General features: G+C 50.0%; 30 protein-coding genes, 6 pseudogenes and 14 gene segments (V, D, J or C); 25 read left to right on the plus strand and 25 right to left on the minus strand.

Annotated features, from left to right (window-relative positions):
• Positions 1-1,727: 1,727 nt before the first annotated feature.
• On the plus strand, positions 1,728-2,504 carry LOC125684555 (feather keratin Cos1-2-like). Its single transcript, XM_048926758.1, has 2 exons — positions 1,728-1,819; positions 2,174-2,504. Exons 1-2 carry the CDS (start codon positions 1,728-1,730, stop codon positions 2,502-2,504), a joined length of 423 nt encoding a protein of 140 aa, XP_048782715.1.
• A 10,527-nt stretch (positions 2,505-13,031) lies between these two features.
• LOC125684389 (feather keratin Cos1-2-like) lies at positions 13,032-13,831 on the plus strand. The gene is made up of 2 exons (XM_048926519.1): positions 13,032-13,130; positions 13,511-13,831. Exons 1-2 carry the CDS (start codon positions 13,032-13,034, stop codon positions 13,829-13,831), a joined length of 420 nt encoding a protein of 139 aa, XP_048782476.1.
• Positions 13,832-17,267: 3,436 nt separating this feature from the next.
• Positions 17,268-18,067, minus strand: LOC125684542 (feather keratin Cos1-1/Cos1-3/Cos2-1). Its single transcript, XM_048926742.1, has 2 exons — positions 17,969-18,067; positions 17,268-17,588 (listed from the first exon to the last, which is right to left on the minus strand). Exons 1-2 carry the CDS (start codon positions 18,065-18,067, stop codon positions 17,268-17,270), a joined length of 420 nt encoding a protein of 139 aa, XP_048782699.1.
• Positions 18,068-19,959: 1,892 nt separating this feature from the next.
• LOC125684551 (feather keratin Cos1-1/Cos1-3/Cos2-1-like) lies at positions 19,960-20,760 on the plus strand. The gene is made up of 2 exons (XM_048926751.1): positions 19,960-20,058; positions 20,440-20,760. Exons 1-2 carry the CDS (start codon positions 19,960-19,962, stop codon positions 20,758-20,760), a joined length of 420 nt encoding a protein of 139 aa, XP_048782708.1.
• Positions 20,761-24,311: 3,551 nt separating this feature from the next.
• LOC125684546 (feather keratin Cos1-1/Cos1-3/Cos2-1-like) lies at positions 24,312-25,111 on the minus strand. The gene is made up of 2 exons (XM_048926745.1): positions 25,013-25,111; positions 24,312-24,632 (listed from the first exon to the last, which is right to left on the minus strand). The coding sequence occupies exons 1-2, from the start codon at positions 25,109-25,111 to the stop codon at positions 24,312-24,314; spliced, it is 420 nt and encodes a 139-aa protein (XP_048782702.1).
• A 1,892-nt stretch (positions 25,112-27,003) lies between these two features.
• On the plus strand, positions 27,004-27,804 carry LOC125684547 (feather keratin Cos1-1/Cos1-3/Cos2-1-like). The gene is made up of 2 exons (XM_048926746.1): positions 27,004-27,102; positions 27,484-27,804. Exons 1-2 carry the CDS (start codon positions 27,004-27,006, stop codon positions 27,802-27,804), a joined length of 420 nt encoding a protein of 139 aa, XP_048782703.1.
• A 5,592-nt stretch (positions 27,805-33,396) lies between these two features.
• On the plus strand, positions 33,397-34,169 carry LOC125684390 (T cell receptor alpha variable 4-like). The segment is given in 2 exon segments: positions 33,397-33,448; positions 33,739-34,169. Coding segments are annotated over 2 exon segments (483 nt in total).
• A 1,416-nt stretch (positions 34,170-35,585) lies between these two features.
• Positions 35,586-36,433, minus strand: LOC125684523 (feather keratin Cos1-1/Cos1-3/Cos2-1-like). Its single transcript, XM_048926712.1, has one exon. The coding sequence runs from the start codon at positions 36,117-36,119 to the stop codon at positions 35,814-35,816; it is 306 nt and encodes a 101-aa protein (XP_048782669.1). The 5' UTR covers positions 36,120-36,433; the 3' UTR covers positions 35,586-35,813.
• A 10,851-nt stretch (positions 36,434-47,284) lies between these two features.
• On the plus strand, positions 47,285-47,988 carry LOC125684391 (T cell receptor alpha variable 4-like). The segment is given in 2 exon segments: positions 47,285-47,336; positions 47,517-47,988. Coding segments are annotated over 2 exon segments (524 nt in total).
• Positions 47,989-48,881: 893 nt separating this feature from the next.
• LOC125684520 (feather beta keratin-like) lies at positions 48,882-49,664 on the minus strand. The gene is made up of 2 exons (XM_048926710.1): positions 49,586-49,664; positions 48,882-49,230 (listed from the first exon to the last, which is right to left on the minus strand). Exons 1-2 carry the CDS (start codon positions 49,662-49,664, stop codon positions 48,923-48,925), a joined length of 387 nt encoding a protein of 128 aa, XP_048782667.1. The 3' UTR covers positions 48,882-48,922.
• Positions 49,665-56,229: 6,565 nt separating this feature from the next.
• LOC125684392 (uncharacterized) lies at positions 56,230-58,074 on the plus strand. Its single transcript, XM_048926520.1, has 2 exons — positions 56,230-56,291; positions 57,339-58,074. Exons 1-2 carry the CDS (start codon positions 56,230-56,232, stop codon positions 58,072-58,074), a joined length of 798 nt encoding a protein of 265 aa, XP_048782477.1.
• Positions 58,075-60,297: 2,223 nt separating this feature from the next.
• On the minus strand, positions 60,298-61,087 carry LOC125684513 (feather keratin Cos1-1/Cos1-3/Cos2-1-like; annotated as a pseudogene).
• Positions 61,088-64,500: 3,413 nt separating this feature from the next.
• LOC125684393 (feather keratin Cos1-1/Cos1-3/Cos2-1-like) lies at positions 64,501-67,608 on the minus strand. The gene is made up of 4 exons (XM_048926521.1): positions 67,593-67,608; positions 66,160-66,259; positions 65,147-65,219; positions 64,501-64,827 (listed from the first exon to the last, which is right to left on the minus strand). The coding sequence occupies exons 1-4, from the start codon at positions 67,606-67,608 to the stop codon at positions 64,501-64,503; spliced, it is 516 nt and encodes a 171-aa protein (XP_048782478.1).
• Positions 67,609-68,766: 1,158 nt separating this feature from the next.
• Positions 68,767-70,907, minus strand: LOC125684511 (feather keratin Cos1-2-like; annotated as a pseudogene).
• A 386-nt stretch (positions 70,908-71,293) lies between these two features.
• Positions 71,294-71,949, plus strand: LOC125684394 (T cell receptor alpha variable 4-like). The segment is given in 2 exon segments: positions 71,294-71,345; positions 71,522-71,949. Coding segments are annotated over 2 exon segments (480 nt in total).
• Positions 71,950-72,920: 971 nt separating this feature from the next.
• LOC125684395 (feather beta keratin-like) lies at positions 72,921-73,978 on the minus strand. Its single transcript, XM_048926523.1, has 3 exons — positions 73,971-73,978; positions 73,559-73,625; positions 72,921-73,248 (listed from the first exon to the last, which is right to left on the minus strand). The coding sequence occupies exons 1-3, from the start codon at positions 73,976-73,978 to the stop codon at positions 72,922-72,924; spliced, it is 402 nt and encodes a 133-aa protein (XP_048782480.1). The 3' UTR covers position 72,921.
• A 5,338-nt stretch (positions 73,979-79,316) lies between these two features.
• LOC125684493 (M1-specific T cell receptor alpha chain-like) lies at positions 79,317-125,960 on the plus strand. Of its 3 annotated transcripts, XR_007373299.1 has the most exons (3): positions 81,673-81,765; positions 82,173-82,786; positions 125,552-125,960. XR_007373299.1 is itself a non-coding variant. In XM_048926699.1 (2 exons), exons 1-2 carry the CDS (start codon positions 80,930-80,932, stop codon positions 82,712-82,714), a joined length of 564 nt encoding a protein of 187 aa, XP_048782656.1. In that variant the 5' UTR covers positions 79,317-80,929; the 3' UTR covers positions 82,715-84,602. The 3 variants fall into 3 exon arrangements, 2 of the variants coding, with proteins under 2 accessions (XP_048782656.1, XP_048782655.1); XM_048926699.1 differs by lacking the exons at positions 81,673-81,765; positions 125,552-125,960 and adding an exon at positions 79,317-80,951 and having other exon boundaries at positions 82,173-84,602; XM_048926698.1 differs by lacking the exon at positions 125,552-125,960 and having other exon boundaries at positions 82,173-84,602.
• On the plus strand, positions 86,599-89,181 carry LOC125684396 (uncharacterized). The gene is made up of 3 exons (XM_048926524.1): positions 86,599-86,654; positions 87,270-87,445; positions 88,038-89,181. The coding sequence occupies exons 1-3, from the start codon at positions 86,599-86,601 to the stop codon at positions 88,508-88,510; spliced, it is 705 nt and encodes a 234-aa protein (XP_048782481.1). The 3' UTR covers positions 88,511-89,181.
• Positions 89,426-91,112, minus strand: LOC125684397 (feather beta keratin-like). Its single transcript, XM_048926525.1, has 3 exons — positions 91,072-91,112; positions 90,083-90,149; positions 89,426-89,752 (listed from the first exon to the last, which is right to left on the minus strand). Exons 1-3 carry the CDS (start codon positions 91,110-91,112, stop codon positions 89,426-89,428), a joined length of 435 nt encoding a protein of 144 aa, XP_048782482.1.
• On the minus strand, positions 99,696-100,103 carry LOC125684524 (feather keratin Cos1-2-like). The gene has a single exon (XM_048926713.1). It carries the CDS (start codon positions 100,101-100,103, stop codon positions 99,798-99,800), a length of 306 nt encoding a protein of 101 aa, XP_048782670.1. The 3' UTR covers positions 99,696-99,797.
• On the plus strand, positions 103,806-104,425 carry LOC125684398 (T cell receptor alpha variable 4-like). The segment is given in 2 exon segments: positions 103,806-103,836; positions 103,998-104,425. Coding segments are annotated over 2 exon segments (459 nt in total).
• On the minus strand, positions 105,083-107,563 carry LOC125684399 (uncharacterized). The gene is made up of 4 exons (XM_048926526.1): positions 107,468-107,563; positions 107,207-107,373; positions 105,957-106,029; positions 105,083-105,645 (listed from the first exon to the last, which is right to left on the minus strand). Exons 1-4 carry the CDS (start codon positions 107,561-107,563, stop codon positions 105,319-105,321), a joined length of 663 nt encoding a protein of 220 aa, XP_048782483.1. The 3' UTR covers positions 105,083-105,318.
• On the plus strand, positions 112,940-114,569 carry LOC125684504 (T cell receptor alpha variable 4-like). The segment is given in 2 exon segments: positions 112,940-112,991; positions 113,168-114,569. Coding segments are annotated over 2 exon segments (480 nt in total).
• Positions 114,568-115,628, minus strand: LOC125684400 (feather beta keratin-like). Its single transcript, XM_048926527.1, has 3 exons — positions 115,621-115,628; positions 115,209-115,275; positions 114,568-114,894 (listed from the first exon to the last, which is right to left on the minus strand). The coding sequence occupies exons 1-3, from the start codon at positions 115,626-115,628 to the stop codon at positions 114,568-114,570; spliced, it is 402 nt and encodes a 133-aa protein (XP_048782484.1).
• Positions 123,025-125,557, plus strand: LOC125684496 (T cell receptor alpha variable 4-like). The segment is given in 2 exon segments: positions 123,025-123,113; positions 123,521-125,557. Coding segments are annotated over 2 exon segments (580 nt in total).
• A 3,186-nt stretch (positions 125,961-129,146) lies between the features above and the next one.
• LOC125684401 (T cell receptor alpha variable 4-like) lies at positions 129,147-129,865 on the plus strand. The segment is given in 2 exon segments: positions 129,147-129,228; positions 129,393-129,865. Coding segments are annotated over 2 exon segments (525 nt in total).
• An 842-nt stretch (positions 129,866-130,707) lies between these two features.
• LOC125684522 (feather keratin Cos1-2-like) lies at positions 130,708-131,237 on the minus strand. The gene has a single exon (XM_048926711.1). The coding sequence runs from the start codon at positions 131,084-131,086 to the stop codon at positions 130,781-130,783; it is 306 nt and encodes a 101-aa protein (XP_048782668.1). The 5' UTR covers positions 131,087-131,237; the 3' UTR covers positions 130,708-130,780.
• Positions 131,238-141,091: 9,854 nt separating this feature from the next.
• Positions 141,092-141,446, minus strand: LOC125684525 (feather keratin Cos1-1/Cos1-3/Cos2-1-like). Its single transcript, XM_048926715.1, has one exon. The coding sequence runs from the start codon at positions 141,440-141,442 to the stop codon at positions 141,137-141,139; it is 306 nt and encodes a 101-aa protein (XP_048782672.1). The 5' UTR covers positions 141,443-141,446; the 3' UTR covers positions 141,092-141,136.
• Positions 141,447-145,112: 3,666 nt separating this feature from the next.
• On the plus strand, positions 145,113-146,024 carry LOC125684403 (immunoglobulin iota chain-like). Its single transcript, XM_048926528.1, has 3 exons — positions 145,113-145,188; positions 145,350-145,846; positions 145,935-146,024. The coding sequence occupies exons 1-3, from the start codon at positions 145,158-145,160 to the stop codon at positions 146,022-146,024; spliced, it is 618 nt and encodes a 205-aa protein (XP_048782485.1). The 5' UTR covers positions 145,113-145,157.
• An 85-nt stretch (positions 146,025-146,109) lies between these two features.
• On the minus strand, positions 146,110-190,872 carry LOC125684518 (feather keratin Cos1-2-like). Of its 4 annotated transcripts, none has more exons than XM_048926707.1 (3): positions 190,744-190,872; positions 147,792-147,902; positions 146,110-146,993 (listed from the first exon to the last, which is right to left on the minus strand). In XM_048926707.1, exons 2-3 carry the CDS (start codon positions 147,849-147,851, stop codon positions 146,667-146,669), a joined length of 387 nt encoding a protein of 128 aa, XP_048782664.1. In that variant the 5' UTR covers positions 147,852-147,902; positions 190,744-190,872; the 3' UTR covers positions 146,110-146,666. The 4 variants fall into 4 exon arrangements, with proteins under 4 accessions (XP_048782664.1, XP_048782662.1, XP_048782661.1 ...); XM_048926705.1 differs by lacking the exon at positions 190,744-190,872 and adding an exon at positions 148,555-148,714 and having other exon boundaries at positions 147,792-147,876; XM_048926704.1 differs by lacking the exon at positions 190,744-190,872 and adding an exon at positions 148,555-148,714.
• LOC125684505 (T cell receptor alpha variable 4-like) lies at positions 154,286-155,915 on the plus strand. The segment is given in 2 exon segments: positions 154,286-154,337; positions 154,514-155,915. Coding segments are annotated over 2 exon segments (480 nt in total).
• LOC125684404 (uncharacterized) lies at positions 155,914-164,325 on the minus strand. The gene is made up of 5 exons (XM_048926529.1): positions 164,299-164,325; positions 164,037-164,237; positions 157,992-158,107; positions 156,555-156,621; positions 155,914-156,240 (listed from the first exon to the last, which is right to left on the minus strand). The coding sequence occupies exons 1-5, from the start codon at positions 164,323-164,325 to the stop codon at positions 155,914-155,916; spliced, it is 738 nt and encodes a 245-aa protein (XP_048782486.1).
• Positions 164,693-165,649, plus strand: LOC125684498 (T cell receptor alpha variable 4-like; the record flags this gene model as incomplete). The annotated part of the segment is given in 2 exon segments: positions 164,693-164,764; positions 165,171-165,649. Coding segments are annotated over 2 exon segments (531 nt in total), but the record flags the coding sequence as incomplete, so codon positions are not given.
• Positions 172,873-174,559, minus strand: LOC125684405 (feather beta keratin-like). Its single transcript, XM_048926530.1, has 3 exons — positions 174,519-174,559; positions 173,530-173,596; positions 172,873-173,199 (listed from the first exon to the last, which is right to left on the minus strand). Exons 1-3 carry the CDS (start codon positions 174,557-174,559, stop codon positions 172,873-172,875), a joined length of 435 nt encoding a protein of 144 aa, XP_048782487.1.
• LOC125684406 (T cell receptor alpha variable 4-like) lies at positions 187,295-187,874 on the plus strand. The segment is given in 1 exon segment: positions 187,295-187,874. A coding segment is annotated over 1 exon segment (489 nt).
• On the minus strand, positions 188,532-191,012 carry LOC125684407 (uncharacterized). The gene is made up of 4 exons (XM_048926532.1): positions 190,917-191,012; positions 190,656-190,822; positions 189,406-189,478; positions 188,532-189,094 (listed from the first exon to the last, which is right to left on the minus strand). Exons 1-4 carry the CDS (start codon positions 191,010-191,012, stop codon positions 188,768-188,770), a joined length of 663 nt encoding a protein of 220 aa, XP_048782489.1. The 3' UTR covers positions 188,532-188,767.
• Positions 191,013-196,123: 5,111 nt separating this feature from the next.
• LOC125684408 (uncharacterized) lies at positions 196,124-197,037 on the plus strand. Its single transcript, XM_048926533.1, has 2 exons — positions 196,124-196,433; positions 196,610-197,037. The coding sequence occupies exons 1-2, from the start codon at positions 196,175-196,177 to the stop codon at positions 197,035-197,037; spliced, it is 687 nt and encodes a 228-aa protein (XP_048782490.1). The 5' UTR covers positions 196,124-196,174.
• Positions 197,038-198,009: 972 nt separating this feature from the next.
• LOC125684409 (uncharacterized) lies at positions 198,010-206,421 on the minus strand. The gene is made up of 5 exons (XM_048926534.1): positions 206,395-206,421; positions 206,133-206,333; positions 200,088-200,203; positions 198,651-198,717; positions 198,010-198,336 (listed from the first exon to the last, which is right to left on the minus strand). Exons 1-5 carry the CDS (start codon positions 206,419-206,421, stop codon positions 198,010-198,012), a joined length of 738 nt encoding a protein of 245 aa, XP_048782491.1.
• A 346-nt stretch (positions 206,422-206,767) lies between these two features.
• Positions 206,768-211,271, plus strand: LOC125684495 (M1-specific T cell receptor alpha chain-like). Its single transcript, XM_048926701.1, has 3 exons — positions 206,768-206,860; positions 207,268-208,537; positions 210,179-211,271. The coding sequence occupies exons 1-2, from the start codon at positions 206,809-206,811 to the stop codon at positions 207,807-207,809; spliced, it is 594 nt and encodes a 197-aa protein (XP_048782658.1). The 5' UTR covers positions 206,768-206,808; the 3' UTR covers positions 207,810-208,537; positions 210,179-211,271.
• Positions 211,272-213,335: 2,064 nt separating this feature from the next.
• LOC125684410 (T cell receptor alpha variable 4-like) lies at positions 213,336-214,054 on the plus strand. The segment is given in 2 exon segments: positions 213,336-213,417; positions 213,582-214,054. Coding segments are annotated over 2 exon segments (525 nt in total).
• On the minus strand, positions 213,980-229,293 carry LOC125684490 (uncharacterized). Its single transcript, XM_048926697.1, is given in 3 exon segments — positions 213,980-215,043; positions 215,045-215,296; positions 229,210-229,293. Coding segments are annotated over 3 exon segments (621 nt in total). The 5' UTR covers positions 229,264-229,293; the 3' UTR covers positions 213,980-214,728.
• Positions 225,298-228,885, minus strand: LOC125684506 (feather keratin Cos1-1/Cos1-3/Cos2-1-like; annotated as a pseudogene).
• An 8-nt stretch (positions 229,294-229,301) lies between the features above and the next one.
• LOC125684501 (T cell receptor alpha variable 4-like) lies at positions 229,302-244,739 on the plus strand. The segment is given in 3 exon segments: positions 229,302-229,377; positions 229,539-229,717; positions 244,368-244,739. Coding segments are annotated over 3 exon segments (504 nt in total).
• LOC125684519 (feather keratin Cos1-2-like) lies at positions 230,299-232,903 on the minus strand. 2 transcript variants are annotated; one of them, XM_048926709.1, is made up of 3 exons: positions 232,744-232,903; positions 231,981-232,088; positions 230,299-231,182 (listed from the first exon to the last, which is right to left on the minus strand). In XM_048926709.1, the coding sequence occupies exons 2-3, from the start codon at positions 232,038-232,040 to the stop codon at positions 230,856-230,858; spliced, it is 387 nt and encodes a 128-aa protein (XP_048782666.1). In that variant the 5' UTR covers positions 232,041-232,088; positions 232,744-232,903; the 3' UTR covers positions 230,299-230,855. The 2 variants fall into 2 exon arrangements, with proteins under 2 accessions (XP_048782666.1, XP_048782665.1); XM_048926708.1 differs by having other exon boundaries at positions 231,981-232,091.
• On the minus strand, positions 241,171-243,013 carry LOC125684509 (feather keratin Cos1-2-like; annotated as a pseudogene).
• Positions 244,740-244,956: 217 nt separating the features above from the next.
• On the minus strand, positions 244,957-246,966 carry LOC125684507 (feather keratin Cos1-1/Cos1-3/Cos2-1-like; annotated as a pseudogene).
• A 4,170-nt stretch (positions 246,967-251,136) lies between these two features.
• On the plus strand, positions 251,137-264,810 carry LOC125684499 (T cell receptor alpha variable 4-like). The segment is given in 2 exon segments: positions 251,137-251,202; positions 263,726-264,810. Coding segments are annotated over 2 exon segments (528 nt in total).
• LOC125684514 (T cell receptor alpha variable 1-2-like) lies at positions 253,039-256,809 on the plus strand. The segment is given in 4 exon segments: positions 253,039-253,225; positions 254,023-254,365; positions 255,433-255,505; positions 255,858-256,809. Coding segments are annotated over 3 exon segments (396 nt in total).
• On the minus strand, positions 258,163-259,646 carry LOC125684510 (feather keratin Cos1-2-like; annotated as a pseudogene).
• Positions 264,811-269,617: 4,807 nt separating the features above from the next.
• On the plus strand, positions 269,618-271,677 carry LOC125684411 (uncharacterized). Its single transcript, XM_048926536.1, has 3 exons — positions 269,618-269,631; positions 270,496-270,830; positions 271,208-271,677. The coding sequence occupies exons 1-3, from the start codon at positions 269,618-269,620 to the stop codon at positions 271,663-271,665; spliced, it is 807 nt and encodes a 268-aa protein (XP_048782493.1). The 3' UTR covers positions 271,666-271,677.
• Positions 271,678-271,970: the final 293 nt, after the last annotated feature.

Here is a 271,970-nt window from a genome sequence, read left to right on the forward strand (position 1 = left end):
AAAAAATTATTGCTTTCTCAGATTCTTTTTTTCTCTGCTCTCCTGTGAAACTCTGCCATGAGGACCACACTGCTTCTCTGTTATATGTCCCTGATGGAGGAATTGGGGGTAGCTGTCATAACTGCATCCAGAGCAGCTCAGATTCTATTCTTAAATTTTACTTTCTCCTCTGTTATTTCTTTTTAACACACTTGAGAAGGACAACATGATGTAGCTGTAGATGTCCCTGTTCATTGCAGCAGAGTTGGACTAGATGACTTTTAAAAGTCCATTCCAACTCAAGCGATTCTGTGATCCTATGAAAGCATGCCTTGACCTGTGCAGACCTGTAACTGGCCTCACGCAAGCCTACCCAGCGCCATGAGATAATGAGGTACAAAAATGTGGTTGGGAAGGGTACCCTGACATTGATGGAGGCAATTCCTTGTATTGTGGTTAAACGTACGGGGAAGTGGGGACAGAGGTGGTGAAGGACCTTCTGGGTGCTGTTAGGGGCTGGCTGGAGGCTCTGCAATGCTCTGAAAAGGACTGATGGAGGGACAAATCAGCATCCATAGGCATTTGTGCAAATCCATCACACAGAAGACATGAGCATATGCTAATGGTCTTGTATGTGTTAATGACACTGTGTGGTACTCAGAGATACTACTCGGAGGGAACATGTACTGAGAGATTTGAAGAGGACACTGGAGCAACTGATGCTGACAAGACATGTCTGCTTTATTGGGCCTTTTGTTTAAGACTTGAGAAGCCTGTTATTTATCCTGAGGAGCTGCAGAGAGAGAATCTACTGCAGGATGCTATAGCCACCTGTGCTGTGAATTAATGGGTGTAATAAAAGAAACCTTCCATCTCTGAAAGGAAAATACGTAAGATTTTTTTCAGTTGTTCATTCAGAAAACAAAAAACACCACAATATGGAAAGGAAGAAGGAGCTCTCTGCAGAAAGGACCTACACAGTGAAACATTGGAAAAATTCATCTGATTTTGTATTATTCTGAACAAAATTGGCATTTCTATCATATGAAGGAATATAAGATTAACTTTCCGTCTATATAGCTCTTCTTATTCTTTCTTACTGAAACAGCCTTTTTGTTCCACTGTTTTCTGTTGGGCCTTTCTTTTGAGGTCTGGAAAGGACACCACACAACCATTTGTCCCATAACAAGATCCTTGAGACAAAACAGGGAAGTAAAATTTTCCAGAGAAAAATGTTGAGTGGGATAGAGTCTCACTCAGGAGATAGTACCTCTCTTGCCAGAAGACCTCCTAAAAACCCTTATGGAATGACTCGGGCTGACATCACTTGCCTTTGCTGGACTCTTCTAGCACATGAGCTGAATTTGTTGACTACAGTGGTGTTTGTTGTATGGAAATGCTTGGAACTTCCTTCATGCCACTCAAAAGATGCCTTCAATGTGGAATGGGTATGACATAAAGCTGGAAATGAAACGCAACTGCAAAGGAAGATGATGTACATTCTATATCATTATCTGGGATCACCATTTGACTTTGCATCATGGAAGCTGAATCTTTTGCCTAAATTAATATTTATTACCTGGAAGTGATTGGGCCTCTCTTCCTACCACTCAAAAGTGAGGAATGGACATAGCAAACATTGGAAATGAAATTAAACAGCATAGTAAGTGAATGAATAGTCTATATCATTAACTGGAATGCTTTTCATTCTAGAGGAGCTTGTCAGAAAATAATCACTGCTATAAGTGATGCCTTCAGAGCTTAGGAAGCTTACATACACTATAAAAGACAGCCCAGCTTGTCACTCTCTCATCCACCATTGCCTTTTCTGTGGAATTAGGTGAGTGTGAAGCTCCTTCTTGTACCCCTCATTCTGCCAAGGAAGGTTACACAGTTGATATCAGCTCAGTTCCATGCCAAATCGTAGGACTGCTTGTCACAGGGAAGGGAAATAAGGAGAAGGTTTGTCATGGAAGGAATATGGGTCTGCAAGAAGATAGCTTGCAAACTAGAGTACAGAAATGAGCTGGATAGATACTTTTGGCTCATTCTGAGCTTGGGAAGCACAGTAACAGTACAGCCTTTACTATCCATGCACAGCCTCCAGCTTCCAGCAGTTCATGGTTCCTTCATAGAGTGTTCACAGTTGTCTCCTCATGTATCCCCATGTTCTGCTTCCTCCGTGCTCTCTCAGCCAGGTACAACTCAAGCCTCAAGACATGTCCTGCCGTGACCCGTGCCAGCCGTGCCAGCCCTGTGGCCCAACTCCTCTGGCCAGCAGCTGCAATGAGCCCTGTGTCAGGCAGTGCCAGCCCTCCACCATCGTCATCCAGCCCTCTCCTGTGGTGGTGACCCTGCCCGGACCCATCCTCAGCTCCTTCCCGCAGAACACCGCCGTGGGCTCCTCCACCTCCGCTGCTGTTGGCAGCATCCTCAGCTGTCAGGGAGTGCCCATCACCTCGGGGGGCTTTGACCTCTCCTGCATTTCCAACCGCAGCTGTGGCAGAAGGTGCCCCCCCTGCTAAAGGTGCTGAGCACTGCCCCAGACAAAGACACCCAGGAAATCAGATCATGACATTGGATTGAAGAAGAAATGTGCTTCTGTTTCTGCCCTGCAAGGCAGACAGAAGGGGCCAGACTGTCTTCATAGGCAGGATGGAGAAAGTCTATTGATTGTCTCTTTCAGTCTCTCTTCCTATCTGATATCTTTTTTTTTTTTTTTTCCCCCTCTGAGATCTCTGTTAGTACTCCTCAAAATCAGCTTCAAGTAACCTGCTCTACCTTTCTACAACTCCTGGCTGATAAGTGTGGGCCTGATGGCAACGCTACCATAGGAAAGGGGAACAGACTCTTGCCTGTTCCTGCTGCTCCCCACACTTGATGTATGCACTGGGGGTTATACCATTTCCCTCTTCAGACCCATTAAACGTTTCCTGCATTCTTTAGTGTGTCTTGCCATGTTATTTTTCCACCTGCATATAGGTGGTCAAAGGAGAAAGCCAGGCTTTGGCTGGGGAGACTCCATCACTCTTCTAGATACTGGAGGCCAATGCACACTGCAGAGATTTCACCTTTTAGGCATCCTCTTTTAAAGCAGAGAAAGCCATCCCTGGTTAGTCTGTAACCAGTGGCTCAGTCGTTGCCCTGATATGTCTCTGCTTAGACATGTCCCCTAGAGCCTGAAGTACATCATATGAATGGGAATCTTGACAAATGGCAGCCTATGTTATTCCTGGCCTTCTGTTGATCTCCTGGTTTGGCCAGGCTCCCTGTTGGTTCACTGCAGTGACTGGGTGGAGCATTCAGTCAGGCTACTCTTGGGTCTGGACTTGGTCTGGATGCCTGCTCTCACTCCAGCAGTGAGTCTTTCTTCACATAACATACACTGCCTGTCTTCAGACAATTTCCAGTAGGTTCTTCTGAGCTGGAATTACCCATCATCTATAAGTGAGGTCTGTAATGAAATAACAAACTCACATTTTGGCAATTCATCCTTCTCTTGAAAATGGCAAAATCCTACTATGGAATAGGTTAGACGGTTGATGTTGTCTCTCCTATTCCTTGCCTTCAAGCTACACTAATTGAGGAGAACTAGACTAATACTTTGAAAAGAATCTTCTTTTCTCTGAAAAGCATAGATACACAGAATCACTGGATATCCTGAGATAGAACTGAGGCAAAACAGAACAAGAGGTCAATGAGTCCAGCTGCAGTCTCAACACACTCTTCATCTCTTGGCTAGTAAGTGTGAGCCCTGTGGCAACACTTCCATAGGAAAGGGGAACAGATTCTTGCCTGCTCCTGACACTTGATGTATGCACCTGGAGTAACATCATTACATTCTTCAAACTCATTAAACACTTACTGCAACCTTTAGTGTGTCCTGCCATGTTTTTGTTTGTTTGTTTATTTGTTTGTTTGTTTGTTTCCATCTGCATAGGGGTGACAAAAGGAGAAAACCTGGGTTTAGGAGGAATTAGCTAGGTAGACTCCATCACTGTTCTAGATATTGAAGGCCAGTGTGCACTGCTGAGATTTCATCTTTCAGGCACACTTTTTCAAAGCAGAGGAAGTCATCCCTGGTTAGTTTGTAACCAATGGCTCTCAGTCCTTGCCTTGATGTGTCGGCTTGGACATGTCCCCTAGAGCCTGGAGCACACAGTATGAATGGGAATTATATATGATGGAATCTTGACAAATGGCATCCTGTATCTGGCCTGGCCTTCTGCTGATCTCCTGGCTTGACCAGGCTCCCTGTTGATTCACTGCAGTGACTGGGTGAAGCCTTTAGTCAGGTCACTCATGGGTTTGGACTTGGTCTGGATGCCAGCTCTCACTCCAGCTGAGATAATTTCTTCACATAATACACATTGTGCCTGCCTTAGGGCAATACCAGTATTGGTTGATACATTTTGTCGATACATTGGAGGGAAGGGAAGCCATTCAGAAGGACCTAGAGAGGCTGGAGAAGTGGGCCCATATGAATCCAATGAGGTTCAACAGGGCTAAGTGCAAGGTGTAGCACTTGGGCCAGGGCAATCCCAAGTACTTACACAGACTGGGCAAAGAACCCCTTGAGAGCAGCCCTATGGAGAAGGACTTGAGAGTCCCAGTGCACAAGAAGCCGGACATGTGCCATCAGTGTGTGCTTGCAGCCCAGAAGTCCAACTATATCCTGGGTTGTATTAAAAGAAGAAAGTGGCCAGCAGGGAAATTGAGGTGATTGTCCCCCTCTACTTGGCTATTGTGAGGCCCCATCTGGAGTAATGCGTCCACACCCGGGGCTCCCAGTACAGGACAGACACAGAGCTCTTGAAACGAGTCCAGAGAAGGACCACTAAGATGATCAGGGGGCTGGAGCACCTCTCCTATAAGGAAAGGTTGAGGGAATTGGTGGGATTATCTAGCTTAGAGAAGAGAAGACTCTGGGGAGACCTCATTGTGGCCTTCCAATACTTGAAGGGAGTGTATAAACAGGAGGGGGAATGGCTGTTTACAAGGGAGAATAGTGATAGGACAAGGAGGAATGGTCTTAAACTGAGATGGGGAAGGTTTAGGTTAGATATTAGGAGAAAGTTTTTCACACAACGGGTGAAACACACTGAAACAAGTTGCCCAAGGAGGTTGTGGATGCCCCATCCCTGGAGGCATTCAAGGTCAGTCTGGATGTGGCTCTGGGCAGCCTGGTCTGGTGGTTGGCAATCCTGCACATACCAGGGGGGTTGAAACTGGGTGATCATTGTGGTCCTTTTCAACCCAGGCCATTCTATGAGTCTATGATTCTATGATTCTGTGATTCTGTGATTCTATGATATCAGTAGATGCTTAGATGCTTCTGGGCTGGAATTACCTGTCATCTAAAAGTGAGGTCTGTGATGGACTAACAGACTCACATTTTTGTGAGTCTTCTCTTGAGAATGGCAAAATCTTCCTAGAGAATAAATTTGAATACTGATACCATCTTTCCTATTTCCATGCCTGCAGAGTATGTTAACTGATGATAAAAACGCATCTTATTTTCTCTGAAAAGCATAGAATCACAGAATCATAGGATATCTTGAGAAAGAACTGAAGCCTCAGCACACGGCTAATACAGAATTAAGCCATGTGTCTGAGGACATAGTCCAGATTTCTATTTCACAGGAAAGCCTGTTCCAGTGCCTAAACAATACTAATGTCAATTGCAAAAGAAATTTTAGCAAATATTGCAAGAAAGCTATTCAGAAAATGAGGACAGTGACACATGAAGCACAAGTGGAGAATACCTTCTGGTGAGTAAAGGGAGAGGTAGCAGGGAGAACTGCAAAGTTGATGCTGATGTCAGAAATTAACATGAAAAGTCAAGTGCTTTGAATGATGAGGATAGGAACCATAAATTCAAGGGTTTAAATCAACACTGATTGTAGCCCCACATACCAGTCTCAGAAGAGGCACAAAATCATAGTAGAGACAGAGATGTTCCTGCTACCCAGTCTGTGCCAGTGCAACAAGAAAAACATTGAGATCTTCAGGTGCTGGTCACTTACCCCTTTGACAAAGATGAGGCCATCAGGATTAAGAAAGACATGGAGCAGATAACCACAAGTGCCACCTGGGACATTCAAGCCCAGGAGAATGAATTCAGTCACGAATACCCTGTTCTCTTTTGCAGTGGCTCTACAATTTCAGGAGATTATGTCAAAATGAGGTCTTATAGTTGAATAAGAGCAGCAACAAGCTTCAAACAGGAAGACTTTTCCTGGCTTATGTGGCTCTTTCCATGGCCTCTGCTGATTACTGCCAGTATTGATCTCTCCATTCTCTGTTTCCCTCACTTCTTCCACAGACACAGATGTAGAAAGATTTGACCATTCTTCTCCAGGCATTCATTCAGCTATTCTTTACTTCATGACCTTTCTGGAAGTGAGCTACGAATTCCAGTCTGTCAAGTACAGTATATTTTCTTGCTCCTGACTTTTTCTTTTGTATCAGTTTCCAGTAATGAAGAAAGTCTGATTAATTTTCAGTGGCAAAACTATGTCTTGCAGTGTAAGACATAGGAATGCTTTCTGTTACTGTCTTTCTCCATGTTAATGGAACAAATGAACACAAACACACATGCAAGCATACACAGATTTCAGGTAGGGCAGGAACAAAGACCAAAGTAGGGATGTGAGAAATGAAGCTTGTGTAGGAGGGAGATCTTCTACCTTTGCACAGAACTGTCCTTCACAGAGAATTCTGGTTTCTTCCAAGCCTCCCTGATGCTTATGGGTTTTTTCCAGCATCCTTTGAGGAAAATAATAGGTATTGTATGATGAGTGGGAAGTGTAATTGGGCCCACGACTGGCCCTGGCTACATCTCTTCAGATTCAGAGCATCAGGGCAGCAGGGCTGAGGAAGTCCAAAGAAAAGCACAGCAGAAAATGTGTGGGTGATCTTATTTCCTGGAGCAGTACATGCATTTGAGGAAGAAGGGATTTTAGGCGGTTTGGCAACAGTAGCAGAGGATCATTCTGGAACTCAGAAATACGATCTGTAATGCCTCCAAAGGAAAATTTTCATCTGGCAAATGATAAATCATTTTGTCTAGGCATGTTTTTTTAAGGGAAAGCTATTCAAAGACAAGAGTGTCTGTTTTCCCTGTGGAGTGATAGAACATGATTCTGGAGTTCCCCTGATTTCCCTTGGGCTCTGGGGTCCCGCAGAAAAATCTGCACTTCATTCAAGCCTGAATGAAGGGGAAGGGCTCTTCTTGGGACATCTGTTCTGTGAGGTGGCGTTTCGGAAATGATTTCCCAGATGATTTTGGATAGTGATGCAGCTGGAGTTGCCCCAGGATGTTTCCAGTGTCTCTTGTGTTTCGTTGAAGCCATTGGCCCCAGACTAATCATCAAATCCCTCCTACAGATCTCTCTAGGCATTCCCTTCTCTCCTAGTTGCTGAGAAAGAGCTCTGTGAATCTAACAGCTATTTCATCTCAAGAAGCTAGCAGAGTATCATAGAATTGTTCTTTTACCTGTTTCAGGAGCCAGGATGAGATCATGTAAAGGGATGAGCCCATAGTAGCAGCCAGAAGGAACTAAGAAATGACTAGGGGCTGTGGTCCAACATCAGTTGCCTGTACTGGACACACTGGACAACAGCAAATGAGTCTTCTGCAATCACTGTCTCATTCCTGGAACGGAAATTCTGGGGCTTTTCAATTTTGGCACTCAGACAAAAAACCTCAGCAGGGAATGGGTGTAGCAAAAGCCAGAAATGAAAAGGCAGTGTAAGTGGAAACAGACACACAGACTGTCATTAGCTGGGATGTTTTCCATTCATTGTGAATACTGCAGGGAATAATCACTTCTGTGTATGATACCCCCCGGCTCAGGGCTGTTCAGGACCAACATATTTTTTAAAAGTATCTGAAGTGTCATAATGAAGCCAAGAAACACTCTTGCCTCTCTGAGACATGCTCTGCTATGGTCAGTGCCTGCCATGCCCATCCTATGGTACAACCTCACCAGCCAACAGCTGCAAGTAGCTGTGTCAGTCAGGGTAAAAACCATACTGTCATCATGAATTCCCTTCCCATGACAGTGGCCCCATCCTCTTACCTGCAGAACATGACTCTGGTATACTCTACCTCTGCTGCAATTGGCAGCATCCACAGCTGTGATGGAGTCCCTATCACCTCTGAGTACTTCAACCTCTCCTGCATTTTCAGACATTACTATGGCAGAAAGTGCTCCCTATGCTAATGCTATGTTCCCATTCTTCTACTATTTTCCTTACATTCCCTTCTTCCGGGTGTACAATTCCCTGTAGCCAAATTGAGTGATATGCTGTCCTCATACTCAATGGGAAAGACAGATGGACGTCCTATAGGATCTTCATCACAGGTGATAGGCACAGATTTTTGGCAGCTCTGGTGCTGCTCACACAGCAGCTCCCTTTGGAAGAAAACTCATTTCCCTTTTCAGTCACTAATGTTTCCTGCAACCCAGCCTCTGCCTACATGTGATCCTTTTTCATGGTCGTCTCAAGTTGCTGGGAATGAAGGGCAGCCCTGGACTGCACATAATAAAGTGAGGACTCATGGGAGCCTTTCATCATGCAGGAAGAATTTGACACTGTCCTCAAGACATTCTTGTCTCTACATTGAAGAGACATGGATTTGACAGATGGCCCTCTGAGTGAATAAAGAATTGCCAAGATGGTCACACTGAGAGAGTTGCAGTCAGTGGCTTAATGTCCAGTTTGAGTGACAAGTAGTGTACTCCAGCTGTCCATATTGGGACCAATAGTATTTAATGCCTTCTTTATTACATGGTAATGGGGATGAATGCACTCTCAGCATGTTTTCAGGAAGCACCAAGTTGTGTTGTGCAGCTGACATGCTGGAGGTAAGGGATGCTATCTAGAAGAAGCTTGATAGGCCCATGCAGGCCTCATGAAAATCAAGAAGGCCATATGCAACGTGGGTGGTGGCCATCCTAAGAACAAATATAGGCTGGGCAGACAAATGGATAAAGGGCAAGCCAGAGGAGAAAAGCTCAAAGGTATTGGTTGTTGAAAAAACTTCACATGTGCCAGCAGTATGTTCTTTCAGCCCAGAAAGACAGAAGTGTCCTGGGCTGCATCAAAACAAGCATGATTAACAGTTCAAGGGAAGTGATTCTCTCAGTCTACTTCTCTCACAGGAAACCCTACCAGGAATACTGTGTTCAGCTCTGTGATAGTCAATGTAAGAATATGGACCTGTGGGAGCAAGTCCAGAGGAGAGCCGTAAGTATAATTTGGCATGGCTGGAGCACCTCTGCTGTGAAGAGAGGCTTAGAGAGCTGAAGTTGTACAGTCCAGAGAAGAGAAGGTTCCAGGGAGACATCATTGCAATATTCCAGTATCTAAATGGTACAAGAAAATAGAAGAGGGACTCCATATCAGGAAGCATAGCAATGGGACATGGGGTAAGAACTTTTATCTAGAAGAGCATAGGCTGTATTAGATATTAGGAAGAACTTAAAAGAATGGGGAGGCACTGGAATAGGTTACCTAGAGAAACTGTGAAAACTCCATTCCTAGCACGGTTCAGGGCGAGCTGAAAAACATGGTTTAGTGCAGATGATATTCAGGGTCTTTCCAACACAAAACATTCTATGATTCTGTGATCACACTGGCAATTTCAAGAATGGTCATCCAGACCTAGATAAAAGTACATATTTGGTATATCCAAAGACACACAGACAAAGACTTGTGCAAAGGTTACTTGACAATTCCCCGGCTTCAGACTTCTCTAACAATAAAGGTTAGATCAGTTTCATTTTCCCTGAGGTTTTGGTGATCAATATGAGGTAATACTTAGATATACATTGCAATATTACACAGCAACAGACAAAAGCTAACATTACTAGAAATGTTGTTATGACTTTCTTAATTCATATTCTTAAATCAAACAACCAAGAAGTCAGCCTTCTTCAAACCCAGAGGAAGTATTGCCTTTTTGAACCCTATGCAATATTTTTGTCTATCTCTTCCAAATCTATAGAAATCCTACCCCTTCAATTTACATAGAAGCAATAATTAGTGTTAACTGCTTGAAAAGCTCCTTCTTTTGTTGCCAAATTCTGTGCTCAGAATGTTCCAGAAAATGAGAACAAGCCCATTAATTGCTCTTATTAAACATTTGAAATGCCTTTTGAATGAATTTATGAAACACATTCTGATCCCATGAGTTACCTGGTACACTTTCCAAAGGCAACAGGGAACTGTGTCATGGCTTTATGATTTTTGTTATCAGTATTCCACATCATAATATCATGTAGTGCGCTGGTGGTTAAAAAATTAATGCTGCAGATCCATGGATTGTTGATAGTTCCAGGTACCTTTTGCAGAAGAGAAGAACTGCATCTCCCAGAAAACTTTACTGTTCCATTTCCATTTTCCATTCAGAGGGAGGTAAAACTGCTTGGAAGTCACGAGATTGCCCCTTCTTTTTCTGCTTGTCTCTTTGGTGTATCCTCATACAGCCTCCCCTCTAAACCCTTCAATATCTTTTTAGTTTCCCTTTCAACTATAATATAATAGTTTATGTCCTTTTTGTATCATGGCTCTCATAACCATGCAGTACTCAAGGTGAGGCAGCACCAATACAGTGGCCAGTGGGCCAATCACTTCCCTTGACTGTCTAGCAATGCTGTGCACGATGCACCCTAGGATATAGTTGGTCTTCCTTGCTGCCTGAGCACAATGTTGTCTTGTGTTCAACTTTCTGTTGACCTAAATCCCCAAATTTCATTCAGTGCAGCTGATCTCAAGCGTCTCATTCCCTAGTCTGTATGTACAACCAGGGTTGTTGCCCCTTCCCAGGTGCAGAATCTGGCACTTGCTCTTGATAAACTTCATGTAGTTGGTGATTGGCCAGATTTCTACTTTGTCTAGACCTTTCTGCAAGGCCCCTCTGTTGATGGAGTCAACAGTTCCTCTCAATTTAGTATCATCAACCAAATTCTTCAAAGCAACTTCTAGTCCTACATCCAAGTCATTTATGGTGTGCCCACCTTTTGAATTTGACAGGATGCCTTTGGATGGCATTCCTTTTTTCTGACATATGAACTGCATCACTCAGGTTTGTAGTGTCCACAAATTTGCTGAGAATGTACTAGATCCCATCACATATGTCACTGATTAAGGTGTTTCAGACTACCAGTCCAAATATGACCTCAACCTGGTCACAGAGTCATCGACAACAACATTCTGGCTATGACCATAAAACCAGTTCCTCATCCATCAAATATTCCAACATTTGAACCCACATCTCTGTGATTTAGAGGTAAGGATGTGCTGCAGCATGATGTCAAGGACCTTGCATATGTCCAGATAGATGGCTGTTGCTTTCCATCTTCAGATCTTCTCTCAGCACTTCTGTTGCATCATTTGATGTTGGGCCTTTCTTTTGAGATCTGGAACAGACACTGCACAACTTCCTGCCCCGTACCAAGGTCACTGAGGGAAAACAGGATGAGATAAAACAGGGTGAGGCAAAACAGGGCGGAAGAACTTTCTAGAGAGAAGTGTAGAAAGGGTCACATCCAGGAGCTGGTATACTTCTTGCCAAAAGGGCCCTTAAAAACCACAATGAAAAAAGGAATGACTCAGGCTGATATCATTTGCATTTACTGGATTCTACTACCATATGAGCTGAGTATGTTGCCTACACTGATATTTGTTGTGCAGAAATGCCTGGGCCTCCCTTGCCACTCAAAAGAAGTCTTCAGCGAGGAATGAGAATGACCTAAAGCTGGAAATTAAACACAGCGGCACAGGAAGCCAGCACGTGTCATATCATCATCTGGGATGTTTTGCGTTCAAGAGGAGTTTGTCAGAAAATAATCACTGCTAGAAGTGATGCCTCTGGTCAGCTTGGGTCCACTATAAAAAGGAGTCTAGCTTTTTGCTCCCTCAACCACTAATCTTGACTCCTTCTTTTTTGGAGCCAGGTGAGTGTGAGGCTCCTTCTTGTCTCTCTCAATCTCCATCAGAAGGTCTGAGATCAGTGGACTTCTTATTTGCTATCAGCACGATTCTGTGCAAAACCCCAGGGCGGTTTCTCAAGCAAAAGCTCTGCCATGGAGGGACACTGAGCCTGTACTGTGGGGGCTTCTGAGCTAGGATCTAAGAAGTATTTGGATTATCATTGGGTTGCTCTTTCTGAGACCTGGCAGGAACACGCCAAGAAGTCCTTGATCATTCCTGTACAGCCACCAAATCCTGGCATTTCATGAACATGGTTCCCTGGTAGTGGAATGGCAGACACCCCTCACTCTCCATTTGTTTGCCTGGCCTTCTCTCCCAACAGGTGCACCAGCAGTGCCAAGACATGTCCTGCTGTGACCCATGTGTGACCCATGTAACGGGGCAAGGCTTACTTGAGAGGACAATTGCATGTATAGGCACTGCGAGGGCTTTCAAGGTGTACACGGATAGGGTCCTCTCAACCCGTAGTTGCTGCAATGTAGTATGGGGCCTAAAGCAAAGGGAGGGGGAGATGTAGCAGAGATTACTCGCGAAATTGTAGTAGAGAGCGATTGCGAAATCAAACAATAAGGTAGTACGTGCTGTAACCTGATAGGAGGACCTACCTTGTATAGGTGGTCCTATAGTGCTAAGCAACAATATATAAAGGGATGTGTTGCTAAATAAAGAGAGCATTCTTCAAGGCCGCATCATACGAGTACAAGCTGCTTGACAAGTCGAGGGTACACAATTCGCAGGGAGCTCTCACGCAGTGAGAGAGCGAGGCAACAAATACCCCACACAAACAAAAGAGTGTGACGTCATTTCCACTTGCTGGACTCTTACAAGAGTCATGAATTCACTCTGTTTCCCACCCTGCTGTCTGTGGTGTGGAAATGCTTGGGCCTCCCCTCATTACTCTCAAAAGATGCCTTCAGCGTGGCATGGAAATTAAACAAAGCTGGAAACACAACAGTGCTGCGCAGGAAGCCAGCACACTGGCCATATCATTAGCTAGGATGTTTGGCATTCAAGAGGCGCTTGTCAGAAAATAATCACTACTGTAAGTGATGTCTCTGGATATGGGTCAGCTTCGGTCCACTATAAAAGACAGCCCAGTTCCTTACTCTCTCATTCGCTTCTCTTGCCTCCTTCTTCCTGGGAACCAGGTGAGCGCGAGCCCCCTTCCTGTCTCTCTCTCTCTCTCTTCATCAGGAGGCCCTGAGGTCTATAGACCTCTCATGTGCTACCAGCTCTGTACCATGACAAAGCTTGCAGCTGCTGGTCGTGGGAAAGGGAAGTGGGCAGAAGGTTGGTCGTGGACAGTAGCTGGGACTGCACTGCGGGGCTTCTGGACTAGGGTCTAAGAAGTAGCTTGATAGGCACCGGGTGCTTCTTTCTGGGACCTGGCAGGAGCAGACCAGGAAGCCGATGATCATCCGTGCACAGCTCCCAACTCCCAGGACTGCATGGGCATGATTCCCTCTTGGTGGGATGGCAGCCTCCTCCTGACTCTCTATTTTCTCCACTCGGCCCTCTCTCCCAACAGGTGCACTGCCAACCCAAAGACATGTCCTGCTGCAACCCGTGCGTGCCATGCCGGCCCTGCGGCCCCACTCCTCTGGCCAGCAGCTGCAATGAGCCCTGTGTCAGGCAGTGCCAGGACTCCACCATCGCCATTGAGCCCTCTCCCGTGGTGGTGATCCTGCCCGGACCCATCCTCAGCTCCTTCCCGCAGAACACCGTTGTGGGCTCCTCCACCTCCGCTGCTGTTGGCAGCATCCTCAGCTGCCAGGGAGTGCCCATCACCTCGGGGGGCTTTGACCTCTCCTGCATTTCCAACCGCAGCTGTGGCAGAAGGTGCAACTAAAGGTGCTGGGCACTGCCCCACACAAGGAACCCCACAATCTCACGACACGGTGCTGGACAGGAGAACTGACTTTGTGCTGCTGTTTTCAGAGCAGATGACCACCCTGTCATGACAGACAGGAGGGCCTCACCTGGCTTCTCTATCTTCGTGGCCAATGACTAACTATATTCCCTTCCACTCACTTTTCTCTCTTTTCTTTGTTGTCTGTTGATCTCCCCAAAACTCTCTGGGAAGGTCCCAGGGACCTGCTGGCCTCTCTCCTCTGATGGGCATTTAGGTGGGTGTCCCGTGGCATTTCTGCCATGGGAAAAGGGGAACAGATTCTTGTCTGCTTCTGCTGCTCCCTGCCTTTGGGATCTGCACTTTGGCTGACATCATTTCCCTCCCTAGATTTATTAAACATTTGCTGCAACCTTCATTGCATCCCTGTATGGTTTGTCCTTCTTCTGCCAGATGAGAAAATTCTTGCTCTGAAGTGATGAAGCGCCAGTCTGTAACGTCCCTACTAGTTGGGGTGGCGGGTGGGGGAATTGGGGGGATGGAGAGGCAACTATAGACTTTCAGCCTTCAGTGAAGGCCACATCTAGAGCAGCCTTGCTGCATATGTGCCTGTACATTTGCAGGCCTCCTCTTGTCCACATTGCCTGGCCAGGCTCCGTGGAAGTCCTGGACAGACGCTGGATGGAGTTTTCAGACAGGCAACTGACAGGTCTTGCCGGGGCTTGAGCCCTTCTCCCACTTCTTACCTCAACTCTGACATGAACTGCACGTAACACATCTGCTGCCTTTATTGAAGCAGTAATTGATAGATGCTTCCCAGATAGAAGAAACTGACATCGGAAACCGATGTCTGACACGGATTGGCAGACTTACTCTTGAGTGTAATTTCTTCTCTTGATAATGTTCAAATTGTTCTGGATGCTAGAATCCACAAAAATTTGAAGCTGATGACTCCAAGAGGATGAGGAAAACTCCAAAAGGAAAAGGAAGAAAGAAATAGGCTGGATCCATGAGAAGGAAGTGAAGAGACCCTAAGACCCTGGCCCCAGGAAGGGAGGAAAGAGGGGAGAGAAAACGCAGGGTGATGGGCCCAGGTGAGGAAAACAGTGGCAAACACCTCTGCGATAAAGTTAATTTTCTAAGTATAACATCAGAAGGTGAGATAATACAATAGAATACAGTACGACTGCAATTAAATCCAACAAAATGAGAGTTTGCAAAACCAAAGCCCTTCCTGTAATGCTGTAGCCTGGAAAACAAGGGAGCAGTGATAGGAGAGAGCGCAGCTGTGTGACTCCCAGTCTCTTTTTGCTTTTCCTCCACCAAGCAGAAAGCAGAAGCGGAAGAATGAAGTCTCCTGGCAGTTACAGTTCATTCTTCTCTTCTGTGACCAAGTGACCAGAAATACCCCACGCAATCAAAAGAGTGTAGAGTACCTGATAAGACAAAAATACTGAATCCAATAATACCCCGTCCTGCTAACAGGTCATTTTCAAGTATGGGCAGTCCTTCTCCACAGGCCTCCTCTCACTGTGTTCTCTCAGACTGTGGACAGACCTGGGATTGCAATCACCCAAGTGCAGTATACCTTGCACGTGACCTACATGAATTTCAAATGGGCTGATTTTCATGCCTGTCTTGGTCCCTAAGGATCAAGGCATCAATTACCTCTGTCCTATCCCATGCCCCATTCACCTTAGTCCAATTGGCAAATTTCCTGAGGGTACAATCAACCACACCATCTACGTCACAGCTAGAAGCTGCTTTCTCCAGTCCTGGAGGGTGGTGCACTTTCAGTCTCATCAGGTGGCCTCCAATGTGCTCTGCTCCTACAGTCGGAGGGTTTTTGCTCCCCCGACCCCTGCCTACAGGTTCAAGGATGTGAGAGACCTGGGATGCCTGATTATCAAGGAAGGCCAGGGCAAAGAACTTGCTGAGTATCGCTGCCTTAACAATGTCAGTTGAAGACTCATCACCATTCTCACTTATCTGAGGTAGGACGTTCTACTTCAGCTGTGTCTTCTGACCAGGGAACCTCTAGAATCTCACTGTTTATCACACCTCTCAACAAGTTCCCCTCCACCTGAGCCCCGGCAGTCATCATTGCATCTCTGCACATCTGGACAGCAGGCCTGCAGACTTCCTAGGCCACTCATCCCAGCTTCCACTGGCTATACCTTTCCTCATTATCCCCAGTTTGACCATCCAGTCCTTGCTCAACCATACTGGTCTCCGTCCTTCCCTGCATCATTTCTGTCCCTTTGGGAGGGAGAGCTCTTCTGCTCTCAGAAAGGTGTCCTTAAAGGACTGCCTGCTCTGCTCAGTTCCTGTGTCCCTAAGGACAGCCTCCCAGAATACCTCCATTCACATGGGATGCAGACAGGGAATAGGAGAGGTGACTTCAATAACTTAACTTCTTCACTAGGAGGATTTTGACATAATCAAGAGCAGGGGGAACTGCGAAAATGTGGTTCTGTAGACGCATCACAACAGATCTCGGTTTTGAATGCAGGTGACGCCAGCCCAGAAGCAGCTACAGGACATTGCCCTGAAGCAAGCAGCACGTGGGTTATTTACACGTAGAAGGTTTTGGCGCCAGGGTGAGAGCAGGAGCTGGCACCCAGGCCAGGGCCAGGCCCAAGAGGGGCCTGGCTGAAGGCTCCACACAGTGGCTACAGCGCACCAAGCCAGGAGGCCAACAGAAGGCCAGGATGGACACCGGCTCTCATTGGTCAAGAAGCCCAGTCCCGTGAGGTGCTCCAGGCTCTAAGGGATATGTCTAAGCAGAGACACAGCCAGGCAACGGCTAACAGCCATTGGCTACATAGGAATCACGCATGACTTCCTCTGCTTCAACAGAGGGTGCCTGAAAGATGAAATTGCAGCAGTGTGCGCTGGCTGGCCGCCCAGATCTAGAAGAATGATGGAACCTCCCCCGGTCATTCCCACTCAAGCCGTGGCTTTCTCCTTTGCACATCTGTGCGCAAACGACAAGAGGAGAAACACGGAAGGACGCCAAAGAGGATGCAGCAAGTGTTTAATGAGTCAGAGGAGGGAAATGATGTCACTGCAAGCGCAGGCAGCAAGTGTGGGGAGCAGCAGCAACGGGCATGAACCTGTTGCTCAGTGCTACGACAGCGTTGCCACCAGGTCCACACTTATTGCCCAAGAAACGAAGAGAGGTGTCAGGTCTCTTTAGGCTGGTTTTCAGGGTACAGACAGAGATGTCTGAGGCAAACAGACAAGCGAGATACTAGATAGGAAGAGAGAGCAAAAGAGAATACGGGTAGGCTTTCTCTGTGTGGTCAGGGAAGTCCAGCAGGCCCCGTCCTGTGTGTGTTGCAGGGCAGAAAGAGCAGCACCACATTTGTTCTCCTGTCCAGTGGCATGCTGTGATTTCCACGGGAACCTTGACTGGGAGCAGTGCCCAGCACCTTTAGTTGCACCTTCTGCCACAGTAGCGGTTGGAAATGCAGGAGAGGTCAAAGCCCCCCGAGGTGATGGGCACTCCCTGACAGCTGAGGATGCTGCCAACAGCAGCAGAGGTGGAGGAGCCCACGGCGGTGTTCTGCGGGAAGGAGCTGAGGATGGGTCCGGGCAGGGTCACCACCACGGGAGAGGGCTCAATGACGATGGTGGAGTTCTGGCACTGCCTGACACAGGGCTCATTGCAGCTGCTGGCCAGAGGGGTCGGGCCACAGGGCCGGCATGGCACACATGGGTCGCAGCAGGACATGACTTGGGACTGGAGGTGCACCTGTTGGGAGTGAGAGCAGGAAGGAAGCAGAACATGGGGATACATGAGGAACAGAGGTCCAACAGGCCACAACTAAATCAAAGCACGTACACTCTTGGCAGCTGAAGGATGCGAAGAGGAAGTCAAAGGATTCTTGGACTCCAAATATCCAGCTATCTGCTGGCCCAAAATACCCTCCCGTGCCTATCCAGCTAGTTCCCAAATTTCAGCCCCCACGCTACCTACACACAGGCTCAGAGTCCAGGACAAATCTGCACTTCTCTTCCCCGTGACAAGTCCCACCGTTTGGCATGACACTGAGGTGATAACTTCTCAGACACTCACTGTGCTGAGACCTCCTTTAGTTGAGCCGGAAGGACAGAGAGGAGCTTCACACTCACCTGGTTCCCAAGGAGAAGATGGTAAGAACGGTGGATGAGAGAGCAAGGAGCCGGGCTCCCTTTTATACTGGACCTAAGATGACCTATATCCAGAGGCATTGCTTATAGTGGTGATTATTTGCTGACACGCTTTTCTTGTCCAGAATGCAAATCATCCCAGATAATGATATGGGTGGTCTGCTGGCTTCCTGAGCAGTTCAGTTTCATTTCTGGCTTTACGCCATGTCACTTCCTGACTGAAGGCATCTTCTGGGAGGCAGGAAGGGAAGCCCAAGCATTTCCGCACCACAAACACCAGTGAGAGCAACAGACTCATTTTGTGTGCTACAAGAGTCCAGCCAAGGCAGATGATGTCAGCCTAGCTCACTCCTTCAGGTTTCTTAGGGGCCCTTCTGGCAAGAGCTGTACCAGCTCCTGAGTGTGGAGTCTTGACCCCTTCTCTGTGTGGCCAATTCTGCTGCTGTGTTTTGTCTCCTTGCCTTTTTGTCTCACTGATCACGGAATGGGGCGCCAAGTTGCGCAGAGTCCTCTCCAGGCCTCAAAATGTCTCAAGAGCAAAGGCTGCAACAGGAGGGCTATTTTAATAAGAAAAAAATGACGGGAGCCATACAGACAGCAGGTAAATCGTATAGCCTCCCAGGTGGGGGAACCGCTGATTTTGAGAAGAATCACACAGGACTAAGAGGATTATTCCCATGTCTCACTCTGTAGGTCTTGATCCAAGGCATCAGGGCTGAGGGAGCTCACGCAGAAGCCCAGCAAAAGCCAGCAGGATCACAGAATCACAGATTTGCAGGGATTGGAAGGGACCTTGAGAGATCATCTTCAGATGAGCTTAACATGTAGCAATGTCCAATGCTACAGTACCTGTTTGTTGCCTTGCTGGGGTCAAGGTACACATCATTCACTGCTGTCCCCTCACCTACCCAGTGGGTGATGATATCACAAAATCCTGTGAGGTTGCTCAAGCATGATTTCTCCTTTGGTGAATCCATGTTCACTGCTTCCAATCAACTTCTTTCCTTCCAACTACTTGGGCATAGCCTCCACGAGGCCAGGGCACTCACCACATTAAGCAGGGGATCCACACTTTCTCTTGTCTTGCTTGTCCCCGTGACATACTTAAAGAAGACTTTCACGTTACCCTTGATCTCTCTCACCAAATTTAATTCTCTCTGGGCCTTAGCCTTCCTGCCTGCGTCCTTACAGACTCAGACACCAGTCTGAGTGTATCCCTCCCAAGTGACCAGGCTCATGATGCACATTGTAAAGACAACTTTTCCTCTCCTGGAGTTTCTCCGTGAGTGCCATGCCGGTCCATGCTGGTCTCCTGCCCTTTATGCTTGATTTCTAAACAAAAGTAGATGGCAATGTGACTGCACGGCAAATCTGCATGAGCGGGGTTCTGTCTGTGCTCTTCCCAACCTGCAGCACATGCTGGGTAACAGCCATGAGTGCACTTAGCTGCAGAGTGGCTGCAAAACTCCTCGAGCAGAGCAGAAAGCAGCTGCCTGCCTGCAACGTGCCTGCAAGGCAAAGGGAGAAGGTCCGAGGGCAGCAAGATGATGCAGGAGAGGATGGGACAGCACTGGACAGGATGGCAAAATATGAGGTGACAAGACAGGAGGGCAGAATTTTCCAGAAACTTGTGTCAAGTGGAATCGGGTCCCACTCCGGAGATGGTACACCACCTGCAAGAAAGGCCCCTAAGAAAGGCCCCAGAGCAGTGACCCGGGCTGACGTCATTTCCACTTGCTGGACTCTTACAAGAGTCATGAATTCACTCTGTTTCCCACCCTGCTGTCTGTGGTGTGGAAATGCTTGGGCCTCCCCTCATTACTCTCAAAAGATGCCTTCAGCGTGGCATGGAAATTAAACAAAGCTGGAAACACAACAGTGCTGCGCAGGAAGCCAGCACACTGGCCATATCATTAGCTAGGATGTTTGGCATTCAAGAGGCCCTTGTCAGAAAATAATCACTACTGTAAGTGATGTCTCTGGATATGGGTCAGCTTCGGTCCACTATAAAAGACAGCCCAGTTCCTTACTCTCTCATTCGCTTCTCTTGCCTCTTTCTTCCTGGGAACCAGGTGAGTGCGAGCCCCCTTCCTGTCTCTCTCTCTCTCTCTCTTCATCAGGAGGCCTGAGGTCTATAGACCTCTCATGTGCTACCAGCTCTGTACCATGACAAAGCTTGCAGCTGCTGGTCGTGGGAAAGGGAAGTGGGCAGAAGGTTGGTCCTGGACGGTAGCTGGGACTGCACTGCGGGGCTTCTGGGCGAGGATCTAAGAAGTAGCTTGATAGGCACCGGGTGCTTCTTTCTGGGACCTGGCAGGAGCAGACCAGGAAGCCGATGATCATCCGTGCACAGCTCCCAACTCCCAGGACTGCATGGGCATGATTCCCTCTTGGTGGGATGGCAGCCTCCTCCTGACTCTCTATTTTCTCCACTCGGCCCTCTCTCCCAACAGGTGCACTGCCAACCCAAAGACATGTCCTGCTGCGACCCGTGCGTGCCATGCCGGCCCTGCGGCCCCACTCCTCTGGCCAGCAGCTGCAATGAGCCCTGTGTCAGGCAGTGCCAGGACTCCACCATTGTCATTGAGCCCTCTCCCGTGGTGGTGACCCTGCCCGGACCCATCCTCAGCTCCTTCCCGCAGAACACCGCCGTGGGCTCCTCCACCTCCGCTGCTGTTGGCAGCATCCTCAGCTGCCAGGGAGTGCCCATCACCTCGGGGGGCTTTGACCTCTCCTGCATTTCCAACCGCTACTGTGGCAGAAGGTGCAACTAAAGGTGCTGGGCACTGCTCCCAGTCAAGGTCCCCCACAATCTCACGACACGGTGCTGGACAGGAGAACAGACTTTCTGCCACTGTTTTCAGTGTAGATGACCACGTCTGGCTTGCTCTCTCAGGACAGCAGGGGCCAGGACGGCATCTCTGACAACACGGCCGATGTCTACCAATATTCTCTTCCCCTCATTCTTTCTCACCCTTCTCTTTGTTCTCTGTTGCTCTCCCCAGAACTCTCTGGGAAGGTCCTAGGGACCTGCTGGCCTCTCTCCTCTGAGGGGCATTTAGGTGGGTGTCCCATGGCACTTCTGCCATAGGAAAAGGGGAACAGATTCCAGTCTGCTTCTGCTGCTCTCTGCCCTTGGGATCTCCACTTCAACTCACATCAATTCCCTCCTTAGGCTCATTAAACATTTGCTGCAACCTTCATCGCATCCCTGTATGGTTTGTCCTTCTTCTGCCTACTATGGCCAGATGAGAAAATTCTTGCTCTGAAACAATGAAGCACAAGTCTCTAACTTCCCTACTAGTGGGGTGGCAGGTGGGGAAGTGGGGGGTTGAGGAGGCAACTGTAGACATTCAGCCTTCAGTGAAGGCCTCATCTAGAGCAGCCTTGTCCCAGCTCTGCTGCACGTGTCCCTGTACATTTGCAGACCTCCCGTTATCCACATGGCCTGGCCAGGCTCCGTGGAAGTCCTGGACAGTCGCTGAATGGAGTATTCAGCCAGAGCACAGGGGTACCAGGCGGAGGGATTCTAAACAGGTGCGGAGGTTGAAGATCCCACAGGGGTGCTTTGAGGATTGGTTCTGGCAGGGTCGCCAGCCCAGAAGACGGCTCAGGGATGACGGTGGAGTCCTGGCACTGTCTGACCTAGGGGTCACTGCTGCTGCTGGACAGAGGGGTCTGGCCGCAGGGCTGGCATGACAGGCCCCGCTTACAGCAGGACTAATCATCGGGCTGAAGGGGCACCTGTTGGGAGAGAGAGCAGAGACAAAGCAGCGCATTACATCCCAGACTCTCACACTGTTTTCATTTGAAAGGTTGCCTTAATGGTCTTCTTACCAAACTTTCAGCTAGAATAATTAATGTCACTGTGTGGCCTGCTTCAGGCTGGACCCATGAGAAGGAAACAAAGAGACCCAAGGACCCAGGCCCCAGGAAGGGGGCAAGAAGGGAGAGGAAACGCAGGGTGATGGGCCCAGGTGAGGAAAACAGTGGCAAACACCTATGCGATAAAGTTAATTTTCTAAGTATAACATCAGAAGGTGAGATAATACAATAGAATACAGTACGACTGCAATTAAATCCAACAAAATGAGAGTTTGCAAAACCAAAGCCCTTCCTGTAATGCTGTAGCCTGGAAAAACAAGGGAGCAGTGATAGGAGAGAGCGCAGCTGTGTGACTCCCAGTCTCTTTTTGCTTTTCCTCCACCAAGCAGAAAGCAGAAGCGGAAGAATGAAGTCTCCTGGCAGTTACAGTTCATTCTTCTCTTCTGTGACCAAGTGACCAGAAATACCCCACGCAATCAAAAGAGTGTAGAGTACCTGATAAGACACAAATACTGAATCCAATAATACCCCGTCCTGCTAACAGGTCATTTTCAAGTATGGGCAGTCCTTCTCCACAGGCCTCCTCTCACTGTGTTCTCTCAGACTGTGGACAGACCTGGGATTGCAATCACCCAAGTGCAGTATACCTTGCACGTGACCTACATGAATTTCAAATGGGCTGATTTTCATGCCTGTCTTGGTCCCTAAGGATCAAGGCATCAATTACCTCTGTCCCATCCCATGCCCCATTCACCTTAGTCCAATTGGCAAATTTCCTGAGGGTACAATCAACCACGCCATCTACGTCACAGCTAGAAGCTGCTTTCTCCAGTCCTGGAGGGTGGTGCACTTTCAGTCTCAACAGGTGGCCTCCAATGTGCTCTGCTCCTACAGTCGGAGGGTTTTTGCTCCCCCAACCCCTGCCTACAGGTTCAAGGATGTGAGAGACCTGGGATGCCTGATTATCAAGGAAGGCCAGGGCAGAGAACTTGCTGAGCATCGCTGCCTTAACAATGTCAGTTGAAGACTCGTCACCATTCTCACTTATCTGAGGTAGGACGTTCTACTTCAGCTGTGTCTTCTGACCAGGGAACCTCTAGAATCTCATTGTTTTCTTTATCACACCTCTCAACAAGTTCCCCTCCACCTGAGCCCCGGCAGTCATCATTGCATCTCTGCACATCTGGACAGCAGGCCTGCAGACTTCCTAGGCCACTCATCCCAGCTTCCACTGGCTATACCTTTCCTCATTATCCCCAGTTTGACCATCCAGTCCTTGCTCAGCCATACTGGTCTCCGTCCTTCCCTGCATCATTTCTGTCCCTTTGGGAGGGAGAGCTCTTCTGCTCTCAGAAAGGTGTCCTTAAAGGACTGCCTGCTCTGCTCAGTTCCTGTGTCCCTAAGGACAGCCTCCCAGAATACCTCCATTCACATGGGATGCAGACAGGGAATAGGAGAGGTGACATCAATAACTTAACTTCTTCACTAGGAGGATTTTGACATAATCAAGAGCAGGGGGAACTGCGAAAATGTGGTTCTGTAGACGCATCACAACAGATCTCGGTTTTGAATGCAGGTGACGCCAGCCCAGAAGCAGCTACAGGACATTGCCCTGAAGCAAGCAGCACGTGGGTTATTTACACGTAGAAGGTTTTGGTGCCAGGGTGAGAGCAGGAGCTGGCACCCAGGCCAGGGCCAGGCCCAAGAGGGGCCTGGCTGAAGGCTCCACACAGTGGCTACAGCGCACCAAGCCAGGAGGCCAACAGAAGGCCAGGATGGACACCGGCTCTCATTGGTCAAGAAGCCCAGTCCCGTGAGGTGCTCCAGGCTCTAAGGGATATGTCTAAGCAGAGACACAGCCAGGCAACAGCTAACAGCCATTGGCTACATAGGAATCACGCATGACTTCCTCTGCTTCAACAGAGGGTGCCTGAAAGATGAAATTGCAGCAGTGTGCGCTGGCTGGCCGCCCAGATCTAGAAGAATGATGGAACCTCCCCCGGTGATTCCCACTCAAGCCATGGCTTTCTCCTTTGCACATCTGTGCGCAAACGACAAGAGCAGAAACACGGAAGGACACCAAAGAGGATGCAGCAAGTGTTTAATGAGTCAGAGGAGGGAAACGATGTCACTGCAAGCGCAGGCAGCAAGTGTGGGGAGCAGCAGCAACGGGCATGAACCTGTTGCCCAGTGCTACGACAGCGTTGCCACCAGGCCCACACTTATTGCCCAAGAAACGAAGAGAGGTGTCAGGTCTCTTTAGGCTGGTTTTCAGGGTACAGACAGAGATGTCTGAGGCAAACAGACAAGCGAGATACTAGATAGGAAGAGAGAGCAAAAGAGAATACGGGTAGACTTTCTCTGTGTGGTCAGGGAAGTCCAGCAGGCCCCGTCCTGTGTGTGTTGCAGGGCAGAAAGAGCAGCACCACATTTGTTCTCCTGTCCAGTGGCATGCTGTGATTTCCACGGGGACCTTGACTGGGAGCAGTGCCCAGCACCTTTAGTTGCACCTTCTGCCACAGTAGCGGTTGGAAATGCAGGAGAGGTCAAAGCCCCCCGAGGTGATGGGCACTCCCTGACAGCTGAGGATGCTGCCAACAGCAGCGGAGGTGGAGGAGCCCACGGCGGTGTTCTGCGGGAAGGAGCTGAGGATGGGTCCGGGCAGGGTCACCACCACGGGAGAGGGCTCAATGACGATGGTGGAGGGCTGGCACTGCCTGACACAGGGCTCATTGCAGCTGCTGGCCAGAGGGGTCGGGCCACAGGGCCGGCATGGCACACATGGGTCGCAGCAGGACATGACTTGGGACTGGAGGTGCACCTGTTGGGAGTGAGAGCAGGAAGGAAGCAGAACATGGGGATACATGAGGAACAGAGGTCCAACAGGCCACAACTAAATCAAAGCACGTACACTCTTGGCAGCTGAAGGATGCGAAGAGGAAGTCAAAGGATTCTTGGACTCCAAATATCCAGCTATCTGCTGGCCCAAAATACCCTCCCGTGCCTATCCAGCTAGTTCCCAAATTTCAGCCCCCACGCTACCTACACACAGGCTCAGAGTCCAGGACAAATCTGCACTTCTCTTCCCCGTGACAAGTCCCACCGTTTGGCATGACACTGAGGTGATAACTTCTCAGACACTCACTGTGCTGAGACCTCCTTTAGTTGAGCCGGAAGGACAGAGAGGAGCTTCACACTCACCTGGTTCCCAAGGAGAAGATGGTAAGAACGGTGGATGAGAGAGCAAGGAGCTGGGCTCCCTTTTATACTGGACCTAAGATGACCTATATCCAGAGGCATTGCTTATAGTGGTGATTATTTGCTGACACGCTTTTCTTGTCCAGAATGCAAATCATCCCAGATAATGATATGGGTGGTCTGCTGGCTTCCTGAGCAGTTCAGTTTCATTTCTGGCTTTACGCCATGTCACTTCCTGACTGAAGGCATCTTCTGGGAGGCAGGAAGGGAAGCCCAAGCATTTCCGCACCACAAACACCAGTGAGAGCAACAGACTCATTTTGTGTGCTACAAGAGTCCAGCCAAGGCAGATGATGTCAGCCTAGCTCACTCCTTCAGGTTTCTTAGGGGCCCTTCTGGCAAGAGCTGTACCAGCTCCTGAGTGTGGAGTCTTGACCCCTTCTCTGTGTGGCCAATTCTGCTGCTGTGTTTTGTCTCCTTGCCTTTTTGTCTCACTGATCACGGAATGGGGCGCCAAGTTGCGCAGAGTCCTCTCCAGGCCTCAAAATGTCTCAAGAGCAAAGGCTGCAACAGGAGGGCTATTTTAATAAGAAAAAAATGACGGGAGCCATACAGACAGCAGGTAAATCGTATAGCCTCCCAGGTGGGGGAACCGCTGATTTTGAGAAGAATCACACAGGACTAAGAGGATTATTCCCATGTCTCACTCTGTAGGTCTTGATCCAAGGCATCAGGGCTGAGGGAGCTCACGCAGAAGCCCAGCAAAAGCCAGCAGGATCACAGAATCACAGATTTGCAGGGATTGGAAGGGACCTTGAGAGATCATCTTCAGATGAGCTTAACATGTAGCAATGTCCAATGCTACAGTACCTGTTTGTTGCCTTGCTGGGGTCAAGGTACACATCATTCACTGCTGTCCCCTCACCTACCCAGTGGGTGATGATATCACAAAATCCTGTGAGGTTGCTCAAGCATGATTTCTCCTTTGGTGAATCCATGTTCACTGCTTCCAATCAACTTCTTTCCTTCCAACTACTTGGGCATAGCCTCCACGAGGCCAGGGCACTCACCACATTAAGCAGGGGATCCACACTTTCTCTTGTCTTGCTTGTCCCCGTGACATACTTAAAGAAGACTTTCACGTTACCCTTGATCTCTCTCACCAAATTTAATTCTCTCTGGGCCTTAGCCTTCCTGCCTGCGTCCTTACAGACTCAGACACCAGTCTGAGTGTATCCCTCCCAAGTGACCAGGCTCATGATGCACATTGTAAAGACAACTTTTCCTCTCCTGGAGTTTCTCCGTGAGTGCCATGCCGGTCCATGCTGGTCTCCTGCCCTTTATGCTTGATTTCTAAACAAAAGTAGATGGCAATGTGACTGCACGGCAAATCTGCATGAGCGGGGTTCTGTCTGTGCTCTTCCCAACCTGCAGCACATGCTGGGTAACAGCCATGAGTGCACTTAGCTGCAGAGTGGCTGCAAAACTCCTCGAGCAGAGCAGAAAGCAGCTGCCTGCCTGCAACGTGCCTGCAAGGCAAAGGGAGAAGGTCCGAGGGCAGCAAGATGGTGCAGGAGAGGATGGGACAGCACTGGACAGGATGGCAAAATATGAGGTGACAAGACAGGAGGGCAGAATTTTCCAGAAACTTGTGTCAAGTGGAATCGGGTCCCACTCCGGAGATGGTACACCTCCTGCAAGAAAGGCCCCTAAGAAAGGCCCCAGAGCAGTGACCCGGGCTGACGTCATTTCCACTTGCTGGACTCTTACAAGAGTCATGAATTCACTCTGTTTCCCACCCTGCTGTCTGTGGTGTGGAAATGCTTGGGCCTCCCCTCATTACTCTCAAAAGATGCCTTCAGCGTGGCATGGAAATTAAACAAAGCTGGAAACACAACAGTGCTGCGCAGGAAGCCAGCACACTGGCCATATCATTAGCTAGGATGTTTGGCATTCAAGAGGCGCTTGTCAGAAAATAATCACTACTGTAAGTGATGTCTCTGGATATGGGTCAGCTTCGGTCCACTATAAAAGACAGCCCAGTTCCTTACTCTCTCATTCGCTTCTCTTGCCTCTTTCTTCCTGGGAACCAGGTGAGTGCGAGCCCCCTTCCTGTCTCTCTCTCTCTCTCTCTTCATCAGGAGGCCTGAGGTCTATAGACCTCTCATGTGCTACCAGCTCTGTACCATGACAAAGCTTGCAGCTGCTGGTCGTGGGAAAGGGAAGTGGGCAGAAGGTTGGTCCTGGACGGTAGCTGGGACTGCACTGCGGGGCTTCTGGGCGAGGATCTAAGAAGTAGCTTGATAGGCACCGGGTGCTTCTTTCTGGGACCTGGCAGGAGCAGACCAGGAAGCCGATGATCATCCGTGCACAGCTCCCAACTCCCAGGACTGCATGGGCATGATTCCCTCTTGGTGGGATGGCAGCCTCCTCCTGACTCTCTATTTTCTCCACTCGGCCCTCTCTCCCAACAGGTGCACTGCCAACCCAAAGACATGTCCTGCTGCGACCCGTGCGTGCCATGCCGGCCCTGCGGCCCCACTCCTCTGGCCAGCAGCTGCAATGAGCCCTGTGTCAGGCAGTGCCAGCCCTCCACCATCGTCATTGAGCCCTCTCCCGTGGTGGTGACCCTGCCCGGACCCATCCTCAGCTCCTTCCCGCAGAACACCGCCGTGGGCTCCTCCACCTCCGCTGCTGTTGGCAGCATCCTCAGCTGCCAGGGAGTGCCCATCACCTCGGGGGGCTTTGACCTCTCCTGCATTTCCAACCGCTACTGTGGCAGAAGGTGCAACTAAAGGTGCTGGGCACTGCTCCCAGTCAAGGTCCCCCACAATCTCACGACACGGTGCTGGACAGGAGAACAGACTTTCTGCCACTGTTTTCAGTGTAGATGACCACGTCTGGCTTGCTCTCTCAGGACAGCAGGGGCCAGGACGGCATCTCTGACAACACGGCCGATGTCTACCAATATTCTCTTCCCCTCATTCTTTCTCACCCTTCTCTTTGTTCTCTGTTGCTCTCCCCAGAACTCTCTGGGAAGGTCCTAGGGACCTGCTGGCCTCTCTCCTCTGAGGGGCATTTAGGTGGGTGTCCCATGGCACTTCTGCCATAGGAAAAGGGGAACAGATTCCAGTCTGCTTCTGCTGCTCTCTGCCCTTGGGATCTCCACTTCAACTCACATCAATTCCCTCCTTAGGCTCATTAAACATTTGCTGCAACCTTCATTGCATCCCTGTATGGTTTGTCCTTCTTCTGCCTACTATGGCCAGATGAGAAAATTCTTGCTCTGAAACAATGAAGCACAAGTCTCTAACTTCCCTACTAGTGGGGTGGCAGGTGGGGAAGTGGGGGGTTGGGGAGGCAACTGTAGACATTCAGCCTTCAGTGAAGGCCTCATCTAGAGCAGCCTTGTCCCAGCTCTGCTGCACGTGTCCCTGTACATTTGCAGACCTCCCGTTATCCACATGGCCTGGCCAGGCTCCGTGGAAGTCCTGGACAGTCGCTGAATGGAGTATTCAGCCAGAGCACAGGGGTACCAGGCGGAGGGATTCTAAACAGGTGCGGAGGTTGAAGATCCCACAGGGGTGCTTTGAGGATTGGTTCTGGCAGGGTCGCCAGCCCAGAAGACGGCTCAGGGATGACGGTGGAGTCCTGGCACTGTCTGACCTAGGGGTCACTGCTGCTGCTGGACAGAGGGGTCTGGCCGCAGGGCTGGCATGACAGGCCCCGCTTACAGCAGGACTAATCATCGGGCTGAAGGGGCACCTGTTGGGAGAGAGAGCAGAGACAAAGCAGCGCATTACATCCCAGACTCTCACACTGTTTTCATTTGAAAGGTTGCCTTAATGGTCTTCTTACCAAACTTTCAGCTAGAATAATTAATGTCACTGTGTGGCCTGCTTCAGGCTAGACCCATAAGACATTCAGCCTTCAGTGAAGGCCTCATCTAGAGCAGCCTTGTCCCAGCTCTGCTGCATGTGTCCCTGTACATTTGCAGACCTCCCGTTATCCACATTGCCTGGCCAGGCTCCATGGAAGTCCTGGACAGTCGCTGAATGGAGTTTTCTGACATTTAACTGATACGTCTTGCCTGGGCTTGAGCCATTCTGCCACTTCTCACCTCAGCTCTGACAGATGCTTCTCAGATAGAATTAACTGACATCTAAAACTGATGTCTGAGTTGGATTGGCAGACTTTCTCTTGGGTGTACTTTCTCCTCTTGATAATGGTCAAATTGTTCTGGATACCAGAATACACAAAAATTTGAAGCTAGTCCAAAAGGCAAATGAAGAAAGTAACACTTGCTGGAATAGTGTTATGGGAGCTTACCCTGTCAGGACAGACAGAAGTGCCAGCCTGGCTTCTCTGACAACGTGGCCAAAGTCTTCCAATACTCTCTTCCACTTATTCTTCCTATCTCTTTCCTTTGTTGTTTTCTACTTATCCCCAAAACTCTCTGTGAAGTCCCCTGAAACCAACTGAGTGACCTAGTAGTGTCTCTGGTTTGATGAGCAGTTAGATGGATACTCTGTGGCAGCTCTGCCATGGGGAAAGGGCAACAGATTATTGTCTGCTCCTGCTGCTCCCTGCATTCAGGGTCTCCACGTGGACTGACATTATTTCTCTCTTTAGACTCATTAAACATTTGATGAAACTCTTATTGTGTCCTTCTGTGCTTAACTTCTTCTTTTTAAACTGATCAGGTGAGGAAACAACTACTTTGAAGAAATTAGCATAGATCCATCACTCCCCTGGGCACTGGAAGGTGGGGCACACTGTAGACATTCATCCTTCAGTCAAGGCCATGTCTAGATCTGTCTTGCACCTGCTGCATGCAGGCAGCTGCTGCAAGCCTTTTTGCAGTTCTTCAAGATAAGGTACATGCTTTTTAAGTCTTAAATGGAAGACCTAGCAGAGCAGACATACGTTGTCAGCATCAGTATCTACAGTGTCTTCAAGCTTCTCAGTACATCTTCCTTCTCTGTGCAGCCTCTCTGAGTACCACACAATGTCATTAACATATACAGGAATATTAGGATATGCTTCTGTCTGCATGCTTTGTGCAAATGGTGGGTGCAGATTTTTTGAGAATTCCATTCATATTTTTGTGAGCTGGTGCTCAGACTGCAGCCCATGACCTTTTCCTGTGGCCAGCTTCCTGGAGCTGCGGCAGTACTGGCTGATTTGTGCGGTGGCTCATCCTGCTCTGACCTGTGTTGGGCACAGCCATTGTACCAGGGCTCAGCAACACTGTATACTCCATCCCATCCTGTTCCATTCTGCTGCCCTCCTGCCTACCCTTCTTGCCGCATGGTGGCTGGGGATGCTGCATGCAGGCAGCTGCTTTCTCCTTCACCAAAGGAGCTTTCACAGCTCTTCCCCAGCTCTCTGCACACATGCCTATCCTGAGCAGTAGGATGGGAAGAGAACAGCTTTCAGCAGACAAAGCCCATGAAGAGGTGCCCAGCACTCACATTCCAGACCGGATTCCTCTAGCTTCTGCTATACTTCTGTTTAGAATCCCTCAGCCGTGCTGCCTGGGTGCTCTGGTCATGACAAGGTGGGTCAAGAGCTGGCCATGGGCTTATATCCCCCCCACGATATAGTACATCCTATTCCCCAAAGGATGCTTGGAAGAATCCCAGGTTCTCTGGGAAGTACAGATCTGTGCAGAGCTGCAAGAGTTCCCCTGTGCAAAAGCCTCATACTATTCTCTCAGCCTTTTCTCCTGCTCCACCGGGAGCTTGTGTGTATCTATGTATGTTCACCTGTTCCATCAACACAGAGAAAGACAGATAACATCTTTACAGCAAAGTCTTCTGTTGTAACTTGCCCTGCAGCCTAAGCACAAAGTCCCATATCCAGGGGAGCTCCAGCAAAGTCTTTGTTGGTAGTCTGTGGGCAGATAGGAGCATTACTGATATTTCTCAGGAATGCGACCTACAAATCTTCATCTTTGATTCTTCTTCTTCCTCTCTTCCACTGCCAAGAACTGGATGTCCATGACACAAAAGGTTTCAACCCAACTCTTTAATTTTCATTGTCACCCATACCACTATCCTAGCAGCTGTTTCTTTCTTCCTTTGCATTTTAGAGTTATTGCCTTCTCAGTTTTGTGGATTCTGCCATTCAGAAGCATTTTGCCAGCATCAGGAAGGAGGAAAGGAATAAAATCAGGCTTTTAGGGAAGCTTTTAGGGAAGAGTCTAGGAGCAACATTCAAGGGTGAACCTGCTAGTTCAGCTGAAGTGCATCTACACTAATGCACTCAGCATGAGTAATACATATGAGGAGCTTGAAACCATGGTGTGACAAGAGAAACGTGGCTTGGTTGTTATCTCTAAAGTGTGGTGGGATTGTTCTTTTCACTGGAATGCTGCAATGGAGGGCAGATGACTGGAAGCTTGTCCATGTGACAACCTTCTGTAAGAAAGGTTGGAAGAAGGATCTGGGTAACTACAGATCTTTCAGCCTGACCTTGGTATGGTCAGGGAAGGCCAAGAAAAAGATTATTTTGACTGTGACCATGTTGCATGTGCCAGCATGGGCTCAAAAAAGGCAGGTCCTGCTCCTGATCTCCTTCTATGACCAGCTGACCAGCCAAGTGGATGAGATGCAGTCTACCCAGAAAGGCCTTTGACACTGTCTTCCACAGTATTTTCCCACAGAGGAAGGCAGCCAATGGCTTGGAGAAGTGTACTCTTCCCTGGGTTAAAAAAAACTGGCTGGAGGGTGGGACCCAGAGAATAGTGGTGAATGGAGCTAAATCCAGCTGACGATTGGTCACAAGTGGTGTTCCCAAGGAGTCAGTACTGGGGCCTGCTCTGTTAAATATATTTGTTATATGGATGAGGGGATGGATTGCACCCACAGTAAGTTTGCAAATGATACTGAGTTGGGGGAAGTGTTCAATTGCCTGTGAGTAGAAAGGTCCTACAGAGGGAATGTAAGAGGATGGATCTAAGGGCTGAGGCTATTTGTATGAGTATTAACAAGACCAAGTGCTGAGTCCTGCACTCTGGCCACAAAAAACCCCTGCGTCACTACAGGCTGGCGATGGAGTGGCTGGAAAACTAAGTGGACAAAAAGGATCTGCTAGTATTGCTTGACACATGACTGAACACAAGCCAGAAGAGTGTTCAGCTGGCCAAGAAGCTGGCATCCTGGCTTATTTCAGAAAGAGTGTAGCCAGCAGAATGAGGGAAGTGATTGTTCCTATGTAGTCAGCAATGATGGGGCTGTACCCAGAGTACTGTGTTCCATTTTGGGCCCCTCCCTACAAGAAAAACATTGAAGCCCTGGAATGCGCTCAAAGAAGGGCAACAGAACTGGTAAAGTACCTGGAGCACAAGTCTTACGAGGAGCAACTGTGGGAACTGGAACTGTTTAGTCTGGAGAAAAGGAGGCTCAGGAAAGACCTTATTGCTCTTTACAACTGCCTTAAAAGAAGCTGTAGTGAGGTGAGGATTGGCGTCTTCTCCTATGTAACTAGCAGTAACACAGTGGCTTTAAGTTGCTTGAGGTGTTAGGAAAACTTCTGCTACAATAAGCTTGCTCAATCATCTTTATTAAAAAAAGAGACAGAGGAGAGACTTCAGTCTCTTCATTCAAATAAAGGGAGACTCTGCTGGGACAGAGAGATCCCATACCCCTGTGGGACAGGCCTTCTTTTATCCCTGTACTCTGACACTGGAAGGCCCTTTCCCATTCACCAAAGTACTTGGGGTTCACATCATTCTCTGTTCACCTATCAATGCTCATCCACCCCCAGCAGCTGCTCCCCTTCATTTCCTTTGTTTATGCATACATTATAATCTGGATTCAGAGTTTGTTGTTTCACCGAACTAGGACTATATTTGTATCCTGTAAATTCTATCAATCTTTTTTCTCTTCAGTAAACAAGATTTACTTGCAGGTGCTAAGCTAGCACGTCCTGCCATATGCTTGCAAAATAAGTTAGTTTAACCAGATCCTTCTGACCAAAACATTTCTTCTAACCTCTATCTTGTTTTGCAGGAACCCCAATCCTTACTTTGTTCTTTCCAAATTTTATTTGCAGGGACTCTTTATCTTTGTTTTTCCTTCACAGGGAAGGTTCAGGTTGCAACTGGGAAAAAATTATTCTCAGGAAAGGTAGTGACTTATTGGAACAGGCTGCCAAGGCAAGTGACGGAGTCTCTGTCCCTGTAGGATCCCAAGAAAAAGATGCTTAGCTCCCAGCAACCCGCGCCCCGCTACCCACACACGCACTGGCGCCCAGCACTGGCAGCGCTGAGCAAGCCCGAGTGACTCTGCCGCAGGGCGCAGCCCCGGGGCGGAGCTGGCGGCGGGGAGGAGGCGGCGCGGGCGGAGCAGAGCCGGGGCTGGCGGGGGCAGCGGAGCGGCGGGATGCGGCAGTGCCGGGCCGCGGAGCTGGCGGGGCTGGCCGCGGTGCTGCTGGGTGCGCGGGGCTGCCGCCGGCGGGGCCGGACTGCGGGGGCTGGCGCCGGCCTCGCCTCTGTCTCTCCGGCTTCTTTCAGATCTCTCGCCACTCTCTAGTCCCGACTGCTTCCTGCCCAATATACCTATCCCTTCAGACCGGCCTCTCTCCCTGCGCTGTTCCATTCCTTTAAAAATCACTCCCCTCGCTGCTGCCTTTTGCTCTCATTCCATTCACCTCCTGGATTGGATCCCTGTAACATTAGGAGGAAAGGGATTTTCTGACTTTGTTTATTCTTTTCATCTCGGCAGTGGCTGTGAGCAGAGCCCAGGTGCAGCAGGAGCCGGCGACAGAGACCAGCGAGGGCACCGGCATCAACATCACCTGCTCACACCCCAACATACAAGGCAGCTACATCCACTGGTATCGTCAGCTCCCGGGCCGAGCCCCCTCATTCCTCGTCAGCGCTTTAAAAGGCTACAAGCAGGTGCTGGACCCGGAGGGGCAGCTGTGGGTGTCGGCAGACCGCCGCTCCAGCGCCCTGCGTCTCGCCCGGCCCCGGCTCGGGGACGCGGCGCTGTATTACTGCGCCGTGGGCACACGGGAAGCGAAGCCGGGGCTGCGGCCGGGCACGAACCGCTTGGGGCGGGGCGGGGGCACAGTGCCGTCCGGGCCCGCAGGGGGCGCTGCCTGCATGGCCGCCAAACTCCATCCTGACCAGGGTGCGCCGCCCCCGCCCTGAGCTCTAGACAGAAACGAGCACTGCACCCGCAGCAGTGATTCACTGAGGCCAATGTGAGATAGCTATGTTTGAGGTGAGCAAGATGGCATAAATGACAACACAAGCTGTGTTGTACACTCCCAGAGACCGGAAAGTTCTACTCCATCTTCTATCCTTTCCTCATTTCCCAGTGATGCAGATGAGAGCAGTAGGAGCCCTGTTCCTAAGAGTCTGTAGAGTGGCATCCCCCATGGCCTCACACTCATGGCTTTTCCTGTGAGCACAGCAGAGGTTGTGTTCTGCATTTCCAGAAACTGTGGAGGCAGTTAAGGATGGAAACACCTCAAGGCAAAAGCCAATATCCTCTTGCTCTGCAGTAACCAGGGATATCTTCTACAACTGCAAGGTAAGGTGCATGAGTGAGGAGCCTCTGCAATGCATTGGAATTTCCTATTTTTTCTAGGAATGGAAAAAGTTATCCTTAAACACTCATACCCACGGGAGCAGAGCCATTTTTTCTGGAAAGGTCTGGAGGCCATACACTGTGTGAAGTAATATCAAAAGCTCAAACTGAGATGGAGAAATCTTTAATGAATATTTAAAGAGGAAAATGAGTTCACTTCAAGAAGAGGGGCAGGTATGTAAGTAGATAGAGGAATAGAAGAAAAGATGTGAGCGAGATACTTAGAAAGCCCAGGCTTGGTTCATCCCTTAAGTATTTTCTAGAGTAGTTGAGGGTGGTCAGGTATTCGAAAAGCTGTGGCTTAAAGATTCCTTCTTGATCCAGCACCGTGTTCGTGGTTCATGGACGAATTTCTCCAGGACCAGGGCCAGTGGCTCCAGCAGGGCGGGCACCTTCTGCCACAGGAGCAGCTGCCCAAGCCGGAGGCAGCAGGATGTCTTGCACGTCACACAGTATCCCACACAGTGATAGCTTTTCCTCTAGGCAGAAAGCAGGTTGTGATATTCCTTTTCAGGAATTTAGAGTGTAGTTGTGGGCAGAAACACTGCAAGGCAAAGGCCAATAGCCACTTGTTCTGCCATAGACAGGGGTATCTTCTTCAGCTGCAGGGGACAGTGACCAAGAAAGCAGTGTATCACATCATGCCGTTCTTCTGGGAATGGAGAAGGATCTCCTTAACCTCTCATCTTTTACCTGCCAGGAGCAGAGCCATTCTCTCTCGGCAGTTCTGGAGGCCATAGGCAGTGGAAAGTAACATCAAATGCTCAAATGAGATGCAGAAATCTTTAATGAATGTTTACAGAGGAAAACGAGTTCACCCTCAGAGGAGGCTTCACAGTGCAGGATTTGCCTAATCCCATGTTTAAGTTCAAAGACTGAGTTCATGCAAGACATACGCCTTATTTTCCAACAGTGGATGAGATTGTTCTGGGGAACCTCACATGTCAGAGGGGCACAGGGGAAGAAAAGAAAAATGAAGAAAGAAAAAAGAAAAACTGGAGAAGGAGGTAGGTAGATGAGGAGAGGTACAGAAGCAGAGGCATGAGCCAGCTTTACTGGAAGCCCAGGCATGCCTCTTCCTGCCAGTACTTCCTAGAGTAGCTGAGGATGGTCAGGTAATCTGAATGCAGGGGCTTGAAGATGTCTTGTTGATCCAGCACCATGTTCCTGTTTTCTGGAGAATTTCTCCGGGACCAGCGGCTTCAGCAGGGCGGGCACCTTCTGCCACAGGAGCGGCTGCCCAAGCCGGACAAGTCAAAGCCCCCCGAGGTGATGGGCACGCCCTCAGAGCTGAGGATGCGGCCAACAGCAGCGGAGGTGGAGGAGCCCACAACGGTGTTCTGCGGGAAGGAGCTGAGGATGGGTCCGGGCAGGGTCACCACCACGGGAGAGGGCTCAATGACGATGGTGGAGTCCTGGCACTGCCTGACACAGGGCTCATTGCAGCTGCTGGCCAGAGGGGTCGGGCCGCAGGGCCGGCATGGCACACACTGGGTGTAGCAGGACATGTCTTGGGACTGGAGGTACACCTGGGAGAGAGGGATAGAATGTAGAAGGAAATGAGAATACGTGAGGGGCAGCCTGGATAGCCTCTCACAAAGGAGCCAAGGAAACTGCTAAGGATGGAGAAGGCAGCTTGGGACAGCAGGTCACATCCCTTCATTGTGCCATCGCCCTACAAAGAGCAGTGTGACCCAGGGAGACTCTCACACGCTGTATAAATCTAAAACCATGTGAGCTGCTCCAACCATTCTCTATGCCCACCTTGCCCCCTCCATGGTCTCCCATAGCAAGAACCTCCACTATCTGATTTAATTCCTATTGAGGCAAAAATCACACTTTGCAAGAGAAGAAGAGAAGGCTTCACACTTACCTGGTTCCCAATGAGAAGGAGACAAGAGAAGAGGATGGGAGAGCTGGGATCTGGGCTACCTTTTATACTGGTCTCTTACTGCTGCAGGTCCAGAGACACCCTTGATACAGGCAATAATTTTCTGACAAGCTAACCTGGAATACATGCCATCCCTTGTCATCACATGGGGTGTGTTTTGATTTTCTGCAGTGCTACCTTTTCATTTAAAGATTTTTTGCCATACCCATCCTCTAATGAAGGATTCTTTGAAGCACTGCAAAGAAAGACCCAAAGTTTTGTAGTTCAGGATTGCATGGTGAGGCAGATGACTCAGCTGTCTTTGACATTCACATTTCTAACAAACCCCTCATGGCTGATGAGAAAGTGTCCTGCATAAAGATATTTCCTTTCACATAACACAGTGAGGTAAGGACTGATGGTTTTTCCTTATAGAGTAACCAAGGATTTCTTCCTCAGCTTTAAGAGGCAGTGCGTGAAAGATGAATCTCTTCAGTGTCTTCCACCCTCTAGTGCCCAGGGGAGTGATAGAGTGCCCACTAATTAATTCCCACTAAAGCAATGGTTTTCTCCAAAGGCCATCTATAAGGACTTACAAACATCACATGGAGAAACACTCAAGAATGCACTGAAATGGAAGCCTCAGGTGTGGAAAGTAGCTGGAGAAGCCATTGCTTCTCCATTGAGTGATCTATCTCTCAAATCCCTAGCTGTCCTGTATTTCAAAGAGATCACTGGACACTCCGTCTTTCTGACATCAGTGGCCAGGATCTCAGTCCTCTGTTTGGCAACACCTTCTGGGTTTCCAGAGGACCTAGCCTTAGCCCTCATCAGTGGCCTTAGCACAGTGGGGCCCTGTCTGCTGAAATAGCATCTGTAAAAGCAGGAGAGGCCACAGCACCCGGAGCTGATGAGAACTCCATCACTGCTAAGGATGCTGCCAACAGTGTTGTGCAGGAAAGAGCTGTGGATGGGGGCAGACAGGGCCACTATCGCAGGAGAGGGCACAGTGATGACAGTGGAGTTCTGGCACTGCATCATTGCAGCTTTTGACCAACGGGATCAGGCCACAAGGCCAGCATGGCAGGTACTGGGCATGGCACACACTGGTCGTATCAGGACATGGATGAAGGCTGAAGCTGTACCTGGGAGAGACTGCAGGGAGAAAAAGAGCACAGGGACATATGAGGAGTAGTCCATAGTCCAGTAGTCCCCAGAAGCACGCCAATGAAGTATTTTTGTTGGCTGGTAGAATTACAGAATTGTAGGGTTTGAAAGGGATGTCTGGACATCATCTAGTCCAACTGCCATGCTAAAGCACATTCCATAAATCAGGTCAAACAGGAAAGCATCCAGGTGGGTTTTCAATATCTCCCAAATTCCAAAGATTCCAAAGGCTCTATGGACAGCTTGTTCCAGTGCTCTGCTCTCTCATGCTCAAAGTAAAGCTCTTTCCTATGCTTGGATGGAGTTTTCTGTGTAGGAGTCTGTGCCTGTTCCTGCCTGTTTTGTCACTGGGCACCACTGAAAAGATCCTGGCCCTATCCTCTTGACACCTGCCCATTACATATTTATAAGCATTGATATGATCCCCTCATCTTCTCCAGGCTAAACAGTCCCAGGATTCTTAGTCTTTCCTCCAAAGGAAGATGTTTGTGGCCCTATAAAAGAGTAAAAAGGGTCAAAATATTGTCTTCGCTTCATCCAGAAATTATCTGAAGAGACTGGCCAGATGCAACAAGGCTGCTGCCTCTCTCAGTGGAAAATCCATCTCAGCCAAGCTCCAGTCAGGCATGATCAGAAAATGATGAGGGAGAAGGGCTTCAGGCTCATTTGGTTACCAAGAAAAAACAGGTAAGAGATGTTGATTAGAGGATCAAGGACTCAGGATGCCTTATATGGTGACCCTGCACTGCCCCAGGTCAACGCATAGCCTTCATGGAAGTGACAATTTTCTGTGGAGCTACTGATGAATGGAAAACAGCCAATGGCACGAACTGTGTGGCTGCTTCCCTTAATGCTGCTTGTTCATTTTCTGTCCCATACCACACTCATTTACCCATGGAGGCTTCTTCTTGAGTGCTGGGGTTGAGAGGCCCCAGGACTTCTGGGCCAGGAATGAGTGAGTGATGGCAGAGGACTCAGCTCACAGTGCTGAGATGGATCCATCTCAGGCAAGTGATGCTGGCCTGGGGCTACCTTGCATGCAGATTTGTCTTGTCTTCCTCTTTTCCTCCATCCCAGCTGACTCATGTGGTTTCATGTGGTCTTATGTCCAGGCAGGTGGGATGGACTGCTGGGTTTCAATTCTCTTCATCATCAAGATGTCCTCTGAATAAGCTGTGTGACCTTCTTGGACTCCTTTCACTGGGCTGTCCTTGCAGATCTGCAGACTGCTATCATCTCATCTGGAGCTCTGTCCTGCTCAGAGCCCTGCAGTCTTGCCCTACCAGAAAGCTCCTCAGTGTCTCCTCAGTCAGCTCCCCATGGCCTCAGCCTCTGCCTCTCCATCTACGTGTGTTCACAATCATGGATGATCTGTGCATCTACCTGAAGTGTGCATGAGCTTTTGTTTCTATGTGCGCCGTGTATGCATATACATTTGTGAATGCATTGTTGTGACAATGTGTGAAGGCACAGGTATGTTTGTGTGCATACATACATGTTGTGTGCCAGTGCACAAGTGCACAGAATTAGACTGACCACATGCACAGCTCCAGCATGTCCCAAGACCCACAGTGTTCCTTCTGTGTACTGGTGTCAGGTGCTGATGCAACCTGGGCACCTCATAGTCTGACGAGGTTTAGGGAAGGCTGATGTGTTTGATTTTAAGTGATCAGTGCCTTCAGCCTACATCTAGTCTTTTTCTGAATACTTCCTGCAGCTCCCAGCACTCATCTGCTTTCGTAGAGCCATCCTGTCTCCTGGCTCAGGTGGAATGAAGTTGAGGGGGACAATCACCTACCTCTTCCTGCTGGCCACTCCTCTTTTAATGCAGCCAAAACATAGCTGGCCTTCTGGGCTGCAAGTGCACACTGCTGGCTCATGTCCTGCTTCCTTTTAATCCAAAGAGCTCTGCTTTTCATGGTAGTTTCTGACATCTGCATCATCTTCAGAGTTTTCTCTGCTCCCTTTCCTTTCATTCACCAGAAGGCATTCTCCACTTGTGCTTCCATCATATCATGCTTCCCATTTTTTTATGACACTTCTTGAAATAGGTACAAAACATTGTGTTGCAATTGAAACAGGACTCAAGAGATTTGTTGTTCAGTTTTTCATTGAGCCTGTGTGGAGAAAGGATACGGAGTCAGTGATTCTTGTCTGTTTGTCTGTTCTACCTCAGGGTATGCTATGATTCTGTGATTCCCTGCATTTCACGATTGATGAGATGATCTGTGGACACTGTAGTGTTTTTTTGTTGGTTTTTTTGTTTTGTTTTTTAAAAAAGGACCCATGAGTGGCCTGGCTGAAGGTGTGATTTAAAGTTGCTACGTGGAAAACAGCAGGAAAGGCAAGGTGCAGGGAAACCGTGGATTCTCTCATCTTGTGTACAACTGGGCCAAGCAAACATTATGCTGAAGAGTGCTATGGTTGGGACATCCCCACGTGCAACAGCCTCCAAACCCAGATTTGCCATCACCCCTCAAATACAACCAGAGACCTCCCAGCAGCAGCCCTTCTGCACTGTTGAGGCTTGGCTGAAGCACAGGAGATCTGACTTCAGGTGTAAATAGCCTGGGTAATGCAGGGGAATTCCAGTATCAATTTACATCACCCCACAGAGAGAAGCACACACTTCCTATGCTTTGGAAATCTTTCCCTTTAAAGGCATGCTGAGACATAATGATTTGACATTTGCCAGATTTAACTTTTCCTTGTGAAACATTACACGTGTTTGTTCTAATAATCCACTGAGATCCTCTACTAAGTCTAATCAGCTTTTCCCGCTGTTGCAATATTCCTAGAAGCCACCCTTCTTCCATAGATTGTACTGCAACAAGAAACATCTTCATGCACACATTTTCTGCTGAGCTTTTCTCTAGACTCCTTCAGTCTTGCTACCTTGATGCTCTGGCCCTGATGAGATGAGGCAGGGAAAAACCATGTGCTTTCATCCCTACCCATCATACAGAATATTTTATTTCCCACAGGAATTATGCTGAAAACATCTCTTTCAGTATGGAACCGGTGAACAGATGCTTTCTGGGTCAGTAATACACCCCATGCACTCCTGAGCCTCCAGCCTCACCCGGACACAGAACTCTCCCTTTTCTCTGCTCCTGTACTTGTAGTGAACAAGTGGCCTATAAAAGATGGCAACTCATCAAAACTCACTGGAATTGGGAAAGAGAGATCTCATCAGAGTAGATGAAAGTGTGAAATTGCTGTCCCAGCGACATGCAGGGATGCTGAGGCTGTTCTGCCCCCCCTGCTGCCGATATCTCTAGAGGCTTTGGGTTCTCCCTGACCGTCTCTTGCCCAGCTTCTCCTCTCTGGGGTGCAGTTCTGTTTTGTCACTGCATTTCTGGCACACTCTTGGGGAAAGAGAATCTAGCTGTTCCTGATTGAAGTCATTCAATCTTATCTTATTGCTAGTTACCTGTAAAAAAAGGCTGACTTTCACCTTGCTACAACCTCCTTTCAGAGAGTGATAAGGTCACTCCTGAATCTCCCATTCTCAAAAATAAACGATCCCAATTCCTCAGCTGTTCCTCATAAGGCTTCACAACTTCACTGCCCTTCTTTGGACACGCTCCAGGACCTCAAGGTCTTTCTAGAAGTGAGAGGCTCAAAACTGAACAATGTACTCAACATGCAGCCTCACCAGTTCTGAGTACAAAGTAATGATCTCCTCCCTTGCTCCACTGATGACACTATTTCTGATGCAAGCCAGGATACTGATGGCCTTCTTGGCCTTCTGAGCACACTGCTGGCTCATATTAAGCAACCTGTCAACCGACCCCCTCAGATCTTTTCACTACACTTTTTTTTCTTACTACACTGCAGCTTTCCCGACATTCTGTCCCAAGCCTTTAGGCATGCATGAGTTGCTGTGACAAAAGACTTGGCATGTGGTCTCATTAAAGCTCATGCCATTGGTCTTAGCCCAGTGATCCAGACTCTCCAGGTCTCTCTGTATTAATATCAGGCAGATGAACACTTTTCCCAACTTGCTGTCATCCTCAAAAATTACTGAAAGTGCAGGCAAGTCCTTTATCCAGATCAGCAATAAATACACTAAAGTGGATGTGTCCCAACACCGGTGCCTGGGGAACACCACTTCTGACTGGTACCCAGCTGTAATTACTCCATCCTACAGCACGCTCTGGGCCAGTTTTTTATCCAGGAAAGAGGACATAAGTCCAAGCCATAGGCTGCCAGATTATCAAGGACAATACTGTGGGAGATGGTGTCAAAGGCTTTGCTGCATTCTAGGTAGACTGCATCAACAGCCTTTCCCTCATCTACAAGGTATGCTATACTGTAATAGAAGAGATGAGGTTGATCAAGCAGGAGTAGCTGCCAAGCTTCTCGTCATCATCTTTTAAAAGTTATAGTTGTTGTGAATTCCCCAGTGACTGGAAAAATGGAAACATCATTCCTGAAAGTGAGAAAAGAAGACGTGATGAACTATAGGCAAGTGAGCCTTACGTATGTGTTTGGGAAGATTATGAAGCAGATCCTTCTATAAGAGATGTTAATGAACATCAAGTGCTGAGGAGGTGATCCAGAACAACCAGCATGGCTTCACCAAGGGCTGATTGTGCCTGACCGATCTGGAAGTCTTTTGCCATGGAGAGACCACATCAGTGGAGCAAGGAAGGGTAACTGATGTCGTCTACCTGGACTTCTGCAAGGCCCTCGATATAGTCCCACAAAATGTTTATTTCTCTAAACTGGAAAGATATGAAGTGTGGAACATTCAGTGGATAAGGAATCAGCTGGGTGGTTGCAACAATTTTGCTGAAGACATTGAGCATAGTGGTGCAGGGAATGCAACGGAACAAAGGGATGGCATCCAATGGGATGTGCACAAGCTTCTAAAGTGGGCCCATGAGAACCTAATGAAAATCAACAAGGCCAAGTGCAAGCTGTTGTGTTTGAGCTGGTGCAATCTCAGCTATGTGTACTGACTGGAAGAAGAACTCCTTGAGAGCATCTCTGCAGAGAAGGTCCTGGGGATCTTTGTGGATAAAGAGCTTGACATGACATAGCAGTGAGCACTTGAAGCACAGACATCCAGTGGTATTCTGTTCAAGTGAGTTCCCCTCTACATTGCCTTTATGATTTCCCATATAGAGAAGTGCATCCAGTCCAGAGGTTGTGGCACAAGAAGGGTGTAGAGCCACAGGAGCATGTCCAGAGGAGGGCCAAAAAAAGCTCAGCAGAGATCTGGAGCACCTCTCATACAATGACAGCCTGTGGGAGATGGTCCTGTGCAACCTGGAAAAGAGAATGCCCCGGGGAGACCTCACTGGGACCTCCAGTATTTGGAGGGAACTTATAAACAATAGAGAGACCAAATTTTTACTTGGACAATTACTGAAAGAGCAAAGGGGAATAACTTTAAACTAAAACATCAGAAATTCAAGGGGGCTATACACTGTAGTGGGATTCAGACCATTGAATGCAGTGCATGAACTATTAGCTGAGGCATTTGAGAAGTTATTTTGACATTGTCAAGAGAAGAGTGAATCCCCAAAGTGTGAGTGTGTTGATCCATCTCAGGTCTCATTTTTAGATGACAGATAATTCCAGCACATGCTGATTATTGTCCTAAGGTAAGCAATATGTGTGTTATGTGTAGAGGATATCACTGCCAGCGTGAGAGCTAGGATCCAAGTCCAGGTTAGCCAAGAGTGGCCTGGCTAAAGACTCCACTCAATTAACAGAGTGGACCAACAGAGTGTCTGGCCAAGCAAGGAAGTCAGCAAATGACCTCGAGCAGGTTCTGAGATTTGACAGGTTTCTCATTCACAGGACATGCTCCAGGGCGTAGGGGACATGTCTAAGCAGAGATACAGGAAGGCAAGGGCTGACAGCCATTAGTTACAGAGTAACCAGGGGTGATTTTCACTGCTTCAAAAGACAGTGACTGAAAGATGAAATCTCTGCAGTGTGCGCTGGCCTCCAATATCTAGACCAGTATCTATACACAGATGGTAAAAAAGCAGGGAAGGACACACTGAAGGATGTTGAAGGATGCAGCAAATGTTTAATGAGTCTGAAGGGGGAAATTATGTCACTCTCAGTGCATACATCAAGTGTGGGAAGCAGCAGGAACAGGCAAGAGTCTGTTTCCCCCTTCCTATATTAAGGCCCCAATATCCTGGCCAAAGATTGTAGAGAAGTGAAGTCTCTTGAGGCTAGTTTTCAGGGATGCTAACAGATCAATAAGGAGAAATGATAGCAAAGTAATTAGATAAGAAGAATGAAAGAAAGGGAGGATTGAGAGACATCTCCACGTTGTCAGAGAAGTCAGGCTGGCCCCCCTTCCTTTGTTTCTTGTCCTGTCCAATGTCATGTAAGAGTTCCAGTGTGTCCTGTGGCAATATTCAGCATTTTTAGCAGGGGTTGCACCTTCTGCCACTGTAGCGGTTAGAAATGCAGGAGAGGTCAAAGCCTCTCATGGCACACATGGCACACATGGGTCGCAGCAGGACATGACTTGGGACTGGAGGTGCACCTAGGGGAGGGGACAGGGAGGAAGTAGAACGTGGGAATGAATAAGGAGAAGCCTATCATCACACTTTGAAGGGATCAATGCACATGCAGTTCTGGGTGCAGAAGACAGATCAGGGATATCCAAGGAATTCTTGGCCTTATCCTGATAGAGCCCAATGAAAGACACTGAGCTGTATCCAGCTACTGCCTTGAACTGACACAAAAGCCACCTCCTTACAAGCCAAACCACGTCTCATGATAATCATTCTCTCCACTTCCCTCTCTCTTGACAAGCAGAGGCAGGCATGGAACACAGCTAATAGCAGCTGAGAGTTCTGCTGAGCTTAGAACTCTGTTTGGAGAAAATGAAGAGAACAAGAAGGGGCAACACACTCACCTGGTTCCCAAGAAGATGGAGGTGAGAGAAGTGGATGAGAGAGCAAGGAGCTGGGCTGGCTTTTATAGTGGACCTAAGCTGCCCCATTTCCAGAGGTATCCCTAGAAGCAGTGATTATTTTGTGACAAGATCCTTTTGAATGCAAAACATCCCAGCTAATGATATGGGCTGTGTGCTGGTTTCCTGTGCTGCTACTTGTCACATCCTGATTTATGTCACTCCCATTGCTCACGAATGGCATCTTTTGAGTAGCAGGAAGAAAAACCCAAGCATTTCCAGGCAGCGCACATCAGTGTGGGCAGAACACTCAGCTCACGTGTTGGAAGAATCCAGCAAAGTCAAAAGATATCAGCATGCTTAGTAGGCCATCGGTTTGGAACAACTAGAGCCTGTGTGCTGGATTTATGCAGTTGCCCGTGGGTACAGAGGTTTGCATCATTCCACACGTGTGTGCATGAGCAGCTGAGTGTTTGTGTGACTTGTGCATCCTGCATAGAAACGCCTGTCCTGGTCACATCAGGGGCACTTCAGGATACCAAAAGATTCTGGTAATCTCTGTCTTCCTGCTAATAGAGCCAATTGGGAGGAGAGGAACTGGAAGGCACCTGCAAATATCATCAGGTTCAATTGTCTGACTTGGTTAGTGCTAAACACACAGAAAAGCATATTAATGAAAGTGTTATCAAAATGTCTGTCAGCACTGATAGGCATGGGGCATCATCCACATCTCTAGAAATTCTGTTCCACTGCTTGACCAACTTCACATTAACCTATTTTTTTTCTAGTGATACCAGTTATGGCATCACTGTTCAGCTTGCTAATGCTCCTTGATGGATACCCTGGCATTTGTTTAGATAACAGAAAGAATCTGTGCCCTTGTATCAACCAGATAACGGCGACATACTGAACTGCTCGATACAATATCGAGTAGGCATGGGAAGTTCTGCTCTGAATCAGCTCTTTTTTTTTTTTTTTAAGCAAATATTGTGTGAGTGAGGCCATGAGCTAACTGAGCATTGTTGGTTATGGGGTTCATGTAGTGAATGCAGTGAGGAAGAGTACTGACTTCATCCAGAGGGTTGTGGGACCACCACCACAAAAGACTGAATGTGTGTGATGAGGCAGAACCCAATGTTAATGATTCTACAAGTACGGAATATCTTGATATTGTATGGGAAAACCTTTATATGAGTAATATAAGTAATGAACATACACTGAGGATCTTTTATGCAACATGTGCAGGATAGGTGGAGCTCATCCCCCGTGCATCCGGCACCACAAATAAAGAATGCCTGCTTTCTAACTCCAATTTGAGTCTTAGAGTGTTTCAAGACAGACTGATTTACAGTGTCACCATTATCTGGTCTGAACATCTCCTGGTGCAGTTTTGTGCCATTCCCGCAATGTCCGGTCATCAGTTACCAGGGTGAAGAGACCGGCACCTCCGTCTCTGCGTTCCTTCCTAGGAAGTTGTAGAGAGCAGTGAGGCTGCCTCTTAGCTTTGTGTTCTCCAAACTGGACAACCCTCATGTCCTTAAGGCTCTCCTCGCAGGAAATGCATTCCAGACCCACCGTCAGGTCTGCTGCCCTCCTCTGGACTCTGAGTGGAGTGTGTAATGTATTCTACAATTCAGTTGGACCTATTTGCTTGCCAGGGCACAATGTTGGCTCTTCTTGAGCCTGATGTCAAGCCAGCACAACCAGGTCTCTTCAGGATGTCTGTGCTTCTCAGGTGCTCAGCTGCATTTCAAGGGTGTCCCCAGTCTAAGACTAGAGCCTCTTCTTTGGCAAGGAATGGCAACACTAATACTGCAGAAGGACTCCAAAAGTTTGTCTGCAGATCAGTGTACAGTCCCTTACAACTCTTCCACACAATTCTGCTTCCAGACACTAGTGACTTAATTCATCCCAATAAAAGCTGAATGGGCCCTATGTCTGGACAACGGGAATTTTGGAGATTTCTGAACTCAAAAAGAGGCAGGCTAACTGTGAGCAACCCAGAGACATTGCTGCTCATGCAGGGAGGCAGCCAAGAACAACAGAGGTCAGCCTAAGATCAAAACTTGCTGGGAAGAACAGTGAGGAGAGCATCCTTAACTCTCCTGTGGCAGAAAAAAGGAAGCTAAGGAAATTGTATGTCCACTGGACCGTGAGATGCCAGAAATAGGGAGAAGTGAATGTGTAATATAATGAATGCATGGTTTTCATCCATTTTCATGATAATTCTTTCAGACAGACCTACAAGGACCCTGAGCTTCTTTCACAGAATTCACTGTAGTGAAGAAGCTCTCCCTAAAAAGGAATAAAACCTAATGGAGAACAAATGTGTCCACTTGGACATACTTGCGCCCTTCAAATGATCTGGGATGCATTCAATGGTGATTGACCGGGTGATGTCATTGTGATGCAGCTCTCTATCATCCTTCAGGGATCATGACAGTTGGGGGATGTTGGCTGTACCTAAGGAAGAAAAAAAAAACACCCAACAAAAACATTTAGAAAGACTGAGAAAGGGAACTCAGGAAACTGTACTCCATTCACTCCTTCCTCAGGAATGTGCCTTGGAGCAGTTGACTTTAGATACCATTATGCGACATCCCAAAGACAGCGAGGCGGTTTGGAGCAGCCCGGGGCGGAGCTGGCGGCGGCGGCGGCGGCGGCGGCGGCGGGGAGGAGGCGGCGCGGGCGGAGCAGAGCCGGGGCTGGCGGGGGCAGACCGGCGCTGGCGGCGGAGCGGCGGGATGCGGCAGTGCCGGGCCGCGGGGCTGGCGGGGCTGGCCGCGGTGCTGCTGGGTGCGCGGGGCTGCCGCCGGCGGGGCCGGACTGAGGGGCTGCGGTGGGGGTTGCGGGGCCTCGAACGCCTCTGTACGATTGGCATCTTTCTGACCTCGTGCACCTCTCTATCCTCTGGCATGAAATCTGTGTGGGAGAAAATGGATTTTCTGAGTTTGCTGCCTCTTTTCTTCTCGGCAGTGGCTGTGAGCAGAGCCCAGGTGCAGCAGGAGCCGGCGGCAGAGACCAGCGAGGGCACCGGCATCAACATCACCTGCTCACACCCCAACATACAGCCCGACGGGTACATCCATTGGTACCGTCAGCTCCCGGGCCGAGCCCCTCATTCCTCGTCAGCGCTTTTAAAGGCTCCAAGGAGGTGCCGGACCCGGAGGGGCAGCTGTGGGTGTCGGCAGACCGCCGCTCCAGCGTCCTGCGGCTCGCCCGGCCCCGGCTCGGGGACGCGGCGCTGTATTACTGCGCCGTGGGCGCACGGAAGCGAAGCCGGGGCTGCGGCCGGGCACGAACCGCTTGGGGCGGGGCGGGGGCACAGTGCCGTCCGGGCCCGCAGGGGGCGCTGCCTGCATGGCCGCCAAACTCCATCCTGACCAGGGTGCGCCGCCCTGAGTTCTCCACAGAAACGAGCACTGCACCCATAGCAGCCATTCGCTGAAGCCAGTATGAGTCAGCCTATGTTTCAGGTGGGCAGGAGGGCACAACTGACAGCAGGAGCTCTGCTTGACCAGAGACATCCACACAGTTCTGTTTCATCTTGTATTCTCTCCTGCTTCCGTAGTGCCACATGTCTAAGAGCAGGAGAAAACCTGTTCCCAAGAGTCAGCAGGATGTCTTGCACCTCACACAGTATCCCACATAGTAATAGCTTTTCCTCTAGGCAGAAAGCAGGTTGTGATATTCCTTTTCAGGAACTTAGAGTGTAGTTGTGGGCAGAAACACTGCAAGGCAAAGGCCAATAGCCACTTGTTCTGCCATAGACAGGGGTATCTTCTTCAGCTGCAGGGGACAGTGACCAAGAAAGCAGTGTATCACATCATGCCGTTCTTCTGGGAATGGAGAAGGATCTCCTTAACCTCTCATCTTTTACCTGCCAGGAGCAGAGCCATTCTCTCTCGGCAGTTCTGGAGGCCATAGGCAGTGGAAAGTAACATCAAACGCTCAAATGAGATGCAGAAATCTTTAATGAATGTTTACAGAGGAAAACGAGTTCACCCTCAGAGGAGGCTTCACATTGCAGGATTTGCCTGATCCCATGTTTAAGTTCAAAGACTGAGTTCATGCAAGACATACACCTTATTTTCCAACAGTGGATGAGATTGTTCTGGGGAACCTCACATGTCAGAGGGGCACAGGGGAAGAAAAGAAAAATGAAGAAAGAAAAAAGAAAAACTGGAGAAGGAGGTAGGTAGGTGAGGAGAGGTACAGAAGCAGAGGCATGAGCCAGCTTTACTGGAAGCCCAGGCATGCCTCTTCCTGCCAGTACTTCCTAGAGTAGCTGAGGATGGTCAGGTAATCTGAATGCAGAAGATGTCTTGTTGATCCAGCACCATGTTCCTGTTTTCTGGAGAATTTCTCCGGGACCAGCGGCTTCAGCAGGGCGGGCACCTTCTGCCACAGGAGCGGCTGCCCAAGCCGGACAAGTCAAAGCCCCCCGAGGTGATGGGCACGCCCTCAGAGCTGAGGATGCGGCCAACAGCAGCGGAGGTGGAGGAGCCCACAACGGTGTTCTGCGGGAAGGAGCTGAGGATGGGTCCGGGCAGGGTCACCACCACGGGAGAGGGCTCAATGACGATGGTGGAGTCCTGGCACTGCCTGACACAGGGCTCATTGCAGCTGCTGGCCAGAGGGGTCGGGCCGCAGGGCCGGCATGGCACACACTGGGTGTAGCAGGACATGACTTGGGACTGGAGGTGCACCTGGGAGAGAGGGATAGAATGTAGAAGGAAATGAGAATACGTGAGGGGCAGCCTGGATAGCCTCTCACAAAGGAGCCAAGGAAACTGCTAAGGATGGAGAAGGCAGCTTGGGACAGCAGGTCACATCCCTTCATTGTGCCATCGCCCTACAAAGAGCAGTGTGACCCAGGGAGACTCTCACACGCTGTATAAATCTAAAACCATGTGAGCTGCTCCAACCATTCTCTATGCCCACCTTGCCCCCTCCATGGTCTCCCATAGCAAGAACCTCCACTATCTGATTGAATGACTCTTGAGGCACAATCTGAGTTTGCAAGAGGAGGAGAGAGGGCTTACCTGGTTCCCAATGAGAAGGAGACAAGAGAAGAGGATGGGAGAGCTGGGATCTGGGCTGCCTTTTATACTGGTCCTTCATTGCTTCAAGCCAAGAGGCATCACTGGAACAGGCAATAATTTTATGACAAGCACACAGTGAATGCAAGCCATCCCTGCTGTGTTTTGGTTTCCTGCAGTGCTGCTTTTTCATTTCCAGATTTTTCCTGTGTCCATTCTCCAATGAAGGATTCTTTGAAGTGCTGCAATGAAAGGCCCAAAGATGTGTAGTTCAGGATTGCATGGTGAGGCAGATGACTCAGCTTTAGTGCTGGATGGGTCCAGAGCAGGCAAGTGACATCAACCTACATGAGGTACATGAGGATGTGCCTCGTCCTTCTCTTTCTCTTCCTCCTCAGCTCACTCTGATGGCCATTTGATTTGGCTTTCCATGTGTGAGTTTTCTGCTGGGATTTAACCCTATCGCATGTAGCATTGTCCTCTGGAAAACTTTTTGATTGTTTCAATTTGTGCATTCTCTGTGCAATCTGCCAGCTCACAAGAAATATCACAAAATCATAGAACAATTTGTGTAGGAAGAGTCCTGAAAAATAATATAACTCCAAAGACTTCTACAAATAGGGATTCTTTCCATTCTATGTGGGTGGTTAGACTGGATGACCTTGGAGGTCTTTCCCAACCTTGGTGATTCTATGATTCTATAACTAAGGATTTATTCCTCAGCTTTAAGAGATCCACCCTTCAGTGCCTAGGGGGCTGATGGAGTGCAAAGTTGTTCTCCAAGGCCATCTCTGTGCAGGTTTATATGCCACATGGGGATAAACTCAAGGCTGGAGCAAAGTGGAAGCCTCCAGTGTGGGAAACAGCTAGAGAAGAAACTCATAGCCTATTAATATCAGAGTTTTTACAGTGCATCCATCTACCAGGCACAAAACTGGAAAGGCAACTACTTCAGTTCAGACTGTAGGTGTGTCTAAAAGAGATCTCTGAGGAAAAAAGACTGGAAAGAGTTGTGAATATAAGAATGAGCAGAAGAGGATAAAGGTAGACACTGGCTGTGTTGTCAGAGATGCCAGAGAAGCCACTTTCTTTCAAGTGCCATCATCCAACCCACCATTTTTCCACTGAATGGACCATTCATCAAATCCACATCTCTCCAACTCTCCAGAAGATAGAAATTCCCCCTCATGTCCTCACCTTATCCCCTGCCAACAGAGATTGCCTTTTGTTCTAGGCAAAATGAGACTCTCATCAAAAGCATCATGTGAAGGCAGAGGTTGGGATGTAGAAAAATGTAATGACTTTGAAGAGAGAAATTATCTCCTTTTGAGAGAACCCTGTCAGTGCAGGCAGTACCAGGAGCTGACAGAAGCTTGTGCCCATCATCTATTGCAGACATGCCACTGAGGACCTATTTGGCTCCACAGACAGAGAGCAGCCAAAACCCCCCATATTAGCTTTTAGGATCTTAAGGACTGCAGGGACAGAAGACAGGGAAGGGGGGAGAGAGTGTAGAAGACAGGGAAATTAGGCTTTGATCATGTTTTCAGAGAGCCCTTGCTGCCCTCCTTTAGAAGAGAGCACTGGGCATACAGCCTTTCTGACACAGTGGCCAGAATCTCAGTCCTCAGTCCAGCATCATCTTCTGGGTTCCCAGGGGACCTGGCCTGAGCTCTTGTAAGTCACTTTAGCACAGCAGGGAACCATCTGCTGCAGCAGCATCTGGAAATGCAAGGGAACTCACAGTACCCACAGCTGATGGGAAATCCATCATAGTTGAAGATCTGCCAACAGCAGCAGAGGTGGAGGATCTCACAGTGGTGCTCTGTTGGAAGGAGCTGTCAATGGTGTCGGACCAGACCACCATCACAGGAGTGACCAGCAGGGTCAGGGCTCAAGGCCAACATGACAGGTACTGGACATGGCAGGGATGACATGGATAAGGGCTGATGTACCTGGGAGAGACTGCAGGGAGAAAGCAGAGCACAGGAACACGTAAGGAGCAGTTCATCACACTCTCACGAGCACACCAATGAACCAACTTGGTTGGCTGGAAGAATCACAGATTCATAGAACTGTAGGGGTAGGAAGGGACATCTGGACATCATCTACTCCAATTGCCATGCTAAGGTAGGTTCCCCAGATGAGCTCAAACAGGAAAAATCCAGGTGGGTTTTGAATGTCTTCAGAGAAGGAGATTCCAAAACCTCTCTGGGCAGCCTGTTCCAGTGCTCTGCTTTCACACACATGTTCAGATGGAGCTTCCTGTTCCCACCTGTTTTGTCACTAAAAAGAGCCTAGCCCCACTCTCTTTATATCTACCCTTCAGATATTTACAACCATTGCTAAGGTCTCCTCTTAGTCTTCTCTTGGATAAACAGTCCCAATACACCTATGGAAACAAACAGCCTTTACACCTATGGAAAAAATTCACAGTTCTATAAAACTGCATGAAGGGTCAAAATGTTGTCTTCACTTTATGCAGGTGTGATATGAAAACACTGGCCAGATAGAACAAGGCTGCTGTTTCTCTCTCAGTGGAAAATTCATCTCAGCCAAGCCCCACACAGGCATGATCAGAAAAGGGCATGGGAGTAGGGCTTCAGACTCACGTGGATACCAGGAAGAAAGAGGTGAGAGATGTTGATTAGAGGATCAAGGACTCAGGATGCCTTTAATGGAGACCCTGCCCTGCCCTGCCCAGGCCGACGCATAGCCTTCATGGAGGTGACAATTTTCTGTGGAGCTACTGATGAATGGAAAACAGCCAATGGCATGAACTGTGTGGCTGCTTCCCTTAATGCTGTTTGTTCATTTTCTGTCCCATACCACACTCATTTACCCATGGAGGCTTCTTCTTGAGTGCTGGGGTTGAGATGCTCCAGGACTTCTGGGCCAGGAATGAGTGAGTGATGGCAGAGGACGCAGCTCAGATACTGAGATGGATCCATCTCAGGCAAGTGATGCTGGCCTGGGGCTAGCCTGCATACAGATCTGCCATGTCTTCCTCTTTCTCACCATCCCAATTCACTCCAGTGGTCTGGATGTGTTCAGATGCCAAGGTGGGCTGGACTGCTGGGTTTCAATTCTCTTCCTCATCCCACTGCCTTGTGTTGAAATTGCATGACCTCCTTGGGGTCCCGTTCACTGGGCTGTCCCTGCACATCTGCAAACTGTGCTGTCAGTTCATCTGGAATCTTGTCCAGTTCAGAGCACTGCAGCAAGTCTGCCAGTGTCTCCTCAGTCAGATCTCCATGCCCTCAGTCCCTCCCTCTCCAGCCATGTGTGTGCATGAGCATGGGTGACGAGTGCACATGGACCTGAAGTGTTTGTAAGCTTCTGTTTCTGTGCCTGCATTGCTTGAATAAACTTTTGGGAGTGATTGATGTAACAATACCTGTGTGCAGGCACAGGTGTGTTTATATATATGCACACATGGTAAGTGCTTCTGCACATGTGCACAGAATTATCCTGACCCTGTGCACAGGTCCAGCAGTTCCCAAGGCCCACAGTGTTCCTTCTGTGTACTTCATGGTACTTCTGTTCTGTTCTGTGTACCTGGTGTCAGGTGCTGGTGTAGCCTGGTACTTAAAAGTCTGAAAAGGTGGAGGGAAGAATTTAGTGTTTGTGTGTAGCTGATTAGAGCCTGCAGCCTAGATCTAGTCTTTCCCTGGTGCTTCCCAGCATCTCTCAACAGCCATCTGCTTCCATGAGGCCATCCCATCTCCTGACCCAGGTGGAAAGAAGTTTCTATGGGAATCTGCTGACTCCTTTGGGATGAAGTAGCTTTTGTTTTCAGAGTGCTGCCTGTCAGAAGATGCCGCAAGTGGGAGAGAAGGGAATACCTAGAGAGACAAGTAGGAGGGATGTAGTGACACTGCATATGAGGCCAATGGCTTTGACAAAACAGAAGTGACACTGAGAGCCATGGCAAAGGAGAGCCAGACATTGGTGACCAAATTGATTCTTATGGGCTTAAACAGACCACATCAGTTGACACATGGTCCTGTTTTCATTATCTTTTCCATGTGTCTCCTATTCTTGATGGGAATGGCCTCACCTTTGTCACCGTGGGAAGCAAAAGGCACCCTGAGGACCCCAGCGTATGTCCTCCTTAGCAAGTTCATCTTCTTGAGATCTGGTAAAGCATTGTTCCCAAAACTGAAGAATTTCTGTGTCATCAGGAAAAGCACTTGTATTTGCAGGTGAAAGGCAGTCATCTGAGGATCACTGAATGTCTAGTTTTCTCAGTGTTGCCCTATGATTGACATACACAATATACTGAATTACAGCAGTATTATCACTGTGCACTTCTCCTGTGGTGCTGGGATCCTGGCCTCTGGGAGAGGAATTTCATGGTTCCTTCCTTATTGTCCAAAGTGCTCTGCTTTCATGCTTGCTTCTGACATTTGCATCATCTTCACAGTTCTCCCTGACCCCTCTCCTTTCACTCACCAGAGGGCATTCTGCACTTTGCAGAGAATTAGGAGATTTCTCAGAATAAATACAAAACAATGTTTTGGAATTGAGACAGAACACAAGAGCATTGTTGTTTAGTTTTTCTTCAGTCTGTGTGGAGAAAGGTGATGGACACACTGACTTCTGTCTGTTTGTCTCTTCCACCACAGCATATGCTATGATTCCCTGATTTCCTGCATTTCACAGATGATGAGATGTTCTGTGGATACTGTGATCTTTTCAATAAAAAACGGACCAGGATCGGTCTGGCTGAAGGTGTGACTGAAGGTTTCTAGGTGGAAAACAGCAGGAAAGGCAAGGCACAGGGAACCTGTGGATTCTCTCCTCTTGGGAACAATTGGACCAAGCAAAACATTATGCTGAAGAGTGCTATGGTTGAGACACCCTCACATGCAGCAACATCCAACTCCAGCCCTGCCAATCGTCGCCCAAATGTAACCTCACCAGAGACCTCCCAGCAGCAGCCCTTCTGCACTGTTGAGGCTTGGCTGAAGTGCAGGAGATCTGACTGCAGGTGTAAATAGCCTGAGGAATGCAGGGGAATACCAGTATCAGTTTACATCTCCCCACAGGGAGAAATACACTTGCTATGCTTTGGAAATCTTTCCCTCAAAAGGGGATGAGGTCTAGAGTCAGCAAAAACATCCCAACTCCCTTCTAGTTCTGAGAAATCCATCTTTCTTCAGGGGATTTGCGCAAGTCAAACTGTGCAGACCCTTCCCATAGCCAGCTCTATCCTCTCCTCATACGATGGAAATCTGTTTCTGACATTATGCCCTCTGGCACATGGAGCTCAGTTGGGCATGTTTCGCTCTGGCTGATTCCATTACTGCAGTTCCTCAGAGATAATGGAAGGACTCCTCAATTCCTAAATACAAGACCCAACAGTACTGACTAGCTAAGGTCAACGGCTTCAAAGTTTTTGGCTAGGCTCCCACTACAATTCCCTCTCTTCACAGTCTCTCTGTGTACCACACATCACTAGGAACGCTGTTAGGCCACTGTCTCAAACTGAAATTTCTCTGGAATTTCTCCTGAATGGGTTTCTCAGATGACTGCATCATATTCCATGCATCTGAACGTTGTTTCCTCTTGTGAGCACTTACCTCTACTGTGTCTGACAGGGATGCAAACTCCTCTGGTTGAGGAGAATGTATACTCATTGGTCTGTGAGGCAGTGGAAATGGTGAGAAGCAAAATGGAAAACACTGAAATACTGAATGCTTCCTTTTCCTCAGTTCCCATGAATAAGACTCATCCCCAGGCCTCCCAGTTCCCTGAATCTCTTCTCAGAGTTTTGGAGAGTGGAACATTATTCTCTATAAGGGAGAAATCCTTATGGAAATCTTGTTCCAGTTGAACATACCTGTGTCCACGAGTTGAAGATGTATCCAAAGGCATTTTGCTGGGTGATGCCATTGTGAGGCTGCTCTCTGTCATCTCTCAAAGTCACAGCAGTTGCAGAATGGCTGCCCCAGCTAGGAAAACAAAAGAAGAAAGCAATAATACAGGGATCACAGCCATCTTCATAAAGTGGAAGAAACTGTATGCCCTTCACTCCTTCCTACAGTATTCCTGAGGAAATGTCTTCAGTAGCCATTGCTAAGAGCACAAAACACAGCACTGAATTAAGCAACAGAGGGCAAATCATGCCTGAGCAACCTCATTGCATCCTGTACAAGATTATGTAGACATTGAAAAAATTGAGGGTAGTGATTGCTATGTGATTAGATTTTGTCATGATCATTTCAATTGCCTGCTGTATATCCACCTCACAACCAAAAGAGTGAGTTATGGCATGGGTTAATTATGTAGGTGGAAAATTAGATGGTATGCTGAGCTCTAACAGTGGTGACTGCGATTCAGAGTGCAGCTGGGGACAGGAATCTATAAAGGGGTCTCTCAGGGATCAGTGCTGCACCAGTGGTTTTAATTTTCCATTAATGCTCTCGATGACTGAACAAGGTGCACTATAAGCATGTGTGTGTAGGGCCCCTGACTGGGAAGAGCTATCAGGACCTCGTGAAACAGGATGAGAGAAAAAGGGAGCCAATCAAGAACAATACGGATACAGACACCAAAGGAGTACATGGAAATAATGGGAAGAAATAAATCTCACATTCACATCAGCTGATGAGGTATCGAGAAACCATCGGGCCGCTTCCAGGATGATGAACCTGGCCTTTGCAAGAGATGCAGCTGTGAATCTGGACATAAACAGGGAATTGGTGTGAGACAGACTATAGAATCACTTGTTAGAAAATACAGAGAAAGAGATGAATGTATGGGAGTAATAGAGTGGTGTGCAGCAGGGGCCACTCAGAGCTGGTTGAGCCATGCGATTGATCCCCACAGACTGTCCTGTCCTCTTAATGAGTCTTTTCTTAACTCTGCACCATCACTCTGTCCTATGCACACTGGATGGAGAAATTAGCAGTTACTGGGGAGAGTGGCATGAGTGGTTTTGGTGCCAAATTCAGGAGTCAGACTGGAGCTGAAAATGTCCCTGCTGTGTACTCTGTACTGCTACAAGAAAAGGGGTCCATGATTGTCTAATGGAACAGGGGTGGTTCTTGAGCTACAACAAATGTGGCAGGGGCAGGTTTTATCCCCATAACCACCAGGCTGTACTGCTGAGAGAGAGAGAGACATGGGGTTTAGCACGTGCAGCTGGTGTCGGTTTGAACCCTCAGGAAATGAGATTTTACGGTGTAAATGTCCCTGAGATCCGTGTTCAGCTTTAGATCCGGCTGAACACTGGTCAGGGACTCTGTGCCTCCAGCCTCCCTCTTGGCTTCTCCCACACATTCGAAGCCCGATGCTGCACATTCCCAGCGGCCCGCTCGGCGCCGCTGCCGGCCTTTCTCGGGCTCCTCGAGCGGCGACAGCAGCACCACGGGCAGCAGCAGCTGCGGAACCCGGGGCTCGGGGAGCTCTCGGGGTGCCGCGTTCCGTGCAGCAGCACACGACCCGTTGCCGCTGCCGGGCTTTGGATCTGCGGCATTGCCGTGCACAGCGGTGGAGAAGGATTCGGCCGCGTTGCGCTCCCCGACCGTTCCAGTCCCGTCTGTGTTACCGCCTGACACTCTCGCTGGGGACACTGCAGGCGAGCAGCTGCTTTCTTCTATACTGCAGGGGCTTTTGCAGCTGTTCCTTAGCTCTCCGCCTACACCGCAGAGCCCTGGCTGCACTGCAGGACACGCAGAACCCAAACCCCGTTACCCGCGCAAAGGCGCCCAGCACTGGCAGCCCGCAGCAAGCCCGAGTGACGCCGAAGCTGGGCTCTGCCCCGGGGCGGAGCTGGCGGCGGCGGCGGGGAGGAGGCGGCGCGGGCGGAGCAGAGCCGGGGCTGGCGGGGGCAGCGCGGCGCGGGCGGCGGAGCGGCGGGATGCGGCAGTGCCGGGCCGCGGGGCTGGCGGGGCTGCCGCCAGCGGGACGGAACTGTGGGGGCTGCAGGGACCGGGACCGCGAATGCCTCTGTTTTTTTGGCTTCTTTCCGACCTCGTGCACCTCTTTGCTCCTTTATAAAATTTCTATTGGAGAAAATGGATTTTCTGCGTTTCCTTCTTGTTTTCTTCTCGGCAGTGACTATGAGCAGAGCCCAGGTGCAACAGGAGCCGGCGGCAGAGACCAGCGAGGGCACCGGCATCAACATCACCTGCTCACACCCCAACATACAGCCCGACGGGTACATCTACTGGTACCGTCAGCTCCCGGGCCGAGGCCCCGCGTTCCTCGTCAGCGCTTTTAAAGGCTCCAAGGAGGTGCCGGACCCGGAGGGGCAGCTGTGGGTGTCGGCAGACCGCCGCTCCAGCGTCCTGCGTCTCGCCCGGCCCCGGCTCGGGGACGCGGCGCTGTATTACTGCGCCGTGGGCGCACGGGAAGCGAAGCCGGGGCTGCGTCCGGGCACGAACCGCTTGGGGCGGGGCGGGGGCGCAGTGCCGTCCGGGCCCGCAGGGGGCGCTGCTTGCATGGCCGCCAAACTCCATCCTCACCGGGGTGCGCCGCCCTGAGTTCTCGACAGAAACGAGCGCTGCACCCATAGCATCCGTGATTCACTGCCGCCAATGTCAATCAGACAGAGCTGAGCCTGAGATGGGCAGGTCATCACGCCGCGTATTTGTGGGAGCTGCAGGAGTGACTGCATGAGGTGTGTTTGACACCAGGGGGACATTCATGCAGTTCTGTTCCATCTTCTATCTTCTTCTCCTTCCCCACTGAAGCACATATATGAATAAGGGATTTCCATTCCCATAAGCCTGCTGGATGGCTTTTGCCTGTGGCCTCTCACACACTCCTAGTTTTTCATGTGGGGACATCAGTGGTTATGATCTCCATTTGCAGGATGTGTGGCTGTAGATGTGGGAAGGTACACTGCAAGTTAAAGTCTGATTGTCACTTCCACTGCAATAGCCAGGCATATCTCCTTCTGCTGCAAGGTTTAGTGACCAGTGACAGAGCCTCTGTAGTGCATGTTAACCTTTCTTTCTTCAGGGAATAGAGAAAGGTCACCATCTTTACCTAGTGTTAAAAGAGGAAAAGAAGCTCACTCTGAGAAGGGCCTCCACAGTACAGGATTTGCCTGATCCCATGTTTGAGGATCCTGTTACCTGGGAAAAGACATCTCTCTGTTCTGTATTTGGGCTGATGCATTCCCCATGTGATTGAAGGAATGTACACGGATGCTGCTGAATGCAGAATCCAGTCCTAAATCACTGACATGTCTCAGTGATGGTGGTGATTTCTGCTCTCACAGAGGGTCTGTCCTGGAGAAGGGTAGGCTTGTAGCTGGTAGCAGTACTGACTTGTGCATCCATTCAGCCATAGGTAACTTGGAAAAATGTGGGCCAGACAGGAGCTCTGCAGAAGGTGTTACAACTGTAGAGGGATGCTTTACCCACAGTCCATCCACAGGCACCACAGAGTTTTGCCCCCTGGATCTGAAGGTTGAATACATAGGAAAATGGAGGAGACAGAATGCCATCAAACACGAGACAAATTTGCCTTCCCAGTTGCTAATGGCCTTGGGAAACATCATTCTCTGAGTCTTCTTCAGCAGCACAGCTCCACCCAAAGCAAGAGGAACTCTCTTCCCAAAGAGTTTGATGGGAGTTTGATGGGAGTTCTGGCTTCCCTGGGCCTTCCCCAGGCACAGAAATCATGTCCTGAGAATGACATTCATGAGCAAACCCATTCATGTGATGTTCTCAAGGGTCATCTGTTAAGGAGAAACGCATCAAGGCAGGGACTGATGGTCATTGGTGGTGGAGGAATCACAGAACCACCAAGGTTGGAAAAGGCCTACAAGATCATCCAGTAAAACCATCCACCAATCACCAACAGTTCTCACTAAACCATGTCCCTCAACACAAAATCCAAACTTTCCTTGAACATCTCCAGAGTCAGTGACTCCACCACCTCCCTGGGCAGCCCATTCCAGTGCCTGACCACTCTTTCAGAGAAGTAGTATTTCCTAATGTCCAGCCTGAATTTCCCCTGGTGCATCTTGAAGCCATTCCCTCTACTCCTATTGCTGGTTACACAAGAGAAGAGGCCGACCCCCAGCTCACTACATCCTCCCTTCAGGTAGTTATAGAGAGCATTAAGGTCTCCCTTGAGCCTCCTCTTTTCCAGGCTACAAGGAACATCCTGGAATCTCTTCCTCTCCTTCAACAGAGAGTGCTTGAAAAGTGTATGTCTGCAGTGTGCATTGACCTCCAGTAACCAGAGGAGCTTGTTCTCACCAAAGGCATTGCTTTCTCCTTTGGCCATTTCTACACAGGTAGGGGGAGAAAATATACACCAACAAAGAAGGAAACACTAAGGGATGCAGAAAGTGTTTAATGAGTCTGATGAGAGAAATTATGCCACCCCAAGCAGATGCCCTGTGCGCAGTGAGCAGCAGGAGCAGACAGGAATCAGTTCCCCTTTCCTATGGCAGCATTGCCACAGAGTCCTTTTTCCCAGCCTGGAGTTTTTGGGAGATGAGCAGGTCAGTCAGGGTTCATTTCTGGGGGTACTAACAGAGATCTCTAGAAGGAAAAGATAATAAAGATATTAAATAGGAAGAGTGAGTATAAGAGAGTATCAGTAGACTTCCTCCACATTGTCAGAGGCTCAAGGCTGGCCTGTACGTGTCTGTCTTGCAGGGCAACAATAGCACAACATTTGTTTTTCAGTCCAGAGTCATGTTCAGCATTCCTGGGGGTCCTTGTCTGGGTCAGCATCCAGCACCTTTAACAGGGGGGGCACCTTCTGCCACAGCTGCGGTTGGAAATGCAGGAGAGGTCAAAGCCCCCCGAGGTGATGGGCACTCCCTGACAGCTGAGGATGCTGCCAACAGCAGCAGAGGTGGAGGAGCCCACGGCGGTGTTCTGCGGGAAGGAGCTGAGGATGGGTCCGGGCAGGGTCACCACCACGGGAGAGGGCTGGATGACGATGGTGGAGTTCTGGCACTGCCTGACACAGGGCTCATTGCAGCTGCTGGCCAGAGGGGTCGGGCCGCAGGGCCGGCATGGCTGGCACTGGTCACAGCAGGACATGTCTCAGGGATGGAGGTGCACCTGTTAGGGGAGAGCAGGGAGGAAGCAGAACATGGGGATACGTGAGGAGCAGCCTAGCATCACACTATAAGGAATCAATACTCAGGCAGAGCTTGGAGCTGAAGACAGTTCAGGGATGTCCAAGGGATTCTTGGTCTCATCCTGACAGAGCCCAATGAAAGCCACAGGGACCTATCCAAGTACTGCCCAGACCCTAGTCCACAAGACATCCAATTACAGCAGGCTATGACATTCTCCCCACTTCTCCATCATGACAAGCAGAAACAGGCATGGAACAGAACTAATAGCAGCTGAGAGTTCTGCTGAGCTCAGAGCTCTGTTTGGAGAATGAAGAGAACAGAACAAGACGCGGCTTCACACTCACCTGATTCCCAAGAAGATGGAGGCGAGAGAAGTGGATGAGAGAGCAAGGAGCTGGACAGGCTTTTATAGTGGATCCAAGCTGCCCCATTTCCAGAGGCATCCCTAGAAGCAGTGAATATTTTATGACAAGAACCTCTTGAATGCAAGACATCCCAGCTAATGGTATGGGCTGTGTGTTGGTTTCCTGTGCTGCTGTTTTTTCAGATCCTGATGTCATTCCTATTGTTCATGGAAGGCATCTTTTGAGTAGCAGGAAGAAAAGCCCAAGCATTTCCAGGCAGCACATGTTAGTGTGGGCAGAACACTCGGGTCCCATGCTGAAAGAATCCAGTAAAAGCATGATAACAGCATGTTTAGTAGGCCATCAGTGTGAAATAACAAGAGCCTGTGTGCTGGATTTATGCAAGTGCCTGCGGGTATAGAGGTTTGCATTATTTCACACGTGTGCATGAGCTGGTGAGTGTTTGTGTGACTTGTGTGTTCACATAATAACACATGTCCTGGTCACATCAAGGGCACTTCAGGATACCAAGAGATTCTGGTAATCTCTGTCTTCCTGCTAACAGAGCTAATGGAGAGGAGAGGAACTGGAAGGCACCTGCAAATATCATCAGGTTCAATTGTCTGACCCCAGTAGCACTAACTACAAGGAAAAGCATGTTCATAAAAGCATTATCACAATGTCTCTCAACCCTGACAGGCATGGGGCATCATCCACCTCTCCATGAATCCTGATCCAGTGTTTGACCACTTTCACATATATCTATTTTTTCCTCATGATACAAGTTCTAGCAACATTGTTCAACTTGCCAATGTTCCTTGATGGAGACTCTGGAGTCTGTTCAGATAACAGGAAGAATCTGTGCCCTTGTAGCAACTAGATAATGGTGATACACTGAACTGCTTGTATCAAGTAGGTGAGGGAAGTTCTGCTTTGAATCAGCTCTTTTTTTTTTTAAGCAAATATTGTGTGAGTGAAGCCATGAGCCAACTGAGCATTGTTGGTTATGGGGTTCATGTTGTGAACACTTGTGGAAGAGTACTGACTTCATTCAGAGAGTTGTGTGACCACCACCACACACTGAACATGTGTGACAAAGCAGAACCCAATGTTAATAATTCTGTGGGGAAGTACGGAATATCTATGTTCTCCACGGGAAAACATTTGCATGTGTAGCATTAGTAATGAATATAAGCTGAGGATCTTTTCGTGCATGATAGGTGGAGCTCATCCGCCATGCATCCAGCACCACAAATAAAGAATGCCTGCTTTCTAACACTCCAGTTTGAGTCTTAGAGTGTTTCATGACCGACTGATTTACAGTGTCACCATTATCTGGTCTGAACATCTCCTGGTGCAGTTTTGTGCCATTCCCGCAATGTCCGGTCATCAGTTACCAGGGTGAAGAGACCGGCACCTCCGTCTCTGCGTTCCTTCCTAGGAAGTTGTAGAGAGCAGTGAGGCTGCCTCTTAGCTTTGTGTTCTCCAAACTGGACAACCCGCATGTCCTCAGGCTCTCCTCACAGGAAATGCATTCCAGACCCACTATCAGCTCTGCTGCCCTCCTCTGGATGCTTTAAATCACCTTGGACATCCTTCTTACTTTGTGGAGCCCAGAACAGCCAGTTCTATTCCAGGTGAAGACACACCAAGGCTAACTGCAGTAGGAGAAAAATCCTTTTTTGACCAGATGTCTAAGGAGTGTGTAATGCATTCTAAAATTCAGTTCGATGGATCTCTTTGCTGCCAGGGCACAAAGTTGGCTCTTCTTGAGCCTGATGTCAGCCAGCACACCCTGATCTCTTCAGGATGTCTGTGCTTCTCAGGTGCTTAGCTGAGTATCCCCAGTCTAAGACTAGAGCCTCAACAGTACAAAGCAAGAAAGGAACAGCATGTGGTGGCCATGACAAACAGGCCATTGAGAGAGGCAGTCAGGATGGTTGAGGCTGGAAGATGGTGATATCCTCGAACAAGAAAAACACTCTTGCTTCAGTCACAGACATGGAGCTTCAGTAGAGGCACAGCCCTCTGGACACTGGGGAGAATGTATTAGATCCATCGAAGGGGCTCATCAGAAGAGGCTGAACTCAGGCTTTGTGACTGGAGAAAGGAGAAAAGTTGTGTGAGACTTAAAGGATACACCTCCCTTTGGTAGTGGATTCTCCAGTTTGCTGAAGTCTCAGCTGTTTGATTTCCTTGGCAAGGAATGGCAACTCCAGTGCTGCAGAAGGACTCCAAAAGTTTGTCTGCATATCAGTGCACAATCCCTTGCAACTCTTCCATGCATTTCTGCTTCCAGACAGCAGTGACTTTAGCCACCCCAATAAATGCTGGATGAGCACAGAGACACACCACAGAGATGACCAGAAAGACAACATCCCATGACTCCCGATCAGTTTTCTCTTTCCCTCTGAATGGATAACACAATGGTGAAGTCTTCTGGGATATGTAGTTCTTCTCACCTCAGGTATTCAGGTAGTATCAGCAATCCACAGAACTGCATCAGTAACTCTTTAAGTCCCAGTGCACTGCATGAAATTATGATGTGGAATGCCTACAACAGAAATCATAAAGTGGGCTGGACTGCTGGGTTTCATTTCTCTTCCTCATTCTGCCACCCTATGGAGAAATTGCTTGATCCCCTAGGACTCCTCTCACTGGGTTGCCCTGCACATATGCAGATTGTGCTGGCAGCTCATCAGGAGACTTGTGGCAGCCTTGCCCTGCCACAAAGGTCCCCAGTGTCTCCTGACTCAGCTCCTCACGACCTCAGCCCCTGCCTCTTCGGCTGTGCCTATGCTTGAGTATGCATGGTGGGGGCTCACATGTACCTAAAGCATACATGAGCTTCTATTTCTGTGCAAGCATTGTTTGCATGTGCCTTTGTGAGTGTGAAGATGTAAATACAACCGCGTTCAGGCACAGGTCTGCCATAGCCAGGGATATCTTGTTCAGCTGCAAGGGGCAGCGTCCAAGAGAGTAGCCTCTGCAGTGTGTCACAGCCTCCCATTCTTCTGGGAATGGAGAATGGTCTCCTTAAACACCCATCTTACACCAACCAAGAGCAGAACCATTCTCCCTTGACCACACTGGAGGCCATACACAGTGGAAAGAAAAAATCAAAAGCTGAAATGAGATTCAGAAATCTTTAATGAATGTTTACAGAAGAAAATGAGGTCACACTGAACAGAGGCTATAGAGTACAGGATGCATCCAGTCCCTTGTTTGAGCTTATGCATGTCTTCCTTTAGCAGGGAACACACTAGTTCTGAGAAGCCTCATTGCCCATTGGAGGAGAAGGAAAACAAAACAGGGGTGGCGGTTTGGGGGGGGTGGGGTGATAGGAAGGAAGGAAATAGAGGTTGAGGAAAAGAAAAAGAGCCATGAGCCATGTTTTCAGAAAGCCCAGGCTTGCGTCTCGCTCTCAGCATTTCCTTGAGTAGCTGAGCATGGTCAGGTGATCCTGCATCATGTTCATGGTTTCAGGAAGAATTTCTCCAGGACCAGCGGCTTCAGCAGGGCGGGCACCTTCTGCCACAGGAGCGGCTGCCCAAGCCGGACAAGTCAAAGCCCCCCGAGGTGATGGGCACGCCCTCAGAGCTGAGGATGCGGCCAACAGCAGCAGAGGTGGAGGAGCCCACAACGGTGTTCTGTGGGAAGGAGCTGAGGATGGGTCCGGGCAGGGTCACCACCACGGGAGAGGGCTCAATGACGATGGTGGAGTTCTGGCACTGCCTGACACAGGGCTCATTGCAGCTGCTGGCCAGAGGGGTCGGGCCGCAGGGCCGGCATGGCACACACTGGGTGTAGCAGGACATGACTTGGGACTGGAGGTGCACCTAGGAGAGAGGGATGGAAGGAATTAGAGCATGAGGGTATGTGAGGGACAGCCAGGGCAGCCTCTCCCAAAGGAGACACGGGAACTGCTAAGGCTGGAGGAGAAGGCTGAGAAAGGAGGTCACATCCCTTCAGCATGCCAGGGCCCTATGATTAGTTGTCTGACCCAGAGAGACTCTCTTTGAGTGCACAAATCTACAGCCATGTCAGCAGTGTCACAAGCACTCCCTGAGCAGACATTATGACCTCTATGGCACGGTCAGCCACTGTCTGATAGTATTTCTATTGAACCAAGAGGAGAAGAGAGGGTTTCACATTTACCTGGTTTCCAACGAAGAGAAGGCAAGAGAAGTGGATGGCACAGATGGGAACTGGGCTGCCTTTTATATTGGTCCTTCATCACTGCAGGTCCAGAGGCGCAGTTGACATGGACACTAATTTTCTGACTAGGTAATCTTCAATGCAAGCTGTCCCTTCTCATTATGTGGGCTGGTTTTTGATTTCTTGCAATGCTACCTTTTCATTTCCAGATTTATGACGTGTCCATTCTCTAATGAAGGATGCTTTAAGTGCTGTGATTAAAGGCTCAAAGATTCATAGGGCACAATTGCAGTGGTGAGGCCAGTGCCTCAGCTCTAGAATTGATCAGGTCTGGAGGAGGCAAGTGAAGCCAGCCTGATTCAGTGCAGTGGGGCAGTCATGGTTTTACAATTTCTGTTATCTGTGTTCCATATTATAAAATCATGTGGTGCACTGGGAGCTAAAGAGTTAATTGTGTAGTTCCATGGATTGTTGATAGTTCCTTTACCTGTCTCAGAAGAGAAGAATGAACTGCAGTTCCCAGAAGACTTGACTGTCCCATTTCCATTTTTATGATCAGAAGATAAATCTACCTGGGTATCACAGGACCATTTCTTTGTTGCTGCAGCAAAGAGGGGTGCAAAAAATCAAAAGTAGGTCAGACCAGACTCTTTGTAGGTCTTACTAAAAGAAATCTTTGAGGAAATGGGATTATTAAAAGAATCGATGTTAAAAGTAAGTAAAGAGAAATGTTAGACACAGGACACATTGTCAGAGAAGCCAGGGTAGACATTTCCTCTTGACTACAACCATCCAACCCACTGCTTCTTCATGGAGTTCACCATTTATCAAATCCACATCTCTCCATTTCTCCAGAGGATGAAAGTCTCCCTTCATGTCTTCAGCTTATCCTCTGACAATAAAGATTGCCCTTCTTTCTTGGCTACATGAGTCTACCACAAAAAGGATCATGTGGAGGCAAAGTTTGTGATGCAAACAAACTGCAGGGACTCTGAAGAGAGAAATGATCTCACTTTGAGAGAACTCTGTCAGTGTAAACAGGAATCAGGAGCTGACAGAAATTTGTGCCCATCATCTGTTGAGGAGATTCCACAGAAAACTTATTTGACTGCCCTACAAAGAGAGAGCAGCCAGCAGAACTCCAGGAACGCTGAAACTGGAGAAACTCCCAGGAGCACAGCAATGAGTCATTTTAGTTGGCTGGTAGAATCACAGAGTCACTTAACTGTAGCAATTGGAAGGAACATCCACCTGTCAGTCCCATATCACCCAGGGTGGCTATGAAGACTTATCCACTCAAAAGAAGGGAATACAAGAGAAAGAGAGGAAAGAGTAGAAGATGACGAACATAGCATTGAGCATGGGGGGCACTTTCTGTCATAGTAGTGTCTGGAAATTCAGGAGCGATCAAAGCACCCAGAAGTGATGGAGACTCCATCACAGCTGAGGATAAAATCAATCGCTGCAGAGGTGGAGGATCCCATAGTGGTGTTCCTGGTGTTACCACACTCCACAGTGGTTACCTGGTGGAACACAGAGCTGAGGATGAGGCCAAGCAGGGCCACTGTCATGGGAAGGGGTTCAATGGTAACTGTATGGTTTTTACCGTGCCTTACACAGTGTTACTTGCAGCTGTTGGCTGGTGAGGTTGTACCATAGTACAATGGCAGGTGGGTATGGCAGACATGGTTTGTAGCAAGGCGTGTCTCAGAGCGGAAAGAAAGTTTCTTGGCTTCATCCAGAGAGGACACTTTTTTGTTAATATGTTGCCCATGCACTGCCCTTGGCCTGGGGTGACTATCCTCAGGAGTGACCATTGACTGTAGCCAATGTAATGAATGGAAAACATCCCAGCTAATGATACGGGCTGTGTGGCTGTTTCCACTTACGCTGCCTTTTCATTTTCTGGACTCTGTTACACCCATTCCCTCACAGAAGCTTCTTCTGAGTATTAGGATTGAGAGGACCAAGGATTTCTGAGCCATGTATGAGTCAGAAGAGAAAAAGTCAGGAACAAGAAAAATTCTATACTTGAGACTATCATTTGTATTTCTCTTGAGGTAAGGAATGGATGAATGGATGCCTGGAGAAGGATGAACAAATCTTTGTATACCTGTGTCTGTGGAAGAAGTGAGAGAGAGGAGATGGAGAGAGATTGCTTCCAGCAGTGATCAGCAGAGGCCATGAGAGCACCACGTAAGCCAGGAAATGGCATCCTGTGTGAAGTCTGCTGCTGCTCTTATTGAGCTGGAAAATCTCACTCTGACATCACCTCCTTCTGAAAGCACAGGGCCATGGCAAAGGAGAACAGGACTTTTCTGATTCAGTGCACTCTCCTGGGCTGAACAGAGCATCCCAGCTGTCACATGCTCCTGTTTGTCATTATCTGCTCCATGTCTCTCCTGACCCTGGCCTCACCTTTGTCACAGCAGGGAGCAATCAGTACCTGTGGGTCTCAACATGGTCCTTGTTGCCTGGCTACAGGCTGGGTACCAGGAATATCACTGGGATGAGGGGCCTCTTCTGGGACTGGCCTGCGGGGATCCCGTCAGGCTTTATTCTGGGCTTTATTGTTCCTGCCATCATCATCGTCCTTACACTGTGCTTTTCATGATAGTTTCCTACATCTGCATCACCTCCAGAGTTCTCTCTATTCCCTCTACTTTCACTCACCAGAAGGCATTCTTCACCTGTCCTGCCCATCTCAGCATGGATCCCTTTCTATCAGAGGCCAAGGCCAGATCCAAACATAGCTTACCAGGAAGCTCCATCCCTTGAATGCACTGGACCTTCAAGGATCTTGGCGGGCAGGAAGAGTGCAGGAGGTTGGGCCGTAGAAACGTACACCTTCAACACAGTAAAAGGAGGACCGTGCTATTGTGTAGAGATCCCTGGCTAGGGACCAGGACAGAACTATTCCTTATGGTTACACTGGGCTGTGGTGGGCTCAGAGAGACTGGGGGTTCCAATGTGTGGCCTTCTGTATCTGGTAGTAATAATTCCCTGTGGAAGCTCTCAAACACAGGCTGCTTGGAAAAAGTATGGCAGGGCCAGTAGCTCTGCTGGGCTGCTAGGAGCACGCAGGGAAGCTGTACCCTCAGTGATGGGTGGGAGGAAGGGATGGGAAAATGGAATAGAGACAGAGGGCCAACCCAAAAGAAACTATGCCTTCCCACTTCTTGATGGCCGTTGAGGACACCTTTTTCTGAGTCTCCTTCCCAAATTCTGCTCCTCACAAAGCCAGTTGAATAGATTTCCCCAGAGTTTGTGGGACTGCTGTCTTTGCTGGGCCTCCCCAATGCACAGAGATCCTCTCCTGAGGATGTCATTTCTGGAGATCTCCATTCACTTGACATGCCCAAGGTTCAAGGAGACCTGTGTAAGGAGAAACACGGCTAGGCGGAGACTGATGGTCATTGGCGGTGGAGGAACGCTGAGGAATGTCTTCCCCTCCTGTGCATAGACCTCCATTAACCCAAGCAGTGAGGCAGTCTCCCTAGCTTGTTCTCACCAAAGACATCCCCTTCCCTTTTGTCCATCTCTACACTTACGGGGTAAAAAAAACCACCAGCACCGAAGAGAACACTAAGGGATGCAGAAGCGTTTAATGAGTCTGAGGAGAGAAATATCACACAAAGAAGAGCTCTGTGTGTGTTGAGCAACTGGAGCAGACAAGAATCTGTTCTCCTATTCTACAGCAGCATGGCCACAGAGTTCTCTCTCCCAGGCCAGAGTTTTTGGGCGATGAGCAGATCACTCAGGGAGCATTTTGGGGGTACTAACAGTGATCTCTAAAGTGAAAAGACAAGAATGATATCAGATAGAAAGAGAGAGTGAAAGAGACTATCGGTAGACATTCCTCATGTTAACAGAGATGCATAATGGCCACAGCATGTCTGTCTTGCAAGGAAAAACAGGCACATTTCGTTTTCTGTCCAATGCCACGTTCAGCATTCCTGGGGGTCCTTGTCTGGGTCAGCATCCAGCACCTTTAGCAGGGGGGGCACCTTCTGCCACAGGAGCGGTTGGAAATGCAGGAGAGGTCAAAGCCCCCCGAGGTGATGGGCACGCCCTCAGAACTGAGGATGCTGCCAACAGCAGCGGAGGTGGAGGAGCCCACGGCGGTGTTCTGCGGGAAGGAGCTGAGGATGGGTCCGGGCAGGGTCACCACCACGGGAGAGGGCTGGATGACGATGGTGGAGGGCTGGCACTGCCTGACACAGGGCTCATTGCAGCTGCTGGCCAGAGGGGTCGGGCCGCAGGGCCGGCATGGCTGGCACTGGTCACAGCAGGACATGTCTCAGGGATGGAGGTGCACCTGTTAGGGGAGAGCAGGGAGGAAGCAGAACATGGGGATACGTGAGGAGCAGCCTAGCATCACACTATAAGGAATCAATACTCAGGCAGAGCTTGGAGCTGAAGACAGTTCAGGGATGTCCAAGGGATTCTTGGTCTCATCCTGACAGAGCCCAATGAAAGCCACAGGGACCTATCCAAGTACTGCCCAGACCCTAGTCCACAAGACATCCAATTACAGCAGGCTATGACATTCTCCCCACTTCTCCATCATGACAAGCAGAAACAGGCAATGGAACAGAGCCAATAGCAGCTGAGAGTTCTGCTGAGCTCAGAGCTCTGTTTGGAGAATGAAGAGAACAGAACAAGACGCGGCTTCACACTCACCTGGTTCCCAAGAAGATGGAGGCAGGAGAAGTGGATGAGAGAGCAAGGAGCTGGGCTGGCTTTTATTGTGGACCCAAGCTGCACCGTTTCCAGAGGCATCGCTAGAAGCAGTGATTATTTTGTGACAAGAGCCTCTTGAATGCAAAACATCCCAGCTATTGGTATGGGCTGTGTGTTGGTTTTGCTACTTCTCACATCCTGATATGTCACTCCCATTGCTCATGGAAGGCATCTGTTGAGTGGCAGGAAGAAAAACCCAAGCATTTCCAGGCAGCGCACATCAGTGTGGGCAGAACACTCAGCTCACGTGTTGAAAGAATCCAGCAAAGTCAAAAGATATCAGCATGCTTAGTAGGACATTGGTGAGAAATAACAAAAGCCTGTGTATTAGATCCATTGAAGGGGCTCATCAGAAGAGGCTGAACTCAGGCTTTGTGACTGGAGGAAGGAGAAAAGTTGTGTGAGACTTAAAGGAGACACCTCCCTTTGGTAGTGGATTCTCCAGTTTGCTGAAGTCTCAGCTGTTTGATTTCCTTGGCAAGGAATGGCAACTCCAGTGCTGCAGAAGGACTCCAAAAGTTTGTCTGCATATCAGTGCACAATCCCTTGCAACTCTTCCATGCATTTCTGCTTCCAGACAGCAGTGACTTTAGCCACCCCAATAAATGCTGGATGAGCAGTATAGTTGGACAGGAGGAACTCTAGTGATTTCTGAATTCAAAAAGGGGCAGTCTAAGTGTGAGCAAACCAGAGACATTGCTGCCCAAGCAGAGATACAGTCAGAAGCACCACAGGGCAGCCTGAGATGAAAACTTTCTGGGAAGAACACTGAAAAAAGCATCCTTAACTCTCCCGTGGCAGAAAAAAGGAAGCTAAGGAAATTGTATGTCCACTGCACCATGAGATGCCAGAAATAGGGAGAAGTGAATGTGTAATATAATGATTGCTTGGTTTTCATCCATTGTCATGATAATTCTTTCAGACAGACCTACAAGGCCCCTGAGCTTCATTCATGGGAATGAAGAAGCACTGCCTAAAAACGAAGAAAACCTACCAGAGAGCTTAATCCAGTTGGACATGCTTCTGCCCTTGAAATGATCCGGGATGCACCCAAGGTGATTGATCAGGTGATGTCATTATGATGCAGCTCCCTATCATCCTTCTGGAACCATGACAGTTGAGGGATGTTTGTCATAGCTAGGAAAAGCAACATGCATCAAAAACATCTAGAAGGACTGAGAAAGGGAACTCAGGAAATTGTACTCCATTCACTCCTTCCTCGGGAATGTGCCTTGGAGCAAATTTCTTTTAGATGCCATTAAGACACACCGGAAAGACAGCGAGGTGGTTTGGAGCAGCCCGGGGCGGAGCTGGCGGCGGCGGCGGCGGCGGGGAGGAGGCGGCGCGGGCGGAGCAGAGCCGGGGCTGGCGGGGGCAGCGCGGCGCGGGCGGCGGAGCGGCGGGATGCGGCAGTGCCGGGCCGCGGGGCTGGCGGGGCTGACCGCGGTGCTGCTGGGTGCGCGGGGCTGCCGCCGGCGGGGCCGGACTGCGGGGCTGCGGGGGGACGGGGCCGCGAACGCCTCTGTACGATTGGCATCTTTCTGTCCTTGTGCACCTCTCTCTCCTCCTGCATGAAATTTCTGCGGAAGAAAATGGATTTTCTGAGTTTGCTGCTGCTTCTCTTCTCAGCAGTGGCTGTGAGCAGAGCCCAGGTGCAACAGGAGCCGGCGGCAGAGACCAGCGAGGGCACCGGCATCAACATCACCTGCTCACACCCCAGTATACGGTCCAACGAGGTCATCTACTGGTACCGTCAGCTCCCGGGCCGAGGACCTGCATTCCTCGTCAGCGCTGTCAAAGGCTCCAAGCAGGTTCTGGATCCGGAGGGGCAGCTGTGGGTGTCGGCAGACCGCCGCTCCAGCGTCCTGCGGCTCGCCCGGCCCCGGCTCGGGGACGCGGCGCTGTATTACTGCGTGTTGCTAGCACGGGGAGACGAGCCGTGGCTGCGGCCGGGCACGAACCGCTTGGGGCGGGGCGGGGGCACAGTGCCGTCCGGGCCCGCAGGGGGCGCTGCCTGCATGGCCGCCAAACTCCATCCTCACCGGGGTGCGCCGCCCTGAGTTCTGGACAGAAACGAGCGCTGCGCCCGCAGCCGTGATTCGCTGAGGCCAATGTGAGTCAGACACACCTATGTCTTAGGTGACAAAAATGGCATAAATGACGATACAAGCTCTGTTGTACACCACGGAGAACTCTTCACATTTATAGTATGTCTGCTATCCTCTCTTGCTTCCCCAGTGCCAATCTGATGAGAACAGGAGGAGCCCTGTTCCTAAGAGCCAGCAAGGTGACTTACACCCATGGCCTCCCACACTATTGTGTCTTTTTCCATAAGCTGAGCAGAGGTTGTGTTCTCCCTTTAAAATACTTCTGGGCTTAGCTTTGGGCAGAAACGTTGCAAGGAACAGGCCGATAGTACCCTGTTCTGCCATAGGCACAGAGATCTGCTGCAAGGGACAGTGCCCAAGAGAGCAGCCTCTGCAGAGTGTCACAACCTCCCATTCTTCTGGCAGTGGTGAAGGGTCTCTACATACACTCACCTCCTACCTACCAAGAGCAAAGCAATGATCCCTGGGCAGTTGAGGAGGCCATACATGGTGGAATGAAGAATCAAAAGCTCAAATGAGATGCAGAAATCTTTAATGAATGTTTACAGAGAAAAATGAAGTCTTACTGAGCAGAGGCTCCACAGTGCAAGATTAATCCAACCCCAAGTCTGAGGTCATGCAAGGCCTGTGCCTGCCTTTCTGGAAGGGAACAGGATGGTTCTGAGGAGCCTCATAGCCCATAAAAGATAAAGGGAGGGGGAAAAGGAAGAGAAGAAAAGAAAATGGAGATAAAGGGTTCGGTAGAGGACAATCAAAATAGACATGAGCCATGTCTTCAGAAACCATGGAATTGCCTCTTGCTTTCAGCATTTCCTTGAGTACCCGAGTAGGGTCAGGAATTCTGAAAGCAGGGGCTTGAAGATTCCTTCTTGATCCAGCATCGTGTTCGTGGCTCATGGACGAATCTCTCCGGGACCAGCGGCTTCAGCAGGGCGGGCACCTTCTGCCACAGGAGCGGCTGCCCAAGCCGGACAAGTCAAAGCCCCCCGAGGTGATGGGCACGCCCTCAGAGCTGAGGATGCGGCCAACAGCAGCGGAGGTGGAGGAGCCCACGGCGGTGTTCTGCGGGAAGGAGCTGAGGATGGGTCCGGGCAGGGTCACCACCACGGGAGAGGGCTCAATGACGATGGTGGAGTTCTGGCACTGCCTGACACAGGGCTCATTGCAGCTGCTGGCCAGAGGGGTTGGGCCGCAGGGCCGGCATGGCACACACTGGGTGTAGCAGGACATGACTTGGGACTGGAGGTGCACCTGGGAGAGACAGAAAGACAGATGAAGAGAGTATGATACGTTGAGGGACAGCCTGAGTAGCCTCTCACAAAGGAGACGAGGCAACAACTAAGGCTGGAGGAGAAGGCTGAGAAATGAGGTCCCATCCCTTCAGCATGCCAGGACCCTACAGTGAGTTGTCTCAGAGAGCCTCTCTTTGAGTGCATGGATCTAAAGCCGTGTAAGCTGTGTCCCAAGCACTCTCTGTGCAGACATGGTCTCCCAAAGCATGGAGATCCACTATCTGATTACATTTCTAATCAGCTAAAAGGAGAGAGAGCTTCACACTTACCTGATTCCCAACCAGAAGAAGACAAGAGAAGCTCATGGCACAGATGGGAACTGGGCTGCCTTTTATACTGGTCCTTCATCGCTGCAGGTTCACAGGCACGATTGATACAGGCCATAATTTTCTGACTAGCCATCCTTCAATGCAAGCTGTCCTTTCTCATTATGTGGGGTGGTTTTTGGTTTCTGCAGTGCTACCAGTTCATTTCCAGATTTATGGTATGACCATTCTCTAATAAAGGACTCTTTGAAGTGCTGTGATTAAAGGCTCAAAGATTCATAGGGCACAATTGCCATGGTGAGGCCAGTGCTTCAGCTCTAGTGTTGATCAGGTCTGGAGGAGGCAAGGGAAGTCAGCCTGATTCAGTGCAGTGGGGCGGTCATGGTTTACAATTTCTGTTATCGGCGTTCCATACCATATCATCGTGTTGTGCACTGGGAGTGAAAGTGTTAATTCTGGAGTACCATGGATTGCTGATAGTTCCGTTACGTGTCTCAGAAGAGAAGAATGAACTGCAGTTCCCAGAAGACTTGACTGTTCCATTTCCATTTTTATGATCAGAAGAGAAATCTCCTGGGTATGGACCATTTCTTTTTTGCTGCATCAAAGAGAATAGCAAAATGTCAACAGTCGGTCAGTTCAGACTCTTTGTAGGTGTAACTAAAGGAGATCTTTCAGAAAAAGGGATAGTAAACAGAATTGATGCTAAAAGTATGTAAAAATAGTGGCAGACACTGGACGTGTTGTCAGAGAAGCCAGGGCAGACACTTCCTCTCAACTGCAACCATCCAACCCACTGCTTCTCCACAGAGTTCACCATCTATCAAATCCACATCTCTCCGTCTCTCCAGAGGATGAAAGTCCCCCTTCATGTCCTCACCTTATCCCCTCACAGCAAAGATTGCCTTTCTTCCTTGGCTATACGAGACAACCACAAAAATGAAACGTGGAGGCAAAGGTGTGGATACAAACAACTGTAAGGACTCTGAAGAGAGAAATGTTTTCACTTTGAGATTACCCTATCAGTGCAGGCAGTTACCAGGAGCTGACAAAAATTTGTGCCCATCGCCAATTGAAAAGAATCCACAAAAAACCTATCTGGATGTGCCCTGCAGAGGGAGAGCAGCCAACAAACCCAAGGAAGGCTTTTGAGGTCTTCAGATCTACATGTAGAAGAAAAGGAAGAGAGAAGACAGAGTAGAAGATGGGGAAATTTGGCTTTAGTTTTGTTTCCAGTGAGCCCTAGCTGCCCTGTTTTTAGAAGAGAGCACTGGACACTCAGCCTTCCTGACATCCATGGCCAGGATCTCAGTCTTCAGTTCAGCATACTTTCTGGGTTCAGAGGGGACATGACCTGGGCTCTCATCAGTGGCTTTAGCACAGTGGGAAACCATCTGCTGCAGTAGCATCTGACAAAGCAGGAGAGTTCACTGTACCCAGAACCGATGGGGACTCCATCACTGCTGAGGATGCTGCCAACGGCAGCAGAGGTGGAGGATCTCAGAGCAGCGTTCTGCAGGAAGGAGCTGTGGAAGGAGGCAGACAGGACTGTCTGTGATACAGAAGGGGGCACAGGTATGACAGTGGAGTTCTGGAACTGTGTCGTTGCAGCTTTTGACCAAAGGCGTCAGGCCAGAAGGCACGCACTGGACATGTGCTGGCATGGCACGCACTACTTACAGCAGGACGTGGGTCAGTGCTGAAGTTGAACCTGGGAGAGACACTGATGAGAAAGCAGAGCACAGGGACATAGGAGGAGCAATTCATGCAACTCCCAGGAGCACACCAATGATCCATTTAGTTGGCTGGTGGAATCACAGAGTCACTTAACTGTAGCAATTGGAAGGGACATCTGGACATCATCCAGTCCAACTGCCATGCTAAAGCACATTCCCTAGATGAGGTCAAACTGGAAAGCATCCAGGTGAGTTTTCAGTATGTGCTGAGAAGGAGATGCCAAATTCTCTTTGGGCAGCTGGTTCCAGTGCTCTGCTCTTTCACACTCGAAGTAAAGAAGTTCTTTGCCATGTTCAGATGGAGATTCCTGTGTACGAGTTGGTGCCTTTTCCCACACTGGGCACCACTGAAAAGATCTTGGTCCCATCCTCTCATGAGAAACGTGCTCAAGATCAAAAATTTCCCATCAGGCAAAGATCTCTGTGAAGGGCATTTTATTCAGTACTGCAATAGTGGGCGAACACCCCCTACTCACAAGGCAGAAATTGTGCACCAGTCAGTGAAATCCATTGCAATATATACCCTCCGACGCAGGTAAAGCCTCCCTGGCTCTCACTGACTGAGCGTCTCAGGCTCACAGTCTTCCCATGCTTTTGCTACATACACTTCCATAGCTATGTTACACTTCCATAGCTACCATTATGCTTCCATACTGCGTCTGTTACCAACCCATCATCTTTGGATATGTTCTGGGCTTTTTATAGTGATAGGAGGGCAATATTTTTACTCATTCTGTCTCTCCTGTACCCTAGTGCCTGTGCCACTTCTACCCAGATCGGAAGGACCCAGTGTCAACTTTACTCTGTTCAGGAGTTTTCTTTGTAAAAGGTTACTTATCCTATGCTATCTACAGAAAATACTGGAAACTTCCACTGCAAAAACACAATCTGTCTCTGACACTCTTACACCTTTCCTTTTGATATTTTGTAAGCACTGATATGATCCCTTCTTCGACTCCTCCAAGATAAACAATCTCTGGACTCTCAGAAATTGATCCAAAGGAAGAAGCTTATGGACCTATAAAAATGAACAAAGGGGCATGATGTGAAAAGCCTGGTCAGTTTCAACAAGGCTGCTGTCTCTCTCTCAGTGGAAAATGCACCTCAACCAAGCTCCATTCAGGCATGATCAGAAAAGGACATGGAAGAAGGGCTTCAGACTCGTGTGGTTACCGAGAGGAAATAAGTGAGAGATGTTGATTAGAGGGTGAAGGAATCGAGCTGCCTTTAATGGAGACCCTGCACTGCCCCAGGCCCAGGCATAGCCTTCATGGAAGTGACAATTTTCTGCAAAGCTACTGATGAATGGAAAACAGTCACTGACATGAGCTGTGTGGCTGCTTCCCTTCATGCTGCTTGTTCATTCCCTGGCTTATGCCACAACCATTCCGTCATGCAGGCTTCTTCTGAGTGCTGGGATTGAGAGGCTCCAGGACTTCTGAGCCAGGAATGAGTGAGTTGTGGCAGAGGACTCAGCTCAAGTGCTGAGATGGATCCATCTCAGGCAAGTGATGCTGGCCTGGGGCTTCCCTGCATGCAGATCTGCCATGTCTTCCTCTTTCTCCATCCCAACTCGCTCCAGTGGTCTGGATGTGTTCAGATTCCAAGGCACATGGGCTGGACTGCTGGGTTTCAATTCTCTTCCTCATCCCACTGCATTGTGGTGAAACTGCATGACCTGCTTGGGGTCCCGTTCACTGGGCTGTCCCTGCACATCTGCAAACCGTGCTGGCAGCTCATCTGGAGCCTTGTCCTGCTCAGAGCACTGCAGCCTTGCTCTTCCAGAAAAGTCCTCAATGTCTCCTCAGTCAGCTCCCCGTGGTTTCAGCCCCTGCCTCTGCAGCCACGTGTGTGCATGAGCATGAGTGATGAGTGCGCAGACGTGCCTGAAGTGTGCGTGAGCTTTTATTTCTGTTCATGTCTGTGCTTTGCGAGTGCATTTATGTAGCCTTTGTTTTCAGTGAGCTGTTAGTCAGAAGATGCAACAACTGAGAGAGAAGGGAATAGATGGAGAGACCAGGAGGAGGGATGTGATGACACTGCGCCTGAGGGTAATGTCTTCAACAACACAGAAGTGATCCCAGAAACCTTAGAGCAATGGCAAAGGACAGCAGGACATTGGTGACCAAATTGATTCTTCTGGGCTTACACTGATCTTCCAAGGTGCACACGGTCCTGTTTGTCATTATCTTTTTCATACCTCCCCCAGTCTTGATGGGAATGGCCTCTCCTTTGCCACTGGGAAACGAAAGGCACCTGAGGATCACATTCTATGTTTTCCTTAGCAAGTTCATCTTCATGAAGATCTGGAATAGAATTGTTCCCTAAACTGGAGAATTTCTGTGTCATCAGGAGAAGTATTACTGTTACCAGGTGAAAGGCACAGCCATCTGGGAATCTCTGTATGTCTAGTCTTCTCAGTGCTGCTCTTCAATTTATGTACACAGTAGATTGAGTAACACCAGGAATATCGTTGTCCATTTCTCCCTGTGCTGCTGGGTCTGCTCGGCGCCTGGGCTTTGGGACAGGAACTTGTTGTTTCTGATCCTCATTTCCAAAATGCTCTGCTTTTCATCATAGGCTCTGACATTGGCATCATCTTCCCAGTTTTCCCTGCTCCCTCTACTTTCACTCAGCAGAAGGCATTCTCCACTTGTGTTTCCATCACGTCATGGTTCCTGTTTTTTAGGAGATTTCTTGCAATAGACACAAAACAGTGTGTTGGAATTGAGACAGGACACAAGAGGCTTGTGGTGAATTCCTCAAGCCTGTGTGGAGAAAGGTGACGGAGTCACTGACCTTTCTCTGCCTGTCTGTTCCACCTCAGGCTACGCTAGGATTCCCCGCATTCCACAGATGACAAGATGATCTGTGGACACTGTGATCTTTTTAATGAAAAAAAGGACCAGGAGTGGCCAAGCTGAAGGTGTAACTGCAGGTCTCTAGGTGGAAAACAGAAAAAAAAATGCAAGGTACAGGGAACTTGTGGATTCTGTCCTCTTGGGAACAACTGGGCCAAGGAAGACACTGTGCTGAAGAGTGCCATGACTGGGATAACCCTACCTACAACACCATCCAAATCCAGCCCTGCCATCATCCCCAAACACATCCTCACCTGACACCTCCCAGCAGCAGCCCTTCTGCACTGTTGAGGCTTGGCTGAAGTGCAGGAGATCTGACTGCAGGTGCACAAAGCCTGGGGAATGCAGGGGAATTTCAGTATCAGTTTACATATCCCCACAGGGAGAAACACACACTTGCCATGCTTTGAAAATCTTTCCCTCAAAAACATGCCTAGACCAAATGCTTTGGCAGTTGCCAGATTCAACTGTTCCTTTGCATACATTACATCTTCGTGTTTCTCTTACCCAGGTACAACCACTGCTATGTCCAGTTAGCTTTTGCCACTGCTGTTGGATTTAGTAGAAGCCACCCTTCTTCCACAGAAGCAGGGAAGGACACAATAAAGGGTGCTGCAAATATTTGATGAGTCTGAAGAAGGAAATAAAATCACTCCCAGAGTAGACACTGAGTGTGGGGAGCAGCAGGAGCAGACAAGAATCATTCCTACAGCAGTGTTGCCACAGGACCCTCATTTCAGGGAGCCAAGAACTGTATGGAAGGCGAGCAGGTCACTTGAGGCTGGTTTTGAAGGGCACTAATAGAGATCTCTGAGGGGAAAAGACAACCATAATATTTTCTGAGGAAATCCAATCGAATGCAAAACATTCCTGATACAGGCAGCACATCTATTTCCCGTGCTGTTCAGTTTCATTTCCAGCTTTATGCTGTGTTCAGTCCTTGCTGAAGGCAACCTATGAATGATTGATAGAGAGACTCAAGCGTTTACAGGCCATACACCTCTGCTCTTGTGCTGGAAGAGTACAACAAAGGCAAATGGCATCATGCAGAATCACTCCTTAAGGGGCTCCTTGGGGCCCTTCTGGCAAGAAGTGGCCCAGCTCTTGGATATGATCTTAGCCCACCTCACACTGCTCTCAAGAAAATTCGGCTGGCCTCTCTTGCCCCAGGGATGAGAGCATGGGAGCAGAAGTTGTTCAGGATCCTTTCCAGATCCCCAAAGAAAGGCAGAACAACAAAGTGTGAAATTAAGTGTTGGATTTATTAAGATTCAATGGGAAGAGGTCTAGTGCCAGAAAATACATTACAGCTTCATTCTGGTGCTGGGAACCCCATCTTTCTTCAGCATCAGACACAACCAGTAGATTTACCCAAATCACACTGTGCAGAACATTTCCATAGAGAGCTCCATCTTCTCCATCTATGAAGGAACTCTGTTTCTGACATTATACCCTCTGGCACACAGAGCACAGCTGGGTATGGTGCACTCCAGCTGATTCCATTACTGAAGTTCCTCAGGGATAAGGGAAGAGCTTCTCCTTTGCTAAATGCAATGCCCAACAGAGACTTGTCAAGCCAAGGACTCAGGGAGCAACACATCAGTTGTATTCCATTCACAGCAATCACAGCCATCCTCAGAAGGCAGAAGAAAGAGGATCCAGGGAACAACATGCCAACTTTATTCCCTTTGCTCCTTCCTACAGTGTTTCAGAGGAAATATCTCGATATTAGTATGTCATACATACTAAGGACAAGACAGTGATTAGCAGCAGCCAGCCTGGTTACACACAGAGCAAAGCATGCCTGAGCAACCTCAATCCATCCTGTACGAGACTGAAAAATGGAGGGCAGTGAATGTTACGTGCTTAGATTTTGGTGAGAGAATTTTGACTGCCTTTTTGTAGTCCCCTCACAACCAAAAGGTGAGTTATGGCAAGGGTAAGTGTACAATAATGCGGGTGGAAAACTAGATGATCTGCTGGGCTCAGGCTGTGCTAACTGCTATTCATAGTAGAGCTGGGGACAGGAATCTATAAAGGGGTCCCTCGGGGATCAGTGCTGCACCAGCAGTGTTTAACTTCCCATGAATGCTCTCCATGACTAAACAAAGTGCACTATAAGCATGTGGGGGGGGGGGACCCATGAATGGGAAGAGCTGTCAGGACCTCATGAAACAGGCTGAGAGAAAAGGGGAGCCAATCAGGAATCCTACAGAAACAGACACCAAAGGAGTACATGGCAATGATGGGAAGAAATAAATGTCACCATTCACACTAGCTGATGAGGAATCAAGAAAACACCACTTGCATGAAGGCAAACCTGGACGTGGAAAGTGATGCAGTTGTGAATCAGGACACGGACAGGGGTTGGTGTGAGACAGACCTATACTATCTCATACTGGGATATGTGTGAACATACGAGGAGTGACAGAGCCGAGTGCAGTGGGCCATTCATATCTGCTTGATCAATGTGATCAATCCCCGCAGAGATTCTTGTACTCTTATGAATCTTTTCTTAATTCTGCACCATCTCTCTCTGTCCTGTGTGCACTGGATGGACAAATATCCAGTTACTGGAGAGTGGCATGAGTAGATTTAATGCCAGCTGCTGGAAGCACCACGCTTTGAAGATGTCTTTGGCATGTGCTGTGTGCTGCTACAAGAAGAGAGGTCCATGATCGTCTAACAAAACAGGGGTGGTTCTTGAGCCACAACCAAATGCAGCAGGGGCAGGTTTTATCCCCATAACCACCCAGCTGTACTGCCGAGAGAGAGAGATGTGGCATTCAGCACAAGCAGGTGGAGTCAATTCACTGCTCACACACTGCGTGTGGGCTGATGGGGGTAGGGATGGATTGACTAAACAACCAAAAACGAGATTTTACGGAGTGGATGTCTCTGAGATCCGGGCTCAGCTTTAGATCCGGCTGAACACTGGTCAGGGACTCTGTGCCTCCAGCCTCCCTCTTGGCTTCTCCCACACATTCGAAGCCCGATGCTGCACATTCCCAGCGGCCCGCTCGGCGCCGCTGCCGGCCTTTCTCGGGCTCCTCGAGCGGCGACAGCAGCACCACGGGCAGCAGCAGCTGCGAGACCCGAGGAGCTCTCGGGGTGCCGCGTTCCGGGCAGCAGCACACGACCCGTTGCCGCTGCCGGGCTTTGGATCTGCGGCATCGCTGTGCACAGCGGTGGAGTAGGATTCGGCCGCGTTGCGCTCCCCGACCATTCCAGTCCCGTCTGTGTTACCGCCTGACACGCTCGCTGGGGACACTGCAGGCGAGCAGCTGCTTTCTTCTATACTGCAGGGGCTTTTGCAGCTGTTCCTCAGCTCTCCGCCTACACCGCAGAGCCCTGGCTGCGCTGCAGGACACGCAGAACCCAAACCCCGTTACCCGCGCAAAGGCGCCCAGCACTGGCAGCCCGCAGCAAGCCCGACTGACGCCGGCGCAGGGCGCAGCCCCGGGGCGGAGCTGGCGGCGGCGGCGGCGGGGAGCTGGCGGCGCGGGCGGAGCAGAGCCGGAGCTGGCGGGGGGAGCGCGGCGCGGGCGGCGGAGCGGCGGGATGCGGCAGTGCCGGGCCGCGGGGCTGGCGGGGCTGGCTGCGGTGCTGCTGGGTGCGCGGGGCTGCCGCCGGCGGGGCCGGACTGCGGGGGTTGCGGGGGGCCGGGGTCGCGCTCGCCTCTGTCTATCTGGCTTCTTTCCGACGAGCGAGGGCACCTCTCTATCCTCTGGCATGAAATTCCTGAAATTCGCTTGCCTCTGGTTGTCCGTTTCGTTTCTGACCTCGTGCTCTTCTCTCCTCTGCATTCAGCCTGCCTTTCTCCACAGAGCTCAGCCCGCGGTTCTCTCCCGTCTGCCCTTTCCCCCTGCTCTCCTGCCTATAGATAGCCCTTCCCACACTGGTGCTTACTTCACGACCTTTTAACCTCAGTGGCTTTTCCTGCTGGCTTGGATCCCGTGTTATATTTTCTGTAGCAGCAAAGGAATTTTCTGAGTTTACTTCTTCTTATCTTCTCATCAGTGGCTGTGAGCAGAGCCCAGGTGCAGCAGGAGCCTTCGGTAGAGACCAGCGAGGGCATCGGCATCAACATCACCTGCTCACATCCCAAAACACAGTTCAGCGAAGTCATTCAGTGGTACCGTCAGCTCCCGGGCCGAGGCCCCGCATTCCTCGTCAGCGCCGTTAAAGGCTCCAAGGAGGTGCCGGACCCGGAGGGGCAGCTGTGGGTGTCGGCAGACCGCCGCTCCAGCGTTCTGCGGCTCTCCCGGCCCCGGCTCGGGGACGCGGCGCTGTATCACTGCGCCTTGGGCGCACGGGAAGCGAAGCCGGGGCTGCGGCCGGGCACGAACCGCTTGGGGCGGGCCGGGGGCGCAGTGCCGTCCGGGCCCGCAGGGGGCGCTGCCGCTCCCCCCTCCCGGCGCCGCCGAGCTGGCAGTGCTGACATGGAACGCGTCCCTCGCACCGCTCGGCATCCTCCGGAGAAAGGCGTTCCAGCTGCACACTTTCATGAGTGCTGGTGTCACAGCCATCTGCATGTGATCTCCTCAGTGGCTCTGTTTTGAGAGTATGAGACTGTGTGACAAGATTCAGGGCCTCTGGCAGTGAGGTGTGAATTCAGCTGAGGCCACTGTAAGGTGTGTTCACAGGGAGGGCTACAGGCTCGTGAAGGCTGTGGATCAAGTCTCTTATCAGCTTAAAGGGAATTACAAGTAAAATGAAACTGATAAACAAAGCACAGGATGACCCCGATCTCTAACCAAATAGGATGACAATTGGTGAAACTATACCTCTTCAGCTATAGATGATCAGCTTCAGCTTCAGCTATGGGGAACTCCATGTGTTAGATTTGAATTAGATGAGGTTGAGCTCTGTAAGTGACAAGAGACAAGATGAAAATGAAAATTAGGATTGCTCTAGAGGGACTTGTGGGGCTATGCAAACATTTTAAAGAGTGGCTAGGGAATGGTGAGAGAGGAGAGGGGAGGAATAAGGGGATGCACTGTAGGGAAAAAGGACAAAAGTTCCAGTCAGTACATCTGCATATATGGATGAGCCCTGTGCCTGATCAATGCAGTCCATCCTGTCTCCTTATTAAATCCTGACTTGTCTGTGCAACACTGAAACTGGGCTCTCTTTCTCATGTGGGAGCCATGAGAAAGCCAGAGAGGAGGAACAGGGCTTGGCTCGGAGCTTCGGGCTTATAAGAGAACTGGCGTTGTTACCTGTGGGTGTTGCTATGGCAATGAGTGCCCTGCCTGTGCAGCCAGCCGAGTCATTTCCGGCAGCTCTGTCGTCTTGGGGCTGGGAGGTGGTTTTCTGCCTCTTGCTCACTCACAAACAGGAGGCTCGGTCTCAGCATGCTTCAGTAAGAAGTAAAAACTTCCTTCCCTAAGTTCCATGTAGAAATCTCAGGGTTGGGAGGAGCAGAGAAGATGATGCATGGTTTTCTAGTAGTAATTCTTCCACATGAATGCTTTCCACATGATGAAATCCTCACATTATCATGTGCAGTCCAGGGCTGCCCTTCAATCCTAGCAACTTGAGATCACTATTAAAAGGATCTCATGGAGGCTGGGACTGGGATGCAGGTAACATTAGTGACACTGAAGAGGGAAATGAGTTTTCTTCCACACAGCCATGTTGTGTGGGCAGCACCAGAGCTGCCAAAAATCTGTGCACATCCCCCCTGGTCAAGATTTAAAAATGCAATCTTTGTGTTGGTCCCATAGAACTCAGGTTGGCTATGGGGAAATTATACACCCAAAAGAAGGGAATACAAGGAAAAGAGAGAAAAGGGTAGAAAATGGGGAATTGAGCATGGTGGGCACCTTCTGCCATCATAGTGTCTGGAAATTCGGAAGAGATCAAAGCACCCAGAAGTGATGGAGACTGCATCACAGCTGAGGATGCTGTCAATTGCTGCAGAGGTAGAGGTTCCCACAGAGGTGTTCTGTAGGTATGCACTGACGTTGAGGCCAAGCAGGGCTGCAATCATGGGGAGAGATTTAATGATGACAGTATGGTTTTTACTGTGCCTGACACAGGGCTGCTTTCAGGTGATGGCTGGTGAGGTCGTACCATTGGATGGGCATGGCACCCACTGTTCGTAGCAGGGCATGTCTCAGAGAGGTAAGAGGGTTTCTTGACTTGATCCAGAGAGGAGAGGACACTTTTGTTGTTAGTATGATGGCCCTGCACTGCTCTAGACCTGGGAGTGCTATAGACAAAAGAGACCATGCTCTGTAGTCCATGTAATGAATGGAAAACATCCCAGCTAATGATACGGGCTGTGTGGCTGTTTCCACTTACGCTGCCTTTTCATTTTCTGGACTCTGTTACACCCATTCCCTCACAGAAGCTTCTTCTGAGTATTAGGATTGAGAGGACCGAGGATTTCTGAGCCAAGTATGAGTCAGAAGAGAAAAAGTTAGGAACAAGAAAAATTCTATACTTGAGACTATCATTTGTATTTTTCTTCCAGGATCGCTCTTGTGGTAAAGAATGGGTGAATGGATGCCTGAGAAGGATGAACACGTTGAAGGATGTACACTTTGTGTACACGTGTCTGTGGAAGAAGTGAGAGAGAGAGGAGATGGAGAGAGATTGATTCCAGCAGTGATCAGCAGAGGCCATGAGAGCACCACGTAAGCCAGGAAATGGCATCCTGTGTGAAGTCTGCTGCTGCTCTTATTGAGCTGGAAAACCTCACTCTGACATCACCTTCTTCTGAAAGCACAGGGCCATGGCAAAGGAGAACAGGACTTTTCTGATTCAGTGCATTCTCCTGGGCTAAACAGAGCATCCCAGCTGTCACATGCTCCTGTTTGTCATTATCTGCTCCATGTCTCTCCTGACCCTGGCCTCACCTTTGTCACAGCAGGGAGCAATCAGTACCTGTGGGTCTCAACATGGTCCTTGTTGCCTGGCTACAGGCTGGGTACCAGGAATATCACTGTCAGTTTCTACTGGGATGAGGGGCCTCTTCTGGGACTGGCCTGCGGGGATCCCGTCAGGCTTTATTCTGGGCTTTATGGTTCCTGTTGTCATCATCGTCCTTACACTGTGCTTTTCATGATAGTTTCCTACATCTGCATCACCTCCAGAGTTCTCTCTATTCCCTCTGCTTTCACTCACCAGAAGGCATTCTTCACCTGTCCCTGCCATCTCAGCATGGATCCCCTTCTATCAGAGGCCAAGGCCAGATCCAAACATAGCTTACCATGAAAGCTCCATCCTTTGAATGCACTGGACCTTCAAGGAGCCTGACAAGGCAGGAGGAGAATAGTAGGTTGGGCTGTAGAGATGTACACTTGCAGCAGAGCAAGGGGAGGACTGTGCTACTGTGTCCTTGGCGAGGGGTAAGAGCTCTTCTTTGTGGTTACACTGGGCTTTGATGGGCTTGGTTCTGATGCTCTTTGTCCTGTGGTCCCACCTGAGCCAGCACTGCCTGATACAACAGCTGGCCTGAGGAGAGATGCTGCCATCCTGATGTCACGTAGAAATGATTTTCAGTGCCATTGCTGTGCTGCTGGCATCACACAGAATCTGATTGAAAGAAAAGCCCTCGCAAAACAGATCCGTAGGCTGTGCTGATGTGTGAAGTTGCATGTGTGTGTGTGGGCATCAGAGATACTGCATAGAGCACAAAGGCTATTTCATACCTGGCACACAGGGAATATGAGAGGATCTTGGTGTCTGGGGAATGACACTCCAGTGTGAGTCCTTTATTTGGGTTTGTGCATGCCATGTGTGACTAGGGGAAGTACAAAGATCCTATTGAGTGCAGAAACATCTCACACTCTCATTGCCATGTTCCAGTGGAAATGAGGATATCTGCTCTCACACGGAATCTTCAGTGCAGAAGGGTTGAAGGGTTGGGGCACTTTGAATGCCTTACATTTCCTGAGCCTGAGGAGAACAGTTCCGTGCTTGGGGAAGACATGACACCACTGAGAAGCCATGAGTGTTTAGGCATGAGTTCCTGTCTTGGGCTTTCCTGTACCCATGGGAGTGTTGAGTTCAGAGGGACTGTGGGCTGCAATCTGTGGCCTACTGTAGCTGGTAGCACTGCTGACTGGCGAAAGCCCTTGACCATAGGCAACTTGGCAAATTAATGGCAGGACCAGGAGCTCTGTGACAGCTGCTGGGACCACACAGAGAAGCTCAGTGATGGGTGAGTGGAAGGGATGGGAAAGTGGAATAGACACAGAGGGTGAACCCCAAGAAAACTATACCTTCCCTGTTCTTGATGGCCTTTGGAAATGCCTTTCTCTGAGTTTCCTTCCCCAATATTGCTCCTCCCAAAGCCAAAGGAGTAGAAAGAGGATCCAGGCAACAACATGCCAACAGCATGAAAAGAGTATATGGAAATGATGGGAAGAAATAAATGTCATTATTCACACCAGCTGATGTGATATCAAGAAACCACAGGTCTGTTTCCAGGAAGATGAACCTGGCCTTTGCAAGAGATGCAGCTGTGAATCAGGACATGGACAGGGATTGGTGTGAGACAGACCTATAGAATTGCTGTTTGGAATATTCATGGAAAGGGATTAACGTATGAGAACATGTGCAGGCGGAGCCCATCAGATCTGGCTGAGCCATATGATTGATCCCCACAGACTCTCCTGTCCCCATAATCAGTCTTTTCTTAACTCTGCACCATCTTACTGTGTCCTGTGTACTATGGATGGATAAATTAGCAGTTACTGGGGAGAGTAGCATGAGTGCTTTTGGTGCTGGAGTCAGACTGGGGCTGAAGATGTCCCTGCCATGTGCTGTGTTACTACAGAAGAGGGGTCCATAATTGTGTAATGGAACAGGGGTGGTTCTTGAGCACCAACCAAATGTGGCAGGGGCAGGTTTTATCCCCATAACCACCCGGCTGTACTGCCAAGCGTGAGAGAGATGTGGCGTTAGCAAGTGCAGCTGGAGTTGGGGATGGACTGTCTGAATCCCCCCGCAAACACGATTTTACGGAGTGGATGTCTCTGAGATCCGAGCTCAGCTTTGGATCCGATTTAAACACTGTCAGAAAATTTGTAACCGTGGCTACAGGCTCCCTCTAGGCTTCTTCCACGCTTTCAAATCCTGATGCTCCACTTGCCCTGCCTCCAGTTCGGCTCCGCTGCCGGCCTTTCTCGGGCTCCTCGAGCGGCGACAGGAGCACCTCGGGCGGCAGCAGCTGCGGGACCCGGGACTCGGGGAGCTCTCGGGGTGCCGCGTTCCCGGGCAGCAGCACACGACCCGTTTCCGATGCCGGGCTTTGGATCTGCGGCAGCGCCGGGCACAGCGTGAGGAGCAGGATTCGGCCGCGTCGTTCTCCCCGACCGTTCCCGTCCTGTCTGCCCTCGCCAGCCCTCCTCTCTACGGATGCTTCAGGAGGGCAGCTTGTTTCCCCTGTGCCAGAGGAGGTTTCCCAGCCGTTGCCCAGATCTCCGCCTACACCGCAGAGTCCGGGCTACGCTGAAGTACACGCAAAGCTCAAGCCCCGTTACACGCGCACAGGCGCCCAGCACTGGCAGCCCGCAGCAAGCCCGAGTGCCGCCGGCGCAGGGCGCAGCCCCGGGGCGGAGCTGGCGGCGGCGGCGGTGGCGGGGAGGAGGCGGCGCGGGCGGAGCAGAGCCGGGGCTGGCGGGGGCAGCGCGGCGCTGGCGGCGGAGCGGCGGGATGCTGCAGTGCCGGGCCGCGGGGCTGGCGGGGCTGGCCGCGGTGCTGCTGGGTGCGCGGGGCTGCCGCCGGCGGGGCCGGACTGCGGGGCTGGGGTCGCGAATGCCTCTGTCCCTTCGGCTCCTTTCCGACCTCGTGCACCTCTCTCTTCATGCAAGACATTGCTATGGGAGAAAATGATTTTTCTGATTTTGCTGCTTCTTTTCTTCTCGGCAGTGACTGTGAGCAGAGCCCAGGTGCAGCAGGAGCCGTTGGTAGAGACCAGCGAGGGCACCGGCATCAACATCACCTGCTCACACCCCAACATACAGTCACATGAATACATCCAGTGGTACCGTCAGCTTTCAGGCCAAGGACCAGCATTCCTCGTCAGCGCTGTTACAGGCTCCAAGAAGGTGCCGGACCCGGAGGGGCAGCTGTGGGTGTCGGCAGACCGCCGCTCCAGCGCCCTGTGTCTCGCCCGGCCCCGGCTCGGGGACGCGGCGCTGTATTACTGCGCCGTGGACACACGGAAGCGAAGCCGGGGCTGCGGCCGGGCACGAACCGCTTGGGGCGGGGCGGGGGCACAGTGCCGTCCGGGCCCGCAGGGGGCGCTGCCTGCATGGCCGCCAAACTCCATCCTGACCGGGGTGCGCCGCCCTGAGCTCTACACAGAAACGAGCTCTGCTCCCATAGCAGCCACTGACTGAGGCCCATGTCGGTCAGAGTTACTTTTGAGTTGGACGAGATGGCATTACAGACAACGCAAGCTGTGTCTGACAACGGAAAGACATTCACACAGTTCTATTTCATCTCGTGCTCTCTGCTTCTTCCCCAGTGCAGTACATCTCAGAGCAGAAGAGCCCTGTTCTTACGAGCCCACAGCGTTGCTTATTCCCATGACCTTCCACACAGTCACAGCTTTTCCTGTGAGCACTGCAGAGGCTGTGTTCTCTCTTGTGCAGGTAGCTGTATGCATAAACGCTACAGTCAGAGGCCAATAGTTGCCTCCTCTGGCACTGCCAGGTGTGTCTTGTTCAGCTGCAAGAGACAATGCTGAAGAGACAAGCCTCTGCAGTATCTCATACCCTCGCATTCTTTTGGGAATGGAGAAGGATCTCTATAAACATTCATCCTATACCTGCCAGGAGCAAATCCATTCTCTCTGGGCATCTTTGGAGGCCACACACGATGAGAAAGAATATCAAAGACTTACACTAAGATGCAGAAATCTTTAATGAATTTTTAAATAGGAAAATGAGATCACTCAGAGCAGAGGCTCCACAGTACAGGATTCCCATGATCCCATGTTTGTTTGAGTTCATGCTAGGCACGTGTCTTATTTTCTAGCAGAGAATGGACTGGTTCTGAGGAAACTCACATCTCACAGGATCATAGGAAAGAACAAATTAGAAAAAAAGTGGAGACAAAGATAGGTAGGAATGAGGAATGGCAGCTGAGACATGAGGCAAGTTGACATAAAGCCCAGGATTGCCTCTTCCTGACAGCAGTTCATAGAATAGCTGAGGATGGTCAGGTAATCTGAACGCAGGGGCTTGAAGATGTCTTGTTGATCCAGAACCACGTTCCTGTTTCCTGGAACAATTTCTCCAGGACCAGCAGCTTCAGCAGGGCGGGCACCTTCTGCCACAGGAACGGCTGCCCAAGCCGGACAAGTCAAAGCCCCCCGAGGTGATGGGCACGCCCTCAGAGCTGAGGATGCGGCCAACAGCAGCAGAGGTGGAGGAGCCCACAACGGTGTTCTGCGGGAAGGAGCTGAGGATGGGTCCGGGCAGGGTCACCACCACGGGAGAGGGCTCAATGGCAATGGTGGAGTCCTGGCACTGCCTGACACAGGGCTCATTGCAGCTGCTGGCCAGAGGGGTCGGGCCGCAGGGCCGGCATGGCACACACTGGGTGTAGCAGGACATGACTTGGGACTGGAGGTGCACCTGGAAAGGATAGATAGAATGAAAAAGAGAACCAAGGTATGGGAAGGGTAGCTTGAGTCAAGGAGCCAAGGCAACTTCCCAGGATGGAGGAGAAGGCTGTGACAGCTGGCCACATCCCTTCATTGTGCCAGGGCCCTAGAAAGAGCAGTATGGACCAGGGAGACTCTCATGGACTGTGTAAATCTACAGCCATGTGAGCTGTGTCCCAAGCACTCTCTGCACTGACATTATCTCCTCTATGGTCTCCCATAGCATGGAGCTCCACTATCTGATAACATTTCTATTGAGGCAAAATCTCACTAAGAATTAGAAAGAGGGCTTCACACTTACCTCGTTCCCAACAAGAAGGAGACAAGAGAAGAGGATAGGATAGCTGGGATCTGGGTTGCCTTTTATACTGGTCCTTCATTCCTGCAGGCCCAGAGACACCCTTGATAGAGGCAATAATTTTCTGACAAGCCAAGCTGGAATGCATGCCAGCCCTTCTCATCATATGGGCTGTGTTTTGATTTCCTGCAGTGCTACCTTTTCATTTCCAGATTATTTGATGTGCTCATTCTCTAATGAAGGATTCTTTGAAGTGCTGCAATGAAAGGCCCAAAGATTTGTAGGGCAGGATTGCACTGGTAAGGCAGATGGCTCGGCTCAAGTGCTGGATGGGTCCAGAGCAGGCAAGTGACTTCAGCCTGGTTCACTGCAGTGGGGCTGTTGGATGTACCATCCTCAGGAAGAAGCTCCAGCAAGCATCAGCTGGTTCCTGTACATGAGGATTAGGCTTGTGATTCTCTTATCTTGGCTTTTCCATTTTTGTGTGTTTTCTGCCTGGATCTAACACTACCTCATGTAACAGTGCCCTCAGAAAAGAGTCTATGACTGTTTTGGATTGTGCCATCTCTGTGCAATCTTTCAGCTTACAAAAAAAACCAACACAATACAAAACATTTTCACAGACTTGTAGAATATTTTGTGTTGAATGTTCCTTAAAGATCATCCGGTTCTTTTTCCTCCACAAGCAGGCATACTTTCCACTAGATCACATGTCTTGGAGTCCCATCCAGCCCATCGCTGAACACTTCCCACAGTGGGGCATCCACCACATCTCTGGGCAACCTGTTCCAGTGCCTCAACATCCTCACAGTAAAGAATTTCTTCCTCATATCTCACCTAATTCTGCTCTTTTTTACTTGAAAGCCATTGCACCTTGTCCTGTCATTACTTCCACTGATTAAGAATCCCTCCCCATCTCTCTTGTGAGCACTCTTCACATAATGGAATGCTGCTCTCAAGTCTCCCCCTCACTAGGATAAACAACAACAAACCTGTCATAGCAGAAGTTCTCCAGCTGTCTGACCACCTTCATGGCCCTTCTCTGGAGTCACTCCAACAGCTCAGTATCTTTCTTATGCTGGGGATGCACAGCTGAACGCTCTATTTTCTGTGGGGTTTCACAAAAGCAGGGGGGAAATTCACATTCCTTGCTCTCCTGGTTGCACTTCTTCAGATAGTCTCTCATAGTTACAGTGGGTGCACTCAATCCCTGTGTTCATGTCATTGAGAAGCTGTTTAATAATAACATAGATAATGGGATCGAGTGCATCTTCAGCAAGTTTGCAGATGACACCAAGTTTAGTGGTGCAGTTGATATAACAGAATGAAGAGATCCATCCAAAGGGACCTGCGCAAGCTTGAAGGATGAACCCTTATGAACACCATGAGGTTCAACAAGGCCAAGTGTAAGTTGTATCGATAGAGACTGAGAGAAGGACGTCTTGACAGCAGCCCTGCAAAGAAGAACTTAGGGATCCTGGTAGATGAAAAACTTGACATGAGCCAGGAGTGTGCACTTGCAGCCCAGAAGTCCAAAATTATCCAGGGCTGGATGAAAAGGGAGGTGCCCAGCTGGGCAAGGTAGGTGATTGTCAGTCCCATCTGGAGAACTGTATCTGGTTATGCAGCCCCAGATACACCCTTTTGCTGACTTGGTGGTGAAGTGCTGGAAGAGGCAGCCCAGAGAATTTGTGGGTGCCCTATCACCCACATTCAAGGCTAGGTTGGATGGAGACCTGGTAACTTGTTCTCATGCCTGATTTAGCTGTTGTCATCTGTGCCCTCAGCATGCTATTTGAAACTAGATGACCTTTGAGATCCCTTCCAAACCAAGGCCTTCAGTGATTCTATGAGTTCATGGTCACTGCTGCCAAGGCTCTCTTTGGTTTTCAAATTTCCAACAAACCCCTCATGGCTGATGAGATAGTGTCCTGCATAAAGATATTTTCTTTCACATGACACAGCAAGGTAAGGACTGATTTTTTTCCTTATAGTGTAATCAAGGATTTCTTTCTCAGCTTTAAGAGACAGTGCATGAAAGATGAATCTCTTCAGTGTGTCCCAACCTTCACTGCCTAGAGGGGTGAAAGAGTGCCCTCAGCTAATTCCCACCAAAGCAATTGTTTTTTCCTAAGACCATTTCTATGCAGTTGTAAGCATAACAGGCGGAAACGCTTGAGAATGCATCAAAGTAAAAGCCTCTAGTGTGGTAAGCAGCAGGGGAAAACAAGACACTGTTACCCTATAAAAAGAGGAGTTCCTATGGGGGATCCATCTACCAGTCCCAAAAATGGAGAGAGACAAATATGTCAGTCCAGACTGTTTGTAGGAGGATCTAAAACAGATCTTTGAGGAAAAAAGATTGTAAAGAAACTTGAGAGCAAGAGTGAGTGGAAGAGAGTAATGGTAGACATTGGCCATGCTGTCAGAGAAGCCAGGGTAGACATTTCCTCTCGTGTGCAACCAAGGCCAACATGGCAGGTACTGGGCATGGCAGGCACTGGTCATAGGAGGACATGGATCAGAGCTGAAGTTTTACCTCCCAGAGACTGCAGGGAGAAAACAGAGCACAGGGACACGTGAGGAGCAGTTTGTCATCCTGCCAGGAACACTCAATGGACCATTTTGGCTGCCTGGTAGAATCACAGAATTGTAGAGATTGGAAGGGACATCTTAACATCATCTAATTCAACTCCCATGCTAAAGCGTGTTTCCTAGATCAGGCAGAACAGGAAAGCACCCAGGTGGGTTTTCAGTATCTCCCGGGAAAGAGACACCAAAGGCTCCCTGGGCAGCTGGTTCCAGTGCTCTGCTCTTTCATGCTCAAAGTAAAGAAGTCCTTTCCCATGTTCGGATGGAGATTCCTGTGAGAGTGTTGGTGCCCGTTCCCACACTGGGCACTATAAAAAGTTCTTGGTCCCATCCTCTTGACACCTTCCCTTTCGGTATTTATAAGCACTGATATGATCCCCTCTTTGACTCCTCCAAGTTAACAATCCCAGGAATCTCAGCCTTTAATCCAAAGGAAGATGCTTATGGCCGTATAAAAATGAAGAAAGGGGTAAAAGATTGTCTTCACTTTATGCAGGTGTGATGTGAAAAGCCTGGCCAGATGCAACAAGGCTGCTGTCTCTGTCAGTGGAAAATCCATCTCAGCCAAGCCCCACACAGGCATGATCAGCAAAGGACGTGGGAGAAGGGCTTCAGACTCACGTGGATACCAGGAAGAAAGAGGTGAGAAATGTTGATTAGAGGGTGAAGGAATTGAGCTGCCTTTAATGGAGACCTTGCACTGCCCCAGGCCCAGGCACAGCTTCATGGAAGTGACAATTTTCTGTAGAGCTTGTGATGAATGGAAAACAGTCACTGTCATGAGCTGTGTGGCTGCTTCCCTTCATGCTCTTGTTCATTTTCTGGCTTGTGCCACAACCATTCCGTCATGCAGGCTTCTTCTGAGTGCTGGGATTGAGAGGCCATAGCTCTTCTGGGCCAGGAACGAGTGAGTGATGGCAGAGAACTCAAAGTGCTGAGATGAATCCATCTCAGGCAAGTGATGCTGGCCTGGGCTGGATCTATAATTCCAGTATCAATTTACATCTCCATACAGGGAAAAATTTTATACATTATGCTTTGAAAATCATTCCATCAAAAAAAAACCATGCCTAGACAAAATGGTTTGGCATTTGCCAGATGTAACACTTTTTTTGGAAACATTACATGTACTTGTTGTTATCCAGAGAGAACCACTATGACGTCCAGTTAGATTTTTCCACTATTAGAGAACTACCCTGCTTCCATGTTCCAGGAAACACAATCACCCACACATTCTCTACTGTGCTTCTCTTCAGTCTCCCTCAGTCCTGTTGCCTTGATGGTCTGGCTCTGATGAGATGGGCCCAGACGATATTGCTTATAGCCTTATTGTTTGTTACCTGGAGAAAAAAGGCCAATCTCCCCCTTGCTACAACCTCCTTTCAGGCAGTTGTAGAGAGTGATAAGGTCACTCCTCAGTCTCCTATTCTCCAGACTAAACAGTCCCAGTTCCCTCTGCCTTTCTTCATAAGAATTCACAGCTTCATTGCCCTTCTCTGGACATGCTCCATTACCTCAAGTCAGGAGACAAAACTGAACACAGTACTCAAAGAGCAGCTTCACCAGTGCTGAGAAAAGAGGGATGGTCTCCTCCCTAGTCCTGCTGGACATTCTATACTATTTCTGATACAAGCCAGTACGACACCAGCATTCTTGACCACCTAAGCACACACACTGCTGGCTCACATTCAGCCAGCTATCAGTCAGTGTCCCCAGAACCTTTTCCTCCGTACAGCTTTCCAGCCACTCTGCCCCAAGCCTGTAGCCATTCCTGGAGTAGCTGTCACCAACGAGCAGGACTTGGCATATGGCCTTGTTCATGGTCACTTCATCCCAAATTGGTGTTATCTAAAACTTGCTGAAAGTGCACTCAATTCCTTCATCCAGATCAGTAACAGCGACACCGAAGTGGAGCGTCCCCAACACTGATCTCTGGGAATCACCACACATGACATGTCTCCAGCTGGATTTAAATCCATCCACTATCACTCTCTGGGCCAGCTTTTTGCCCAGCCAACAGAATACCTAGCCACGGTCTGTCAGCATCTCCAGGAATATACTGTGGGAGACGGAGTGAAGGGCAATCTAGGTAGACTATGTCAACAATGACAGGATGAGGGAAAATGGTTTTAAACTGTAAAAGCGTATATTTAGGCTAGATATCAGGAAGAAATTCTTTACAGTGAGGGGTAGTGAGACACTGTCACAAGTTGGCCAAGTGAGGTTGTAAATGCTCCTGTCATGGAATCACCCAAGGGCAGGCTGAATCGGACTTGGAGCAACCTGGTATAGAGGGAAGTGTCCTTGCCTATCAGAGGAGGGGTTGGAACTAGATGATCTTAAAGGTCCCTTCCAATTCAAATCATTCTATGATTTGATGGTTCTATGACATGTCTAAGCAGAGATTCAGCAAGGCAAGGTCTAACTGGCATTGTTTATGGAGTAAGTAGGGATGACTTACTCTGCTTCAAAAGACAGTGCCTGAAAGATGAGATCTCTGCAGTGTGTGCTGGTCTGCAATATCTAGAGCAGTGATCTATGCACAGATGGAGGGGGGGGAGAAATAAACAGGGAAGGGCACACGAAAGGATGCAGCAAATATTTAATGAGTCTGAAGAAGGAAATCAAATCACCCCAAGAGTGGACACTGAGTGTGGGGAGTGGCAGGAACAGACAAGAATCATTCCTATGGCAGCATTGCCACAGGGCCCAGATTTACCCTCCAAGAATTATAGAGAGGCAAGCAGGTAGCTCACAGCTGGTTTTGAATGTACTAAAAGAGGTCTCTGAGGGGAAAAGACAGCAGTGATATTAGACAGGAAAAGATAGGGAAAGACAGTATTGATAGACGTTCTCCATGTTGGCAGAGAAGTCAGTCTGGCCTCTTACTTTCTTGTTCTGTCCAGTGCCGTGTTCAGCGTTCATGGCTGCCTTTGTCTGGGGCAGTGTCCAGCACCTTTGGCTGGGGGGGCACTTCTGCCACATTACCGGAAATGCAGGAGGGGTCAAAGCCCCCCGAGGTGACGGGCACACCCTCAGAGCTGAGGATGCTGCCAACAGCAGCGGAGGTGGAGGATCCCATAACACCTTGTTCTGCAGGAAGGAGCTGAGGATGGGTCCGGGCAGGGTCACCACCACGGGAGAGGGCTGGATGATGATGGTGGAGTTCTGGCACTGCCTGACACAGGGCTCATTGCAGCTGCTGGCCAGGAGGTGGGGACACAGGGCCTGCATGGCACACACTGGGTTTAGCAGGACATGTCTTGGGACTGGAGGTCTACCCAGGTGAAGGAGCATCTCGCATGAGGAGCAAACTGCAATCATGCCATGAGGGAGCTAAGGTATATACACCTCTGGGAGATGGATACTTAAGGGTTTTTGGTTTCATCCTGCCAGAGCCTAGAAATAACCAGCAGGATCTATGCAGCTACTGTCCAGACTCTAGCTCATAAAGTTTCTCAGTTCAGGTGCAGATTGCCTCCGTGACAAATCTTCTCAACACTTCACTCTCCCATGAAAAGCAGTCCCAAGATTTGGCATGGGACAGAACTGAGAGCAGCTGAGTCCTCCATTTGGAGGAGGAGGTCAGTAAGAAGGGGCTTTACACTCACCTGGTTCCCATGGAGAAGGCCGTAAGAGTAGTAGATGAGAAGGCAATTAGATGCACTGCCTTTTGTAGTGGACTCAAGCTGATCCATGTCCAGAGGCATCATATCCAGCAGTGATTATTTTCTGACAAGTTCATCTTGAATGCAAAACATTCCAGACTGTACGTTGGTTTCCTGTGCATTGCAATTTCATTGCCCACATTATGCTACGTTTGATCCTCATTGAAGGCATCTTTTCAGTGGCAAGAAAGGAGACTCCTAAGATTGAGCTGCTGCACAGCTCCTGAGTGTGACCTCATCCCACCTCACAGTGCTCTCAGGAAAATCCTGCTGCCCTCTTTTGCCTCTTCCTATTCTGCCCCAGACATGAGAACGTAGGGACAGAAGTTGTGCAGGATCTGTTACAGATTCCAGAAGAAAAGCATGACAGTAAATTGTGAAATAAAGTGGTGGTTTTAGTAAGACATAATAGGAAGAGGTCTAGAGTCAGCAAATAAATCCCAACTCCCTTCTGGTGCTGGGAACCCCATCTTTGTTCTGCATCAGACAGAACCAGTGGATTTACCCAAGTCACACTGTGCAGAACATTTCCATAGAGAGCTCCATCTTCTCCTTCAATGATGGAACTCTGTTTCTGTCATTATACCCTCAGGCACACGGAGCACAGCTGGGCATGGTGCACTCCAGCTGATTCCATTATTGCAGTTCCTCAGGGATAAGGGAAGGGCTGCTCAATTCCTAAATGCATTGCCCCACAGATTGTCTAGCCATGGATGCTGGGAAGAACACATCAGATGCATTCCTTTCACTCCTTCCTACAGTGTTTCAGAGGAAATATCTTCAGATGCCATTGTTAAATATGCAAAGGACAACACAATGATTCACAGCAGCCAGCCTGGTTGTGCAGAAGGTAAATCACATACAAGATTGAAAAACTGAGGACAGTGAACGTTGTATGCTTAGATTTTGGTGAGACTGCTTTGGCTGCCTGTTGTATAGTCCCCACACAACCACATGAGTGAGTTGTGGCAAGGGTTAATGCATAGTTATGTAGGTGGAAAACTGGATGATCTGCTGTGCTCTAACGGTTGTGGCTGCAATTCAGAGTACAGCTAGGGACTGGAATCTATTACAGGGTCTCTCACAGATCAGTGCTGTACCAGTGGTCTTTAATTTTCCATACTTGCTCTTCATGACTGGACAAAGGGCACTATGAGCATGTGTGTGGAGGGCCCCTGAATGGGAAGAGTTGTCAGAACATCATGAAACAGGATGAGAGAAAAGGGGAGCCAATCAAGCAGCATACAGAGACAAACAGACACTCAAGGATAGCATAGAAATGATGGAAAGAAATAAATTCTCACATTCACCCAAGCTGATGAGGAATCTAGAAACCACAGGTCTGTTTCCAGGAAGATGAACCTGGCCTTTGCAAGAGATGCAGCTGTGAATCAGGACATGTACAGGGATTGGTGTGAGACAGACTTATAATATATCATGTTGGGGTATACAGAGAAAGACATGAACATATGAGGAGTGATAGAGGGGCATGCAGCAGGGGCCCCTCAGATCTGGTTGAGCCATGTGACTGATCATCACAGTCTGTTGTGTCCTTTCAATTACTCTTTTCTTAACTCTGCACCATCTCACTCTGTCCTGTGCACACCGGATGGAGAAATTACCAGTTACTGGGGAGAGTGGCATGAGTGGTTTTGGTGCCAAACTGGGGAGTCAGAAGGGGGCTAAAGATGTCCCTGCTGTGTGCTGTGTGCTGCTACAAGAGCAGGGGCCCATGATTGTCTAATGGAACAGGGGTGGTTCTTGAGCCACAACCCAACATGGCAAGGGCAAGTTTTTATCCCCATAACCACCCAGCTGTACTGGCAAGGGTGAGGGAAATGTGGCATTTAGTACATGCAGCTGAAGCCAATTGACTGCTCACAGGCTGTGTGTGGGCTGATGAGGGTGGGGATGGATTGGCTGAATCCTCCCTAAAAGAGATTTTACGGTGTGAATGTCTCTGTGATCCGGACTCAGCTTTGGATCCAGCTGAACACTGTCAGGGAATCTATAACCATGCCATTCAAAGCCTGATGCTCCACACTCACAGCCCCCCATCCCGGCGCTGCTTCCGGCCCTTCTCGGGCTCCTCGAGCGGCGACAGCAGCACCACGGGCAGCAGCAGCTGCGGGACCCGGGGCAGCATGAGTCCTGTGTTTGGGCTGGTTCATGACCTGTGTGCCTGGGAGAAGTACAGAGATCCTGTAGAGTGCAGAAAGGTTGCAGCACTTTGAAGGCCTTGCGGTTCCTGAGCCTGAGGAGCAGAGTTCCGTGCTTGGGGAAGACATGACACCACTGAGAAGCCAAGAGTGTTCGGGCATGAGTCACTATCCTGGGCCTTGCTGCACCCATGGGAGTGTTGAGCTGAGAGGGACTGGGGGCTCCAGTACAACAGGCAATACGATAGGCAATACTACCAGACTTCTGTAGCTGGTAGTAATACCGCCCTGTGGAAGCCCTCGACCATAGACAACTTGGCAAAAGTATGGCAAGGCCAGGAGCTCTGCTGAAGGCTGCTAGAATTACACAGGAAAGCTGTACCCTCAGTGATAGGGTGAGTGGAAGGCATGGGAAAATGGAATAGAGACAGAGGTACAACTTCAAGAAAGCTATGCCTTCCCAGTTCTTGATGGCCTTTGGAAACAACTTTCTCTGAGTCTCCTTCCCTAATACTGCTCCTCCCAAAGCCAGAATTTCCCCAGCGTGTGTGAAACTTCTGTGTTCGCAGAGACTCTCCAATGCAGAGGATCTTCTCTTGAGGATGTCATTTGTCAAGGTTTCCATTCACTTGGCATGCTCAAGGGTCAATACCTGTGTAAGGAGAAACACTGCAAGACAGGGACTGATGGTCACTGGTGGAGGAGGAACATCTAGGAATGTCTTCCTCTCCTTCAATAAAATGTGCTTGGAAGATGAATGCCAGCACTGTACAATGACCTCCAATAACCAGAGGAGTGGCAGAATCTCCCTAGCTTGTTCTCACCAAAGACATCCCTTTCTTCCTTGCCATCTCTACAGAGATGGGGGAAAAAAAAAAAAAAAAACCACCAGCAGAGAAGGAAAAGCTAAATGATGCAGAAAGTGTTTAATAAGTCTGAGGAGAAATTAAGTCATTGCAAGAAGAGCAGTAGCTGTAGACAAGAATCAGTTCCCCTTTCTTATGGCAGCATGGCCACAGAGAACTGTATTTCAGCACAGAGTTTAAGAGACATGAGAATTTCACTCAGGGTTCATTTTGTGGATACTAACAGACATGTCTAAAGGGAAAAGACAGTAATGAAATTGGATAGAAAGAGTGAGTGAAAGACAGTATGAGTAGACATTCTCCATGTTGTCAGAGACTCCAGGCTTGCCAGTACATGTCTGTCTTCCAGGGCAAAACCAGCATCACAACATTTGTTCTTTGGTCCATGCTTAGCATTCCTGGGGGTCCTTGCCTGGGACATCATCCAGCACCTTTAGCAGGGGGTGCATCGTCTGCCACAGCTGCGGTTGGAAATGCAGGAGAGGTCAAAGCCCCCCGAGGTGATGGGCACGCCCTCAGAGCTGAGGATGCTGCCAACAGCAGCGGAGGTGGAGGAGCCCACGGCGGTGTTCTGCGGGAAGGAGCTGAGGATGGGTCCGGGCAGGGTCACCACCACGGGAGAGGGCTGGATGACGATGGTGGAGGGCTGGCACTGCCTGACACAGGGCTCATTGCAGCTGCTGGCCAGAGGGGTCGGGCCGCAGGGCCGGCATGGCTGGCACTGGTCACAGCAGGACATGTCTCAGGGATGGAGGTGCACCTATTTGGAAGCAGAACATGGGGATGCATGAGGAGCAGCCTAGCATCACACTATGAGGGAATCAATGCACATGCAGTGCTGGGAACTGAAGACAGTTCAGGGATGTCCAAGGGATTCTTGGTCTCATCCTGACAGAGCCCAATGAAAGCCACTGGGACCTATCCAAGTACTGCCCAGACCCTAGTCCACAAGACATCTGATTACAGCAGGCTATGACATTCTCCCCACTTCTCCATCATGACAAGCAGAAACAGGCAATGGAACAGAGCCAATAGCAGCTGAGAGTTCTGCCAAGATCAGAACTCTGTTTGGAGAAGGAAGAGAACAGAACAAGAAGGGGCTTCACACTCACCTGGTTCCCAAGAAGATGGAGGAAGGAGAAGTGGATGAGAGAGCAAGGAGCTGGACAGGCTTTTATAGTGGACCCAAGCTGTCCCATTTCCAGAAGCAGCCCTAGAAGCAGTGATTATTTTGTGACAAGAACCTCTTGACTGCAAAACATCCCAGCTATTGGTATGGGCTGTGTGTTGGCTTCCTGTGTTGCTGCTACTTGTCACATCCTGATATGTCACTCCCATTGCTCATGGAAGGCATCTGTTGAGTGGCAAGAAGAAAGACCCAAGCATTTCCAAGCAGCACACATCAGTGTGGGCAGAACATTCAATTCACGTGCTGGAAGAATCGAGCAAAGGCAAAAGATGTCAGCGTGATTAGTAGGGCAGTGGTGTGAAACAACCAGAGCCTGTGTGCTGGATTTATGCAGTTGCCTGTGGGTACAGAGGTTTGCATGATTCCACATGTATGCATCAGCAGATGAGTGTTTGTGTGACTTGTGTGTCCCACATAGCAACACCTGTCCCGGTCACATCAGAGGCACTTCAGGATACCAAAAGATTCTGTTAATCTCTGTCTTCTTGCTAACAGAGCTAATGGAGAAGAGAGGAGCTGGAAGGCACCTGCAAATATCATCAGGTTCAATTGTCTGACCCCAGTAGTGCTAACCACAAGGAAAGGCATGATAATGAAAGCATTATGAAAATGTGTCAACACTGACAGGCGTGGGCCTTCATCCACCTCTCCATGAAGCCTGATCCAGTGTTTGACCACTTTCACATCAATCTATTCTTTTTCTAGTGATGCAAGCTGCAACAAGCTGGCCAATGCTCCTTGCTGGATACACTGGACTCTGCTTAGGTAACAGGAAGAATCTGTGCCTTTGTACCAACCAGATAACGGTGATATGCTGAACATCTTGTATTGAGTAGGTGAGGGAAATTCTGCTTTGAATCAGCTCATTTTTTGTAAGCAAGTATTGTGTGAGTGAGGCCAAGAGCTAACTGAGCATTGTTGGATATGGGGTTCATGCAGTGAACACAGGGAGGAAGTGTAATGACTTCATCCAGAGGCTTGTGCAACCATCACCACAAAAAGATTGAACTTGTGGGAGAAGGCTGAATCCCATGTCAATAATTTTATGTGGAAGTATGCAATATCTCTATACTGTATGGGAAAGCATTTGTGTATGTGTAACATAAGTAATGAATATAAGCTGAGAATCTTTTTTGAAACTTATGCATGATAGGTGGAGCTCATCCCCCATGCATCCAGCACCAAAAATAAAGAATTTCTGCTTTCTAACACTCCCATTTGAGTCTTAGAGTGTTTCATGATCGACAGATTTACAGAATCACTACTATCTGGCCTGAACATCTGGTGAAGTTTTGTGCCATTCCTGCACATGTCTGGTCATCAGTTAGTAGGCTGAAAAGACCAGCACCTTCCTCTCTGCTTTCCTTCCTAATAAGAAGTGAGCAATGGGGCTGCCTCAAAGCTTTGTGTTCACCAAACTGGACAACCCAAATGTTCTCATGCTCTCCTCGTAGGATATGCCTTCTAGCCCCATCAGCTCTGCTGTCCTCCTCTGGCTGCTTTAAAAACATTTAAAAACTTATGTTTTGGAGCCCAGAACTAGGAAATGCATTCCATTTGAGGACACAACAAGACTATGATGAATAATTGATGTTTTTTGAACTGAAGACTATGGAGTGTTTAGTATGCCTGCAAATTCACTTGGACCACTTTGCTGCCAGGGCACAATGTTGGTTCTTCTTGAGTCTGATGTCAGCCAGCACACCCTGATCCCTGCAGGATGTCTGTGCTTCTCAGGTGCTCACATACACTTCAAGGGTGTCCCCAGTCTAAGACTAGAGCCTCAACAGCACAAAGCAAGGAAGGCACAGCAGGTGGAGTCGACAGCAAACAGGCCATTCAGAGAGGCAGTCAGGATGGTTGAGGCTGGAAGATGGTGATATCCTGGAAGAAGAACAGCACTCTTGCTTCAGTCACACACATGGAGCTTCAGTAGAGGCACAGCCCTCTGGACACTGGGGAGAATGTATTAGATCCATTGAAGGGGCTCATCAGAAGAGGCTGAACTCAGGCTTTGTGACTGGAGGAAGGAGAAAAGTTGTGTGAGACTTAAAGGAGACACCTCCCTTTGGTAGTGGATTCTCCAATTTGCTGAAGTCTCAGCTGTTTGATTTCCTTGGCAAGGAATGGCAACTCCAGTGCTGCAGAAGGACTCCAAAAGTTTGTCTGCATATCAGTGCACAATCCCTCGCAACTCTTCCATGCATTTCTGCTTCCAGACAGCAGTGACTTTAGCCACCCCAATAAATGCAGGATGGGCAGTATGGCTGGACAGGAGGAATTCTGGAGATTTCTGAATTTGAAAAAAGGGGCAGTCGAAGTGTGAGCAAACCAGAGACATTGCTGCTCAAGCAGAGATACAGTCAGAAGCACCACAGGGCAGCCTGAGATGAAAACTTGCCAGGAAGAACTGTAAGAAAAGCATCCTTAAATCTATTATGGCAGCAAAAAGAAAGCTAAGGAAATTGTATGTCCTCTGGACCATGAGATGCCAGAAATAGTGAGAAGTGAATATATATATGAATATATAATGAATGCATGGTTTTCATCCATTTTCATGATAGCTCTTTTAGACAGATCTACAGGGCCCCTGAGCTTCTTTCACAGAATACATGGTAGTGAAGAAGCACTCCCTATACAGGAAGAAAACCTACCAGAGAACTTAATCCAGTTGGACATACTTGTGCCCTTGAAATGATCTGGGTTGCATCCAAGGTGATTGATCTGGTGATGCTGTTGTGATGCAGCTCTCTGTCATCCCTCAGAGGTCATGACAGTTCAGGGGTGGTTGTCGTAGCTAGGAAAAGCAACATGCATCAAAAACATTTAGCAGGACTGAGAAAGGGAACTCACAGAATCACAGAATTGTAGGGGTTGGAAGGGACCTCCAGAGATCATTGAGTCCAAGCCCCTGCCAAAGCAGGTTCCCTACAGCAGGTCGCACAGGTCGGCATCCAGGCAGGTCTGGAACATCTCCAGAGAAGGAGACTCCACCACCTCCCTGGGCAGCCTGTTCCTGTTCACCTCACTGTAAAGAAGTTCTTGCGCACATTTGTGTGGAACTTCCTATGCTGCAGTTTCAGGGAACTACTGACCAACTGTACTCCATTAATACCTTCCTCAACGGTGTATTCTGGAGCAGGTAAATTAAGATGCCACTACGTGACATCCTACAGACAGCGAGGTGGTTTGGAGCAGCCCGGGGCGGAGCTGGCGGCGGGGAGGAGGCAGCGCGGGCGGGGGGGCGGCGGGATGCGGCAGTGCCGGGCCGCGGGGCTCCTGGGTGCGCGGGGCTGCCGCCGGTGGGGCTGCGGGGGGAAGGGGCCGTGCTCGCCTCTGTCTGTTCGGCTTCTTTCCGACCTCGTGCACCTCTCTGCTCCTTCATGAAATTTCTGGGGGAGAAAATGGATTTTCTGAGTTTGCTGCTTCTTTTCTTCTCGGCAGTGGCTGTGAGCAGAGCCCAGGTGCAACAGGAGCCGTTGGCAGAGACCACCGAGGGGGCTGCAGTCAACATCACCTGCTCACACCCCAACATACAAATCGGGTATTCCATCTACTGGTACCGTCAGCTCCCGGGCCGAGGACCCGCATTCCTCGTCAGCGCTGTCAAAGGCTCCAAGGAGGTGCCGGACCCGGAGGGGCAGCTGTGGGTGTCGGCAGACCGCCGCTCCAGCGTTCTGCGTCTCGCCCGGCCCCGGCTCGGGGACGCGGCGCTGTATTACTGCGCCGTGGACCCACAGGAAGCGAAGCCGGGGCTGCGTCCGGGCGCGAACCGCTTGGGGCGGGGCGGGGGCACAGTGCCGTCCGGGCCCGCAGGGGGCGCTGCCTGCATGGCCGCCAAACTCCATCCTGACCGGGGTGCGCCGCCCTGAGCTCTCGAGCAAAGCGACCGTAGCAGCCAGTCGCTGCCACCAGTGTCAGTCAGACACAGCTGTTTTTGAGGTAGGTAGGCTGGCATAAGTGACAACACAAGCTGTGTTTTACATCCACACAGTCCTATTCCATCTCCTACTCTCTTGTCCTTCCCCAGGGCAGTACATATGAGAGCAGGAGGAGCCTTGTTCCTCAGAGGCTGCAGGATGCTATGTTCATATGGCCCTCCGCACAGTTTTACCTGTGAGTGCTGCAGAGGCTGTGTTCTCTTTGGGGGCAGTTGTAGGCATAAACACTCTTCTTCAACTGCAAGTGCAAAGCTAAAGAGAGCAGTCTCTACAGTGTGTTAGTACCTCTCATTCTCCTGGGAATGGAGAAGGACCTCCATAAACATTCATCCTATACACTCAAGGAGCAAAGTCTTTCTCTTTGTACCTCTGGAGGCTGTGCACGTCAGAAGAAATATCAAAGACTTAAATTAAGATGCAGAAATCTTTAATGAATGTTTAAATAGGAAAATGAGATCACTCAGAGCAGAGGCTCCACAGTACAGGATTCCCATGATCCCATGTTTGATTTCATGCAGGGCACATGGCTTATTTTCTATCAGAGTATGGACTGGTTCTGAGGAATCTCACATCCTAGAGGTTAACAGGAAAAAAAAAAAAAAAATCAGAGAAGATGTGGAGACAGATAAGTAGGAATGAGGAATGACAGCTGAGACATGAGGCAGGCTGTCAGAAAGCCCAGGATTGCCTCTTCCTGCCAGCTGAGGATGAGGATAGAGTAGCTGAGGATGGTCAGGTAATCTGAATGCAGGGGCTTGAAGACGTCTTGTTGATCCAGAACCACGTTCCTGTTTTCTGGAACAATTTATCCGGGACCAGCGGCTTCAGCAGGGCGGGCACCTTCTGCCACAGGAGCGGCTGCCCAAGCCGGACAAGTCAAAGCCCCCCGAGGTGATGGGCACGCCCTCAGAGCTGAGGATGCGGCCAACAGCAGCGGAGGTGGAGGAGCCCACAACAGTGTTCTGCGGGAAGGAGCTGAGGATGGGTCCGGGCAGGGTCACCACCACGGGAGAGGGCTCAATGGCAATGGTGGAGTTCTGGCACTGCCTGACACAGGGCTCATTGCAGCTGCTGGCCAGAGGGGTTGGGCCGCAAGGCCGGCATGGCACACACTGGGTGTAGCAGGACATGACTTGGGACTGGAGGTGCACCTGGGAGAGAGGGATAAAAGGAAGTAGAGCATGAGGATATGTGAGAGGCAGCCTGGATACCCAAGACAACTACTAAGGCTGGAGGAGAAAGCTGAGAAAGGAGGTCACGTTCCTTCAGTATGCCAGGACCCTACAGTGAGCTCTCTGACCCAGAGAGACTTTCTGAGTGCATCAATTTAAACCCGTGTAAGCTGTGGCCCAAGCAAAGTTTGTACAGACATCATCTCCACTGTGGTCTCCCATAGCATGGCACCCACTATCTGATAACATTTCTATTCAGTTAAGAGGATAACAGAGGGCTTCAGACTTACCTGGTTCCCAACCAAAAGAAGGCAAGAGAAGTGGATGGAAGAGATGGGAACTGGGCCGCCTTTTATATTGGTCCTTCATCACTGCAGGTCCACAGGCACGGTTGATACAAGCCTTAATTTTCTGACTATCTAACCTTGAACGCAAGCTGTCCCTTCTCATTACATGGGCTGGTTTTTGGTTTCCGGCAGTTCTACCTTTCCATTTCCAAATTAATGATGTGACCATTCTCTAATGAAGGTTTCTTTGAAGTTCTGTGATTAAAGGCTCAAAAATTCATAGGGCAGAATTGCAGTGATGAGACTGAAGCCTCAGCTCAAGTGATGATCAGATCTGGAGGAGGCAAGTGAAGTCAGCGCAGCTCAGTGCAGAGGGGCTGTCATGGTTTTACCACTTTTCTTGACAGTATTCCACATCATAATATCGTGTAGTGTATTGAAGTTAGAGAGCTAATTCTCTTCTTCTATGGATTGCTGATAGTTTTGTTAGCTGTCTCAGAAGAGAAGAACGGACTACAGTTCCCAGAAGAGTTCTCTGTTCCATTTCCATTTTTCTGGTCAGAAGATAAATCTACCTGGGACAAAGACTATTTCTTTTCTGCTGTATCAAAGATGGGTGCAAAAAATCAAAAGTAGGTCAGAGAAGACTCATTTTAGGTCTAACTAAAAGAGATCCTTGAGAAAAAGGGATTGTTAACAGAATTGAGATAAAATTGTATAAAAGAGTGTAATGGTAGACACTGGACACATTGTCAGAGAAGCCAGGGCAGACACTTCCTCTCAACTGCAACCGTCCAACCCATTGCTTCTCTACTGAGTTCACCATCTATCAAATCCACATCTCTCCATCTCTCCAGAGGATGAAAGTCCCCCTTCATGTCCTCGCCTTATCCTTGCCCTGTCAACAAAGATTGCCTTTCTTCCAGTCTACATGAGACCAGCAGAAAAAGGATCGTGTAGAGGCAAAGGTTGGAATGCAGACAACTGTAAGGACTCTGAAGAGAGAAATATTCTCATCTGGAGAGCAAGCTGTCAGTACACGCAGTAACCAGCAGCTGACAGAAATTTGTGCCCATCCTCTATTGCAGGTATCCTGCTGATAACCTGTCTGCCTCCCCCACAGAGAGAGAGCAGCCAGCAGAACCCCAGGAAGGCTTTTGGGGTCTTCAGGTGTACAAGGAAAGAAGAAAGGGAAGAGAGAAGAGGGATTAGAAGACAGAGAAATTGGGCTTTAGTCATGTTTTCAGAGAGACCTAGCTGCCCTGTTTTTAGAAGAGAGCACTGGACACTCAGCCTTCCTGACATCAATGGCCACGTTCTTAGTCCTCAGTTCAGCAACACCTTCTGGGTCCCCAGGGGAGCTGGTCTGGAATCTCATCACTGGCTTCAGTGAGTGGGGAATCATCTGCTGCAGCAGCATCTGTAAATGTAGGAGGGTTTTCAGCACCTGGAGCTGATGAGAAACTGTAACAGCTGCAGATGCTGCCAATGGCAGCAGAGGTGGAGGATCTCACAGTATGGCTCTTCAGGAATGAGCTGTCAATGGGGGCAAACAAGACCATCACAGGAGGGGTCGCAGTGATGACGTTGGTCTTCTGACACTGTGTCATTGCAGCTTTTGACCAGCAGGGTCAGGCCACAAGGCTGGTACGGCAGGCACAGGATCAGGGCTTAAGCTGTATGTGGGAGAGACGCTGAGGAGAAAGCAGATCACAGAGACATATGAGGAGCAGACCACCACCCTCCCATGAGCACACCAATGTAGCATTTTTTTGGCTAATGGAATCAGAGAATTTTCCCTAGATCAGGCTGAACAGGAAAGCATCCAGGTAGGTTTTGAATATCTCCAGAAAAGGAGATTCCAAAATCTCTCTGGGCTGCTTGTTCCAGTGCTCTGCTCACTCATGCTCAAAGTGAAGAAGTTATCTTCCATGTTTGGATGGAGCTTCCCGTGTACTAGTTTGTGCTTTTTCCCACCTGTTCTGTCACTGGGCACCTCTGAAAAGGATCTAGCTGCATCCTCTTGACACCTGCCATTTCCATATTTATAAGCATTATTAAGATCTCCTCTTTGTCTTCTCCAGGCTAAACAGTCCCAAGACTCTCAGCCTTTGGTCAAAAGGAAGATACTTATGGCCATATAAAATTGCAGAAATAGACAAAATGCAGTCTTTGCTTCATCCATAGATGATCTAAAAGGAAAAGCCAAATGCAATGAGGCTCCTGTCTCTCTCTTATTGGAAAATCTGTCTGAGACAAGCCCCACATAGATTCTGACACAGTCCCCCTCCTACCCTCTCCCTCCCATAAGAATCAGCACCAGAACCCAGCACATACGGTGTCTGCATAATCAAAAATAATGCGGGAGAAGGGTTTCAGACCCACGTGGTTACCAAGAAGAAATAGGTGAGAGATGTTGATTGTAGGGTGAAGGAATCCAAGGAATTATGGTGACCCTGCAATGCCCCAAGTGCAGGCATAGCCTTCATGGAAGTGACAATTTTCTAAGGTGCTTGTGAAGAATGGAAAACAGTCCATGACATGAGCTGTGTGGCTGCTTCCCTTAATGCTGTTTGTTCATTTCCTTGCTTATGCCACAACCATTCCCTCCTGCAGGCTTCTTCGGAGTGCTGAAATTGAGAGGCCATAGCTCTTCTGGGCCAGGAATGAGTCAATGATGGCAGAGGACTCAAAGTGCTGAGATGGATCCATCTCAGGCAAGTGATGCTGGCCTGGGGCTACCTTGCATGCAGATCTGTCAAGTCTTCCTCTTTTTCTCCATTCCAAGCATCTCCAGTGGTCTTCTGTGTTTAGATGCCATGGCAGGTGGGCTGGACTGCTCACCAATTTCACCTGTTTCAATTCTCTTCCTCATTCCGTCAAACTGTGTGACCTCCTTGGGCTCCTCTCGCTGGGCCATCCCTGCACGTCTTCAAACTGTGCTGGCAGCTCATCTGGAGCCTTGTCCTGCTCAGAGCACTGCAGCCTTGCCCTACCACAAAAGTCCCCCCAGTGTCTTCTCAGTCAGCTCCGCATGGCCTGACGTTCTGCTTCTCCAGCCATGTGTGTGCACGAGCATGACTGATGAGTGCACACACATACCTGAAGTGTGTGTGAGCTTTTGTTTCTGTGTTTTGTGTTTCTACGCACTGTTTGAATGTGCTTGTGTAAGAGCATTGATCTAAGAATACCTGTATGCAGGCACAGGTGCGTTTGTGTGTTTGCACACATGGCATGTACAAGCGCACACGTACACAGAATTGGACTAACTATGTGCACAGGTTCAGCTGGTCCCGAAGCCCACAGAGTCCCATCTGTGTACTGGTGTCAGGTACTGGTGCAACCTGGGCATCTAAAGTTTGAAAAAGTGCAGGGAAGGCTGATGTGTTTGTGTGTAGCTGATCAGAGCCTGCAGCCTAGATCTAGTCTTTCCCTGGTGCCCCCAGCATTTCCAACACTCATTTGCTTCTATAAGGCCATCCCATCTTCTGGCTCAGGTGGAAAGAAGTTTCTATGGGAATCTGTTGGCTTCTTTGGGATTAAGTAGTCCTATTTTCAGAGGACTGTTTGTCAGAGGATGCAGCAACTGGGAGAGAAGGGAACACCTAGAGAGACCAGTAGGAGCGATGTAGTGACACTGGGGACAATGGCTTCAATGAAACAGCAGTGATCATGCTGTCATTGCTAGAGTCATAGCAAAGGAGAGCAGGACATTGGTGACCAAATTGATATTTATGATTTAATCAGACCACACCAGTTGACACATGGTCGTGTTTTTGTTTTCTCTTCCACATGTCTCCTAATCTTGATGGGAATGGCCTCACCTTTGTCACCGTGGGAAGCAAAAGGCACCTGAGGACCCCAGTGTATGTCCTCCTTAGCAAGTTCATCTTCTTGAGATCTGGTAAAGCATTGTTCCCAAAACTGGAGAATTTCTGTGTCATCAGGAAAAGCACTTGTATTTGCAGGTGAAAGGCAGTCATCTGAGGATCACTGACTGTCTAATCTTCTCAGTGTTGCCCTTTGATTCACATACACAATTACAGCAGCAATATCACTGTGCACTTCCCCTGTGGTGCTGGGACCCTGACCTTTGGGAGAGGAATTTCATGGTTCCTGTCCTTACTGACCAAAGTGCTCTGCTTTCATGGTAGTTTCTGACACTCACCAAAAGGAATTCTGCACTTGTGCTTCCATTTCACCACTTTTTAAGAGATTTCTTTAAAAAGATACAAAAGACTGTGTTGGAATTGAGGCAGGACTCAAAAGGATTGTGGTTTAGCTTCCATTAAGGCTACATGTCTTTGTCTGTTCTACCTCAGCATGTGCTATGATTCCATGATTCCCTGCATTTCACAGATGATGAGATGATTTGTGGATGCTGTGTTTCTTTCAACAAAAAAGGGAGCCAGGATTGGCCTGGCTGAAGGTGTGACTGAAGGCTTCTAGGTAGAAAACAACAGGAAAGGCAAGACACAGGGAACATGTGGATTCTCTCCTCTTGGGAACAACTGGCTGCTGATGACACTGCGCTGATGAATGTTGTGGTTGGGACACCCCCGCCTGCATCCAAATCCAGCCCTGCCATCATCCCCAAATAAAACCTCACCTGACACCTCCCAGCAGCAGCCCTTCTGCACTGTTGAGGCTTGGCTGAAGTGCAGGAGATCTGACTGCAGGTGCACAAAGCCTGGGGAATGCAGGGGAATTTCAGTATCAGTTTACATCTCCCCACAGGGAGAAACACACACTTGCCATGCTTTGAAAATCTTTCCCTCAAAAACATGCCTAGACCAAATGCTTTGGCAGTTGCCAGATTCAACTGTTCCTTTGCATACATTACATCTTCGTGTTTCTCTTATCCTAAGACAACCACTGTTATGTCCAGTTAGCTTTTGCCATTGCTGTTGGATTAAGAAGAAACCACCCTTCTTCCACAGAAGCAGGGAAGGACACAATAAAGGGTGCTGCAAACGTTTAATGGGTCTGAAGAAGGAAATAAAATCACTCCCAGAGTAGACACTGAGTGTGGGGAGCAGCAGGAGCAGACAAGAATTATTCCTACAGCAGTGTTGCCACAGGGCCCTCATTTCAGGGAGGCAAGCAGGTCACTTGAGGCTGGTGTTGAGGGGTACAACAGAGATCTCTGAGGAGAAAAGACAACAATAATATTCTCTAAGAAGCTCCGCTTGAATGCAAAACAGTGCAGATATAGACAGCACATTGTTTTCCTGTGCTGTTCAATTTCATTTTCAGGCTTTATGCTTTATTTAGTCCTTGCACCCTAAGAGTAGCTGGAAGAGGGACTCAAGCATTTCTGGTCAGTACAAATCCATTTGGGCAAACGGCACTGGAAGAGTCCAAGAAAGGGAAATATCAGCTTGGGTCACTCCTTAGTAGCTCTTTGAGGCCCTTCTTGCAGGCCCAGCTCCTGGTCATGACTTCATCTCTCACACTGCTCTCAGGAAAATTCTGCTGGACTCTTTTTCCTCCTCCTGTTCTGTCCCAGGGATGAGAGAATGGGACCAGAAGTTGGGTGGCATTCTTTCCAGATCCCCAAAGAAAGGCACAGCAGTAAACTGTGAAAATAAGTGCTGTATTTAGTAAAACACAATAGGGAGAGGTCTAGAGACAGCAAATAAATCCCAACTCCCTTCTGGTGCTGGGAACCCCACCTTTGTTCTGCATCGGACAGAACCAGTGGATTTACCCAAGTCACACTGTGCAGACCCTTTCCATAGAAGCTCCATCTTCTTTTCACATGAGAGAACTCTGTTTCTGACATTATTCCGTCCAGCACACGGAGCACAGCTGGGCATGGTGCACTCCAGCTGATTCCATTACCGCAGTTCCTCAGGGATAAGGGAAGGGCTTCTCAATTCCTAAATCAAGGCCCAACAGTGCAGACTTGTCAAGCCAAGGATGCAGAGATCGACATATCAGTTGTGTTCCATTCACTCCTTCCTACAGTGTTTCAGAGGAAATGTCTTCAGATGCCATTGTCAAAGACACAAGGAACAACACAGTAATAGGTGGCAGGCAGCCTGGTTATACAGCAGGCAAATCACATACAAGATTGAAAAACTAAGGGCAGGGAATGTTATGTGCTTAGATTATGATGAGATCATTTTGACAGCCTGTCCTATAGTCTCCTCACCACTAAATCGGTGAATTATGGCAAGGGTAAGTGTGCAATAACATAGGTGGAAAACTAGACGATCTGCTGTGCTCTAACCGTTGTGGCTGCAAGTCAGAGCACAGCTGGGAACAGGAATCAATAAACGAGTCTCTCACGGATCAGTGCTGAAACAGTACTGTTTGATTTGCCATTAATCTTCAACAAGACTGGACGAAGTGCATTATAAGCATTTATATATACTTCAAAAAGGAGTGTAAAAGTGTCAAAGCCTGATGCTCCACACTCACAGCCGCCCGCCCCGGTGCCGCTGCCGGCCTTTCTCGGGCTCCTCGAGCGGCGACAGCAGCACCTCGGGCGGCAGCAGCTGCGGGACCCGGGACTCGGGGAGCTCTCGGGGTGCCGCGTTCCGGGCAGCAGCACACGACCCGTTGCCGCTGCCGGGCTTTGGATCTGCGGCAGCGCCGGGCACAGCGTGAGGAGCAGGATTCGGCCGCGTCGTTCTCCCTGACCGTTCCCGTCCCGTCTGCTCTCGCCAGCCCTCCTCTCTACGGATGCTTCAGGAGGGCAGCTTGTTTCCCCTGTGCCAGAGGAGGTTTCCCACCGTTGCCCAGATCTCCGCCTACACCGCAGAGTCCGGGCTACGCTGCAGTACACGCAAAGCCCAAACCCCCCTACCCGCGCAAAGGCGCCCAGCACTGGCAGCCCGCAGCAAGCCCGACTGACGCCGGCGCAGGGCGCAGCCCCGGGGCGGAGCTGGCGGCGGCGGCGGTGGCGGGGAGGAGGCGGCGCGGGTGGAGCAGAGCCGAGGCTGGCGGGGGCAGCGCGGCGCGGGCGGCGGAGCGGCGGGATGCGGCAGTGCCGGGCCACGGGGCTGGCGGGGCTGGCCGCGGTGCTGCTGGGTGCGCGGGGCTGCCGCCGGCGGGGCCGGACTGCGGGGCTGCGGGGGGACGGGGCCGCGAACGCCTCTGTACGATTGGCATCTTTCTGACCTCGTGCACCTCTCTCTCCTCCTGCATGAAATTTCTGCGGAAGAAAATGGATTTTCTGATTTTGCTGCTGCTTCTCTTCTCGGCAGTGGCTGTGAGCAGAGCCCAGGTGCAACAGGAGCCGGCGGCAGAGACCAGCGAGGGCACCGGCATCAACATCACCTGCTCACACCCCAGTATACAGTCCAGCGAGGTCATCTACTGGTACCGTCAGCTCCCGGGCCGAGGACCTGCATTCCTCGTCAGCGCTGTCAAAGGCTCCAAGCAGGTTCTGGATCCGGAGGGGCAGCTGTGGGTGTCGGTAGACCGCCGCTCCAGCGCCCTGTGTCTCGCCCGGCCCCGGCTGGGGGACGCGGCGCTGTATTACTGCGCCGTGGACCCACAGGAAGCGAAGCCGGGGCTGCGGCCGGGCACGAACCGCTTGGGGCGGGGCGGGGGCACAGTGCCGTCCGGGCCCGCAGGGGGCGCTGCCTGCATGGCCGCCAAACTCCATCCTGACCGGGGTGCGCCGCCCTGAGTTCTCGACAGAAACGAGCGCTGCGCCCGCAGCCGTGATTCGCTGAGGCCAATGTGAGTCAGACACACCTATGTCTTAGGTGACAAAAATGGCATAAATGACGATACAAGCTCTGTTGTACACCACGGAGAACTCTTCACATTTATAGTATGTCTGCTATCCTCTCTTGCTTCCCCAGTGCCAATCTGATGAGAACAGGAGGAGCCCTGTTCCTAAGAGCCAGCAAGGTGACTTACACCCATGGCCTCCCACACTATTGTGTCTTTTTCCATAAGCTGAGCAGAGGTTGTGTTCTCCCTTTAAAATACTTCTGGGCTTAGCTTTGGGCAGAAACGTTGCAAGGAACAGGCCGATAGTACCCTGTTCTGCCATAGACACAGAGATCTGCTGCAAGGGACAGTGCCCAAGAGAGCAGCCTCTGCAGAGTGTCACAACCTCCCATTCTTCTGGCAGTGGTGAAGGGTCTCTACATACACTCACCTCCTACCTACCAAGAGCAAAGCAATGATCCCTGGGCAGTTGAGGAGGCCATACATGGTGGAATGAAGAATCAAAAGCTCAAATGAGATGCAGAAATCTTTAATGAATGTTTACAGAGAAAAATGAAGTCTTACTGAGCAGAGGCTCCACAGTGCAAGATTAATCCAACCCCAACTCTGAGGTCATGCAAGGCCTGTGCCTGCCTTTCTGGAAGGGAACAGGATGGTTCTGAGGAGCCTCATAGCCCATAAAAGATAAAGGGAGGGGGAAAAGGAAGAGAAGAAAAGAAAATGGAGATAAAGGGTTCGGTAGAGGACAATCAAAATAGACATGAGCCATGTCTTCAGAAACCATGGAATTGCCTCTTACTTTCAGCATTTCCTTGAGTACCCGAGTAGGGTCAGGAATTCTGAAAGCAGGGGCTTGAAGATTCCTTCTTGATCCAGCATCGTGTTCGTGGCTCATGGACGAATCTCTCAGGGACCAGTGGCTTCAGCAGGGCGGGCACCTTCTGCCACAGGAGCGGCTGCCCAAGCCGGACAAGTCAAAGCCCCCCGAGGTGATGGGCACGCCCTCAGAGCTGAGGATGCGGCCAACAGCAGCGGAGGTGGAGGAGCCCACGGCGGTGTTCTGCGGGAAGGAGCTGAGGATGGGTCCGGGCAGGGTCACCACCACGGGAGAGGGCTCAATGACGATGGTGGAGTCCTGGCACTGCCTGACACAGGGCTCATTGCAGCTGCTGGCCAGAGGGGTCGGGCCGCAGGGCCGGCATGGCACACACTGGGTGTAGCAGGACATGACTTGGGACTGGAGGTGCACCTGGGAAAGACAGAAAGACAGATGAAGAAGAGAGAATGGATACGTTGAGGGACAGCCTGAGTAGCCTCTCACAAAGGAGACGAGGCAACAACTAAGGTTAGAGGAGAAGGCTGAGAAATGAGGTCCCATCCCTTCAGCATGCCAGGACCCTACAGTGAGTTGTCTCAGAGAGCCTGTCTTTGAGTGCATGGATCTAAAGCCGTGTAAGCTGTGTCCCAAGCACTCTCTGTGCAGACATGGTCTCCCAAAGCATGGAGATCCACTATCTGATTATATTTCTAATCAGTTAAAAGGAGAGAGAGCTTCACACTTACCTGATTCCCAACCAGAAGAAGGCAAGAGAAGCTGATGGCACAGATGGGAACTGGGCTGCCTTTTATACTGGTCGTTCATCGCTGCAGGTTCACAGGCACGATTGATACAGGCCATAATTTTCTGACTAGCCATCCTTCAATGCAAGCTGTCCTTTCTCATTATGTGGGGTGGTTTTTGGTTTCTGCAGTGCTACCAGTTCATTTCCAGATTTATGGTATGACCATTCTCTAATAAAGGACTCTTTGAAGTGCTGTGATTAAAGGCTCAAAGATTCATAGGGCACAATTGCCATGGTGAGGCCAGTGCCTCAGCTCTAGTGTTGATCAGGTCTGGAGGAGGCAAGGGAAGTCAGCCTGATTCAGTGCAGTGGGGCGGTCATGGTTTACAATTTCTGTTATCGGCGTTCCATACCATATCATCGTGTTGTGCACTGGGAGTGAAAGTGTTAATTCTGGAGTACCATGGATTGCTGATAGTTCCGTTACGTGTCTCAGAAGAGAAGAATGAACTGCAGTTCCCAGAAGACTTGACTGTTCCATTTCCATTTTTATGATCAGAAGAGAAATCTCCTGGGTATGGACCATTTCTTTTTTGCTGCATCAAAGAGAATAGCAAAATGTCAACAGTCGGTCAGTTCAGACTCTTTGTAGGTGTAACTAAAGGAGATCTTTCAGAAAAAGGGATAGTAAACAGAATTGATGCTAAAAGTATGTAAAAGAGTATAGTGGCAGACACTGGACGTGTTGTCAGAGAAGCCAGGGCAGACACTTCCTCTCAACTGCAACCATCCAACCCACTGCTTCTCCACAGAGTTCACCATCTATCAAATCCACATCTCTCCGTCTCTCCAGAGGATGAAAGTCCCCCTTCATGTCCTCACCTTATCCCCTCACAGCAAAGATTGCCTTTCTTCCTTGGCTATATGAGACAACCACAAAAATGAAACGTGGAGGCAAAGGTGTGGATACAAACAACTGTAAGGACTCTGAAGAGAGAAATGTTTTCACTTTGAGATTACCCTATCAGTGCAGGCAGTTACCAGGAGCTGACAAAAATTTGTGCCCATCGCCAATTGAAAAGAATCCACAAAAAACCTATCTGGATGTGCCCTGCAGAGGGAGAGCAGCCAACAAACCCAAGGAAGGCTTTTGAGGTCTTCAGATCTACATGTAGAAGAAAAGGAAGAGAGAAGACAGAGTAGAAGATGGGGAAATTTGGCTTTAGTTTTGTTTCCAGTGAGCCCTAGCTGCCCTGTTTTTAGAAGAGAGCACTGGACACTCAGCCTTCCTGACATCCATGGCCAGGATCTCAGTCCTCAGTTCAGCATACTTTCTGGGTTCAGAGGGGACATGACCTGGGCTCTCATCAGTGGCTTTAGCACAGTGGGAAACCATCTGCTGCAGTAGCATCTGACAAAGCAGGAGAGTTCACTGTACCCAGAACCGATGGGGACTCCATCACTGCTGAGGATGCTGCCAACGGCAGCAGAGGTGGAGGATCTCAGAGCAGCGTTCTGCAGGAAGGAGCTATGGAAGGAGGCAGACAGGACTGTCTGTGATACAGAAGGGGGCACAGGTATGACAGTGGAGTTCTGGAACTGTGTCGTTGCAGCTTTTGACCAAAGGGGTCAGGCCAGAAGGCACGCACTGGACATGTGCTGGCATGGCACGCACTACTTACAGCAGGACGTGGGTCAGTGCTGAAGTTGAACCTGGGAGAGACACTGATGAGAAAGCAGAGCACAGGGACATAGGAGGAGCAATTCATGCAACTCCCAGGAGCACACCAATGATCCATTTAGTTGGCTGGTGGAATCACAGAGTCACTTAACTGTAGCAATTGGAAGGGACATCTGGACATCATCCAGTCCAACTGCCATGCTAAAGCACATTCCCTAGATGAGGTCAAACTGGAAAGCATCCAGGTGAGTTTTCAGTATGTGCTGAGAAGGAGATGCCAAATTCTCTTTGGGCAGCTGGTTCCAGTGCTCTGCTCTTTCACACTCAAAGTAAAGAAGTTCTTTGCCATGTTCAGATGGAGATTCCTGTGTACGAGTTGGTGCCTTTTCCCACACTGGGCACCACTGAAAAGATCTTGGTCCCATCCTCTCATGAGAAACGTGCTCAAGATCAAAAATTTCCCATCAGGCAAAGATCTCTGTGAAGGGCATTTTATTCAGTACTGCAATAGTGGGCGAACACCCCCTACTCACAAGGCAGAAATTGTGCACCAGTCAGTGAAATCCATTGCAATATATACCCTCCGACGCAGGTAAAGCCTCCCTGGCTCTTACTGACTGAGCGTCTCAGGCTCACAGTCTTCCCATGCTTTTGCTACATACACTTCCATAGCTATGTTACACTTCCATAGCTACCATTATGCTTCCATACTGTGTCTGTTACCAACCCATCATCTTTGGATATGTTCTGGGCTTTTTATAGTGATAGGAGGGCAATATTTTTACTCATTCTGTCTCTCCTGTACCCTAGTGCCTGTGCCACAGACAAGGCTGCTGTCTCTCTCTCAGTGGAAAATGCACCTCAACCAAGCTCCATTCAGGCATGATCAGAAAAGGACATGGAAGAAGGGCTTCAGACTCGTGTGGTTACCGAGAGGAAATAAGTGAGAGATGTTGATTAGAGGGTGAAGGAATCGAGCTGCCTTTAATGGAGACCCTGCACTGCCCCAGGCCCAGGCATAGCCTACATGGAAGTGACAATTTTCTGTAGAGCTTGTGATGAATGGAAAACAGTCACTGACATGAGCTGTGTGGCTGCTTCCCTTCATGCTCTTGTTCATTTTCTGGCTTGTGCCACAACCATTCCGTCATGCAGGCTTCTTCTGAGTGCTGGGATTGAGAGGCTCCAGGACTTCTGAGCCAGGAATGAGTGAGTTGTGGCAGAGGACTCAGCTCAAGTGCTGAGATGGATCCATCTCAGGCAAGTGATGCTGGCCTGGGGCTTCCCTGCATGCAGATCTGCCATGTCTTCCTCTTTCTCCATCCCAACTCGCTCCAGTGGTCTGGATGTGTTCAGATTCCAAGGCACATGGGCTGGACTGCTGGGTTTCAATTCTCTTCCTCATCCCACTGCCTTGTGGTGAAACTGCATGACCTGCTTGGGGTCCCGTTCACTGGGCTGTCCCTGCACATCTGCAAACCGTGCTGGCAGCTCATCTGGAGCCTTGTCCTGCTCAGAGCACTGCAGCCTTGCTCTTCCAGAAAAGTCCTCAATGTCTCCTCAGTCAGCTCCCCGTGGTTTCAGCCCCTGCCTCTGCAGCCACGTGTGTGCATGAGCATGAGTGATGAGTGCGCAGATGTGCCTGAAGTGTGCGTGAGCTTTTATTTCTGTTCATGTCTGTGCTTTGCGAGTGCATTTATGTAGCCTTTGTTTTCAGTGAGCTGTTAGTCAGAAGATGCAACAACTGAGAGAGAAGGGAATAGATGGAGAGACCAGGAGGAGGGATGTGATGACACTGCGCCTGAGGGTAATGTCTTCAACAACACAGAAGTGATCCCAGAAACCTTAGAGCAATGGCAAAGGACAGCAGGACATTGGTGACCAAATTGATTCTTCTGGGCTTACACTGATCTTCCAAGGTGCACACGGTCCTGTTTGTCATTATCTTTTTCATACCTCCCCCAGTCTTGATGGGAATGGCCTCTCCTTTGCCACTGGGAAGTGAAAGGCACCTGAGGATCACATTCTATGTTTTCCTTAGCAAGTTCATCTTCATGAAGATCTGGAATAGAATTGTTCCCTAAACTGGAGAATTTCTGTGTCATCAGGAGAAGTATTACTGTTACCAGGTGAAAGGCACAGCCATCTGGGAATCTCTGTATGTCTAGTCTTCTCAGTGCTGCTCTTCAATTTATGTACACAGTAGATTGAGTAACACCAGGAATATCGTTGTCCATTTCTCCCTGTGCTGCTGGGTCTGCTCGGCACCTGGGCTTTGGGACAGGAACTTGTTGTTTCTGATCCTCATTTCCAAAATGCTCTGCTTTTCATCATAGGCTCTGACATTGGCATCATCTTCCCAGTTTTCCCTGCTCCCTCTACTTTCACTCAGCAGAAGGCATTCTCCACTTGTGTTTCCATCACGTCATGGTTCCTGTTTTTTAGGAGATTTCTTGCAATAGACACAAAACAGTGTGTTGGAATTGAGACAGGACACAAGAGGCTTGTGGTGAATTCCTCAAGCCTGTGTGGAGAAAGGTGACGGAGTCACTGACCTTTCTCTGTCTGTCTGTTCCACCTCAGGCTACGCTAGGATTCCCCGCATTCCACAGATGACAAGATGATCTGTGGACACTGTGATCTTTTTAATGAAAAAAAGGACCAGGAGTGGCGAAGCTGAAGGTGTAACTGCAGGTCTCTAGGTGGAAAACAGAAAAAAAAATGCAAGGTACAGGGAACTTGTGGATTCTGTCCTCTTGGGAACAACTGGGCCAAGGAAGACACTGTGCTGAAGAGTGCCATGACTGGGATAACCCTACCTACAACACCATCCAAATCCAGCCCTGCCATCATCCCCAAATAAAGCCTCACCTGACACCTCCCAGCAGCAGCCCTTCTGCACTGTTGAGGCTTGGCTGAAGTGCAGGAGATCTGACTGCAGGTGCACAAAGCCTGGGGAATGCAGGGGAATTTCAGTATCAGTTTACATCTCCCCACAGGGAGAAATACACACTTGCCATGCTTTGAAAATCTTTCCCTCAAAAACATGCCTAGACCAAATGCTTTGGCAGTTGCCAGATTCAACTGTTCCTTTGCATACATTACATCTTCGTGTTTCTCTTACCCAGGTACAACCACTGCTATGTCCAGTTAGCTTTTGCCACTGCTGTTGGATTTAGAAGAAGCCACCCTTCTTCCACAGAAGCAGGGAAGGACACAATAAAGGGTGCTGCAAATATTTGATGAGTCTGAAGAAGGAAATAAAATCACTCCCAGAGTAGACACTGAGTGTGGGGAGCAGCAGGAGCAGACAAGAATCATTCCTACAGCAGTGTTGCCACAGGACCCTCATTTCAGGGAGCCAAGAACTGTATGGAAGGCAAGCAGGTCACTTGAGGCTGGTTTTGAAGGGCACTAATAGAGATCTCTGAGGGGAAAAGACAACTATAATATTTTCTGAGGAAATCCAATCGAATGCAAAACATTCCTGATACAGGCAGCACATCTATTTCCCGTGCTGTTCAGTTTCATTTCCAGCTTTATGCTGTGTTCAGTCCTTGCTGAAGGCAACCTATGAATGATTGATAGAGAGACTCAAGCGTTTACAGGCCATACACCTCTGCTCTTGTGCTGGAAGAGTACAACAAAGGCAAATGGCATCATGCAGAATCACTCCTTAAGGGGCTCCTTAGGGCCCTTCTGGCAAGAAGTGGCCCAGCTCTTGGATATGATCTTAGCCCACCTCACACTGCTCTCAAGAAAATTCGGCTGGCCTCTCTTGCCCCAGGGATGAGAGCATGGGAGCAGAAGTTGTTCAGGATCCTTTCCAGATCCCCAAAGAAAGGCAGAACAACAAAGTGTGAAATTAAGTGTTGGATTTATTAAGATTCAATGGGAAGAGGTCTAGTGCCAGAAAATACATTACAGCTTCATTCTGGTGCTGGGAACCCCATCTTTGTTCTGCATCAGACACAACCAGTAGATTTACCCAAATCACACTGTGCAGAACATTTCCATAGAGAGCTCCATCTTCTCCATCTATGAAGGAACTCTGTTTCTGACATTATACCCTCTGGCACACAGAGCACAGCTGGGTATGGTGCACTCCAGCTGATTCCATTACTGAAGTTCCTCAGGGATAAGGGAAGAGCTTCTCCTTTGCTAAATGCAATGCCCAACAGAGACTTGTCAAGCCAAGGACTCAGGGAGCAACACATCAGTTGTATTCCATTCACAGCAATCACAGCCATCTTCAGAAGGCAGAAGAAAGAGGATCCAGGGAACAACATGCCAACTTTATTCCCTTTGCTCCTTCCTACAGTGTTTCAGAGGAAATATCTCGATATTAGTATGTCAAACATACTAAGGACAAGACAGTGATTAGCAGCAGCCAGCCTGCTTACACACAGAGCAAAGCATGCCTGAGCAACCTCAATCCATCCTGTACAAGACTGAAAAATGCAGGGCAGTGAATGTTACGTGCTTAGATTTTGGTGAGAGAATTTTGACTGCCTTTTTGTAGTCCCCTCACAACCAAAAGGGTGAGTTCTGGCAAGGGTAAGTGTACAATAATGCGGGTGGAAAACTAGATGATCTGCTGGGCTCAGGCTGTGCTAACTGCTATTCATAGTAGAGCTGGGGACAGGAATCTATAAAGGGGTCCCTCGGGGATCAGTGCTGCACCAGCAGTGTTTAACTTCCCATGAATGCTCTCCATGACTAAACAAAGTGCACTATAAGCATGTGGGGGGGGGGACCCATGAATGGGAAGAGCTGTCAGGACCTCATGAAACAGGCTGAGAGAAAAGGGGAGCCAATCAGGAATCCTACAGAAACAGACACCAAAGGAGTACATGGCAATGATGGGAAGAAATAAATGTCACCATTCACACTAGCTGATGAGGAATCAAGAAAACACCACTTGCATGAAGGCAAACCTGGACGTGGAAAGTGATGCAGTTGTGAATCAGGATACGGACAGGGGTTGGTGTGAGACAGACCTATACTATCTCATACTGGGATATGTGTGAACATACGAGGAGTGACAGAGCCGAGTGCAGTGGGCCATTCATATCTGCTTGATCAATGTGATCAATCCCCGCAGAGATTCTTGTACTCTTATGAATCTTTTCTTAATTCTGCACCATCTCTCTCTGTCCTGTGTGCACTGGATGGACAAATATCCAGTTACTGGAGAGTGGCATGAGTAGATTTAATGCCAGCTGCTGGAAGCACCACGCTTTGAAGATGTCTTTGGCATGTGCTGTGTGCTGCTACAAGAAGAGAGGTCCATGATCGTCTAACAAAACAGGGGTGGTTCTTGAGCCACAACCAAATGCAGCAGGGGCAGGTTTTATCCCCATAACCACCCAGCTGTACTGCCGAGAGAGAGAGATGTGGCATTCAGCACAAGCAGGTGGAGTCAATTCACTGCTCACACAATTCACTGCTCACACACTGCGTGTGGGCTGATGGGGGTAGGGATGGATTGACTAAACAACCAAAAACGAGATTTTACGGAGTGAATGTCTCTGAGATCCGGGCTCAGCTTTGGATCCGGCTGAACACTGGTCAGGGATTCTGTGCCTCCAGCCTCCCTCTTGGCTTCTCCCACACATTCGAAGCCCGATGCTGCACATTCCCAGCGGCCCGCTCGGCGCCGCTGCCGGCCTTTCTCGGGCTCCTCGAGCGGCGACAGCAGCACCACGGGCAGCAGCAGCTGCGGGACCCGAGGAGCTCTCGGGGTGCCGCGTTCCGGGCAGCAGCACACGACCCGTTCCCGCTGCCGGGCTTTGGATCTGCGGCATCGCTGTGCACAGCGGTGGAGTAGGATTCGGCCGCGTTGCGCTCCCCGACCATTCCAGTCCCGTCTGTGTTACCGCCTGACACGCTCGCTTGGGACACTGCAGGCGAGCAGCTGCTTTCTTCTATACTGCAGGGGCTTTTGCAGCTGTTCCTCAGCTCTCCGCCTACACCGCAGAGCCCTGGCTGCGCTGCAGGACACGCAGAACCCAAACCCCGTTACCCGCGCAAAGGCGCCCAGCACTGGCAGCCCGCAGCAAGCCCGAGTGCCGCCGGCGCAGGGCGCAGCCCCGGGGCGGAGCTGGCGGCGGCGGCGGCGGGGAGGAGGCGGCGCGGGTGGAGCAGAGCCGGGGCTGGTGGGGGCAGCGCGGCGCGGGCGGCGGAGCGGCGGGATGCGGCAGTGCCGGGCCGCGGTGCTGCTGGGTGCGCGGGGCTGCCGCCGGCGGGGCCGGACTGCGGGGGTTGCGGGGGGCCGGGGCCGCACTCGCCTCTGTCTATCTGGCTTCTTTCCGACGAGCGAGGGCACCTCTCTATCCTCTGGCATGAAATTCCTGAAATTCGCTTGCCTCTGGTTGTCCGTTTCGTTTCTGACCTCGTGCTCTTCTCTCCTCTGCATTCAGCCTGCCTTTCTCCACAGAGCTCAGCCCGCGGTTCTCTCCCGTCTGCCCTTTCCCCCTGCTCTCCTGCCTATAGATAGCCCTTCCCACACTGGTGCTTACTTCACGACCTTTTAACCTCAGTGGCTTTTCCTGCTGGCTTGGATCCCGTGTTATATTTTCTGTAGCAGCAAAGGAATTTTCTGAGTTTACTTCTTCTTATCTTCTCATCAGTGGCTGTGAGCAGAGCCCAGGTGCAGCAGGAGCCTTCGGTAGAGACCAGCGAGGGCATCGGCATCAACATCACCTGCTCACATCCCAAAACACAGTTCAGCGAAGTCATTCAGTGGTACCGTCAGCTCCCGGGCCGAGGCCCCGCATTCCTCGTCAGCGCCGTTAAAGGCTCCAAGGAGGTGCCGGACCCGGAGGGGCAGCTGTGGGTGTCGGCAGACCGCCGCTCCAGCGTCCAGCGTCCTGCGGCTCTCCCGGCCCCGGCTCGGGGACGCGGCGCTGTATTACTGCGCCTTGGGCGCACGGGAAGCGAAGCCGGGGCTGCGGCCGGGCACGAACCGCTTGGGGCGGGCCGGGGGCGCAGTGCCGTCCGGGCCCGCAGGGGGCGCTGCCGCTCCCCCCTCCCGGCCCCGCCGAGCTGGCAGTGCTGACATGGAACGCGTCCCTCGCACCGCTCGGCATCCTCCGGAGAAAGGCGTTCCAGCTGCACACTTTCATGAGTGCTGGTGTCACAGCCATCTGCATGTGATCTCCTCAGTGGCTCTGTTTTGAGAGTATGAGACTGTGTGACAAGATTCAGGGCCTCTGGCAGTGAGGTGTGAATTCAGCTGAGGCCACTGTAAGGTGTGTTCACAGGGAGGGCTACAGGCTCGTGAAGGCTGTGGATCAAGTCCCTTATCAGCTTAAAGGGAATTACAAGTAAAATGAAACTGATAAACAAAGCACAGGATGACCCCGATCTCTAACCAAATAGGATGACAATTGGTGAAACTATACCTCTTCAGCTATAGATGATCAGCTTCAGCTTCAGCTATGGGGAACTCCATGTGTTAGATTTGAATTAGATGAGGTTGAGCTCTGTAAGTGACAAGAGACAAGATGAAAATGAAAATTAGGATTGCTCTAGAGGGACTTGTGGGGCTATGCAAACATTTTAAAGAGTGGCTAGGGAATGGTGAGAGAGGAGAGGGGAGGAATAAGGGGATGCACTGTAGGGAAAAAGGACAAAAGTTCCAGTCAGTACATCTGCATATATGGATGAGCCCTGTGCCTGATCAATGCAGTCCATCCTGTCTCCTTATTAAATCCTGACTTGTCTGTGCAACACTGAAACTGGGCTCTCTTTCTCATGTGGGAGCCATGAGAAAGCCAGAGAGGAGGAACAGGGCTTGGCTCTGAGCTTCGGGCTTATAAGAGAACTGGTGTTGTTACCTGTGGGTGTTGCTATGGCAATGAGTGCCCTGCCTGTGCAGCCAGCCGAGTCATTTCCGGCAGCTCTGTCGTCTTGGGGCTGGGAGGTGGTTTTCTGCCTCTTGCTCACTCACAAACAGGAGGCTCGGTCTCAGCATGCTTCAGTAAGAAGTAAAAACTTCCTTCCCTAAGTTCCATGTAGAAATCTCAGGGTTGGGAGGAGCAGAGAAGATGATGCATGGTTTTCTAGTAGTAATTCTTCCATACAAATGCTTTCCACATGATGAAATCCTCACATTATCATGTGCAGTCCAGGGCTGCCCTTCAATCCTAGCAACTTGAGATCACTATTAAAAGGATCTCATGGAGGCTGGGACTGGGATGCAGGTAACATTAGTGACACTGAAGAGGGAAATGAGTTTTCTTCCACACAGCCATGTTGTGTGGGCAGCACCAGAGCTGCCAAAAATCTGTGCACATCCCCCCTGGTCAAGATTTAAAAATGCAATCTTTGTGTTGGTCCCATAGAACTCAGGTTGGCTATGGGGAAATTATACACCCAAAAGAAGGGAATACAAGGAAAAGAGAGAAAAGGGTAGAAAATGGGGAATTGAGCATGGTGGGCACCTTCTGCCATCATAGTGTCTGGAAATTCGGAAGAGATCAAAGCACCCAGAAGTGATGGAGACTGCATCACAGCTGAGGATGCTGTCAATTGCTGCAGAGGTAGAGGTTCCCACAGAGGTGTTCTGTAGGTATGCACTGACGTTGAGGCCAAGCAGGGCTGCAATCATGGGGAGAGATTTAATGATGACAGTATGGTTTTTACTGTGCCTGACACAGGGCTGCTTTCAGGTGATGGCTGGTGAGGTCGTACCATTGGATGGGCATGGCACCCACTGTTCGTAGCAGGGCATGTCTCAGAGAGGTAAGAGGGTTTCTTGACTTGATCCAGAGAGGAGAGGACACTTTTGTTGTTAGTATGATGGCCCTGCACTGCTCTAGACCTGGGAGTGCTATAGACAAAAGAGACCATGCTCTGTAGTCCATGTAATGAATGGAAAACATCCCAGCTAATGATACGGGCTGTGTGGCTGTTTCCACTTACGCTGCCTTTTCATTTTCTGGACTCTGTTACACCCATTCCCTCACAGAAGCTTCTTCTGAGTATTAGGATTGAGAGGACCGAGGATTTCTGAGCCAAGTATGAGTCAGAAGAGAAAAAGTTAGGAACAAGAAAAATTCTATACTTGAGACTATCATTTGTATTTTTCTTCCAGGATCGCTCTTGTGGTAAAGAATGGGTGAATGGATGCCTGAGAAGGATGAACACGTTGAAGGATGTACACTTTGTGTACACGTGTCTGTGGAAGAAGTGAGAGAGAGAGGAGATGGAGAGAGATTGATTCCAGCAGTGATCAGCAGAGGACATGAGAGCACCACGTAAGCCAGGAAATGGCATCCTGTGTGAAGTCTGCTGCTGCTCTTACTGAGCTGGAAAACCTCACTCTGACATCACCTTCTTCTGAAAGCACAGGGCCATGGCAAAGGAGAACAGGACTTTTCTGATTCAGTGCATTCTCCTGGGCTAAACAGAGCATCCCAGCTGTCACATGCTCCTGTTTGTCATTATCTGCTCCATGTCTCTCCTGACCCTGGCCTCACCTTTGTCACAGCAGGGAGCGATCAGTACCTGTGGGTCTCAACATGGTCCTTGTTGCCTGGCTACAGGCTGGGTACCAGGAATATCACTGTCAGTTTCTACTGGGATGAGGGGCCTCTTCTGGGACTGGCCTGCGGGGATCCCGTCAGGCTTTATTCTGGGCTTTATGGTTCCTGTTGTCATCATCGTCCTTACACTGTGCTTTTCATGATAGTTTCCTACATCTGCATCACCTCCAGAGTTCTCTCTATTCCCTCTGCTTTCACTCACCAGAAGGCATTCTTCACCTGTCCCTGCCATCTCAGCATGGATCCCCTTCTATCAGAGGCCAAGGCCAGATCCAAACATAGCTTACCATGAAAGCTCCATCCTTTGAATGCACTGGACCTTCAAGGAGCCTGACAAGGCAGGAGGAGAATAGTAGGTTGGGCTGTAGAGATGTACACTTGCAGCAGAGCAAGGGGAGGACTGTGCTACTGTGTCCTTGGCGAGGGGTAAGAGCTCTTCTTTGTGGTTACACTGGGCTTTGATGGGCTTGGTTCTGATGCTCTTTGTCCTGTGGTCCCACCTGAGCCAGCACTGCCTGATACAACAGCTGGCCTGAGGAGAGATGCTGCCATCCTGATGTCACGTAGAAATGATTTTCAGTGCCATTGCTGTGCTGCTGGCATCACACAGAATCTGATTGAAAGAAAAGCCCTCACAAAACAGATCCGTAGGCTGTGCTGATGTGTGAAGTTGCATGTGTGTGTGTGGGCATCAGAGATACTGCATAGAGCACAAAGGCTATTTCATACCTGGCACACAGGGAATATGAGAGGATCTTGGTGTCTGGGGAATGACACTCCAGTGTGAGTCCTTTATTTGGGTTTGTGCATGCCATGTGTGACTAGGGGAAGTACAAAGATCCTATTGAGTGCAGAAACATCTCACACTCTCATTGCCATGTTCCAGTGGAAATGAGGATATCTGCTCTCACACGGAATCTTCAGTGCAGAAGGGTTGAAGGGTTGGGGCACTTTGAATGCCTTACATTTCCTGAGCCTGAGGAGAACAGTTCCGTGCTTGGGGAAGACATGACACCACTGAGAAGCCATGAGTGTTTAGGCATGAGTTCCTGTCTTGGGCTTTCCTGTACCCATGGGAGTGTTGAGTTCAGAGGGACTGTGGGCTGCAATCTGTGGCCTACTGTAGCTGGTAGCACTGCTGACTGGCGAAAGCCCTTGACCATAGGCAACTTGGCAAATTAATGGCAGGACCAGGAGCTCTGTGACAGCTGCTGGGACCACACAGAGAAGCTCAGTGATGGGTGAGTGGAAGGGATGGGAAAGTGGAATAGACACAGAGGGTGAACCCCAAGAAAACTATACCTTCCCTGTTCTTGATGGCCTTTGGAAATGCCTTTCTCTGAGTTTCCTTCCCCAATATTGCTCCTCCCAAAGCCAAAGGAGTAGAAAGAGGATCCAGGCAACAACATGCCAACAGCATGAAAAGAGTATATGGAAATGATGGGAAGAAATAAATGTCATTATTCACACCAGCTGATGTGATATCAAGAAACCACAGGTCTGTTTCCAGGAAGATGAACCTGGCCTTTGCAAGAGATGCAGCTGTGAATCAGGACATGGACAGGGATTGGTGTGAGACAGACCTATAGAATTGCTGTTTGGAATATACATGGAAAGGGTTTAACGTATGAGAACATGTGCAGGCGGAGCCCATCAGATCTGGTTGAGCCATATGATTGATCCCCACAGACTCTCCTGTCCCCATAATCAGTCTTTTCTTAACTCTGCACCATCTTACTGTGTCCTGTGTACTATGGATGGATAAATTAGCAGTTACTGGGGAGACTGGCATGAGTGGTTTTGGTGCTGGAGTCAGACTGGGGCTGAAGATGTCCCTGCCATGTGCTGTGTTACTACAGAAGAGGGGTCCATAATTGTGTAGTGAAACAGGGGTGGTTCTTGAGCACCAACCAAATGTGGCAGGGGCAGGTTTTATCCCCATAACCACCCGGCTGTACTGCCAAGCGTGAGAGAGATGTGGCATTAGCAAGTGCAGCTGGAGTTGGGGATGGACTGTCTGAATCCCCCTGCAAACACGATTTTACGGAGTGGATGTCTCTGAGATCCGGGCTCAGCTTTGGATCCGATTAAAACACTGTCAGAAAATTTGTAACCGTGGCTACAGGCTCCCTCTAGGCTTCTTCCACGCTTTCAAATCCTGATGCTCCACTTGCCCTGCCTCCAGTTCGGCTCCGCTGCCGGCCTTTCTCGGGCTCCTCGAGCGGCGACAGCAGCACCACGGGCGGCAGCAGCTGCGGGACCCGGGGCTCGGGGAGCTCTCGGGGTGCCGCGTTCCCGGGCAGCAGCACACGACCCGTTTCCGATGCCGGGCTTTGGATCTGCGGCAGCGCCGGGCACAGCGTGAGGAGCAGGATTCGGCCGCGTCGTTCTCCCCGACCGTTCCCGTCCTGTCTGCCCTCGCCAGCCCTCCTCTCTACGGATGCTTCAGGAGGGCAGCTTGTTTCCCCTGTGCCAGAGGAGGTTTCCCAGCCGTTGCCCAGATCTCCGCCTACACCGCAGAGTCCGGGCTACGCTGAAGTACACGCAAAGCTCAAGCCCCGTTACACGCGCACAGGCGCCCAGCACTGGCAGCCCGCAGCAAGCCCGAGTGCCGCCGGCGCAGGGCGCAGCCCCGGGGCGGAGCTGGCGGCGGCGGCGGTGGCGGGGAGGAGGCGGCGCGGGCGGAGCAGAGCCGGGGCTGGCGGGGGCAGCGCGGCGCGGGCGGCGGAGCGGCGGGATGCTGCAGTGCCGGGCCGCGGGGCTGCCGGGGCTGGCCGCGGTGCTCCTGGGTGCGCGGGGCTGCCGCCGGCGGGGCCGGACTGCGGGGCTGGGGTCGCGAATGCCTCTGTCCCTTCGGCTCCTTTCCGACCTCGTGCACCTCTCTCTTCATGCAAGACATTGCTATGGGAGAAAATGATTTTTCTGATTTTGCTGCTTCTTTTCTTCTCGGCAGTGACTGTGAGCAGAGCCCAGGTGCAGCAGGAGCCGTTGGTAGAGACCAGCGAGGGCACCGGCATCAACATCACCTGCTCACACCCCAACATACAGTCACATGAATACATCCAGTGGTACCGTCAGCTTCCAGGCCAAGGACCAGCATTCCTCGTCAGCGCTGTCAAAGGCTCCAAGGAGGTGCCGGACCCGGAGGGGCAGCTGTGGGTGTCGGCAGACCGCCGCTCCAGCGCCCTGTGTCTCGCCCGGCCCCGGCTCGGGGACGCGGCGCTGTATTACTGCGCCGTGGGCGCACGGAAGCGAAGCCGGGGCTGCGGCCGGGCACGAACAGCTTGGGGCGGGGCGGGGGCGCAGTGCCGTCCGGGCCTGCAGGGGGCGCTGCCTGCATGGCCGCCAAACTCCATCCTGACCGGGGTGCGCCGCCCTGAGCTCTACACAGAAACGAGCTCTGCTCCCATAGCAGCCACTGACTGAGGCCCATGTCGGTCAGAGTTACTTTTGAGTTGGACGAGATGGCATTACAGACAACGCAAGCTGTGTCTGACAACGGAAAGACATTCACACAGTTCTATTTCATCTCGTGCTCTCTGCTTCTTCCCCAGTGCAGTACATCTCAGAGCAGAAGAGCCCTGTTCTTACGAGCCTACAGCGTTGCTTATTCCCATGACCTTCCACACAGTCACAGCTTTTCCTGTGAGCACTGCAGAGGCTGTGTTCTCTCTTGTGCAGGTAGCTGTATGCATGAACGCTACAGTCAGAGGCCAATAGTTGCCTCCTCTGGCACTGCCAGGTGTGTGTTGTTCAGCTACAAGAGACAATGCTGAAGAGACAAGCCTCTGCAGTATCTCATACCCTCGCATTCTTTTGGGAATGGAGAAGGATCTCTATAAACATTCATCCTATACCTGCCAGGAGCAAATCCATTCTCTCTGGGCATCTTTGGAGGCCACACACGATGAGAAAGAATATCAAAGACTTACACTAAGATGCAGAAATCTTTAATGAATTTTTAAATAGGAAAATGAGATCACTCAGAGCAGAGGCTCCACAGTACAGGATTCCCATGATCCCATGTTTGTTTGAGTTCATGCTAGGCACGTGTCTTATTTTCTAGCAGAGAATGGACTGGTTCTGAGGAAACTCACATCTCACAGGATCATAGGAAAGAACAAATCAGAGAAAAAGTGGAGACAAAGATAGGTAGGAATGAGGAATGGCAGCTGAGACATGAGGCAAGTTGACATAAAGCCCAGGATTGCCTCTTCCTGACAGCAGTTCATAGAATAGCTGAGGATGGTCAGGTAATCTGAACGCAGGGGCTTGAAGATGTCTTGTTGATCCAGAACCACGTTCCTGTTTTCTGGAACAATTTCTCCAGGACCAGCAGCTTCAGCAGGGCGGGCACCTTCTGCCACAGGAGCGGCTGCCCAAGCCGGACAAGTCAAAGCCCCCCGAGGTGATGGGCACGCCCTCAGAGCTGAGGATGCGGCCAACAGCAGCGGAGGTGGAGGAGCCCACAACGGTGTTCTGTGGGAAGGAGCTGAGGATGGGTCCGGGCAGGGTCACCACCACGGGAGAGGGCTCAATGGCAATGGTGGAGTCCTGGCACTGCCTGACACAGGGCTCATTGCAGCTGCTGGCCAGAGGGGTCGGGCCGCAGGGCCGGCATGGCACACACTGGGTGTAGCAGGACATGACTTGGGACTGGAGGTGCACCTGGAAAGGATAGATAGAATGAAAAAGAGAACCAAGGTATGGGAAGGGTAGCTTGAGTCAAGGAGCCAAGGCAACTTCTCGGGATAGAGGAGAAGGCTGTGACAGCTGGCCACATCCCTTCATTGTGCCAGGGCCCTAGAAAGAGCAGTATGGACCAGGGAGACTCTCATGGACTGCATAAATCTACAGCCATGTGAGCTGTGTCCCAAGCACTCTCTGCACTGACATTATCCCCTCTATGGTCTCCCATAGCATGGAGCTCCACTATCTGATAACATTTCTATTGAGGCAAAATCTCACTAAGAATTAGAAAGAGGTCTTCACACTTACCTCGTTCCCAACAAGAAGGAGACAAGAGAAGAGGATAGGATAGCTGGGATCTGGGTTGCCTTTTATACTGGTCCTTCATTGCTGCAGGCCCAGAGACACCCTTGATAGAGGCAATAATTTTCTGACAAGCCCAGCTGGAATGCATGCCAGCCCTTCTCATCATATGGGCTGTGTTTTGATTTCCTGCAGTGCTACCTTTTCATTTCCAGATTATTTGCCGTGCTCATTCTCTAATGAAGGATTCTTTGAAGTGCTGCAGTGAAAGGCCCAAAGATTTGTAGGGCAGGATTGCACTGGTGAGGCAGATGGCTCGGCTCAAGTGCTGGATGGGTCCAGAGCAGGCAAGTGACTTCAGCCTGGTTCACTGCAGTGGGGCTGTTGGATGTACCATCCTCAGGAAGAAGCTCCAGCAAGCATCAGCTGGTTCCTGTACATGAGGATTAGGCTTGTGATTCTCTTATCTTGGCTTTTCCATTTTTGTGTGTTTTCTGCCTGGATCTAACACTACCTCATGTAACAGTGCCCTCAGAAAAGAGTCTATGACTGTTTTGGATTGTGCCATCTCTGTGCAATCTTTCAGCTTACAAAAAAAACCAACACAATACAAAACATTTTCACAGACTTGTAGAATATTTTGTGTTGAATGTTCCTTAAAGATCATCCGGTTCTTTTTCCTCCACAAGCAGGCATACTTTCCACTAGATCACATGTCTTGGAGTCCCATCCAGCCCATCGCTGAACACTTCCCACAGTGGGGCATCCACCACATCTCTGGGCAACCTGTTCCAGTGCCTCAACATCCTCACAGTAAAGAATTTCTTCCTCATATCTCACCTAATTCTGCTCTTTTTTACTTGAAAGCCATTGCACCTTGTCCTGTCATTACTTCCACTGATTAAGAATCCCTCCCCATCTCTCTTGTGAGCACTCTTCACATAATGGAATGCTGCTCTCAAGTCTCCCCCTCACTAGGATAAACAACAACAAATCTCTCATAGCAGAAGTTCTCCAGCTGTCTGACCACCTTCATGGCCCTTCTCTGGAGTCACTCCAACAGGTCAGTATCTTTCTTATGCTGGGGATGCACAGCTGAACGCTCTATTTTCTGTGGGGTTTCACAAAAGCAGGGGGGAAATTCACATTCCTTGCTCTCCTGGTTGCACTTCTTCAGATAGTCTCTCATAGTTACAGTGGGTGCACTCAATCCCTGTGTTCATGTCATTGAGAAGCTGTTTAATAATAACATAGATAATGGGATCGAGTGCATCTTCAGCAAGTTTGCAGATGACACCAAGTTTAGTGGTGCAGTTGATATAACAGAATGAAGAGATCCATCCAAAGGGACCTGCGCAAGCTTGAAGGATGAACCCTTATGAACACCATGAGGTTCAACAAGGCCAAGTGTAAGTTGTATCGATAGAGACTGAGAGAAGGACGTCTTGACAGCAGCCCTGCAAAGAAGAACTTAGGGATCCTGGTAGATGAAAAACTTGACATGAGCCAGGAGTGCGCACTTGCAGCCCAGAAGTCCAAAATTATCCAGGGCTGGATGAAAAGGGAGGTGCCCAGCTGGGCAAGGTAGGTGATTGTCAGTCCCATCTGGAGAACTGTATCTGGTTATGCAGCCCCAGATACACCCTTTTGCTGACTTGGTGGTGAAGTGCTGGAAGAGGCAGCCCAGAGAATTTGTGGGTGCCCTATCACCCACATTCAAGGCTAGGTTGGATGGAGACCTGGTAACTTGTTCTCATGCCTGATTTAGCTGTTGTCATCTGTGCCCTCAGCATGTTATTTGAAACTAGATGACCTTTGAGATCCCTTCCAAACCAAGGCCTTCAGTGATTCTATGAGTTCATGGTCACTGCTGCCAAGGCTGTCTTTGATTTTCAGATTTCCAACAAACCCCTCATGGCTGATGAGATAGTGTCCTGCATAAAGATATTTTCTTTCACATCACACAGCAAGGTAAGGACTGATTTTTTTCCTTATAGTGTAATCAAGGATTTCTTTCTCAGCTTTAAGAGACAGTGCATGAAAGATGAATCTCTTCAGTGTGTCCCAACCTTCACTGCCTAGAGAGGTGAAAGAGTGCCCTCAGCTAATTCCCACCAAAGCAATTGTTTTTTCCTAAGACCATTTCTATGCAGTTGTAAGCATAACAGGCAGAAACGCTCGAGAATGCATCAAAGTAAAAGCCTCTAGTGTGGTAAGCAGCAGGAGAAAACAAGACACTGTTACCCTATAAAAAGAGGAGTTCCTATGGGGGATCCATCTACCAGTCCCAAAAATGGAGAGAGACAAATATGTCAGTCCAGACTGTTTGTAGGAGGATCTAAAACAGATCTTTGAGGAAAAAAGATTGTAAAGAAACTTGAGAGCAAGAGTGAGTGGAAGAGAGTAATGGTAGACATTGGCCTGCTGTCAGAGAAGCCAGGGTCGACATTTCCTCTCGTGTGCAACCAAGGCCAACATGGCAGGTACTGGGCATGGCAGGCACTGGTCATAGGAGGACATGGATCAGAGCTGAAGTTTTACCTCCCAGAGACTGCAGGCAGAAAACAGAGCACAGGGACACGTGAGGAGCAGTTTGTCTTCCTGCCAGGAGCACTCAATGGACCATTTTGGCTGCCTGGTAGAATCACAGAATTGTAGAGATTGGAAGGGACATCTTAACATCATCTAATTCAACTCCCATGCTAAAGCGTGTTTCCTAGATCAGGCAGAACAGGAAAGCACCCAGGTGGGTTTTCAGTATCTCCCGGGAAAGAGACACCAAAGGCTCCCTGGGCAGCTGGTTCCAGTGCTCTGCTCTTTCATGCTCAAAGTAAAGAAGTCCTTTCCCATGTTCGGATGGTATTCCTGTTTGTGCCTGTTCCCACACTGGGCACTACTGAAACAATCCTGGTCCCATCCTCTTGACACCTTCCCTTTCGGTATTTATAAGCACTGATACGATCCTCTCTTTGACTCCTCCAAGTTAACAATCCCAGGAATCTCAGCCTTTAATCCAAAGGAAGATGCTTATGGCCGTATAAAAATGAACAGAAGGGTAAAAGATTGTCTTCACTTTATGCAGGTGTGATATGAAAAGCCTGGCCAGATGCAACAAGGCTGCTGTCTCTGTCAGTGGAAAATCCATCTCAGCCAAGCCCCACACAGGCATCAGCAAAGGACGTGGGAGAAGGGCTTCAGACTCACGTGGATACCAGGAAGAAAGAGGTGAGAAATGTTGATTAGAGGGTGAAGGAATCGAGCTGCCTTTAATGGAGACCCTGCAATGCCCCAGGCCCAGGCCCAGCTTCATGGAAGTGACAATTTTCTGTAGAGCTTGTGATGAATGGAAAACAGTCCATGACATGAGCTGTGTGGCTGCTTCCCTTCATGCTCTTGTTCATTTTCTGGCTTGTGCCACAACCATTCTGTCATGCAGGCTTCTTCTGAGTGCTGGGATTGAGAGGCCATAGCTCTTCTGGGCCAGGAACGAGTGAGTGATGGCAGAGAACTCAAAGTGCTGAGATGGATCCATCTCAGGCAAGTGATGCTGGCCTGGGCTGGATCTATAATTCCAGTATCAATTTACATCTCCATACAGGGAAAAATTTTATACATTATGCTTTGAAAATCATTCCATCAAAAAAAACCATGCCTAGACAAAATGGTTTGGCATTTGCCAGATGTAACACTTTTTTTGGAAACATTACATGTACTTGTTGTTATCCAGAGAGAACCACTATGACGTCCAGTTAGATTTTTCCACTATTGGAGAACTACCCTGCTTCCATGTTCCAGGAAACACAATCACCCACACATTCTCTACTGTGCTTCTCTTCAGTCTCCCTCAGTCCTGTTGCCTTGATGGTCTGGCTCTGATGAGATGGGCCCAGACGATATTGCTTATAGCCTTATTGTTTGTTACCTGGAGAAAAAAGGCCAATCTCCCCCTTGCTACAACCTCCTTTCAGGCAGTTGTAGAGAGTGATAAGGTCACTCCTCAGTCTCCTATTCTCCAGACTAAACAGTCCCAGTTCCCTCTGGCTTTCTTCATAAGAATTCACAGCTTCATTGCCCTTCTCTGGACATGCTCCATTACCTCAAGTCAGGAGACAAAACTGAACACAGTACTCAAAGAGCAGCTTCACCAGTGCTGAGAAAAGAGGGATGGTCTCCTCCCTAGTCCTGCTGGACATTCTATACTATTTCTGATACAAGCCAGTACGACACCAGCATTCTTGACCACCTAAGCACACACACTGCTGGCTCACATTCAGCCAGCTATCAGTCAGTGTCCCCAGAACCTTTTCCTCCGTACAGCTTTCCAGCCACTCTGCCCCAAGCCTGTAGCCATTCCTGAAGTAGCTGTCACCAACGAGCAGGACTTGGCATATGGCCTTGTTCATGGTCACTTCATCCCAAATTGGTGTTATCTAAAACTTGCTGAAAGTGCACTCAATTCCTTCATCCAGATCAGTAACAGCGACACCGAAGTGGAGCGTCCCCAACACTGATCTCTGGGAATCACCACACATGACATGTCTCCAGCTGGATTTAAATCCATCCACTATCACTCTCTGGGCCAGCTTTTTGCCCAGCCAACAGAATACCTAGCCACGGTCTGTCAGCATCTCCAGGAATATACTGTGGGAGACGGAGTGAAGGGCAATCTAGGTAGACTATGTCAACAATGACAGGATGAGGGGAAATGGTTTTAAACTGTAAAAGCGTATATTTAGGCTAGATATCAGGAAGAAATTCTTTACAGTGAGGGATAGTGAGACACTGTCACAAGTTGGCCAAGTGAGGTTGTAAATGCCCCTGTCATGGAATCACCCAAGGGCAGGCTGGATCGGACTTGGAGCAACCTGGTATAGAGGGAAGTGTCCTTGCCTATCAGAGGAGGGGTTGGAACTAGATGATCTTAAAGGTCCCTTCCAATTCAAATCATTCTATGATTCGATGGTTCTATGACATGTCTAAGCAGAGATTCAGCAAGGCAAGGTCTAACTGGCATTGTTTATGGAGTAAGTAGGGATGACTTACTCTGCTTCAAAAGACAGTGCCTGAAAGATGAGATCTCTGCAGTGTGTGCTGGTCTGCAATATCTAGAGCAGTGATCTATGCACAGATGGAGGGGGGGGAGAAATAAACAGGGAAGGGCACACAAAAGGATGCAGCAAATATTTAATGAGTCTGAAGAAGGAAATCAAATCACCCCAAGAGTGGACACTGAGTGTGGGGAGTGGCAGGAACAGACAAGAATCATTCCTATGGCAGCATTGCCACAGGGCCCAGATTTACCCTCCAAGAATTATAGAGAGGCAAGCAGGTAGCTCACAGCTGGTTTTGAATGTACTAAAAGAGGTCTCTGAGGGGAAAAGACAGCAGTGATATTAGACAGGAAAAGACAGGGAAAGACAGTATTGATAGACTTTCTCCATGTTGGCAGAGAAGTCAGTCTGGCCTCTTACTTTCTTGTTCTGTCCAGTGCCGTGTTCAGCGTTCATGGCTGCCTTTGTCTGGGGCAGTGTCCAGCACCTTTGGCTGGGGGGGCACTTCTGCCACATTACCGGAAATGCAGGAGGGGTCAAAGCCCCCCGAGGTGACGGGCACACCCTCAGAGCTGAGGATGCTGCCAACAGCAGCGGAGGTGGAGGATCCCATAACACCTTGTTCTGCAGGAAGGAGCTGAGGATGGGTCCGGGCAGGGTCACCACCGCGGGAGAGGGCTGGATGATGATGGTGGAGTTCTGGCACTGCCTGACACAGGGCTCATTGCAGCTGCTGGCCAGGAGGTGGGGACACAGGGCCTGCATGGCACACACTGGGTTTAGCAGGACATGTCTTGGGACTGGAGGTCTACCCAGGTGAAGGGGCATCTCGCATGAGGAGCAAACTGCAATCATGCCATGAGGGAGCTAAGGTATATACACCTCTGGGAGATGGATACTTAAGGGTTTTTGGTTTCATCCTGCCAGAGCCTAGAAATAACCAGCAGGATCTATGCAGCTACTGTCCAGACTCTAGCTCATAAAGTTTCTCAGTTCAGGTGCAGATTGCCTCCGTGACAAATCTTCTCAACACTTCACTCTCCCATGAAAAGCAGTCCCAAGATTTGGCATGGGACAGAACTGAGAGCAGCTGAGTCCTCCATTTGGAGGAGGAGGTCAGTAAGAAGGGGCTTTACACTCACCTGGTTCCCATGGAGAAGGCCGTAAGAGTAGTAGATGAGAGGGCAATTAGATGCACTGCCTTTTGTAGTGGACTCAAGCTGATCCATGTCCAGAGGCATCATTTCCAGCAGTGATTATTTTCTGACAAGTTCATCTTGAATGCAAAACATTCCAGACTGTACGTTGGTTTCCTGTGCATTGCAATTTCATTGCCCACATTATGCTACGTTTGATCCTCATTGAAGGCATCTTTTCAGTGGCAAGAAAGGAGACTCCTAAGATTGAGCTGCTGCACAGCTCCTGAGTGTGACCTCATCCCACCTCACAGTGCTCTCAGGAAAATCCTGCTGCCCTCTTTTGCCTCTTCCTATTCTGCCCCAGACATGAGAACGTAGGGACAGAAGTTGTGCAGGATCTGTTACAGATTCCAGAAGAAAAGCATGACAGTAAATTGTGAAATAAAGTGGTGGTTTTAGTAAGACATAATAGGAAGAGGTCTAGAGTCAGCAAATAAATCCCAACTCCCTTCTGGTGCTGGGAACCCCATCTTTGTTCTGCATCAGACAGAACCAGTGGATTTACCCAAGTCACACTGTGCAGAACATTTCCATAGAGAGCTCCATCTTCTCCTTCAATGATGGAACTCTGTTTCTGTCATTATACCCTCCAGCACACGGAGCACAGCTGGGCATGGTGCACTCCAGCTGATTCCATTATTGCAGTTCCTCAGGGATAAGGGAAGGGCTGCTCAATTCCTAAATGCATTGCCCCACAGATTGTCTAGCCATGGATGCTGGGAAGAACACATCAGATGCATTCCTTTCACTCCTTCCTACAGTGTTTCAGAGGAAATATCTTCAGATGCCATTGTTAAATATGCAAAGGACAACACAATGATTCACAGCAGCCAGCCTGGTTGTGCAGAAGGTAAATCACATACAAGATTGAAAAACTGAGGACAGTGAACGTTGTATGCTTAGATTTTGGTGAGACTGCTTTGGCTGCCTGTTGTATAGTCCCCACACAACCACATGAGTGAGTTGTGGCGAGGGTTAATGCATAGTTATGTAGGCGGAAAACTGGATGATCTGCTGTGCTCTAACGGTTGTGGCTGCAATTCAGAGTACAGCTAGGGACTGGAATCTATTACAGGGTCTCTCACAGATCAGTGCTGTACCAGTGGTCTTTAATTTTCCATACTTGCTCTTCATGACTGGACAAAGGGCACTATGAGCATGTGTGTGGAGGGCCCCTGAATGGGAAGAGTTGTCAGAACATCATGAAACAGGATGAGAGAAAAGGGGAGCCAATCAAGCAGCATACAGAGACAAACAGACACTCAAGGATAGCATAGAAATGATGGAAAGAAATAAATTCTCACATTCACCCAAGCTGATGAGGAATCTAGAAACCACAGGTCTGTTTCCAGGAAGATGAACCTGGCCTTTGCAAGAGATGCAGCTGTGAATCAGGACATGTACAGGGATTGGTGTGAGACAGACTTATAATATATCATGTTGGGGTATACAGAGAAAGACATGAACATATGAGGAGTGATAGAGGGGCATGCAGCAGGGGCCCCTCAGATCTGGTTGAGCCATGTGACTGATCATCACAGTCTGTTGTGTCCTTTCAATTACTCTTTTCTTAACTCTGCACCATCTCACTCTGTCCTGTGCACACCGGATGGAGAAATTACCAGTTACTGGGGAGAGTGGCATGAGTGGTTTTGGTGCCAAACTGGGGAGTCAGAAGGGGGCTAAAGATGTCCCTGCTGTGTGCTGTGTGCTGCTACAAGAGCAGGGGCCCATGATTGTCTAATGGAACAGGGGTGGTTCTTGAGCCACAACCCAACATGGCAAGGGCAAGTTTTTATCCCCATAACCACCCAGCTGTACTGGCAAGGGTGAGGGAAATGTGGCATTTAGTACATGCAGCTGAAGCCAATTGACTGCTCACAGGCTGTGTGTGGGCTGATGAGGGTGGGGATGGATTGGCTGAATCCTCCCTAAAAGAGATTTTACGGTGTGAATGTCTCTGTGATCCGGACTCAGCTTTGGATCCAGCTGAACACTGTCAGGGAATCTATAACCATGCCATTCAAAGCCTGATGCTCCACACTCACAGCCCCCCATCCCGGCGCTGCTTCCGGCCCTTCTCGGGCTCCTCGAGCGGCGACAGCAGCACCACGGGCAGCAGCAGCTGCGGGACCCGGGGCAGCATGAGTCCTGTGTTTGGGCTGGTTCATGACCTGTGTGCCTGGGAGAAGTACAGAGATCCTGTAGAGTGCAGAAAGGTTGCAGCACTTTGAAGGCCTTGCGGTTCCTGAGCCTGAGGAGCAGAGTTCCGTGCTTGGGGAAGACATGACACCACTGAGAAGCCATGAGTGTTCGGGCATGAGTCACTATCCTGGGCCTTGCTGCACCCATGGGAGTGTTGAGCTGAGAGGGACTGGGGGCTCCAGTACAACAGGCAATACGATAGGCAATACTACCAGACTTCTGTAGCTGGTAGCAATACCGCCCTGTGGAAGCCCTCGACCATAGACAACTTGGCAAAAGTATGGCAAGGCCAGGAGCTCTGCTGAAGGCTGCTAGAATTACACAGGAAAGCTGTACCCTCAGTGATGGGGTGAGTGGAAGGCATGGGAAAATGGAATAGAGACAGAGGTACAACTTCAAGAAAGCTATGCCTTCCCAGTTCTTGATGGCCTTTGGAAACAACTTTCTCTGAGTCTCCTTCCCTAATACTGCTCCTCCCAAAGCCAGAATTTCCCCAGCGTGTGTGAAACTTCTGTGTTCACAGAGACTCTCCAATGCAGAGGATCTTCTCTTGAGGATGTCATTTGTCAAGGTTTCCATTCACTTGGCATGCTCAAGGGTCAATACCTGTGTAAGGAGAAACACTGCAAGACAGGGACTGATGGTCACTGGTGGAGGAGGAACATCTAGGAATGTCTTCCTCTCCTTCAATAAAATGCGCTTGGAAGATGAATGCCAGCACTGTACAATGACCTCCAATAACCAGAGGAGTGGCAGAATCTCCCTAGCTTGTTCTCACCAAAGACATCCCTTTCTTCCTCGCCATCTCTACAGAGATGGGGGAAAAAAAAAAAAAAAAACAAGCAGAGAAGGAAAAGCTAAATGATGCAGAAAGTGTTTAATAAGTCTGAGCAGAAATTAAGTCATTGCAAGAAGAGCAGTAGCTGTAGACAAGAATCAGTTCCCCTTTCTTATGGCAGCATGGCCACAGAGAACTGTATTTCAGCACAGAGTTTAAGAGACATGAGAATTTCACTCAGGGTTCATTTTGTGGATACTAACAGACATGTCTAAAGGGAAAAGACAGTAATGAAATTGGATAGAAAGAGTGAGTGAAAGACAGTATGAGTAGACATTCTCCATGTTGTCAGAGACTCCAGGCTTGTCAGTACATGTCTGTCTTCCAGGCCAAAACCAGCATCACAACATTTGTTCTTTGGTCCATGCTTAGCATTCCTGGGGGTCCTTGCCTGGGACATCATTCAGCGCATTTAGCAGGGGGTGCATCTTCTGTCACAGCTGCGGTTGGAAATGCAGGAGAGGTCAAAGCCCCCCGAGGTGATGGGCACGCCCTCAGAGCTGAGGATGCTGCCAACAGCAGCGGAGGTGGAGGAGCCCACGGCGGTGTTCTGCGGGAAGGAGCTGAGGATGGGTCCGGGCAGGGTCACCACCACGGGAGAGGGCTGGATGACGATGGTGGAGTTCTGGCACTGCCTGACACAGGGCTCATTGCAGCTGCTGGCCAGGGGGGTCGGGCCGCAGGGCCGGCATGGCTGGCACTGGTCACAGCAGGACATGTCTCAGGGATGGAGGTGCACCTATTTGGAAGCAGAACATGGGGATGCATGAGGAGCAGCCTAGCATCACACTATGAGGGAATCAATGCACATGCAGTGCTGGGAACTGAAGACAGTTCAGGGATGTCCAAGGGATTCTTGGTCTCATCCTGACAAAGCCCAATGAAAGCCATGGGGACCTATCCAAATACTGCCCAGACCCTAGTCCACAAGACATCTGATTACAGCAGGCTATGACATTCTCCCCACTTCTCCATCATGACAAGCAGAAACAGGCAATGGAACAGAGCCAATAGCAGCTGAGAGTTCTGCCAAGATCAGAACTCTGTTTGGAGAAGGAAGAGAACAGAACAAGAAGGGGCTTCACACTCACCTGGTTCCCAAGAAGATGGAGGAAGGAGAAGTGGATGAGAGAGCAAGGAGCTGGACAGGCTTTTATAGTGGACCCAAGCTGTCCCATTTCCAGAAGCAGCCCTAGAAGCAGTGATTATTTTGTGACAAGAACCTCTTGACTGCAAAACATCCCAGCTATTGGTATGGGCTGTGTGTTGGCTTCCTGTGTTGCTGCTACTTGTCACATCCTGATATGTCACTCCCATTGCTCATGGAAGGCATCTGTTGAGTGGCAAGAAGAAAGACCCAAGCATTTCCGAGCAGCACACATCAGTGTGGGCAGAACATTCAATTCACGTGCTGGAAGAATCGAGCAAAGGCAAAAGATGTCAGCGTGATTAGTAGGGCAGTGGTGTGAAACAACCAGAGCCTGTGTGCTGGATTTATGCAGTTGCCTGTGGGTACAGAGGTTTGCATGATTCCACATGTATGCATCAGCAGCTGAGTGTTTGTGTGACTTGTGTGTCCCACATAGCAACACCTGTCCCGGTCACATCAGAGGCACTTCAGGATACCAAAAGATTCTGTTAATCTCTGTCTTCCTGCTAACAGAGCTAATGGAGAAGAGAGGAGCTGGAAGGCACCTGCAAATATCATCAGGTTCAATTGTCTGACCCCAGTAGTGCTAACCACAAGGAAAGGCATGATAATGAAAGCATTATGAAAATGTGTCAACACTGACAGGCGTGGGCCTTCATTCACCTCTCCATGAAGCCTGATCCAGTGTTTGACCACTTTCACATCAATCTATTCTTTTTCTAGTGATGCAAGCTGCAACAAGCTGGCCAATGCTCCTTGCTGGATACACTGGACTCTGCTTAGGTAACAGGAAGAATCTGTGCCTTTGTACCAACCAGATAACGGTGATATGCTGAACATCTTGTATTGAGTAGGTGAGGGAAATTCTGCTTTGAATCAGCTCATTTTTTGTAAGCAAGTATTGTGTGAGTGAGGCCAAGAGCTAACTGAGCATTGTTGGATATGGGGTTCATGCAGTGAACACAGGGAGGAAGTGTAATGACTTCATCCAGAGGCTTGTGCAACCATCACCACAAAAAGATTGAACTTGTGGGAGGAGGCTGAATTCCATGTCAATAATTTTATGTGGAAGTATGCAATATCTCTATACTGTATGGGAAAGCATTTGTGTATGTGTAACATAAGTAATGAATATAAGCTGAGAATCTTTTTTGAAACTTATGCATGATAGGTGGAGCTCATCCCCCATGCATCCAGCACCAAAAATAAAGAATTTCTGCTTTCTAACACTCCCATTTGAGTCTTAGAGTGTTTCATGATCGACAGATTTACAGAATCACTACTATCTGGCCTGAACATCTGGTGAAGTTTTGTGCCATTCCTGCACATGTCTGGTCACCAGTTAGTAGGCTGAAAAGACCAGCACCTCCCTCTCTGCTTTCCTTCCTAATAAGAAGTGAGCAACGGGGCTGCCTCAAAGCTTTGTGTTCACCAAACTGGACAACCCAAATGTTCTCATGCTCTCCTCGTAGGATATGCCTTCCAGCCCCACTATCAGCTCTGCTGTCCTCCTCTGGCTGCTTTAAAAACATTTAAAAACTTATGTTTTGGAGCCCAGAACTAGGAAATGCATTCCATTTGAGGACACAACAAGACTATGATGAATAATTGATGTTTTTTGAACTGAAGACTATGGAGTGTTTAGTATGCCTGCAAATTCACTTGGACCACTTTGCTGCCAGGGCACAATGTTGGTTCTTCTTGAGTCTGATGTCAGCCAGCACACCCTGATCCCTGCAGGATGTCTGTGCTTCTCAGGTGCTCACATACACTTCAAGGGTGTCCCCAGTCTAAGACTAGAGCCTCAACAGCACAAAGCAAGGAAGGCACAGCAGGTGGAGTCGACAGCAAACAGGCCATTCAGAGAGGCTGTCAGGATGGTTGAGGCTGGAAGATGGTGATATCCTGGAAGAAGAACAGCACTCTTGCTTCAGTCACACACATGGAGCTTCAGTAGAGGCACAGCCCTCTGGACACTGGGGAGAATGTTTTAGATCCATTGAAGGGGCTCATCAGAAGAGGCTGAACTCAGGCTTTGTGACTGGAGGATGGAGAAAAGTTGTGTGAGACTTAAAGGAGACACCTCCCTTTGGTAGTGGATTCTCCAATTTGCTGAAGTCTCAGCTGTTTGATTTCCTTGGCAAGGAATGGCAACTCCAGTGCTGCAGAAGGACTCCAAAAGTTTGTCTGCATATCAGTGCACAATCCCTCGCAACTCTTCCATGCATTTCTGCTTCCAGACAGCAGTGACTTTAGCCACCCCAATAAATGCAGGATGGGCAGTATGGCTGGACAGGAGGAATTCTGGAGATTTCTGAATTTGAAAAAAGGGGCAGTCGAAGTGTGAGCAAACCAGAGACATTGCTGCTCAAGCAGAGATACAGTCAGAAGCACCACAGGGCAGCCTGAGATGAAAACTTGCCAGGAAGAACTGTAAGAAAAGCATCCTTAAATCTATTATGGCAGCAAAAAGAAAGCTAAGGAAATTGTATGTCCTCTGGACCATGAGATGCCAGAAATAGTGAGAAGTGAATATATATATGAATATATAATGAATGCATGGTTTTCATCCATTTTCATGATAGCTCTTTTAGACAGATCTACAGGGCCCCTGAGCTTCTTTCACAGAATACATGGTAGTGAAGAAGCACTCCCTATACAGGAAGAAAACCTACCAGAGAACTTAATCCAGTTGGACATACTTGTGCCCTTGAAATGATCTGGGTTGCATCCAAGGTGGTTGATCTGGTGATGCTGTTGTGATGCAGCTCTCTGTCATCCCTCAGAGGTCATGACAGTTCAGGGGTGGTTGTCGTAGCTAGGAAAAGCAACATGCATCAAAAACAAACATTTAGCAGGACTGAGAAGGGGAACTCACAGAATCACAGAATTGTAGGGGTTGGAAGGGACCTCCAGAGATCTTTGAGTCCAAGCCCCTGCCAAAGCAGGTTCCCTACAGCAGGTCGCACAGGTCGGCATCCAGGCAGGTCTGGAACATCTCCAGAGAAGGAGACTCCACCACCTCCCTGGGCAGCCTGTTCCAGTGCTCCGTCACCTCACTGTAAAGAAGTTCTTGCGCATATTTGTGTGGAACTTCCTATGCTGCAGTTTCAGGGAACTACTGACCAACTGTACTCCATTAATACCTTCCTCAACGGTGTATTCTGGAGCAGGTAAATTAAGATGCCACTACGTGACATCCTACAGACAGCGAGGTGGTTTGGAGCAGCCCGGGGCGGAGCTGGCGGCGGGGAGGAGGCAGCGCGGGCGGCGGAGCGGCGGGATGCGGCAGTGCCGGGCCGCGGGGCTCCTGGGTGCGCGGGGCTGCCGCCGGTGGGGCTGCGGGGGGAAGGGGCCGTGCTCGCCTCTGTCTGTTCGGCTTCTTTCCGACCTCGTGCACCTCTCTGCTCCTTCATGAAATTTCTGGGGGAGAAAATGGATTTTCTGAGTTTGCTGCTTCTCTTCTTCTCGGCAGTGGCTGTGAGCAGAGCTCAGGTGCAACAGGAGCCGTTGGCAGAGACCACCGAGGGGGCTGCAGTCAACATCACCTGCTCACACCCCAACATACAGATCGGGTATTCCATCTACTGGTATCGTCAGCTCCCGGGCCGAGGCCCCGCATTCCTCGTCAGCGCTGTCAAAGGCTCCAAGGAGGTGCCGGACCCGAAGGGGCAGCTGTGGGTGTCGACAGACCGCCGCTCCAGCGTTCTGCGTCTCGCCCGGCCCCGGCTCGGGGACGCGGCGCTGTATTACTGCGCCGTGGGCGCACGGAAGCGAAGCCGGGGCTGCGGCCGGGCACGAACCGCTTGGGGCGGGGCGGGGGCACAGTGCCGTCCGGGCCCGCAGGGGGCGCTGCCTGCATGGCCGCCAAACTCCATCCTGACCGGGGTGCGCCGCCCTGAGCTCTCGAGCAAAGCGACCGTAGCAGCCAGTCGCTGCCACCAGTGTCAGTCAGACACAGCTGTTTTTGAGGTAGGTAGGCTGGCATAAGTGACAACACAAGCTGTGTTTTACATCCACACAGTCCTATTCCATCTCCTACTCTCTTGTCCTTCCCCAGGGCAGTACATATGAGAGCAGGAGGAGCCTTGTTCCTCAGAGGCTGCAGGATGCTATGTTCGTATGGCCCTCCGCACAGTTTTACCTGTGAGTGCTGCAGAGGCTGTGTTCTCTTTGGGGGCAGTTGTAGGCATAAACACTCTGCTTCAACTGCAGGTGCAAAGCTAAAGAGAGCAGTCTCTACAGTGTGTTATTACCTCTCATTCTCCTGGGAATGGAGAAGGACCTCCATAAACATTCATCCTATACACTCAAGGAGCAAAGTCTTTCTCTTTGTACCTCTGGAGGCTGTGCACGTCAGAAGAAATATCAAAGACTTAAATTAAGATGCAGAAAGTTTTAATGAATGTTTAAATAGGAAAATGAGATCACTCAGAGCAGAGGCTCCACAGTACAGGATTCCCATGATCCCATGTTTGATTTCATGCAGGGCACATGGCTTATTTTCTATCAGAGTATGGACTGGTTCTGAGGAATCTCACATCCTAGAGGTTAACAGGAAAAAAAAAAAAAAAAATCAGAGAAGATGTGGAGACAGAGATAAGTAGGAATGAGGAATGACAGCTGAGACATGAGGCAGGCTGTCAGAAAGCCCAGGATTGCCCCTTCCTGCCAGCATTTCATAGAGTAGCTGAGGATGGTCAGGTATTCTGAATGCAGGGGCTTGAAGATGTCTTGTTGATACAGAACCACGTTCCTGTTTTCTGGAACAATTTATCCAGGACCAGCGGCTTCAGCAGGGCGGGCACCTTCTGCCACAGGAGCGGCTGCCCAAGCCGGACAAGTCAAAGCCCCCCGAGGTGATGGGCACGCCCTCAGAGCTGAGGATGCGGCCAACAGCAGCGGAGGTGGAGGAGCCCACAACGGTGTTCTGCAGGAAGGAGCTGAGGATGGGTCCGGGCAGGGTCACCACCACGGGAGAGGGCTGGATGACGATGGTGGAGGGCTGGCACTGCCTGACACAGGGCTCATTGCAGCTGCTGGCCAGAGGGGTCGGGCCGCAGGGCCGGCATGGCACACACTGGGTGTAGCAGGACATGACTTGGGACTGGAGGTGCACCTGGGAGAGAGGGATAAAAGGAAGTAGAGCATGAGGATATGTGAGGGGCAGCCTGGATACCCAAGACAACTACTAAGGCTGGAGGAGAAAGCTGAGAAAGGAGGTCACGTTCCTTCAGTATGCCAGGACCCTACAGTGAGCTCTCTGACCCAGAGAGACTTTCTGAGTGCATCAATTTAAACCCGTGTAAGCTGTGGCCCAAGCAAAGTTTGTACAGACATTATCTCCACTGTGGTCTCCCATAGCATGGCACCCACTATCTGATAACATTTCTATTCAGTTAAGAGGATAACAGAGGGCTTCAGACTTACCTGGTTCCCAACCAAAAGAAGGCAAGAGAAGTGGATGGAAGAGATGGGAACTGGGCTGCCTTTTATATTGGTCCTTCATCACTGCAGGACCACAGGCACGGTTGATACAAGCCTTAATTTTCTGACTATCTAACCTTGAACGCAAGCTGTCCCTTCTCATTACATGGGCTGTTTTTTGGTTTCCAGCAGTTCTACCTTTCCATTTCCAAATTAATGATGTGACCATTCTCTAATGAAGGTTTCTTTGAAGTTCTGTGATTAAAGGCTCAAAAATTCATAGGGCAGAATTGCAGTGATGAGACTGAAGCCTCAGCTCAAGTGATGATCAGATCTGGAGGAGGCAAGTGAAGTCAGCGTAGCTCAGTGCAGAGGGGCTGTCATGGTTTTATCACTTTTGTTGACAGTATTCCACATCATAATATCGTGTAGTGTATTGAAGTTAGAGAGCTAATTCTCTTCTTCTATGGATTGCTGATAGTTTTGTTACCTGTCTCAGAAGAGAAGAACGGACTACAGTTCCCAGAAGAGTTCTCTGTTCCATTTCCATTTTTCTGGTCAGAAGATAAATCTACCTGGGACAAAGACTATTTCTTTTCTGCTGTATCAAAGATGGGTGCAAAAAATCAAAAGTAGGTCAGAGAAGACTCGTTTTAGGTCTAACTAAAAGAGATCCTTGAGAAAAAGGGATTGTTAACAGAATTGAGATAAAATTATATAAAAGAGTGTAATGGTAGACACTGGACACATTGTCAGAGAAGCCAGGGCAGACACTTCCTCTCAACTGCAACCGTCCAACCCATTGCTTCTCTACTGAGTTCACCATCTATCAAATCCACATCTCTCCATCTCTCCAGAGGATGAAAGTCCCCCTTCATGTCCTCGCCTTATCCTTGCCCTGTCAACAAAGATTGCCTTTCTTCCAGTCTACATGAGACCAGCAGAAAAAGGATCGTGTAGAGGCAAACGTTGGAATGCAGACAATTGTAAGGACTCTGAAGAGAGAAATGTTCTCATCTGGAGAGCAAGCTGTCAGTACACGCAGTAACCAGCAGCTGACAGAAATTTGTGCCCATCCTCTATTGCAGGTATCCTGCTGATAACCTGTCTGCCTCCCCCACAGAGAGAGAGCAGCCAGCAGAACCCCAGGAAGGCTTTTGGGGTCTTCAGGTGTACAAGGAGAGAAGAAAGGGAAGAGAGAAGAGGGATTAGAAGACAGAGAAATTGGGCTTTAGTCATGTTTTCAGAGAGACCTAGCTGCCCTGTTTTTAGAAGAGAGCACTGGACACTCAGCCTTCCTGACATCAATGGCCACGTTCTTAGTCCTCAGTTCAGCAACACCTTCTGGGTCCCCAGGGGAGCTGGTCTGGAATCTCATCACTGGCTTCAGTGAGTGGGGAATCATCTGCTGCAGCAGCATCTGTAAATGTAGGAGGGTTTTCAGCACCTGGAGCTGATGAGAAACTGTAACAGCTGCAGATGCTGCCAATGGCAGCAGAGGTGGAGGATCTCACAGTATGGCTCTTCAGGAATGAGCTGTCAATGGGGGCAAACAAGACCATCACAGGAGGGGTCGCAGTGACGACGTTGGTCTTCTGACACTGTGTCATTGCAGCTTTTGACCAGCAGGGTCAGGCCACAAGGCTGGTACGGCAGGCACAGGATCAGGGCTTAAGCTGTATGTGGGAGAGACGCTGAGGAGAAAGCAGATCACAGAGACATATGAGGAGCAGACCACCACCCTCCCATGAGCACACCAATGTAGCATTTTTTTGGCTAATGGAATCAGAGAATTTTCCCTAGATCAGGCTGAACAGGAAAGCATCCAGGTAGGTTTTGAATATCTCCAGAAAAGGAGATTCCAAAATCTCTCTGGGCTGCTTGTTCCAGTGCTCTGCTCACTCATGCTCAAAGTGAAGAAGTTATCTTCCATGTTTGGATGGAGCTTCCCGTGTACTAGTTTGTGCTTTTTCCCACCTGTTCTGTCACTGGGCACCTCTGAAAAGGATCTAGCTGCATCCTCTTGACACCTGCCATTTCCATATTTATAAGCATTGTTAAGATCTCCTCTTTGTCTTCTCCAGGCTAAACAGTCCCAAGACTCTCAGCCTTTGGTCAAAAGGAAGATACTTATGGCCATATAAAATTGCAGAAATAGACAAAATGCAGTCTTTGCTTCATCCATAGATGATCTAAAAGGAAAAGCCAAATGCAATGAGGCTCCTGTCTCTCTCTTATTGGAAAATCTGTCTGAGACAAGCCCCACATAGATTCTGACACAGTCCCCCTCCTACCCTCTCCCTCCCATAAGAATCAGCACCAGAACCCAGCACATAAGGTATCTGCATAATCAAAAATAATGTGGGAGAAGGGTTTCAGACCCACGTGGTTACCAAGAAGAAATAGGTGAGAGATGTTGATTGTAGGGTGAAGGAATCCAAGGAATTATGGTGACCCTGCAATGCCCCAAGTGCAGGCATAGCCTTCATGGAAGTGACAATTTTCTAAGGTGCTTGTGAAGAATGGAAAACAGTCCATGACATGAGCTGTGTGGCTGCTTCCCTTAATGCTGTTTGTTCATTTCCTTGCTTATGCCACAACCATTCCCTCCTGCAGGCTTCTTCGGAGTGCTGAAATTGAGAGGCCATAGCTCTTCTGGGCCAGGAATGAGTGAGTGATGGCAGAGGACTCAAAGTGCTGAGATGGATCCATCTCAGGCAAGTGATGCTGGCCTGGGGCTACCTTGCATGCAGATCTGTCAAGTCTTCCTCTTTTTCTCCATTCCAAGCATCTCCAGTGGTCTTCTGTGTTTAGATGCCATGGCAGGTGGGCTGGACTGCTCACCAATTTCACCTGTTTCAATTCTCTTCCTCATTCCGTCAAACTGTGTGACCTCCTTGGGCTCCTCTCGCTGGGCCATCCCTGCACGTCTTCAAACTGTGCTGGCAGCTCATCTGGAGCCTTGTCCTGCTCAGAGCACTGCAGCCTTGCCCTACCACAAAAGTCCCCAGTGACTCCTCAGTCAGCTCCGCATGGCCTGACGTTCTGCTTCTCCAGCCATGTGTGTGCACGAGCATGACTGATGAGTGCACACACGTACCTGAAGTGTGTGTGAGCTTTTGTTTCTGTGTTTTGTGTTTCTGCGCACTGTTTGAATGTGCTTGTATAAGAGATTTGATCTAAGAATACCTGTATGCAGGCACAGGTGCGTTTGTGTGTTTGCACACATGGCATGTACAAGCGCACATGTACACAGAATTGGACTAACCATGTGCACAGGTTCAGCTGGTCCCGAAGCCCACAGAGTCCCATCTGTGTACTGGTGTCAGGTACTGGTGCAACCTGGGCATCTAAAGTTTGAAAAAGTGCAGGGAAGGCTGATGTGTTTGTGTGTAGCTGATCAGAGCCTGCAGCCTAGATCTAGTCTTTCCCTGGTGCCCCCAGCATTTCCAACACTCATTTGCTTCTATAAGGCCATCCCATCTTCTGGCTCAGGTGGAAAGAAGTTTCTATGGGAATCTGTTGGCTTCTTTGGGATTAAGTAGTCCTATTTTCAGAGGACTGTTTGTCAGAGGATGCAGCAACTGGGAGAGAAGGGAACACCTAGAGAGACCAGTAGGAGCGATGTAGTGACACTGGGGACAGTGGCTTCAATGAAACAGCAGTGATCATGCTGTCATTGCTAGAGTCATAGCAAAGGAGAGCAGGACATTGGTGACCAAATTGATATTTATGATTTAATCAGACCACACCAGTTGACACATGGTCGTGTTTTTGTTTTCTCTTCCACATGTCTCCTAATCTTGATGGGAATGGCCTCACCTTTGTCACCGTGGGAAGCAAAAGGCACCTGAGGACCCCAGTGTATGTCCTCCTTAGCAAGTTCATCTTCTTGAGATCTGGTAAAGCATTGTTCCCAAAACTGGAGAATTTCTGTGTCATCAGGAAAAGCACTTGTATTTGCAGGTGAAAGGCAGTCATCTGAGGATCACTGACTGTCTAATCTTCTCAGTGTTGCCCTTTGATTCACATACACAATTACAGCAGTAATATCACTGTGCACTTCCCCTGTGGTGCTGGGACCCTGGCCTTTGGGAGAGGAATTTCATGGTTCCTGTCCTTACTGACCAAAGTGCTCTGCTTTCATGGTAGTTTCTGACACTCACCAAAAGGAATTCTGCACTTGTGCTTCCATTTCACCACTTTTTAAGAGATTTCTTTAAAAAGATACAAAAGACTGTGTTGGAATTGAGGCAGGACTCAAAAGGATTGTGGTTTAGCTTCCATTAAGGCTACATGTCTTTGTCTGTTCTACCTCAGCATGTGCTATGATTCCATGATTCCCTGCATTTCACAGATGATGAGATGATTTGTGGATGCTGTGTTTCTTTCAACAAAAAAGGGAGCCAGGATTGGCCTGGCTGAAGGTGTGACTGAAGGCTTCTAGGTAGAAAACAACAGGAAAGGCAAGACACAGGGAACATGTGGATTCTGTCCTCTTGGGAACAACTGGCTGCTGATGACACTGCGCTGATGAATGTTGTGGTTGGGACACCCCCGCCTGCATCCAAATCCAGCCCTGCCATCATCCCCAAATAAAACCTCACCTGACACCTCCCAGCAGCAGCCCTTCTGCACTGTTGAGGCTTGGCTGAAGTGCAGGAGATCTGACTGCAGGTGCACAAAGCCTGGGGAATGCAGGGGAATTTCAGTATCAGTTTACATCTCCCCACAGGGAGAAACACACACTTGCCATGCTTTGAAAATCTTTCCCTCAAAAACATGCCTAGACCAAATGCTTTGGCAGTTGCCAGATTCAACTGTTCCTTTGCATACATTACATCTTCGTGTTTCTCTTATCCTAAGACAACCACTGTTATGTCCAGTTAGCTTTTGCCATTGCTGTTGGATTAAGAAGAAACCACCCTTCTTCCACAGAAGCAGGGAAGGACACAATAAAGGGTGCTGCAAACGTTTAATGGGTCTGAAGAAGGAAATAAAATCACTCCCAGAGTAGACACTGAGTGTGGGGAGCAGCAGGAGCAGACAAGAATTATTCCTACAGCAGTGTTGCCACAGGGCCCTCATTTCAGGGAGGCAAGCAGGTCACTTGAGGCTGGTGTTGAGGGGTACAACAGAGATCTCTGAGGAGAAAAGACAACAATAATATTCTCTAAGAAGCTCCGCTTGAATGCAAAACAGTGCAGATATAGACAGCACATTGTTTTCCTGTGCTGTTCAATTTCATTTTCAGGCTTTATGCTTTATTTAGTCCTTGCACCCTAAGAGTAGCTGGAAGAGGGACTCAAGCATTTCTGGTCAGTACAAATCCATTTGGGCAAACGGCACTGGAAGAGTCCAAGAAAGGGAAATATCAGCTTGGGTCACTCCTTAGTAGCTCTTTGAGGCCCTTCTTGCAGGCCCAGCTCCTGGTCATGACTTCATCTCTCACACTGCTCTCAGGAAAATTCTGCTGGACTCTTTTTCCTCCTCCTGTTCTGTCCCAGGGATGAGAGAATGGGACCAGAAGTTGGGTGGCATTCTTTCCAGATCCCCAAAGAAAGGCACAGCAGTAAACTGTGAAAATAAGTGCTGTATTTAGTAAAACACAATAGGGAGAGGTCTAGAGACAGCAAATAAATCCCAACTCCCTTCTGGTGCTGGGAACCCCACCTTTGTTCTGCATCGGACAGAACCAGTGGATTTACCCAAGTCACACTGTGCAGACCCTTTCCATAGAAGCTCCATCTTCTTTTCACATGAGAGAACTCTGTTTCTGACATTATTCCGTCCAGCACACGGAGCACAGCTGGGCATGGTGCACTCCAGCTGATTCCATTACCGCAGTTCCTCAGGGATAAGGGAAGGGCTTCTCAATTCCTAAATCAAGGCCCAACAGTGCAGACTTGTCAAGCCAAGGATGCAGAGATCGACATATCAGTTGTGTTCCATTCACTCCTTCCTACAGTGTTTCAGAGGAAATGTCTTCAGATGCCATTGTCAAAGACACAAGGAACAACACAGTAATAGGTGGCAGGCAGCCTGGTTATACAGCAGGCAAATCACATACAAGATTGAAAAACTAAGGGCAGGGAATGTTATGTGCTTAGATTATGATGAGATCATTTTGACAGCCTGTCCTATAGTCTCCTCACCACTAAATCGGTGAATTATGGCAAGGGTAAGTGTGCAATAACATAGGTGGAAAACTAGACGATCTGCTGTGCTCTAACCGTTGTGGCTGCAAGTCAGAGCACAGCTGGGAACAGGAATCAATAAACGAGTCTCTCACGGATCAGTGCTGAAACAGTACTGTTTGATTTGCCATTAATCTTCAACAAGACTGGACGAAGTGCATTATAAGCATTTATATATACTTCAAAAAGGAGTGTAAAAGTGTCAAAGCCTGATGCTCCACACTCACAGCCGCCCGCCCCGGTGCCGCTGCCGGCCTTTCTCGGGCTCCTCGAGCGGCGACAGCAGCACCTCGGGCGGCAGCAGCTGCGGGACCCGGGACTCGGGGAGCTCTCGGGGTGCCGCGTTCCGGGCAGCAGCACACGACCCGTTGCCGCTGCCGGGCTTTGGATCTGCGGCAGCGCCGGGCACAGCGTGAGGAGCAGGATTCGGCCGCGTCGTTCTCCCTGACCGTTCCCGTCCCGTCTGCTCTCGCCAGCCCTCCTCTCTACGGATGCTTCAGGAGGGCAGCTTGTTTCCCCTGTGCCAGAGGAGGTTTCCCACCGTTGCCCAGATCTCCGCCTACACCGCAGAGTCCGGGCTACGCTGCAGTACACGCAAAGCCCAAACCCCCCTACCCGCGCAAAGGCGCCCAGCACTGGCAGCCCGCAGCAAGCCCGACTGACGCCGGCGCAGGGCGCAGCCCCGGGGCGGAGCTGGCGGCGGCGGCGGTGGCGGGGAGGAGGCGGCGCGGGTGGAGCAGAGCCGAGGCTGGCGGGGGCAGCGCGGCGCGGGCGGCGGAGCGGCGGGATGCGGCAGTGCCGGGCCACGGGGCTGGCGGGGCTGGCCGCGGTGCTGCTGGGTGCGCGGGGCTGCCGCCGGCGGGGCCGGACTGCGGGGCTGCGGGGGGACGGGGCCGCGAACGCCTCTGTACGATTGGCATCTTTCTGACCTCGTGCACCTCTCTCTCCTCCTGCATGAAATTTCTGCGGAAGAAAATGGATTTTCTGATTTTGCTGCTGCTTCTCTTCTCGGCAGTGGCTGTGAGCAGAGCCCAGGTGCAACAGGAGCCGGCGGCAGAGACCAGCGAGGGCACCGGCATCAACATCACCTGCTCACACCCCAGTATACAGTCCAGCGAGGTCATCTACTGGTACCGTCAGCTCCCGGGCCGAGGACCTGCATTCCTCGTCAGCGCTGTCAAAGGCTCCAAGCAGGTTCTGGATCCGGAGGGGCAGCTGTGGGTGTCGGTAGACCGCCGCTCCAGCGCCCTGTGTCTCGCCCGGCCCCGGCTGGGGGACGCGGCGCTGTATTACTGCGCCGTGGACCCACAGGAAGCGAAGCCGGGGCTGCGGCCGGGCACGAACCGCTTGGGGCGGGGCGGGGGCACAGTGCCGTCCGGGCCCGCAGGGGGCGCTGCCTGCATGGCCGCCAAACTCCATCCTGACCGGGGTGCGCCGCCCTGAGTTCTCGACAGAAACGAGCGCTGCGCCCGCAGCCGTGATTCGCTGAGGCCAATGTGAGTCAGACACACCTATGTCTTAGGTGACAAAAATGGCATAAATGACGATACAAGCTCTGTTGTACACCACGGAGAACTCTTCACATTTATAGTATGTCTGCTATCCTCTCTTGCTTCCCCAGTGCCAATCTGATGAGAACAGGAGGAGCCCTGTTCCTAAGAGCCAGCAAGGTGACTTACACCCATGGCCTCCCACACTATTGTGTCTTTTTCCATAAGCTGAGCAGAGGTTGTGTTCTCCCTTTAAAATACTTCTGGGCTTAGCTTTGGGCAGAAACGTTGCAAGGAACAGGCCGATAGTACCCTGTTCTGCCATAGACACAGAGATCTGCTGCAAGGGACAGTGCCCAAGAGAGCAGCCTCTGCAGAGTGTCACAACCTCCCATTCTTCTGGCAGTGGTGAAGGGTCTCTACATACACTCACCTCCTACCTACCAAGAGCAAAGCAATGATCCCTGGGCAGTTGAGGAGGCCATACATGGTGGAATGAAGAATCAAAAGCTCAAATGAGATGCAGAAATCTTTAATGAATGTTTACAGAGAAAAATGAAGTCTTACTGAGCAGAGGCTCCACAGTGCAAGATTAATCCAACCCCAACTCTGAGGTCATGCAAGGCCTGTGCCTGCCTTTCTGGAAGGGAACAGGATGGTTCTGAGGAGCCTCATAGCCCATAAAAGATAAAGGGAGGGGGAAAAGGAAGAGAAGAAAAGAAAATGGAGATAAAGGGTTCGGTAGAGGACAATCAAAATAGACATGAGCCATGTCTTCAGAAACCATGGAATTGCCTCTTACTTTCAGCATTTCCTTGAGTACCCGAGTAGGGTCAGGAATTCTGAAAGCAGGGGCTTGAAGATTCCTTCTTGATCCAGCATCGTGTTCGTGGCTCATGGACGAATCTCTCAGGGACCAGTGGCTTCAGCAGGGCGGGCACCTTCTGCCACAGGAGCGGCTGCCCAAGCCGGACAAGTCAAAGCCCCCCGAGGTGATGGGCACGCCCTCAGAGCTGAGGATGCGGCCAACAGCAGCGGAGGTGGAGGAGCCCACGGCGGTGTTCTGCGGGAAGGAGCTGAGGATGGGTCCGGGCAGGGTCACCACCACGGGAGAGGGCTCAATGACGATGGTGGAGTCCTGGCACTGCCTGACACAGGGCTCATTGCAGCTGCTGGCCAGAGGGGTCGGGCCGCAGGGCCGGCATGGCACACACTGGGTGTAGCAGGACATGACTTGGGACTGGAGGTGCACCTGGGAAAGACAGAAAGACAGATGAAGAAGAGAGAATGGATACGTTGAGGGACAGCCTGAGTAGCCTCTCACAAAGGAGACGAGGCAACAACTAAGGTTAGAGGAGAAGGCTGAGAAATGAGGTCCCATCCCTTCAGCATGCCAGGACCCTACAGTGAGTTGTCTCAGAGAGCCTGTCTTTGAGTGCATGGATCTAAAGCCGTGTAAGCTGTGTCCCAAGCACTCTCTGTGCAGACATGGTCTCCCAAAGCATGGAGATCCACTATCTGATTATATTTCTAATCAGTTAAAAGGAGAGAGAGCTTCACACTTACCTGATTCCCAACCAGAAGAAGGCAAGAGAAGCTGATGGCACAGATGGGAACTGGGCTGCCTTTTATACTGGTCGTTCATCGCTGCAGGTTCACAGGCACGATTGATACAGGCCATAATTTTCTGACTAGCCATCCTTCAATGCAAGCTGTCCTTTCTCATTATGTGGGGTGGTTTTTGGTTTCTGCAGTGCTACCAGTTCATTTCCAGATTTATGGTATGACCATTCTCTAATAAAGGACTCTTTGAAGTGCTGTGATTAAAGGCTCAAAGATTCATAGGGCACAATTGCCATGGTGAGGCCAGTGCCTCAGCTCTAGTGTTGATCAGGTCTGGAGGAGGCAAGGGAAGTCAGCCTGATTCAGTGCAGTGGGGCGGTCATGGTTTACAATTTCTGTTATCGGCGTTCCATACCATATCATCGTGTTGTGCACTGGGAGTGAAAGTGTTAATTCTGGAGTACCATGGATTGCTGATAGTTCCGTTACGTGTCTCAGAAGAGAAGAATGAACTGCAGTTCCCAGAAGACTTGACTGTTCCATTTCCATTTTTATGATCAGAAGAGAAATCTCCTGGGTATGGACCATTTCTTTTTTGCTGCATCAAAGAGAATAGCAAAATGTCAACAGTCGGTCAGTTCAGACTCTTTGTAGGTGTAACTAAAGGAGATCTTTCAGAAAAAGGGATAGTAAACAGAATTGATGCTAAAAGTATGTAAAAGAGTATAGTGGCAGACACTGGACGTGTTGTCAGAGAAGCCAGGGCAGACACTTCCTCTCAACTGCAACCATCCAACCCACTGCTTCTCCACAGAGTTCACCATCTATCAAATCCACATCTCTCCGTCTCTCCAGAGGATGAAAGTCCCCCTTCATGTCCTCACCTTATCCCCTCACAGCAAAGATTGCCTTTCTTCCTTGGCTATATGAGACAACCACAAAAATGAAACGTGGAGGCAAAGGTGTGGATACAAACAACTGTAAGGACTCTGAAGAGAGAAATGTTTTCACTTTGAGATTACCCTATCAGTGCAGGCAGTTACCAGGAGCTGACAAAAATTTGTGCCCATCGCCAATTGAAAAGAATCCACAAAAAACCTATCTGGATGTGCCCTGCAGAGGGAGAGCAGCCAACAAACCCAAGGAAGGCTTTTGAGGTCTTCAGATCTACATGTAGAAGAAAAGGAAGAGAGAAGACAGAGTAGAAGATGGGGAAATTTGGCTTTAGTTTTGTTTCCAGTGAGCCCTAGCTGCCCTGTTTTTAGAAGAGAGCACTGGACACTCAGCCTTCCTGACATCCATGGCCAGGATCTCAGTCCTCAGTTCAGCATACTTTCTGGGTTCAGAGGGGACATGACCTGGGCTCTCATCAGTGGCTTTAGCACAGTGGGAAACCATCTGCTGCAGTAGCATCTGACAAAGCAGGAGAGTTCACTGTACCCAGAACCGATGGGGACTCCATCACTGCTGAGGATGCTGCCAACGGCAGCAGAGGTGGAGGATCTCAGAGCAGCGTTCTGCAGGAAGGAGCTATGGAAGGAGGCAGACAGGACTGTCTGTGATACAGAAGGGGGCACAGGTATGACAGTGGAGTTCTGGAACTGTGTCGTTGCAGCTTTTGACCAAAGGGGTCAGGCCAGAAGGCACGCACTGGACATGTGCTGGCATGGCACGCACTACTTACAGCAGGACGTGGGTCAGTGCTGAAGTTGAACCTGGGAGAGACACTGATGAGAAAGCAGAGCACAGGGACATAGGAGGAGCAATTCATGCAACTCCCAGGAGCACACCAATGATCCATTTAGTTGGCTGGTGGAATCACAGAGTCACTTAACTGTAGCAATTGGAAGGGACATCTGGACATCATCCAGTCCAACTGCCATGCTAAAGCACATTCCCTAGATGAGGTCAAACTGGAAAGCATCCAGGTGAGTTTTCAGTATGTGCTGAGAAGGAGATGCCAAATTCTCTTTGGGCAGCTGGTTCCAGTGCTCTGCTCTTTCACACTCAAAGTAAAGAAGTTCTTTGCCATGTTCAGATGGAGATTCCTGTGTACGAGTTGGTGCCTTTTCCCACACTGGGCACCACTGAAAAGATCTTGGTCCCATCCTCTCATGAGAAACGTGCTCAAGATCAAAAATTTCCCATCAGGCAAAGATCTCTGTGAAGGGCATTTTATTCAGTACTGCAATAGTGGGCGAACACCCCCTACTCACAAGGCAGAAATTGTGCACCAGTCAGTGAAATCCATTGCAATATATACCCTCCGACGCAGGTAAAGCCTCCCTGGCTCTTACTGACTGAGCGTCTCAGGCTCACAGTCTTCCCATGCTTTTGCTACATACACTTCCATAGCTATGTTACACTTCCATAGCTACCATTATGCTTCCATACTGTGTCTGTTACCAACCCATCATCTTTGGATATGTTCTGGGCTTTTTATAGTGATAGGAGGGCAATATTTTTACTCATTCTGTCTCTCCTGTACCCTAGTGCCTGTGCCACTTCTACCCAGATCGGAAGGACCCAGTGTCAACTTTACTCTGTTCAGGAGTTTTCTTTGTAAAAGGTTACTTATCCTATGCTATCTACAGAAAATACTGGAAACTTCCACTGCAAAAACACAATCTGTCTCTGACACTCTTACACCTTTCCTTTTGATATTTTGTAAGCACTGATATGATCCCTTCTTCGACTCCTCCAAGATAAACAATCTCTGGACTCTCAGAAATTGATCCAAAGGAAGAAGCTTATGCACCTATAAAAATGAACAAAGGGGCATGATGTGAAAAGCCTGGTCAGTTTCAACAAGGCTGCTGTCTCTCTCTCAGTGGAAAATGCACCTCAACCAAGCTCCATTCAGGCATGATCAGAAAAGGACATGGAAGAAGGGCTTCAGACTCGTGTGGTTACCGAGAGGAAATAAGTGAGAGATGTTGATTAGAGGGTGAAGGAATCGAGCTGCCTTTAATGGAGACCCTGCACTGCCCCAGGCCCAGGCATAGCCTTCATGGAAGTGACAATTTTCTGCAAAGCTACTGATGAATGGAAAACAGTCACTGACATGAGCTGTGTGGCTGCTTCCCTTCATGCTGCTTGTTCATTCCCTGGCTTATGCCACAACCATTCCGTCATGCAGGCTTCTTCTGAGTGCTGGGATTGAGAGGCTCCAGGACTTCTGAGCCAGGAATGAGTGAGTTGTGGCAGAGGACTCAGCTCAAGTGCTGAGATGGATCCATCTCAGGCAAGTGATGCTGGCCTGGGGCTTCCCTGCATGCAGATCTGCCATGTCTTCCTCTTTCTCCATCCCAACTCGCTCCAGTGGTCTGGATGTGTTCAGATTCCAAGGCACATGGGCTGGACTGCTGGGTTTCAATTCTCTTCCTCATCCCACTGCCTTGTGGTGAAACTGCATGACCTGCTTGGGGTCCCGTTCACTGGGCTGTCCCTGCACATCTGCAAACCGTGCTGGCAGCTCATCTGGAGCCTTGTCCTGCTCAGAGCACTGCAGCCTTGCTCTTCCAGAAAAGTCCTCAATGTCTCCTCAGTCAGCTCCCCGTGGTTTCAGCCCCTGCCTCTGCAGCCACGTGTGTGCATGAGCATGAGTGATGAGTGCGCAGATGTGCCTGAAGTGTGCGTGAGCTTTTATTTCTGTTCATGTCTGTGCTTTGCGAGTGCATTTATGTAGCCTTTGTTTTCAGTGAGCTGTTAGTCAGAAGATGCAACAACTGAGAGAGAAGGGAATAGATGGAGAGACCAGGAGGAGGGATGTGATGACACTGCGCCTGAGGGTAATGTCTTCAACAACACAGAAGTGATCCCAGAAACCTTAGAGCAATGGCAAAGGACAGCAGGACATTGGTGACCAAATTGATTCTTCTGGGCTTACACTGATCTTCCAAGGTGCACACGGTCCTGTTTGTCATTATCTTTTTCATACCTCCCCCAGTCTTGATGGGAATGGCCTCTCCTTTGCCACTGGGAAGTGAAAGGCACCTGAGGATCACATTCTATGTTTTCCTTAGCAAGTTCATCTTCATGAAGATCTGGAATAGAATTGTTCCCTAAACTGGAGAATTTCTGTGTCATCAGGAGAAGTATTACTGTTACCAGGTGAAAGGCACAGCCATCTGGGAATCTCTGTATGTCTAGTCTTCTCAGTGCTGCTCTTCAATTTATGTACACAGTAGATTGAGTAACACCAGGAATATCGTTGTCCATTTCTCCCTGTGCTGCTGGGTCTGCTTGGCGCCTGGGCTTTGGGACAGGAACTTGTTGTTTCTGATCCTCATTTCCAAAATGCTCTGCTTTTCATCATAGGCTCTGACATTGGCATCATCTTCCCAGTTTTCCCTGCTCCCTCTACTTTCACTCAGCAGAAGGCATTCTCCACTTGTGTTTCCATCACGTCATGGTTCCTGTTTTTTAGGAGATTTCTTGCAATAGACACAAAACAGTGTGTTGGAATTGAGACAGGACACAAGAGGCTTGTGGTGAATTCCTCAAGCCTGTGTGGAGAAAGGTGACGGAGTCACTGACCTTTCTCTGCCTGTCTGTTCCACCTCAGGCTACGCTAGGATTCCCCGCATTCCACAGATGACAAGATGATCTGTGGACACTGTGATCTTTTTAATGAAAAAAAGGACCAGGAGTGGCCAAGCTGAAGGTGTAACTGCAGGTCTCTAGGTGGAAAACAGAAAAAAAAATGCAAGGTACAGGGAACTTGTGGATTCTGTCCTCTTGGGAACAACTGGGCCAAGGAAGACACTGTGCTGAAGAGTGCCATGACTGGGATAACCCTACCTACAACACCATCCAAATCCAGCCCTGCCATCATCCCCAAATAAAACCTCACCTGACACCTCCCAGCAGCAGCCCTTCTGCACTGTTGAGGCTTGGCTGAAGTGCAGGAGATCTGACTGCAGGTGCACAAAGCCTGGGGAATGCAGGGGAATTTCAGTATCAGTTTACATCTCCCCACAGGGAGAAATACACACTTGCCATGCTTTGAAAATCTTTCCCTCAAAAACATGCCTAGACCAAATGCTTTGGCAGTTGCCAGATTCAACTGTTCCTTTGCATACATTACATCTTCGTGTTTCTCTTACCCAGGTACAACCACTGCTATGTCCAGTTAGCTTTTGCCACTGCTGTTGGATTTAGTAGAAGCCACCCTTCTTCCACAGAATCAGGGAAGGACACAATAAAGGGTGCTGCAAATATTTGATGAGTCTGAAGAAGGAAATAAAATCACTCCCAGAGTAGACACTGAGTGTGGGGAGCAGCAGGAGCAGACAAGAATCATTCCTACAGCAGTGTTGCCACAGGACCCTCATTTCAGGGAGCCAAGAACTGTATGGAAGGCGAGCAGGTCACTTGAGGCTGGTTTTGAAGGGCACTAATAGAGATCTCTGAGGGGAAAAGACAACTATAATATTTTCTGAGGAAATCCAATCGAATGCAAAACATTCCTGATACAGGCAGCACATCTATTTCCCGTGCTGTTCAGTTTCATTTCCAGCTTTATGCTGTGTTCAGTCCTTGCTGAAGGCAACCTATGAATGATTGATAGAGAGACTCAAGCGTTTACAGGCCATACACCTCTGCTCTTGTGCTGGAAGAGTACAACAAAGGCAAATGGCATCATGCAGAATCACTCCTTAAGGGGCTCCTTGGGGCCCTTCTGGCAAGAAGTGGCCCAGCTCTTGGATATGATCTTAGCCCACCTCACACTGCTCTCAAGAAAATTCGGCTGGCCTCTCTTGCCCCAGGGATGAGAGCATGGGAGCAGAAGTTGTTCAGGATCCTTTCCAGATCCCCAAAGAAAGGCAGAACAACAAAGTGTGAAATTAAGTGTTGGATTTATTAAGATTCAATGGGAAGAGGTCTAGTGCCAGAAAATACATCACAGCTTCATTCTGGTGCTGGGAACCCCATCTTTCTTCAGCATCAGACACAACCAGTAGATTTACCCAAATCACACTGTGCAGAACATTTCCATAGAGAGCTCCATCTTCTCCATCTATGAAGGAACTCTGTTTCTGACATTATACCCTCTGGCACACAGAGCAAAGCTGGGTATGGTGCACTCCAGCTGATTCCATTACTGAAGTTCCTCAGGGATAAGGGAAGAGCTTCTCCTTTGCTAAATGCAATGCCCAACAGAGACTTGTCAAGCCAAGGACTCAGGGAGCAACACATCAGTTGTATTCCATTCACAGCAATCACAGCCATCCTCAGAAGGCAGAAGAAAGAGGATCCAGGGAACAACATGCCAACTTTATTCCCTTTGCTCCTTCCTACAGTGTTTCAGAGGAAATATCTCGATATTAGTATGTCATACATACTAAGGACAAGACAGTGATTAGCAGCAGCCAGCCTGGTTACACACAGAGCAAAGCATGCCTGAGCAACCTCAATGCATCCTGTACGAGACTGAAAAATGGAGGGCAGTGAATGTTATGTGCTTAGATTTTGGTGAGAGAATTTTGACTGCCTTTTTGTAGTCCCCTCACAACCAAAAGGTGAGTTATGGCAAGGGTAAGTGTACAATAATGCGGGTGGAAAACTAGATGATCTGCTGGGCTCAGGCTGTGCTAACTGCTATTCATAGTAGAGCTGGGGACAGGAATCTATAAAGGGGTCCCTCGGGGATCAGTGCTGCACCAGCAGCGTTTAACTTCCCATGAATGCTCTCCATGACTAAACAAAGTGCACTATAAGCATGTGGGGGGGGGGACCCATGAATGGGAAGAGCTGTCAGGACCTCATGAAACAGGCTGAGAGAAAAGGGGAGCCAATCAGGAATCCTACAGAAACAGACACCAAAGGAGTACATGGCAATGATGGGAAGAAATAAATGTCACCATTCACACTAGCTGATGAGGAATCAAGAAAACACCACTTGCATGAAGGCAAACCTGGACGTGGAAAGTGATGCAGTTGTGAATCAGGACACGGACAGGGGTTGGTGTGAGACAGACCTATACTATCTCATACTGGGATATGTGTGAACATACGAGGAGTGACAGAGCCGAGTGCAGTGGGCCATTCATATCTGCTTGATCAATGTGATCAATCCCCGCAGAGATTCTTGTACTCTTATGAATCTTTTCTTAATTCTGCACCATCTCTCTCTGTCCTGTGTACACTGGATGGACAAATATCCAGTTACTGGAGAGTGGCATGAGTAGATTTAATGCCAGCTGCTGGAAGCACCACGCTTTGAAGATGTCCTTGGCATGTGCTGTGTGCTGCTACAAGAAGAGAGGTCCATGATCGTCTAACAAAACAGGGGTGGTTCTTGAGCCACAACCAAATGCAGCAGGGGCAGGTTTTATCCCCATAACCACCCAGCTGTACTGTCGAGAGAGAGAGATGTGGCATTCAGCACAAGCAGGTGGAGTCAATTCACTGCTCACACACTGCGTGTGGGCTGATGGGGGTAGGGATGGATTGACTAAACAACCAAAAACGAGATTTTACGGAGTGGATGTCTCTGAGATCCGGGCTCAGCTTTGGATCCGGCTGAACACTGGACAGGGACTCTGTGCCTCCAGCCTCCCTCTTGGCTTCTCCCACACATTCGAAGCCCGATGCTGCACATTCCCAGCGGCCCGCTCGGCGCCGCTGCCGGCCTTTCTCGGGCTCCTCGAGCGGCGACAGCAGCACCACGGGCAGCAGCAGCTGCGGGACCCGAGGAGCTCTCGGGGTGCCGCGTTCCGGGCAGCAGCACACGACCCGTTGCCGCTGCCGGGCTTTGGATCTGCGGCATCGCTGTGCACAGCGGTGGAGTAGGATTCGGCCGCGTTGCGCTCCCCGACCATTCCAGTCCCGTCTGTGTTACCGCCTGACACGCTCGCTGGGGACACTGCAGGCGAGCAGCTGCTTTCTTCTATACTGCAGGGGCTTTTGCAGCTGTTCCTCAGCTCTCCGCCTACACCGCAGAGCCCTGGCTGCGCTGCAGGACACGCAGAACCCAAACCCCGTTACCCGCGCAAAGGCGCCCAGCACTGGCAGCCCGCAGCAAGCCCGAGTGCCGCCGGCGCAGGGCGCAGCCCCGGGGCGGAGCTGGCGGCGGCGGCGGCGGGGAGGAGGCGGCGCGGGCGGAGCAGAGCCGGAGCTGGCGGGGGCAGCGCGGCGCGGGCGGCGGAGCGGCGGGATGCGGCAGTGCCGGGCCGCGGGGCTGGCGGGGCTGGCTGCGGTGCTGCTGGGTGCGCGGGGCTGCCGCCGGCGGGGCCGGACTGCGGGACTGCGGGGGGCCGGGGTCGCGCTCGCCTCTGTCTATCTGGCTTCTTTCCGACGAGCGAGGGCACCTCTCTATCCTCTGGCATGAAATTCCTGAAATTCGCTTGCCTCTGGTTGTCCGTTTCGTTTCTGACCTCGTGCTCTTCTCTCCTCTGCATTCAGCCTGCCTTTCTCCACAGAGCTCAGCCCGCGGTTCTCTCCCGTCTGCCCTTTCCCCCTGCTCTCCTGCCTATAGATAGCCCTTCCCACACTGGTGCTTACTTCACGACCTTTTAACCTCAGTGGCTTTTCCTGCTGGCTTGGATCCCGTGTTATATTTTCTGTAGCAGCAAAGGAATTTTCTGAGTTTACTTCTTCTTATCTTCTCATCAGTGGCTGTGAGCAGAGCCCAGGTGCAGCAGGAGCCTTCGGTAGAGACCAGCGAGGGCATCGGCATCAACATCACCTGCTCACATCCCAACACACAGTTCAGCGAAGTCATTCAGTGGTACCGTCAGCTCCCGGGCCGAGGCCCCGCATTCCTCGTCAGCGCCGTTAAAGGCTCCAAGGAGGTGCCGGACCCGGAGGGGCAGCTGTGGGTGTCGGCAGACCGCCGCTCCAGCGTCCTGCGGCTCTCCCGGCCCCGGCTCGGGGACGCGGCGCTGTATTACTGCGCCTTGGGCGCACGGGAAGCGAAGCCGGGGCTGCGGCCGGGCACGAACCGCTTGGGGCGGGCCGGGGGCGCAGTGCCGTCCGGGCCCGCAGGGGGCGCTGCCGCTCCCCCCTCCCGGCCCCGCCGAGCTGGCAGTGCTGACATGGAACGCGTCCCTCGCACCGCTCGGCATCCTCCGGAGAAAGGCGTTCCAGCTGCACACTTTCATGAGTGCTGGTGTCACAGACATCTGCATGTGATCTCCTCAGTGGCTCTGTTTTGAGAGTATGAGACTGTGTGACAAGATTCAGGGCCTCTGGCAGTGAGGTGTGAATTCAGCTGAGGCCACTGTAAGGTGTGTTCACAGGGAGGGCTACAGGCTCGTGAAGGCTGTGGATCAAGTCCCTTATCAGCTTAAAGGGAATTACAAGTAAAATGAAACTGATAAACAAAGCACAGGATGACCCCGATCTCTAACCAAATAGGATGACAATTGGTGAAACTATACCTCTTCAGCTATAGATGATCAGCTTCAGCTTCAGCTATGGGGAACTCCATGTGTTAGATTTGAATTAGATGAGGTTGAGCTCTGTAAGTGACAAGAGACAAGATGAAAATGAAAATTAGGATTGCTCTAGAGGGACTTGTGGGGCTATGCAAACATTTTAAAGAGTGGCTAGGGAATGGTGAGAGAGGAGAGGGGAGGAATAAGGGGATGCACTGTAGGGAAAAAGGACAAAAGTTCCAGTCAGTACATCTGCATATATGGATGAGCCCTGTGCCTGATCAATGCAGTCCATCCTGTCTCCTTATTAAATCCTGACTTGTCTGTGCAACACTGAAACTGGGCTCTCTTTCTCATGTGGAAATACCTCAAGGTCGAGGCCAGTAGATGCTGAGACTGCTGTGCAGAAGAGATCTGGGTACCAACAACCAAAACAACATCCACAGCACATCAGGATTAAACCAGTGACCAGGAGGAAAGAGCATTCAAGTCTGGGAGAGAGATGGGTAAGGAAACACAAAGCCTGGGAAAGGAGGATTGGCAGGCTGAGATGCCATGGCAATGTCTGAGGGATCAGCACAAGTGTGGGGATGTGTGTGAGAGGAGTGGGTGACTGCACGCATCTGTTGGCCAGCAAACAGCAGGCTGGCCAATCCTGAGCAAAGGAGGAGACCCACATGCAGGGGAAGAGAAGCCAGGCTCCAGGCAGGGGTATTGGATGAGCTGAGGGCCTGTGCTCACACTGATGGGCTGTGATTGTGGGAGTGCTTGTGAGCCAGTGGGTGAAGGTGTGTGCTTCCACTGGGGATCTGCAGTCCTGATTAGCCAGAGAGGAGGAACAGGGCTTGGCTCTGAGCTTCGGGCTTATAAGAGAACTGGTGTTGTTACCTGTGGGTGTTGCTATGGCAGTGAGTGCCCTGCCTGTGCAGCCAGCAGAGTCATTTCCGGCAGCTCTGTCGTCTTGGGGCTGGGAGGTGGTTTTCTGCCTCTTGCTCACTCACAAACAGGAGGCTCGGTCTCAGCATGCTTCAGTAAGAAGTAAAAACTTCCTTCCCTAAGTTCCATGTAGAAATCTCAGGGTTGGGAGGAGCAGAGAAGATGATGCATGGTTTTCTAGTAGTAATTCTTCCATACAAATGCTTTCCACATGATGAAATCCTCACATTATCATGTGCAGTCCAGGGCTGCCCTTCAATCCTAGCAACTTGAGATCACTATTAAAAGGATCTCATGGAGGCTGGGACTGGGATGCAGGTAACATTAGTGACACTGTAGAGGGAAATGAGTTTTCTTCCACACAGCCATGTTGTGTGGGCAGCACCAGAGCTGCCAAAAATCTGTGCACATCCCCCCTGGTCAAGATTTAAAAATGCAATCTTTGTGTTGGTCCCATAGAACTCAGGTTGGCTATGGGGAAATTATACACCCAAAAGAAGGGAATACAAGGAAAAGAGAGAAAAGGGTAGAAAATGGGGAATTGAGCATGGTGGGCACCTTCTGCCATCGTAGTGTCTGGAAATTCGGAAGAGATCAAAGCACCCAGAAGTGATGGAGACTGCATCGCAGCTGAGGATGCTGTCAATTGCTGCAGAGGTAGAGGTTCCCACAGAGGTGTTCTGTAGGTATGCACTGACGTTGAGGCCAAGCAGGGCTGCAATCATGGGGAGGGATTTAATGATGACAGTATGGTTTTTACTGTGCCTGACACATGGCTGCTTTCAGGTGATGGCTGGTGAGGTCGTACCATTGGATGGGCATGGCACCCACTGTTCGTAGCAGGGCATGTCTCAGAGAGGTAAGAGGGTTTCTTGACTTGATCCAGAGAGGAGAGGACACTTTTGTTGTTAGTATGATGGCCCTGCACTGCTCTAGACCTGGGAGTGCTATAGACAAAAGAGACCATGCTCTGTAGCCCATGTAATGAATGGAAAACATCCCAGCTAATGATACGGGCTGTGTGGCTGTTTCCACTTACGCTGCCTTTTCATTTTCTGGACTCTGTTACACCCATTCCCTCACAGAAGCTTCTTCTGAGTATTAGGATTGAGAGGACCGAGGATTTCTGAGCCAAGTATGAGTCAGAAGAGAAAAAGTTAGGAACAAGAAAAATTCTATACTTGAGACTATCATTTGTATTTTTCTTCCAGGATCGCTCTTGTGGTAAAGAATGGGTGAATGGATGCCTGAGAAGGATGAACACGTTGAAGGATGTACACTTTGTGTACACGTGTCTGTGGAAGAAGTGAGAGAGAGAGGAGATGGAGAGAGATTGATTCCAGCAGTGATCAGCAGAGGCCATGAGAGCACCACATAAGCCAGGAAATGACATCCTGTGTGAAGTCTGCTGCTGCTCTTATTGAGCTGGAAAATCTCACTCTGACATCACCTCCTTCTGAAAGCACAGGGCCATGGCAAAGGAGAACAGGACTTTTCTGATTCAGTGCATTCTCCTGGGCTAAACAGAGCATCCCAGCTGTCACATGCTCCTGTTTGTCATTATCTGCTCCATGTCTCTCCTGACCCTGGCCTCACCTTTGTCACAGCATGGAGCGATCAGTACCTGTGGGTCTCAACATGGTCCTTGTTGCCTGGCTACAGGCTGGGTACCAGGAATATCACTGTCAGTTTCTACTGGGATGAGGGGCCTCTTCTGGGACTGGCCTGCGGGGATCCCGTCAGGCTTTATTCTGGGCTTTATGGTTCCTGTTGTCATCATCGTCCTTACACTGTGCTTTTCATGATAGTTTCCTACATCTGCATCACCTCCAGAGTTCTCTCTATTCCCTCTGCTTTCACTCACCAGAAGGCATTCTTCACCTGTCCCTGCCATCTCAGCATGGATCCCCTTCTATCAGAGGCCAAGGCCAGATCCAAACATAGCTTACCATGAAAGCTCCATCCTTTGAATGCACTGGACCTTCAAGGAGCCTGACAAGGCAGGAGGAGAATAGTAGGTTGGGCTGTAGAGATGTACACTTGCAGCAGAGCAAGGGGAGGACTGTGCTACTGTGTCCTTGGCGAGGGGTAAGAGCTCTTCTTTGTGGTTACACTGGGCTTTGATGGGCTTGGTTCTGATGCTCTTTGTCCTGTGGTCCCACCTGAGCCAGCACTGCCTGATACAACAGCTGGCCTGAGGAGAGATGCTGCCATCCTGATGTCACGTAGAAATGATTTTCAGTGCCAGTGCTGTGCTGCTGGCATCACATAGAATCTGATTGAAAGAAAAGCCCTCACAAAACAGATCCGTAGGCTGTGCTGATGTGTGAAGTTGCATGTGTGTGTGTGGGCATCAGAGATACTGCATAGAGCACAAAGGCTATTTCATACCTGGCACACAGGGAATATGAGAGGATCTTGGTGTCTGGGGAATGACACTCCAGTGTGAGTCCTTTATTTGGGTTTGTGCATGCCATGTGTGACTAGGGGAAGTACAAAGATCCTATTGAGTGCAGAAACATCTCACACTCTCATTGCCATGTTCCAGTGGAAATGAGGATATCTGCTCTCACACGGAATCTTCAGTGCAGAAGGGTTGAAGGGTTGGGGCACTTTGAATGCCTTACATTTCCTGAGCCTGAGGAGAACAGTTCCGTGCTTGGGGAAGACATGACACCACTGAGAAGCCATGAGTGTTTAGGCATGAGTTCCTGTCTTGGGCTTTCCTGTACCCATGGGAGTGTTGAGTTCAGAGGGACTGTGGGCTGCCATCTGTGGCCTACTGTAGCTGGTAGCACTGCTGACTGGCGAAAGCCCTTGACCATAGGCAACTTGGCAAATTAATGGCAGGACCAGGAGCTCTGTGACAGCTGCTGGGACCACACAGAGAAGCTTAGTGATGGGTGAGTGGAAGGGATGGGAAAGTGGAATAGACACAGAGGGTGAACCCCAAGAAAACTATACCTTCCCTGTTCTTGATGGCCTTTGGAAATGCCTTTCTCTGAGTTTCCTTCCCCAATATTGCTCCTCCCAAAGCCAAAGGAGTAGAAAGAGGATCCAGGCAACAACATGCCAACAGCATGAAAAGAGTATATGGAAATGATGGGAAGAAATAAATGTCATTATTCACACCAGCTGATGTGATATCAAGAAACCACAGGTCTGTTTCCAGGAAGATGAACCTGGCCTTTGCAAGAGATGCAGCTGTGAATCAGGACATGGACAGGGATTGGTGTGAGACAGACCTATAGAATTGCTGTTTGGAATATTCATGGAAAGGGATTAACGTATGAGAACATGTGCAGGCGGAGCCCATCAGATCTGGTTGAGCCATATGATTGATCCCCACAGACTCTCCTGTCCCCATAATCAGTCTTTTCTTAACTCTGCACCATCTTACTGTGTCCTGTGTACTATGGATGGATAAATTAGCAGTTACTGGGGAGAGTGGCATGAGTGGTTTTGGTGCTGGAGTCAGACTGGGGCTGAAGATGTCCCTGCCATGTGCTGTGTTACTACAGAAGAGGGGTCCATAATTGTGTAGTGAAACAGGGGTGGTTCTTGAGCACCAACCAAATGTGGCAGGGGCAGGTTTTATCCCCATAACCACCCGGCTGTACTGCCAAGCGTGAGAGAGATGTGGCATTAGCAAGTGCAGCTGGAGTTGGGGATGGACTGTCTGAATCCCCCTGCAAACACGATTTTACGGAGTGGATGTCTCTGAGATCCGCGCTCAGCTTTGGATCCGATTAAAACACTGTCAGAAAATTTGTAACCGTGGCTACAGGCTCCCTCTAGGCTTCTTCCACGCTTTCAAATCCTGATGCTCCACTTGCCCTGCCTCCAGTTCGGCTCCGCTGCCGGCCTTTCTCGGGCTCCTCGAGCGGCGACAGCAGCACCTCGGGCGGCAGCAGCTGCGGGACCCGGGGCTCGGGGAGCTCTCGGGGTGCCGCGTTCCCGGGCAGCAGCACACGACCCGTTTCCGATGCCGGGCTTTGGATCTGCGGCAGCGCCGGGCACAGCGTGAGGAGCAGGATTCGGCCGCGTCGTTCTCCCCGACCGTTCCCGTCCTGTCTGCCCTCGCCAGCCCTCCTCTCTACGGATGCTTCAGGAGGGCAGCTTGTTTCCCCTGTGCCAGAGGAGGTTTCCCAGCCGTTGCCCAGATCTCCGCCTACACCGCAGAATCCGGGCTACGCTGAAGTACACGCAAAGCTCAAGCCCCGTTACACGCGCACAGGCGCCCAGCACTGGCAGCCCGCAGCAAGCCCGAGTGCCGCCGGCGCAGGGCGCAGCCCCGGGGCGGAGCTGGCGGCGGCGGCGGTGGCGGGGAGGAGGCGGCGCGGGCGGAGCAGAGCCGGGGCTGGCGGGGGCAGCGAGGCGCGGGCGGCGGAGCGGCGGGATGCGGCAGTGCCGGGCCGCGGGGCTGGCGGGGCTGGCTGCGGTGCTGCTGGGTGCGCGGGGCTGCCGCCGGCGGGGCCGGACTGCGGGGCTGGGGTCGCGAATGCCTCTATCCCTTCGGCTCCTTTCCGACCTCGTGCACCTCTCTCTTCATGCAAGACATTGCTATGGGAGAAAATGATTTTTCTGATTTTGCTGCTTCTTTTCTTCTCGGCAGTGACTGTGAGCAGAGCCCAGGTGCAGCAGGAGCCGTTAGTAGAGACCAGCGAGGGCACCGGCATCAACATCACCTGCTCACACCCCAACATACAGTCACATGAATACATCCAGTGGTACCGTCAGCTCCCAGGCCAAGGACCTGCATTCCTCGTCAGCGCTGTCAAAGGCTCCAAGGAGGTGCCGGACACGGAGGGGCAGCTGTGGGTGTCGGCAGACCGCCGCTCCAGCGCCCTGTGTCTCGCCCGGCCCCGGCTCGGGGACGCGGCGCTGTATTACTGCGCCGTGGACCCACGGAAGCGAAGCCGGGGCTGCGGCCGGGCACGAACCGCTTGGGGCGGGGCGGGGGCACAGTGCCGTCCGGGCCCGCAGGGGGCGCTGCCTGCATGGCCGCCAAACTCCATCCTGACCGGGGTGCGCCGCCCTGAGCTCTACACAGAAACGAGCTCTGCTCCCATAGCAGCCACTGACTGAGGCCCATGTCGGTCAGAGTTACTTTTGAGTTGGACGAGATGGCATTACAGACAACGCAAGCTGTGTCTGACAACGGAAAGACATTCACACAGTTCTATTTCATCTCGTGCTCTCTGCTTCTTCCCCAGTGCAGTACATCTCAGAGCAGAAGAGCCCTGTTCTTACGAGCCCACAGCGTTGCTTATTCCCATGACCTTCCACACAGTCACAGCTTTTCCTGTGAGCACTGCAGAGGCTGTGTTCTCTCTTGTGCAGGTAGCTGTATGCATGAACGCTACAGTCAGAGGCCAATAGTTGCCTCCTCTGGCACTGCCAGGTGTGTCTTGTTCAGCTGCAAGAGACAATGCTGAAGAGACAAGCCTCTGCAGTATCTCATACCCTCGCATTCTTTTGGGAATGGAGAAGGATCTCTATAAACATTCATCCTATACCTGCCAGGAGCAAATCCATTCTCTCTGGGCATCTTTGGAGGCCACACACGATGAGAAAGAATATCAAAGACTTACACTAAGATGCAGAAATCTTTAATGAATTTTTAAATAGGAAAATGAGATCACTCAGAGCAGAGGCTCCACAGTACAGGATTCCCATGATCCCATGTTTGTTTGAGTTCATGCTAGGCACGTGTCTTATTTTCTAGCAGAGAATGGACTGGTTCTGAGGAAACTCACATCTCACAGGATCATAGGAAAGAACAAATCAGAGAAAAAGTGGAGACAAAGATAGGTAGGAATGAGGAATGGCAGCTGAGACATGAGGCAAGTTGACATAAAGCCCAGGATTGCCTCTTCCTGACAGCATTTCATAGAATAGCTGAGGATGGTCAGGTAATCTGAACGCAGGGGCTTGAAGATGTCTTGTTGATCCAGAACCACGTTCCTGTTTTCTGGAGAATTTCTCCAGGACCAGTGGCTTCAGCAGGGCGGGCACCTTCTGCCACAGGAGCGGCTGCCCAAGCCGGACAAGTCAAAGCCCCCCGAGGTGATGGGCACGCCCTCAGAGCTGAGGATGCGGCCAACAGCAGCAGAGGTGGAGGAGCCCACAACGGTGTTCTGCGGGAAGGAGCTGAGGATGGGTCCGGGCAGGGTCACCACCACAGGAGAGGGCTCAATGGCAATGGTGGAGTCCTGGCACTGCCTGACACAGGGCTCATTGCAGCTGCTGGCCAGAGGGGTCGGGCCGCAGGGCCTGCATGGCACACACTGGGTGTAGCAGGACATGACTTGGGACTGGAGGTGCACCTGGAAAGGATAGATAGAATGAAAAAGAGAACCAAGGTATGGGAAGGGTAGCTTGAGTCAAGGAGCCAAGGCAACTTCTCAGGATGGAGGAGAAGGCTGTGACAGCTGGCCACATCCCTTCATTGTGCCAGGGCCCTAGAAAGAGCAGTATGGACCAGGGAGACTCTCATGGACTGTATAAATCTACAGCCATGTGAGCTGTGTCCCAAGCACTCTCTGCACTGACATTATCCCCTCTATGGTCTCCCATAGCATGGAGCTCCACTATCTGATAACATTTCTATTGAGGCAAAATCTCACTAAGAATTAGAAAGAGGGCTTCACACTTACCTCGTTCCCAACAAGAAGGAGACAAGAGAAGAGGATAGGATAGCTGGGATCTGGGTTGCCTTTTATACTGGTCCTTCATTGCTGCAGGCCCAGAGACACCCTTGATAGAGGCAATAATTTTCTGACAAGCCCAGCTGGAATGCATGCCAGCCCTTCTCATCATATGGGCTGTGTTTTGATTTCCTGCAGTGCTACCTTTTCATTTCCAGATTATTTGCCGTGCTCATTCTCTAATGAAGGATTCTTTGAAGTGCTGCAGTGAAAGGCCCAAAGATTTGTAGGGCAGGATTGCACTGGTGAGGCAGATGGCTCGGCTCAAGTGCTGGATGGGTCCAGAGCAGGCAAGTGACTTCAGCCTGGTTCACTGCAGTGGGGCTGTTGGATGTACCATCCTCAGGAAGAAGCTCCAGCAAGCATCAGCTGGTTCCTGTACATGAGGATTAGGCTTGTGATTCTCTTATCTTGTCTTTTCCATTTTTGTGTGTTTTCTGCCTGGATCTAACACTACCTCATGTAACAGTGCCCTCAGAAAAGAGTCTATGACTGTTTTGGATTGTGCCATCTCTGTGCAATCTTTCAGCTTACAAAAAAAACCAACACAATACAAAACATTTTCACAGACTTGTAGAATATTTTGTGTTGAATGTTCCTTAAAGATCATCCAGTTCTTTTTCCTCCACAAGCAGGCATACTTCCCACTAGATCACATGTCTTGGAGTCCCATCCAGCCCATCGCTGAACACTTCCCACAGTGGGGCATCCACCACATCTCTGGGCAACCTGTTCCAGTGCCTCAACATCCTCACAGTAAAGAATTTCTTCCTCATATCTCACCTAATTCTGCTCTTTTTTACTTGAAAGCCATTGCACCTTGTCCTGTCATTACTTCCACTGATTAAGAATCCCTCCCCATCTCTCTTGTGAGCACTCTTCACATAATGGAATGCTGCTCTCAAGTCTCCCCCTCACTAGGATAAACAACAACAAACCTGTCATAGCAGAAGTTCTCCAGCTGTCTGACCACCTTCATGGCCCTTCTCTGGAGTCACTCCAACAGGTCAGTATCTTTCTTATGCTGGGGATGCACAGCTGAACGCTCTATTTTCTGTGGGGTTTCACAAAAGCAGGGGGGAAATTCACATTCCTTGCTCTCCTGGTTGCACTTCTTCAGATAGTCTCTCATAGTTACAGTGGGTGCACTCAATCCCTGTGTTCATGTCATTGAGAAGCTGTTTAATAATAACATAGATAATGGGATCGAGTGCATCTTCAGCAAGTTTGCAGATGACACCAAGTTTAGTGGTGCAGTTGATATAACAGAATGAAGAGATCCATCCAAAGGGACCTGCGCAAGCTTGAAGGATGAACCCTTATGAACACCATGAGGTTCAACAAGGCCAAGTGTAAGTTGTATCGATAGAGACTGAGAGAAGGACGTCTTGACAGCAGCCCTGCAAAGAAGAACTTAGGGATCCTGGTAGATGAAAAACTTGACATGAGCCAGGAGTGTGCACTTGCAGCCCAGAAGTCCAAAATTATCCAGGGCTGGATGAAAAGGGAGGTGCCCAGCTGGGCAAGGTAGGTGATTGTCAGTCCCATCTGGAGAACTGTATCTGGTTATGCAGCCCCAGATACACCCTTTTGCTGACTTGGTGGTGAAGTGCTGGAAGAGGCAGCCCAGAGAATTTGTGGGTGCCCTATCACCCACATTCAAGGCTAGGTTGGATGGAGACCTGGTAACTTGTTCTCATGCCTGATTTAGCTGTTGTCATCTGTGCCCTCAGCATGTTATTTGAAACTAGATGACCTTTGAGATCCCTTCCAAACCAAGGCCTTCAGTGATTCTATGAGTTCATGGTCACTGCTGCCAAGGCTGTCTTTGATTTTCAGATTTCCAACAAACCCCTCATGGCTGATGAGATAGTGTCCTGCATAAAGATATTTTCTTTCACATCACACAGTAAGGTAAGGACTGATTTTTTTTCCTTATAGTGTAATCAAGGATTTCTTTCTCAGCTTTAAGAGACAGTGCATGAAAGATGAATCTCTTCAGTGTGTCCCAACCTTCACTGCCTAGAGGGGTGAAAGAGTGCCCTCAGCTAATTCCCACCAAAGCAATTGTTTTTTCCTAAGACCATTTCTATGCAGTTGTAAGCATAACAGGCGGAAACGCTTGAGAATGCATCAAAGTAAAAGCCTCTAGTGTGGTAAGCAGCAGGGGAAAACAAGACACTGTTACCCTATAAAAAGAGGAGTTCCTATGGGGGATCCATCTACCAGTCCCAAAAATGGAGAGAGACAAATATGTCAGTCCAGACTGTTTGTAGGAGGATCTAAAACAGATCTTTGAGGAAAAAAGATTGTAAAGAAACTTGAGAGCAAGAGTGAGTGGAAGAGAGTAATGGTAGACATTGGCCATGCTGTCAGAGAAGCCAGGGTCGACATTTCCTCTCGTGTGCAACCAAGGCCAACATGGCAGGTACTGGGCATGGCAGGCACTGGTCATAGGAGGACATGGATCAGAGCTGAAGTTTTACCTCCCAGAGACTGCAGGGAGAAAACAGAGCACAGGGACACGTGAGGAGCAGTTTGTCATCCTGCCAGGAACACTCAATGGACCATTTTGGCTGCCTGGTAGAATCACAGAATTGTAGAGATTGGAAGGGACATCTTAACATCATCTAATTCAACTCCCATGCTAAAGCGTGTTTCCTAGATCAGGCAGAACAGGAAAGCACCCAGGTGGGTTTTCAGTATCTCCCGGGAAAGAGACACCAAAGGCTCCTTGGGCAGCTGGTTCCAGTGCTCTGCTCTTTCATGCTCAAAGTAAAGAAGTCCTTTCCCATGTTCGGATGGAGATTCCTGTGAGAGTGTTGGTGCCCGTTCCCACACTGGGCACTATAAAAAGTTCTTGGTCCCATCCTCTTGACACCTTCCCTTTCGGTATTTATAAGCACTGATATGATCCCCTCTTTGACTCCTCCAAGTTAACAATCCCAGGAATCTCAGCCTTTAATCCAAAGGAAGATGCTTATGTCCGTATAAAAATGAAGAAAGGGGTAAAAGATTGTCTTCACTTTATGCAGGTGTGATGTGAAAAGCCTGGCCAGATGCAACAAGGCTGCTGTCTCTGTCAGTGGAAAATCCATCTCAGCCAAGCCCCACACAGGCATCAGCAAAGGACGTGGGAGAAGGGCTTCAGACTCATGTGGATACCAGGAAGAAAGAGGTGAGAAATGTTGATTAGAGGGTGAAGGAATCAAGCTGCCTTTAATGGAGACCTTGCACTGCCCCAGGCCCAGGCACAGCTTCATGGAAGTGACAATTTTCTGTAGAGCTTGTGATGAATGGAAAACAGTCACTGACATGAGCTGTGTGGCTGCTTCCCTTCATGCTCTTGTTCATTTTCTGGCTTGTGCCACAACCATTCTGTCATGCAGGCTTCTTCTGAGTGCTGGGATTGAGAGGCCATAGCTCTTCTGGGCCAGGAGCGAGTGAGTGATGGCAGAGAACTCAAAGTGCTGAGATGAATCCATCTCAGGCAAGTGATGCTGGCCTGGGCTGGATCTATAATTCCAGTATCAATTTACATCTCCATACAGGGAAAAATTTTATACATTATGCTTTGAAAATCATTCCATAAAAAAAAAACCATGCCTAGACAAAATGGTTTGGCATTTGCCAGATGTAACACTTTTTTTGGAAACATTACATGTACTTGTTGTTATCCAGAGAGAACCACTATGACGTCCAGTTAGATTTTTCCACTATTAGAGAACTACCCTGCTTCCATGTTCCAGGAAACACAATCACCCACACATTCTCTACTGTGCTTCTCTTCAGTCTCCCTCAGTCCTGTTGCCTTGATGGTCTGGCTCTGATGAGATGGGCCCAGACGATATTGCTTATAGCCTTATTGTTTGTTACCTGGAGAAAAAAGGCCAATCTCCCCCTTGCTACAACCTCCTTTCAGGCAGTTGTAGAGAGTGATAAGGTCACTCCTCAGTCTCCTATTCTCCAGACTAAACAGTCCCAGTTCCCTCTGCCTTTCTTCATAAGAATTCACAGCTTCATTGCCCTTCTCTGGACATGCTCCATTACCTCAAGTCAGGAGACAAAACTGAACACAGTACTCAAAGAGCAGCTTCACCAGTGCTGAGAAAAGAGGGATGGTCTCCTCCCTAGTCCTGCTGGACATTCTATACTATTTCTGATACAAGCCAGTACGACACCAGCATTCTTGACCACCTAAGCACACACACTGCTGGCTCACATTCAGCCAGCTATCAGTCAGTGTCCCCAGAACCTTTTCCTCCGTACAGCTTTCCAGCCACTCTGCCCCAAGCCTGTAGCCATTCCTGGAGTAGCTGTCACCAACGAGCAGGACTTGGCATATGGCCTTGTTCATGGTCACTTCATCCCAAATTGGTGTTATCTAAAACTTGCTGAAAGTGCACTCAATTCCTTCATCCAGATCAGTAACAGCGACACCGAAGTGGAGCGTCCCCAACACTGATCTCTGGGAATCACCACACATGACATGTCTCCAGCTGGATTTAAATCCATCCACTATCACTCTCTGGGCCAGCTTTTTGCCCAGCCAACAGAATACCTAGCCACAGTCTGTCAGCATCTCCAGGAATATACTGTGGGAGACGGAGTGAAGGGCAATCTAGGTAGACTATGTCAACAATGACAGGATGAGGGGAAATGGTTTTAAACTGTAAAAGCGTATATTTAGGCTAGATATCAGGAAGAAATTCTTTACAGTGAGGGGTAGTGAGACACTGTCACAAGTTGGCCAAGTGAGGTTGTAAATGCCCCTGTCATGGAATCACCCAAGGGCAGGCTGGATCGGACTTGGAGCAACCTGGTATAGAGGGAAGTGTCCTTGCCTATCAGAGGGGGGGTTGGAACTAGATGATCTTAAAGGTCCCTTCCAATTCAAATCATTCTATGATTTGATGGTTCTATGACATGTCTAAGCAGAGATTCAGCAAGGCAAGGTCTAACTGGCATTGTTTATGGAGTAAGTAGGGATGACTTACTCTGCTTCAAAAGACAGTGCCTGAAAGATGAGATCTCTGCAGTGTGTGCTGGTCTGCAATATCTAGAGCAGTGATCTATGCACAGATGGAGGGGGGGGAGAAATAAACAGGGAAGGGCACACGAAAGGATGCAGCAAATATTTAATGAGTCTGAAGAAGGAAATCAAATCACCCCAAGAGTGGACACTGAGTGTGGGGAGTGGCAGGAACAGACAAGAATCATTCCTATGGCAGCATTGCCACAGGGCCCAGATTTACCCTCCAAGAATTATAGAGAGGCAAGCAGGTAGCTCACAGCTGGTTTTGAATGTACTAAAAGAGGTCTCTGAGGGGAAAAGACAGCAGTGATATTAGACAGGAAAAGATAGGGAAAGACAGTATTGATAGACTTTCTCCATGTTGGCAGAGAAGTCAGTCTGGCCTCTTACTTTCTTGTTCTGTCCAGTGCCGTGTTCAGCGTTCATGGCTGCCTTTGTCTGGGGCAGTGTCCAGCACCTTTGGCTGGGGGGGCACTTCTGCCACATTACCGGAAATGCAGGAGGGGTCAAAGCCCCCCGAGGTGACGGGCACACCCTCAGAGCTGAGGATGCTGCCAACAGCAGCGGAGGTGGAGGATCCCATAACACCTTGTTCTGCAGGAAGGAGCTGAGGATGGGTCCGGGCAGGGTCACCACCGCGGGAGAGGGCTGGATGATGATGGTGGAGTTCTGGCACTGCCTGACACAGGGCTCATTGCAGCTGCTGGCCAGGAGGTGGGGACACAGGGCCTGCATGGCACACACTGGGTTTAGCAGGACATGTCTTGGGACTGGAGGTCTACCCAGGTGAAGGAGCATCTCGCATGAGGAGCAAACTGCAATCATGCCATGAGGGAGCTAAGGTATATACACCTCTGGGAGATGGATACTTAAGGGTTTTTGGTTTCATCCTGCCAGAGCCTAGAAATAACCAGCAGGATCTATGCAGCTACTGTCCAGACTCTAGCTCATAAAGTTTCTCAGTTCAGGTGCAGATTGCCTCCGTGACAAATCTTCTCAACACTTCACTCTCCCATGAAAAGCAGTCCCAAGATTTGGCATGGGACAGAACTGAGAGCAGCTGAGTCCTCCATTTGGAGGAGGAGGTCAGTAAGAAGGGGCTTTACACTCACCTGGTTCCCATGGAGAAGGCCGTAAGAGTAGTAGATGAGAAGGCAATTAGATGCACTGCCTTTTGTAGTGGACTCAAGCTGATCCATGTCCAGAGGCATCATTTCCAGCAGTGATTATTTTCTGACAAGTTCATCTTGAATGCAAAACATTCCAGACTGTACGTTGGTTTCCTGTGCATTGCAATTTCATTGCCCACATTATGCTACGTTTGATCCTCATTGAAGGCATCTTTTCAGTGGCAAGAAAGGAGACTCCTAAGATTGAGCTGCTGCACAGCTCCTGAGTGTGACCTCATCCCACCTCACAGTGCTCTCAGGAAAATCCTGCTGCCCTCTTTTGCCTCTTCCTATTCTGCCCCAGACATGAGAACGTAGGGACAGAAGTTGTGCAGGATCTGTTACAGATTCCAGAAGAAAAGCATGACAGTAAATTGTGAAATAAAGTGGTGGTTTTAGTAAGACATAATAGGAAGAGGTCTAGAGTCAGCAAATAAATCCCAACTCCCTTCTGGTGCTGGGAACCCCATCTTTGTTCTGCATCAGACAGAACCAGTGGATTTACCCAAGTCACACTGTGCAGAACATTTCCATAGAGAGCTCCATCTTCTCCTTCAATGATGGAACTCTGTTTCTGTCATTATACCCTCCAGCACACGGAGCACAGCTGGGCATGGTGCACTCCAGCTGATTCCATTATTGCAGTTCCTCAGGGATAAGGGAAGGGCTGCTCAATTCCTAAATGCATTGCCCCACAGATTGTCTAGCCATGGATGCTGGGAAGAACACATCAGATGCATTCCTTTCACTCCTTCCTACAGTGTTTCAGAGGAAATATCTTCAGATGCCATTGTTAAATATGCAAAGGACAACACAATGATTCACAGCAGCCAGCCTGGTTGTGCAGAAGGTAAATCACATACAAGATTGAAAAACTGAGGACAGTGAACGTTGTATGCTTAGATTTTGGTGAGACTGCTTTGGCTGCCTGTTGTATAGTCCCCACACAACCACATGAGTGAGTTGTGGCAAGGGTTAATGCATAGTTATGTAGGTGGAAAACTGGATGATCTGCTGTGCTCTAACGGTTGTGGCTGCAATTCAGAGTACAGCTAGGGACTGGAATCTATTACAGGGTCTCTCACAGATCAGTGCTGTACCAGTGGTCTTTAATTTTCCATACTTGCTCTTCATGACTGGACAAAGGGCACTATGAGCATGTGTGTGGAGGGCCCCTGAATGGGAAGAGTTGTCAGAACATCATGAAACAGGATGAGAGAAAAGGGGAGCCAATCAAGCAGCATACAGAGACAAACAGACACTCAAGGATAGCATAGAAATGATGGAAAGAAATAAATTCTCACATTCACCCAAGCTGATGAGGAATCTAGAAACCACAGGTCTGTTTCCAGGAAGATGAACCTGGCCTTTGCAAGAGATGCAGCTGTGAATCAGGACATGTACAGGGATTGGTGTGAGACAGACTTATAATATATCATGTTGGGGTATACAGAGAAAGACATGAACATATGAGGAGTGATAGAGGGGCATGCAGCAGGGGCCCCTCAGATCTGGTTGAGCCATGTGACTGATCATCACAGTCTGTTGTGTCCTTTCAATTACTCTTTTCTTAACTCTGCACCATCTCACTCTGTCCTGTGCACACCGGATGGAGAAATTACCAGTTACTGGGGAGAGTGGCATGAGTGGTTTTGGTGCCAAACTGGGGAGTCAGAAGGGGGCTAAAGATGTCCCTGCTGTGTGCTGTGTGCTGCTACAAGAGCAGGGGCCCATGATTGTCTAATGGAACAGGGGTGGTTCTTGAGCCACAACCCAACATGGCAAGGGCAAGTTTTTATCCCCATAACCACCCAGCTGTACTGGCAAGGGTGAGGGAAATGTGGCATTTAGTACATGCAGCTGAAGCCAATTGACTGCTCACAGGCTGTGTGTGGGCTGATGAGGGTGGGGATGGATTGGCTGAATCCTCCCTAAAAGAGATTTTACGGTGTGAATGTCTCTGTGATCCGGACTCAGCTTTGGATCCAGCTGAACACTGTCAGGGAATCTATAACCATGCCATTCAAAGCCTGATGCTCCACACTCACAGCCCCCCATCCCGGCGCTGCTTCCGGCCCTTCTCGGGCTCCTCGAGCGGCGACAGCAGCACCACGGGCAGCAGCAGCTGCGGGACCCGGGGCAGCATGAGTCCTGTGTTTGGGCTGGTTCATGACCTGTGTGCCTGGGAGAAGTACAGAGATCCTGTAGAGTGCAGAAAGGTTGCAGCACTTTGAAGGCCTTGCGGTTCCTGAGCCTGAGGAGCAGAGTTCCGTGCTTGGGGAAGACATGACACCACTGAGAAGCCATGAGTGTTCGGGCATGAGTCACTATCCTGGGCCTTGCTGCACCCATGGGAGTGTTGAGCTGAGAGGGACTGGGGGCTCCAGTACAACAGGCAATACGATAGGCAATACTACCAGACTTCTGTAGCTGGTAGTAATACCGCCCTGTGGAAGCCCTCGACCATAGACAACTTGGCAAAAGTATGGCAAGGCCAGGAGCTCTGCTGAAGGCTGCTAGAATTACACAGGAAAGCTGTACCCTCAGTGATAGGGTGAGTGGAAGGCATGGGAAAATGGAATAGAGACAGAGGTACAACTTCAAGAAAGCTATGCCTTCCCAGTTCTTGATGGCCTTTGGAAACAACTTTCTCTGAGTCTCCTTCCCTAATACTGCTCCTCCCAAAGCCAGAATTTCCCCAGCGTGTGTGAAACTTCTGTGTTCGCAGAGACTCTCCAATGCAGAGGATCTTCTCTTGAGGATGTCATTTGTCAAGGTTTCCATTCACTTGGCATGCTCAAGGGTCAATACCTGTGTAAGGAGAAACACTGCAAGACAGGGACTGATGGTCACTGGTGGAGGAGGAACATCTAGGAATGTCTTCCTCTCCTTCAATAAAATGCGCTTGGAAGATGAATGCCAGCACTGTACAATGACCTCCAATAACCAGAGGAGTGGCAGAATCTCCCTAGCTTGTTCTCACCAAAGACATCCCTTTCTTCCTCGCCATCTCTACAGAGATGGGGGAAAAAAAAAAAAAAACCACCAGCAGAGAAGGAAAAGCTAAATGATGCAGAAAGTGTTTAATAAGTCTGAGGAGAAATTAAGTCATTGCAAGAAGAGCAGTAGCTGTAGACAAGAATCAGTTCCCCTTTCTTATGGCAGCATGGCCACAGAGAACTGTATTTCAGCACAGAGTTTAAGAGACATGAGAATTTCACTCAGGGTTCATTTTGTGGATACTAACAGACATGTCTAAAGGGAAAAGACAGTAATGAAATTGGATAGAAAGAGTGAGTGAAAGACAGTATGAGTAGACATTCTCCATGTTGTCAGAGACCCCAGGCTTGCCAGTACATGTCTGTCTTCCAGGGCAAAACCAGCATCACAACATTTGTTCTTTGGTCCATGCTTAGCATTCCTGGGGGTCCTTGCCTGGGACATCATCCAGCGCATTTAGCAGGGGGTGCATCGTCTGCCACAGCTGCGGTTGGAAATGCAGGAGAGGTCAAAGCCCCCCGAGGTGATGGGCACGCCCTCAGAGCTGAGGATGCGGCCAACAGCAGCGGAGGTGGAGGAGCCCACGGCGGTGTTCTGCGGGAAGGAGCTGAGGATGGGTCCGGGCAGGGTCACCACCACGGGAGAGGGCTGGATGACGATGGTGGAGTTCTGGCACTGCCTGACACAGGGCTCATTGCAGCTGCTGGCCAGGGGGGTCGGGCCGCAGGGCCGGCATGGCTGGCACTGGTCACAGCAGGACATGTCTCAGGGATGGAGGTGCACCTATTTGGAAGCAGAACATGGGGATGCATGAGGAGCAGCCTAGCATCACACTATGAGGGAATCAATGCACATGCAGTGCTGGGAACTGAAGACAGTTCAGGGATGTCCAAGGGATTCTTGGTCTCATCCTGACAGAGCCCAATGAAAGCCACTGGGACCTATCCAAATACTGCCCAGACCCTAGTCCACAAGACATCTGATTACAGCAGGCTATGACATTCTCCCCACTTCTCCATCATGACAAGCAGAAACAGGCAATGGAACAGAGCCAATAGCAGCTGAGAGTTCTGCCAAGATCAGAACTCTGTTTGGAGAAGGAAGAGAACAGAACAAGAAGGGGCTTCACACTCACCTGGTTCCCAAGAAGATGGAGGAAGGAGAAGTGGATGAGAGAGCAAGGAACTGGACAGGCTTTTATAGTGGACCCAAGCTGTCCCATTTCCAGAAGCAGCCCTAGAAGCAGTGATTATTTTGTGACAAGAACCTCTTGACTGCAAAACATCCCAGCTATTGGTATGGGCTGTGTGTTGGCTTCCTGTGTTGCTGCTACTTGTCACATCCTGATATGTCACTCCCATTGCTCATGGAAGGCATCTGTTGAGTGGCAAGAAGAAAGACCCAAGCATTTCCAAGCAGCACACATCAGTGTGGGCAGAACATTCAATTCACGTGCTGGAAGAATCGAGCAAAGGCAAAAGATGTCAGCGTGATTAGTAGGGCAGTGGTGTGAAACAACCAGAGCCTGTGTGCTGGATTTATGCAGTTGCCTGTGGGTACAGAGGTTTGCATGATTCCACATGTATGCATCAGCAGCTGAGTGTTTGTGTGACTTGTGTGTCCCACATAGCAACACCTGTCCCGGTCACATCAGAGGCACTTCAGGATACCAAAAGATTCTGTTAATCTCTGTCTTCCTGCTAACAGAGCTAATGGAGAAGAGAGGAGCTGGAAGGCACCTGCAAATATCATCAGGTTCAATTGTCTGACCCCAGTAGTGCTAACCACAAGGAAAGGCATGATAATGAAAGCATTATGAAAATGTGTCAACACTGACAGGCGTGGGCCTTCATTCACCTCTCCATGAAGCCTGATCCAGTGTTTGACCACTTTCACATCAATCTATTCTTTTTCTAGTGATGCAAGCTGCAACAAGCTGGCCAATGCTCCTTGCTGGATACACTGGACTCTGCTTAGGTAACAGGAAGAATCTGTGCCTTTGTACCAACCAGATAACGGTGATATGCTGAACATCTTGTATTGAGTAGGTGAGGGAAATTCTGCTTTGAATCAGCTCATTTTTTGTAAGCAAGTATTGTGTGAGTGAGGCCAAGAGCTAACTGAGCATTGTTGGATATGGGGTTCATGCAGTGAACACAGGGAGGAAGTGTAATGACTTCATCCAGAGGCTTGTGCAACCATCACCACAAAAAGACTGAACTTGTGGGAGGAGGCTGAATCCCATGTCAATAATTTTATGTGGAAGTATGCAATATCTCTATACTGTATGGGAAAGCATTTGTGTATGTGTAACATAAGTAATGAATATAAGCTGAGAATCTTTTTTGAAACTTATGCATGATAGGTGGAGCTCATCCCCCATGCATCCAGCATCAAAAATAAAGAATTTCTGCTTTCTAACACTCCCATTTGAGTCTTAGAGTGTTTCATGATCGACAGATTTACAGAATCACTACTATCTGGCCTGAACATCTGGTGAAGTTTTGTGCCATTCCTGCACATGTCTGGTCACCAGTTAGTAGGCTGAAAAGACCAGCACCTCCCTCTCTGCTTTCCTTCCTAATAAGAAGAAGTGAGCAACGGGGCTGCCTCAAAGCTTTGTGTTCACCAAACTGGACAACCCAAATGTTCTCATGCTCTCCTCGTAGGATATGCCTTCCAGCCCCACTATCAGCTCTGCTGTCCTCCTCTGGCTGCTTTAAAAACATTTAAAAACTTATGTTTTGGAGCCCAGAACTAGGAAATGCATTCCATTTGAGGACACAACAAGACTATGATGAATAATTGATGTTTTTTGAACTGAAGACTATGGAGTGTTTAGTATGCCTGCAAATTCACTTGGACCACTTTGCTGCCAGGGCACAATGTTGGTTCTTCTTGAGTCTGATGTCAGCCAGCACACCCTGATCCCTGCAGGATGTCTGTGCTTCTCAGGTGCTCACATACACTTCAAGGGTGTCCCCAGTCTAAGACTAGACCCTCAACAGCACAAAGCAAGGAAGGCACAGCAGGTGGAGTCGACGGCAAACAGGCCATTCAGAGAGGCAGTCAGGATGGTTGAGGCTTGAAGATGGTGATATCCTGGAAGAAGAACAGCACTCTTGCTTCAGTCACACACATGGAGCTTCAGTAGAGGCACAGCCCTCTGGACACTGGGGAGAATGTATTAGATCCATTGAAGGGGCTCATCAGAAGAGGCTGAACTCAGGCTTTGTGACTGGAGGAAGGAGAAAAGTTGTGTGAGACTTAAAGGAGACACCTCCCTTTGGTAGTGGATTCTCCAATTTGCTGAAGTCTCAGCTGTTTGATTTCCTTGGCAAGGAATGGCAACTCCAGTGCTGCAGAAGGACTCCAAAAGTTTGTCTGCATATCAGTGCACAATCCCTCGCAACTCTTCCATGCATTTCTGCTTCCAGACAGCAGTGACTTTAGCCACCCTAATAAATGCAGGATGGGCAGTATGGCTGGACAGGAGGAATTCTGGAGATTTCTGAATTTGAAAAAAGGGGCAGCCGAAGTGTGAGCAAACCAGAGACATTGCTGCTCAAGCAGAGATACAGTCAGAAGCACCACAGGGCAGCCTGAGATGAAAACTTGCCAGGAAGAACTGTAAGAAAAGCATCCTTAAATCTATTATGGCAGCAAAAAGAAAGCTAAGGAAATTGTATGTCCTCTGGACCATGAGATGCCAGAAATAGTGAGAAGTGAATATATATATGAATATATAATGAATGCATGGTTTTCATCCATTTTCATGATAGCTCTTTTAGACAGATCTACAGGGCCCCTGAGCTTCTTTCACAGAATACATGGTAGTGAAGAAGCACTCCCTATACAGGAAGAAAACCTACCAGAGAACTTAATCCAGTTGGACATACTTGTGCCCTTGAAATGATCTGGGTTGCATCCAAGGTGATTGATCTGGTGATGCTGTTGTGATGCAGCTCTCTGTCATCCCTCAGAGGTCATGACAGTTCAGGGGTGGTTGTCGTAGCTAGGAAAAGCAACATGCATCAAAAACATTTAGCAGGACTGAGAAAGGGAACTCACAGAATCACAGAATTGTAGGGGTTGGAAGGGACCTCCAGAGATCATTGAGTCCAAGCCCCTGCCAAAGCAGGTTCCCTACAGCAGGTCGCACAGGTCGGCATCCAGGCAGGTCTGGAACATCTCCAGAGAAGGAGACTCCACCACCTCCCTGGGCAGCCTGTTCCTGTTCACCTCACTGTAAAGAAGTTCTTGCGCACATTTGTGTGGAACTTCCTATGCTGCAGTTTCAGGGAACTACTGACCAACTGTACTCCATTAATACCTTCCTCAACGGTGTATTCTGGAGCAGGTAAATTAAGATGCCACTACGTGACATCCTACAGACAGCGAGGTGGTTTGGAGCAGCCCGGGGCGGAGCTGGCGGCGGGGAGGAGGCAGCGCGGGCGGCGGGGCGGCGGGATGCGGCAGTGCCGGGCCGCGGGGCTCCTGGGTGCGCGGGGCTGCCGCCGGTGGGGCTGCGGGGGGAAGGGGCCGTGCTCGCCTCTGTCTGTTCGGCTTCTTTCCGACCTCGTGCACCTCTCTGCTCCTTCATGAAATTTCTGGGGGAGAAAATGGATTTTCTGAGTTTGCTGCTTCTTTTCTTCTCGGCAGTGGCTGTGAGCAGAGCCCAGGTGCAACAGGAGCCGTTGGCAGAGACCACCGAGGGGGCTGCAGTCAACATCACCTGCTCACACCCCAACATACAAATCGGGTATTCCATCTACTGGTACCGTCAGCTCCCGGGCCGAGGACCCGCATTCCTCGTCAGCGCTGTCAAAGGCTCCAAGGAGGTGCCGGACCCGGAGGGGCAGCTGTGGGTGTCGGCAGACCGCCGCTCCAGCGTTCTGCGTCTCGCCCGGCCCCGGCTCGGGGACGCGGCGCTGTATTACTGCGCCGTGGACCCACAGGAAGCGAAGCCGGGGCTGCGTCCGGGCGCGAACCGCTTGGGGCGGGGCGGGGGCACAGTGCCGTCCGGGCCCGCAGGGGGCGCTGCCTGCATGGCCGCCAAACTCCATCCTGACCGGGGTGCGCCGCCCTGAGCTCTCGAGCAAAGCGACCGTAGCAGCCAGTCGCTGCCACCAGTGTCAGTCAGACACAGCTGTTTTTGAGGTAGGTAGGCTGGCATAAGTGACAACACAAGCTGTGTTTTACATCCACACAGTCCTATTCCATCTCCTACTCTCTTGTCCTTCCCCAGGGCAGTACATATGAGAGCAGGAGGAGCCTTGTTCCTCAGAGGCTGCAGGATGCTATGTTCATATGGCCCTCCGCACAGTTTTACCTGTGAGTGCTGCAGAGGCTGTGTTCTCTTTGGGGGCAGTTGTAGGCATAAACACTCTTCTTCAACTGCAAGTGCAAAGCTAAAGAGAGCAGTCTCTACAGTGTGTTATTACCTCTCATTCTCCTGGGAATGGAGAAGGACCTCCATAAACATTCATCCTATACGCTCGAGGAGCAAAGTCTTTCTCTTTGTACCTCTGGAGGCTGTGCACGTCAGAAGAAATATCAAAGACTTAAATTAAGATGCAGAAATCTTTAATGAATGTTTAAATAGGAAAATGAGATCACTCAGAGCAGAGGCTCCACAGTACAGGATTCCCATGATCCCATGTTTGATTTCATGCAGGGCACATGGCTTATTTTCTATCAGAGTATGGACTGGTTCTGAGGAATCTCACATCCTAGAGGTTAACAGGAAAAAAAAAAAAAAAATCAGAGAAGATGTGGAGACAGATAAGTAGGAATGAGGAATGACAGCTGAGACATGAGGCAGGCTGTCAGAAAGCCCAGGATTGCCTCTTCCTGCCAGCTGAGGATGAGGATAGAGTAGCTGAGGATGGTCAGGTAATCTGAATGCAGGGGCTTGAAGACGTCTTGTTGATCCAGAACCACGTTCCTGTTTTCTGGAACAATTTATCCGGGACCAGCGGCTTCAGCAGGGCGGGCACCTTCTGCCACAGGAGCGGCTGCCCAAGCCGGACAAGTCAAAGCCCCCCGAGGTGATGGGCACGCCCTCAGAGCTGAGGATGCGGCCAACAGCAGCGGAGGTGGAGGAGCCCACAACAGTGTTCTGCGGGAAGGAGCTGAGGATGGGTCCGGGCAGGGTCACCACCACGGGAGAGGGCTCAATGGCAATGGTGGAGTTCTGGCACTGCCTGACACAGGGCTCATTGCAGCTGCTGGCCAGAGGGGTTGGGCCGCAAGGCCGGCATGGCACACACTGGGTGTAGCAGGACATGACTTGGGACTGGAGGTGCACCTGGGAGAGAGGGATAAAAGGAAGTAGAGCATGAGGATATGTGAGAGGCAGCCTGGATACCCAAGACAACTACTAAGGCTGGAGGAGAAAGCTGAGAAAGGAGGTCACGTTCCTTCAGTATGCCAGGACCCTACAGTGAGCTCTCTGACCCAGAGAGACTTTCTGAGTGCATCAATTTAAACCCGTGTAAGCTGTGGCCCAAGCAAAGTTTGTACAGACATCATCTCCACTGTGGTCTCCCATAGCATGGCACCCACTATCTGATAACATTTCTATTCAGTTAAGAGGATAACAGAGGGCTTCAGACTTACCTGGTTCCCAACCAAAAGAAGGCAAGAGAAGTGGATGGAAGAGATGGGAACTGGGCCGCCTTTTATATTGGTCCTTCATCACTGCAGGTCCACAGGCACGGTTGATACAAGCCTTAATTTTCTGACTATCTAACCTTGAACGCAAGCTGTCCCTTCTCATTACATGGGCTGGTTTTTGGTTTCCGGCAGTTCTACCTTTCCATTTCCAAATTAATGATGTGACCATTCTCTAATGAAGGTTTCTTTGAAGTTCTGTGATTAAAGGCTCAAAAATTCATAGGGCAGAATTGCAGTGATGAGACTGAAGCCTCAGCTCAAGTGATGATCAGATCTGGAGGAGGCAAGTGAAGTCAGCGCAGCTCAGTGCAGAGGGGCTGTCATGGTTTTACCACTTTTCTTGACAGTATTCCACATCATAATATCGTGTAGTGTATTGAAGTTAGAGAGCTAATTCTCTTCTTCTATGGATTGCTGATAGTTTTGTTACCTGTCTCAGAAGAGAAGAACGGACTACAGTTCCCAGAAGAGTTCTCTGTTCCATTTCCATTTTTCTGGTCAGAAGATAAATCTACCTGGGACAAAGACTATTTCTTTTCTGCTGTATCAAAGATGGGTGCAAAAAATCAAAAGTAGGTCAGAGAAGACTCATTTTAGGTCTAACTAAAAGAGATCCTTGAGAAAAAGGGATTGTTAACAGAATTGAGATAAAATTGTATAAAAGAGTGTAATGGTAGACACTGGACACATTGTCAGAGAAGCCAGGGCAGACACTTCCTCTCAACTGCAACCGTCCAACCCATTGCTTCTCTACTGAGTTCACCATCTATCAAATCCACATCTCTCCATCTCTCCAGAGGATGAAAGTCCCCCTTCATGTCCTCGCCTTATCCTTGCCCTATCAACAAAGATTGCCTTTCTTCCAGTCTACATGAGACCAGCAGAAAAAGGATCGTGTAGAGGCAAAGGTTGGAATGCAGACAACTGTAAGGACTCTGAAGAGAGAAATATTCTCATCTGGAGAGCAAGCTGTCAGTACACGCAGTAACCAGCAGCTGACAGAAATTTGTGCCCATCCTCTATTGCAGGTATCCTGCTGATAACCTGTCTGCCTCCCCCACAGAGAGAGAGCAGCCAGCAGAACCCCAGGAAGGCTTTTGGGGTCTTCAGGTGTACAAGGAAAGAAGAAAGGGAAGAGAGAAGAGGGATTAGAAGACAGAGAAATTGGGCTTTAGTCATGTTTTCAGAGAGACCTAGCTGCCCTGTTTTTAGAAGAGAGCACTGGACACTCAGCCTTCCTGACATCAATGGCCACGTTCTTAGTCCTCAGTTCAGCATCACCTTCTGGGTCCCCAGGGGAGCTGGTCTGGAATCTCATCACTGGCTTCAGTGAGTGGGGAATCATCTGCTGCAGCAGCATCTGTAAATGTAGGAGGGTTTTCAGCACCTGGAGCTGATGAGAAACTGTAACAGCTGCAGATGCTGCCAATGGCAGCAGAGGTGGAGGATCTCACAGTATGGCTCTTCAGGAATGAGCTGTCAATGGGGGCAAACAAGACCATCACAGGAGGGGTCGCAGTGATGACGTTGGTCTTCTGACACTGTGTCATTGCAGCTTTTGACCAGCAGGGTCAGGCCACAAGGCTGGTACGGCAGGCACAGGATCAGGGCTTAAGCTGTATGTGGGAGAGACGCTGAGGAGAAAGCAGATCACAGAGACATATGAGGAGCAGACCACCACCCTCCCATGAGCACACCAATGTAGCATTTTTTTGGCTAATGGAATCAGAGAATTTTCCCTAGATCAGGCTGAACAGGAAAGCATCCAGGTAGGTTTTGAATATCTCCAGAAAAGGAGATTCCAAAATCTCTCTGGGCTGCTTGTTCCAGTGCTCTGCTCACTCATGCTCAAAGTGAAGAAGTTATCTTCCATGTTTGGATGGAGCTTCCCGTGTACTAGTTTGTGCTTTTTCCCACCTGTTCTGTCACTGGGCACCTCTGAAAAGGATCTAGCTGCATCCTCTTGACACCTGCCATTTCCATATTTATAAGCATTGTTAAGATCTCCTCTTTGTCTTCTCCAGGCTAAACAGTCCCAAGACTCTCAGCCTTTGGTCAAAAGGAAGATACTTATGGCCATATAAAATTGCAGAAATAGACAAAATGCAGTCTTTGCTTCATCCATAGATGATCTAAAAGGAAAAGCCAAATGCAATGAGGCTCCTGTCTCTCTCTTATTGGAAAATCTGTCTGAGACAAGCCCCACATAGATTCTGACACAGTCCCCCTTCTACCCTCTCCCTCCCATAAGAATCAGCACCAGAACCCAGCACATAAGGTATCTGCATAATCAAAAATAATGCGGGAGAAGGGATTCAGGCCCACGTGGTTACCAAGAAGAAATAGGTGAGAGATGTTGATTGTAGGGTGAAGGAATCCAAGGAATTATGGTGACCCTGCAATGCCCCAAGTGCAGGCATAGCCTTCATGGAAGTGACAATTTTCTAAGGTGCTTGTGAAGAATGGAAAACAGTCCATGACATGAGCTGTGTGGCTGCTTCCCTTAATGCTGTTTGTTCATTTCCTTGCTTATGCCACAACCATTCCCTCCTGCAGGCTTCTTCGGAGTGCTGAAATTGAGAGGCCATAGCTCTTCTGGGCCAGGAATGAGTCAATGATGGCAGAGGACTCAAAGTGCTGAGATGGATCCATCTCAGGCAAGTGATGCTGGCCTGGGGCTACCTTGCATGCAGATCTGTCAAGTCTTCCTCTTTTTCTCCATTCCAAGCATCTCCAGTGGTCTTCTGTGTTTAGATGCCATGGCAGGTGGGCTGGACTGCTCACCAATTTCACCTGTTTCAATTCTCTTCCTCATTCCGTCAAACTGTGTGACCTCCTTGGGCTCCTCTCGCTGGGCCATCCCTGCACGTCTTCAAACTGTGCTGGCAGCTCATCTGGAGCCTTGTCCTGCTCAGAGCACTGCAGCCTTGCCCTACCACAAAAGTCCCCAGTGTCTCCTCAGTCAGCTCCGCATGGCCTGACGTTCTGCTTCTCCATCCATGTGTGTGCACGAGCATGACTGATGAGTGCACACACATACCTGAAGTGTGTGTGAGCTTTTGTTTCTGTGTTTTGTGTTTCTACGCACTGTTTGAATGTGCTTGTGTAAGAGCATTGATCTAAGAATACCTGTATGCAGGCACAGGTGCGTTTGTGTGTTTGCACACATGGCATGTACAAGCGCACACGTACACAGAATTGGACTAACTATGTGCACAGGTTCAGCTGGTCCCGAAGCCCACAGAGTCCCATCTGTGTACTGGTGTCAGGTACTGGTGCAACCTGGGCATCTAAAGTTTGAAAAAGTGCAGGGAAGGCTGATGTGTTTGTGTGTAGCTGATCAGAGCCTGCAGCCTAGATCTAGTCTTTCCCTGGTGCCCCCAGCATTTCCAACACTCATTTGCTTCTATAAGGCCATCCCATCTTCTGGCTCAGGTGGAAAGAAGTTTCTATGGGAATCTGTTGGCTTCTTTGGGATTAAGTAGTCCTATTTTCAGAGGACTGTTTGTCAGAGGATGCAGCAACTGGGAGAGAAAGGAACACCTAGAGAGACCAGTAGGAGCGATGCAGTGACACTGGGGACAATGGCTTCAATGAAACAGCAGTGATCATGCTGTCATTGCTAGAGTCATAGCAAAGGAGAGCAGGACATTGGTGACCAAATTGATATTTATGATTTAATCAGACCACACCAGTTGACACATGGTCGTGTTTTTGTTTTCTCTTCCACATGTCTCCTATTCTTGATGGGAATGGCCTCACCTTTGTCACCGTGGGAAGCAAAAGGCACCTGAGGACCCCAGTGTATGTCCTCCTTAGCAAGTTCATCTTCTTGAGATCTGGTAAAGCATTGCTCCCAAAACTGGAGAATTTCTGTGTCATCAGGAAAAGCACTTGTATTTGCAGGTGAAAGGCAGTCATCTGAGGATCACTGTCTAATCTTCTCAGTGTTGCCCTTTGATTCACATACACAATTACAGCAGCAATATCACTGTGCACTTCCCCTGTGGTGCTGGGACCCTGGCCTTTGGGAGAGGAATTTCATGGTTCCTGTCCTTACTGACCAAAGTGCTCTGCTTTCATGGTAGTTTCTGACACTCACCAAAAGGAATTCTGCACTTGTGCTTCCATTTCACCACTTTTTAAGAGATTTCTTTAAAAAGATACAAAAGACTGTGTTGGAATTGAGGCAGGACTCAAAAGGATTGTGGTTTAGCTTCCATTAAGGCTACATGTCTTTGTCTGTTCTACCTCAGCATGTGCTATGATTCCATGATTCCCTGCATTTCACAGATGATGAGATGATTTGTGGATGCTGTGTTTCTTTCAACAAAAAAGGGAGCCAGGATTGGCCTGGCTGAAGGTGTGACTGAAGGCTTCTAGGTAGAAAACAACAGGAAAGGCAAGACACAGGGAACATGTGGATTCTCTCCTCTTGGGAACAACTGGCTGCTGATGACACTGCGCTGATGAATGTTGTGGTTGGGACACCCCCGCCTGCATCCAAATCCAGCCCTGCCATCATCCCCAAATAAAGCCTCGCCTGACACCTCCCAGCAGCAGCCCTTCTGCACTGTTGAGGCTTGGCTGAAGTGCAGGAGATCTGACTGCAGGTGCACAAAGCCTGGGGAATGCAGGGGAATTTCAGTATCAGTTTACATCTCCCCACAGGGAGAAACACACACTTGCCATGCTTTGAAAATCTTTCCCTCAAAAACATGCCTAGACCAAATGCTTTGGCAGTTGCCAGATTCAACTGTTCCTTTGCATACATTACATCTTCGTGTTTCTCTTATCCTAAGACAACCACTGTTATGTCCAGTTAGCTTTTGCCATTGCTGTTGGATTAAGAAGAAACCACCCTTCTTCCACAGAAGCAGGGAAGGACACAATAAAGGGTGCTGCAAACGTTTAATGGGTCTGAAGAAGGAAATACAATCACTCCCAGAGTAGACACTGAGTGTGGGGAGCAGCAGGAGCAGACAAGAATTATTCCTACAGCAGTGTTGCCACAGGGCCCTCATTTCAGGGAGGCAAGCAGGTCACTTGAGGCTGGTGTTGAGGGGTACAACAGAGATCTCTGAGGAGAAAAGACAACAATAATATTCTCTAAGAAGCTCCGCTTGAATGCAAAACAGTGCAGATATAGACAGCACATTGTTTTCCTGTGCTGTTCAATTTCATTTTCAGGCTTTATGCTTTATTTAGTCCTTGCACCCTAAGAGTAGCTGGAAGAGAGACTCAAGCATTTCTGGTCAGTACAAATCCATTTGGGCAAAATGCACTGGAAGAGTCCAAGAAAGGGAAATATCAGCTTGGGTCACTCCTTAGTAGCTCTTTGAGGCCCTTCTTGCAGGCCCAGCTCCTGGTCATGACTTCATCTCTCACACTGCTCTCAGGAAAACTCTGCTGGACTCTTTTTCCTCCTCCTGTTCTGTCCCAGGGATGAGAGAATGGGACCAGAAGTTGGGTGGCATTCTTTCCAGATCCCCAAAGAAAGGCACAGCAGTAAACTGTGAAAATAAGTGCTGTATTTAGTAAAACACAATAGGGAGAGGTCTAGAGACAGCAAATAAATCCCAACTCCCTTCTGGTGCTGGGAACCCCACCTTTGTTCTGCATCGGACAGAACCAGTGGATTTACCCAAGTCACACTGTGCAGACCCTTTCCATAGAAGCTCCATCTTCTTTTCACATGAGAGAACTCTGTTTCTGACATTATTCCGTCCAGCACACGGAGCACAGCTGGGCATGGTGCACTCCAGCTGATTCCATTACCGCAGTTCCTCAGGGATAAGGGAAGGGCTTCTCGATTCCTAAATGCAAGGCCCAACAGTGCAGACTTGTCAAGCCAAGGATGCAGAGATCGACATATCAGTTGTATTCCATTCACTCCTTCCTACAGTGTTTCAGAGGAAATGTCTTCAGATGCCATTGTCAAAGACACAAGGAACAACACAGTAATAGGTGGCAGGCAGCCTGGTTATACAGCAGGCAAGTCACATACAAGATTGAAAAACTAAGGGCAGGGAATGTTATGTGCTTAGATTATGATGAGATCATTTTGACAGCCTGTCCTATAGTCCCCTCACCACTAAATCGGTGAATTATGGCAAGGGTAAGTGTGCAGTAACGTAGGTGGAAAACTAGACGATCTGCTGTGATCTAACCGTTGTGGCTGCAAGTCAGAGCACAGCTGGGAACAGGAATCAATAAAGGAGTCTCTCACGGATCAGTGCTGAAACAGTACTGTTTGATTTGCCATTAATCTTCAACAAGACTGGACGAAGTGCATTATAAGCATTTATATATACTTCAAAAAGGAGTGTAAAAGTGTCAAAGCCTGATGCTCCACACTCACAGCCGCCCGCCCCGGTGCCGCTGCCGGCCTTTCTCGGGCTCCTCGAGCGGCGACAGCAGCACCACGGGCGGCAGCAGCTGCGGGACCCGGGGCTCGGGGAGCTCTCGGGGTGCCGCGTTCCCGGGCAGCAGCACACGACCCGTTGCCGCTGCCGGGCTTTGGATCTGCGGCAGCGCCGGGCACAGAGTGAGGAGCAGGATTCGGCCGCGTCGTTCTCCCCGACCGTTCCCGTCCCGTCTGCTCTCGCCAGCCCTCCTCTCTACGGATGCTTCAGGAGGGCAGCTTGTTTCCCCTGTGCCAGAGGAGGTTTCCCACCGTTGCCCAGATCTCCTACACCGCAGAGTCCGGGCTATGCTGCAGTACACGCAAAGCCCAAACCCCCCTACCCGCGCAAAGGCGCCCAGCACTGGCAGCCCGCAGCAAGCCCGAGTGCCGCCGGCGCAGGGCGCAGCCCCGGGGCGGAGCTGGCGGCGGCGGCGGCGGCGGGAAGGAGGCGGCGCGGGTGGAGCAGAGCCGAGGCTGGCGGGGGCAGCGCGGCGCGGGCGGCGGAGCGGCGGGATGCGGCAGTGCCGGGCCACGGGGCTGGCGGGGCTGACCGCGGTGCTGCTGGGTGCGCGGGGCTGCCGCCGGCGGGGCCGGACTGCGGGGCTGCGGGGGGACGGGGCCGCGAACGCCTCTGTACGATTGGCATCTTTCTGACCTCGTGCACCTCTCTCTCCTCCTGCATGAAATTTCTGCGGAAGAAAATGGATTTTCTGATTTTGCTGCTGCTTCTCTTCTCGGCAGTGGCTGTGAGCAGAGCCCAGGTGCAACAGGAGCCGGCGGCAGAGACCAGCGAGGGCACCGGCATCAACATCACCTGCTCACACCCCAGTATACAGTCCAGCGAGGTCATCTACTGGTACCGTCAGCTCCCGGGCCGAGGACCTGCATTCCTCGTCAGCGCTGTCAAAGGCTCCAAGCAGGTTCTGGATCCGGAGGGGCAGCTGTGGGTGTCGGTAGACCGCCGCTCCAGCGCCCTGTGTCTCGCCCGGCCCCGGCTCGGGGACGCGGCGCTGTATTACTGCGCCGTGGACCCACAGGAAGCGAAGCCGGGGCTGCGGCCGGGCACGAACCGCTTGGGGCGGGGCGGGGGCACAGTGCCGTCCGGGCCCGCAGGGGGCGCTGCCTGCATGGCCGCCAAACTCCATCCTGACCGGGGTGCGCCGCCCTGAGTTCTCGACAGAAACGAGCGCTGCGCCCGCAGCCGTGATTCGCTGAGGCCAATGGGAGTCAGACACACCTATGTCTTAGGTGACAAAAATGGCATAAATGACGATACAAGCTCTGTTGTACACCACGGAGAACTCTTCACATTTATAGTATGTCTGCTATCCTCTCTTGCTTCCCCAGTGCCAATCTGATGAGAACAGGAGGAGCCCTGTTCCTAAGAGCCAGCAAGGTGACTTACACCCATGGCCTCCCACACTATTGTGTCTTTTTCCATAAGCTGAGCAGAGGTTGTGTTCTCCCTTTAAAATACTTCTGGGCTTAGCTTTGGGCAGAAACGTTGCAAGGAACAGGCCGATAGTACCCTGTTCTGCCATAGACACAGAGATCTGCTGCAAGGGACAGTGCCCAAGAGAGCAGCCTCTGCAGAGTGTCACAACCTCCCATTCTTCTGGCAGTGGTGAAGGGTCTCTACATACACTCACCTCCTACCTACCAAGAGCAAAGCAATGATCCCTGGGCAGTTGAGGAGGCCATACATGGTGGAATGAAGAATCAAAAGCTCAAATGAGATGCAGAAATCTTTAATGAATGTTTACAGAGAAAAATGAAGTCTTACTGAGCAGAGGCTCCACAGTGCAAGATTAATCCAACCCCAAGTCTGAGGTCATGCAAGGCCTGTGCCTGCCTTTCTGGAAGGGAACAGGATGGTTCTGAGGAGCCTCATAGCCCATAAAAGATAAAGGGAGGGGGAAAAGGAAGAGAAGAAAAGAAAATGGAGATAAAGGGTTCGGTAGAGGACAATCAAAATAGACATGAGCCATGTCTTCAGAAACCATGGAATTGCCTCTTACTTTCAGCATTTCCTTGGGTACCCGAGTAGGGTCAGGAATTCTGAAAGCAGGGGCTTGAAGATTCCTTCTTGATCCAGCATCGTGTTCGTGGCTCATGGACGAATCTCTCAGGGACCAGTGGCTTCAGCAGGGCGGGCACCTTCTGCCACAGGAGCGGCTGCCCAAGCCAGACAAGTCAAAGCCCCCCGAGGTGATGGGCACGCCCTCAGAGCTGAGGATGCGGCCAACAGCAGCGGAGGTGGAGGAGCCCACGGCGGTGTTCTGCGGGAAGGAGCTGAGGATGGGTCCGGGCAGGGTCACCACCACGGGAGAGGGCTCAATGACGATGGTGGAGTCCTGGCACTGCCTGACACAGGGCTCATTGCAGCTGCTGGCCAGAGGGGTCGGGCCGCAGGGCCGGCATGGCACACACTGGGTGTAGCAGGACATGACTTGGGACTGGAGGTGCACCTGGGAAAGACAGAAAGACAGATGAAGAAGAGAGAATGGATACGTTGAGGGACAGCCTGAGTAGCCTCTCACAAAGGAGACGAGGCAACAACTAAGGTTAGAGGAGAAGGCTGAGAAATGAGGTCCCGTCCCTTCAGCATGCCAGGACCCTACAGTGAGTTGTCTCAGAGAGCCTCTCTTTGAGTGCATGGATCTAAAGCCGTGTAAGCTGTGTCCCAAGCACTCTCTGTGCAGACATGGTCTCCCAAAGCATGGAGATCCACTATCTGATTATATTTCTAATCAGTTAAAAGGAGAGAGAGCTTCACACTTACCTGATTCCCAACCAGAAGAAGGCAAGAGAAGCTGATGGCACAGATGGGAACTGGGCTGCCTTTTATACTGGTCGTTCATCGCTGCAGGTTCACAGGCACGATTGATACAGGCCATAATTTTCTGACTAGCCATCCTTCAATGCAAGCTGTCCTTTCTCATTATGTGGGGTGGTTTTTGGTTTCTGCAGTGCTACCAGTTCATTTCCAGATTTATGGTATGACCATTCTCTAATAAAGGACTCTTTGAAGTGCTGTGATTAAAGGCTCAAAGATTCATAGGGCACAATTGCCATGGTGAGGCCAGTGCCTCAGCTCTAGTGTTGATCAGGTCTGGAGGAGGCAAGGGAAGTCAGCCTGATTCAGTGCAGTGGGGCGGTCATGGTTTACAATTTCTGTTATCGGCGTTCCATACCATATCATCGTGTTGTGCACTGGGAGTGAAAGTGTTAATTCTGGAGTACCATGGATTGCTGATAGTTCCGTTACGTGTCTCAGAAGAGAAGAATGAACTGCAGTTCCCAGAAGACTTGACTGTTCCATTTCCATTTTTATGATCAGAAGAGAAATCTCCTGGGTATGGACCATTTCTTTTTTGCTGCATCAAAGAGAATAGCAAAATGTCAACAGTCGGTCAGTTCAGACTCTTTGTAGGTGTAACTAAAGGAGATCTTTCAGAAAAAGGGATAGTAAACAGAATTGATGCTAAAAGTATGTAAAAGAGTATAGTGGCAGACACTGGACGTGTTGTCAGAGAAGCCAGGGCAGACACTTCCTCTCAACTGCAACCATCCAACCCACTGCTTCTCCACAGAGTTCACCATCTATCAAATCCACATCTCTCCGTCTCTCCAGAGGATGAAAGTCCCCCTTCATGTCCTCACCTTATCCCCTCACAGCAAAGATTGCCTTTCTTCCTTGGCTATATGAGACAACCACAAAAATGAAACGTGGAGGCAAAGGTGTGGATACAAACAACTGTAAGGACTCTGAAGAGAGAAATGTTTTCACTTTGAGATTACCCTATCAGTGCAGGCAGTTACCAGGAGCTGACAAAAATTTGTGCCCATCGCCAATTGAAAAGAATCCACAAAAAACCTATCTGGATGTGCCCTGCAGAGGGAGAGCAGCCAACAAACCCAAGGAAGGCTTTTGAGGTCTTCAGATCTACATGTAGAAGAAAAGGAAGAGAGAAGACAGAGTAGAAGATGGGGAAATTTGGCTTTAGTTTTGTTTCCAGTGAGCCCTAGCTGCCCTGTTTTTAGAAGAGAGCACTGGACACTCAGCCTTCCTGACATCCATGGCCAGGATCTCAGTCCTCAGTTCAGCATACTTTCTGGGTTCAGAGGGGACATGACCTGGGCTCTCATCAGTGGCTTTAGCACAGTGGGAAACCATCTGCTGCAGTAGCATCTGACAAAGCAGGAGAGTTCACTGTACCCAGAACCGATGGGGACTCCATCACTGCTGAGGATGCTGCCAACGGCAGCAGAGGTGGAGGATCTCAGAGCAGCGTTCTGCAGGAAGGAGCTATGGAAGGAGGCAGACAGGACTGTCTGTGATACAGAAGGGGGCACAGGTATGACAGTGGAGTTCTGGAACTGTGTCGTTGCAGCTTTTGACCAAAGGGGTCAGGCCAGAAGGCACGCACTGGACATGTGCTGGCATGGCACGCACTACTTACAGCAGGACGTGGGTCAGTGCTGAAGTTGAACCTGGGAGAGACACTGATGAGAAAGCAGAGCACAGGGACATAGGAGGAGCAATTCATGCAACTCCCAGGAGCACACCAATGATCCATTTAGTTGGCTGGTGGAATCACAGAGTCACTTAACTGTAGCAATTGGAAGGGACATCTGGACATCATCCAGTCCAACTGCCATGCTAAAGCACATTCCCTAGATGAGGTCAAACTTGAAAGCATCCAGGTGAGTTTTCAGTATGTGCTGAGAAGGAGATGCCAAATTCTCTTTGGGCAGCTGGTTCCAGTGCTCTGCTCTTTCACACTCAAAGTAAAGAAGTTCTTTGCCATGTTCAGATGGAGATTCCTGTGTACGAGTTGGTGCCTTTTCCCACACTGGGCACCACTGAAAAGATCTTGGTCCCATCCTCTCATGAGAAACGTGCTCAAGATCAAAAATTTCCCATCAGGCAAAGATCTCTGTGAAGGGCATTTTATTCAGTACTGCAATAGTGGGCGAACACCCCCTACTCACAAGGCAGAAATTGTGCACCAGTCAGTGAAATCCATTGCAATATATACCCTCCGACGCAGGTAAAGCCTCCCTGGCTCTTACTGACTGAGCGTCTCAGGCTCACAGTCTTCCCATGCTTTTGCTACATACACTTCCATAGCTATGTTACACTTCCATAGCTACCATTATGCTTCCATACTGCGTCTGTTACCAACCCATCATCTTTGGATATGTTCTGGGCTTTTTATAGTGATAGGAGGGCAATATTTTTACTCATTCTGTCTCTCCTGTACCCTAGTGCCTGTGCCACTTCTACCCAGATCGGAAGGACCCAGTGTCAACTTTACTCTGTTCAGGAGTTTTCTTTGTAAAAGGTTACTTATCCTACGCTATCTACAGAAAATACTGGAAACTTCCACTGCAAAAACACAATCTGTCTCTGACACTCTTACACCTTTCCTTTTGATATTTTGTAAGCACTGATATGATCCCTTCTTCGACTCCTCCAAGATAAACAATCTCTGGACTCTCAGAAATTGATCCAAAGGAAGAAGCTTATGCACCTATAAAAATGAACAAAGGGGCATGATGTGAAAAGCCTGGTCAGTTTCAACAAGGCTGCTGTCTCTCTCTCAGTGGAAAATGCACCTCAACCAAGCTCCATTCAGGCATGATCAGAAAAGGACATGGAAGAAGGGCTTCAGACTCGTGTGGTTACCGAGAGGAAATAAGTGAGAGATGTTGATTAGAGGGTGAAGGAATCGAGCTGCCTTTAATGGAGACCCTGCACTGCCCCAGGCCCAGGCATAGCCTACATGGAAGTGACAATTTTCTGCAAAGCTACTGATGAATGGAAAACAGTCACTGACATGAGCTGTGTGGCTGCTTCCCTTCATGCTGCTTGTTCATTCCCTGGCTTATGCCACAACCATTCCGTCATGCAGGCTTCTTCTGAGTGCTGGGATTGAGAGGCTCCAGGACTTCTGAGCCAGGAATGAGTGAGTTGTGGCAGAGGACTCAGCTCAAGTGCTGAGATGGATCCATCTCAGGCAAGTGATGCTGGCCTGGGGCTTCCCTGCATGCAGATCTGCCATGTCTTCCTCTTTCTCCATCCCAACTCGCTCCAGTGGTCTGGATGTGTTCAGATTCCAAGGCACATGGGCTGGACTGCTGGGTTTCAATTCTCTTCCTCATCCCACTGCCTTGTGGTGAAACTGCATGACCTGCTTGGGGTCCCGTTCACTGGCCTGTCCCTGCACATCTGCAAACCGTGCTGGCAGCTCATCTGGAGCCTTGTCCTGCTCAGAGCACTGCAGCCTTGCTCTTCCAGAAAAGTCCTCAATGTCTCCTCAGTCAGCTCCCCGTGGTTTCAGCCCCTGCCTCTGCAGCCACGTGTGTGCATGAGCATGAGTGATGAGTGCGCAGATGTGCCTGAAGTGTGCGTGAGCTTTTATTTCTGTTCATGTCTGTGCTTTGCGAGTGCATTTATGTAGCCTTTGTTTTCAGTGAGCTGTTAGTCAGAAGATGCAACAACTGAGAGAGAAGGGAATAGATGGAGAGACCAGGAGGAGGGATGTGATGACACTGCGCCTGAGGGTAATGTCTTCAACAACACAGAAGTGATCCCAGAAACCTTAGAGCAATGGCAAAGGACAGCAGGACATTGGTGACCAAATTGATTCTTCTGGGCTTACACTGATCTTCCAAGGTGCACACGGTCCTGTTTGTCATTATCTTTTTCATACCTCCCCCAGTCTTGATGGGAATGGCCTCTCCTTTGCCACTGGGAAGTGAAAGGCACCTGAGGATCACATTCTATGTTTTCCTTAGCAAGTTCATCTTCATGAAGATCTGGAATAGAATTGTTCCCTAAACTGGAGAATTTCTGTGTCATCAGGAGAAGTATTACTGTTACCAGGTGAAAGGCGCAGCCATCTGGGAATCTCTGTATGTCTAGTCTTCTCAGTGCTGCTCTTCAATTTATGTACACAGTAGATTGAGTAACACCAGGAATATCGTTGTCCATTTCTCCCTGTGCTGCTGGGTCTGCTCGGCGCCTGGGCTTTGGGACAGGAACTTGTTGTTTCTGATCCTCATTTCCAAAATGCTCTGCTTTTCATCATAGGCTCTGACATTGGCATCATCTTCCCAGTTTTCCCTGCTCCCTCTACTTTCACTCAGCAGAAGGCATTCTCCACTTGTGTTTCCATCACGTCATGGTTCCTGTTTTTTAGGAGATTTCTTGCAATAGACACAAAACAGTGTGTTGGAATTGAGACAGGACACAAGAGGCTTGTGGTGAATTCCTCAAGCCTGTGTGGAGAAAGGTGACGGAGTCACTGACCTTTCTCTGCCTGTCTGTTCCACCTCAGGCTACGCTAGGATTCCCCGCATTCCACAGATGACAAGATGATCTGTGGACACTGTGATCTTTTTAATGAAAAAAAGGACCAGGAGTGGCCAAGCTGAAGGTGTAACTGCAGGTCTCTAGGTGGAAAACAGAAAAAAAAATGCAAGGTACAGGGAACTTGTGGATTCTGTCCTCTTGGGAACAACTGGGCCAAGGAAGACACTGTGCTGAAGAGTGCCATGACTGGGATAACCCTACCTACAACACCATCCAAATCCAGCCCTGCCATCATCCCCAAATAAAACCTCACCTGACACCTCCCAGCAGCAGCCCTTCTGCACTGTTGAGGCTTGGCTGAAGTGCAGGAGATCTGACTGCAGGTGCACAAAGCCTGGGGAATGCAGGGGAATTTCAGTATCAGTTTACATATCCCCACAGGGAGAAACACACACTTGCCATGCTTTGAAAATCTTTCCCTCAAAAACATGCCTAGACCAAATGCTTTGGCAGTTGCCAGATTCAACTGTTCCTTTGCATACATTACATCTTCGTGTTTCTCTTACCCAGGTACAACCACTGCTATGTCCAGTTAGCTTTTGCCACTGCTGTTGGATTTAGTAGAAGCCACCCTTCTTCCACAGAAGCAGGGAAGGACACAATAAAGGGTGCTGCAAATATTTGATGAGTCTGAAGAAGGAAATAAAATCACTCCCAGAGTAGACACTGAGTGTGGGGAGCAGCAGGAGCAGACAAGAATCATTCCTACAGCAGTGTTGCCACAGGACCCTCATTTCAGGGAGCCAAGAACTGTATGGAAGGCGAGCAGGTCACTTGAGGCTGGTTTTGAAGGGCACTAATAGAGATCTCTGAGGGGAAAAGACAACCATAATATTTTCTGAGGAAATCCAATTGAATGCAAAACATTCCTGATACAGGCAGCACATCTATTTCCCGTGCTGTTCAGTTTCATTTCCAGCTTTATGCTGTGTTCAGTCCTTGCTGAAGGCAACCTATGAATGATTGATAGAGAGACTCAAGCGTTTACAGGCCATACACCTCTGCTCTTGTGCTGGAAGAGTACAACAAAGGCAAATGGCATCATGCAGAATCACTCCTTAAGGGGCTCCTTGGGGCCCTTCTGGCAAGAAGTGGCCCAGCTCTTGGATATGATCTTAGCCCACCTCACACTGCTCTCAAGAAAATTCGGCTGGCCTCTCTTGCCCCAGGGATGAGAGCATGGGAGCAGAAGTTGTTCAGGATCCTTTCCAGATCCCCAAAGAAAGGCAGAACAACAAAGTGTGAAATTAAGTGTTGGATTTATTAAGATTCAATGGGAAGAGGTCTAGTGCCAGAAAATACATCACAGCTTCATTCTGGTGCTGGGAACCCCATCTTTCTTCAGCATCAGACACAACCAGTAGATTTACCCAAATCACACTGTGCAGAACATTTCCATAGAGAGCTCCATCTTCTCCATCTATGAAGGAACTCTGTTTCTGACATTATACCCTCTGGCACACAGAGCACAGCTGGGTATGGTGCACTCCAGCTGATTCCATTACTGAAGTTCCTCAGGGATAAGGGAAGAGCTTCTCCTTTGCTAAATGCAATGCCCAACAGAGACTTGTCAAGCCAAGGACTCAGGGAGCAACACATCAGTTGTATTCCATTCACAGCAATTACAGCCATCCTCAGAAGGCAGAAGAAAGAGGATCCAGGGAACAACATGCCAACTTTATTCCCTTTGCTCCTTCCTACAGTGTTTCAGAGGAAATATCTCAATATTAGTATGTCATACATACTAAGGACAAGACAGTGATTAGCAGCAGCCAGCCTGGTTACACACAGAGCAAAGCATGCCTGAGCAACCTCAATGCATCCTGTACGAGACTGAAAAATGGAGGGCAGTGAATGTTACGTGCTTAGATTTTGGTGAGAGAATTTTGACTGCCTTTTTGTAGTCCCCTCACAACCAAAAGGTGAGTTATGGCAAGGGTAAGTGTACAATAATGCGGGTGGAAAACTAGATGATCTGCTGGGCTCAGGCTGTGCTAACTGCTATTCATAGTAGAGCTGGGGACAGGAATCTATAAAGGGGTCCCTCGGGGATCAGTGCTGCACCAGCAGCGTTTAACTTCCCATGAATGCTCTCCATGACTAAACAAAGTGCACTATAAGCATGTGGGGGGGGGGACCCATGAATGGGAAGAGCTGTCAGGACCTCATGAAACAGGCTGAGAGAAAAGGGGAGCCAATCAGGAATCCTACAGAAACAGACACCAAAGGAGTACATGGCAATGATGGGAAGAAATAAATGTCACCATTCACACTAGCTGATGAGGAATCAAGAAAACACCACTTGCATGAAGGCAAACCTGGACGTGGAAAGTGATGCAGTTGTGAATCAGGACACGGACAGGGGTTGGTGTGAGACAGACCTATACTATCTCATACTGGGATATGTGTGAACATACGAGGAGTGACAGAGCCGAGTGCAGTGGGCCATTCATATCTGCTTGATCAATGTGATCAATCCCCGCAGAGATTCTTGTACTCTTATGAATCTTTTCTTAATTCTGCACCATCTCTCTCTGTCCTGTGTACACTGGATGGACAAATATCCAGTTACTGGAGAGTGGCATGAGTAGATTTAATGCCAGCTGCTGGAAGCACCACGCTTTGAAGATGTCTTTGGCATGTGCTGTGTGCTGCTACAAGAAGAGAGGTCCATGATCGTCTAACAAAACAGGGGTGGTTCTTGAGCCACAACCAAATGCAGCAGGGGCAGGTTTTATCCCCATAACCACCCAGCTGTACTGCCGAGAGAGAGAGATGTGGCATTCAGCACAAGCAGGTGGAGTCAATTCACTGCTCACACACTGCGTGTGGGCTGATGGGGGTAGGGATGGATTGACTAAACAACCAAAAACGAGATTTTACGGAGTGGATGTCTCTGAGATCCGGGCTCAGCTTTGGATCCGGCTGAACACTGGTCAGGGACTCTGTGCCTCCAGCCTCCCTCTTGGCTTCTCCCACACATTCGAAGCCCGATGCTGCACATTCCCAGCGGCCCGCTCGGCGCCGCTGCCGGCCTTTCTCGGGCTCCTCGAGCGGCGACAGCAGCACCACGGGCAGCAGCAGCTGCGAGACCCGAGGAGCTCTCGGGGTGCCGCGTTCCGGGCAGCAGCACACGACCCGTTGCCGCTGCCGGGCTTTGGATCTGCGGCATCGCTGTGCACAGCGGTGGAGTAGGATTCGGCCGCGTTGCGCTCCCCGACCATTCCAGTCCCGTCTGTGTTACCGCCTGACACGCTCGCTGGGGACACTGCAGGCGAGCAGCTGCTTTCTTCTATACTGCAGGGGCTTTTGCAGCTGTTCCTCAGCTCTCCGCCTACACCGCAGAGCCCTGGCTGCGCTGCAGGACACGCAGAACCCAAACCCCGTTACCCGCGCAAAGGCGCCCAGCACTGGCAGCCCGCAGCAAGCCCGACAGACGCCGGCGCAGGGCGCAGCCCCGGGGCGGAGCTGGCGGCGGCGGCGGCGGGGAGCTGGCGGCGCGGGCGGAGCAGAGCCGGAGCTGGCGGGGGGAGCGCGGCGCGGGCGGCGGAGCGGCGGGATGCGGCAGTGCCGGGCCGCGGGGCTGGCGGGGCTGGCTGCGGTGCTGCTGGGTGCGCGGGGCTGCCGCCGGCGGGGCCGGACTGCGGGGGTTGCGGGGGGCCGGGGTCGCGCTCGCCTCTGTCTATCTGGCTTCTTTCCGACGAGCGAGGGCACCTCTCTATCCTCTGGCATGAAATTCCTGAAATTCGCTTGCCTCTGGTTGTCCGTTTCGTTTCTGACCTCGTGCTCTTCTCTCCTCTGCATTCAGCCTGCCTTTCTCCACAGAGCTCAGCCCGCGGTTCTCTCCCGTCTGCCCTTTCCCCCTGCTCTCCTGCCTATAGATAGCCCTTCCCACACTGGTGCTTACTTCACGACCTTTTAACCTCAGTGGCTTTTCCTGCTGGCTTGGATCCCGTGTTATATTTTCTGTAGCAGCAAAGGAATTTTCTGAGTTTACTTCTTCTTATCTTCTCATCAGTGGCTGTGAGCAGAGCCCAGGTGCAGCAGGAGCCTTCGGTAGAGACCAGCGAGGGCATCGGCATCAACATCACCTGCTCACATCCCAACACACAGTTCAGCGAAGTCATTCAGTGGTACCGTCAGCTCCCGGGCCGAGGCCCCGCATTCCTCGTCAGCGCCGTTAAAGGCTCCAAGGAGGTGCCGGACCCGGAGGGGCAGCTGTGGGTGTCGGCAGACCGCCGCTCCAGCGTCCTGCGGCTCTCCCGGCCCCGGCTCGGGGACGCGGCGCTGTATTACTGCGCCTTGGGCGCACGGGAAGCGAAGCCGGGGCTGCGGCCGGGCACGAACCGCTTGGGGCGGGCCGGGGGCGCAGTGCCGTCCGGGCCCGCAGGGGGCGCTGCCGCTCCCCCCTCCCGGCCCCGCCGAGCTGGCAGTGCTGACATGGAACGCGTCCCTCGCACCGCTCGGCATCCTCCGGAGAAAGGCGTTCCAGCTGCACACTTTCATGAGTGCTGGTGTCACAGCCATCTGCATGTGATCTCCTCAGTGGCTCTGTTTTGAGAGTATGAGACTGTGTGACAAGATTCAGGGCCTCTGGCAGTGAGGTGTGAATTCAGCTGAGGCCACTGTAAGGTGTGTTCACAGGGAGGGCTACAGGCTCGTGAAGGCTGTGGATCAAGTCCCTTATCAGCTTAAAGGGAATTACAAGTAAAATGAAACTGATAAACAAAGCACAGGATGACCCCGATCTCTAACCAAATAGGATGACAATTGGTGAAACTATACCTCTTCAGCTATAGATGATCAGCTTCAGCTTCAGCTATGGGGAACTCCATGTGTTAGATTTGAATTAGATGAGGTTGAGCTCTGTAAGTGACAAGAGACAAGATGAAAATGAAAATTAGGATTGCTCTAGAGGGACTTGTGGGGCTATGCAAACATTTTAAAGAGTGGCTAGGGAATGGTGAGAGAGGAGAGGGGAGGAATAAGGGGATGCACTGTAGGGAAAAAGGACAAAAGTTCCAGTCAGTACATCTGCATATATGGATGAGCCCTGTGCCTGATCAATGCAGTCCATCCTGTCTCCTTATTAAATCCTGACTTGTCTGTGCAACACTGAAACTGGGCTCTCTTTCTCATGTGGAAATACCTCAAGGTCGAGGCCAGTAGATGCTGAGACTGCTGTGCAGAAGAGATCTGGGTACCAACAACCAAAACAACATCCACAGCACATCAGGATTAAACCAGTGACCAGGAGGAAAGAGCATTCAAGTCTGGGAGAGAGATGGGTAAGGAAACACAAAGCCTGGGAAAGGAGGATTGGCAGGCTGAGATGCCATGGCAATGTCTGAGGGATCAGCACGAGTGTGGGGATGTGTGTGAGAGGAGTGGGTGACTGCACGCATCTGTTGGCCAGCAAACAGCAGGCTGGCCAATCCTGAGCAAAGGAGGAGACCCACATGCAGGGGAAGAGAAGCCAGGCTCCAGGCAGGGGTATTGGATGAGCTGAGGGCCCGTGCTCACACTGATGGGCTGTGATTGTGGGAGTGCTTGTGAGCCAGTGGGTGAAGGTGTGTGCTTCCACTGGGGAACTGCAGTCCTGATTAGCCAGAGAGGAGGAACAGGGCTTGGCTCTGAGCTTCGGGCTTATAAGAGAATTGGTGTTGTTACCTGTGGGTGTTGCTATGGCAATGAGTGCCCTGCCTGTGCAGCCAGCAGAGTCATTTCCGGCAGCTCTGTCGTCTTGGGGCTGGGAGGTGGTTTTCTGCCTCTTGCTCACTCACAAACAGGAGGCTCGGTCTCAGCATGCTTCAGTAAGAAGTAAAAACTTCCTTCCCTAAGTTCCATGTAGAAATCTCAGGGTTGGGAGGAGCAGAGAAGATGATGCATGGTTTTCTAGTAGTAATTCTTCCATACAAATGCTTTCCACATGATGAAATCCTCACATTATCATGTGCAGTCCAGGGCTGCCCTTCAATCCTAGCAACTTGAGATCACTATTAAAAGGATCTCATGGAGGCTGGGACTGGGATGCAGGTAACATTAGTGACACTGTAGAGGGAAATGAGTTTTCTTCCACACAGCCATGTTGTGTGGGCAGCACCAGAGCTGCCAAAAATCTGTGCACATCCCCCCTGGTCAAGATTTAAAAATGCAATCTTTGTGTTGGTCCCATAGAACTCAGGTTGGCTATGGGGAAATTATACACCCAAAAGAAGGGAATACAAGGAAAAGAGAGAAAAGGGTAGAAAATGGGGAATTGAGCATGGTGGGCACCTTCTGCCATCGTAGTGTCTGGAAATTCGGAAGAGATCAAAGCACCCAGAAGTGATGGAGACTGCATCACAGCTGAGGATGCTGTCAATTGCTGCAGAGGTAGAGGTTCCCACAGAGGTGTTCTGTAGGTATGCACTGACATTGAGGCCAAGCAGGGCTGCAATCATGGGGAGGGATTTAATGATGACAGTATGGTTTTTACTGTGCCTGACACAGGGCTGCTTTCAGGTGATGGCTGGTGAGGTCGTACCATTGGATGGGCATGGCACCCACTGTTTGTAGCAGGGCATGTCTCAGAGAGGTAAGAGGGTTTCTTGACTTGATCCAGAGAGGAGAGGACACTTTTGTTGTTAGTATGATGGCCCTGCACTGCTCTAGACCTGGGAGTGCTATAGACAAAAGAGACCATGCTCTGTAGCCCATGTAATGAATGGAAAACATCCCAGCTAATGATACGGGCTGTGTGGCTGTTTCCACTTACGCTGCCTTTTCATTTTCTGGACTCTGTTACACCCATTCCCTCACAGAAGCTTCTTCTGAGTGTTAAGATTGAGAAGCCCCAGGATTTTTAGGCCAGGTATGAGTCAGAAGAGAAAAAGTCAGGAACAAGAAAAATTCTATACTTGAGACTATCATTTGTATTTTTCTTCCAGGATCGCTCTTGTGGTAAAGAATGGGTGAATGGATGCCTGAGAAGGATGAACACGTTGAAGGATGTACACTTTGTGTACACGTGTCTGTGGAAGAAGTGAGAGAGAGAGGAGATGGAGAGAGATTGATTCCAGCAGTGATCAGCAGAGGCCATGAGAGCACCACGTAAGCCAGGAAATGACATCCTGTGTGAAGTCTGCTGCTGCTCTTATTGAGCTGGAAAATCTCACTCTGACATCACCTCCTTCTGAAAGCACAGGGCCATGGCAAAGGAGAACAGGACTTTTCTGATTCAGTGCATTCTCCTGGGCTAAACAAGCATCCCAGCTGCCACATGCTCCTGTTTGTCATTATCTGCTCCATGTCTCTCCTGACCCTGGCCTCACCTTTGTCACAGCAGGGAGCGATCAGTACCTGTGGGTCTCAACATGGTCCTTGTTGCCTGGCTACAGGCTGGGTACCAGGAATATCACTGTCAGTTTCTACTGGGATGAGGGGCCTCTTCTGGGACTGGCCTGCGGGGATCCCGTCAGGCTTTATTCTGGGCTTTATGGTTCCTGTTGTCATCATCGTCCTTACACTGTGCTTTTCATGATAGTTTCCTACATCTGCATCACCTCCAGAGTTCTCTCTATTCCCTCTGCTTTCACTCACCAGAAGGCATTCTTCACCTGTCCCTGCCATCTCAGCATGGATCCCCTTCTATCAGAGGCCAAGGCCAGATCCAAACATAGCTTACCATGAAAGCTCCATCCTTTGAATGCACTGGACCTTCAAGGAGCCTGACAAGGCAGGAGGAGAATAGTAGGTTGGGCTGTAGAGATGTACACTTGCAGCAGAGCAAGGGGAGGACTGTGCTACTGTGTCCTTGGCGAGGGGTAAGAGCTCTTCTTTGTGGTTACACTGGGCTTTGATGGGCTTGGTTCTGATGCTCTTTGTCCTGTGGTCCCACCTGAGCCAGCACTGCCTGATACAACAGCTGGCCTGAGGAGAGATGCTGCCATCCTGATGTCACGTAGAAATGATTTTCAGTGCCATTGCTGTGCTGCTGGCATCACACAGAATCTGATTGAAAGAAAAGCCCTCACAAAACAGATCCGTAGGCTGTGCTGATGTGTGAAGTTGCATGTGTGTGTGGGGGCATCAGAGATACTGCATAGAGCACAAAGGCTATTTCATACCTGGCACACAGGGAATATGAGAGGATCTTGGTGTCTGGGGAATGACACTCCAGTGTGAGTCCTTTATTTGGGTTTGTGCATGCCATGTGTGACTAGGGGAAGTACAAAGATCCTATTGAGTGCAGAAACATCTCACACTCTCATTGCCATGTTCCAGTGGAAATGAGGATATCTGCTCTCACACGGAATCTTCAGTGCAGAAGGGTTGAAGGGTTGGGGCACTTTGAATGCCTTACATTTCCTGAGCCTGAGGAGAACAGTTCCGTGCTTGGGGAAGACATGACACCACTGAGAAGCCATGAGTGTTTAGGCATGAGTTCCTGTCTTGGGCTTTCCTGTACCCATGGGAGTGTTGAGTTCAGAGGGACTGTGGGCTGCAATCTGTGGCCTACTGTAGCTGGTAGCACTGCTGACTGGCGAAAGCCCTTGACCATAGGCAACTTGGCAAATTAATGGCAGGACCAGGAGCTCTGTGACAGCTGCTGGGACCACACAGAGAAGCTCAGTGATGGGTGAGTGGAAGGGATGGGAAAGTGGAATAGACACAGAGGGTGAACCCCAAGAAAACTATACCTTCCCTGTTCTTGATGGCCTTTGGAAATGCCTTTCTCTGAGTTTCCTTCCCCAATATTGCTCCTCCCAAAGCCAAAGGAGTAGAAAGAGGATCCAGGCAACAACATGCCAACAGCATGAAAAGAGTATATGGAAATGATGGGAAGAAATAAATGTCATTATTCACACCAGCTGATGTGATATCAAGAAACCACAGGTCTGTTTCCAGGAAGATGAACCTGGCCTTTGCAAGAGATGCAGCTGTGAATCAGGACATGGACAGGGATTGGTGTGAGACAGACCTATAGAATTGCTGTTTGGAATATACATGGAAAGGGTTTAACGTATGAGAACATGTGCAGGCGGAGCCCATCAGATCTGGTTGAGCCATATGATTGATCCCCACAGACTCTCCTGTCCCCATAATCAGTCTTTTCTTAACTCTGCACCATCTTACTGTGTCCTGTGTACTATGGATGGATAAATTAGCAGTTACTGGGGAGACTGGCATGAGTGGTTTTGGTGCTGGAGTCAGACTGGGGCTGAAGATGTCCCTGCCATGTGCTGTGTTACTACAGAAGAGGGGTCCATAATTGTGTAGTGAAACAGGGGTGGTTCTTGAGCACCAACCAAATGTGGCAGGGGCAGGTTTTATCCCCATAACCACCCGGCTGTACTGCCAAGCGTGAGAGAGATGTGGCATTAGCAAGTGCAGCTGGAGTTGGGGATGGACTGTCTGAATCCCCCTGCAAACACGATTTTACGGAGTGGATGTCTCTGAGATCCGGGCTCAGCTTTGGATCCGATTAAAACACTGTCAGAAAATTTGTAACCGTGGCTACAGGCTCCCTCTAGGCTTCTTCCACGCTTTCAAATCCTGATGCTCCACTTGCCCTGCCTCCAGTTCGGCTCCGCTGCCGGCCTTTCTCGGGCTCCTCGAGCGGCGACAGCAGCACCACGGGCGGCAGCAGCTGCGGGACCCGGGGCTCGGGGAGCTCTCGGGGTGCCGCGTTCCCGGGCAGCAGCACACGACCCGTTTCCGATGCCGGGCTTTGGATCTGCGGCAGCGCCGGGCACAGCGTGAGGAGCAGGATTCGGCCGCGTCGTTCTCCCCGACCGTTCCCGTCCTGTCTGCCCTCGCCAGCCCTCCTCTCTACGGATGCTTCAGGAGGGCAGCTTGTTTCCCCTGTGCCAGAGGAGGTTTCCCAGCCGTTGCCCAGATCTCCGCCTACACCGCAGAGTCCGGGCTACGCTGAAGTACACGCAAAGCTCAAGCCCCGTTACACGCGCACAGGCGCCCAGCACTGGCAGCCCGCAGCAAGCCCGAGTGCCGCCGGCGCAGGGCGCAGCCCCGGGGCGGAGCTGGCGGCGGCGGCGGTGGCGGGGAGGAGGCGGCGCGGGCGGAGCAGAGCCGGGGCTGGCGGGGGCAGCGCGGCGCGGGCGGCGGAGCGGCGGGATGCTGCAGTGCCGGGCCGCGGGGCTGCCGGGGCTGGCCGCGGTGCTCCTGGGTGCGCGGGGCTGCCGCCGGCGGGGCCGGACTGCGGGGCTGGGGTCGCGAATGCCTCTGTCCCTTCGGCTCCTTTCCGACCTCGTGCACCTCTCTCTTCATGCAAGACATTGCTATGGGAGAAAATGATTTTTCTGATTTTGCTGCTTCTTTTCTTCTCGGCAGTGACTGTGAGCAGAGCCCAGGTGCAGCAGGAGCCGTTGGTAGAGACCAGCGAGGGCACCGGCATCAACATCACCTGCTCACACCCCAACATACAGTCACATGAATACATCCAGTGGTACCGTCAGCTTCCAGGCCAAGGACCAGCATTCCTCGTCAGCGCTGTCAAAGGCTCCAAGGAGGTGCCGGACCCGGAGGGGCAGCTGTGGGTGTCGGCAGACCGCCGCTCCAGCGCCCTGTGTCTCGCCCGGCCCCGGCTCGGGGACGCGGCGCTGTATTACTGCGCCGTGGGCGCACGGAAGCGAAGCCGGGGCTGCGGCCGGGCACGAACAGCTTGGGGCGGGGCGGGGGCGCAGTGCCGTCCGGGCCTGCAGGGGGCGCTGCCTGCATGGCCGCCAAACTCCATCCTGACCGGGGTGCGCCGCCCTGAGCTCTACACAGAAACGAGCTCTGCTCCCATAGCAGCCACTGACTGAGGCCCATGTCGGTCAGAGTTACTTTTGAGTTGGACGAGATGGCATTACAGACAACGCAAGCTGTGTCTGACAACGGAAAGACATTCACACAGTTCTATTTCATCTCGTGCTCTCTGCTTCTTCCCCAGTGCAGTACATCTCAGAGCAGAAGAGCCCTGTTCTTACGAGCCTACAGCGTTGCTTATTCCCATGACCTTCCACACAGTCACAGCTTTTCCTGTGAGCACTGCAGAGGCTGTGTTCTCTCTTGTGCAGGTAGCTGTATGCATGAACGCTACAGTCAGAGGCCAATAGTTGCCTCCTCTGGCACTGCCAGGTGTGTGTTGTTCAGCTACAAGAGACAATGCTGAAGAGACAAGCCTCTGCAGTATCTCATACCCTCGCATTCTTTTGGGAATGGAGAAGGATCTCTATAAACATTCATCCTATACCTGCCAGGAGCAAATCCATTCTCTCTGGGCATCTTTGGAGGCCACACACGATGAGAAAGAATATCAAAGACTTACACTAAGATGCAGAAATCTTTAATGAATTTTTAAATAGGAAAATGAGATCACTCAGAGCAGAGGCTCCACAGTACAGGATTCCCATGATCCCATGTTTGTTTGAGTTCATGCTAGGCACGTGTCTTATTTTCTAGCAGAGAATGGACTGGTTCTGAGGAAACTCACATCTCACAGGATCATAGGAAAGAACAAATCAGAGAAAAAGTGGAGACAAAGATAGGTAGGAATGAGGAATGGCAGCTGAGACATGAGGCAAGTTGACATAAAGCCCAGGATTGCCTCTTCCTGACAGCAGTTCATAGAATAGCTGAGGATGGTCAGGTAATCTGAACGCAGGGGCTTGAAGATGTCTTGTTGATCCAGAACCACGTTCCTGTTTTCTGGAACAATTTCTCCAGGACCAGCAGCTTCAGCAGGGCGGGCACCTTCTGCCACAGGAGCGGCTGCCCAAGCCGGACAAGTCAAAGCCCCCCGAGGTGATGGGCACGCCCTCAGAGCTGAGGATGCGGCCAACAGCAGCGGAGGTGGAGGAGCCCACAACGGTGTTCTGTGGGAAGGAGCTGAGGATGGGTCCGGGCAGGGTCACCACCACGGGAGAGGGCTCAATGGCAATGGTGGAGTCCTGGCACTGCCTGACACAGGGCTCATTGCAGCTGCTGGCCAGAGGGGTCGGGCCGCAGGGCCGGCATGGCACACACTGGGTGTAGCAGGACATGACTTGGGACTGGAGGTGCACCTGGAAAGGATAGATAGAATGAAAAAGAGAACCAAGGTATGGGAAGGGTAGCTTGAGTCAAGGAGCCAAGGCAACTTCTCGGGATAGAGGAGAAGGCTGTGACAGCTGGCCACATCCCTTCATTGTGCCAGGGCCCTAGAAAGAGCAGTATGGACCAGGGAGACTCTCATGGACTGCATAAATCTACAGCCATGTGAGCTGTGTCCCAAGCACTCTCTGCACTGACATTATCCCCTCTATGGTCTCCCATAGCATGGAGCTCCACTATCTGATAACATTTCTATTGAGGCAAAATCTCACTAAGAATTAGAAAGAGGTCTTCACACTTACCTCGTTCCCAACAAGAAGGAGACAAGAGAAGAGGATAGGATAGCTGGGATCTGGGTTGCCTTTTATACTGGTCCTTCATTGCTGCAGGCCCAGAGACACCCTTGATAGAGGCAATAATTTTCTGACAAGCCCAGCTGGAATGCATGCCAGCCCTTCTCATCATATGGGCTGTGTTTTGATTTCCTGCAGTGCTACCTTTTCATTTCCAGATTATTTGCCGTGCTCATTCTCTAATGAAGGATTCTTTGAAGTGCTGCAGTGAAAGGCCCAAAGATTTGTAGGGCAGGATTGCACTGGTGAGGCAGATGGCTCGGCTCAAGTGCTGGATGGGTCCAGAGCAGGCAAGTGACTTCAGCCTGGTTCACTGCAGTGGGGCTGTTGGATGTACCATCCTCAGGAAGAAGCTCCAGCAAGCATCAGCTGGTTCCTGTACATGAGGATTAGGCTTGTGATTCTCTTATCTTGGCTTTTCCATTTTTGTGTGTTTTCTGCCTGGATCTAACACTACCTCATGTAACAGTGCCCTCAGAAAAGAGTCTATGACTGTTTTGGATTGTGCCATCTCTGTGCAATCTTTCAGCTTACAAAAAAAACCAACACAATACAAAACATTTTCACAGACTTGTAGAATATTTTGTGTTGAATGTTCCTTAAAGATCATCCGGTTCTTTTTCCTCCACAAGCAGGCATACTTTCCACTAGATCACATGTCTTGGAGTCCCATCCAGCCCATCGCTGAACACTTCCCACAGTGGGGCATCCACCACATCTCTGGGCAACCTGTTCCAGTGCCTCAACATCCTCACAGTAAAGAATTTCTTCCTCATATCTCACCTAATTCTGCTCTTTTTTACTTGAAAGCCATTGCACCTTGTCCTGTCATTACTTCCACTGATTAAGAATCCCTCCCCATCTCTCTTGTGAGCACTCTTCACATAATGGAATGCTGCTCTCAAGTCTCCCCCTCACTAGGATAAACAACAACAAATCTCTCATAGCAGAAGTTCTCCAGCTGTCTGACCACCTTCATGGCCCTTCTCTGGAGTCACTCCAACAGGTCAGTATCTTTCTTATGCTGGGGATGCACAGCTGAACGCTCTATTTTCTGTGGGGTTTCACAAAAGCAGGGGGGAAATTCACATTCCTTGCTCTCCTGGTTGCACTTCTTCAGATAGTCTCTCATAGTTACAGTGGGTGCACTCAATCCCTGTGTTCATGTCATTGAGAAGCTGTTTAATAATAACATAGATAATGGGATCGAGTGCATCTTCAGCAAGTTTGCAGATGACACCAAGTTTAGTGGTGCAGTTGATATAACAGAATGAAGAGATCCATCCAAAGGGACCTGCGCAAGCTTGAAGGATGAACCCTTATGAACACCATGAGGTTCAACAAGGCCAAGTGTAAGTTGTATCGATAGAGACTGAGAGAAGGACGTCTTGACAGCAGCCCTGCAAAGAAGAACTTAGGGATCCTGGTAGATGAAAAACTTGACATGAGCCAGGAGTGCGCACTTGCAGCCCAGAAGTCCAAAATTATCCAGGGCTGGATGAAAAGGGAGGTGCCCAGCTGGGCAAGGTAGGTGATTGTCAGTCCCATCTGGAGAACTGTATCTGGTTATGCAGCCCCAGATACACCCTTTTGCTGACTTGGTGGTGAAGTGCTGGAAGAGGCAGCCCAGAGAATTTGTGGGTGCCCTATCACCCACATTCAAGGCTAGGTTGGATGGAGACCTGGTAACTTGTTCTCATGCCTGATTTAGCTGTTGTCATCTGTGCCCTCAGCATGTTATTTGAAACTAGATGACCTTTGAGATCCCTTCCAAACCAAGGCCTTCAGTGATTCTATGAGTTCATGGTCACTGCTGCCAAGGCTGTCTTTGATTTTCAGATTTCCAACAAACCCCTCATGGCTGATGAGATAGTGTCCTGCATAAAGATATTTTCTTTCACATCACACAGCAAGGTAAGGACTGATTTTTTTCCTTATAGTGTAATCAAGGATTTCTTTCTCAGCTTTAAGAGACAGTGCATGAAAGATGAATCTCTTCAGTGTGTCCCAACCTTCACTGCCTAGAGAGGTGAAAGAGTGCCCTCAGCTAATTCCCACCAAAGCAATTGTTTTTTCCTAAGACCATTTCTATGCAGTTGTAAGCATAACAGGCAGAAACGCTCGAGAATGCATCAAAGTAAAAGCCTCTAGTGTGGTAAGCAGCAGGAGAAAACAAGACACTGTTACCCTATAAAAAGAGGAGTTCCTATGGGGGATCCATCTACCAGTCCCAAAAATGGAGAGAGACAAATATGTCAGTCCAGACTGTTTGTAGGAGGATCTAAAACAGATCTTTGAGGAAAAAAGATTGTAAAGAAACTTGAGAGCAAGAGTGAGTGGAAGAGAGTAATGGTAGACATTGGCCTGCTGTCAGAGAAGCCAGGGTCGACATTTCCTCTCGTGTGCAACCAAGGCCAACATGGCAGGTACTGGGCATGGCAGGCACTGGTCATAGGAGGACATGGATCAGAGCTGAAGTTTTACCTCCCAGAGACTGCAGGCAGAAAACAGAGCACAGGGACACGTGAGGAGCAGTTTGTCTTCCTGCCAGGAGCACTCAATGGACCATTTTGGCTGCCTGGTAGAATCACAGAATTGTAGAGATTGGAAGGGACATCTTAACATCATCTAATTCAACTCCCATGCTAAAGCGTGTTTCCTAGATCAGGCAGAACAGGAAAGCACCCAGGTGGGTTTTCAGTATCTCCCGGGAAAGAGACACCAAAGGCTCCCTGGGCAGCTGGTTCCAGTGCTCTGCTCTTTCATGCTCAAAGTAAAGAAGTCCTTTCCCATGTTCGGATGGTATTCCTGTTTGTGCCTGTTCCCACACTGGGCACTACTGAAACAATCCTGGTCCCATCCTCTTGACACCTTCCCTTTCGGTATTTATAAGCACTGATACGATCCTCTCTTTGACTCCTCCAAGTTAACAATCCCAGGAATCTCAGCCTTTAATCCAAAGGAAGATGCTTATGGCCGTATAAAAATGAACAGAAGGGTAAAAGATTGTCTTCACTTTATGCAGGTGTGATATGAAAAGCCTGGCCAGATGCAACAAGGCTGCTGTCTCTGTCAGTGGAAAATCCATCTCAGCCAAGCCCCACACAGGCATCAGCAAAGGACGTGGGAGAAGGGCTTCAGACTCACGTGGATACCAGGAAGAAAGAGGTGAGAAATGTTGATTAGAGGGTGAAGGAATCGAGCTGCCTTTAATGGAGACCCTGCAATGCCCCAGGCCCAGGCCCAGCTTCATGGAAGTGACAATTTTCTGTAGAGCTTGTGATGAATGGAAAACAGTCCATGACATGAGCTGTGTGGCTGCTTCCCTTCATGCTCTTGTTCATTTTCTGGCTTGTGCCACAACCATTCTGTCATGCAGGCTTCTTCTGAGTGCTGGGATTGAGAGGCCATAGCTCTTCTGGGCCAGGAACGAGTGAGTGATGGCAGAGAACTCAAAGTGCTGAGATGGATCCATCTCAGGCAAGTGATGCTGGCCTGGGCTGGATCTATAATTCCAGTATCAATTTACATCTCCATACAGGGAAAAATTTTATACATTATGCTTTGAAAATCATTCCATCAAAAAAAACCATGCCTAGACAAAATGGTTTGGCATTTGCCAGATGTAACACTTTTTTTGGAAACATTACATGTACTTGTTGTTATCCAGAGAGAACCACTATGACGTCCAGTTAGATTTTTCCACTATTGGAGAACTACCCTGCTTCCATGTTCCAGGAAACACAATCACCCACACATTCTCTACTGTGCTTCTCTTCAGTCTCCCTCAGTCCTGTTGCCTTGATGGTCTGGCTCTGATGAGATGGGCCCAGACGATATTGCTTATAGCCTTATTGTTTGTTACCTGGAGAAAAAAGGCCAATCTCCCCCTTGCTACAACCTCCTTTCAGGCAGTTGTAGAGAGTGATAAGGTCACTCCTCAGTCTCCTATTCTCCAGACTAAACAGTCCCAGTTCCCTCTGGCTTTCTTCATAAGAATTCACAGCTTCATTGCCCTTCTCTGGACATGCTCCATTACCTCAAGTCAGGAGACAAAACTGAACACAGTACTCAAAGAGCAGCTTCACCAGTGCTGAGAAAAGAGGGATGGTCTCCTCCCTAGTCCTGCTGGACATTCTATACTATTTCTGATACAAGCCAGTACGACACCAGCATTCTTGACCACCTAAGCACACACACTGCTGGCTCACATTCAGCCAGCTATCAGTCAGTGTCCCCAGAACCTTTTCCTCCGTACAGCTTTCCAGCCACTCTGCCCCAAGCCTGTAGCCATTCCTGAAGTAGCTGTCACCAACGAGCAGGACTTGGCATATGGCCTTGTTCATGGTCACTTCATCCCAAATTGGTGTTATCTAAAACTTGCTGAAAGTGCACTCAATTCCTTCATCCAGATCAGTAACAGCGACACCGAAGTGGAGCGTCCCCAACACTGATCTCTGGGAATCACCACACATGACATGTCTCCAGCTGGATTTAAATCCATCCACTATCACTCTCTGGGCCAGCTTTTTGCCCAGCCAACAGAATACCTAGCCACGGTCTGTCAGCATCTCCAGGAATATACTGTGGGAGACGGAGTGAAGGGCAATCTAGGTAGACTATGTCAACAATGACAGGATGAGGGGAAATGGTTTTAAACTGTAAAAGCGTATATTTAGGCTAGATATCAGGAAGAAATTCTTTACAGTGAGGGATAGTGAGACACTGTCACAAGTTGGCCAAGTGAGGTTGTAAATGCCCCTGTCATGGAATCACCCAAGGGCAGGCTGGATCGGACTTGGAGCAACCTGGTATAGAGGGAAGTGTCCTTGCCTATCAGAGGAGGGGTTGGAACTAGATGATCTTAAAGGTCCCTTCCAATTCAAATCATTCTATGATTCGATGGTTCTATGACATGTCTAAGCAGAGATTCAGCAAGGCAAGGTCTAACTGGCATTGTTTATGGAGTAAGTAGGGATGACTTTCTCTGCTTCAAAAGACAGTGCCTGAAAGATGAGATCTCTGCAGTGTGTGCTGGTCTGCAATATCTAGAGCAGTGATCTATGCACAGATGGAGGGGGGGGAGAAATAAACAGGGAAGGGCACACAAAAGGATGCAGCAAATATTTAATGAGTCTGAAGAAGGAAATCAAATCACCCCAAGAGTGGACACTGAGTGTGGGGAGTGGCAGGAACAGACAAGAATCATTCCTATGGCAGCATTGCCACAGGGCCCAGATTTACCCTCCAAGAATTATAGAGAGGCAAGCAGGTAGCTCACAGCTGGTTTTGAATGTACTAAAAGAGGTCTCTGAGGGGAAAAGACAGCAGTGATATTAGACAGGAAAAGACAGGGAAAGACAGTATTGATAGACTTTCTCCATGTTGGCAGAGAAGTCAGTCTGGCCTCTTACTTTCTTGTTCTGTCCAGTGCCGTGTTCAGCGTTCATGGCTGCCTTTGTCTGGGGCAGTGTCCAGCACCTTTGGCTGGGGGGGCACTTCTGCCACATTACCGGAAATGCAGGAGGGGTCAAAGCCCCCCGAGGTGACGGGCACACCCTCAGAGCTGAGGATGCTGCCAACAGCAGCGGAGGTGGAGGATCCCATAACACCTTGTTCTGCAGGAAGGAGCTGAGGATGGGTCCGGGCAGGGTCACCACCGCGGGAGAGGGCTGGATGATGATGGTGGAGTTCTGGCACTGCCTGACACAGGGCTCATTGCAGCTGCTGGCCAGGAGGTGGGGACACAGGGCCTGCATGGCACACACTGGGTTTAGCAGGACATGTCTTGGGACTGGAGGTCTACCCAGGTGAAGGGGCATCTCGCATGAGGAGCAAACTGCAATCATGCCATGAGGGAGCTAAGGTATATACACCTCTGGGAGATGGATACTTAAGGGTTTTTGGTTTCATCCTGCCAGAGCCTAGAAATAACCAGCAGGATCTATGCAGCTACTGTCCAGACTCTAGCTCATAAAGTTTCTCAGTTCAGGTGCAGATTGCCTCCGTGACAAATCTTCTCAACACTTCACTCTCCCATGAAAAGCAGTCCCAAGATTTGGCATGGGACAGAACTGAGAGCAGCTGAGTCCTCCATTTGGAGGAGGAGGTCAGTAAGAAGGGGCTTTACACTCACCTGGTTCCCATGGAGAAGGCCGTAAGAGTAGTAGATGAGAGGGCAATTAGATGCACTGCCTTTTGTAGTGGACTCAAGCTGATCCATGTCCAGAGGCATCATTTCCAGCAGTGATTATTTTCTGACAAGTTCATCTTGAATGCAAAACATTCCAGACTGTACGTTGGTTTCCTGTGCATTGCAATTTCATTGCCCACATTATGCTACGTTTGATCCTCATTGAAGGCATCTTTTCAGTGGCAAGAAAGGAGACTCCTAAGATTGAGCTGCTGCACAGCTCCTGAGTGTGACCTCATCCCACCTCACAGTGCTCTCAGGAAAATCCTGCTGCCCTCTTTTGCCTCTTCCTATTCTGCCCCAGACATGAGAACGTAGGGACAGAAGTTGTGCAGGATCTGTTACAGATTCCAGAAGAAAAGCATGACAGTAAATTGTGAAATAAAGTGGTGGTTTTAGTAAGACATAATAGGAAGAGGTCTAGAGTCAGCAAATAAATCCCAACTCCCTTCTGGTGCTGGGAACCCCATCTTTGTTCTGCATCAGACAGAACCAGTGGATTTACCCAAGTCACACTGTGCAGAACATTTCCATAGAGAGCTCCATCTTCTCCTTCAATGATGGAACTCTGTTTCTGTCATTATACCCTCCAGCACACGGAGCACAGCTGGGCATGGTGCACTCCAGCTGATTCCATTATTGCAGTTCCTCAGGGATAAGGGAAGGGCTGCTCAATTCCTAAATGCATTGCCCCACAGATTGTCTAGCCATGGATGCTGGGAAGAACACATCAGATGCATTCCTTTCACTCCTTCCTACAGTGTTTCAGAGGAAATATCTTCAGATGCCATTGTTAAATATGCAAAGGACAACACAATGATTCACAGCAGCCAGCCTGGTTGTGCAGAAGGTAAATCACATACAAGATTGAAAAACTGAGGACAGTGAACGTTGTATGCTTAGATTTTGGTGAGACTGCTTTGGCTGCCTGTTGTATAGTCCCCACACAACCACATGAGTGAGTTGTGGCGAGGGTTAATGCATAGTTATGTAGGCGGAAAACTGGATGATCTGCTGTGCTCTAACGGTTGTGGCTGCAATTCAGAGTACAGCTAGGGACTGGAATCTATTACAGGGTCTCTCACAGATCAGTGCTGTACCAGTGGTCTTTAATTTTCCATACTTGCTCTTCATGACTGGACAAAGGGCACTATGAGCATGTGTGTGGAGGGCCCCTGAATGGGAAGAGTTGTCAGAACATCATGAAACAGGATGAGAGAAAAGGGGAGCCAATCAAGCAGCATACAGAGACAAACAGACACTCAAGGATAGCATAGAAATGATGGAAAGAAATAAATTCTCACATTCACCCAAGCTGATGAGGAATCTAGAAACCACAGGTCTGTTTCCAGGAAGATGAACCTGGCCTTTGCAAGAGATGCAGCTGTGAATCAGGACATGTACAGGGATTGGTGTGAGACAGACTTATAATATATCATGTTGGGGTATACAGAGAAAGACATGAACATATGAGGAGTGATAGAGGGGCATGCAGCAGGGGCCCCTCAGATCTGGTTGAGCCATGTGACTGATCATCACAGTCTGTTGTGTCCTTTCAATTACTCTTTTCTTAACTCTGCACCATCTCACTCTGTCCTGTGCACACCGGATGGAGAAATTACCAGTTACTGGGGAGAGTGGCATGAGTGGTTTTGGTGCCAAACTGGGGAGTCAGAAGGGGGCTAAAGATGTCCCTGCTGTGTGCTGTGTGCTGCTACAAGAGCAGGGGCCCATGATTGTCTAATGGAACAGGGGTGGTTCTTGAGCCACAACCCAACATGGCAAGGGCAAGTTTTTATCCCCATAACCACCCAGCTGTACTGGCAAGGGTGAGGGAAATGTGGCATTTAGTACATGCAGCTGAAGCCAATTGACTGCTCACAGGCTGTGTGTGGGCTGATGAGGGTGGGGATGGATTGGCTGAATCCTCCCTAAAAGAGATTTTACGGTGTGAATGTCTCTGTGATCCGGACTCAGCTTTGGATCCAGCTGAACACTGTCAGGGAATCTATAACCATGCCATTCAAAGCCTGATGCTCCACACTCACAGCCCCCCATCCCGGCGCTGCTTCCGGCCCTTCTCGGGCTCCTCGAGCGGCGACAGCAGCACCACGGGCAGCAGCAGCTGCGGGACCCGGGGCAGCATGAGTCCTGTGTTTGGGCTGGTTCATGACCTGTGTGCCTGGGAGAAGTACAGAGATCCTGTAGAGTGCAGAAAGGTTGCAGCACTTTGAAGGCCTTGCGGTTCCTGAGCCTGAGGAGCAGAGTTCCGTGCTTGGGGAAGACATGACACCACTGAGAAGCCATGAGTGTTCGGGCATGAGTCACTATCCTGGGCCTTGCTGCACCCATGGGAGTGTTGAGCTGAGAGGGACTGGGGGCTCCAGTACAACAGGCAATACGATAGGCAATACTACCAGACTTCTGTAGCTGGTAGCAATACCGCCCTGTGGAAGCCCTCGACCATAGACAACTTGGCAAAAGTATGGCAAGGCCAGGAGCTCTGCTGAAGGCTGCTAGAATTACACAGGAAAGCTGTACCCTCAGTGATGGGGTGAGTGGAAGGCATGGGAAAATGGAATAGAGACAGAGGTACAACTTCAAGAAAGCTATGCCTTCCCAGTTCTTGATGGCCTTTGGAAACAACTTTCTCTGAGTCTCCTTCCCTAATACTGCTCCTCCCAAAGCCAGAATTTCCCCAGCGTGTGTGAAACTTCTGTGTTCACAGAGACTCTCCAATGCAGAGGATCTTCTCTTGAGGATGTCATTTGTCAAGGTTTCCATTCACTTGGCATGCTCAAGGGTCAATACCTGTGTAAGGAGAAACACTGCAAGACAGGGACTGATGGTCACTGGTGGAGGAGGAACATCTAGGAATGTCTTCCTCTCCTTCAATAAAATGCGCTTGGAAGATGAATGCCAGCACTGTACAATGACCTCCAATAACCAGAGGAGTGGCAGAATCTCCCTAGCTTGTTCTCACCAAAGACATCCCTTTCTTCCTCGCCATCTCTACAGAGATGGGGGAAAAAAAAAAAAAAAAACAAGCAGAGAAGGAAAAGCTAAATGATGCAGAAAGTGTTTAATAAGTCTGAGCAGAAATTAAGTCATTGCAAGAAGAGCAGTAGCTGTAGACAAGAATCAGTTCCCCTTTCTTATGGCAGCATGGCCACAGAGAACTGTATTTCAGCACAGAGTTTAAGAGACATGAGAATTTCACTCAGGGTTCATTTTGTGGATACTAACAGACATGTCTAAAGGGAAAAGACAGTAATGAAATTGGATAGAAAGAGTGAGTGAAAGACAGTATGAGTAGACATTCTCCATGTTGTCAGAGACTCCAGGCTTGTCAGTACATGTCTGTCTTCCAGGCCAAAACCAGCATCACAACATTTGTTCTTTGGTCCATGCTTAGCATTCCTGGGGGTCCTTGCCTGGGACATCATTCAGCGCATTTAGCAGGGGGTGCATCTTCTGTCACAGCTGCGGTTGGAAATGCAGGAGAGGTCAAAGCCCCCCGAGGTGATGGGCACGCCCTCAGAGCTGAGGATGCTGCCAACAGCAGCGGAGGTGGAGGAGCCCACGGCGGTGTTCTGCGGGAAGGAGCTGAGGATGGGTCCGGGCAGGGTCACCACCACGGGAGAGGGCTGGATGACGATGGTGGAGTTCTGGCACTGCCTGACACAGGGCTCATTGCAGCTGCTGGCCAGGGGGGTCGGGCCGCAGGGCCGGCATGGCTGGCACTGGTCACAGCAGGACATGTCTCAGGGATGGAGGTGCACCTATTTGGAAGCAGAACATGGGGATGCATGAGGAGCAGCCTAGCATCACACTATGAGGGAATCAATGCACATGCAGTGCTGGGAACTGAAGACAGTTCAGGGATGTCCAAGGGATTCTTGGTCTCATCCTGACAAAGCCCAATGAAAGCCATGGGGACCTATCCAAATACTGCCCAGACCCTAGTCCACAAGACATCTGATTACAGCAGGCTATGACATTCTCCCCACTTCTCCATCATGACAAGCAGAAACAGGCAATGGAACAGAGCCAATAGCAGCTGAGAGTTCTGCCAAGATCAGAACTCTGTTTGGAGAAGGAAGAGAACAGAACAAGAAGGGGCTTCACACTCACCTGGTTCCCAAGAAGATGGAGGAAGGAGAAGTGGATGAGAGAGCAAGGAGCTGGACAGGCTTTTATAGTGGACCCAAGCTGTCCCATTTCCAGAAGCAGCCCTAGAAGCAGTGATTATTTTGTGACAAGAACCTCTTGACTGCAAAACATCCCAGCTATTGGTATGGGCTGTGTGTTGGCTTCCTGTGTTGCTGCTACTTGTCACATCCTGATATGTCACTCCCATTGCTCATGGAAGGCATCTGTTGAGTGGCAAGAAGAAAGACCCAAGCATTTCCGAGCAGCACACATCAGTGTGGGCAGAACATTCAATTCACGTGCTGGAAGAATTGAGCAAAGGCAAAAGATGTCAGCGTGATTAGTAGGGCAGTGGTGTGAAACAACCAGAGCCTGTGTGCTGGATTTATGCAGTTGCCTGTGGGTACAGAGGTTTGCATGATTCCACATGTATGCATCAGCAGCTGAGTGTTTGTGTGACTTGTGTGTCCCACATAGCAACACCTGTCCCGGTCACATCAGAGGCACTTCAGGATACCAAAAGATTCTGTTAATCTCTGTCTTCCTGCTAACAGAGCTAATGGAGAAGAGAGGAGCTGGAAGGCACCTGCAAATATCATCAGGTTCAATTGTCTGACCCCAGTAGTGCTAACCACAAGGAAAGGCATGATAATGAAAGCATTATGAAAATGTGTCAACACTGACAGGCGTGGGCCTTCATCCACCTCTCCATGAAGCCTGATCCAGTGTTTGACCACTTTCACATCAATCTATTCTTTTTCTAGTGATGCAAGCTGCAACAAGCTGGCCAATGCTCCTTGCTGGATACACTGGACTCTGCTTAGGTAACAGGAAGAATCTGTGCCTTTGTACCAACCAGATAACGGTGATATGCTGAACATCTTGTATTGAGTAGGTGAGGGAAATTCTGCTTTGAATCAGCTCATTTTTTGTAAGCAAGTATTGTGTGAGTGAGGCCAAGAGCTAACTGAGCATTGTTGGATATGGGGTTCATGCAGTGAACACAGGGAGGAAGTGTAATGACTTCATCCAGAGGCTTGTGCAACCATCACCACAAAAAGACTGAACTTGTGGGAGGAGGCTGAATTCCATGTCAATAATTTTATGTGGAAGTATGCAATATCTCTATACTGTATGGGAAAGCATTTGTGTATGTGTAACATAAGTAATGAATATAAGCTGAGAATCTTTTTTGAAACTTATGCATGATAGGTGGAGCTCATCCCCCATGCATCCAGCACCAAAAATAAAGAATTTCTGCTTTCTAACACTCCCATTTGAGTCTTAGAGTGTTTCATGATCGACAGATTTACAGAATCACTACTATCTGGCCTGAACATCTGGTGAAGTTTTGTGCCATTCCTGCACATGTCTGGTCACCAGTTAGTAGGCTGAAAAGACCAGCACCTCCCTCTCTGCTTTCCTTCCTAATAAGAAGTGAGCAACGGGGCTGCCTCAAAGCTTTGTGTTCACCAAACTGGACAACCCAAATGTTCTCATGCTCTCCTCGTAGGATATGCCTTCCAGCCCCACTATCAGCTCTGCTGTCCTCCTCTGGCTGCTTTAAAAACATTTAAAAACTTATGTTTTGGAGCCCAGAACTAGGAAATGCATTCCATTTGAGGACACAACAAGACTATGATGAATAATTGATGTTTTTTGAACTGAAGACTATGGAGTGTTTAGTATGCCTGCAAATTCACTTGGACCACTTTGCTGCCAGGGCACAATGTTGGTTCTTCTTGAGTCTGATGTCAGCCAGCACACCCTGATCCCTGCAGGATGTCTGTGCTTCTCAGGTGCTCACATACACTTCAAGGGTGTCCCCAGTCTAAGACTAGAGCCTCAACAGCACAAAGCAAGGAAGGCACAGCAGGTGGAGTCGACAGCAAACAGGCCATTCAGAGAGGCTGTCAGGATGGTTGAGGCTGGAAGATGGTGATATCCTGGAAGAAGAACAGCACTCTTGCTTCAGTCACACACATGGAGCTTCAGTAGAGGCACAGCCCTCTGGACACTGGGGAGAATGTTTTAGATCCATTGAAGGGGCTCATCAGAAGAGGCTGAACTCAGGCTTTGTGACTGGAGGATGGAGAAAAGTTGTGTGAGACTTAAAGGAGACACCTCCCTTTGGTAGTGGATTCTCCAATTTGCTGAAGTCTCAGCTGTTTGATTTCCTTGGCAAGGAATGGCAACTCCAGTGCTGCAGAAGGACTCCAAAAGTTTGTCTGCATATCAGTGCACAATCCCTCGCAACTCTTCCATGCATTTCTGCTTCCAGACAGCAGTGACTTTAGCCACCCCAATAAATGCAGGATGGGCAGTATGGCTGGACAGGAGGAATTCTGGAGATTTCTGAATTTGAAAAAAGGGGCAGTCGAAGTGTGAGCAAACCAGAGACATTGCTGCTCAAGCAGAGATACAGTCAGAAGCACCACAGGGCAGCCTGAGATGAAAACTTGCCAGGAAGAACTGTAAGAAAAGCATCCTTAAATCTATTATGGCAGCAAAAAGAAAGCTAAGGAAATTGTATGTCCTCTGGACCATGAGATGCCAGAAATAGTGAGAAGTGAATATATATATGAATATATAATGAATGCATGGTTTTCATCCATTTTCATGATAGCTCTTTTAGACAGATCTACAGGGCCCCTGAGCTTCTTTCACAGAATACATGGTAGTGAAGAAGCACTCCCTATACAGGAAGAAAACCTACCAGAGAACTTAATCCAGTTGGACATACTTGTGCCCTTGAAATGATCTGGGTTGCATCCAAGGTGGTTGATCTGGTGATGCTGTTGTGATGCAGCTCTCTGTCATCCCTCAGAGGTCATGACAGTTCAGGGGTGGTTGTCGTAGCTAGGAAAAGCAACATGCATCAAAAACAAACATTTAGCAGGACTGAGAAGGGGAACTCACAGAATCACAGAATTGTAGGGGTTGGAAGGGACCTCCAGAGATCTTTGAGTCCAAGCCCCTGCCAAAGCAGGTTCCCTACAGCAGGTCGCACAGGTCGGCATCCAGGCAGGTCTGGAACATCTCCAGAGAAGGAGACTCCACCACCTCCCTGGGCAGCCTGTTCCAGTGCTCCGTCACCTCACTGTAAAGAAGTTCTTGCGCATATTTGTGTGGAACTTCCTATGCTGCAGTTTCAGGGAACTACTGACCAACTGTACTCCATTAATACCTTCCTCAACGGTGTATTCTGGAGCAGGTAAATTAAGATGCCACTACGTGACATCCTACAGACAGCGAGGTGGTTTGGAGCAGCCCGGGGCGGAGCTGGCGGCGGGGAGGAGGCAGCGCGGGCGGCGGAGCGGCGGGATGCGGCAGTGCCGGGCCGCGGGGCTCCTGGGTGCGCGGGGCTGCCGCCGGTGGGGCTGCGGGGGGAAGGGGCCGTGCTCGCCTCTGTCTGTTCGGCTTCTTTCCGACCTCGTGCACCTCTCTGCTCCTTCATGAAATTTCTGGGGGAGAAAATGGATTTTCTGAGTTTGCTGCTTCTCTTCTTCTCGGCAGTGGCTGTGAGCAGAGCTCAGGTGCAACAGGAGCCGTTGGCAGAGACCACCGAGGGGGCTGCAGTCAACATCACCTGCTCACACCCCAACATACAGATCGGGTATTCCATCTACTGGTATCGTCAGCTCCCGGGCCGAGGCCCCGCATTCCTCGTCAGCGCTGTCAAAGGCTCCAAGGAGGTGCCGGACCCGAAGGGGCAGCTGTGGGTGTCGACAGACCGCCGCTCCAGCGTTCTGCGTCTCGCCCGGCCCCGGCTCGGGGACGCGGCGCTGTATTACTGCGCCGTGGGCGCACGGAAGCGAAGCCGGGGCTGCGGCCGGGCACGAACCGCTTGGGGCGGGGCGGGGGCACAGTGCCGTCCGGGCCCGCAGGGGGCGCTGCCTGCATGGCCGCCAAACTCCATCCTGACCGAGGTACGCCGCCCTGAGCTCTCGAGCAAAGCGACCGTAGCAGCCAGTCGCTGCCACCAGTGTCAGTCAGACACAGCTGTTTTTGAGGTAGGTAGGCTGGCATAAGTGACAACACAAGCTGTGTTTTACATCCACACAGTCCTATTCCATCTCCTACTCTCTTGTCCTTCCCCAGGGCAGTACATATGAGAGCAGGAGGAGCCTTGTTCCTCAGAGGCTGCAGGATGCTATGTTCGTATGGCCCTCCGCACAGTTTTACCTGTGAGTGCTGCAGAGGCTGTGTTCTCTTTGGGGGCAGTTGTAGGCATAAACACTCTGCTTCAACTGCAGGTGCAAAGCTAAAGAGAGCAGTCTCTACAGTGTGTTATTACCTCTCATTCTCCTGGGAATGGAGAAGGACCTCCATAAACATTCATCCTATACACTCAAGGAGCAAAGTCTTTCTCTTTGTACCTCTGGAGGCTGTGCACGTCAGAAGAAATATCAAAGACTTAAATTAAGATGCAGAAAGTTTTAATGAATGTTTAAATAGGAAAATGAGATCACTCAGAGCAGAGGCTCCACAGTACAGGATTCCCATGATCCCATGTTTGATTTCATGCAGGGCACATGGCTTATTTTCTATCAGAGTATGGACTGGTTCTGAGGAATCTCACATCCTAGAGGTTAACAGGAAAAAAAAAAAAAAAAATCAGAGAAGATGTGGAGACAGAGATAAGTAGGAATGAGGAATGACAGCTGAGACATGAGGCAGGCTGTCAGAAAGCCCAGGATTGCCCCTTCCTGCCAGCATTTCATAGAGTAGCTGAGGATGGTCAGGTATTCTGAATGCAGGGGCTTGAAGATGTCTTGTTGATACAGAACCACGTTCCTGTTTTCTGGAACAATTTATCCAGGACCAGCGGCTTCAGCAGGGCGGGCACCTTCTGCCACAGGAGCGGCTGCCCAAGCCGGACAAGTCAAAGCCCCCCGAGGTGATGGGCACGCCCTCAGAGCTGAGGATGCGGCCAACAGCAGCGGAGGTGGAGGAGCCCACAACGGTGTTCTGCAGGAAGGAGCTGAGGATGGGTCCGGGCAGGGTCACCACCACGGGAGAGGGCTGGATGACGATGGTGGAGGGCTGGCACTGCCTGACACAGGGCTCATTGCAGCTGCTGGCCAGAGGGGTCGGGCCGCAGGGCCGGCATGGCACACACTGGGTGTAGCAGGACATGACTTGGGACTGGAGGTGCACCTGGGAGAGAGGGATAAAAGGAAGTAGAGCATGAGGATATGTGAGAGGCAGCCTGGATACCCAAGACAACTACTAAGGCTGGAGGAGAAAGCTGAGAAAGGAGGTCACGTTCCTTCAGTATGCCAGGACCCTACAGTGAGCTCTCTGACCCAGAGAGACTTTCTGAGTGCATCAATTTAAACCCGTGTAAGCTGTGGCCCAAGCAAAGTTTGTACAGACATTATCTCCACTGTGGTCTCCCATAGCATGGCACCCACTATCTGATAACATTTCTATTCAGTTAAGAGGATAACAGAGGGCTTCAGACTTACCTGGTTCCCAACCAAAAGAAGGCAAGAGAAGTGGATGGAAGAGATGGGAACTGGGCTGCCTTTTATATTGGTCCTTCATCACTGCAGGACCACAGGCACGGTTGATACAAGCCTTAATTTTCTGACTATCTAACCTTGAACGCAAGCTGTCCCTTCTCATTACATGGGCTGTTTTTTGGTTTCCAGCAGTTCTACCTTTCCATTTCCAAATTAATGATGTGACCATTCTCTAATGAAGGTTTCTTTGAAGTTCTGTGATTAAAGGCTCAAAAATTCATAGGGCAGAATTGCAGTGATGAGACTGAAGCCTCAGCTCAAGTGATGATCAGATCTGGAGGAGGCAAGTGAAGTCAGCGTAGCTCAGTGCAGAGGGGCTGTCATGGTTTTATCACTTTTGTTGACAGTATTCCACATCATAATATCGTGTAGTGTATTGAAGTTAGAGAGCTAATTCTCTTCTTCTATGGATTGCTGATAGTTTTGTTACCTGTCTCAGAAGAGAAGAACGGACTACAGTTCCCAGAAGAGTTCTCTGTTCCATTTCCATTTTTCTGGTCAGAAGATAAATCTACCTGGGACAAAGACTATTTCTTTTCTGCTGTATCAAAGATGGGTGCAAAAAATCAAAAGTAGGTCAGAGAAGACTCGTTTTAGGTCTAACTAAAAGAGATCCTTGAGAAAAAGGGATTGTTAACAGAATTGAGATAAAATTATATAAAAGAGTGTAATGGTAGACACTGGACACATTGTCAGAGAAGCCAGGGCAGACACTTCCTCTCAACTGCAACCGTCCAACCCATTGCTTCTCTACTGAGTTCACCATCTATCAAATCCACATCTCTCCATCTCTCCAGAGGATGAAAGTCCCCCTTCATGTCCTCGCCTTATCCTTGCCCTGTCAACAAAGATTGCCTTTCTTCCAGTCTACATGAGACCAGCAGAAAAAGGATCGTGTAGAGGCAAACGTTGGAATGCAGACAATTGTAAGGACTCTGAAGAGAGAAATGTTCTCATCTGGAGAGCAAGCTGTCAGTACACGCAGTAACCAGCAGCTGACAGAAATTTGTGCCCATCCTCTATTGCAGGTATCCTGCTGATAACCTGTCTGCCTCCCCCACAGAGAGAGAGCAGCCAGCAGAACCCCAGGAAGGCTTTTGGGGTCTTCAGGTGTACAAGGAGAGAAGAAAGGGAAGAGAGAAGAGGGATTAGAAGACAGAGAAATTGGGCTTTAGTCATGTTTTCAGAGAGACCTAGCTGCCCTGTTTTTAGAAGAGAGCACTGGACACTCAGCCTTCCTGACATCAATGGCCACGTTCTTAGTCCTCAGTTCAGCAACACCTTCTGGGTCCCCAGGGGAGCTGGTCTGGAATCTCATCACTGGCTTCAGTGAGTGGGGAATCATCTGCTGCAGCAGCATCTGTAAATGTAGGAGGGTTTTCAGCACCTGGAGCTGATGAGAAACTGTAACAGCTGCAGATGCTGCCAATGGCAGCAGAGGTGGAGGATCTCACAGTATGGCTCTTCAGGAATGAGCTGTCAATGGGGGCAAACAAGACCATCACAGGAGGGGTCGCAGTGACGACGTTGGTCTTCTGACACTGTGTCATTGCAGCTTTTGACCAGCAGGGTCAGGCCACAAGGCTGGTACGGCAGGCACAGGATCAGGGCTTAAGCTGTATGTGGGAGAGACGCTGAGGAGAAAGCAGATCACAGAGACATATGAGGAGCAGACCACCACCCTCCCATGAGCACACCAATGTAGCATTTTTTTGGCTAATGGAATCAGAGAATTTTCCCTAGATCAGGCTGAACAGGAAAGCATCCAGGTAGGTTTTGAATATCTCCAGAAAAGGAGATTCCAAAATCTCTCTGGGCTGCTTGTTCCAGTGCTCTGCTCACTCATGCTCAAAGTGAAGAAGTTATCTTCCATGTTTGGATGGAGCTTCCCGTGTACTAGTTTGTGCTTTTTCCCACCTGTTCTGTCACTGGGCACCTCTGAAAAGGATCTAGCTGCATCCTCTTGACACCTGCCATTTCCATATTTATAAGCATTGTTAAGATCTCCTCTTTGTCTTCTCCAGGCTAAACAGTCCCAAGACTCTCAGCCTTTGGTCAAAAGGAAGATACTTATGGCCATATAAAATTGCAGAAATAGACAAAATGCAGTCTTTGCTTCATCCATAGATGATCTAAAAGGAAAAGCCAAATGCAATGAGGCTCCTGTCTCTCTCTTATTGGAAAATCTGTCTGAGACAAGCCCCACATAGATTCTGACACAGTCCCCCTCCTACCCTCTCCCTCCCATAAGAATCAGCACCAGAACCCAGCACATAAGGTATCTGCATAATCAAAAATAATGTGGGAGAAGGGTTTCAGACCCACGTGGTTACCAAGAAGAAATAGGTGAGAGATGTTGATTGTAGGGTGAAGGAATCCAAGGAATTATGGTGACCCTGCAATGCCCCAAGTGCAGGCATAGCCTTCATGGAAGTGACAATTTTCTAAGGTGCTTGTGAAGAATGGAAAACAGTCCATGACATGAGCTGTGTGGCTGCTTCCCTTAATGCTGTTTGTTCATTTCCTTGCTTATGCCACAACCATTCCCTCCTGCAGGCTTCTTCGGAGTGCTGAAATTGAGAGGCCATAGCTCTTCTGGGCCAGGAATGAGTGAGTGATGGCAGAGGACTCAAAGTGCTGAGATGGATCCATCTCAGGCAAGTGATGCTGGCCTGGGGCTACCTTGCATGCAGATCTGTCAAGTCTTCCTCTTTTTCTCCATTCCAAGCATCTCCAGTGGTCTTCTGTGTTTAGATGCCATGGCAGGTGGGCTGGACTGCTCACCAATTTCACCTGTTTCAATTCTCTTCCTCATTCCGTCAAACTGTGTGACCTCCTTGGGCTCCTCTCGCTGGGCCATCCCTGCACGTCTTCAAACTGTGCTGGCAGCTCATCTGGAGCCTTGTCCTGCTCAGAGCACTGCAGCCTTGCCCTACCACAAAAGTCCCCAGTGACTCCTCAGTCAGCTCCGCATGGCCTGACGTTCTGCTTCTCCATCCATGTGTGTGCACGAGCATGACTGATGAGTGCACACACGTACCTGAAGTGTGTGTGAGCTTTTGTTTCTGTGTTTTGTGTTTCTGCGCACTGTTTGAATGTGCTTGTATAAGAGATTTGATCTAAGAATACCTGTATGCAGGCACAGGTGCGTTTGTGTGTTTGCACACATGGCATGTACAAGCGCACATGTACACAGAATTGGACTAACCATGTGCACAGGTTCAGCTGGTCCCGAAGCCCACAGAGTCCCATCTGTGTACTGGTGTCAGGTACTGGTGCAACCTGGGCATCTAAAGTTTGAAAAAGTGCAGGGAAGGCTGATGTGTTTGTGTGTAGCTGATCAGAGCCTGCAGCCTAGATCTAGTCTTTCCCTGGTGCCCCCAGCATTTCCAACACTCATTTGCTTCTATAAGGCCATCCCATCTTCTGGCTCAGGTGGAAAGAAGTTTCTATGGGAATCTGTTGGCTTCTTTGGGATTAAGTAGTCCTATTTTCAGAGGACTGTTTGTCAGAGGATGCAGCAACTGGGAGAGAAGGGAACACCTAGAGAGACCAGTAGGAGCGATGTAGTGACACTGGGGACAGTGGCTTCAATGAAACAGCAGTGATCATGCTGTCATTGCTAGAGTCATAGCAAAGGAGAGCAGGACATTGGTGACCAAATTGATATTTATGATTTAATCAGACCACACCAGTTGACACATGGTCGTGTTTTTGTTTTCTCTTCCACATGTCTCCTAATCTTGATGGGAATGGCCTCACCTTTGTCACCGTGGGAAGCAAAAGGCACCTGAGGACCCCAGTGTATGTCCTCCTTAGCAAGTTCATCTTCTTGAGATCTGGTAAAGCATTGTTCCCAAAACTGGAGAATTTCTGTGTCATCAGGAAAAGCACTTGTATTTGCAGGTGAAAGGCAGTCATCTGAGGATCACTGACTGTCTAATCTTCTCAGTGTTGCCCTTTGATTCACATACACAATTACAGCAGTAATATCACTGTGCACTTCCCCTGTGGTGCTGGGACCCTGGCCTTTGGGAGAGGAATTTCATGGTTCCTGTCCTTACTGACCAAAGTGCTCTGCTTTCATGGTAGTTTCTGACACTCACCAAAAGGAATTCTGCACTTGTGCTTCCATTTCACCACTTTTTAAGAGATTTCTTTAAAAAGATACAAAAGACTGTGTTGGAATTGAGGCAGGACTCAAAAGGATTGTGGTTTAGCTTCCATTAAGGCTACATGTCTTTGTCTGTTCTACCTCAGCATGTGCTATGATTCCATGATTCCCTGCATTTCACAGATGATGAGATGATTTGTGGATGCTGTGTTTCTTTCAACAAAAAAGGGAGCCAGGATTGGCCTGGCTGAAGGTGTGACTGAAGGCTTCTAGGTAGAAAACAACAGGAAAGGCAAGACACAGGGAACAAGTGGATTCTCTCCTCTTGGGAACAACTGGCTGCTGATGACACTGCGCTGATGAATGTTGTGGTTGGGACACCCCCGCCTGCATCCAAATCCAGCACTGCCATCATCCCCAAATAAAGCCTCACCTGACACCTCCCAGCAGCAGCCCTTCTGCACTGTTGAGGCTTGGCTGAAGTGCAGGAGATCTGACTGCAGGTGCACAAAGCCTGGGGAATGCAGGGGAATTTCAGTATCAGTTTACATCTCCCCACAGGGAGAAATACACACTTGCCATGCTTTGAAAATCTTTCCCTCAAAAACATGCCTAGACCAAATGCTTTGGCAGTTGCCAGATTCAATGGTTCTTTTGCATACATTACATGTTCTTGTTTCTCTTATCCTAAGACAACCACTGTTATGTCCAGTTAGCTTTTGTCACTGCTGTTGGATTTAGTAGAAGCCACCCTTCTTCCACAGAAGCAGGGAAGTGTGTAGGGTGCTGCAAATATTTGATGAGTCTGAAGTAGGAAATACAATCACTCCCAGAGTAGACACTGAGTGTGGGGAGCAGCAGGAGCAGACAAGAATTATTCCTACAGCAGTGTTGCCACAGGGCCCTCATTTCAGGGAGGCAAGCAGGTCACTTGAGGCTGGTGTTGAGGGGTACAACAGAGATCTCTGAGGAGAAAAGACAACAATAATATTCTCTAAGAAGCTCCGCTTGAATGCAAAACAGTGCAGATATAGACAGCACATTGTTTTCTTGTGCTGTTCAATTTCATTTTCAGGCTTTATGCTTTATTTAGTCCTTGCACCCTAAGAGTAGCTGGAAGAGAGACTCAAGCATTTCTGGTCAGTACAAATCCATTTGGGCAAAATGCACTGGAAGAGTCCAAGAAAGGGAAATATCAGCTTGGGTCACTCCTTAGTAGCTCTTTGAGGCCCTTCTTGCAGGCCCAGCTCCTGGTCATGACTTCATCTCTCACACTGCTCTCAGGAAAATTCTGCTGGACTCTTTTTCCTCCTCCTGTTCTGTCCCAGGGATGAGAGAATGGGACCAGAAGTTGGGTGGCATTCTTTCCAGATCCCCAAAGAAAGGCACAGCAGTAAACTGTGAAAATAAGTGCTGTATTTAGTAAAACACAACAGGGAGAGGTCTAGAGACAGCAAATAAATCCCAACTCCCTTCTGGTGCTGGGAACCCCATCTTTGTTCTGCATTGGACAGAACCAGTGGATTTACCCAAGTCACACTGTGCAGACCCTTTCCATAGAAGCTCCATCTTCTTTTCACATGAGAGAACTCTGTTTCTGACATTATTCCGTCCAGCACACGGAGCACAGCTGGGCATGCTGCACTCCAGCTGATTCCATTACTGCAGTTCCTCAGGGATAAGGGAAGGGCTTCTCAATCCCTAAATGCAAGGTCCAACAGTGCAGACTTGTCAAGCCAAGGATGCAGAGATCGACATATCAGTTGTATTCCATTCACTCCTTCCTACAGTGTTTCAGAGGAAATGTCTTCAGATGCCATTGTCAAAGACACAAGGAACAACACAGTAATAGGTGGCAGGCAGCCTGGTTATACAGCAGGCAAATCACATACAAGATTGAAAAACTAAGGGCAGGGAATGTTATGTGCTTAGATTATGATGAGATCATTTTGACAGCCTGTCCTATAGTCCCCTCACCACTAAATCGGTGAATTATGGCAAGGGTAAGTGTGCAGTAACGTAGGTGGAAAACTAGACGATCTGCTGTGCTCTAACCGTTGTGGCTGCAAGTCAGACCACAGCTGGGAACAGGAATCAATAAAGGAGTCTCTCACGGATCAGTGCTGAAACAGTACTGTTTGATTTGCCATTAATCTTCAACAAGACTGGACGAAGTGCATTATAAGCATTTATATATACTTCAAAAAGGAGTGTAAAAGTGAAAGTGTCAAAGCCTGATGCTCCACACTCACAGCCGCCCGCCCCGGTGCCGCTGCCGGCCTTTCTCGGGCTCCTCGAGCGGCGACAGCAGCACCACGGGCGGCAGCAGCTGCGGGACCCGGGGCTCGGGGAGCTCTCGGGGTGCCGCGTTCCCGGGCAGCAGCACACGACCCGTTGCCGCTGCCGGGCTTTGGATCTGCGGCAGCGCCGGGCACAGCGTGAGGAGCAGGATTCGGCCGCGTCGTTCTCCCCGACCGTTCCCGTCCTGTCTGCCCTCGCCAGCCCTCCTCTCTACGGATGCTTCAGGAGGGCAGCTTGTTTCCCCTGTGCCAGAGGAGGTTTCCTACCGTTGCCCAGATCTCCGCCTACACCGCAGAGTCCGGGCTACGCTGCACTACACGCAAAGCCCAAACCCCGTTACACGCGCGCGGGCGCCCAGCACTGGCAGCCCGCAGCAAGCCCGAGTGCCGCCGGCGCAGGGCGCAGCCCCGGGGCGGAGCTGGCGGCGGCGGGGAGGAGGCGGCGCGGGCGGAGCAGAGCCGGGGCTGGCGCGATGCGGCAGTGCCGGGCCGGGCTGCGGGGGCTGAAGGGGACCGGGGTCGCGAACGCCTCTGGACTACTGGCATCTTTCTGACCTCGTGCACCTCTCTCCTCCTGCATGAAATTTCTGGGGGAGAAAATGGATTTTCTGAGTTTGCTTCTTCTTTTCTTCTCGGCAGTGGCTGTGAGTAGAGCCCAGGTGCAGCAGGAGCCGGCGGCAGAGACCAGAGAAGGCACCGGCATCAACATCACCTGCTCACACCCCAGTATACAGTCCAACGACTACATTCACTGGTACCGTCAGCTCCCGGGCCGAGGCCCCGCATTCCTCGTCAGCGCTTTTAAAGGCTCCAAGAAGGTGCCGGACCCGGAGGGGCAGCTGTGGGTGTCGGCAGACCGCCGCTCCAGCGTCCTGCGTCTCGCCCGGCCCCGGCTCGGGGACGCGGCGCTGTATTACTGCGCCGTGGACCCACGGAAGCGAAGCCGGGGCTGCGGCCGGGCACGAACCGCTTGGGGCGGGGCGGGGGCGCAGTGCCGTCCGGGCCCGCAGGGGGCGCTGCCTGCATGGCCGCCAAACTCCATCCTGACCGGGGTGCGCCGCCCTAAGCTCTCGACAGAAACGAGCGCTGCACCCATAGCATCCGTGATTCACTGCCGCCAATGTCAATCAGACAGAGCTGAGCTTGAGGTGGGCAGGTCAGCACGCCGCGTATTTGTGGGAGCTGCAGGAGTGACTGCATGAGGTGTGTTTGACACCAGAGGGACATTCACGCAGTCCTGTTCCATCTTCTATCTTCTCCTTCTTCCCCACTGAAGCACAGATGTGAAAAAGGGATTTCCATTCCCAAAAGCCTGCTGGATGGCTTTCACCCATGGTCTCCCCCACGTTCCCAATTTCATGAGTGGACATCAGTGGTTATGATCTCCATTTGCAGGACGTGTGGCTGTAGATGTGGGAAGGTACACTGCAAGTTAAAGTCTGATTGTCACTTCCACTGCAATAGCCAGGCATATCTCCTTCTGCTGCAAGGTTTAGTGACCAGTGACAGAGCCTCTGTAGTGTGATTTAACCTCCCTTTCTTCTGGGAATAGAGAAGGGTCAGTTTAAACCCTCATCTTATACCCACCAAGGGTAAAACCATTCTCCCCGGGCCGTTCCAGAGACCATACATGGTGGGAGTTTACACTGAAAGCTCAAAGTGAGATGCCAACATCTTTACTTAATATTTAAAGACAGAACGGAAATCACTCAGAGCAGGGCCTCCACAGTACAGGATTCACCTGAGTGAGTTCATGCAGTGCATGGGGCCTTGTTTTCCAGCAGAGGCTCTCAAAAGGAGTATGGAGGAAAAAAACAAAAGGAAGGAAGAAAAAAAAATGGAGAGAAAAAGGTGGGTGCAGGAATAGAGAGACATAAGCCATGTTTTCAGAAAGCCCAGGATTGCCCTTTCCTCTCACCAATTCCTAGAGTAGTGAGCACGAACGGGTGCTCTGTAAGCACAGGATTGAAGAATTCCTTCTTCATTCAGCACCACTTTCGTGGCTCATGGAAGAATTTCTCCAGGACCAGTGGCTTCAGCAGGGCGGGCACCTTCTGCCACAGGAGCGGCTGCCCAAGCCGGACAAGTCAAAGCCCCCCGAGGTGATGGGCACGCCCTCAGAGCTGAGGATGCTGCCAACAGCAGCGGAGGTGGAGGAGCCCATATCCATGTTTCGTCACTCTCAGTGTTGTCTATCAGACCACGTACAATCCCAGTTTTCCTGCAGTTTTGAAGCTCCTGTTAATACAGGAAGGCTGCAAAGATGTCTCCCCAGAGCCTTCTTGTCTCCAAGCTGAACATTCCCATCTCCCTCAACTTCTCAGGCAATGTGCTCCAGCCCTTTGAGGATCTCCGTAGTTCTCCTCTGGAGCCACTCCTGTGGCTCTGCATCCTTCTCATGCTGAGGACCCCAGGCCTGGATGCAGTATTCCAGACTGAATCTCACATGGGCCAACACTGCCTGGCACAGAACCTATCCCCAGGAATGGTGCTGTCATCCTTGCAACATACAGGAATGACCCCATGCTGCATCCCAATCCTGTGGTGCTGGCAGCATGTGGAATCTGTGTGAAAGTAAAGCGCCCATAACACAGATCCCCACAATGTGCTGATGTGAAAAGAACCTGATCCCTTATTGGAGAGCAGCAGTACTACATGGAGCACAAGGGCTGTTTCATCAACAGGGCTCAGGGTATGCCGAAGGATCTTGGTACCTGGGAGAAGACAGTGTTCTGTATTTGGGCTGATGCATTCCCATGTGACTGAGGGAAAGTACACGGATGCTGCTGAGTGCAGAATCTAGATGCACTGACATGTCTCAGAGCAGGTGGTGATTTCTGCTCTCACAGAGGGTCTGTCCTGGAGAAGGGTAGGCTTGTAGCTGGTAGCAGTACTGACTTGTGCATCCATTCAGCCATAGGTAACTTGGAAAAATGTGGGCCAGACAGGAGCTCTGCAGAAGGTGTTACAACTGTAGAGGGATGCTTTACCCACAGTCCATCCACAGGCACCACAGAGTTTTGCCCCCTGGATCTGGAGGTTGAATACATAGGAAAATGGAGGAGACAGAATGTCATCAAACATGAGACAAATTTGCCTTCCCAGTTGCTGATGGTCTTTGGAAACATCATTCTCTGAGTCTTCTTCCCCAGCACAGCTCCACCCAAACCAAGAGGAACACTCTTCCCAAAGAGTTTGATGGGAGTTCTGGCTTCCCTGGGCCTTCCCCAGGCACAGAAATCATCTCCTGAGAATGACATTCATCAGCATTCCCATTCTCATGATTTTCTGAAGGGTCAAGGAGATCTGTTAAGGAGAAACACATCAAGGCAGGGACTGATGGTCATTGGTGGTGGAGGAACATCCTGGAATCTCTTCCTCTCCTTCAAGAGAGAGTGCTTGAAAAGTGAATGTCTGCAGTGTGCACTGACCTCCAGTAAACAGAGGAGTGATGGAGTTTTCCTGGCTTGTTCTCATCAAAGGCATTGCTTTCTCCTTTGGCCACCCTCTACGCAAGTGGAGGGAAAAACAACAACACACAAACACCAATGCAGAAAAAAATAAGAAGAGATGCAGAAAGTGTTTAATGAGTCTGAAGAGAAATGATGCCACCCCAAGCAGAGGCCCTGTGCACAGCGAGCAGCAGGAGCAGACAGGAATTAGTTCCTCTTTCCTATGGCAGCATTGCCACAGAGTCCTGTCTCCCAGCCCAGAGTTTTAGGGAGGTAAGCAGGTTACTAGGGTGCATTTTGGGGTTACTAACAGAGATGTCTAAAGGGAAAATACAGTAATAATGTTAGATAGGAAGAAAAAGAGTATCAGCAGACTTTCTCCATGTTGTCAGAGACTCCAGGCTGGCCTATACATCTCTGTCTTGTGGGGCTAAAACAGGAGCACAACATTTTTTATTCTCTCAAATGCCATTTCCAGCATTTCTGGGGGTCCTTGCCTGGGTCAGCATCCAACATCTTTAGCAGGGGGGGCACCTTCTGCCACAGCTCCGGTTGGAAATGCAGGAGAGGTCAAAGCCCCCCGAGGTGATGGGCACGCCCTCACAGCTGAGGATGCTGCCAACAGCAGCGGAGGTGGAGGAGCCCACGGCGGTGTTCTGCGGGAAGGAGCTGAGGATGGGTCCGGGCAGGGTCACCACCATGGGAGAGGGCTGGATGACGATGGTGGAGGGCTGGCACTGCCTGACACAGGGCTCATTGCAGCTGCTGGCCAGAGGGGTCGGGCCGCAGGGCCGGCATGGCTGGCACTGGTCACAGCAGGACATGTCTCAGGGATGGAGGTGCACCTGTTAGGGGAGAGCAGGGAGGATGCAGAACATGGGGCTGCGTGAGGAGCAGCCTAGCATCACACTATGAGGAAACCAATGTACATGCAGTGCTGGGAACTTAGGGATGTCCAAGGGATTCTTGGTCTCATCTTGACAGAGTCCAATGAAGGTTACTGGGGCCAAGACCAATAGGTGGCCTATAACCCACCTATTTACCACCCTCCTCCCATGACAGTCATTCTCCCTACTTCTCGATCATGACAAGCAGAAACAGGCATGGAACAGAACTAATAGCAGCTGTGATTTCCGCTGAGCTCAGAACTCTGTTTGGAGAAGGAAGAGAACAAGAAGGGGCTTCACACTCACCTGGTTCCCCAGATGAAGAAGGCAAGAGAAGTATATGGGAGAGCAAGGAGCTGGGCTGGCTTTTATAGTAGACTCAAGCTGCCTCATTTCCAGAGGCATCCCTAGAAGCAGTGATTATTTTATGACAAGAATCTCTTTGAATGCAAAACATCTCAGCTAATGTTATGGGCTGTGTGTTGGCTTCCTGTGCTGCTACTTGTCACATCCTGATTTATGTCACTCCCTTTGCCCATGAAAGGCATCTGTTGAGTGGCAGGAAGAAAAACCCAAGCATTTCCAGGCAGCACACATCAGTGTGGGCAGAACACTCAGTTCACGTGCTGGAAGAATCCAGCAAATCCAAATGATATCAGCATGATTAGTGTGAAATAACTGGAGCCTGTGGGCAAGTGGATTTATGCAGTTGCCTGTGGGTACAGAGGTTTGCATGTCTCCACGTATGTGCATGAGGAGTTGAGTATGTGTTTGACTTGTGTGTCCCACATAACAGCTGTTCTGGTCACATCAGGGGCACTTCAGGGTGCCAAAAGATTCTGTTAATCTCTGTCTTCCTGCTCACAGAGCTAATGGACAGGAGAGGAATTGGAAGGCACTTGCAAATATCATCACCTTCAACTACCTGACCTCATTAGTGCTAACCACAAGGAAAAGCATGTTCATGAAAGCGTTATTAAAATGTCTGTCAACCCTGACAAGCATGAGGCATCATCCACATCTCTAGAAATTCTTTGCCAGCATTCATTGACCACCTTCACATTAAACTATTTTTTTCCTGGTGATGCCAGTTGTGGCAATATTGTTCAGCTTGCCAATGCTCCTTGATGGATACACTGGACTCTGTTTAGGTAACAGGAAGAATCTGTGCCCTTGTACTAACCAGATAACAGTGATATGCTGAACATCTTGTATTGAGTAGGTGAGGGAAATTCTGCTTTAAATCAGCTCATTTTTTGTAAGCAAGTATTGTGTGAGTGAGGCCAAGAGCTAACTGAGCATTGTTGGACATGGGGTTCATGCACTGAACACAGGGAGGAAGTGTAATGACTTCATCCTAGAGGGTTGTGGGACCACCAGCACAAAAATGTGGAATGTGCGCTCTGAGGCAGAACCCTATGTCCATGATGTTATGTGGAAGTATGGAATATCTGTATACTGTATGGGAAAGCATTTGTGTATGTGCAACATCAGTAATGAATATAAGTTGAGGATGTTTTTTGAAACATACACATGATAGCTGGAGCTCATCCCTCATGCATGCAGATGTCTTTAGATGCCATTAAGAGACATGAAGGACAGCGAGGCGGTTTGGAGCAGCCCGGGGCGGAGCTGGCGGCGGCGGCGGCGAGGAGGAGGCGGCGCGGGCGGAGCAGAGCCGGGGCTGGCGGGGCTGGCCGCGGTGCTGCTGGGTGCGCGGGGCTGCCGCCGGCGGGGCCGGACTGCGGGGCTGCGGGGGGACGGGGCCGCGCTCGCCTCTGTACGATTGGCATCTTTCTGACCTCGTGCACCTCTCTCTCCTCCTGCATGAAATTTCTGTGGAAGAAAATGGATTTTCTGAGTTTGCTGCTGCTTCTCTTCTCGGCAGCGGCTGTGAGCAGAGCCCAGGTGCAACAGGAGCCGTCGGTAGAGACCACCGAGGGCACCGGCATCAACATCACCTGCTCACACCCCAGTATACAAGCCAGCTACATCTACTGGTACCGTCAGCTACCGGGCCGAGCCCCCTCGTTCCTCGTCAGCGCCGTTACAGGCTCCAAGGAGGTGCCGGACCCGGAGGGGCAGCTGTGGGTGTCGGCAGACCGCCGCTCCAGCGCCCTGTGTCTCGCCCGGCCCCGGCTCGGGGACGCGGCGCTGTATTACTGCGCCGTGGACCCACGGAAGCGAAGCCGGGGCTGCGGCCGGGCACGAACCGCTTGGGGCGGGGCGGGGGCGCAGTGCCGTCCGGGCCCGCAGGGGGCGCTGCCTGCATGGCCGCCAAACTCCATCCTGACCGGGGTGCGCCGCCCTGAGTTCTCCACAGAAACGAGCGCTGCACCCATAGCAGCCATTCGCTGAAGCCAGTATGAGTCAGGCACACCTATGTTTCAGATTGGCAGGAGGGCACAACTGACAGCAGGAGCTCTGCTGGGCACCCTAGAGATCTCCACACATTTCTGTTTCTATTTCATGTATCACATCATCCCATTCTTCTAGGAATGGAGAAGGATCTCCTTAACCTCTCATCTTATACCTCCCAGGAGCAGAGCCATTCTCCCTGAGTAGTTCTGGGGGCCATACACAGTGGAAATAAACATCAAACGCTCAAATGAGATGCAGAAATCTTTAATGAATGTTTACAGAGGAAAATGAAATCACCCTCAGAAGAGGCTTCACAGTGCAGGATTTGCCTGATCCCATGTTTAAGTTCAAAGACTGAGTTCATGCAAGACATACGCCTTATTTTCCAGCACTGGATGAGATCGTTCTGGGGAACCTCACATATCAGAGGGGCACAGGGAAAAAAAAAAAAAAAAAATCAGAGAAGATGTGGAGACAGAGATAAGTAGGAATGAGGAATGACAGCTGAGACATGAGGCAGGCTGTCAGAAAGCCCAGGATTGCCCCTTTCTGCCAGCATTTCATAGAGTAGCTGAGGATGGTCAGGTAATCTGAATGCAGGGGCTTGAAGATGTCTTGTTGATCCAGAACCACGTTCCTGTTTTCTGGAACAATTTATCCGGGACCAGCGGCTTCAGCAGGGCGGGCACCTTCTGCCACAGGAGCGGCTGCCCAAGCCAGACAAGTCAAAGCCCCCCGAGGTGATGGGCACGCCCTCAGAGCTGAGGATGCGGCCAACAGCAGCGGAGGTGGAGGAGCCCACAACGGTGTTCTGTGGGAAGGAGCTGAGGATGGGTCCGGGCAGGGTCACCACCACGGGAGAGGGCTGGATGACGATGGTGGAGTTCTGGCACTGCCTGACACAGGGCTCATTGCAGCTGCTGGCCAGAGGGGTCGGGCCGCAGGGCCGGCATGGCACACACTGGGTGTAGCAGGACATGACTTGGGACTGGAGGTGCACCTGGGAGAGAGGGATAGAAGGAAGTAGAGCATGAGGATATGTGAGGGGCAGCCTGGGTCGCCTCTCACAAAGAAGACAAGGGAACTGCTAAGGTTAGAGGAGTAGGCTGAGAAAGGAGGTCACATCTCTTCATTATGCAGGGACCCACAAAGAACTGAATGGCCGTGCAAGAGTCTCTTAGAGTGCATGAATCTGAAGCCATATCAGCTGGTGTTCCAAGCACTCCCTGAGCAGACATAATCTCCTCCATGTTCTCTCACAGTGTAGAGCTCCACTATCTGATAACATTTCTATTCATTTAAGAGGAGAAAAAAGGGCCTCACACTTACCTGGTTCCCAACAAGAAGAAGGCAAGAGAAGTGGATGGAAGAGATGGGAACTGGGCTGCCTTTTATACTGGTCCTTCATCACTGCAGGTCCAGAGGCACCGTTTTCATAGGCCATAATTCTGTGAGTAGCTAATTTTCAATGCAAGATGTCCCTTCTCATTATGTGGGCTGGTTTTTTGATTTCTTACAGTGCTGCGTTTTCATTTCCTGGATTATGATGTGACCATTCTCTAATAAAGAATTCTTTGAAGTGCTGTGATTAAAGGCTCAAAGATTCATAGGGCAGAATTGCAGTGGTGAGGCCAATGCCTCAGCTCTAGAATTGATCAGGTCTGGAGGAGGCAAGTGAAGTCAGCCTGATTCAGTGCAGTGGGGCAGTCATGGTTTTACAATTTCTGTTATCTGTGTTCCATATCATAAAATCATGTAGTGCACTGGGAGTTAAAGAGTTAATTGTGTAGTTCCATGGATTGTTGATAGTTCCTTTACCTGTCTCAGAAGAGAAGAATGAACTGCAGCCCCCAGAAGACTTGACTGTCCCATTTCCATTTTTATGATCAGAAGATAAATCTACCTGGGTATCACAGGACCATTTCTTTGTTGCTGCAGCAAAGAGGGGTGCAAAAAATCAAAAGTAGGTCAGACCAGAGTCTTTGTAGGTCTTACTAAAAGAAATCTTTGAGGAAAAGGGATTATTAAAAGAATTGATGTTAAAAGTAAGTAAAGAGAAATGTTAGACACAGGACATGTTGTCAGAGAAGCCAGGGTAGACATTTCCTCTTGACTACAACCATCCAACCCACTGCTTCTCCATGGAGTTCACCATTTATTAAATCCACATCTCTCCATTTCTCCAGAGGATGAAAGTCTCCCTTCATGTCCTCAGCTTATCCTCTGACAATAAAGATTGCCTTTCTTTCTTGGCTACATGAGTCTACCACAAAAAGGATCATGTGGAGGCAAAGTTTGGGATACAAACAAATTGTAAGGACTCTGAAGAGAGAAATGATCTCACTTCGAGAGAACTCTGTCAGTGTAAACAGGAACCAGGAGCTGACAGAAATTTGTGCCCATCATCTGTTGAGGAGATTCCACAGAAAACTTACTTGACTGCCCTACAAAGGGAGAGCAGCCAGCAGAAGTCCAGGAAGGCTTTTGGGGTGTTCAAGTCTACATGCACAGAAGAAAGGAAAGAGAGAAGAGAGAGTAGAAGATGGGGAAATTAGACTTTAGTTTTGTTTCCAGTGAGCCCTAGCTGCCCTGTTTTTAGATGAAAGCACTGGACACTCAGCCTTTCTGACATCAATGGCCAGGAACTCAGTCCTCATATCTTCTCGATTCAGAGGGAACCTTGCCTGGGCTCTCATGAGTGTCTTTAGAACAGCGGGAAACCATCTGCTGCTGTAGCATGTGGAAGTACAAGACAGTTCACTGTACCCAGAACTGATGGGGACTCCATCACTGCTGAGGATGCTGCCAACGGCAGCAGAGATGCAGGATCTCACAGCAGTGTTCTGTAGGAAGGAGCTGTGGAAGGAGGCAGATAGAACCAGATCTAGAACCACAACAGGAGGGGGCACACGTATGACAGTGGAGTTTTGCCACAGTGTCATTGCAGCTTTTGATCAAAGGGGTCAGGTGGGTTTTCAGTATCTGCTGAGAAGGAGATTCCAAAAGCTCTTTGGGCAGCTGGTTCCAGTGCTCTGCTTTTTCATGCTCAAAGTAAAGAAGTCCTTTCCCATGTTCGGATGGAGATTCCTGTGAGAGTGTTGGTGCCCGTTCCCACACTGGGCACTATAAAAAGTTCTTGGTCCCATCCTCTTGACACCTTCCCTTTCGGTATTTATAAGCACTGATATGATCCCCTCTTTGACTCCTCCAAGTTAACAATCCCAGGAATCTCAGCCTTTAATCCAAAGGAAGATGCTTATGGCCGTATAAAAATGAAGAAAGGGGTAAAAGATTGTCTTCACTTTATGCAGGTGTGATGTGAAAAGCCTGGCCAGATGCAACAAGGCTTCTGTCTCTGTCAGCGGAAAATCCATCTCAGCCAATCCCCACAAATGCATGATCAGCAAAGGACGTGGGAGAAGGGCTTCAGACTCATGTGGATACCAGGAAGAAAGAGGTGAGAGATGTTGATTAGAGGGTGAAGGAATCGAGCTGCCTTTAATGGAGACCCTGCACTGCCCTGCCCAGGTGCAAGCATAGCCTTCATGGAAGTGACAATTTTCTGTGGTGCTTGTGAAGAATAGTGTGTAGTCACTGACATGAGCTGTGTGGCTGCTTCCCTTCATGCTCTTGTTCATTTTCTGGCTTGTGCCAAAACCTTTCCGTCATGCAGGCTTCTTCTGAGTGCTGGGATTGAGAGGCCCCAGGACTTCTGGGCCAGGAATGAGTGAGTGATGGCAGAGGACTCAAAGTGCTGAGATGGATCCATCTCAGGCAAGTGATGCTGGTCTGGGGCTTCCCTGCATGCAGGTCTGCCATGTCTTCCTCTTTTTCTCCATCCCAACTCGCTCCAATTGTTTCAGGCAGGTGGGCTGGACTGCAGGGTTTCAATTCTCTTCCTCATGCCATTACCTTGTGGAAAATTGCATGACCTCCTTGGGCTCCTCCCACTGGGCCATATCTGCACATCTGCAAACCGTGCTGGCAGCTCATCTGGAGCCTTGTCCTGCTCAGAGCACTGCAGCCTTGATCTGCCAGGTCCCTACTGTCTCCTCAGTCAGCTCCACAAGGCCTCAGCCCCTGCCTCTCCAGCCATGTGTGTGCATGAGCATGAGTGATGAGTGCATACCTGTACCTGAAGTGTGCGTGGCCAGGAGTGGCCAGAAAGAAGGTATGACTGCAAGTCTCTAGGTGGAAAACAGCAGGAAATGCAACACACAGGGAACTTGTGGATTCTGTCCTCTTGGGAACAACTGGACCAAGGAAGACACTGTGCTGAAGAGTGCCATGACTGGGATAACCCTACCTACAACACCATCCAAATCCAGCCCTGCCATCATCCCTCAAACACATCCTCACCTGACACCTCCCAGCAGCAGCCCTTCTGCACTGTTGAGGCTTGGCTGAAGTGCAGGAGATCTGACTGCAGGTGCACAAAGCCTGGGGAATGCAGGGGAATTTCAGTATCAGTTTACATCTCCCCACAGGGAGAAACACACACTTGCCATGCTTTGAAAATCTTTCCCTCAAAAACATGCCTAGACCAAATGCTTTGGCAGTTGCCAGATTCAACTGTTCCTTTGCATACATTACATCTTCGTGTTTCTCTTATCCTAAGACAACCACTGTTATGTCCAGTTAGCTTTTGTCACTGCTGTTGGATTTAGTAGAAGCCACCCTTCTTCCACAGAAGCAGGGAAGGACACTAAAGGATACAGCAAATGTTTAATGAGTCTGAAGAAGGAAATAAAATCATTCCCAGAGTAGACACTGAGTGTGGGGAGCAGCAGGAACAGACAAGAATCATTCCTACAGCAGTGTTGGCACAGGACCTTCATGTCTAGGCCAAGAATTGTAGAGAGGCAAGCAGGTCACTTGAGGCTGGTTTTGAGGGGTGCTAGTAGAGATCTCTGAGGGGAAAGAACAACAAGAATATTTTCTGAGAAGGTCCAATTGAATGCAAAATATCGCAGGCATAGGCAGCACATTGTTTACCTGTGCTGTTCACTTTCATTTCCAGCTTTATGCCACGTTCAGTCCTTGCTGAAGGCATCTTACAATGGCTGGAAGAGAGACTCAAGTATTTCTGGACAACACAAATCCATTTGCACAAAAGATTCAGCTCCTGCACTGGAAGAGTCCAGCAAAGACAATGTCATGTCATGTTGAGTCACTCTGTAGGGGCTCCTTGGGGCCCTTCTGGCAAAAAGTAGCCCAGTTCTTGGATGTGACTTTATTCCACTTCATGCTGCTCTCTGGAAAATTCTGCTAGCCTCTTTTGCCTCCTCCTGTTTTGCCCTGGGGGGAGAATACGGGAGCAGAAGTTGTTCAGGATCCTTTCCAGGTCCCCAAAGAAAGGCAGAACAACAAAGTGTGAAATTAACTGTTGGATTTATTAAGATACAGTGGGAAGAGGTCTAGTGTCAGAAAATGCATCACAGCTTCATTCTGGTGCTGGGAACCCCATCTTTGTTCTGCATCAGACACAACCAGTGGATTTACCCAAATCACACTGTGCAGAACATTTCCATAGAGAGCTCCATCTTCTCCATCTATGATGGAACTCTGTTTCTGACATTTACCCTCTGGCACACAGAGCACAGCTGGGCATGGTGCACTCAGGCTGATTCCATTACTGCAGTTCCTCAGAGATAATAGAAAGGCTCCTCAATTCCTAAATGCAAGGCTTGTCTAGTCAAGGTCAATCGCTTCAAAGTTTTTTGCTAGGCTCCCACTACAATTCCCTCTCTTCACAGTCTCTCTGTGTACCACACATCACTAGGAACGCTGTTAGGCCACTGTCCTAAACTGAAATTTCTCTGGAATTTCTCCTGAATGGGTTTCTCAGATGACTGCATCATATACCATGCATCTGAACGTTGTTTCCTCTTGTGAGCACTTGCCTCTATTGTGTCTGACAGGGATGCAAACTCCTCTGGTTGAGGAGAATGTATACTCATTGGTCTGTGAGGCAGTGGAAATGGTGAGAAGCAAAATGGAAAACACTGGAATATTGAATGCTTCTTTTCCTAGTTCCCATGAATAAGACTCGTCCCCAGGCCTCCCAGTTCCCTGAATCTCTTCTCAGAGTTTTGGAGAGTGGAACATAATTCTCTATAAGGGAGAAATCCTTATGGAAATCTTGTTCCAGTTGAACATACTTGTGTCCACGAGTTGAAGACGTAGCTACAAGAAAAAAAAAAAAAAAAAAAAAAAAAAAAAAAAAGCATCTGAAACATGTAGAAGGACCGAGAAAGGGAACTCAGGGAATTACTGACCAACTGCACTCCATTTGCTCCTTCTTCAGATATGTCCCTTGAAGCAGATGTTGTACATGGCATTAAGAGACACCCGAAAGACAGCGAGGCGGTTTGGAGCAGCCCGGGGCGGAGCTGGCGGCGGCGGCGGTGGCGGCGAGGAGGCGGCGCGGGCGGAGCAGAGCCGGGGCTGGCGGGGGCAGCGCGGCGCGGGCGGCGGAGCGGCGGGATGCGGCAGTGCCGGGCCGCGGGGCTGGCGGGGCTGGCCGCGGTGCTGCTGGGTGCGCGGGGATGCCGCCGGAGGGGCCGGACTGCGGGGCTGCAGGGGGTTGAGGGGCCTCGAACGCCTCTGTACGATTGGTATCTTTCTGACCTCTCTCCTCCTGCATGAAATTTCTGGGAGAGAAAATGGATTTTCTGAGTTTGCTGCTGCTTCTCTTCTCGGCAGCGGCTGTGAGCAGAGCCCAGGTGCAGCAGGAGCCAGCGGCAGAGACTACCGAGGGCACCGGCATCAACATCACCTGCTCACACGCCAACATAAAGTCATATGAATACATCCACTGGTACCGTCAGCTCCGGGGCCGAGGACTCGTATTCATCGTCAGCACAGCTAAAGGCTCCAAGGAGGTGTCGGACCCGGAGGGGCAGCTGTGGGTGTCGGCAGACCGCCGTTCCAGCGTCCTGCGGCTCGCCCGGCCCCGGCTCGGGGACGCGGCGCTGTATTACTGCGTCGTGGGCGCACGGGAAGCGAAGCCGGGGCTGCGGCCGGGCACGAACCGCTTGGGGCGGGGCGGGGGCGCAGTGCCGTCCGGGCCCGCAGGGGGCGCTGCCGCTCCTCCCTCCCGGCGCCGCCGTGCTGGCAGTGCTGACATGGAACGCGTCCCTCGCACCGCTCGGCATCCTCCGGAGAAAGGCGTTCCAGCTGCACACCCTCATGAACACGGCATGTCGAGGTCACAGACACTTTCAAGCAATCCCCACAGTAGCTCTAGTCTCAGGCGACGTGATTCTGTGAGGGGATTCAGGGCTGCTGGCAGTGAGGTGCAGTTTCAGCAGAGGCCACTGTAACGTGTTTGGCTGTGAGGGCTATTGGTTCTTGAAGGCTATGGATCAAGTCCCTTATGAGCTTAAAGGAAATTACAAGTAAAAGAAACTGATAGACAAAGTACAGAATGACCCCAGTCTGTAAGGGTCATTCTTAAGGTCATTCAAAAGGGAGACGAGGGAGATAGAACTCTTCAGCCCCTAACTGATGGACATATAGGGAAGTACGGTTCTTAGACTTGAAGTCATTGAGCCTGAGCTTTGTGAGTCACAAGTAATAAGATGAAAAGAAAGAAAAAGAATGCTCTTGAGGGACTCGTGGGGCTATGCAGACATTTTAATGAATGTTTATATAAAGGTCAAAGGTGTCACAAAAAGGCTGCAGAAAGGAACAAGGTGATGCAGTGCAGAGGAGGGAGGACACAAATTTCCTGTCAGTACACTTGCTGGGATGAGCCCTATGCCTGAGCACCACTGCCCAACCTGTCTCCTTAATAAGCCCTGACTTGTCTGTACAGCACTGAAATAAACTGTGCTCTCTTTCTCGTGTAGGAGCACCTCAAGGTCGAGGCCAGTAGATGCTGAAACTTCTGTGCAGGAGAGATCTGGGTGCCAGCAACCAAAACAACATCCACAGCACATCAGGATTAAACCAGTGACCGGGAGAAGAGTATTCAAGTCTTAGAGAGAGGTGGGTAAGGAAACACAAAGCCTGGGAGAGGAGATTCGGCAGGCTGAGATGCCATGGCAATGTCTGAGTGATCAGCACGAGTGTGGGGATGTGTGTGAGAGGAGTGGGTGACTGCACGCATCTGTTGGCCAGCAAACAGCAGGCTGGCCAATCCTGAGCAAAGGAGGAGACCACATGCAGGGTAAGGGATGCCAGGCTCCAGGCAGGGGTATTGGATGAGCTGAGGGCCCGTGCTCACACTGATGGGCTGTGATTGTGGGAGTGCTTGTGAGCCAGTGGGTGAAGGTGTGTGCTTCCACTGGGGAACTGCAGTCCTGATTAGCCAGAGAGGAGGAACAGGGCTTGGCTCTGAGCTTCGGGCTTATAAGAGAACTGGTGTTGTTACCTGTGGGTGTTGCTATGGCAGTGAGTGCCCTGCCTGTGCAGCCAGCAGAGTCATTTCCGGCAGCTCTGTCGTCTTGGGGCTGGGAGGTGGTTTTCTGCCTCTTGCTCACTCACAAACAGGAGGCTCGGTCTCAGCATGCACCGCAGCTCTCTCGTCCTCACTGCCTTCCTGGGACAACTGCTGGGTAAGTGCTGGCTTTTAGTCAAGGCATCCATCTTCTCCCCACAAAGCGCTCACCAGCCTCACTGGGCTTTGTGGCAAACAGCTCCTGAGTAACAATAAACCTTGGGCAAATACTGACTGGCTGTTGTGGCTTTGCACCACTTCTCTCAAGATACTGCTGCTGTTGGAAATGACAAGGGAAGATGGAGAAGAGAGAATTCAGAATCCTCTCCTGCTTTTCTTTTCCCTTCTCTCTCTCTCTGCCTTTCTCTTCTGGCCCAGCAGCTGCCATCTCCAGAGATCGTAGCCATCCCTGCAGTCCCACATTTCAGCCTTTCCAAGAGAAAGAAGCAGATCCTGTCAAAGTCACAGCAGTGACATGAGTGACATCTCATAGGGGGATACTGACTGATGCATATGGGCTGTGGTCTTCTGTGTTCTCCTGGTTATCAGCACAGACAGAGATCACACTTGTCACCCTTCAGTTTAGCTTTGTTTATACTGAGAGACTTAGGAGCCCTTTATGTTGACAGGACTGGAGAAACACAATGCATCTTTTCCCAAAAGTTCCATGGGTCGCTCACCCTCCACAGCCACAACAGAATGCCCCTTGTTCCTCTCAGCAGGGGCACAGCACAGGATCTGCTCGGGACCAGAAGCTCAGAGCTCTTCCAAAACCACCTTCATATGCCCAGACCTCAACACCTTTCTGCTGGACAAAGGACAGGGAGCCTTCCCTCCTGCTGTTTTGTATCCTCTCCATGTTGGCAGCCTGGAACCTTCCCTGCAGAGCTGCTCACCTTTGCTTTCTTCTTCCAGGTGCCGTGGGGCAGACCATTGTCAGCCAGCAAGAAGGACAGGTCACAGTGCAGGAGAGAAACACCTTCCAGACCACCTGCACATACCAGGCAGCTAACTTTAATGGCTTGTTATGGTACCAGCAGAAGAAAGGCCAAGCTCCCCAGCTGGTCACATATCAGGCAGCAGCAGGCTCCAAGCAGAACGGCCGTTTCACCACGTGGCTGAACACCACCGGGAAATACAGCCTGCTGCGGCTGGCAGAAGTCGAGCTGTCTGACAGCGCCTTGTACCTCTGTGCTGTGCAGGACACCCTGGTGCAGGGAGCTTCCTTGGCCGTGCAACAACCCCAGGGAGGGAGGAGGTGTGTGTGCTGGAGGCGGAGCTTTGGGGAAGGGGCCCTCAGCTCTCCTGGCAGCGCAGCTTCCCTGTGCACACAGAGATCTGCAGCCCAGGGTCCTCTTCCGGAAGGGACCGATGGCTGTGGCTTGAGAGGAATGAAGTTAGAGACCCTCATCTGGTACTCCTCTCCATCAATTTTTGCATGGGCTGTGCAGAGACCAGATGCTGCATTGTGATTAGTGTGCTCTGCTGTGCACTGAGGGCTTTAAGCAGGTGGTCTGCAACTCATCTGAGCTTTGCAGTCCCAAGCAGATTGCTTCTTTGTTCTTGACACTTGCCCAAATTCCCTGCACACCTTCCCAGAGTGGCCTCCTTTCTGGAGAGCTAAATGGTGCTATTGCACTTCTTTAAGAATTTCCTTCCCTGTAGAAATCTCAGGGTTGGGAGGAGCAAAGAAGAAGATGCATGATTTTCTAGTAGTAATTCTTCCATACGAATGCTTTCCATATCATGAAATCCTCACATTATCATGTGCAGTCCAGGGCTGCCCTTCAATCCTAGCAACTTGAGATCACTATTAAAAAGATCGCATGGAGGCTGGGACTGGGATGCAGGTAACATTAGTGACACTGAAGAGGGAAATGAGTTTTCTTCCACACAGCCATGTTGTGTGGGCAGCACCAGAGCTACCAAAAATCTGTGCACATTCCCCCTGGTCAAGATTTAAAAATGCAATCTTTGTGTTGGTCCCATAGAACTCAGGTTGGCTATGGGGAAATTATACACCCAAAAGAAGGGAATACACGGAAAAGAGAGAAAAGGGTAGAAAATGGGGAACTTAGCATTGAGCATGGTGGGCACCTTCTGCCATCGTAGTGTCTGGAAATTCGGAAGAGATCAAAGCACCCAGAAGTGATGGAGACTGCATCGCAGCTGAGGATGCTGTCAATTGCTGCAGAGGTAGAGGTTCCCACAGAGGTGTTCTGTAGGTATGCACTGACGTTGAGGCCAAGCAGGGCTGCAATCATGGGGAGGGATTTAATGATGACAGTATGGTTTTTACTGTGCCTGACACACGGCTGCTTTCAGGTGATGGCTGGTGAGGTCGTACCATCGGATGGGCATGGCACCCACTGTTCGTAGCAGGGCATGTCTCAGAGAGGTAAGAGGGTTTCTTGACTTGATCCAGAGGGGAGAGGACACTTTTGTTGTTAATATGTTGGCCCTGCACTGCTCTAGACCTGGGAGTGCTATAGACAAAAGAGACCATGCTCTGTAGTCCATGTAATGAATGGAAAACATCCCAGCTAATGATACAGGCTGTGTGGCTGTTACCACTTACACTGCCTTTTCAATTTCTGGATTTTGTTACACCCATTCCCTCACAGAAGCTTCTTCTGAGTGTTAAGATTGAGAAGCCCCAGGATTTTTAGGCCAGGTATGAGTCAGAAGAGAAAAAGTTAGGAACAAGAAAAATTCTATACTTGAGACTATCATTTGTATTTTTCTTCCAGGATCGCTCTTGTGGTAAAGAATGGGTGAATGGATGCCTGAGAAGGATGAACAAATCTTTGTATACCTGTGTCTGTGGAAGAAGTGAGAGAGAGAGGAGATGGAGAGAGATTGATTCCAGCAGTGATCAGCAGAGGCCATGAGAGCACCACATAAGCCAGGAAATGACATCCTGTGTGAAGTCTGCTGCTGCTCTTATTGAGCTGGAAAATCTCACTCTGACATCACCTCCTTCTGAACGCACAGGGCCATGGCAAAGGAGAACAGGACTTTTCTGATTCAGTGCATTCTCCTGGGCTGAACAGAGCATCCCAGCTGTCACATGCTCCTGTTTCTCATTATCTGCTCCATGTCTCTCCTGACCCTGGCCTCACCTTTGTCACAGCAGGGAGCGATCAGTACCTGTGGGTCTCAACATGGTCCTTGTTGCCTGGCTACAGGCTGGGTACCAGGAATATCACTGTCAGTTTCTACTGGGATGAGGGGCCTCTTCTGGGACTGGCCTGCGGGGATCCCGTCAGGCTTTATTCTGGGCTTTATGGTTCCTGTTGTCATCATCGTCCTTACGCTGTGCTTTTCATGATAGTTTCCTGCATCTGCATCACCTCCAATAGAATAATCTCTATTCCCTCTACTTTCACTCACCAGAAGGCATTTTTTGCCTATCTGTCCTGTCCCAGCACAGTTCCCTGTCTGTCAGAGGCCAAGGCCAGATCCAGCCAAAGCCTTCCTGAAAGTTCCATCCCTTGAATGCCCTGGACCTTCAAGGAGCCTGGCAGGGCAGGAGGAGAGCAGTAGGTTGGGCCATAGAGGTGTACACCTGCAGCAGAGCAAGGGGGCGGCTGTGCTATTGTGTAGAGACCCCTGGCCAGGGACCAGGCCAGAGTTACTCTTTATGGTTACATTGGGCTTTGGTTGCCTTGGTTCTGATGCTCTTTGTGTTGTGATCCCACCTGAGCCAGCACTGCCTGATACAACAGCTGGCCTGAGGAGAGATGCTGCCATCCTGATATCATGTAGAAATGATTTTCAGTGCCATTGCTGTGCTGCTGGCATCACACGGAATGTGTGTGAAAGGAAATCTCTCACAAAACAGATCCCCAGGGTGTGCTGCTTTGTGAAGTTGCAGGTGTGTGTGTGGGGAGCAGTGACACTGCATGGAGTACAAGGGCTACTTCATCCCTGGTGTGCAGGGAATATGAAAGGATCTTGGTGTCTGGGGAAAGAGTGAGTCCTGTCTTTGTGTTGGTGCACGCCGTGTGTGACTATGGGAAGTACAAAAATCCAATAGAGTGCAGAAACATGTCACACTCTCATGGCCATGTCCCCGTGTAGCTGGGAATATCAGCTCACACAGAATCTTCAGTGGAGAAGGGTAGGGTTGCGGCACGTTGAAGGCCTTTCAGTTCCTGAACCTGAGCAGAGCAGTTCCATGCCTGTGGAAGACATGACACCACTGAGAAGCCGCGAGTGTTTAGGCATGAGTCACTGTCATGGGCCTTGCTGCACCCGTGGGAGCGTTGAGTTCAGAGGGACTGGGGGCTCCAATGTGTGTCCTTCTGTAGCTGGTAGCACTGCTGGCCTGTGGAAGCCCTCAACCATAGGCAACTTGGCAAAATCAAGGGCAGGGCCAGGAGCTCTGCAGAAGGCTGCTAGGACCACACAGGGAATTTGTACCCTCTGTGATGGGTGAGCGGAAGGGATGGGAAAGTGGAATAGAGACAGAGGGCCAACCTCAAGAAAAGTAAACTTTGCCTTTTCTTGATGGCCTTTAGAAACCACTTTCTCTGAGTCTCCGTCCTCAACATTGCTCCTCCCAAAGACAAAGGAATAGATTTCCCCAAACTGTGTGGGACTTCTGGCATCGCTGGACCCCCCCAATTCACCCTCTCCTGTGGATTTAATGTATCAGGATTTCCACTCACATGCTCACGGGTCGAGGTGACCTTTGAAAGGAGAAACACTGCAAGGCAAGGACTGCTGGTCATTGGTGGTGGAGGAACATCTAGGAGTATCTTCCCCTCCTTCAAGAGAGGGTGCTTGAAAAAGTAATGGTCTGCACTGTGCACTGACCTCCAATAAACTGGGGAGTGATGCAGTCTCCCTAGCTTGTTGTCACCAAAAATATCCCCTTCACCTTTGGCAATCTCTAGAATTTATGGGGGGGGGGAAAAAAAACCACCAATGCAGAAGGAAACACTGAGGGATGCAGAAGAGTTTAATGAGTTTGAGGAGAGAAATGATGTCATCCAAGCAGAGCGCTGTGTGCGGTGAGCAGCAAAAACTGACAGGAATCTGTCCCCCTTTCCTATGGGAGCATTGCCACAGAGCCCTGACTCCCAGCCTGGAGTTTTAGGAAGATGAGCAGGTCACTCAGGGAGCATTTTTGGGGGTACTAACAGAGATCTCTGAATGGAAAAGACAAGAATGATATTAGATAGGAAGAATGAATGAAAGAGATTATCAGTAGACATTCTCCATGTTAACAGAGATGCCATACTGGCCACTACATGTTCATCTTGCAGGGTAAAAACAGCACCACAACATTTGTTCTTCTGTCCAGTGCCATGTTCAGCATTCCTGGAGGTCCTTGTCTAGAACATCATCCAGCATCTTTAGCAGGGCGGGCACCTTCTGCCACAGCTGCGGTTGGAAATGCAGGAGAGGTCAAAGCCCCCCGAGGTGATGGGCACGCCCTCACAGCTGAGGATGCTGCCAACAGCAGCGGAGGTGGAGGAGCCCACGGCGGTGTTCTGCGGGAAGGAGCTGAGGATGGGTCCGGGCAGGGTCACCACCACGGGAGAGGGCTGGATGACGATGGTGGAGGGCTGGCACTGCCTGACACAGGGCTCATTGCAGCTGCTGGCCAGAGGGGTCGGGCCGCAGGGCCGGCATGGCTGGCACTGGTCACAGCAGGACATGTCTCAGGGATGGAGGTGCACCTGTTTGGGGAGAGCAGGGAGGATGCAGAACATGGGAATGCGTGAGGAGCAGCCTAGCATCACACTATGAGGAAACCAATGTACATGCAGTGCTGGGAAATGAAAACAGTTCAGGGATTCTTGGTCTCACTGTGAGAGAGCCCAAAGAAAGCCACTGGGATGTATCCAAATACTGCCTAGATCCTAGCTCAGAAGTTATGTCCTTAAAGGCCAACCCTTCTCCCATGACAAACATTCTCCCCACTTCCCTCTCCCATGACAAGCAGAGTCAGGCATGGAACCAGCTAATAGCAGTGGAGAGTTTGAAGAATGAAGAGAACAAAAATGGGCTTCACACTCACCTGGTTCCGCAGATGAAGAAGGCAAGAGAAGTATATGGGAGAGCAAGGAGCTGGGCTGGCTTTTATAGTAGACTCAAGCTGCCCCATTTCCAGAGGCATCCCTAGAAGCAGTGATTATTTTATGACAAGAATCTCTTTGAATGCAAAACATCTCAGCTAATGTTATGGGCTGTGTGTTGGCTTCCTGTGCTGCTACTTGTCACATCCTGATTTATGTCACTCCCTTTGCCCATGAAAGGCATCTGTTGAGTGGCAGGAAGAAAAACCCAAGCATTTCCAGGCAGCACACATCAGTGTGGGCAGAACACTCAGTTCACGTGCTGGAAGAATCCAGCAAATCCAAATGATATCAGCATGATTAGTGTGAAATAACTGGAGCCTGTGGGCAAGTGGATTTATGCAGTTGCCTGTGGGTACAGAGGTTTGCATGACTCCATGTGTGTGTACGCATGAGCGTGAGTGTTTGTGTGACTTGTGTGTCCCATATAACAACACTTGTCCTGGTCACATCAGGGGCACTTCAGGATACCAATAGATTCTGTTAATCATGGGGCATCATCCACATCTCTAGAAATTCTTTGCCTGCATCCATTGACCACCTTCACATTAAACTATTTTTTTCCTGGTGATGCCAGTTGTGGCAATATTGTTCAGCTTGCCAATGCTCCTTGATGGATACACTGGACTCTGCTTAGACAACAGGAAGAATCTGTGCCCTTGTACCAACCAGATAACAGTGATATGCTGAACATCTTGTATTGAGTAGGTGAGGGAAGTTCTGCTTTGAATCAGCTCATTTTTTGTAAGCAAGTATTGTGTGAGTGAGGCCAAGAGCTAACTGAGCATTGTTGGATATGGGGTTCATGCAGTGAACACAGGGAGGAAGTGTAATGACTTCATGCAGAGGCTGTGGGACCACCAGCACTTGTGGGAGAAGGCTGAATCCTATTTTAATGATTTTATGGGGAAATGCGGAATACCTCTATACTGTACAGGAAAACATTTACACATGTAACATAAGTAATGAAAGTAAGCTGAGGATCTTTTGTTCAGAATATGCATGATAGGTGGAGCTCATCCCACAGAATCACAGAATCACAGAATCACCCGGGTTGGAAGGGACCCCAAGGATCATGTAGTTCCAACCCCCCTGCCTAGCAGGGCCACCAAACATACACATTCAGATCAGGTTGCCCAGGACCCCGTCCAACCTGGCCTTAAACACGTCCAAGGACGGGGCATCCACAACCTCCCTGGGCAGCCCGTTCCAGGGCCTAACCACTCTCCTAGTAAAGAACTTCCCCCTAACATCCAACCTAAATCTTCCCTCCTTCAACTTAAAACCATTTCCCCTAGTCCTGCTGTTGTCAGCCCTTTTGAAGAGTTTACTCCCCTCCTGGGTGTAGGTTCTCTTCAGGTATTGATAGGCTGCAATGAGGTCACCCCGCAGCCTTCTCTTCTCCAGGCTGAACAAGCCCAACTCCCTCAGCCTGTCCTCATAGGGGAGGTGCTCCAGCCCCCTGATCATCTTAGTCGCCCTCCTCTGGACCCTTTCCAAAATCTCTATGTCTTTCTTGTACTGAGGGCTCCACACCTGGACACAGTACTCCAGATGGGGCCTCACAAGAGCCGAGTAGAGAGGGACAATCACCTCCCTGTCCCTGCTGACCACCCCTCTCCTGATGGAGCCCAGGATCCCATTTGCCTTTCGAGCTGCCAGAGCGCACTGCTGGCTCATGTTCAGTCTCTCGTCCATCAGGACCCCCAGGTCCTTCTCTGCCGAGCTGCTCTCAAGGACCACTCCTCCCAGCCTGTACAGGTGCCTGGGGTTCTTCCGGCCCAAATGCAAAACCTTGCACTTTGCCGTGTTGAACCTCATTAGGTTCACCCGAGCCCAGCCCTCCAGCCTGTTGAGGTCCCTCTGAATGGCATCCCTTCCTTCCACCGTATCAACCGCACCACTCAGCTTGGTGTCGTCAGCAAACTTGCTGAGGGTGCACTCAATTCCCTCATCGATGTCATTAATAAAGATGTTAAAGAGCACTGGTCCCAAGACAGACCCTTGGGGGACACCACTTGTTACCGGCCTCCACCTGGACATAGAGCCATTGACCACCACCCTCTGTCTGCGGCCTTTCAACCAATTGCTTATCCATCGGGTCGTCCACCCATCAAATCCACTTCCCTCCAATTTGGAGATGAGGATGTGGTGGGGGACCATGTCAAAGGCCTTGCTCAGGTCCAGGTAAATGACATCAGTCGCCTTCCCTTCGTCCACCAATGCCGTCACTCCATCATAGAAGGCCACAAGATTAATTAGGCATGACCTTCCTTTGGTGAAGCCGTGCATCCCCCATGCATCCAGCACCAAAAATAAAGAATTTCTGCTTTCTAACACTCCAATTTGAGTCTTAGAGTGTTTCATGATTAACAGATTTACAGAATCACTACTATCTGGTCTGAACATCTCCTGGTGCTGTTTTGTGCCATTCCTCCACATCCTGTCATCAGATACTAGAGAGAAGAGACCAGCACGAGGTTGTCCCTAAGTTCTGTGTTCTCCAAACTGGACAACCCACGTGTCCTCAGGCTCTCCTCACAGGCAATGCATTCCAGACCAGATCCAGATTCCAGATCAGCTCTGCTGCCTTCCTCTGGACACTTTAAAGCACCTTGGACGCCCTTCTTACTTTGTGGAGCTGAGAACAGCCAAACAGATTCCAGGTGAAGACACACCAAGGCTAACTGTACTGGGAGAATCATCCTTGTTTGACCAGTAGCCAATGGAGTGTGTGGTGCATTCTGAAAGTCAGTTGGACCTCTTTGCTGCCAGGCACAATGTTAGCTCTTCTTGAGCCTGATGTCAGCCAGCACACCCAGATCCCTGCAGGATGTCTGTGCTTCTCAGGTGCTCAGATACACTTCAAGGGTGTCCCCAGTCTAAGACTAGAGCCTCAACAGTACAAAGCAAGGAAGGCACAGCAGGTGGAGTCAACGACAAACAGGCCATTGAGTGAGGCAGTCAGGATGGTTGAGGCTGGAAGATGGTGATATACTGGAACAAGAAAAACGCTCTTGTTTTAGTTACAGACATGCAGCTTCAGAAGAGGCACAGCCCTCTGGACACTGGGGCAGACAAATAAGATCCATTGAAGGGGTTCATCACAAGTGACTGAGCAGAAACCTTATGTCTATAAGAAGGAGAAAAGTTGTGTGAGGTTTAAAGGAGACACCTTCATTTGGTAGTAGATTCTTCAATTAGCTGTTGTCTTGGCTGTTTGATTTCCTTGGCAAGGACTGCCTCCTGCAATGCTGCAGAGGGACTCCAAAGGCTTTTCTGGATATCAGTGAATCATCCCTTAAAACTCGTCCACACGAGTTTGCTGCCAGGCAGAGATGACTCAGAAAGGGAACTCAAGGACCTACTGACCAACTGAACTCCATTCACTCCTTCCTCAACGCTGCGATTTGGAGCAGATGTCTGTAGGTGCCATTATGAGACATCCAAAAGGGTGCGAGGTGGTTCTGAGCAGGGAACAGGGGTCAGTCTTGGCACCCAACAAAGTGTGGCTTGGGGGGGTAGGGGGGAAGTTTATCCCCATAACCATCCAAGCATACAGCCAAGAGGGAGAAATGTGAGCTTTAGCCTGTTGAAATGGAGTGGAACCATTGGTCAGAGGCCGTGTGCAGAACGATGAGGGTGGGATGGATTGTCTGGATCTTTGTCAAAGGGACAGAGCACCTCTGAGATCCAGGCACACATTTGGTTCCGACTGAGTCTTTCGGGGTCTCTGTAATCATGTGTCCAGGCTGCCTGTTCGTTTCTCCTGTGAATTCAAACACTGGTTCCCTCTAACCGCAGTCACTCATCCCGGTGCTGCTGCCGGCCTTTCTCGGGCTCCTCGAGCGGCGACAGCAGCACCACGGGCAGCAGCAGCTGCGGGACCCGGGGCTCGGGGAGCTCTCGGGGTGCCGCGTTCCCGGGCAGCAGCACACGACCCGTTCCCGCTGCAGGGTTTCAGGAGATGTGGCAGCGCCGGGTACAGCAGGGGGACAAGGGCTAAGCCGCGTTACGTTCATCGAATATTCCTGTCTCGTCTCTGTTCTCGACGGCCCCTCTCGCTGGGGATACTGTAGGCGGGCAGCTGCTTTCTTCCATACCGAAAGAGCTTCACAGCAGTCCCTCAGCTCTCCGCTTATCCGGCCATACCTGGGCTACGCTGCAGGACACGCAGAGCCCAAACCCCGCTACCCATGCACAAGCGCCCAGCACTCGCAGCCCGCAGCAAGCCCGAGTGCCGCCGGCGCAGGGCGCAGCCCCGGGGCGGAGCTGGCGGCGGCGACGGGGAGGAGGCGGTGCGGGCGGCGGAGCGGAGGGATGCGGCAGCGCTGGGCCGCGGGGCTGGCGGGGCTGGCCGCGGTGCTCCTGGGTGCGCGGGGCTGCCGCCGGCGGGGCCAGACTGCGGGGGACGGGGCAGCGAACGCCTCTGGATTCTTTCTAACATCGTGCACATCTCTCCTCCTGCATGAAATTTCCGTGGAAAAAAATGGATTTTCTCAGTTTGCTGCTTCTTTTCTTCTCGGCAGTGGCTGTGAGCAGAGCCCAGGTGCAGCAGGAGCCGGCGGTAGAGACCACCGAGGGGGCAGCAGTCAACATCACCTGCTCACACCCCAGCATACAGATCGGCTATTCCGTCTACTGGTACCGTCAGCTCCCGGGCCGAGGACCCGCATTCCTCGTTAGCACAGCTAAAGACTCCAAGGAGGTGCCGGACCCGGAGGGGCAGCTGTCGGTGTCGGCAGACCGCCGCTCCAGCGTCCTGCGTCTCGCCCGGCCCCGGCTCGGGGACGCGGCGCTGTATTACTGCGCCGTGGACCCACGGAAGCGAAGCCGGGGCTGCGGCCGGGCACGAACCGCTTGGGGCGGGGCGGGGGCACAGTGCCGTCCGGGCCCGCAGGGGGCGCTGCCTGCATGGCCGCCAAACTCCATCCTGACCGGGGTGCGCCGCCCTGAGGTCTCGAGAAAAACGAGCACTGCACCCATAGCAGCCGTGATTCATTGATCCCAAATTGAATCAATCTCAGCTGGGTCTGTGGCAGGGCTGCACGCCATGTATTTGTGGGGAACAGCAGGACTGACAGCATGGGCTGTTTGACACCAGACGGACATTCTCACAATTCTGTTCCATCTTCTATCCTCTCCTCCTTCCCCAACACACCACATATGAGATCCAGGAAGGAGAGGGGCCTGAAAGCAGAACTTCTGCAATGTGTCAAGTGAGGAAACAAATTTAGGAAATATCCTAGTGGAATGCAAGGTAACACAATGTGGTACATTATCATTGGAATGGAAGTGAATACATCAAATAAATGAAAGAAGGACAGTGTACAAAAAAAAAGCTCTTGCTCTAATGCTGAAGGGGAGATGGCTAGTGTGCACACACCACGGAGATGATCGGAAAGACATCCCAGCACTCCCAAGCAGTTTTATCTTTCCTTCTGAATGGAAAACAGAAACGCAATGGTGAAGTGTTCTGGGAGCTGTTGTTCTTCTCATCTCAGGTACTCAGGTATTGAGGCGCTGCCAGCGATCCACAGGACTGCAGCATTAATTATTTACGTCCGAGTGCAGTGCATGAAGTCACAATGTGGAATGTCAATAAAAAAAACCATAAAACCATGACACCAGTGAGGTGGGCTGGACTGTTGGGTTTCATTTCTGTTCCTCATCCTGCTGCCCTATGGAGGAATTGCTATGGAGGAATTGCGACCTCCTAGGATGCCTCTCACTGGGTTGCCCTGCACATCTGCAAAGTGTGCTGGCAGCTCATCAGGAGCCTTTATCTGCTCACAGCACTACAGCCTTGCCCTGCCACAAAGGTCCCCAGTGTCTCCTCAGTCAGCTCCCTGTGACCTCAGCGCCCGCCTCTTCGGCTGTGCCTGTGCTTGATGTGAGTGTGGATGACAGGTGCTCACATGTACCTGAAGTGTACACGAGCTTCTATTTCTGTGCATGCATTGTTTGCATATGCCTTTGTGAGTGTGAAGATGTAAATACAACCACATTCAGGCACAGGTCTGCCATAGCCAGGGATATCTTGTTCAACTGCAAGGGGCAGCGTCCAAGAGAGTAGCCTCTGCAGTGTGTCACAGCCTCCCATTGTTCTGGGAATAGAGAATGATCTCCTTGAACACCCATCTTATACCAACCAAGAGCAGAACCATTCTCCCTTGGCTGCTCTGGAGACTATACACAATAGAAAGAAAAATCAAAAGCTGAAATGAGATGCAGAAATCTTTAATGAATTTTTACAGAGGAAAACGACGTCACACCGAGCAGAGGCTCCAGACTGCAGGATTCATCCAGTCCCTTGTTTGAGCGTATGCAGGGCCAGTGTCTTCCTTGTAGCAGGGATCGTGTTGGTTCTCAAAAGCCTCATTGCACATAGCAGGAGAAGGGAAAAAAAAAAAAAAAAAAAAAAAAAAAAAAAAAAAAAAAAAAAAAAAGAGGGTGGAAGGGAAGGGAGGGGAGGGGAGGGAAGAAAATGGAAATAGAGGAAATGAAAAAGAGACATGAGCTGTTTTCGGAAAACCCAGGATTGCCTCCAGCTACCAGCATTTGCTTGAGGAGCTGAGCTTGGTCAGGTGATCCAGCACCACGTTCGTGGCTCATGGAAGAATTTTTCCAGGTCCACGGAAAGCAGCTTCAGCAGGGGGGGCACCTTCTGCCACAGGAGCGGCTGCCCAAGCCAGACAAGTCAAAGTCCCCCGAGGTGATGGGCACGCCCTCAGAGCTGAGGATGTGGCCAACAGCAGCGGAGGTGGAGGAGCCCACAACGGTGTTCTGCGGGAAGGAGCTGAGGATGGGTCCGGGCAGGGTCACCACCACGGGAGAGGGCTGGATGACGATGGTGGAGTTCTGGCACTGCCTGACACAGGGCTCATTGCAGCTGCTGGCCAGAGGGTTCGGGCCGCAGGGCTGGCATGGCACACACTGGGTGTAGCAGGACATGACTTGGGACTGGGAAAGACAACTAGAATGAAGAAGAGAACAAGGATATGTGAGAGACAGCCTAGATAGCCTCTCACAAAGGATTGAAGGCAACAACTAAGGATGGAGGAGGAGGCTGTGATGGGAGGTCACAGCCCTTTGTTGTGCTAGGGCCCTACAAATAGCAGTGTGGACCAGGGAGACTCTCACAGGCTGTATAAATCTACAGCAATGCAAGCTGTGTCCCAAGCACTCTCTGAACTGACATTATCCCCTCTATGGTCTCCCATAGCATGGAGCTCCACTATCTGATTACATTTCTATGGAGACAAAATCTCACTTTGCAAGAATTAGACAGAGGGCTTCACACTTACCTGTTCTCAACGAGAAGGAGACAAGAGAAGAGGATGGGAGAGCTGGGATCTGGGTTGCCTTTTATACTGGCACTTTATTGCTGCAAGCCAAGGGGCACTTTTGATATAGGCAGTAATTTTCTGACAAGCTAACCTGGAATATCTGCCATCCCTTCTCATCATATGGGCTGTGTTTTGATTTCCTGCAGTGCTACCTTTTCATTTCCAGATTATTTGCCGTGCCCATTCTCTAATGAAGGATTGTTTGAAGTGCTGCAATGAAAGGCCCAAAGATTTGTAGGGCAGGATTGCACTGGTGAGGCAGATGGCTCGGCTCAAGTGCTGGATGGGTCCAGAGCAGGCAAGTGACTTCAGCCTGGTTCACTGCAGTGGGGCTGTTGGATGTACCATCCTCAGAAAAATCTCCAGCAAGCATCAGCTGGTTACCCAAATTTCCTGTACTTGAGGATGTGACTTGTGGTTCTCTTTCCCTGCCTTCTCAGCTCACTCAGATGGCAACTTATCTAGGCTTCTCCATGTGTGTCTGTTTTCTGCTGGGATATAATCCAATCCCATGTACCAGTGCCTTTAGGAAAGAGCTTGTGACTGTTTTGTCTTGTCAATAAGACTGAGAGAAGGATGCCTTGACAGCAACCCTGAAAAGAAGAACTTAGGGGTCCTGGTAGATAAAAAAAAAAAAAAACTGAACACAAGCCTGCAGCATGCACAGGCAGGCCAGAAAGTCAAAAGTATCCATGACCCAGCAGGACATGGGAGGTGATTGTCAGCCCCATCTGGAGTATTGTATCCCGGCCCACAGCCCAGATACACCCTTTAACTGAGCAGGTGGTGAAGTGCTGCAACAGGCAATCCAGAGGATTTGTGCGTGCCCTATCCCTGGAGAGGTTCAAAGCTGGGGTGAATGGGGCCCTGGCAACTTGTTCTTGTGTCTGATTTAGCAGTTCTATCATTAGCATGGTATTTGAAACAAGATGAACCTTAAGATCCCTTCCAACAGAAGCAATTCTATGATTCTGTGATTTAAGATCACTGCTGCCAAGGCTGTCTTTTACCTTCACAGTTCCAGCACACCCCATGGCTGATGAGAAAGTATCCTGCATAAAGATGTTTCCTTTCACATAACACAGCAAGGTAAAGACTGATGGTTTTTCCTTATAGAGTAACTGAGGATTTCTTCCTTAGTTTTAAGAGACAGTGCATGAAAGATGAATCTCTTCAGTGTGTCCCAACTGCCATCCACTGCCTAGGGGTGGTAGAGATCCCTCAGCTATTGTCCACCAAAGCAATGGTTTTCTCCTAAGGCCACCTGTAAGCAGTTGTAAAGGTCACATGTGGAAACACTCAAGAATGCAGTGAAGTGCAAGCCTCAAGTGTGGTGAGTAGCAGGAGAAGACAAGACACTGTTACCCTTTAAGTAGCAGAGCTTCTACCAGGCCCAAAGCTGGAGAGAGGTAAGTAGGTCAGTCCAGGCTGTTTGTAGGAGTATCTAAATGAGATCTTTGAGGAAAAATGGTTGCAAAGAAAAGTGGGAGTAAGAGTGGAAGAGAGCAATGGTAGACATTGGCCACGTTGTCACAGAAGCCAGGGTAGACACTTCCACTCCCGTACAACCATCCAACCCACTGCTTCTCCACTGAGCACCATCTATCAAATCCACATCTTCCATCTCTCCAGTGGATGTAAATTCCCCTCATGTCCTCACCTTATCCTCTGAAAAAAAAAAAGAAAAAAAAAAAAAAAGAAAAAAAAAAGATTGCCCCACAGAGGGAGAGCAGCCAGTAAATTCCCTAGGGACACTTTTGAGGTTTTCAGGTCTACAAGGATAGAAGGACAGAAAGGAAATTATCCAGGTGGGTTTTGAGTATCTGCAGGGAAGGAGATTCCAGAAGCTCTCTGGGCAATTTGTTCCAGTGCTCTGCTCTTTCACACACCAAATAAAGTTCTTTCCCATGTTCGGATGGAACTTCTCGTGTACAAGTTTGTGCCTCTTCCCACCTGTCCTGTCCCTGAGCACCAACAAAAAGATGCCTGGCCCCATCCTCTTGACACATGCACTTTGTGTATTTGTAAGCTTCGTCTTCTCCAGGTTAAACAGTGCCAGGACTCTCAGCCTTTCATCCAAAGGATGATGCCTGTGTCCTATGAAATGGCATGAGGAAGCAAAATGTTGTCTTCACCCTGAAATGATCCAAAAAGAACAGTAAGATACAACAAGGCTGCTGCCTCTCTCAGTGAAAAATCCATCTCAGCCAAGCCCCACTCAGGCATGATCAGAAAAGAATGTGGGAGAAGGACTTCAAACTCACACAGGTACCAAGAAGAAATAGATGAGAGATGTTGATTGAAGGGTGAAGGAATTGGGCTGCCTTTAATGCAGACCCTGCACTGCCCCAGGCCCAGGCATAGCCTTCATGGAAGTGGCAATTTTCAGTGGTGCTTGTGATGAATGGAGTGTAGTCACTGACATGAGCTGTGTGGCTGCTTCCCTTCATGCTGCTTGTTCATTCCCTGGCTTATGCCACAACCATTCCTTCATGCAGGCTTCTTCTGAGTGCTGGGATTGAGAGGCCCCAGGACTTCCAAGCCAGGTATGAGTGAGTGATGGCAGCTCAAGTGCTGAGATGGATCCATCTCAGGCAAGTGATACTGACCTGGGGCTACCCTGCATGCACATTTTCCATATCTTCCTCTTCTTCTCTATCCCAACTTGCTCCAATGGTCTCATGTGATTGGATGCCGTGGCAGATGGGCTGGACTGGTGGGTTTCAATTCACTTTCTCATCAAGTTGCCCTCTGGATATGTTGAGTAACCTCCTTGGGTTCCTCTCACTGGGCCATACGTGCACACCTGCAAACTGTGCTATCATCTCATCTGGAGCCTTGTTCTGCTCACAGCACTGCATCACTGCCCTGCAGAAAAATCCCCAGTGTCTCTTGAGTCAGTTCCCCATGGCCTCAGCCCCTGCCTCTCCAGCTGGTCTGTGCAAAAGCATGGATGCTGGGTGGACCTGAAGTGTTCATGAGCATCTGCAATGCTTATGAATATCTTCCCCATCTATGTGCACTTGTCTCCATTGGGTCTGACAGGATTGCAGTCTCCACTGGCTGACGAGAATGTATGCCCATTGGTCTGTGAGGAGGTAGAAATGACAAAAAGCAAAATGGAAAGCACTGAAATACTGAACGCTTCCTTTTCCTCAGTTCCCATTAGTAAGGCTTGTCCTCAGGCCTCCCAGTTCCCTGAATCTCTTCACAGAATTTAGAGAGTAGAACAGTATTCCCTATAAGGGAGAAATCCATATGGAAAACTTGTTCCAGTTGAACATACTAGTTAGTGTCCGTGAGACGAGGTGGGGTGCAACCAAGGCCATTTGGTTGCATGGTGCCATTGTGAGGCTGCTCTCTGTCACCCCTCACAAGCCATAACAGATGAAGGATGGCTGACCTACATGGGAAAATAAAAGAAGAAAAAATAATACAGGGATCACAGCCACCTTCAGAAGGTGGAATGAACTTTATGCCCTTTACTCCTTCCTACTGTGTTTCTGAGGAAATAACTTCAGATGCCATTGTTAAACATACCAAGGACAACAATTATTATCAGCAGCCAAAATGATTGCAGAGGGCAAATAACTCCCGAGCAACCTCATTGCGTCATCTACAAGGTGGTGGAGACAGTGAAAAAAACTGAGGACAGAGAACATTATGTGCTTAGATTTTGGCGAGACCATTTCCACTGGCTGTCGTGTACTCCCCTCACCACCAAATGGTGAGCTATGCCATGGGCTGATGCATAGTAATGTAGGTGAAAAACTACACGATCTGCTGAGCTCTAACTGCTGTGACCCATCTATTCAGAGTACATCTGGGGACAGGAACCTGTTAAGGGGTTTCTCAGGGATCAGTGCTGGACCAGTAGTCTTTAATTTTCCATTAATGCTCCTCGTGACTGGACAAAGTGCACCATAAGCGTTTATATATGCTTCAACAAGGAGTGCCCCTGTCTCAGACAGTAGAACAGAGGACAAAAGGCAGAATTCAAAGCCTGATGCTCTGTACTCACGCCCGCCCGTCCCAGCCCTGCTGCCGGCCTTTTTCGGGCTCCTCGGGCAGCGACATCAGCTCAGCAGCCTGCGTGACCCGGGGCTCTGGTGGAGCTCTGTGTGCCGCGCTCCCGGGCAGAAGCACACGACCCATTCCCGCTGCCGGGTTTCCGGATTTGCGGCAGAACCGGGCACAGCCAATCGGCCAGGGCTCAGAAATGCGTCTCTCCTCGACCCGTCTCTCTTTGTCTCTCCGAGCTCTCGCCTCGCTGAGGTTGCTGCAGGTGAGCAGCTGCCGACGATTTCGCAGCCGTCCCTCAGCTCTCCGCCTACGCGTGCGTACCCGGGCTACGCTGCAGGACACGCAGAGCCCGAACCCCGCTACCCGAGCCCAGGAGCCCGAGTGCGGCCGGCGCAGGGCGCAGCCCCGGGGCGGAGCTGGCGGCGGCGGCGGGAAGGAGGCGGCGCGGGCGGAGCAGAGCCGGGGCTGGCGCGATGCGGCAGTGCCGGGCCGGGCTGCGGGGGCTGAAGGGGACAGGGGTCGCGAACGCCTCTGGACTACTGGCATCTTTCTGACCTCGTGCACCTCTCTCCTCCTGCATGAAATTTCTGTGGAAGAAAATGGATTTTCTCAGTTTGCTTCTTCTTCTCTTCTCGGCAGTGGCTGTGAGCAGAGCCCAGGTGCAGCAGGAGCCGGCGGCAGAGACCAGAGAAGGCACCGGCATCAACATCACCTGCTCACACCCCAACATACAGTCCAACGACTACATCCAGTGGTACCGTCAGCTCCCGGGCCGAGGACCCGCATTCCTCGTGAACGCTTTTAAAGGCTCCAAGGAGGTGCCGGACCCGGAGGGGCAGCTGTGGGTGTCGGCAGACCGCCGCTCCAGCGTCCTGCGTCTCGCCCGGCCCCGGCTCGGGGACGCGGCGCTGTATTACTGCGCCGTGGGCGCACGGAAGCGAAGCCGGGGCTGCGGCCGGGCACAAACCGCTTGGGGCGGGGCGGGGGCACAGTGCCGTCTGGGCCCGCAGGGGGCGCTGCCTGCATGGCCGCCAAACTCCATCCTGACCGGGGTGCGCAGCCCTGAGTTCTCCACAGAAACGAGGCTGCACCCATAGCAGCCACTGCCGCAATTTTGGGTAGACAGAGTTGCGTTTGAGGCGGGCAGGCTGGCAAAACTGTTAACATAAGCTGTGTTTGACATCAGAGGGACATCCACACAGTTCTATTCCGTCTCCTACTCTCTTGTCCTTCTCCAGTGCAGCATATATGAGAGCAGGAGGAGCACTGTTCCCAAAAACCTGTAGTGTTGCTTGTTCCCCTGTTGTTGCCTTCCACAGAGTCACAGCTTTTCCTGTGTGGACTGCAGAGGCTGTTCTCTCCGCCCTCTGTCTGAGAGGGTAGTTGTGTGCAGATACACTAC

The sequence above is a fragment of the Lagopus muta genome, chromosome 25 (assembly GCF_023343835.1).
Source record: "Lagopus muta isolate bLagMut1 chromosome 25, bLagMut1 primary, whole genome shotgun sequence".
In the NCBI taxonomy this organism is placed as follows: Eukaryota; Metazoa; Chordata; class Aves; order Galliformes; family Phasianidae; genus Lagopus; species Lagopus muta.

Bases quoted from the DNA above. Each gene is read 5' to 3' on its own strand.
- LOC125684555 (XM_048926758.1), top strand. From the start codon at position 1,728: ATGCCTTCAGAGCTTAGGAAGCTTACATACACTATAAAAGACAGCCCA. The intron at 1,820-2,173 runs GTGAGTGTGAAG...GTGCTCTCTCAG, and splicing joins TGCCTTTTCTGTGGAATTAG to CCAGGTACAACTCAAGCCTC.
- LOC125684389 (XM_048926519.1), top strand. From the start codon at position 13,032: ATGTCTCTGGATATGGGTCAGCTTCGGTCCACTATAAAAGACAGCCCA. The intron at 13,131-13,510 runs GTGAGCGCGAGC...CTCTCCCAACAG, and splicing joins TCCTTCTTCCTGGGAACCAG to GTGCACTGCCAACCCAAAGA.
- LOC125684542 (XM_048926742.1), bottom strand. From the start codon at position 18,067: ATGCCTCTGGATATAGGTCATCTTAGGTCCAGTATAAAAGGGAGCCCG. The intron at 17,589-17,968 runs GTGAGTGTGAAG...CACTCCCAACAG, and splicing joins ATCTTCTCCTTGGGAACCAG to GTGCACCTCCAGTCCCAAGT.
- LOC125684551 (XM_048926751.1), top strand. From the start codon at position 19,960: ATGTCTCTGGATATGGGTCAGCTTCGGTCCACTATAAAAGACAGCCCA. The intron at 20,059-20,439 runs GTGAGTGCGAGC...CTCTCCCAACAG, and splicing joins TCTTTCTTCCTGGGAACCAG to GTGCACTGCCAACCCAAAGA.
- LOC125684546 (XM_048926745.1), bottom strand. From the start codon at position 25,111: ATGCCTCTGGATATAGGTCATCTTAGGTCCAGTATAAAAGGGAGCCCA. The intron at 24,633-25,012 runs GTGAGTGTGAAG...CACTCCCAACAG, and splicing joins ATCTTCTCCTTGGGAACCAG to GTGCACCTCCAGTCCCAAGT.
- LOC125684547 (XM_048926746.1), top strand. From the start codon at position 27,004: ATGTCTCTGGATATGGGTCAGCTTCGGTCCACTATAAAAGACAGCCCA. The intron at 27,103-27,483 runs GTGAGTGCGAGC...CTCTCCCAACAG, and splicing joins TCTTTCTTCCTGGGAACCAG to GTGCACTGCCAACCCAAAGA.
- LOC125684523 (XM_048926712.1), bottom strand. From the start codon at position 36,119: ATGTCCTGCTACACCCAGTGTGTGCCATGCCGGCCCTGCGGCCCGACC.
- LOC125684520 (XM_048926710.1), bottom strand. From the start codon at position 49,664: ATGAAGGACCAGTATAAAAGGCAGCCCAGATCCCAGCTCTCCCATCCT. The intron at 49,231-49,585 runs GTAAGCCCTCTC...TCCAGTCCCAAG, and splicing joins TCCTTCTCATTGGGAACCAG to TCATGTCCTGCTACACCCAG.
- LOC125684392 (XM_048926520.1), top strand. From the start codon at position 56,230: ATGATGAACCTGGCCTTTGCAAGAGATGCAGCTGTGAATCTGGACATA. The intron at 56,292-57,338 runs GTGAGACAGACT...GTGACGCCGAAG, and splicing joins GACATAAACAGGGAATTGGT to CTGGGCTCTGCCCCGGGGCG.
- LOC125684393 (XM_048926521.1), bottom strand. The intron at 65,220-66,159 runs GTGAGATCATTT...GCAGTGATGAAG, and splicing joins ACTGACAGAGTTCTCTCAAA to GACCAATATAAAAGGCAGCC. The intron at 64,828-65,146 runs GTAAATGTGAAA...CCTCTCTCCTAG, and splicing joins TTCTCTTCGTTGGAAACCAG to GTGCACCTCCAGTCCCAAGT.
- LOC125684395 (XM_048926523.1), bottom strand. The intron at 73,249-73,558 runs GTAAGTGTGAAG...TGTCTCTCCCAG, and splicing joins TTCTTCTGGTTGGGAATCAG to GTGCACCTCCAGTCCCAAGT.
- LOC125684493 (XM_048926698.1), top strand. From the start codon at position 81,714: ATGCGGCAGTGCCGGGCCGCGGGGCTGGCGGGGCTGGCTGCGGTGCTG. The intron at 81,766-82,172 runs GTGCGCGGGGCT...TCTTCTCATCAG, and splicing joins GCTGGCTGCGGTGCTGCTGG to TGGCTGTGAGCAGAGCCCAG.
- LOC125684396 (XM_048926524.1), top strand. From the start codon at position 86,599: ATGAACCTGGCCTTTGCAAGAGATGCAGCTGTGAATCAGGACATGGAC. The intron at 86,655-87,269 runs GTGTGAGACAGA...CCCTGCCTCCAG, and splicing joins CAGGACATGGACAGGGATTG to TTCGGCTCCGCTGCCGGCCT. The intron at 87,446-88,037 runs GTGAGGAGCAGG...TCTTCTCGGCAG, and splicing joins GCGGCAGCGCCGGGCACAGC to TGACTGTGAGCAGAGCCCAG.
- LOC125684397 (XM_048926525.1), bottom strand. From the start codon at position 91,112: ATGAAGGTGGTCAGACAGCTGGAGAACTTCTGCTATGACAG. The intron at 90,150-91,071 runs GTTTGTTGTTGT...ATGAAGGACCAG, and splicing joins GAGAACTTCTGCTATGACAG to TATAAAAGGCAACCCAGATC. The intron at 89,753-90,082 runs GTAAGTGTGAAG...TATCCTTTCCAG, and splicing joins TCCTTCTTGTTGGGAACGAG to GTGCACCTCCAGTCCCAAGT.
- LOC125684524 (XM_048926713.1), bottom strand. From the start codon at position 100,103: ATGTCCTGCTGTGACCAGTGCCAGCCATGCCGGCCCTGCGGCCCGACC.
- LOC125684399 (XM_048926526.1), bottom strand. From the start codon at position 107,563: ATGACACAGTGTCAGAAGACCAACGTCATCACTGCGACCCCTCCTGTG. The intron at 107,374-107,467 runs GTGAGATCCTCC...CTACATTTACAG, and splicing joins CATTCCTGAAGAGCCATACT to ATGCTGCTGCAGCAGATGAT. The intron at 105,646-105,956 runs GTAAGTCTGAAG...CCTCTCTCCCAG, and splicing joins TTCTTTTGGTTGGGAACCAG to GTGCACCTCCAGTCCCAAGT.
- LOC125684400 (XM_048926527.1), bottom strand. The intron at 114,895-115,208 runs GTAAGTGTGAAG...TGTCTTTCCCAG, and splicing joins TTCTTCTGGTTGGGAATCAG to GTGCACCTCCAGTCCCAAGT.
- LOC125684522 (XM_048926711.1), bottom strand. From the start codon at position 131,086: ATGTCCTGCTACACCCAGTGTGTGCCATGCCGGCCCTGCGGCCCGACC.
- LOC125684525 (XM_048926715.1), bottom strand. From the start codon at position 141,442: ATGTCCTGCTGTGACCAGTGCCAGCCATGCCGGCCCTGCGGCCCGACC.
- LOC125684403 (XM_048926528.1), top strand. From the start codon at position 145,158: ATGCGGCAGTGCCGGGCCGCGGGGCTCCTGG. The intron at 145,189-145,349 runs GTGCGCGGGGCT...TCTTCTCGGCAG, and splicing joins CCGGGCCGCGGGGCTCCTGG to TGGCTGTGAGCAGAGCTCAG. The intron at 145,847-145,934 runs GTAGGTAGGCTG...GTCCTTCCCCAG, and splicing joins CAGACACAGCTGTTTTTGAG to GGCAGTACATATGAGAGCAG.
- LOC125684518 (XM_048926707.1), bottom strand. From the start codon at position 147,851: ATGGAAATGGAACAGAGAACTCTTCTGGGAACTGTAGTCCGTTCTTCT. The intron at 146,994-147,791 runs GTAACAAAACTA...CCTCTCTCCCAG, and splicing joins GTTCTTCTCTTCTGAGACAG to GTGCACCTCCAGTCCCAAGT.
- LOC125684404 (XM_048926529.1), bottom strand. From the start codon at position 164,325: ATGCCGCAGATCCAAAGCCCGGCAGCG. The intron at 164,238-164,298 runs GCAACGGGTCGT...CGGGTCCCGCAG, and splicing joins AGATCCAAAGCCCGGCAGCG to CTGCTGCTGCCCGTGGTGCT. The intron at 156,622-157,991 runs GTACAGTGAACT...ATGAACGACCAG, and splicing joins GGAGTCCCCATCGGTTCTGG to TATAAAAGGCAGCCCAGTTC.
- LOC125684405 (XM_048926530.1), bottom strand. From the start codon at position 174,559: ATGAAGGTGGTCAGACAGCTGGAGAACTTCTGCTATGACAG. The intron at 173,597-174,518 runs GTTTGTTGTTGT...ATGAAGGACCAG, and splicing joins GAGAACTTCTGCTATGACAG to TATAAAAGGCAACCCAGATC. The intron at 173,200-173,529 runs GTAAGTGTGAAG...TATCCTTTCCAG, and splicing joins TCCTTCTTGTTGGGAACGAG to GTGCACCTCCAGTCCCAAGT.
- LOC125684407 (XM_048926532.1), bottom strand. From the start codon at position 191,012: ATGACACAGTGTCAGAAGACCAACGTCATCACTGCGACCCCTCCTGTG. The intron at 190,823-190,916 runs GTGAGATCCTCC...CTACATTTACAG, and splicing joins CATTCCTGAAGAGCCATACT to ATGCTGCTGCAGCAGATGAT. The intron at 189,095-189,405 runs GTAAGTCTGAAG...CCTCTCTCCCAG, and splicing joins TTCTTTTGGTTGGGAACCAG to GTGCACCTCCAGTCCCAAGT.
- LOC125684408 (XM_048926533.1), top strand. From the start codon at position 196,175: ATGCTGCAGTACACGCAAAGCCCAAACCCCCCTACCCGCGCAAAGGCG. The intron at 196,434-196,609 runs GTGCGCGGGGCT...TCTTCTCGGCAG, and splicing joins GCTGACCGCGGTGCTGCTGG to TGGCTGTGAGCAGAGCCCAG.
- LOC125684409 (XM_048926534.1), bottom strand. From the start codon at position 206,421: ATGCCGCAGATCCAAAGCCCGGCAGCG. The intron at 206,334-206,394 runs GCAACGGGTCGT...CGGGTCTCGCAG, and splicing joins AGATCCAAAGCCCGGCAGCG to CTGCTGCTGCCCGTGGTGCT. The intron at 200,204-206,132 runs GTAAAATCTCGT...TCTGTATCACAG, and splicing joins ATCTCAGAGACATCCACTCC to ACAGTCCTGTCTGCCTCCTT.
- LOC125684495 (XM_048926701.1), top strand. From the start codon at position 206,809: ATGCGGCAGTGCCGGGCCGCGGGGCTGGCGGGGCTGGCTGCGGTGCTG. The intron at 206,861-207,267 runs GTGCGCGGGGCT...TCTTCTCATCAG, and splicing joins GCTGGCTGCGGTGCTGCTGG to TGGCTGTGAGCAGAGCCCAG.
- LOC125684519 (XM_048926709.1), bottom strand. From the start codon at position 232,040: ATGGAAATGGAACAGAGAACTCTTCTGGGAACTGTAGTCCGTTCTTCT. The intron at 231,183-231,980 runs GTAACAAAACTA...CCTCTCTCCCAG, and splicing joins GTTCTTCTCTTCTGAGACAG to GTGCACCTCCAGTCCCAAGT.
- LOC125684411 (XM_048926536.1), top strand. The intron at 270,831-271,207 runs GTGAGCAGCTGC...TCTTCTCGGCAG, and splicing joins CCTCGCTGAGGTTGCTGCAG to TGGCTGTGAGCAGAGCCCAG.